Source organism: Conger conger, chromosome 4 (genome assembly GCF_963514075.1).
Source record: "Conger conger chromosome 4, fConCon1.1, whole genome shotgun sequence".
In the NCBI taxonomy this organism is placed as follows: Eukaryota; Metazoa; Chordata; class Actinopteri; order Anguilliformes; family Congridae; genus Conger; species Conger conger.
Window position 1 is genome coordinate 64,249,699 of NC_083763.1, and position 242,500 is coordinate 64,492,198.

At 41.6% G+C, this 242,500-nt stretch overlaps 5 protein-coding genes across 38 annotated transcripts; 2 read left to right on the plus strand and 3 right to left on the minus strand.

The window, feature by feature from the left end:
* Positions 1–13,916: 13,916 nt before the first annotated feature.
* ythdf3 (YTH N6-methyladenosine RNA binding protein F3) lies at positions 13,917–29,193 on the minus strand. Its single transcript, XM_061240765.1, has 5 exons — positions 28,809–29,193; positions 28,128–28,152; positions 26,337–26,416; positions 23,764–25,443; positions 13,917–15,597 (listed from the first exon to the last, which is right to left on the minus strand). The coding sequence occupies exons 1-5, from the start codon at positions 28,830–28,832 to the stop codon at positions 15,574–15,576; spliced, it is 1,833 nt and encodes a 610-aa protein (XP_061096749.1). The 5' UTR covers positions 28,833–29,193; the 3' UTR covers positions 13,917–15,573.
* A 7,770-nt stretch (positions 29,194–36,963) lies between these two features.
* On the plus strand, positions 36,964–43,390 carry ggh (gamma-glutamyl hydrolase (conjugase, folylpolygammaglutamyl hydrolase)). Its single transcript, XM_061240318.1, has 9 exons — positions 36,964–37,218; positions 38,617–38,725; positions 38,843–38,893; positions 40,192–40,276; positions 40,392–40,530; positions 40,658–40,764; positions 40,949–41,039; positions 42,647–42,781; positions 43,005–43,390. Exons 1-9 carry the CDS (start codon positions 37,119–37,121, stop codon positions 43,124–43,126), a joined length of 939 nt encoding a protein of 312 aa, XP_061096302.1. The 5' UTR covers positions 36,964–37,118; the 3' UTR covers positions 43,127–43,390.
* Positions 43,391–46,053: 2,663 nt separating this feature from the next.
* Positions 46,054–138,337, minus strand: LOC133126158 (sodium/potassium-transporting ATPase subunit beta-1-interacting protein 3). 8 transcript variants are annotated; one of them, XR_009708506.1, is made up of 7 exons: positions 133,935–134,313; positions 95,386–95,523; positions 90,915–90,995; positions 67,372–67,569; positions 55,720–55,780; positions 48,829–48,937; positions 46,054–47,246 (listed from the first exon to the last, which is right to left on the minus strand). XR_009708506.1 is itself a non-coding variant. In XM_061238054.1 (7 exons), exons 1-7 carry the CDS (start codon positions 138,185–138,187, stop codon positions 48,928–48,930), a joined length of 621 nt encoding a protein of 206 aa, XP_061094038.1. In that variant the 5' UTR covers positions 138,188–138,337; the 3' UTR covers positions 46,054–48,927. The 8 variants fall into 8 exon arrangements, 5 of the variants coding, with proteins under 5 accessions (XP_061094038.1, XP_061094037.1, XP_061094039.1 ...); XM_061238054.1 differs by lacking the exon at positions 133,935–134,313 and adding exons at positions 52,139–52,223; positions 138,140–138,337 and having other exon boundaries at positions 46,054–48,937; XM_061238053.1 differs by adding an exon at positions 52,139–52,223 and having other exon boundaries at positions 46,054–48,937.
* unm_hu7910 (un-named hu7910) lies at positions 137,578–190,854 on the plus strand. 15 transcript variants are annotated; one of them, XM_061238040.1, is made up of 31 exons: positions 141,790–142,076; positions 143,723–143,872; positions 144,285–144,329; positions 145,059–145,127; positions 156,793–156,852; positions 159,203–159,265; positions 159,806–159,931; positions 160,168–160,203; positions 160,369–160,398; positions 160,617–160,658; positions 160,938–160,982; positions 161,404–161,445; positions 161,672–161,707; positions 162,194–162,229; positions 162,453–162,491; positions 163,470–163,511; positions 163,816–163,845; positions 164,759–164,806; positions 164,998–165,042; positions 174,740–174,781; positions 178,903–178,994; positions 179,445–179,531; positions 179,759–179,909; positions 180,716–180,852; positions 181,096–181,194; positions 181,835–181,924; positions 182,233–182,370; positions 184,760–184,895; positions 186,490–186,581; positions 187,312–187,445; positions 188,554–190,854. In XM_061238040.1, the coding sequence occupies exons 1-31, from the start codon at positions 142,031–142,033 to the stop codon at positions 188,702–188,704; spliced, it is 2,379 nt and encodes a 792-aa protein (XP_061094024.1). In that variant the 5' UTR covers positions 141,790–142,030; the 3' UTR covers positions 188,705–190,854. The 15 variants fall into 15 exon arrangements, with proteins under 15 accessions (XP_061094021.1, XP_061094024.1, XP_061094026.1 ...); XM_061238042.1 differs by lacking the exon at positions 162,453–162,491; XM_061238044.1 differs by lacking the exon at positions 160,938–160,982.
* A 5,275-nt stretch (positions 190,855–196,129) lies between these two features.
* On the minus strand, positions 196,130–211,090 carry LOC133127280 (clavesin-1-like). 13 transcript variants are annotated; one of them, XM_061240037.1, is made up of 8 exons: positions 210,933–211,090; positions 210,424–210,513; positions 209,667–209,754; positions 209,206–209,575; positions 205,942–206,116; positions 202,356–202,466; positions 201,648–201,880; positions 196,130–196,808 (listed from the first exon to the last, which is right to left on the minus strand). In XM_061240037.1, the coding sequence occupies exons 3-8, from the start codon at positions 209,683–209,685 to the stop codon at positions 196,724–196,726; spliced, it is 993 nt and encodes a 330-aa protein (XP_061096021.1). In that variant the 5' UTR covers positions 209,686–209,754; positions 210,424–210,513; positions 210,933–211,090; the 3' UTR covers positions 196,130–196,723. The 13 variants fall into 13 exon arrangements, with proteins under 13 accessions (XP_061096021.1, XP_061096020.1, XP_061096019.1 ...); XM_061240036.1 differs by having other exon boundaries at positions 209,667–209,698; positions 210,404–210,513; XM_061240035.1 differs by having other exon boundaries at positions 210,404–210,513.
* Positions 211,091–242,500: the final 31,410 nt, after the last annotated feature.

Below are 242,500 nucleotides of genomic sequence, written 5' to 3' on the forward strand. Positions count from 1 at the left end.
CTTTCCCTGTGCAGTGCATCTACTTCTGTATGTGTGTGTGTGCATGTGTGGTGTGTGTGTGTGTGTGTGTGTGTGCATGTATGTGTGTATGCGTGTGTGTGTGTGTGTGTGTGTGTATGGGTGTGTGTGTCAGTGTGGATGTGTGTGTGCATGTGTGTGTATGCACGTGTGTGTGTATGCATGTGTGTGTGTGTGCGTGCGTGTGTGGTGTGTGTGTGTGTGTGTGTGTGCGTGTGTGTGTGCATGTGTGTGTGTATGCGCGTGTGTGTGTCTGTATGGGTGTGTGTGTATGTGTGTGTGTGCATGCGTGTGTGTGTGTGGGCATGTGTGTGTGTATGCATGTGCATGTGTGTGTGCAGTGTGTGTGTGCATGTGTGAGTGTCTGTGTGTGTGTGTGTGTGCGCGTGGATATGTATGAATATTCCATATTGGGACCTGACATAATGTGCACCATTCAGGGCACGGGTCCATAAATGGCCAATAAAATGGCAGCATTTATATCCCATCGCTGGGTGAAAAGACACAGCTCACCTCTCAATTTACCCTTCTGTCAAATTTGAAATTCATTCAACATGCCTTCTGTATATTCCCCCACCTATTTGCTCAGGCACTCCATATAAAAACATTTACGGGTGTAAATGGCAGCTGCTCTCCCATTCCAAACTACTCCTGTATAAAGCATTGTTCAAATGAAACAGAGCACTTTTGTCCAGTTCACTTTGATGGAATTTTCGCAAATAGTTTAATAATTTCATATTTGTACTGGATGATTGTGCTGTTTTTTATTCTTCTTTGTTGAATACTAACTTCAGATATTTTATTGTATTTATTTATTTTAAACCTTGTTTTATCCTTACATATAAGATATTTGGCGTTCATTTCACTGATAAAATAATTGAAAGTTTATTTCTTCATTTGAACTATATAGCTATGACTTGATTCTCAATGTTTTTTTTTTTAAAGCTTACTGTGTATATTTTATTATTGGGCTTTAATTCAAACACTTTCAATGCCGTTTGTGGAACAATAAATTGAGATGGGAACAAATTTACTAGATCTATTTTTTAAATGATTGTCTACATGTCTGCATACGTGCATCAGAGACTATTATTGAGGCATTACTGTGTCATTTCTCTATGTGATAAACCAATGAGGACCTCTGTTGGTAAAATGGAGGTATTTTTGCCAGCCATGTTACATCATCTGGGAACATGATGCCTTGGAAGCTATTGAAAATGCTTAAAAACTATCAACCAGCAATTGTATACATATACATAAAGTAATACACATAAATGTATACAGAAACAATATACATGAATAGTACTGTTTGTGAATCATAAACTGATAGACATATTCTGAGAATGATTTATAGATGTTATCCACTGCACACTCTGTCAAACCCAAAGCTTTTGATAAATACCATATCTTATTCTCTTTACTGGACATACTGCATAAATTAACAAATGTAATGTGTTTGCCTCTTGAGTTGAATTTCAAGCACAATGTTCACAATTATCAACAATCCTCACTTTCACTGGTCCGCTCACGCCTTCAAAGTAATTCAATTGCATACAGTATCAACAAACCCTGCTGCTAACTAGAGAACCGCAAAATAATAGCAAAAAGAAAGAAAGAAAAAAAGATTTTTTAATTTGCAATGCCTAAACAAATGTGGAAATGGTCATATTTAGTTTTAGCACCAGTATTTACAGATTTGCATTTAGAATGGTAATTAAGCAGAATTAGCATTTTAAGTAGCATTGGCTACTTAATACTAATGCTATGTTCTTTTATCTTATGTGTGATAGCCTTTCTATTGCATCTTTAACAAATAAGTTGTAGTTCTAATTTCAAGCATGCCCATTGCATGGATGCAATCAGTGAAATTGCTGGGCAACCAATCCACAGTCTTAGGAAAGTGAAATTTTATTTTGACTTTATACTAAAGGGAAAGGTAAAAGAATCTAAAGGCCTTTCATGTGTGGATAATGTGATGCAGTTTTCCACTGTTACGTAAGAAGGCAATTGAAAGCTGAGTTGTTGTTCTGTTGATATGTCTAAAAATCCACGGAATGCGTGAAAGTCTTTTGACCCATTTACACAAAGCAGAGTCAAGCCCCAAGAAGAAGGCGCATTCCTGCTGCAGAAGAGGCGCTCTTTGTCGGAGAAGCACTTCAGCTCCCGCTCTTTCTTCCCAAATAAAAGAGAGCGCGGAGATGCTCTGCTGGAAATCCTCACAGGAACCTGAATGCTAGCTCTCTGCCCTGCTTTCCGTTCCCCTCCATCTTCTCCAGGATAAAAAAACCACCGCTGTAATTAAATTCAAAGTCACGTCTTTGACAGACAGGAAGTGAGGAGCGCTGTGCAGTGGTCATGTGATCCCTCTCTCTGCAGCACATCTGTATGTATGTATGTATGCGAGCTGGCTGATGCTGTGAGTGACAGCGAGACCCTGGCGGGGTGGGATCTCACTGCAGCCCCTCTGTACATGAGCACAGCCGTGGATTTCCTCCCTTATCCCACAGTCTTTAGACGTGCAATACGATGCTTGTACTGCCATGCCGGCTCTGACCAGCGCTAGTCGCAGGTCTCGCTTAGGCCTCTGCGTCTATAACACAGCGTCTATGTCACAGCCCTCTATGTCACCGCGTCTATAAGCGTGTCACAGCCCTCTATGTCACCGCGTCTATAAGCGTGTCACAGCCCTCAGTGAGGAGACTGCCAGAAGTACAGGCGATGTGAGCACAAAATACCCCATCATACAACACAGAAGAGATGCATTGTTTTGTGCAATTATCTATGCTTTTCCGGCAGTGTCACAATGTAAACGCGAACGATCAAATGATACTTAAATGCTGTATTTTCAAAGCAAAAGCATAAAAATCAATGTTAAGAGAGATATAAAATAATATACGGTGTGGAACATAAATATGGATCAGTGTAGAAGGTATGCGCTCTTAGGTGTATATCTGCTGTTATGCATATATTGAAAGAATATGCTAAGAAATGAGTGTGTGCGGTTTATTGCGTATATATATATTATTTGGTCTTTAAAACTGCAAATATGTCGTGGATCTGAATAATTTGTTCATTGGAATTATGCTGTCCTCGGCACAAATATGTGTCAGCTGAGCACAAAGTCAAATGTGCTAACCACGTGCAACACCAGCAAACTGAATTAAAGGCTTTATATTTTTGATTAGAAATGTCACAAAAATCTAATCTACCTTGTACAGCATTTGCAGAAAGACCAGCTCTCTGAAGTTTACTGTGGAACAGTTTGAATTTGCTGCCTAATCTGATTTGGAGATCCTGGTGCAGCACCTCTTGTTCTACACAGAGCAGTTCCGTTTTAATTATACAGAATGTGGGTCATTGATAAGACAGGTACAGGAAGCAAACAACAGCCAGGGTTTTTTTGTGTTTCTTTTTTTTTTTTTTCAGTAGGGGCTCCATTAGTATTCAGCTCATGAGCCGCCCAATCCAGGCAGATTTTTCACTTCAGACGCGTGTCTGAGGGAGCCTGGTGATAGGTCCACCGGCCTCTCCTCCGCTCACTGACCATCTGCTGGGGAAACACTGCAGGTTTGACCAACCCCAGACTCTCCCTGCCCATTGTTGCTCCACATTAATACATATTTGACAAGGGTAATGAGAGACTGCCATTAACCTTACATGACAGTCAACACAATGGACCAGCGGAGCTTGAACAAAGAATGAGAGAACTCAGATGAAAAAAAAAGCAATAGGCCTTTTCAACTAGTTCCCCTATTCTTCCGACTTCTCCCCCAAAAAATGTGTTTTTGTCCCTCAGCAGCCTGTGTTCTGTGGCTAACTCTCTAAAAAGTAGCTTCTAGGAAAGTATCTTCACCGTGATGACATTAGCATTGTTGAAGCGACGAAGAATACAGCTTCCTCAGCTGTATTCATATTCCATACTTGATGAGAGTCAGTTAAAAATATATACAGCCAACTGATACTTGCTCATTCATGCCTTTTAGAGAGAGAGAGAGAGAGAGAGAGAGAAAGACATGGAGGGAGAGAAAATCTGCAAGTGGATTTCATTTGTCATTTTTCATTCCATACTGGGAGCCCTAGAACTTTGATATCTCTCCTCGTGCCTTTCTTTAGGGAACTCCATGACAAACACACAAGCACACAAATTGATCAACAGGCCTTATATAAAGGTACCATTTCGGTATGGTTTAAAGCCATGTTCAGCTTGTTCAAAGACTTTCTTTGCTTTTGCCACGCGAGTCTCCCTGTGACGACTCTTCCTTCTCCCAGAGACATTCTTCCTGGGAAGTGATTGATAGAATCAGGACAGGGCATTGCGGTCTTCCTGCCACTATAGGCACGGCATTCTGACGGCTCAGAGCGAGTCAGTCAGTACCTCTCAGATGTGCGGATGTGAACAGAATGCTACCTGGCATGTCACAAGCTCTTCTGGGTCATAGACAGTGATCCAATGAGAATCATTCCTACACACGGGCATAACCAACGATCAAAACAAAAAGAAGGTAAACAAATCATGCCGTGTATTTCAATTTCTTTCCAGTTACACATGAAAAATATTTACCATAAAACTAAACATGAAATGGAAACAGCAATATATCTAAATGAGTAAATCACTCAATAGATCTTCCAAAGAATCATTCACAATATAATAGCCCGCTTTATAGAGTGAAAAAGAGAGATGAAACATAAAATGGCTGGCAGAATAATTTCGTAAATTACATCAAATTCTCATTTTTTCCCCTTGAAAGCAGTGCCTTGACATTATGAATGCCATATGAATGCACTTGCATTTCCCTTAATCTGTATGCGCCAGAACTTGGAATATAATATATTGCAGAATATTACTAAGGAGCTCTAAAGTTACAAACAGTCATGCTTTTGAAATAGACTCCCATCAGAGTCCTTTCATTATTATTATATACATTTATTTTTTTCCCTTTGAGGGGGGGGGGGGGTATTGCTTTTCAGCAATCCAGTAAAAATGTTGTTCTCAGTGGGTGGCTGGCTATTTGTCTGGGTCACAGAAATACCCCTATTAACAGACTTTAGCGCTAAGCAGGCTTGACAGAGCCCTGTCCTGTGCACTGCTCCAGGCTGCTTGAAGTGCCTACGTCGGCATGTCAAACTCTGCAGAGCGGGAGGTGGGGGGGGGGGGGGACACTTGTAATCGGATCATTGGCTAAAACGAGTCGAGTCAATGTGATCAATAGAAACTGCACATGCAGCAAAGAGCCTCTAATGGCCCTTCATCTCCATTAGAGCCCGGAGGAGGAAGCTGGAGCTGAGACTGCATCGCATTTCAGCCCCACTTATAGCACCGTCCCGGGAAGGGAGCGCCTTTCTGGGAACGCCAGCGCCGGGCCCCGGCCGCTGCCCCGCAGCCACCGGCCGGCCGGAAGCCATTACATCATCGCTGGGAAGGAGAGGTCCCCGGAGAGTCTGCGGGGGGGCGGGGGGGCGGGGGCGACTCCCAGGGTCATGAAATATTCAGCGGCTAACGCGTGACGCAGGACTGCTCCGCGCTTCTCGCCGCATTAACAATTCATCCTGGCCGGAATGAAAATTTTATACCTCTTTTAGGAGACTCGGAGTTGGATAAACCGCGCTGGATAAATGTCGTGTCGGGGTTGGCCGTTCATATATGCAGAGCGGGAAAAAGGCAGGAGAAAGCAAACAATAAATGTATGGGGGCGTGCTGAGAGGCGACGCAGGTTTCCCTCGCTGTTACTGTAATGAATAAAACAGGAGTGTGCACTTGGAGAACGCGATTAACCCGACACCTTGAGACGGATGAACTGGATTGCACAATTCAGCTCTGTGCAAACAACACTGGCCTGAAGAGCTGCAGGAATTCAAGGACAGCAGCAGTGTGGAGAATCTGTGAGGACTCACCGGGTTAGCGCAGTCTAGCGGAGGCTGTGCAGTCCAGAATGTGCTCTGACACGTGATTCACATCTTATTGGCCCCTCTTTTTCAGAGGCGGTTCTCCAGCAAAGCACCTCCCAATCGCCACTGGACCCTGCGCTGAGTCTCACACCATCAGCCCATTGGCTTGCCCCCCTCCCCTCTGTAAATACCAGAAAGATTGCCTGGAGTCTTCCCAAGCTAATAAATATTGATAGCACCATATCAAACACTACAACCCGCTTACAATGAATTTATCAACTCTCATACCTTCAATTGCAATATGATATATGACTGAAACGGAGCCGCCAGATTGTGCCGCGATTGGTCCGTGGCGACTGGCGTTAGGACCGGCCCATTTGAATAGGCTGAGCAGAGGCGAGGGGAGGTGATGAGGAAGACCCCCCCCCCCCCCCCATCGGAGGAGGATGGTACAGTCCCAGCAGCACCCTCAAGGAGAGGTAGCCGCACGTCCCATACTCAGGCAGGGGGGCGGAACGGCGCATTGCTGAATTGCAAATGAGTGCAGTTTTAGGCGCGTTCCCCCAGACAGCAATGAGCAGCAGAGACGCACAGCAGCATTACTCTGAGCGTGTTCTGAGCTTCATAAACCAATCTCAAGACTTAGCACCAAGGGACATTTTTCAGGATTACATTTACTGCCAGCCTGATTTAAGGCCTGCATTGTAGAATACATCCATTCTGCTCCGTGCATAGTGTTCAACAGAGAGCCAACACGCATGCTCAGTCTGGAATTCTCCTACAAGTTCAGCCACTTTGAATTTTTAATCACTAGCTCCTCAAAACTTTTTTTCACTCTGTGCGCTGAGGGGAAAGGATGAACTTGAATTAACTCCTTCATTAGTAAGATTCCTGCTTTAATTGTTTTGTTTTTTTTTTCTTTGCGGAATGAGATGTCAGAGAGAGAGGGATAAATCCCAGAGCTTATTAGGTTGAATTGTGCTATTTACATTGCCGAACAATGATTTTAAACTCTGCTTCAAAGATTGCTAATTAATATTCAGTGCAGGGTCAAAGTTGGAATTTTTCATTTAATTTTCAGGCATCAATGGCGACACAGACTTCAGATGTGGAAATAAAACACACTTGCATAAATAAAACACTTCCTTTTAAGCTGGAGGCAATTAACTTATCATGTTTTTTATGGAATAATTAAGACATAATGTATGAAGTGTAGCACAGATAAAAACATGACAGGCCTGAAAACACTGGGCATATTGTAATTATTCCAAAACAGTGATACCATTCAAATCAAAAAGGAAACAGTTATCGGAAATAATAGTTGAAAACTACAGTATCACCCAATAGCAGAAGACTCCAAGTCCTATGCTTTCAAAAAGGACTGCAGGGCAAATTTGGATTCAATTGAGGAATTTTCCAAATGAAACAATTGTAATGGTAAAGGTAAGTCTCACATAGGTAAGAACATGAATGTGGAACCCAAGGCCCAGACTACAGAAAGAAAAGTGTGCTTGGGTATATCTGCAGCACAGAGCATGAGAAGCTAAAACCCGCACTGATCTGAAAGCACCCTCTAGTGGCTAAAGGATCCATGTCATTTTATTTGTTTAATTACCCATTTGAACTGTTTGAACTCATGTCCCCTTCAGATGTACACATTATAATCAAGAAACATGTAAGTAAATGATACATAGACAATCATAATGTGATTGTCATAAAATGTTTAGAAAATCCTAATGCAGTAATACTTCAGAAAGAAATATATAATAATAATTGTTGCCAGACAGGGTGGTTTGAATATCACAGAAACGGCTCATCTCTTTTGATTTTCAAAAAAAAAAAAAAAAAAGACATCCAGTGAGCAGCAGTTCTGCGGGCAAAATGGCTTGTTAAGGAGAGAGATCAGTGGAGAAGGACCAGACAGTAATGCAAATAACCAACAGTGGAATGCAGAAGAGTATCTCTGAATACACATCATCAGCATCAAACCTCTTAAGTCGATAGGCTACAGCAGCAGAAGACCAATAAGTCTAAAAATAAGTCTAATAAATACCTAATAAAGTGCTCACTGAGTGTATATATGTGTATATTCAGAGAGCACATTTACAGCACAAAAGAGAGCGAAATTAAAATAAAATTTGCATATGCAGCCTTTATCATTTTAATGTTGGTTTCTACAACCAGCAATTGAGAAAGAACATCATTATGCCTATTTATAACATGAGCTGCCTTACATTTTATTCATATAAACTGGGGCTGTACAAACTCTTAGAGGAACGTGTGGTCCTTTCATTGGCTGTTTGATGAGCTGGAGAGGTCCATAAATTAACATGTAGAAAAGAACGGAGTGGAGTCAGAATTCAAAGCCGCCACCAGGGTAATTACAACTCTTTATACATCAGGAGACACAAAGAGGGATTTCTTTTTAGAAACATGGAAGGACTCACTTGGCAAGCTACCATTAATTACTTTTAGAAAAATGCAGTTTGTACAACAAGTGTTCTGCTTAGGTAATAATTGTGTCTGGAGGGCCTCCAAAAAAGGAATGGGCTTTATCAGTTTTATATTCAACCACTCAAGAGAAAAAACACACTGCAAGTACCCACCATAGCATGCAAATATAGCCACTCCTCCAGAAGCACACTCCACTATCTGTCTATGTGTGAATAAATATACAGAGCAGGTAATGTTTGCATTTATGCCTGAGACTTAATTATTTGAATGACAGGCTTTCTTGATCTATATTATTTCTACCAAATTCCAAGGCAATGGTATAAAGGCAACGAGATATATACAGTCCCCCAAAAAGGTATTAGAACAGCAAGGCCAATTCCTTTGTTTTTGCAATACATTGAATACATTTGGGGTTGAGATGATAAGATGAACACAAGCTATTATTTCCTGGTATTTACACCTAGATGTGTTAAACTACTTAGAACATGGCACCTTTGGTATCAGACCTCCACATTTTTGGGTGAACAAAAGTATTGTAACAGAGAGTATTTAAGTAAATGAAAGTACATAACACTTAATATTTGGTAGTATAGCCCTTGCTTGCAATAACTGCATCAAGCCTGTGACCGATTGACATCACCAAACTGTTGCATTCTTCTTTTTGTGATGCTTTTCCAGGCCTTTACTGCAGCCTCTTTCAGTTGTTGTTTGTTTTGGGAGGGTTTTCCCTTAAATCTCCTCTTCAGGAGGTGAAATGCATGTTCAATTTAGGTCTGGTGATTGTCTTGGCCGGCGGCACGGATGGTGCAGTGGGTAGCACTGCCGCCTCACAGCAAGGAGGTCCTGGGTTCGAATCCCCGTCGGCCGGGGCCTCTCTGTGCGGAGTTTGCATGTTCTCCCCGTGTCTGCGTGGGTTTCCTCCGGGTACTCCGGTTTCCTCCCACAGTCCAAAGACATGCAGGTTAGGCCGATTGGAGAGTCTAAATTGCCCGTAGGCATGAGTGTGTGAGTGAATGGTGCGTGTGCCCTGCGATGGACTGGCGACCTGTCCAGGGTGTATTCCTGCCTTTCGCCCAATGTATGCTGGGATAGGCTCCAGCCCCCCTGCGACCCTGATCGGGATAAGCGGGTTCAGATAATGGATGGATGGATGGATTGTCTTGGCCAGTCTAAAACCTTTCACTTTGTATCCCTGATGAAGTCCCTCATTGTGTTGGGTCATTGTCTTGCTGCATGATGAAGTTCCTCCCAATTAGTTTGGACATATTTCTCCATAAGTTGGCAGACAGACTGTTTTTGTAGACTTCTAAATTCATCCTGCTGCTCCCATCATGAGTTACATCATCAATAAAGATTAGTGAGCCCACTCCAGAAACAGCCATGCAAGCCATGATACTTCCTCCACCGTGCTTCACAGATGAGCTTGTATGTTTTGGATTATGAGCAGATCCATTCTTTGGCCTTTCCATCACTTTGGTAAAGGTTACTCTTGGTCTCATCAGTCCATAAAACTTTTGTGGCTCATCTCTGTACTTCTTTGCCAATTGTAATCTCGCCTTTCAATTCTTAGAATCGATGAATGATTTACATCTTGTGGTATAGCCTCTGTATTGCTGCTCTCTAAGTCTTCTTCGAACAGTTGATTGAGATACCTTCACCCCTGACCTGTGGAGATTGTCTGTGATGTTACTGACTAATGTTTTGGAGTTTTTCTTCACAGCTCTCACAAGGTTTCTGTCATCAACTGCTTTTGTTTTCCTTGGTCGAACTGTTGATCAGTACGCTAGTGGTTTCTTTCTTTTTCAGGACATTCCAAGTTGATGTACAAGCTATCCCCGATGCTTATGCAATGGCTCAGATCGATTTCCCCTCTTTTATAAGCTTCAAAATGGCTTGCTTTTCTCCCAAAGGCAGCTCTCTGGTCTTATGTGGGTTTATCTTTTATAACACAAATGCATTCTTCACAGGCAAAACCCGAGGCTAAAACCAAGAGTAGACATTCAGAACTATGTATTGTTTAACCAATCAGTCTAACAGGACACATCTGGGCAACAAGAAACACCTGTCAGTCACATGTCAATACTTGTTCACCTAAAAATTGGGCGGTCTGATCCAAAAGGTGATATTTTCTAAGTTGTTTAACAAATCTAGATAAAAGCACCAGGAAATAAAAGTCCTGTCATGTCATGTACATCTTTTGACCTCAAATTCAATTGTCTACAGTGTAAAACAAAGGAATTGACCTTGCCATTCCAATACTTTTGGAGGGGACTGTGTATGTGTGTGTGTGTGTGTGTATGTGTGTGTATATATATCATGTATATCATATATATATATATATATATATATATATATATATATATATATTTATTATTTTATTTTTTACAAATGTCACTGTTAAAGAAAAAAAGCCTGTGGCATGATTATGTGTGTATGTTCACATCCTGCTCCAGTCGAATTCCTTTTCCACAAAGCAGCAAATATTTCATCTTTAGAATTGTTTTGTAAACAGTGTCAATGAACACTTGAATAAAGTTTTTTGCTTCAAAATAATTAAAGTATAACATATACACATATATCAGCTGGTATATATCAGAGGGCTGGATCATCCCGACATTCCCTTCTCCAGACGCCAGAGTTACCACTTATAAACCGATCAAACAGTCTGTGATTAACAATTAAAGGATAGATCTTATGGAGCTGAGTCAGTTATCATTATTTCTATACTTTGAGACCACGCACAAATTCCACGACATTATATATGCATATCTGAAACCGATATTTAAGCTCGGCAATGTCCTCTCAAGAGCAGAATTTACTTTGAATGGTAATTCCAAGTATTGCGTCAATATATTTGCTTTTCTTGAATGGATTTATGTTAATTAGATACATAGCCAAGGAGGCACAAAGGAGTAGACAGCAAGGATTTCACATCTGGGAGCTGATCATTTGAGGACATCACTCTGAATCGGACTGAAAATCCATACTGTGCTCCGGTGGCATGACGCCATAACCTTTACTTCCAGGGCGGGTTGTCTGAGTGCTGAAAAAATACGCTTAAGTAGCTCAATCCTGGCATTGCAGTTTGTCTAGACCGCTGCACTTTAGCCTGATTTACGGAAATGAATGTTTGCAGCAAGAGTGAGTGATCTTCACCATTCATTCACCACTTTCGCCGGCCCCTCCGTTCTTTATCTCGGTCTGAAAAGCCGCAGGTTGAAGGAAAGCGATGCAGATATTAATAAGCGTTCGTTCCCTCAGTGTGGGCGACAGTGATGTAATCTCTGTCACAGAATAATGCAGGTCCCCTTCCTGTCTTTATGCTCATTGTTGTGAGGTCGCAGCACATTCTGCCTAACTCATGGGCACGGTAAATTGCTCAGTAAAATGACGTGATAAGGCCAGTAGGGAGGCAATACAAAAGATGCAGGCTTCTGATGCAAAGCCTGTATGTACAGGAGTAACTTATGTCATCAATAGAGGGGCCCAGGCATGTCACGCGCCCATTCTTCTGAGGCGGCACCAACCCCGCGACGGGTTATTAATTACTAATAATCTACACACACATGCTGGATAATATTTCCATTCTAAATACCTGTATCGGTTAGCTAACTATTGAGAATGTGCATCAGACCCAACCCCTGAAATGCACACCATGTACATTTTAAGAAATTGCGGTCAGAGCAAGGTCAGTTGGGACAATGGGTGAAACAGGCTGGGCTCTACCCTACCTAATTCTGCATTGGTTCAGCTGTGTTTTTAGAGAAAATAACATGCATGTGCGACGATTGCAATTGAATTGCCTCTTAATTTGAATGGGCATGATGCCACTGGGGCCGCTGTTAAATCAAATGTTTAGTTTTTACATGCAATAATATTTTGGGGGGATGAGCGATATGCTTAAATATCAATGGATCCATGATGGATAAGGTCTTCTGGGAATTATTAACTGTGTTCATATTAAAACGGGACTATTGCACCGTCTAGTGGAAGAACACGGAAACACCCATTAGCTCACACTTTAAAGCAGACTGTTCATATGAGGCAGGAGGAGGAATATCAGGGGTATAAATCATCCTTTCAAACGTTATTTCATTTTGAAATAAAATAAATAGAAAGTGGAAGAGACACTTTGCTTATTGTTCATTAATTATGCAGACCCACTGAAATCACTGAGGCAACAGAAAGCTACATGCTGGAAAGCTACATTCAGTGGCAGATTTACTGTAATAAGTAAACTCCCCTCTTGTTGGTGAGGAATGGCTGAAGTGCAGTAAACAAGAAAAATCTAGATTCTGATCACCTTCAGCAGAGCATTGCAGGATTCATTGTTTCACTGCATGGTTGCTCCCTCACACTGGCTATTACATCAGACACAAGACACTGTTCAGTTCAATGTGCTGCACTAGGACTGCATAATCATCACTCCCCACCCTGCAATACCTGCATCTGCAGCAGTTTTTCCCACACATTTTACAGCCATCTGACAGCTTAAGAATTATAATGCTAACTACCTGACAGTGCTCAAAAATTATAATGCTAACTATCTGACAGTGTGAAAAAATTATAATGCTAACTATCTGACAGTGCTAAAAAATTATAATGCTAACTATCTGACAGTGCTCAAAAAGAATAATGCTAACCATCTGACAGTGCTCACACATAATGCCAACTTCTCAATCAAACATAGTCAGTTATATCTTTCAGTTATATGTTATGAATAAAAAAGCCTAATTTTAAAGCAGCCTATTGTGCAGAATTTGGTAGGCACAAGATTTAGTAGGTGAAGCTATAGTTTAGTCATTGTAGCTGTTCACTTGCATCATAAAAGCACTTTCACATGATGTTTAATTCAGAAAGGTGGATGATTCAGTCGCTTGATGTTCAGGGTAACAAATAAGCTACTGATATTTGTTCCAGAGGACTGCCAGAGTGTTATCCATCTATCAAGTATTCCAAAATGTACAGACAAATCCAAAAAAAATGGATTTGTGTGTAATTGTATGATGCATTTGGGGAGATATTCGTACAGGACTGCAACATAACAGGTTCATAATATCAGTGCGCGCTGATTACTGGTGATATACACTAATTGTCATTAGTAGACTGACAGTTTGGTGAGTGGACAGTTTGGTAATGGCAGGTACTATTGTACACCTAATATGAAAGCTGAAAAGCAGGGACCAACAGGTAGCCGAACGAATCCTACCACAGATGAAGTCCTCGGCATTTGACCATACCAAGAAAAGGTATGGTTCAGATCCTTCCAAAACTATAACCGCCAAAGTCTGCATGCTAGCATTCCTCCCACTACTGAGTGAGAAATGACAGCTGCTTATTTTAAGAAGGCATCGACTTTGTTTGAACACCTGCACAATGCATCCTCTTCAAACACCATTGTATAAATAGTAGGCTATGTGGAAAATGTTTGGTCCGCATGAACCCTTTCTAAACAGAACCCAGGCTCCAGGAAGGAACAGTGGGAGAACCCAGCGGTCAGGGTTTCCCTCCGACCACTGCTGTGGACCTGTTTTTAACAAAGAGTTTTCATAAAGCTGTTTGGATAAATCTAGATTTATTTTTATCTGTTTCTTTAATCACATCAGTGTGTAATAAGCATTAGCGTCATCATAAGCATCGATTCACAAGACCTCAAGAGGCATGGGCACAAATATAACCACAAAAATGAAACAATGAAACATAGTGGCATTCCCCTTGTAAGCTTACTGTGGGGTTGTTTGTTGATGTTTTAATCCTTTTAAATGAATTAAACCGTGCATGTTTCCTACGTTTAAGTTCTTACACACATCCTCCCTCACAACAAAAACTAAAACAGGAAGAAAAAAAAAAACCCTACGGGGCTTATGAAAAGGGCAGTTTAAAGTGAACAAACAGGAAATACCACAGGCCTTAATGATGGTATATCACTTACAGATGTTTTAGAGGCAGACATTCAGTGGATCAGTCCTGTTGGGAGAGCCCAGCTTGCCATAGCAGGCCAAGGAGTTTCCCACAGCAAACGAAGAGCAGAGACTAAGCTAAGTCTCTGCCATTTGCTCTGCACTGAAGCGAAACCTTTTCTCGCCTTGTTTTAGTAAACCTGGATAGCAGCGTGCTCTTCCGTACACTGCATTTGCAAACAAATTCTCCCAAAACTTCAAGACGGAACGATTTGCGCAAGTACAACAGAACTGAGACAACGTGTTAAATGTCAATGCCCAAAGCAGCGAGCTGAAACAAGATGAAATAACGCAACACCCTCCGCCTCGAATTAAAAACCCAAAACGTGTGATCGCTAAACAAGTATGTTTATTTAGCTAGTGAGTCACCTAGATGAGAAATTGGGCCCTTCCATATCTGCCCCAGGGCATCTGCCCCACAGCCAGGAAGTCCCATAGTGAAAGCAGTTACAGAGAGATCATAAGGAGAGGTCTGGTTTAAACTGAGGTACGTTAACTTCAAATTTCAAAGATGGTCAGATAACTGGTGGCGTTGGAACACATTTCTCCTCAGACAAATGCACTTCTGTATGACATTATTACATGGAGAAAGAAAAAACAGAACAAACATGTGCATTACCTTGCATCATTCACCACGCTGCATAATATCAACTTTTGGTACACAAAATGTTGAAAATGAGGGAACGGTCAGTCTACAACAAAATCGCATGATCATTCCTGCATGGGTTTCACCAGACAAGACCCCACCTGCTACTGAATAATGATATCCATCTGAGAATCGGGCAGCTAAATGCAGATTCAAGTAAAAGATTTGTTATACATATTTTAATCTCTTCTGAAAGCGCTAAAAATCCATAAAGCGCAAATATTTCCAAAATTTGGAGGAATTAAAAAAAAAAAAAAAACTACAAACAAGTCTTGTGAAATCTTTCGAACCAACTACCACTGGTTAGTTAGTTAATAACAAACAAAAACTCCAGAGAAAGTTAAGGGTATTGGTAAAAGCTTTTAGAAGGACTGAAAGTGCTTTAAGATACAGTTTAAGTGAGTTCTTTTCTTTCGTTTATTGTGAGACAGGAGTATAAGGGCATATGCACCAAAAACTGATACAGAACAGTCCACCGATGTGTTAAAAGTTCAGAGACATAGTCTTCAGCGGAAAACATTGCGCAACCCTTTCTTCCTTGTAGTTAGGCGATTATTTAAGGGTTTACATCATTAGTGTTGCAGTTCTAGCAGGGATATCTCCATTGTGTTACTGTTTGGTTCTATTCCGCTCCTGTAAGGGAAAAGAGAGAGAAAGACATAATTGGTTGAGGTTGCGTATTATACATCTTATACAAACAATCAATGTTTTGAAGACCCCAATCCACTGTGGGAGAGCTGCCATCCTGGCTCTGCCCATTTGAGTTACATTTCAATGGAGGTGGCGTGTTTTACCAAACCCTATATTAAAACTCCCATAAGCCTCAAGAATCCATAGTGTGGCTGGTTATGACCATAACAAATAGCAAAGATCAAACGTCAAGATTTGTCAACAGCAGAAGTTGAAAGTCTTATGTTTTACTTATACCAGAAGAAAATAAATGTGGAATCATTAGAATTGTTAGCATTTTCCTCTCTTTAACAGTCAGATGTCATTGTTGACCTGGCCCACCCCAAGACCTGCAAAAATACAAGAATCTTGCCATTTGTCCACCAGACAAATACAGATAATGCCTCCCCATCAAAACTCATGCCTACAAAATCCAAATAATTTCCTCATGAAAACAGCAGCCTCATAAATCAAGGTAATGTAATTTAATGCAAATGTAGAAAACACATTTGCATCAGGAGGGGTGAATCCACGGACAAAGGTGCTTTATTGCAAGTGACATGTTTATCTCTAAGCCTGAATGTGTACTCTTGGTGTTGAAGGTTTGCTATTATTTGAAAGCCACCAAGCCCATTTCTCAATTTTGTGTGCAAGACCAACAAGGAACTTGAATAAAGTATATTTTAGTTCAATGATGCAACAACGCAAATATTCTCGTATTATTCACCAGACTGGCATCTTTTCTATTGGCCACACATGGGTTAATAATACTGCAAGCTTCCATTCAGAACATGGCCGTGACAAATGCAAGACACGCTAGTAAACCGCAGTCCTGCAGCATCTGAAATGACACACAAGCCTCGCACTGCTGTTTGCATTGCTCCCAATCCCATCTGAGCTGTCAATTCACAATGATCAGTGGCATCCGAGTCATCCACAGAATCAAAGACTGTGAGGCCAGCTTCACCAGGACTGGGAGAGGTTAAAGCCTGCTTACACAGATAATACAGATGCAAAAAAAAAAAAAAAAGTGCTTCAATGCATTAGTAATGGCAGGTTTCGTCGAAAAGTAGGGTGTCTTTGACATTGAAATGAGAGTTGACTTGTATTGTCACTCTCTCCTGTTTAAAAAAACATAAAAAAGGAAGATGGCTAGTATACATGTACCGTACATACTTAACATTTTTTAATAAGACATTTCTAAAAAATATACTGAATACAAATCACTGTTGAAACCATGTCGATTAAAATGCAAAGCAGTAAAAGTTTCTTAAAAGTAGCAACGTGTTCACCTTGACATTGACCAGTTTAATCATTCAGAACACAAGGAGCAAACATTCAAGCTCGTTGTCGCTTTTAAAAAGATTTTTTATCACGAATGACAAGTGTCTGTTGCACAAGATGGCTACTGTATTTGATTTGCTGAACGCTGTCTGAGAAGCTCAAGGTGAGCTTTGGAAATATGTTCCCAGATTTATTATACACTCTTTTACAAAATGGAAATGGACCATTTTATAATTCTGTGAACTTAAGCTTATTTTACAGTTTCACCTCACAAACCATGAAAACCTTGTATGGAACCCTTTGGTTTAATGGCCAAATGCCAAGACAGATCAAATGTAGCACACATGGGTAAGCCATTTTCGGTTTGCACAATGACACCTATCCTAGAACTTAATTTAAAGGCTTCTCACAATATCATACAAGAGCAGAACAGGTGATGTCTTCATTATAGTGAGTGCAGTATTGCTATGTTGTGGCATTTCTGTGTTTTGGATACTGTTAACAAATGAGCATGAAATATTAAGACTCTTTTTGCGCAAAAATAACTCCCTTTAAATTTCCATAGCACACTGCTTACTATCCCATTATGGACCAGAGGGCACCAGCAGTACTATCCCAGGGATGTAATGACTTGTTACCACACATCAATGAAAGCCAACAAACGTGTGAAAACTAAAATTAATGTGAATGTGTCAGTGACTGGCATGCAGCTTGAATGTTTAGTGTGCCTTGTGTATAATTATTTTAGTATCCGGGGTATTCTCGCTGCCAACTGTGGCATGCTTCTTGGAAAGTTGATTTACTCTTCAAGGGTTCAAGTTTTATCTGTGTGATCACTCTAGGACTTGGAACTGTACTTTCCTCTAGGGTCTTCAGCGCACTTGTCCCTGGTTCTGATTTGCACTTTGTTGTACGTCACTCTGGATAAGAGCGTCTGCTAAATGACTGTAATGTAATGCAATGCAATGCCTTCACATTCAAATGCGTCTCTCATGCATATTTCTATTAAATATAAAGCTCTCTATGACAGAACATTCTTAAGATGAACTAGCCTGTATTAATAATTGCACTATGCAAATGTATTACAGTCACACAAAGAGCTTAGGTCATAATAAAATATTAGTTATTGCAACTGCCATAACTGTTTACTCTTACTATTACAGAGGCATCAATAAACCAGATGTATACATTTTTTTGATTTCCAGTATGACCATTGCAGTGTATACCACCACTGACAAATAAAGCAACCAAGTTCTATCGAACAAAGGGGACACAGTTATTATAAGCCAACTGTGCAGAATTCTGTTCTTTGAACTATCATCTGACCACGGCATGTTTAAAAATATTGTAATTTTATTACTGCTTAATATTCCACAGAATACACATTTTTGTGCAAAAACGCTTGAATATACTTCTGTGCGGGTAAAATAGTGCTACCTGACAGTCGACTTCAAACGAACTAACTTCACCCAGGCCTGCATCACCCATTCAACACCACGCAAGACGCATGTTCCTGGCCCTTCCATCACCATCACCAATCATGACCCTGATTAATTATACAATATGGTAATTTTACACGGCACTGTGCTGAAAAGAAAATGTTTTATGACAGTAAATATGGTAATTGACCTTATATGTCAGATCAACTTAAAAGCTTTCCTAGTAGACTCCAAGAAATCTTATTATGCAACTGCAATCAAACAGTGTCACTCCTTCCATTTATGTAGCAATAAAGTCTGCACTATACTGCATTCCCACAGAAAATACTGCACTTCATAAATATTTTATGTGCGCATTTACAGTGACATATGGCAAGTGAACAGACTGGAAGGGTGAAAACATCCAGGAGAAATGTTGCCACGTGAACACCGGGACCTTTTCTGAAACAAACAAATTATGGATAGGCACAGGGATATAGCTCAAACTTAGGCTGCCATTTGCAATTCGAGGACAGCTTTTCTCCCTGGCCTTCTAACACTCAGAAAAGCAGGCTACGTGATCTTTTAATCTTTAGGCTACTTTACACAGCTATCAAATTTCAGGAATCAGGAATATGCAACCTATCACATTTTATCAATGTGATAGCTTTGAAAAAAATTAAATGTGCCTTCAAAATAAGGATTGAAAGTGGGATACACATTTTCACTGGTATCTTATGTTCTTGGGAGATCTACCACCCTCAATTGCCACATGCAATTCTACTAATCAGCAGATCAACGAGATCTCTAGTTGTTGAATGAGGGGTGCTTTGTTAGGGTTGGACTGAAAACCTGCAGGATGGTACATCTCCAGGAACAGTGTTGGACAGTCCTTAACGAAAGCATCGGATAGATCGATTGTCTGTCTTGTCAGTCAGTTATTTATTAATTTGTTTATTTATTTTTTGAAACTGCTCAACTGTCCAAATATCTCATACAAAACAACTGCATCAACAGCTCCCCTGGCCTGCTGTGTGAGACTGCACATAAACAACCTCAACCTACACACTCATTCATCTACCACACTTTCATTTCTCGCTGTATAATAAAGACATGAATGAAAAACTGCAGAAATAAACTGCCTATTGTTGCACTATCAACAGTGAAGGGAAAACACGGCTCCTGAACAGGACAGCTCCAGCAGATTACCAAAACAGTGACGCTTAACACAGCTAATGAATGGTAGCTACCATACCTACACTCTACCTCATAACAGACAAACCTCTAAAATACATTTAAAAACAGTAATAACATTTTACTCTTTGTAATATACAGTATATTTCTACAAATTCACAGCATGATACAGCACAAATTGTGGGTAATCAGTGTCTGGTAATTGCACGTAGCCAAAGTATGCAAGGAAGGAATTTATACAAAGTATAATGCTCTGTGTTTATGTAACTATAACCAAGTTTGTACAGGGAACACTGACTATCAGAGTAGATATAGTGTCTCAGAGGTTACGCTGAACATTTTACTGTGTAAACGGACCATTCAGACTAGGATACCGGTGAGAGAGGCGAATAGAGCAGCAGAGTGAGTGTAACCAGATAGAGTGCAGAGAGATGGGTGACCAACAGGCCCAATGCGGAGGGCTGGACTGAGGAAGGGTGCAGGCTCAGAATGACACTCGCACATTTCTACACACGCACTTCAGCCCAGTTCCTTTGGAAAACGCTGACTCTACTGGCTAGTAACATCAGCAGCAGGAAAGTAATCACCTGTGTGGGATCCATTACATCTTGGATACGGCAACAGCCTGGTCCCCGCTGTAGATCTAAATAACATCCACGGGATTCTTAGGGTGCCATCAAAACTTTCCCAACGACCCTTTCAAAGGGCGTGATCGTTCCTATAGGAGCACGCGGGGAACGTGCGGAGAAACTGAAACGCACTTCAAGGAGCACCAGCCCAACTGTGTACCCTTCTTTGTGTTTACATTTGAAACTGCACTTAAGAGCTTTCTGAAATTACAGCACAATCACAAGATTATATGTGGCTGACAGCTCTATTATAATTGGCAGGCTGTGATTACCTGTGGAGAAGGGGGACCTGTCTCATTCATAGAGAGCTATATACATATATTAACAGGTACAGTCCAACCTCACCATAAATATAAAATATTCCCCTTAAAACATTAAACATAGTCAGTCTGGGAACTGTAGGCTTGATTATACTGTATAAAAACTGATGACAGTTACCCATGTGGTCAATAATAGTGGATCTGAACATAATGTTGACACAATAAAGTGCACCAGATGACGTCAGATTTTAACTACACATGTTTAAATGCATTAGAAATGAGAAAGAGAGCCTATGGTTTGTACTTGTACATTACAGGGAGCATACACATCATAATAGTGTCACAAGCAGGAGAACACCAGAGGAGTGTGAGTTGGGAAAAATTTGAAGACTGCTTCACAGTCACCACAGGTAGGCAAAGAGCAGCCTTTCTATTACCTCTGATGTTATGGAGAGGCAGGCTGACTGTGTGCACCATTTTGTGATTGTTGAGAAAGGCATCATATCATTGCTAAAATGAGAAGTTCACATTATCAATCTGTCTTCATACTACACACTGACTGATTCTGAAGCAGCTGTTTTCTGAGAGTGGTAAACCTACGTCCGTCTCAGTGCATTCAGTGGTTTCAATTGGCCAGGATTCCTTGGGTTATTTGGGTGATTGCTAGTGCGTTTCTCCCAGCGATGCCACAGACTACAGTGGAGAACAGCCACTGGATCGCAGTTACCCTAAGCCAGCCAGGGAAGGATGCCCCCCCCTATGAGTCCCTACGGAGTCCAGGTCCTTCCAAGGTTTTTTCATAGTTTTCCTTGCTACTGTTGCCTCTGGCGTAGGCCAGAGTAAAATATGAAGGGCATTGTGACCAAACCGAAATACACCACATAAATACAATGATTGATTCACGGAATACAGGCATAGTACCATCACCAGATCCAGAACAAGGTATACCATTTAATGCAAATCTGAAAAAATCTAATCAAATTGTGCAATATGGAACTGACTAACAAACTCATAGTCTGAACAGGTAGATTGAGACTAATAGCAGATGGTTGAATGGTTACAGCATGAGTGTAGAACACAGATTTTGTGAGGATGTTTGCCTCACCTCTATGACAGAAAACGGAAAATAAACTATATTGACGAGTCACTGCAATATTACATAGAAGCACTGTGTATGCCCATATATCGAAGACCTACATTATGCTTTACCCATTCAGTCATTTTATCTAAACCTAAATCTAACTGGTTAGTAGGTACCGACTGCATGATCTCACTGGGGTGATTGTACTTCTGTATCGGGAGGTATGCTTCACACAGAATGCCCTCCTGCCACACGGGATTGGGTCGCAGAGCTAAAGGCTGAACAGGCAACTGCCGATTTCAAGTTTGCCGAATACAACGTTTTTTTGCTTCAGAACGAATGCGTTGCATATGCATGTAGGCCTCTGCATCAGCCCGGCTCAATGTTAAATGTGTTACTCACTGTGAGGAAAGCATTCATTCCCCATTTATCACAGTAAACAGCCAGAGGGGAAACTGTCACTAAGATATAGAAGCAGCCCCGGTGACTGAGATCTGGCCAACAGCACTGGATTTCTTATGTGAGAAAATGTGGGCTACTTCAGCTGCAAAGAACATTCATTTCAGGTTTATAGGTGAAATTCCCCTTTAACAAATGGGAGTGGTGAACACACCACATGTAGGCTTACAGACATAACAAAACAAATATAAGAAAATATATACAAGCTGTATGAACATACTATATGTAAACGAGCAATACGGAACAAGGGGACGCTATTTGCATTCCAAACTGATGCATTACATGGTACGAATATTAAAATCATGTTTGACACATAGCTCATTGTGTACTTCAGAGAATCTGTGCAATGCAAGTCACTGGGCTGAATCTAACCAGCTAATGGTTAAGTTAAGAAGCCACTACAAGTAGTCACAATAACTACAAAGAACACTTGTAGTTGTTCAACTAAACCGGCACCCAAATCCTGAATAAGTTGTAGCCCCATTCACTCCTGCAGAGTCATGCTCTTCATTTCCCACAGTCACAGAGGCCACACTTGACTGGGCGAGGGACAATGTAGGCTAGGGCAAAAAGCATTTCATCTGGGATACGCTGATCAGAGTCCACACTTGGCTCTTCAGTAGACTAACATTGTGCTTATTTGCATAAGAAGAAATGCTGTAGTGTTTTCTTTCAGTTAAAGCTCAAGTCAGGAATTCTTTGTCAAATGGACAAAATAACCTAATTTGCCAGAACTTGTGTTTTTTGCACAGTTGAAGTTATACAAATTAACAACTTAAAAAAAGACTTTGACATTGATCAAATAACTTTGTCGGGAAGTGAGACAAATTAGCGGCTAGTTAATCATTTCGATCGCACACATTCAGTACAAAGATTGATTTTAATTAATGAAACGGAGTTGCTATTAACATAAAAAAGAAATATAATTATTTCATTAAACCCCTTAATACTTTCCCTGCATTGTTGACTTGCAATTCTCTCATACCTCCAGCACAAAGACATACATAGACAAAATAAGACCCCTTCAACTGGTTCGCACTTGCAGTTACTTCTGAGACATCAGAAACAAGACCACAACATCGTTTCCAGTTTTGTATGCCACTGATTTCCTTATAGATTTTCACTGACATTGAGAATAAACCATTTTATTTCAGGTTCACAAAATAAAAAGTGAAGTAAGCAATAGAGCACTAAGCATTGGGATCTGGGCTAGGACTGTATGGAGCACTTCAGATCAAACAGTGCATAGCTATCCAATTTGCAATGAAGCATGCAGTACAAATAACACACAACTGCTGGAAAAACAGAAGATTGGCTCTTTATTTGGATTGATTCCACTAAGCGGTTTATTGGTAGTTGATTTTACTGTTGAAATTGTAGGCCTATATCACTTGTGCAAAAAGATAAGAACAGTGATGCGAGATTATACTGCTAAAAGGCTTACTATAAGCGACAGAAACTGAAAAATAGATCCAAAGAAGGGACTTTAAACTAGCTTGTTTGCTCCATTCTTGAATTTTAATTCCCCATAGGAAGCAGAGCTTGATATATCATGCAATTAAAAGCATAGGTTCAGGACCTAAGTCTAAACCTAAGTTGGTTGATATTTGATTGAAGAGCAATACACAGCACTAAAAGCATTCTAATGCATACAGGCCAAGCAATTTAGCTGCCACCATGAACAAGCCTCCATCATCTCATCAAATGGGCACAGCAGGAACTCCGTTCAGTTGTTGTGTGTGCGTGCGTGTGTGTGTGTGCGTGTGTGTGTGTGTGTATGGGGGGTATATAAAAGATGCGCTTACCCTACGCATGGCTTCCTCCTCCTCCTGACGCTTTTCATAATGTGCAAAGTCATCAAAGATTGAGGTGGTATGCTTGAAAGTCGCAATAATTTTAAGCACTTGCTTTGCCTTTTCGAGGGGCACTTCCTGAGTGTCCCTGGAGTTGGTGACGGGTTTGTTGTCGTTATTTTCTAGGCGGATGTGCCGCAGCTGGTTGTTGGGAACGTCCTTGACGAAGATCCATTTCACCTCGAACTTGCCCTTCCACTTGTCCTGAGACCAGACGCCGGCGTAGGCGTTGTAGTCCACGGGCGACTTCATCTCCGCCACGCCGCAGAAGTGTCCGCTGCCGTTGACGCTGAAGAGCAGGTAGAGGGGGCCCTTGGCGTTGAGGGAGCGGTAGGCCGCGTCCAGCCTCTTGTTGCCGTGCTCAGTGCTGCACCAGATGGAGTACTTGATGGAGCGGTGGATGTCGTCCTCTGAGTAGCTCTTGATGATGAACACCCGGGCGTTTTTCAAGCTCCAGTCAAAGTCTTTGGGGTTGTAGTTGTTGAGGGCTTTGAGTTTCTCCAGCACTGGGTGCACCTCCCCGGGGCAGGCCGGGGCGCTCATGGGGACCCCCGTCCCCATGCCAAAGTTCTCCACCCCGCAGTTCTGGTTAAAGCTGGAGCCCCGGTTGCGAGGGGCCACCCAGCGGTTCTGGGGGGGTGTGGGCTGCTGCTGCAGGGGAGGCTGGAGGGGCTGGGGGGGGCCGGGGTGGGGCGGGTGCTGCTGGGGTGGGTGCGGGGGGCCCGGGGGCAGGGGAGGCTGGGCTGAATGCAGGTGCAGGTGGTGCTGATGCTGATGTTGATGTTGGTGTTGGTGCTGGGGCTGGGGCGGCAGCTGGCTCTGCATCAGGGGCTGGGGTGGGCCCAGGAGCTGCTGCTGCACCAGGGGCTGGGGGGGTAGCATCTGCTGGGCTAAGGGTGGCTTGGTGATGGAGCCCTTGTCGTCCCAGGTGCCAATGTTCATGTTGTGCTTTATGGGGGGCGGAGGGATGGCGACCCCGCCCCCCATGCCCATGTTGGCTTTGGGCTTCAGCTTGGGCTGGGGCTTGGCGGGTTTGCGGGCGATGGCCGCCCAGGAGGTAGGCTTGGGGGCGGAGGAGCTGACGGGCGGCATGCTGTTCATGGCCATGCTGCTCATTCCCGCCGCCGCCCCCAGCGGGGAGCCCACCGTCTTGGTGACGGCCGCCATGTCGGAGCCCAGCTTCAGGCCGGCCATGCCCTGCTCGATGCCGCTCAGCCCCGGCACCTTGCTGAGCTGCGAGTCGCTCCCGAAGCCCGCCTGGCCGTCGGCGATGGCCCGGCCCAGGGAGCTGGGGGCGTAGCCGTAGCTGCTGCTGTAGGCCGAGCTCTGCGTGGATTGGCCCTGAGACCCGCTCGTCCCCCAGGTGGAAAAGTCTGCGTTTCCGGGGAAGAAGTTGAAGCCGTGCTGGCTGAGGAAGGGAGGCGTGTTCCCCAGGGCGCCGGGCTGGCTGAACACCCCGTCGGGGATGAAATGGTGCTCGCCGTTGCTCATCTGTCCATAGGTGGTCAAGTAGGGCATGGGAGGGTCTCCGGCAGTGGACCACGCTGCCTCCCCCAGGGAGTAAGGGAACCCCATGGATGGGGCATAATAACTAGGCATGTAGGGATCCGACATTGGTGGATAGCTGTTACTCTGTGTGGAGGAAAGATAAGCGGGTAAGGCAGGTGGCAAGTCCGCCCACTGGAAATGTTAAGGGTGCTGATTCCAATGAATGTGTGGCTAAAAAGTAACAGTTTCAACAGAGGCCCAGTGATGCAGATCAAAACGACTGCTGTAAGATATGCCCCAGCACTTTCTGATCTCATCCACAGCAACTGAATGGAATTTAATGAAATCTCATCTCAATGGTAACTGAACAAGATTTCAATAAAAGGTTTCGATAAAACATCTGCTGTCTCAATCTGCATTATTTCAATGTTTCTAATAGGGCTATACTGTAAATATCATAATTATGTGTTTCTAAAGCTATTTTCCACAACACTGCCTCATAAAATAACTGGTTGAATGCTTCCATTTAAACTCCAGTAGACCTGCAGCATAGGGACACAAAATTATTTCCTACCTCATTCGTCATCCATGTGCCTCCCAATATGAGGTCTACGGCTGAATGTAGTCATATGAACAAAAACGTCAAATCACTGCCTGTGCCTTATTCTTGTGGGATTTCAGGCTTGATTGAAAGGGAATCAGCTAAATGTGGGTATGAAGCCATTTCACATTTGCTTCATTTCATTGCCCTTACAAATGGCTGCTTGGAGAGACAGGTTCTCACACTTGCTGCTGGAGACACCTCATACTAAACTCAATGAGCTAGATAGCACTCTAAAGGCACTTACAGCACATGTCAACAAAACACTTCAACAGAGGACTTAATTCATTAAACAGACAGAGGAAGTCGCTTGAAAGTTTTACGGAGGAAACACTTACTGTATTTAGGGGCGGGAAAAGATATATTGATATATATGATATATACTCAATATGATCCTCAGATATAAATGTGCATGAAACAGGTCAAATAAACTCACCTGATTTGTCTGGTTGCTTAGATAAGGCTCAAAGTCATCATCGTTTACAGCATCTTTCTGATGCATTGAACCGTTTTGAACTACAACAGGGGCATAAGGAAGAAGCAGAGATGGAAAAAATAGTTAACACTTTTTGTTTTTGTTTTAAAGAACAAAAACACTGAAACTTACATGACAAAATAATATACCTACGAATACAAGTCTAATATCTTATCCAAACTTGGCGCTGCACTGATTCTCCATAAGTAAAACTTAACAGAAAACACCAGTGACATCTGTTTCTTTTTCTCAGCAATAAAACAACAATCAGTACATACACTATACATAAGGTGTTATTTTCCTACAGTTGATCAAATCAAATTTGGATATTTACTATGCATGGATTCATCTTCTACATGAATCATAGTGATATTGTTTTTCCACAGACAGACCTAAATGTCAGCCCTTTACGCCTTCAGTCTGATAGATGTAAACTACCTTCTGGCAACTTCTGGCCCTTCTTCAGTACAAGCCTAACAAACATCCCTCTACTAGGACCAACAACTGCTGGCAGGGAACAAGCAGGCCTGATGCTTGTTGTTTCTTATGTGAAGCCAACATCCATCCACTCCTCGATGAATGCAAAAACACTGTGCTCAGTCAAACGCTCGTTTCCCAGCATTAAAGAAAGCATTCAGAAAAATGAAAGCGCAAGATGACACCTTAATTAATATTCAGCACATACGCAGAAGCATTGCTGATCTACCCGTTTTCACAAGTAGCCTTGGTAAGGCTAGTTATGGAGTGAAAGTTTAGGGTGTCAGAAATGCTGCGTGTAATATGTATGATAATGGATTGCAGACCCTCACCCGTCAGACTGAACCCCACAGGTAAACCGGCATAATTGTTTCCCTTAATACATTTAGAGACAGAATGCAAACAGATTGAGCCAAAGGCATTACTCTCATGTGTGGGCTGTATGCCAATTGAGTTTTTCAGCAATCACTGACACTGAAAATTTTATTCAATTATTTCTAAATTCTTCAGGAACATATTTCCAGGAAACCAATTCAATGATCAGAGTCCACAGACATCCATTACCAATGAAGTTCAAACTTTTTCTTCCTGGCATATTAGAAAAAAGCACTATACATCTGCATGAATGTTATAAAATGCACATACTGCCAAATGCATGAATATGCCCAGCAAAACTGCAGCAAATACCAGTATCCAGGTGGAACCTTTTATTCAGACTATATTTCCACAGGTGAATTTCAAGCATTCCTGTTACATAGATTATTAGTACAGAAAAAAAACTGCCACACGCAATACTTAGGGAAATTAATTAAATTACAGTAATTGCTGAAGGGGACACCCAACCCCTGACCACAAGGGCAGTAGAATGTTCTAGATTTGTTTTCATCTTCAAAATCAGACCCACAGATTTAAGTGAGGTGCCGTTGTTATTTGGCAAGTAATTAGCAAGAAAATCCAGCACAACCTGTAGATCTACACAAGCAGGTCTAGAGACCCCCTACTGTAAAAGGTGTGCACATAATGGACAAGAAGGCACCTAGGCCAACACCACGGAATCTCTCAATCAAATATGTCAGCCATTTACATTGTAAAACTACAGCTCTGAAAATGCAATAATTTCTTGACCTGGTATTGAGAAAAAAAAAGAAGAAAAAAAAGGTATCACTGCGAATCAGTCACCTGTGTCTCTAGGTCCCTCGCTCTGTTGCAGCCAGCTACAATCGACGTACGAAAAAAAACACCTATGTGCATAAGTAAAAGCATTATGTAACTTACCTTTGTTTCCTTGTCCCTTAGGTCTCTGGCATTATGATGTTTGTGTACGCATCGGTAGAAAACAAAAGGAGGGGAGAGGGTCGTCAGTGTACGCACATCAGTTTTTATAAGCTGCCAGGGTAGCCAGCAAAAAAACAAACACAGAAATAGGCGTTGGGTCCACCGAGATCAACCCAAAACATCGGCCAAGGGTCGCACTGCAGCTTTCACCGGTATCAATCTCCCTGGCTCCGAAATAAATTATGGCTTTGAAAACAGGTATTCTCTCACTTAACGTTCATATATGCACAGCTGACTAGCTAGTAACCTAGTACTTTTTGACCGGATGGCGAACGCTCTCACTACTGCACACACAAAACTAGAAAGAAAAAAAAAACCTGTGTCGTACAAGCTAAGCGTTATTGAGCTAACGTTAGCTGCATAGCAAGCCAGTGATGCGCTGGACTTTTCTGAGCAAGCCGATCAGTGAGCTGGTCGGTGCTCGGCCTTCAACCATGCATCAAACAAGATACATACCCTGGCATACTGGCATGGCTATCTTAGCAACTAGCACTTCTGCTGCTGGCACAGGTCAGACTGTGGCAGTGCTAATTTGGTAAAGCACCAGATTGGTAGCTACGAGACTAGTCAGCTAGCCACCTTGCTAGTTAGCTGAAAAGATAGAAAACTTGCACGCTATACCTGATCGACAGTGGTCGCAGACATCCTCCAGGAACCAGAGCTGATTGCTATTTGTTACTGTCCACGATCGCTCCTACTTCTGTGGTGGTACTGGTATTTTCTCTCTCGTCTCGGGTTATTCAGTCTCTGTATTTTTAGTCCGTGTTTTCTCCTATTACAAAGTAGTCGTGTGGTGGTAGATTTTAAGGATACCAACTTTTTATTTGCTATCAATATCAGATACGGGAATGCTATCTCGCTTTCCTCAACCGCACTCGCTCCCTATAACTGTTTCTAATGTCAGATTAAAATATCCCTTACTCTATCGCGCTTCCACAATGGCGGAGAGACTCCGATTCTCACTTCCGCTCCATGGTTTCGTGACCTTCCGGTCATGACGTTCCGAGTCATCTTCAAACGTTCCAGCCGGTGGTTACATGTCAGAGTTGTGTCGAAGGTGTAATAATTCACTTCCCCACATAGTATCGAATACATTGTAGCTCCCCTCTTCTTGTAGAGTATCTTCGAGAGTATAGAATAAAAATGCACAGTTACAGCCGCAGATTATGTTTGTAATGTTTATATATAAAAAATAAAATATATACGAATCAGTATGAACCGTGAGCCGAAATGGCGTTTAAGATTTTAAAGGTTACTATAAGCTGCATGAAAACTTGAAGTCAGGAGAACCCTTATAATGCTTGATGATTAGTGGAATTTACTTTTCCATAAAATGGTGCACATTTCATAAGAGCTTACAGTATTTTACTTTAAAATGTAGCTATTTGTTTCTGAAATGTGTTGATATAACTGTTCACTAGATGACGATTATTCAGCGCATTTTCAGCTAAGATTGGCTGGGAATCTAAGATGATTTAAGGCCTGTTTTGGTTAAACTGGTGGAAGGGCTAACAATATACTGGTCAGCTTGTGAACAACTGGTCGACAAGGTAAACAAGCGCCGCTTAAACCAATCTATGCTGGTATAAAGATGGAATTTTCAGCAGGTTTCTCAACCCATAGACACGCTAAAATTATTATATGCTATAATTTGTATTGAATGAATCGCATCTATTTTGTATCTTCATTTCAAAATGTATCAAAATATAATTATAATGACCTGATTTTTTGGAAAATGTAATGTAAGAAAACAGAACAAATGCAATCAAGATGATTGAATTACAGAAAGAGGCCAGTGGTGTTAAAGAGTTCAAAATAGAGATAAACATTATATTCCAGTAGTGTAACATACCATAAAAATAGGGAAGCATAATGTTGCTATTCACCCAGCCGGAAATTAGGCTTAATTTCACTTTCAGATATACTGTATTACTGCTCTCTAAAATCGCATAAATCTAGCCTGAAATCAAAGTTCCAATTTAACTGATCTGAACTGAGTGCTATGATGAGCCAGGGCAGCCATTAGCCTAGTGGCTAAAATACATGACTGGGACCCGGAAGGTTAGTAGCTAAAGCCTCGGTGTTGTCAAGATAAGATAAGCCACAATACGATCTGCACAGCCCTTGGGCCCTTAACCATTTCTCCAGGGGGGATTGTCCCCTGCTTAATCTAATCAACTGTAAGCTGCTTTGGATAAAAGTGTCAGCTAAATAAGAAATTATTATGATTATTTTATTAAATGGGACCATAATTTACCTTTTTGGCCAGTGCTAAGTTTGACATCAAAAAAAGGATAATTTTGTTGAAAAGGATGTGAAATCTATGATCTAATATAGAGGTGAATCTTTGATGTTCTGGGATTGTTTCACTTAGGTTCTTGGTAAGGACGTAAAAGCTTGGCTTTTCCACGAGAGAATGATCCTTGACATACTATACCTTAAAATCAACCGAGAAAAGGCCAACTGCTGTTGCCACCAGTCTGAACCATTCAAAGGTCTGTAGTTTAAGCGGACAATCCACAAGCATAGACCAAAGGATCTGAAGTATCTTGACAGGTACTGTGTGGAGGAATGATCAATGATCCCCACAACATGTTCACCAATCTCAAAAAACACAATAAAAGAGAACAGAGTTATCCTTGTAAGCGGAGAGTGCACAAAGTCCTGAAAATATAGGTAATGTTGACACCTAGAGTATATATTTTGGGGAAATAAAATCTTCTACAGAGTAGACCTGCTACAGACTAGGCTGGTCTGCTACAGAAACATCCATCCATCCATTATCTTAACCCGCTTATCCTGAACAGTGTCGCAGGGGGGCTGGACCCTATCCCAGCATACATTGGTCGAAAGGCAGGAATACACCCTGGACAGGTCGCCAATACATCACAGGGCACATACACACTCATACCTATGGGCAATTTAGACTCTTCAATCAGCCTAACCTGCATGTCTTTGGACTGTGGGAGGAAACCGGAGTACCCGGAGGAAACCCACGCAGACACGGGGAGAACATGCCAACTCCGCACAGAGAGGCCCTGGCCGACGGGGATTTGAACCCAGGACCTCCTTGCTGTGAGACGGCAGTGCACCATCTGCACCATCCATGCCGCCACTAAACATGTATCTGAGAAATTGTATTAGTATTTTTTGGCCTATTTTTTTAAAATCAATGGTACAAATAGTTTTATGGGCACTCTGTGTACAGTATATAGAGTATTTATTTATATATATTTTTTAAACCAGACCCCTAATTAATATGTATGTTACAAGTAATCTCTGAGTGAACAAATACTCATCTGACATCTACTGTACTTGGTACTAGTAGAAATTCTACACATTTTCATGCACATTTATTTGCATTTAATACAGTTTCAAAATAATAAATTAAAATGAATATAGTTCATGCAAAAGATTTGGGCACCCTGCCAGTCAATACTTAGTAACACCTACTTTGGCAGATCTACAGTGTAACAGCATCCAAACATTTTCTGTAGCTAAATAAATCTCTCTGCCCTTCCTTTCAGAATGTTTTCCTACTCTTCCTTGTAGAACTATTTCAGATATATTCCTCTCCTTGCATCTCCTTTGATTGTGGGAACCATTCCATAACCCTCATACACTTTAGTGGTAGGAAAGGGCGAGCATTGCTGGGCTAAATGGCGTGTTCTCACCATTATATTGTTATGTTATGTGTCTTTCCTGTAAGTACTTCATACTTGATTTGATTTTGAGGAATGTTTGGAGTCAATGTTTTATTGAAATATCTACTTCTGGCCAATGTTGTGCTCCCTGGCTCTCCTGTCTTGCCTGTCCTGTCTCATTTCAATTCCTCAAGTCTGCATAGCTTTTATGGAAGATCACAACAGGCACAGAATGGGTTCCATGGCTCCAGTGTTATCATGGAGAATAGGCCACGACTTGTATAGCATTCTAAAACAACATTCAAAGGTATTCAAAGATTTGGACAAAAATATTTGAAATGGGAGAACCTCTTAAGGTTGTTCAATCACAAAGCAGATCATACATTGACTAATTGTATTTTGGAATCTATCAAGGTTCAATTTGCCACAGCATGGATTTCTGAAAGCAAGACATTTGTTTTAAATAAGTTCTAAAAAGTTTTACGTGTGGATTCATAAAACCCCAGAGATGTAGTTTTTAAATTATTTTTTGGTTGGCCACATGAATACAATAATTTAAACAGCAACAATGAGTCTAATGGTGTGCAGAATTTATCTACTATTGGAAGGGTCTTTGATATGAAATCAAAAAATATTTACTGACATAACTGGAGCAGTGTGTGAGCTTAATGCCTCAGGTTATTTTCATGCTGCTCACATATGATTTCCACAGTGAGTAACCCTGGGAATGGGAATGTTAAGAGTGTGGCATATTCTTGCATTGCAAACTCTTCATAAATGCGCAATAATTTGCTATAGAAACCCTTGATAGTTGTTTACACACTGTTCACTACTGAAAGGTTTGCTCATATGAGCGATTTGCTAGTCCTCAATACATGTTAATATAAAATATATATTCCTTTAAACCTTTACTACTCATTGCTCATGGTTGTGTGTGATCACTATTTCAGCTCCATTATCATAAAAAAAATGTTAAAATGTTGATTTCCAGGCTAGTATAATCCAGAAAGGCCCACAAGCAGCAACATTTCCTGTGTCAGCCCCAGAGAACTGTAGATGATGCTTCAATGGAATGAATGCTCACTTTCACTCCTGTTCCTGTGCACTGCTCATGACCTCCATGTTAACCCTTCACTGGTTCGTGTCAACTGAAATAAATGGGATTGTTTCCTTGGTATAGCTGTCAGAGTTTTATTTCATAGAAGATGGAAATGTTGTGAGAACATGACTTATTATAAGATGTGAAAATACTGGAGAATTGGGGATGGAAAAATCAGGCACAGTACGGAGGAGGCTGGAGGGCAATTTGAGTTATAAAATTGATATGTCTTAGGACACATTCAAAATGTAATATAATGCTTGAAAATATGTGCTTGGGAAAAGTAAAGGAGAAATTCAAGAAAGTTTATTTCTATATTTGTGTTTGTTTACTTGGTCAAACCAAATTAATTATCCATCCATCCATCCATTATCTGAACCCGCTTAGGGTCGCAGGGGAGCTGGAGCCTATCCCAGCATACATTGGGCGAAAGGCAGGAATACACCCTGGACAGGTCGCCAGTCCATCGCAGGGCACACACACCATTCACTCACACACTCATACATACGGGCAATTTAGACTCTCCAATCAGCCTAACGTGCATGTCTTTGGACTGTGGGAGGAAACCGGAGTACCCGGAGGAAACCCACGCAGACACGGGGAGAACATTCAAACTCCGCACAGAGAGGCCCCGGCCGACGGGGATTCGAACCCAGTACCTCCTTGCTGTGAGGCGGCAGTGCACCATCCGTGCCGCCATCAAATTAATTATGATGTGCAATATAAAAATAAGAAACACCATGTTAAATTAATTAATTACTTCTTCAAATGATCCAAAATTGTTTAGCCCACACTAAAACAGAACAAAGTTAAGCCAATGTTTTGCTGAAATAAAATATCAATATAAACAATATATTAAATTAAACTGATGTGTAATGAAATCGCCTCACAGCAAGGAGGTCCTGGGTTCGAATCCCCGTCGGCCGGGGCCTCTCTGTGCGGAGTTTGCATGTTCTCCCCGTGTCTGCGTGGGTTTCCTCCGGGTACTCCGGTTTCCTCCCACAGTCCAAAGACATGCAGGTTAGGCTGATTGGAGAGTCTAAATTGCCCGTAGGTATGAGTGTGTGAGTGAATGGTGTGTGTGCCCTGTGATGGACTGGCGACCTGTCCAGGGTGTATTCCTGCCTTTCGCCCAATGTATGCTGGGATAGGCTCCAGCCCCCCTGCGACCCTGTTCAGGATAAGCGGGTTCAGATAATGGATGGATGGATGGATGGTGTAATGAAATGTGCATGTGTTACAAAAAATGAATTTGTCTTTGTAATTTGTTGATTTGATACACATATTTAATTGCAGCACATTTATTTTCCTACTGTTTTTGCAAGAGCTGATATTTTCAGTTCACTGTTTAGACAGATTAGCATGTATGTTTACTTCTGTGGTAGTTCTGTACTACAAGATTCTGAGAATGCATCTACTGTATATTTGCAAGAAGCAAACAATACTTGCCATAGAAATCAGAAGTACCAGAAGAATAATAAAAATAGAGCTACATTTATTGTTAGATATTCCTGATTTTGCATGAACATTTTATTTATCCTAGATATGTTACTAAAATAGCTATGATAACTAAATTTCAACCCTTTTTAGTGCCATCTTGTGACACGTTGAGGTATTGCAGTCCATTTCCAAGCAACAGTGCACACTTCTTTAGCCCAGTGTTTTACAACGTTGGTCTTGGGGGACCCCTGTGTATGCTGGTTTACATTTTAAACACAACTGCAATCCCAGAACTTTAAGAAGCTGTTTTTTTTGTATTAATTAGGTTATTTTCTTTTAAATGGGCTAAGTCCCATGTGCACATTGTGCTTATTGTGTGATTTCAAACAATTATATAAAAATAAATAGCTAAATGATTTAACCGATAAAGACTGAGGTGAATAAATAGGCGGCTAATTGGTTGGGACATATGGCCACTAAAATGTGTTGCCCCTCAACATTGTGATTGATATAGAAATGGCATTCAACCCAGAAAAAAAACTTGGATTGAAAAAAAATGGATTGTGACCAAAAACATATTTGGTCCGAGAGTGGAGAGGAGGATGCATCTTTGCAAGGCGCGTGATTTAGATTTTTTTTTTTTAATGAATTTTTTGTTTTTTTACTGTACTCTAATTGTATGGTTTTGATCATGGAGTGTGAGGTGGCAGAAGGAGTAAAAAAGATAGTAAAAAAAAAGGCAATTGAAAAAGAAAATAAAGGATATTTGTATTCGGAATGAAAGTTAATGGAACTGGTTGGGAAGCTAGCTGTGTATTTAGTGGCTGCCACGAAGTGGGGAGATTTGTAAAGAAGGAAATCAGGAATGTGAAGTCAGAAGTGGTCTGTTTTCAAATGAGAGAAAAGGCAGCAGCAAAGGTGGTTATTAGTGGAGTCCCTCTGTACTTGAAGGCTGAGTCTTTTTGGAAGGCGGAGAGTGTTAGTGGGAGCCTGAAAAGCTATAGGGAAGGAAAGGAGCAGGAAAGTAGGTCAGCATTACTTGAATTCCACAGTAAGCTACCTGAGAGAGTGTTTTTAGATTTTGTCAGCTATAGGGTGAGGGCATTTGAAAGGGTTCCACTGAGGTGCTTTTGGTGTCAGGATTACGCTCATGTGGCAGCAGTTCATAGGAGATGGTGTGCACAGGTGTAGATGGTATGGGAAAGATGGGTGTTGTAAGGGTAATTTTCTTAATCAATTCTGAATTGATTCTTAATTTCTTAATTTTTAATTGACAATGTGTGTTAACATGAAGACAATCACACAATTAAAAATAACCATTTTAATCCTTATTACTATTAGACCACTTTCTGAATTAAGTGCTTACTCTGAATCTTTCTCTTTCCCTGTCTCTCTCCCGCAGACAGACAGCCTTTAACCTTAATGGCTATGCTTCACCTAGAAGGGGGTAGCTAGCACATTCTGGTCTTACAGCAAGGGCAAGGTTGGAGTTTATCTGGAGACTAAATAATAATAATCCAAGGTTGTCAGCATCACGTTTTCCTTGTTTTTGTCTCCGCCCTTGTGGAAAAGTATATAAGAGTCTTACTATATCTGATTCAAATCAGAGAGCCGGTAAGCTCTCTCACTTTGTTATTTCTTTGCAAATAAATACGAAAGTTAAGCTAAAGTATAGCTATCGTTGATTTACTGGGATCTGTTTCATCAGACCTGTTTCATGTTAAAAAGGGAATTTTACCTAACAGTGTACAGAAGAAGATTTGAAGATGTCAAAAGAACAGACTGTATGGTTGCACTGCAGTTGCAAATCAATGCAAGAGGAGGAAGAAAAGATACAGGTAATGTTGGAGGAAGAGTTTGGAAGGAGAAAAAAAACATTAGGGAAATGATTGAGAAGGTAGGGGTTATAGAAGGGGTTTCAGAATGGGTGTTTTTTAAAATATATAAATGTGTGTATACAGTATACAGTATGTGTACAATCACTGATTACTTTATAAGATAGACCTGTACACCAGCTTGGTAAAGTTAGAGATTTAATCAAAGATTTAATCAGCCAATCATGTGGCAGCAACTAAATGCATGCAGACATGGTCAAGAGGTTCAGCCGTTTAGACCAAATGTCAGAATGGGGAATAAATGTGATCTAAGTGACTTTGACCATGAAATGATTGTTGGTGCCAGACAGGGTGGTTTGAGTATCTCAGAAACTGCTCATCTCCTGGGATTTTCAGGCACAACAGTCTCTAGTGTTTGCAGAGAATGGTGGGAAAAACACCCAGGAGCAGCAGTTCTGCAAAAACACCGTGTTAATGGGAGAGGTCAGTGGAGAAGGGCCAGATTGGTCAAAGCTGACAGGAAGGTGACAATAACGCAAATAACTACACATTACAACAGTGATATTCAGAAGAGCACACAACGCGTCAAACCTCTAAGTGGATAGGCTACATCAGCAGAAGACCAATAAGTCTAACAAATACCCAATAAAGTGCTCAGTGAGTGTATAGTAGAGATCACGTAATACATTCAGTAGGTGGCGGTAATGCACACACGTTTGCAAACCACCGTTAAACCTCACTAAAGAAGAAGACTAATACTTCGGCAGGTTATGCTGAATGCTTATTCGGTGTGAGAGATTAAAGGGTGAACCGCAGAACTGTAGGCTACTTGAAATTCTCAAGTGCTAATAAGCGATCTTGCTCGTTTTCATTCTGGTATTCAGAAATACAAGTGCCGTCAGTGATTGCTAACATGACCGTGAATTATAACATGAAGTCTTTCATATGTCTATTTGTTTTTATTGTTTTACCTGCAGTTTTGACAAAAGAAATGAACAACAGGCCAGTCATAGGTGAGTTTTTATTCTTTATGCGATAATAGGGAACTAACGTCAACTAGGTCGACGTAACTAGTGTTTTAGCGTATTGACAAAAAGTTGGTTTCATTTTGCGATATCCGGATTTCAGCTTCAATAACTCGTGATCGAAACGTCAAATACTGAAACAAATGACAAATTCTGAATGCGGATTCAAAAGACAACAACCTACCTGTTCGAAATGCATATGTTTCAACGACCTTTGACAATATCGAGCGAGCATTTCTTTAAAAAAAAAATCCATAATAGCTACCTTTACAAACATGAGATTTACAGAAATAACCCCGACTCGATAAGACAACGGTCCATCAGCAGCCGCTAACACAGTTTATGTGAAAGTGCAACTACTCGCGTCATAAAAGGAACATTAAAAATACTTGGCAAAAAAACAACAATCCCTCCCCATTGTAATGTAATCAGGAAATACTATTTATTTTAATTTTTCAGTTTCCTACCTCATGCAGATGCTCACTTAATTTACAAAATAATTAATAATATGGCTCCACCATCACTGAAGAAATACTTCACATACTCCAAATACATACTTCAGAACACCAGAACAACAAGAGCTGTTGTAAGAGCAAGATCATACGTAAGTTGTAAGCTGGTAAAGCAGCTTTCTCGTGTAGAGCAATTAATCTATGGAACACTACACCCACCCACACCAGAGAGCGCATAACTTTAATGAGTTTTAAAGCTCAAATCAAGATGTGGTTAACAGCTAGAAAGATATGTAGCCACTAATGTCTCCACTTTTATGCACAGTTCTAAGCATTTAGAGCACTTATTGCCATGCAATGCTGCTGTTTCCCATGACATACTGTGTTGCCTTGTATTGTTTGTGTCAGTTTTTTTGTAAAGTACATATTGTAAAGTCTTGTATTATGTGCACATAGCACTTTTATTGAATTTTAACTATGCATTTCAGGGACAGCATATGAAAATGAGCTCTACAGCTGAATTTAAATCCATTGTTTTCCGGCCGGGGCCTCTCTGTGCGGAGTTTGCATGTTCTCTCCGTGTTTGCGTGGGTTTCCTCCCTTCAATATTGTAAAAATTCAGTAGACCGATTTTTTTTTTGTGGTCACTACTCTTTAAATTAAGAATATGACTGAAACGCCTACTGCATCAAATATGATACATTTAAGAAATGTATTTTGAAATCATAAAAATGTAAAAGTAAGACTACACTCCAGGACAGAGTTTGGTATCCACTGCATTAGCCCAACTAGATGTAGTTGTGTCAAATATTAAAATACTGTCAAAAAAAGTGTTCAGTACATATATTGTCATAGATGTACTGTGCCTTTTTCATATGTATGTTGTCAGTAATTCAAGCCTATGTCTGTTTGTTAACACATTAAATTCCCCTAGGTGTGTTGGCTCAAGAATTATACAAACCTCTGCCCCTCGGAAGCTCTTACATTGCTGCATCGTACGTGAAATACTTGGAGTCTGCTGGAGCTAGAGTTGTACCAGTGAAGTAAGAATCACTCATCGTTCACTTCCCCAATCTGCATACTTTAACAGTTTCCCAATTTTCTTACAGAGCTGCAAGCTGATATATTTTGATATTTTCTTTTTCTTTCAATTGTCACAGAATAAACCAGACTTACAATGAATATGAAAGGCTGTTTAATGCCATCAATGGGTAAGTCTGCACCATTACCTTTGAGTTTGTGTGGGGTATGTAGATAGTACGGAGTATACATACTCATACACTCAATGATCACTTCATTAGGTAGACCTGTACACCCAATTGTTAATGCAAATGTCTAATCATCATGTGGAAGAAACAAAATGCATAAAAGCATGCCAAGAGGTTCAGTTGTTGTTCAGAATGATTGTTGGTGCCAGACAGGGTGGTTTGAGTATCTCAGAAGTGGCTGATTTCCTGGGATTTTCATGCACAATAGTCGTGAGAGTTGTTAGACAACAACCTCTCGACCATGTCTGCATGCTTTTACAATAAAATACAAAACTTCCCTCAAAATCCTCTGATGTAAAGCCATTCAGAATTTTCATTGCCGCTGCCATAACTCCATAACTCACTTCACTTTCTCCACAAAATACGAAATATACTTGTATGACAGCATGATAATTTCAAGATATCGTCAATTGATTAGAATACAATAGGGGTTCAAAACAATTGTCTAGCAGTCATTTTGATTGGTTGAAAAGGTATAAGGTGGAGAGTGCCAGATGGCATATGGGATTTTACAATAATTATGCTTGAGTGACATATGACACTCTTGGGATTTTACAATAGTTACGCTTGAGTGACGTATGGCACTCTTGGGATTTTACAATAGTTACGCTTGAGTGACGTATGGCACTCTTGGGATTTTACAATAGTTACACTTGAGTGACATATGGCACTCTTCAGACTGAAAGGGTTAAAGTGTTTCATTACATTACATTACATTATTGGCATTTGGCAGACGCACTTATCCAGAACGACGTACTGTTGATTAGACTAAGCAGGAGACAATCCTCCCCTGGAGCAATGCAGGGTTAAGGGTCTTGCTCAAGGGCCCAACGGCTGTGCGGATCTTATTGTGGCTACACCGGGATTAGAACCGTTGACCTTGCGTGTCCCAGTCATTTACCTTAACCACTACACTACAGGCCGCAGTTTCTGTTTTTGACTGTTGTTTCGGGGTACACAATTCCTATAGTGATCCAGCTCTTATAATAATAATAATAATAATAATAATAATAATAATAATAATAATAATAATAATAATAATACTTACTATTATTGTGACATTGCTATCATTTTATGACACCTTTGGTGTAAGATAAATTATTCCAAAATCTTTATGTTATGTTATTCAATATCCACAAAGCCCCCATTGGCCAGAGCTGGAAAGGTCCTTGGCCTACCTTACATTTTTATGCACAAACGTTTATATAAAACAATAAATGATTAATTTATTTCTTCTGCAGAGTGTTGTTTCCGGGGGGAGGTGTCAGCATAGTCGCCTCTGGGTATGCTACAGCTGCAAGTATATTTTATGAGCTTGCTATAAAGGTTTGTTTTGTTTTTATATTTGGAATTTTTCAAATCAAAGCCTACCCAGGCTTTTGTTTAAGTTATATTACCACATTGTCATGTGATTTATTTTTCTTTACTTTTTTCCCCCTAGGCTAAATATAAAGGTGACTACTTCCCTATATGGGGTACCTGCCTTGGCTTTGAGGAGCTGACATACCTGACCAGTGGAAAGGTTCTGCTGACTGCTACAAACACATCTGGAGTTGCACTTCCATTGATTTTTACAAATGGTGGGTTCTAATCATGGGAAAAACACTACAAAAACAATACCTAAATGTCTTGAATATAGGGGCTGAATGATGATAATTATTGAGATAATGACTGTGTCCTATCATTGAGTTGATTGTGTGTTTGTAGATTCAGCAGAGAGCCGACTCTTCAGTGGCTTCCCAGCAGATGTAATCAGTGCTCTGGCCTCAGAACCAATAACCGAAAACTCTCATCAGTGGAGTCTCACCACTGAGGTACAGTCAGGCAGTAGCTCGCAGTTCATGTTCAAAACTGGGTAAACCGGCACTTGTTAAATGTTGTGTATTTCAAGCTTTGTAAATGATACGTTAAACCTTCTATACCTACTATACTGCCCGTTAGTTTTATTTTTTTAAAGTATTTTGCAATTGCCTACATGAGGTCTGCAATCTTTTCCAGAGCTACAATAAAAGTATGGAGCTGAGAGATTTCTACAGCGTCTTGACCACCAATAATGATGGGAACGTGGAGTTTGTGTCAACCATGGAAGGTGAGTCTCTCGATAAACTATATTTAGTACTCAGAAAACTCAAAAAATGTTTTTGAAAAGGTGCTGTACAAAATCTTTTCTTTCTTTAAGAAAATGCACCCAGTGACCACTTTATTAGGTATTTATTAGACCTTAGTCTTATTGGTCTTCTGCTGCTGTAGCCCATCTACTTCAAGGTTTGATGTGTTGTGTGTTCCGAGATGCTCTTCTGCATACCACTGTTTTAACTTGAACTGGTCCGCCCATTATCCTCTGACCTCTCTCATTAACGAGCCACTCAGTGGTTGTCTTGATTTTCTCATCGTTCTCTGTAAACACTAGAGACTGTTGTACATGAATATCCCAGGAGATCAGCAGTGTCTAAGATACTCAAACCAACAATCATTAGGAAATAGATTTTGCCCCCATTCTGATGTTTGGTCTGAACTACACTGAACATCCTGACCATGTCTGCATGCGTTTGTGCATTGAGATGCTGCCACATAATTGGCTGATTACATATTTGCATTAACAAACTGTAATACAAGTCAACCTAGTAAAGTTGTCACTGGAAAAAAGGAACTGTACACACTGGAATAACATCTGATTTGTCCAAAGCACAAAACGTGCAGAAATTCAGTCAGAACTCTTATACTGAGACCACTCATAGAAATAATCAAGGGGTGTTGCAGAATACAGTATAAGCACAGCAGTCTTGTGTGTCGTGTTCCTAAATTAGCCCTCACTGGTGCATATGTGTGTTGAGGATTGGAATCAAGGAGCATAGGGGCTAGGGGCAGTGGTGCTCGTGGGACAGATTAAAATTCCTATGTAAGGGGCATGTACAATAACCATGCACCGTGACTTCTGTTATGCTGTGAAACAAAAGACACTATCAGCATGTTCATTGGTTGGTGAGGTTAATTACACAGCAGCGGGCGCTGGATAACTCGGTAAACTGGCTGTGAACACACGCATGAATTGGGACAAGCACTGGTGCAACCTTCAACCTAACCAGAGGAAGCATTAATAATAGAGGAGCTGTCCCTGGTGGTGACGCTCAGCTCCTGCCCTTGACACACTGTCAGACAGTCACCCTTAACAATGGCACTGCCACTGTGGATGGCTCCTTCCCACGTGGAGCTGTGGAAACATAACCACATTTCACAGGCTGAATAAATCACAAGAGAAAAGCAGGTCATTTTTCCCCCCATGTGATTCTTCCACTGCCAACAGCTCAGTCGCTCACTCCTCAGTAAAAGAGTTTTATCTGATTTTCTGCTCTGCATCTTTCCCATGACAGCAGCTTGCACACGTCAGTACGCGGTGGCAGGGACTGGACATCGGATATATGTATGCCAGAAAAATAATTGGGCGTACAGATTTGGATGTGTTACATGCGCAATTAACTGCAAAAGACCTGTGCTCTATGAAATTCTTGTGTTCTGTAAAATCAGTTCTGCATTTGATAAGCCTGCAGTTATTGAGACATTTGAGTATTTTATGCCTGGGACTCTGACAAGATCATTTTTACTTATGAATATGTGCATTTTTCATGAAGAGTATATTCACAGTGGCATTGTCTTTGAGAAAATTAAGAAATTCAAAGTGCTTGGTTCACTTCGCAGCATATGACTTCCCTTTCTATGGGACGCAGTGGCACCCGGAAAAGAATGCCTTTGAGTGGACCAGGTCTTATATTCCACACTCCCCTTCTGCGGTCAAGTCTATGTTTTACATGGCTGACTTCTTCGTCAATGAAGGTAACATGTGACAACATGCATGCATTTTATTTTGTATGTGTTCACTTCATTACAGTAATTGGACATTTATACGTTCTTCTTTTTTATATGAGTGCGATAGTAAAATTTACGAGCCTGTGCTTCTCATTTGGCTTGCTGTCATGTAAAATTTTCTTTTATAACACTAAATATTTCTGGTGGTGAAATGTTCTGACAATTGATTCAGTCCATGTTTTATTTACAGCAAGAAAAAGCTCTCATCAGTTTCCAAGTGAAGAAGAGGAGCGTGATGCTTTGATCTACAACTACAGTCCTATTTATACAGGGTCCAAGTCTGCCTTTGTGCAGATTTATGCTTTTAAATAGATTTTTTTAAAGAAAAATGTTAATGTAGCATTTTAGTTTGAACATGCTGTGCATCTTTTTAAATTTTTCTTGAAATTGAAATGTGTTAAAATACGAAATGTTTCGAAAGGATGATCAAGAATTATTTCAGGGTTAGTTGGTCAGAAAATGCTGTATGATGGAAGTTCACATCAAGTTGTAGTATTCTTGTGACATTCCAACACTGTCCAAATGAATAGGACCTTTTTGGCAACACTCTAGTCGCCCCACGGAAGTGTAATTCTAGAGTTGTGAGTCCCTGTTTGGGGAAACTATCAAGGCCCTGTGGTGAAGTTTCCTGTATTTGTCATGTTGTTGCATGGCCTGTTATCTCTTTTCATTGGTCCATCAGCTGGAAGTGTGGGTGTCCGTTTGTGTTTTTGTCTGTTTGGGAATGTTATTGTGCACACATTGGTGGGCACAGAAATTGCCTTCTCACACATCTCTGACAAAGATCTATAAGGAGAATGTGGACAGCAACGTCAAAGCCATCTGCCGTGCTTAGGAAGAGGACAGACTTTGATTCAGATGGGTGACAGAAACCAGAAATAAATAAAAAACTTTACTGTCCAGGGAAGGATTTGTCCCATCAAGCGTAGTTTAGCATGGTTCGCTGCCTGTTAGCCCTCAGGAGGGCTTTGTTATGTGCCTCGTATATCTAACTGTCTGTCTTCCTCCAGGGCTTTATTGTAAGTACTCTGCTGCCCTGATGTGTGAACTCTTCACTTCTAGAAGGTGTCAGAAGCTGGTGTCCCTTACCCCTGATCCAGCTGTGGCTCTGCTGCTGAGTGCTCTTACAGGTGGGCCGCCGGCTGGTCATGTGACCCAATGTCACTTCCCCTGCTAGATTTGTGCAGCTTGAGCCAAAAAGGGACAACGCAAACTGTGTTAATATTGGCAGTGTGTGTAGGGAATGTGTTAATATTGCAGTGTCTGTAGGCCTTGCGATTTTGGGTCTGCCTCACTGCAGAATGGCACCACCTGTAGCTGATCAGGTGCCTGCAGTCTGCCCAGATCGTCACTGACTCTAATGAGTGGTGGCTGCAGCTTTTATGTCTTTCAAAGAGTATGTATTTTAATATGATGGAAGATGTTGCATTTTTGATATTGAGATAAAATATCAAAAGTATTACAGAAATATTTATTGATTGCTAAAAACAAGAATTTTATTTTGGGCGCATTCTTTGAAACTAGTATTGCTGGCAAGATACTTTAAGTAAGTACAAGGTGTATTTATTGTAAGTTTGCCAAGTGCATAATGGCACATTTGTTGATCTGAATTGTTTGGGAAAAGAATGTATTGTGTTGTGGGTTAATCTTTTTAGAAAGGCTTTCTATGAAGGTCTGGCTCCTATGCCTTATAGTATATGGGAAATGAGCTATAAGCAAGAATGGAATAAAATGTGTGTGTCTGATTTGAATTTCCATTGGGCTACAGACATTGAGAGAACTAGCCTTTTCACTCATGCCATAGTTGAAATAGACTCACTGATTCGTCTTCTAATCAATGCCTAACAGTATTAATGATGATCAAACCTGTGCTTTTGGAGCCAAATTCAGGTTACATTAATTTATATAGCCATTTATATATCAATTTAATGTAATATACTTGAATGTTATACTTGAATCAAAATCATACTATATAGCTGTGGCTCACAGCTGTGTTGTATGTCATATTTTACTGTACATCTGTGTTAGCTGTTTAAAGAGTATTGTGAAGCAGTATAACCAGGATACGGTAAGGCTCTGCACTGCTGTCCCAGAATGCATTGCGCTCAGAGTGTTTTGTTATCATTGCCTTCAAATCCCTACTTGGCTGTTTGTCTTAATTTTAAAAAAATCATATACACTGCATAAAACTATACAGCTCCATGACAGGCTGGGCAGAACAATAAAAATCAGGTGAAAAAAAATGTCTTGTTATTTGTTCCATGTTGTATTGATATACTGAGTCATTATTGGTCATAATACAGAACAGTACTGAATGAAGAGAGGGAACATTCATGCGTGAATACCTGGGCAGTCATTAGCTTCCAGCTGTTTTGTATGTTCCCCGAGTGGTCAGTGAGACTGTGTTCTACAGTGCATCAGGGCTATCTCACTGCTGGCTCGGGCCACTGCAGTCATTAGCACTGACAGCTATAGGCCAATCAGAACTTCCATCAGTTTGGATATTTTGGATACTTTGCTTTGGTGGATAGTTTTATGTGTTACTGTATATTCCTAAGAACACATGCAGTACTTTAATCTTTCTTCATATGTCAGAGTATGCTTTAGCATACAGTAGATTAACAGGCCCGTGACAAGATTTCAGAGGAATATTTTTTGTAAAAATATATACACTTTGTGAGAATTTTATTAGGAATTTATAAGACTTTATTATCATTTTTTTTAACTTATTTAGTCTTCTGCTGTTGTAGCCTAGCCACTTAGAGGTTTGATGTGTTGTGTGTTCAGAGATGCTCTTCTGCATACCACTGTTAACGTGGTTCTTTGCGTTACTGTCACCTTCCTGTCAGCTTTGACCAGTCTGGCCATTCTCCTCTGACATCTCTCATTAACAAGGCATTTTTTCCCACAGAACTGCTGCTCACTGGATGTTCTTTGTTTTTCGCACCATTCTCTGCTAATTCTGGAGACTGTCTGACACCAACAATCTTTCCACAGTCAATGTCACTTAGATCACATTTTTCTCCATTCCGATAGCTGATGTGAACATTAACTGAAGCTCATGACCCGTATCTGCATGAATTCATGCATTGCACTGCTGCCACACAATTGGCTGATTAGACAATCGCATGAAGTAGGTGTTATAAAGTAAAAATGTTCCTAATAAAGTGCTTGGTGAGTGTATTTCTGCATTAACAATTCCCCTATTGAAGTCCCAGCTGAAAAAAGAACTGACTCGATTCTTATTCCAATTTACAGTTTATTAATAACCGACAAGAAATGTCCTGTTATTAACACTAATTTTCACATGGTAGCAAGGCAAGGTTCTATCTTGCTGAGTTTTTTCTTGTTGTAGTTGTTTTTTTTAACATTGTGGTCCTATTAATAATACTTGTCAGATCACAAAAGAAGGTAGATTTTACATAAGGTAAAAATTAAATGTGCAAAAAGTACTGTTCTATACACACTCATACATACACTCACCCACACACACGCAGACAAAACATCCAATGACTAAAACCTTCACACAATGCCTGAATTAGTATTTGTTTACATTTTCAAAGGAAGAATAAATATTACTTTATTGCAAGTGTTATTAACCTGGCAGTTGCTGTAGTATGGAAAATAGCCTATAAGGTGGAGGGTTGTCCTTGTTTCATAAACAATAAAGGGACAGTGCCAATAGCCTAGATGTCAACCGGCTATCCATCCAATACATCCAAGAGCTCAAAATGCTACTGGGGGCTGTGAAGTGTGGAAAGATTGCACACAGCTAACATTTAATGTTTCCGGCTTTATGTTGTAAATGGCACAAGTAACATAGTTTATTATATACAACCTTCATTCAGGTCTTATCTATCTACCCAAACGATGGGTTTTAAAAAGGATAAACACAGCAATCACAAAAAATAAAATAAAAAACAATCTGTGCATGCATCCAATAGTATTTTACATCAAAAAACATTTTGTACAATCCCTAAATTAAGCTCTGTGATGTACATTGGAAACATTTTTTTGCACAAAGTATACTGTCTGTTTAAATGAAACATTTGTTCTGTGACAAAGCCCCATTCAAGATCCAAGATATTTTGAGTCAAAATGTAAGATAATTGACAAAACACACTACTTACTGCACTTTCTCTCTCACAATTCTTGATTCTGTTTTATATTAGTAGTAAATTTCAGGTCTGTTCACACACTTTGCATATGATTTCCAGTTTTTTTTTTTTTAAACACATCACTGTTCATTTCTGTATATTCCCAGCAGATGGCAATAGTCCCTTTAGCTCAACCTTGTGAGGTCTGGCTGCAGGAATAGTTACACGGCAGATATGATTCTTCCATCTGATCATCCTCTTTGTGTCCTTTAATGCCAGTCTATTCCAATGTCATGGACAGGGCAATACTTTTCCCACTCTGTGGCCTTGGTTTGCTGATGATATACAAATGTGTACAAATTACACATTATCAACATACTGACATCTAACATTTAGTTGGCTCCAAATGCCCCTTTGCCACACTGAAAATGAACATGAATGCTCACAATATTAACACAAACAGCCTCAAATGTGAAGTACTGTATAAGGTGAAACTAGATATAAAAGGCACTATTTCAAATGTCACAGAACATGTGCTTTATCACTATCCGGTATGGAAAAAAAAAAAGTATTTGAAATCAGACAAAACATCACAGATGTGCCACATACACCATTGCAAATTCAGAGTAGACACTGTCTACCTAATACAAAGTCACTCAACAGAACCACTTGATCTGACCCCCTCTGTATAGCTAAACCTCAAAGCTTTTCATTTAATATGGTGTGGGAGAATATTAATTGATATGGGAGAATGGAATGATATTCACTGTATGTAGCAAGTATGTTAAGGTACAGACCATTATTATTTGACATATTCTGTCTGAATTGTCATTCACTAAATGTGAAATGTTTTACACACAGAAAATTTGAATATGTAACAAAGGTTAAATCTGTCCATATATGTGCTGTATAATGTTCTTATTTACACAAGTGTACTGACAGGATTATTGTACGTAGAATTGAGAATTAGGATTTGCATCTGGTAATATTTGAGGCAATTACTGAACCTTTGTGAGAAAAGCTTCCTTGCTTAAATTTTAGTTGCAGTTTGGATCAAGATTAAAAAAAAAACCTGTTCAAAAAAGACTTGGACCCTTGCAATTAATTATATTTTTGTGATTCAAAGCACAGCATACACATTATGTACAAATGATAAGACTAAAAGTGACATATAGGTACATTACCAAAATGAACATATTAAAACTTTTTACAGGAGATACACAATTATGAAAGCAAGTCCATTTAGGATTTAATTGTGAAATAGTTTATGTGATGTCCCTCATATTTAAATGGATAAAATGAATTCTACCACTGAAAATGCATGGGTATCACAAGTGCCACGTCAGATTTTGTGAATATTTCATAAAACAAAGAGGATGGGCAAAAAACATCTGTTTGGAATTACACATCGCCAACTGACCCCACATACCATAGTCCATGGGTTACAGGCTCAGAGAAAGATTAGATTGATTAAAAAAATGTGTACAGAATTTGGATTTATTCATTTTTTTACAGAGGGCTGCCTAGTGATCAATTTGGTCAAAGATTGATGGTGTGTGAGTGCACATGTACAGACACACACACACCCTAACATACAGCTCACACATGCACACCAAAACATACAGCTCACACACACGCACACCCTAACAACCAGCTCACTTACTCACGCATCCTAACATCCAGCTCCCACACACACCCTAACATCCAGCTCACACACACACACACACTAACATCCAGCTCACACACACACACACACCCTAACATCAAGCTCTCACACACACACACACACACACACACACACCCTAACATCCAGCTCACACACTCACACACCCTAACATCCAGCTCACACACACACACACACACCCTAACATCCAGCTCACACACTCACACACCCTAACATCCAGCTCACACACTCACATATGTACAGGCCCAGCTGTTTCACGCAGCACTGTGTGGCACACAGCGGATCTCTTCACGTTTTTTGGTGTCTCCGGTACACTGGCATCTGCTTCTCATTTACTTAGATCTGCAAAGAGCGACATAAACTTCAGCATTAATGATACAAAAGTCACTTCACTGGCTTTCCGTTCATCAATAGCATTTGAAAGGCATCTTTAGAAGGAACCTGTGGGGGGGAAAATAAATCAAAATACATAAAATGAAAAATGATGAATCATGGTTCAAAATTCTTACATTTGTTACTCATATTAAAGACAGAGACATCAGGTTTGCAAACACAATGGAGCATTGCACTATGGGACTGCTGGTTTCTCTGATTTCAAATTAAACTCCCATGTCATAGGGCCCAGGGGTGTCGCTGCCCTCAGTATCTAGGGGTGGGGTTTGCATGGTCATTGATTAGGATTAATGTCTCTGCTTTGTATCAAACAAATCAATGACCATTAAAAGTGTACACCTGATATAAGATATGCAGTAAGAGTTATATTGAGAGATGAAATGCTCTGCATTTTCACAGGAGATTCCATTTAATGCACAGTGTGGGTTACTCCAGCGGCCATGTTATTATTTACAAATAGCTGTGGCTTTGTGCAAAGAAATCATAATCTACGTAGCTAATATCCCCACAAACATGTTTTCACTGTAGTAGAAGTAGGGTCATCTAAAAATGTGAAAACAGGAGAAGATGTCATTGCAGTCTCTGTGACCCCATTCATCTCTGCTACACAGCTTGAATGACTCCAAATCAATCACTTAGGAGAGATTTATTTAGGAACATGAAGGGGTGAGGGAAATGTGACTTTGGGAAAAGCAAACTGTTCATACACCATTTCACTTGAGAGAAAAACACACTGCGAGTGCAGAACAAGATTCAACTGAAAACATGGTCAGCAGGGGCTTTGTTCATTTACTGACATCACAGTGTTTTTACTGGCTTTTGCCCTTGGTGACTGCAGATGTCTGTTGATCTGAAAGAATATTCCAAACCGTGATACACATCAGCCTCCACTGTTTTTCCTGGCTAGACTAGACATATCTCTCAAAAGGTCAAAGCTGTCAGTCAGTAACCCAGCTGATCTGCTGACTGATTGTAAGGTTCAGTCACATTTCTGGGAAAGAGTGATAGATGATGTTTTGCAGTGAAATGTGATCATTTTAAGAATACATTTAAAAAGGCTGTGAGCAACAATACACAGTGTATATAGTGTTTTGTCTAGATATAATAGATACTGAGAAAATTAAAGAACAAAAAAAGACTTTGCAGCGGTCAACGCAGAGGTGTATACATACAGCCTCCAAACAGATTCACATTGTTTGCACACAACCTCCAATTTCTATAAAGAAAGACTAAACAGAGCCTGGATTGGTTACACCATGTGCCCCTGTTTTCATTGTCTTTATCGACACAACTTCAGTGTCATCTCTCATAGCTTCCTATCTGGTGGAATGTTGCAAAATGTTGCAGAGTGAAATTGCGCTAATTATGAAATGATTCATCAGAATGTAGTATTGTCATGTCTGCTATACCTACACTGATTAGTACAGTTGTATTCTGTTACTGTGGGTAAGATAATGAAAGAGGCAGAAAGTTTCAGAAGAAAAACTTTGAACGTCCATCTGATAATGGCTGTATTTATTATTACAGATTTATGTTAGTATGGCTGATTACTCGATAAATGCATTATTATGTTAGATGTCTTCTCTGTTTTACAGGCATTTTTCAGGAGGCCTTTAAAGTTAGTTAACATTATGCCCATACATTATGTAGGTGCTAGCTAGCTAACTGCCTTGGCCACAACAAAATGACCAAGTACTCCTCTCAGTACAACACAATTGAAATGAAATTGAGCACAATGTCAAAGTATAAAGCATGCACTGTCAAGTCTTAGATTCAATTACAATATGTGCACCTAGTTTTGGTCTAATTGATATTACTTCCTATGCTTCTTGGGCTCTGATGGTTTTTCCGACATGATAAGTGGCCAGAGCAAAATAAGTAGTTTCTTAAACTGTTCAACATTCCAGAATCAAATTGTAGAAAGAGCTCCTTGATTGGATGGACTTGGAGAAGGTGCCAATTCAGCTGTTCTACAGTTGTGTTGCAGATGGGGAACTTTGCTGTAGACAAACAATACGGCCTAATGCTACTGGTGTAGCTAATTAACAAACATTCAGCACTAGATTTCCTCAAATGAGCAGATTTTAACTAAATTCAAGCAAGCTTATCACTGCATAACCAAACTGGCAAATTATGTAGCTGCTTCATATCCTTAAGTTTAAATGTTTTGGTATGGTTTTGGTATGGTGAAAGCCAGTTTCCCATCTGGACAAATAACATGGTGGAGTACAATGTGATGCTAATGACCAGCTATGCTTGAATAGCTGTAAAGTAACACAGCATGAGGTCAACAGTACACAGACATTAAATGTGTCCTTGGATAACAGAGCACTGCACGATACATAGAAAGGGGTTTGGTGCCAGCTTTTGGCAGTTCTGAAACAGTGGGGTATACTGCAAATCCATTACTAGACATGATGTATATTTTAGGGTTTTTTCGGGCTGGTATTCTGCCAAATCTTTTGTGCTGGATTCAGCATTCAGCTGAAACCTGACAGTATGGATTTGGTGCATCCCTACTAATTTATTCATTGCTTTTTGAAACAGTTTAAATGAGGATGCATTGCAGGTCACTGTTACCTCTGAAGGAAAAAACAATGATTAAAGCTACACTTTTGTCTTCTTAGAAAATGCCATTCTTTCTGTATGTGAGGTCCATATGAACCTCATACTAAGACAAACAGTTCATTTTAAATCTACATCAGAATTAAAGGCAGGATCTTTGAGCAGGTCTTCTGTGCAAAACAAGAGCTTGTCTTTGTATGATTTGTGTCTAACACTGCTCACTGTGTGGAAGTTGTGTGATATATTAGAACATAGGACCCTGTTATGAAACATGGCCTTGTTGCTAATGCTACAAATTCAACATTTATCCTAAACTTGTGAACAAATCATGCTCCCAGCTCCCACCCCTCCATCCAAAAATAAAGCAAACAACTTAGAAACAATAAAAAATAATTTTGAGGATTTTCTTTTTCGATCATTGAAGCCCACAGAACCATAATCAGAAGCTTGCTGTTAGTAAGTAGTTAAGCAACTGTTAGTTGTGGTTTCATTGTTACCACATTGTTACCATCCCAACAAAATGTTAGTCCTTGAGTCCAGTTAGAAAGGAGACAACTAATAGGAAATGCCATTTCCTTTACTTACAGATAAACCGGCTTTAATTGGACATGGGAGGTTTTCTGGGGTGAATGGTGGTAGGTGTATGAATCAAGTCCTCCTATAAAATCAACTGAAATCACAACAGAACCAAAACAATGAGCACTAATCACTGACACAAAGAGAACACTGACAGATGACTTAGAGAATGGAAGGTCAAAGAAATGCAAAGCATGCAAACAAAATAAATGTAAAAGAAATAAATCAATAAATTGGCCAAATTATTTAAATGTGTACTTCCCCTGTCCTGCTCACTGGAATTTCCAATGTCCAATGGCAACTTTATGCCCATCCCATTGCAGCACCAACCTCAGATATGCTGCCAGCTGACCAGGTCATTCACCTCTGCCATTCGCTATTAAGCTTCAGCAGTTACTGTGATCAACCTGATTGGCCAATTATCAGATTGACATTCCCATAAGGATCCTATCGGGCCCTTAACTGAATACAGCACTCACAAACCTCCCCCGAATGGTGACCGTTCAAAAGCACATCAGTGATGAAGAGAGCATTTCTGGAGCTTACCAAAAAAAATAAAAAAAATAATAAAGTGCTGTACATTGCTGAAATTGGCCATGTCCAATGCATTCTTTATCCATAGACCACATCCATGTACTGCAGAGACTGATTTATAGCCAGAAATACAACATTACATTTGGTAGGAACAAGAGGAATGACCTGTGGTTTAATAATAATCACTAACCAATCAATGACCTCTATAAGCCAAATAGGGTGCTGATTGCACATATGCAGTAGAGATTACTATATTCTATTATTACAGTCCTCAGAAGCTACCATAAGCCTAAATATGTTTGTATATCTGTGGGATAATTTAAACTAATCTGCAATCATTCTATTTTATTTCCTAAAATGTTGTTTATTCATGGATACTTCAATAAAGTGTAGTTAATCATGCTATCAAAATGTTGTGCATCTATGTGTGCGCGTGTAAAAAAAAAAAAAAAAAAGTACTGGTATCTATAGTCTCTTTGATTTCAGGTCCGTATCATTACTTCTTCTCCCAGTCATTAACATAACTTCCTTGCCTTGAAGATACTCTGTGTGCATGTTGGTCAGGGGTCGTTGGCATGAAGTTAAACAGTCTTCAAACACAGCCGTGTAAAGGGGAGCATGACTGCTGTGCATCCCCGACGGCTGAGATGAAGATCTTATCCTTAATTAAAGGGCATCCAGACAGTTCCACTTTCATCAGTATCGCCATTTCATTTGGCAAGGTTACTTGTCTTTCCTGAGATAGATTCCGGCTATTTTTACTTGTCTCTGTGGACATGCAGCCCATAGACTGGAGCAATGCCGATGGCTTCAACAAGAGTATTTTTAACACTGAACGACAGAACAACATCTGAACTGTTAAACAAAGCCGAACGGGTCCAGATGAAGGAGGGCTGCCTGGGGAAGATAGGCATGCTCCCTGGTAGGACATGGGGCTGGGAACAGGGGCTAAATGAGACCTTATTCTGGGGGAATTAACAAGCTCCTCTAAAAGCTTTTTTAATGGGCTCTATGAGACAAATAAGTCCTTAATAGAAGGTATGCATGAATATTTTATCCAAATGATCCAGTCTGGGTGATATTCTGTGAAGACCCAATAAGATTTCTCCCCTCTCCACTGGCATTTTTATATAAAATACAAATATAATTTGGCAGATCATCCAGGGATCATACACTTTGTAAAATATACAGACTGAAAAGTAATGTCCTCTGCCCTGCTCGGTTATTACAAATGAAAAAAAAAGAAGTACTTTCTCATTATGTGCCTTTGCGCTAGAGCTTTGAAGTCAATTTCAAATCAATGAATTCACAAACACCTGAGTCTCGGACAGACAGGCAGCAAAAGGGTTGTATATCATCAAGTGATGTTCTTAAGCTGCATGTACTCCGTTAACATCCAGGTGTATACACAGATCATATCTAGAGTGCAGTGCTATTAAATAAGTTAAACGGGGGTCTGATTTGGGTGACAAAGAATCAGTTTATATTCAGAAGATGTGGGGCACTCAGTTTCTCTTTTGCTGACAATCTGATTGTCATCCACGAGCGTGCGTGGGTGTGAGGTAGAGATTAAACTGAGAAGTGCCAAACCCGCCGTCAACCGACTTCAAGGCAAAATTGAAGTGCTTGTGCACTTGGCCTCCCACAAAAACTGCTTTATGTCTCATCCTATCCTCCAGTAACATCTGTGCAGAGATGTTTACTGAAAGCGAGTTCTGTGTAGACAACTGAAAAAAAAAACGCTATTGAGCAAAGCAATGAGGCATAACTCTGCATGTCCCTGAGAGATTACACTGTCTCTGCCTCATACCCAAACCACTAGAAAAGACGCTCGCACCAGCATGTTAAAACACCGAGACAGGTGGAGTCTCCCCTTGTTCCCTCTGCTTCACTCTGACTCTATCAGAGCTGAGGAACTGCTCGCATTAACACCCAAACTGTACTGACAGGATGCTGTCAAACACGGGCACTCTTTACAGCAGGTACAACACTCTATTCTTCAGTTAAAATCTAAAGTTGTGCTCTGATTCTGAAGGTAATGCTGAGGTGAGAATTTCCACTGTGGGCTTTCTCCTGAAATGCAGCAAACCCCAAATGCACTCAATATGGTGCCTGGAACAGTCAGAAATGCTCACTAATCCTTCCAAAATTAATTTTATTCTTTGTGTGATGACGTCTGTTCCTTGTGTTTATAACCTTAGTCTCGCTCTCTCTCTCAAACAAACAAAGGGAGCTAACACTTCCTGCCTATAATTTGAAAACATGTGAAGTGAAATTGTCTTCTGCATTTGTTTTTCATGGCTGGTGTTTGATGCTTACATGCATCACAGAATTCACAGATGGGAGGGTAATGTCCATTTCAGTCAGAATCCCACTCACAAGCACCCTAAAATGATCACATCACTCTAGTTTCATCAGCCTTAGACCAACACTGCCCCGCTGCTGGCCTCCATGAATGGTTACTGTGGCCTAATAGCTAGCACATTCTAATAAAGGCAGAGCCAATGAAATGGAGTCAGACAAAATGAATCATGAATAAATCATCTAAAGCATATTTATTAGGCTATTAGTATGTACAATGTCCATGCCGGGGTGATGATAACTCCACTGTGGCAGTCAGGAGAGGCAGGCCTGCAGAATGGACTGGCCACACTGAGGGGCCTTCAGTAACACCCTTATCCTCTCTAATCCGGTCATGCAATTACTATCATCAGCACTGTAGGTCATGTGAAGGGGGGATGAAATTGGCCAATTGATGCATACTCTGTTTCCATGTGTCAGTAAGGAGAATAATAAGCACAGTCTAAAGCATGCCAAAGTCAGATAAGAGGCACAGTGCAATCCCCCCAACCCCACCCACCCACAAACACCCCCTTTTGGTCCCGTGAGTAACACTCCCGTGCGTGAACACACATGCAATGCAGCATGGAGCCCTCAGACTGTGGGCAGGGCGGGGTGGGGTGGGATGGGGTGGAGGTTTAACCGGTTAGTTAAAGATAGCGCCTCACCCTGGAGAGCTCCAGAGACGGGACCGGAGGAGGGGTGTCAGTACTTACAGCTGTCCTCTTCCTCTGTGAACACACTGATCACGTAGCAGGCGTACACAAAGCCAACCAGCTGTAGGAGGAGAGAGAGAGAGACAGAGAGAGAGATAGAGAGAGAGACAGACTTGTCAAGCATCATCCTTACAGCAAACAATTTGAGAAAATTGCAGTTAAGCGGGTAAACGGGTAAAAGCGACCAAGCTCATTAAAACCTGTCTTCTGATGTGACTGTTGACAGTAATTACTTCTTCTCCATGTTCCACAGAGCTTTTTTTTCTCTCCACCTGCTGTTGGCTTCTTTTTTGGCAGCTATTTTTTAATCAGACCGTAGCTTTTGCCAGTAGACACGCTACAGTGTGCGTGTAATGGGCTGGGCTCTCAATGGACAAGCACAGTAAGAGCAGGGGCCTCTGTAACACTGAAGGACACAGCTCTGTAACACTGAAGGACACAGCTCTGTAAGACTGAAGGATACACTAGTGAAGATTACAGTGTCAGAGCTGTGTTATATTGACAGAGGTGTGGTGTAGACTGTATCCAGTGACAAACCATCAGCCTGTGCGGCAGAGGACACAGACACCTTCTGCCAGAGCATGAAGTCCAGTGAAAGGCACAGCCTCCCAAAACAGATCACCACCCTGCTGTAAAATCCAGCTCTGCCAGCTGGACCAGCTTGAAAACTGGGCAGCTTATAAACTGATCTAGCTGGGTATGAGCTGGTCAACGAGCTAGTGCTGGTAGCTTATCTGAGCTGGTAGCTGGTTGACCAGGTGTTTCAAAACATAGCTTCAGCTGGTCAAACCATGTCAAGCTGGGAACTTGTCTGAACTGGTGAACCAGCTAAACAATGTTGAACTGGGAGCTACTCTGAAATTCTGAACCAGCAACCAGTTGTTTCAAAACCTAGCCTGAGCTGTTTCTTTTTCAGCAGATCAAAACAGGAGACACCATTCCATTCACTGTGCATGTTCATGCATCCAGTGTACCCCAAACTTCAATCAAGCACATGCACTCCCTTAGAAGGCCTGATATTAAAAACCCTTGGAACTGTACATGTTGCCTTAGGAGCCAATCCATAGGCAATCATGAGAAACAAGCCTTTACTGTACATTTAAAGCCTCTCAATTCAAACTTTCATAGCAGATCTCCTTGAAAACATACAGTCACAAAATCCCATTAAATTGTATTCCCACTTGGGCCCCAGGGCAGTCTCGAGCTTGATTGGCCACACTGCAACCTGGAAGACTCAAATAAAATTAAATCCTTCCCTTTGTGTTCTCCAGTTTAATGGAAAGCCAACCTTTTCGAGTTTTCATATACTTGATAATGTAAACAACAGGCCTGGTCATATTGTGTGGTAATCTGACAATATTGCAAGGGGAAACACACAGTATGTCACTCCATCTAAGTTCTTAATGGATATGACTGAGTTAAGTATGATATTTGCAGGCAGTGATAGCATACAAAGGATCTTTGCACAGTCACACTGGATGCTTGACTACACATAAAATATACACTTGGTGATGCCAAGGCCAGTCTATGCCCCTGTTCAGTGCTCTCGAGCTAACCACCCATGTAATATTGTGCAATGGGGGGTATCAGGCTTTAGTCCTTAATTTCACTTTGCCATCTTGCTCTGCCACTGTGCCTTGAACACCTGTCAAGTTTGTTGTAACTTTTAGAAATGCAATGCAAGGTCAACAAGTTTGTGATCATCTGCCGCCTCTAATATGTGGAACAAATACAACCAAGGTGTATTCATACCTTCAGGGACATTCTACTGACTTTGAAGAAACCTCAACCTAAATGCCCAAGGAAACAGCACAGCCCCCTGAAATGAAGACTTGCTGCGTCGCAACTTACAAATACATTCAATGGAGTTTATTCAGGAAGCACATACTGACACTAGAACAGATGGAAGTATGCATGGGATAATAAGAGTAAGAGTAAGAGGATTCTTATAGAGTATTACATGCCAACTGACTTCAGTTTCCAGACACAATCTTGTACCATTTAAACAAGAGTTGGGCATTTACGTTTCTGGACCAGTGTGCGGTTCAGCTAATGACGTCTACACAGCATTCCAGTTTCCTCATAGGTTATACCACAATAATATAGTGTATCGGGACCCAAAAACCATTATCAGCTGTGATCCATGGAGTTCCCATTTGACCTTTCTGTTTCAGCAAATATCTACTTAATCATTTTAAAATATTTTTACATTATAACTTGTGCAGTCGAGTTTTCCCTTTCGGCATTATTATAAATTCTTAGATTATCTGTCCCTTGCAACTGCTGCTTCTTGCACAGGTAACTGTCCTCAGCGCCACAGAACAAACGAACAGTGTGACCATTCAACATGAAAGAGCTTCCTCCCAGCTGAACTTCATGGAGAGAACCGCTCCCCTGGTGCACCTTTAAAATGACAGCACAGCCGAACAGAATCTTTTTAACTTTACCAGCTATGCTGGCATTACAATGAACTTCTCAGCAGAGAAGTTACTTAAATTGTAAGTTTTATTAAAATCTCACATATCTGCTCTCCTTTATTTCAGCTGTTCAGCCATTACCGGCACTGAAAATAGTTTACTGTGTGTGTGTGTGTGTGTGTGAGAAAGACAGAGTGAGAGAGAGAAAAGAGAAAGAGATTGTGTGATGTGTGGGAGTGAAAGGTAATTAACACATGCAGAGAATGTATCTGCAATGCACATGTACAATATCAGAATTTCACAATGCAGGAATGATTTAAATGTTGGAAAGAGGTTAAATTCAGCACCGACTGTCCCTATTATCTCCTCGTTAATTTATTGCAGGGAAATTTGGCCTTTATGTTTCAACTTGTCATAATGATCACATAAATCTGGTTAGGCTCATGAAATATAATTAAGTCAATTCCGCAATCAATCCAGACAGCAATGTGGCAATAACAACAGCAGTTAGCAATAGAGACTTGTTGTAAGGGATGCATCCGCATTGTTTCTCAGCTCAAAGCACTGAATGAAATAGTATCATGTCAGCGTAGGAGCAATTCAATATACTGTAACAGTCCTTTTGTCTACATATTCTCATATCTTGGCCATTTTGTTGCATAAAATATAAAATATATTATATATTAATATTCAAATGGATTGTCTCTGAACAGAATGTGCAATGTAGCTGGATACATTTAGTATTTTAACATGGTACAAAAACGCAGTACGGGAATTGTGATGCTCATCTGTATGCTGATGCTCTCTTCATCCAGACTGCCACTTATTTTGTTCAAAGCACCAAACGATCTTCGGTGAACTTTGACCTTGAGCCATTTTCAACCTTGTTGCACAGTTTATTCACCGGGAGACAATAAATACATATTTTTGATGTAGTTTTATAATCATAACAAAGAATTGTAATTAAATGCGTAGCTAATGCATCCTACTACAGTTCACAGAAGAGATATAATAATTCCTGCCTTTGTGTGCCCAATAAGAACTGGAGGCATTTAAGAGGGAATATTCACATTTTAATGAACAAGCTCCTTGCAATAACCTTTCCGTCCCTCATTTTATGTCAGGGCTGGAGGAACTTATTAGGTGATTTGTCATAGAATTGTATTCTGGCTAGCTCAGCTAACTCAGGGGTCACACTTTAATAGCATAATTCACCAGTCAGCCTAATTAAAAGGCTGTAGGTTTGGGATGGAGAGAAATAACTGAAATCTTTCTCTTTTTTGCCAGCACCTGGCAACCTACTGTAGGATGCCTAGCCTTTTGCTAAAGGAGACCCATTTACAACTAACTGTAACAATCTCACTAAATGTTATGATCGCTGTGAAGAACCAGAAGGCACATACAGTTTCTCATCCTTACTAAGCAGCATATATAGATGTGGAGTCCATGTCTGACTCCCATATAAAATGTCTAATGTAGCATGGGCCAAATAATGCAGGACCTGAACAGCACCACTGCTGACATAACCGCCCTGCTGAGCAATCGGTGATGAGGGCTGTCTGACTGATTATAAATCTCACTTTACTGAAGAAATGCAGTTGTATCCATGGGAGTCAGCATGTGCGGAACACGTTGCTGGAAAATGAACACTGTTTATCATCATTCGGCTTAATAAGCTTTCACAACTGCAAGGATGAATATTTGTTCTGCTGAACTAATTACTTTCCAGACGGTGCCAGTGTGTGGTTAAAACGCACATTCCTGGGAAATAGGTTAATAGATTAAACAAGTAAACATAGAGTAAAATATGCAGCAGTGAACAGTAATGCTGGGCAGGGAAGCATTAAAAATAAAAACAAAGACATTTGTCAAAGCTCTTTACCAGATTTTACCTCTTGATTTAAATGAACGGTAATGATTACATTTTTCTTCAGCAGTCAGTGCCATTCAGCTATTTTTATCAGTTCGGTATGCAAAAGACAGCCCTCAGACTTATTCGTTAATGATAAGAAGAGCTACTTTAAATTCTTTACACAAGAAATTGCACAAAAGCATAGGGTTTGGGAGTGGCTGGTTACAGTTTGACCTGCACATCTCTCCAAACCCCAATCATAAGATAAATCGCATGTAGACTAACTAACTCAGCTATGTGATACGGTGATCAAAACAGGCGGATTCCAGCAGGGAAAGCTTGTGCTGATGGAGATTAAAGACTGATACGTTTGATCAGCTCTTAAATGAGGCGGAAATCCTCCTTCTCACATACTCAAACTGACTCAGTCTGCTCCTCATAATGAGAACGTGCAGGGCGCTGCTAATCACTGTGTCTATGACCAGCTCAGGAGCAGGCATGGAAATGTGAGATTGCACAGTTCTGTCACACCAAATTGTACAACACACTCACAATGACGGTGTACCAACAGCGCAAGGAATCTTACCAAAAACTCTTCTATATATTGTCTCAGACAGTACCTGCATGTCAGTTGCAGGCATGGGTTGCATTGACAACCACCTACATACAAACAGAGCATGCTAGCATAATTTTTTCCAGGTATGCCGTATTTCAGTTAACTATAGGCCAGTGCTTTATCATCTCAATCCAGAAACGGCCAAGACAAAAGGGATATCACTGCTCAAACAATGATTAGACAGAAAGCAGTATTCTCCCTGCATTGTGGGGAGTCTGGGACAGCCAGGTCCTGAGGGAGCAGACACAGAATAAGGCCTTTTCTCAGGACTGACTCACTTCATTGTCAGCATTCTGCCTTTAAAAAAAAAAAAAAAAAATGAAAAAAATATGGTGTCAAATAGCATTTACCGTATTACTTACAGTGGTAATCATGTCCTGTGGGTTTGCTGTGTTGTACACTACAAAGTACATTCCTTTCATTAATATTAATATTTAGTCAAAATATTTACAGTGATATTGCACCACCACCACCCTGTTTTTTTCAACCACCATTTAAAGCCTGTCCCAGAAAAACCTCTCTCTGTAGGAAAGTCTCATTATGCAGCCATCCAACTGTTTTCTTCAATATGTGCTGGGATTTGTGCATGGAAATCTCTTGCAGCTTCAGGAAGTTCAAAATCCCAATGCACATGTTCAATTCCCACCCCCCACTGCAAACGCTCAATTCTTTCAACACAAAATTCCACTTTCAGGCACTTGTGAAACATGAGGCGTATTGCCGTTACTCGGGTAAGTTTAAACGCCTTTAATTCCATCCACAGCACTTAAAGCGCTCGTAGCGGGCCCCGCTGTTCCGGTCCAATGATAACTGGGTTCTCGGGAGTACTCGCCGTTCAAGAGGATGAAAAATCCTGTTACACAATGAAGGCGCAAATTCCGTCCAGGCAGAGCGATTTTAAAATTTAATCGCTGGATTTCTCAGGATTGGCTCATCTGACTGGGAGTTAGATGGTGCTACCATCCCAGGTGGTCAGAGTCTGGCATTTGCTGGAGCTTGCAGCCCAGACTCGAAACATAAATAATACATCCTGATGGATACACAAAAGAATATTAACATGAAACATTTAGCACTTTACAAATTCACTTCTTTTCTCGTGAGAGAGTCTGATGATTAAATTGCCTTGCATACACTCATAGAACACATCAACATGAAACAGTTTCAGCAGTAATATTCAATTAAGAATCTAATGGCATATGTATACTACACAGTGTATGCATGCAAGTGGACGCATATGCAAATATAAGCAAATATTGCATACAATAAGAACTGGGGGCATTTAAGAGGTGCAACTACAGTATGTGTAGTTGCACCAAATGAATGGCACTTAATTTGACAATAAATAAGTGTCCAATTATATATTTTCGTCTCAATTGTTTTGTTCATTTGTACAGTACTGCTTCTTCCATAACTATAAGTATTCAGCAATACTTATCTGCATATATTGCCTTGGGCTATTGAAATACACTACACTCAACTACATTGGCAGAGTTAAATATTGTCATTACAATGGCATATGTTGTGTATATATATATATATATATCATGCAAATAAAATATACTGTATCTCATCTCAACTTGTGAATCATCACAATACATGGTTGTAAATGCCTTATATTTGTAATGCATTATACATCTAATTAACAGTATTTCAGGGTAAAATGAAGGTTCTGCCTTCACAGCAAATCGCTAAACCTTTATTGGCAATAGTTTCAAATTCTACATTGTTGTAACTGGAACCATCTTATCACAGTTCGACACACACTCAGTTATTTTGTTCTGGCATGTTCTACCATTTTCTTTGCCTGAACAACTACCTCCTATTGTTATTATTAAATGAGCATACAGTGGATATCTACACTGTGTGATTGTAAATGAATAATCATATCTTACTGAGGCAGTCTCCAGGCACAGGCATTGTTTTTCATTACAGGATTCTGAAGGTCGCAGGCAAGCTGCTTTATTTTGGACTGAATGCTAAAATCTTTGCCAACATTTGCAAGGAGCTACTCTCAAGACGAAGACTCGAAATGTAGTATCTCCCACACACTCATTTGGATCTTTACAGGGCAATATTGGCCTTGTGTGTGAAATCACCCGCGACGACTTGTTCATTTACAGCTCCTGAAGAATGCACTTATCTGGTTCGCTGGCTCGACAACAGCTGAGAAATGGCTGAGATGATGGCTATGCCTCTGGATGGAGCGCAGAAGAGCTCAGATCAGGGAAGAGCCTGCGTACCCGCCTGACACAACATCACCGAGAGGTATAATGGAATTCTACATTTAATGATTTGGTCGATGTTCCGATATTAACAGAGTGGAATGTCTACCGTGCTTGGCCCATCCACGCTCAGAAAAACCCACGGTGAGCGGTCGAAGCCTTTAACCCGGTTATTCTGATTCTGCCAGAAACAAGCTCTGTCCCAATCACCTGTCCTCTGATGTGCTATGGAGACATTTCTTTCCAGGATTATCATTGATTGTGCCATAAGGAAAAGTAACCGGGCACCCTGCGCACTGCGCGACTCCGTATCTGTTTCCATACTCAATGTAATCATGCGACCCTGAGCACACAGCGCTCCACTGCTACGCTGGGGAGCCGCTGTGACTGTGTTAGCACATTATTTATGCCCTGCGCTCCTGTTTTAGTGCTCTCTCTTCCCCTTGTCTCTGTGCAAACAGAGGCAAGTCACCAGGCCCTGCTTGATTAATTATTTAAAGGCCTCTCTGTTGTCCTCATTGTAGCTGCTGCCCTACCGCAGCTGATTCCTAATGAAATATGGCTTCCCCTTTGATGAAATAAAATTCGGGCCTCCCGAACGTCATTCTTCATTCTCGCATTGAATAATTAATGTCATGCAGATTCTTTGAAATTAGCAATGCGGCAATTAGCGATATTTATGAGGGCGACGTATGTGAAAACTATTCCAGGAGTTTTATTGGTACAGTAAATAAATAGTTTGCCTGCGTTTTACCGTCTTTCTCTGTGTGAAAAAGTATTGTTTGAGTTGTTTTGGGCTGAGACTGGTGGGGAGGTTCAGCTGTGTGTCTGTGATGGTGAGAGATGTTCCTGGCGGTGGCTCTGTTCACCAGCGTGGGACCGGGCGGCACCGGCCCCACCCCCCCACTCCCCCTGAGCTCACCACACCGTGACGCTGACTGACAGTGACAAATCTCAGGGTGCCGGGGGGTGTCACTTCCTGAAAGACAGATGCAGCGTGTCGGCCCCCAGGGTCCCGTAGGGGTGTCCCTGAGCCCAGAGAGAAGAGCCACCCCCCCACCCCAACACACACACACGCCCCACACATCACCTCCCATTCCATCTGCAAGTATAAATTATAAGGTTTTCAACAGCATCCATAGTAACATTACAGCATCCTCAATATCATCTCTCTCTCTTTCTACCCCCTCTCCTTCTCTCTCTCTCTCCCTACCCCCCTCTCTCACTCTCTCTCTACCCCCTCTCTCTCTGTCTATCCCCCCTCTCACTCTCTCGCTCCCTCTCTCTATCCCTCTCTCTCTCTCTACCCCACCCTCTCTCTCTTTCTAACCCCCCCTCTCTCTCTCACACACACACACTGATTCAATGAGTGCCTAACTTGCTTAGGGCTCCCAGCACAAGTGCATGATAACACAAGAAGGCCAGTAAATTAGGCCCAGCCAACACAGACAGCACCTGTTTTTAATTTGGACATTCCAAAGCTGGGTACAGTTCTGGTCCCGCGTAATTCAGTGCCCTTCCTTCTCCATGGCTGTCTCTTGTCTTACAGTTCCTTTTGATTTATAGTGCAATCTCTTTTCCTCTGCATTAATCCCACATAGTGGGCCTAAACACAACACAAAATACTAAAATAAAACAGGGGTTACCATGGAGATAATGTTTGTGTCTGTCTTTCCATTAAAAAGAGATCCAATGCATGGTTAGGCCAGGTGCATTTTAACGGCACTAAAGGTTAAACTGTAAGTTCAAACAGATTCATTTCTGAAGGGGAGGGCCAGCAGCCATTTACAAGCAGAACTAACGCACTTCTTTTGGATTCATGGCTGCAATATAACTGTCTACTGAGGGGAAAAGGAAAAGCACTGGAATATTACACCAATGTCCTATAACACCAAATCTTATATTACTGTTCACAAAGGAGAATGGGTTTTAGAAGACACCAGCCACACAGCAAGCCATAAACACACACAGGATATTTATGGGGAGTTAGATATAACTGCATGCATTCAGTTGTGGAAGATCCAAGGTAATATAAACCTTATGAATAATGCAAAATTGCTTTGTCTTTTGTTTTATAGTATGATGAACCCGATTTCTCTATAAAGGATGAGGGATGGCGCTGGGGATTGTTAGCTAATCCTTTTTTGTTGCCTTTAATCATGGTGATCTGAGGGACTCCACGTCGGCCCTGGTGGTGCTGATTAGGGCTACGGAGCATCTGCACAGCGCGTTCGGGGGTCTCTCAGGCCCTGGCGAGGGTCGCCCTGCCACCCTGTATTAGCGCACAGGCCCCGGATGGCCTGACGGTACGGAAGCGGTTCTGATGTAAGCACATCTGCAGTTCCTCTGCGGCCTGGGCCCCCGGAGCGAGGTTCTTCCCCCGCACTTTCATCCCCTCCGTCTCTGAAGCCATCGCGCCCCAGCAGACACAACATGGCCGCTGTTCTCGCTGTGAGCCACGTGATGCAACCAAAGATGGTGGAGCACACGACAGGACAGAAATCGTGTCTGAAAGTTTTCAAACATCTGGGAACGTAGCCAAACAGTGATCTTGAGTGCTAGCCCGGATGCTAGCGTGCTAACTAGCTAGTCAATATATTCGCTGGTCATATAAAAAATTCTGACAGGACCAACTGAACTACAGTATTCAATAAGGCAAGATAGCAGCTCACCGTCAAATGACAAACCTAATAAAAATTCATAAAAATTCGCCTACAACCATGCCAGGGTTTTTCATCAAACTGACTTAGTGCCACTTTTATCATGTTTGCATTTCATGACATTATTCTCCTGATGACCTAGGAATGACTAATACATTATTTAAAAAAATATGACTCATTCATTCTGTGAGCAGAACACGCCACTAATGATCTAAAGGTTTAAAAAAAAAATCCAGACGATTCTGTCAGAACAGAATACTGATTCCACTGCATCGTTTTGTAGTTGTCTATCTCAGTCCTGCCCCTTCCTCTCCGATGCAGCACACGGACCAGGTCAGAGGGTGACACCGGGGTGTGGTCAGAGTGTGGACACACACTCGGGACTGGGGACTGTGCTAATGTGCTGCTCGCTGGGCCTGGTCTGATGGTGGAGCTCATGTGTGGAGTCTCCAGCAGGTTCCTACGCTTCATCATCCCGCTGTCATCACTTCCCTGACCCCGCTGACTGCTGGCTTTATTGGCTCTATGGATCCACTATTGGATCACGGCCACATCGAGTGGAGTGACAATCACGCATGGCCGGGGGATGGGAGGGTGTGATTATCACCGGTCAATACCTTCCTTTCAAAAAAGGAAATGCAAACCTAAGACCGTGCTCATGACTTTAAAACCGGAAAAGCTATTGTACCTTGGTGTAAAATCCAGCTATGGCCAGCTTGAAATACCAGCAACCAGCTGTTTCTAAACATAGCTTGGGCTGGTCAAACCATGTTGAGTATGGAGCTGGTGTAAGTGGTCAACCAGCAACCAGCTGTTTCAACCTAGTGTATCTTATCACATCTTATCATACTCCTTTGTTAAACTTAATGATGCCATCTTAGTTTTATATTTTTATATTTTACTGGTATATAAAAACTCTTCCACACAGTGACTGTAGCCCCAGTCTACCAGGACACTATCTGGCAGATATCTTGCCCCTGTTGATAAAGTGAGGTGTAAGTATTTTCGGAGCTCTGTCGGTGAGGTCATTAGCCACACAGAAAGAATCTATTACCCTCAGGCAGAAGAGCAGCTTTGAATTTCCAACTGCATATCGATTTGGATTCTTCACTCAATTAGTTTCGCGAGGCGGCCGTTTCTACCTGGGAGCCACCAGCCATGGAAACGGCCGAATTAAGAACAATGCGCCGGTAATTTATGCATGAGCCGCTGTTTTGCAGGCGTTTCCACCCCCCTCAATTAACGCTACTCACTATGAGCGCCGAGACTGATACAGAAGTGGCTGGTGTGTGTGTGTGTGTGTGTGTGTGTATGTATGTATGTGTGTGTGTGTGTGTGTGTGTGTGTGTATATGTATGTGTGTGTGTGTGTGCGTGTGTGATACTCAAAGCCAGCAGTATCTGCAGGGAGGAGTGCATGTGTGCATGGGTATGTGTGTGTGTGTGTGTGTGTGTGTGTGTATGTGTGTGTGATACAGCCAGCAGTATCAGCAGGGAGGAGTGCATGTGTGTGTATGTATGCGTGTGTGTGTGTATGTGTGTGTGAGTGTGTGTGTGTGTGTATGTGTGTGTGTGTGTGCTTGGGTGTGCGTGTGTGTGTGTGTATGTGTGTGTGTGTGTGTGATACAGCCAGCAGTATCAGCAGGGAGGAGTGCATGTGTGTGTATGTATGCGTGTGTGTGTGTATGTGTGTGTGTGAGTGTGTGTGTGTATGTGTGTGTGTGTGTGTATATGTGTGTGTGTGTGTGTGTATGTGTGAATGTGTGTATGTATGTGTATGTGTGTGTGAGTGTGTGTGTGTATGTGTGTGTGTGTGCGCGTGAGTGTGTGTGTGTGTGTGTGTGTATATGTGTGTTTGAGTGTGTGTGAGCGTGTGTGATACTCACAGCCAGCAGTATCTGCAGGGAGGAGTGCATGACCTCCAGGTACTGGAACTCCACCATGCAGCCCGTGACTGAGATGTAGGAGTGGTCCTCCAGGCCCCGGGAGGTGGGGGGGGGCACCTCCCTCCTCACGCAGCCGGGTCCGTGCTCCCTCCACCAGGAGCGGTGCATGGAGATGTTGAACGTCATGTAGTCCGTGTCCTGTAGGGGCAAACGGGAGCTGTGAGCACTTCTCTTTGAGCACAGAGAGCATGTGAGCAGGTGGCACACTTCCCTTCTCTGTGGGAGGAAGCCATATTTACTCCACTTTACAGCACACCGCTGAAAACCAGACTGCATAATGGTGTCCGATCTTTCTGTAAAGAAGGACACGTCTTTTTTTTATTAGCCCAGCACAAACTCAGATAATGAAATGATTCCTATAAAATAAACGAATAGCCCTCAAAACGCTCTTCTCCAAAGATCCATAAATCAATATCACAGCAGGACGGAGAGATATGACAGCATTTGTTGGTATCGTGCAATTATTTTTGAACACCTCAGGGGAAAGTTACTGGCATCGCTCAGGAAGACACATTGGATTCAATGCATAGGCAGGAGCCGACCACACTATTATTAGCTGCATATTACCCTCAGACCATATATTAAGCCAGAAAGAGCCATTCATTTCCATTAAATGGCAATTAAACTGGTCCAAATTTAATGGATCCTGTATGAGCTTCAGGCCACAGTAAGAGGAGAGTATCTGCACTGCTGTTAGCGGCTAAGAAAGTCCAAAGTGACCTCTGTCTCTGCTTCCTGTCCTCAGTGCTACAACGGGCTACCAGTCTCCAATAGTACAGTACAGTAGAGTACAGAACAGTATATACAAATTCAAAGAGTCCAGACTTGAGCCGGTTCTGACCCCTAGTATAAGCATATTTTCACATTGAATATTTTATTAATGCCTGCCAAGCAAGAGGATAAATAAATAAATAAATAAATAAATATTAAAAGTACCATTACTTGCTAAATGTTGACTCTGAATTGAAAGCATTGACAGTTGTTGAGGACACCATCTGTTTTGCTAAACAGACATGTCGGATGTATCACTGGCCCGACTGTATTACTGGTACAACTTTAACTTTAAAGGCTCCCACGAGCACAGGCAGGCACCACACGCATACAAACCCCAGACAGATCCAGGCTTTCTGCTTAAAAAGTGACAGCCAAATTCAGTGGTGCTCTGTTCTAAATGTTAACTCCTGAAACGCACTTCCCACTGGTACTGGCCACTGCTGCATAAAAGAGCCCCTTTCAGCCTTATCAAGTCTCCCATCTAAAAACCGCCAAAGATCTTTCATCTGGGCAGAAAAGGGCATAGTCTTCTGCTTCGTGACAGTTCTATGCTGATGGCTTGCACAAAAAACAGGCAGTAACTTCTTCCCTCTGTCTGTCTGATAAAAGACAGCGCGCATTCTCAGCTCTGTGCTGACCCCGGGACCCCCCTCTCCTGCTTTGAAGCCAATGAGGGGCCTTTGGGTGAAATGTCAGTGTGACCGGCCGGCAGGCAGGGGGACGGGGGTCCGGGGTCCAGAGGCTGGGGAGGGGGGGGGGGTGATTGATGGGAGTGGACAGGGCTGACGGAGGGGCCGTAGTCTGGCACGGTGAGTCACACATAATAGCTTTTGTCCAGCTGCTGCAGCCTCCTCTCCCGCCCATGTGCCAGGCTCTGACACCTCCAGCACGAGGCCCCTTTCACGGGGCGCTGTGGCTGATGTCACAGGCCAATGCATGCAGGCTGCCACGCCCCGGCCCGGGCCCCACGGCGGAGGAGACAGACCTCCATATAAAAGCTGTGAAATCAGGGATCTAATAGATTGTTTATATTATTCACTGAGGATGGGGAAACCATGACTAATGCCCATTACCATTAAACCTGCTTTACAACAGCGTGAATCACAGCGAAGCCATGTACTCAGAAATGTGAGCAAATCAACCGCTCTCATTTTCAATCGATCCATCGATCAATCAGTCAATATGTATTTGTCATAGAGCATTTGGGAATTGAAATGGCCACACAGTGCAATTTTCAGGAAGGATAAAAATAACAGTAAACCCAGATCCAATAAGAAGAAACTACAAAACACATTAAGCTCAAAATTTCACATTATAGCAATATGCAGTTCTGTTCCACATTTTTATTGCAGGTAGCAATATTTCTGAACCTATTTTATCATCAATATTTCTTTATTGCTATCAAAATGTGTGTGTGTGTGTGTGTGTGTGTGTGTAGTTCACTGTATTGTTTTTCTGTTTTTTTCAAGCCAATCAGTGCAATCAGTGGATTGTATTTACCTGAACTCAGGTAATTACATTGAGCTGCTTGAAAACATTTTTGCAGATATAAATGTGAAATGATGATCCTCTCCTCAAATAGATACACACACATACTGCATATGTGGAACCGCACATGTAACAAAGCAGCATCTAAAAAGCAGAAAGCCAGCGTGCAATTAAACGGTTAGTGAATGCATTAAAAAATGAGAGTGATAAACGCGCACATTTACAGATCCCACCAAGGAGGCAATTAAATGCAAAAGCCAAAGTGACTGTACAATGTGCCATTAACATAATGAGCCATTTCTGGAATATATTAGCATAACAGAGAGTTTTACTGTTAAGATCACAGGATGAAAGTAATTAAATGCTAATTAAGTGGCTATGTAATACTCCCTTCCAAGTTGGTATGTAATTCCTAAATTAAATGTATCACATATATATAATACAAAATTGTATATAATCTGTCTGTTTAAAATATGTTATGCCTACCAGAAAAGATTACAAGCAAAAAAAAAACATGACAAAAGCTAGAACAGAGGACAGTGAAAAAGATTTGAGGCATAATTGTGCATCCAGACACAATGTTTAGGGAATATGAAAATAAATGAAGGCATGAATGGTGATAAAAACAAGCAGAAATGTTGTACATAATCATTTCTGTGGCTACGAAGCACAGCCATAAGCAGTGGGCTGAGCCCATCTGCTGTTCATGCCTGATGAATGCATCAAACGCGGCGTAACTGAGTGAACACCGTAGTTTACCAACACTCAGAAGCACATTCAGCAACCAAGCCATCACTCCACACAGACACATGCGTAGTGAAGAATGAAGACGCCAGATAGATGACTTAAAATGTCTGACTAAAAGACTCATAATGTCCATACTGGGTCACAGATGCTAAGAGTCCCATAGCTGAGGTAACACAGCACACAAACAATGGGGACTGGGTAACGCACGAGATGGGGAAAATCTCCAATCCATCTAATCAGTGGAAACTCACACACATTGATGCTGCAGTCTGTTCATGAATCAATTGGAGCGCTCCTTTGTCTCAAATATGCTACAGACAGTTGCCAACCGCCAATGAGAATGCCAGCTGTTCCTCAACGGTTTTTTGCGCCAATTCTAACTCCCACTGAGCTTGCTGCCCTGGTTTGAAACAGGAAACATAGCCGCTGCCCGCTGGAGCAAGAATAGACTTTATTGTTATGGCAAAATTATTTTTATTCATAATGGTATGAAAAGAGCTCCTTTACATCGTCCACTGATTGCTATCACTGTTCATCTCCAGCTCTACCATGTCATGTCCTGTTCACAGCTCTGGCCAGCTTTTTGTGTGTTTGGCTAGAAATCACAAGAGCCTTTATATTGATCTGGTTTGATGATGACACCTAATTAACTTTTGTAATTGCAGGTTCTGAAAGGCACTTTGAGCCGTTGATATTTTCCTGGGCTAGCTAATTGCTTGTAGGATGTATAGTTGCATCTCTCCCATTAATGAAGGTCCTAGTCCAATGTTTTGAAGAGATTATAAACCAGTAGTCTTTTATTTTAGCTAAAAAAGTAAACCCCACCTATTTCCACCAAGTTGAGGTATCAGTAGGCAGCACCAACATTAACAGACTACTCATACATGGGTGGGTATAGGCATGAAAATATTCACTGTTGTTGGTTTCATATCTTTGTGCTATACTGGCCCAGCATGGAAAAGTGCAGACCATAATCAAGGGCAATAAAACACATTACACCCATATCTAGACATCACGGGCAATACCCATGTCCAACTGGAGTTCGATCAAATCATTCTGCGGAAATAAAATCATCTCATTTTGTGAACATATTTGATGGGGCTGAACATGGCCAGGGAGCGGACAGTGAGCATATAACAGTCTGATGGTGTGAGATGGACTGGCGATTAGTATGAAACGTTTCTGATGTGTGCGGAAAAGTACGTTCGCCTGGGCAGGCTGGAACCTTGGGCACCGAGGCGTTTCATGTACATCCATGGAAGATGACGGAGAAGTGTGCCAGGTTTTAACACTGTGAACAGATCTGAGAGGGAGAAACACTGAAAGAGAGAAGAACGGCTGAGGATGCACGGCTCAGAGCCCAGAGGACGTCTGAGGATCCAGGCTTAAGGCTTCCCTTCCAGTGGAGAAAATCCCATCATTCATTACGCTGCTCGGCTTGTGTTATAATGCGTTTGTGTTAATAAAGCTTTATGATCTGTCAAAGGGGAGTAAAAGCACGACTGCATATGACGGTGAATGTGCTGGTAGTAAGGAATGAAAATGAACACCACAGAAATCAGGTACTACAAATACTACCATTTTGTATTCAGCATGTCACAAATTGCAAGCAAATATTTGACTTTTTTTTCCATCTTTTTATTAATGCATTTTAGTTTGTTTCAAGCAAGCACCAATGGCAAATTAAATATTCAACTATTCATTACGAAATTCAATTTAATTCTGTTGTAATAAAATCTTAAAGGAATCCCAGGCTTCATTTATAATTGCTATATAATGGGGTAGTATCTTCCTAGCCTACACGTACGTATAAAATGTGATGCACTTTTTCAATAAAAGCACCGATGAGTAATTGATTGTGTGAGCCAGGGAGAGTGCATATCAAGAGATCCATTCATCCACCTGAACCTCTGCAATTACCTGGCAAAGAGATCGGCCTGCTCCTCATCTGTAAGTGCAGCAACTCATCGCCTATTGAAGGGAAGGAATGTTTCCATCAATCTCTCTCTCTCACTCTCTCCCTCTCTCTCTCTCTCTCTCTCCCTCCTTTGAAAAGCTGCCTGTGCATGGCACACCGTCAATCTCAGGTCAAGCCACACAGAAACTCCTGCAGGGCTGATGTCTCAAAGCAATCAGCTTTTTTATCCCCAGTAATAGCCAGACTCGCAAACGAAAGGAAATCTATCAGATCAGACCACATGCCATACACTGCATTCCATAAGGCACAAAGCTGCATTAAGTTCCCCTTTGCCTCATTACTTTGCCTACGATTTTTAACCCACGTATTTCATCCACTTAACTAAACACATCCCTCACAATAAATATGGAGATAATTAATTCAAGTAAATAATATGGCCATTCCAAAAAAATAAACAGACTGAACAAAAAAGATCAAGCACATCACTCAAATATATGTGAAGATTTTTTTCCCTTGAAACTGATCATGGTGCTCTTTTCAAATGCTGCCATTTGTCATGAATTCTATACTTTAGCAGAAACCTAATTCCTAGGATATAATGGGTTACCTTGACCCCTTAGTACGCAACATATGTCACAGAAGCATACCGCATCTCCTACAGGCCAGGAAATTGATCATAAACTTCAAATCTGGCTCCAGCATGACAAGAATTATAGCACGCCTCAGTGCACAGTTCTGCTGTATAAACCTGACACACATGCAAATTTACAGGTATACACCAGACAGATTCATGGTCTTTTCCTAACGATAATTGGTTGTCCCTCATTACAGCTATCTGCATGAGGGAGGTAAATTAATGACCTGTCAGAAACTATTCTATTTCTTTTCCAGGGGTGACAGGAACTTTAAATGGGGGTTAATTTACCTACCATAAACTGGGCAAGCCTTGTGCGTGTGATAAGGAAAGGAATTACAACTGCCTAAAGTAACAGAAACTTTACTCATGTTCCATAAAGAGAGAGATGTTACATTTGATGTCAGAGTGGCACCCCGTGTTTGAGTACGAGAAAGGCAGTGACACCTTGCAGTGGTCTGTTATTGTCACCTAAAACCTGATGCAAAAGCAAATCAAAACACTACTTCTGTATGTGCACTTATAAATGACATTCACATACTGTGTGTGCATATACTGTGTTCATTATTTTAACCCCCACCCCATTCTCCGCCTATGGAATGTGGGGTGACATTCTTTGTCGTTTTTCTTAAGAACAGGGTTACAGTGTTGGATTTGGAAACAGAATTTATGGAACGATTAGAAACAGCAGCCATGTGCTTCCCAGAACCTTAACACAGGTCAGATCGCAGTGGGATATATTTTGAGCACTACATCCTACAGTACTAGGGCATTTCCCCCCATGAAATACCCACCATTTATGCACAACATACATTGGCATATTTTTATTTCATCTGTGAGTTAACTCAATTCAAGAAACAGAAAGGAGTGGAAAAAAATGAAATGATGTATTCCTTTTTTCACTGTCATAATTGAATGCATTATATCTTAGATAAAATACATTTAGATACAAGTGCGTGAAAATGTTTGTCTGATTCTAGAGCCAGGGTATCAGACTCCAAAAGTCAAAAAGTCCCTCAAAACAATATGCAAATGCATGCATTTAGCGTAATGACTAAATAAATCACCAAATGATGTAGAAAAAACCTGCTGTCAAATATTTGAAGAGGAAGATTTCCTTTTAAGATGAGAGAAAGCTCTTTCCAGACTTCCACATTCATCGGATGCACTGAACAAATCTACCATCTCATCAGTGAAAAGCAGTGCTGTGAAACAGCTGACTTTAAATAAGTCTGAATTTATGAAACCAGCATTATTTTTCTGAGGGAGTTATTGCACCTCCGGGCATGACGTGTCTCTCTGTTCTGTACAGCTGTTTGCACCCTTTATTTGCCCGGCAGAACCGCAGGCAGTACTCTTAGTGAACTTGGCTTCTCGTCACCCACAGATAGACACCGCTGGCGGCCGTCGCCGGGGGAGTGGCGCGTCTTCATCCGCGCGTCTGTTTGTTAACGGCGCGGATCAGAGCGGCGTCCAGACGCTCGCTGGGATCAGAGGGCCCTGCATCCATCACGCGCTCCGACAGATGGCGAAGCAGGGAGCGGGGCCGCCGTAGCTGATGGAGTGGAATGGGGCGGCGGGGAGCCTGCCACAGCGCTCCTCACTCCCGCGTACACCGGCCTGGCACAGCTTTGTTTATCCTAGCAGCTCCATTCCACAGCGCACGAGGACCCGCGACACACACACACACTCACACACGCTCACCCGCTCACACACCTGCTCACAGGGCGCTCACACACACACACGCGCTCACCGCTCACACACCTGCTCACAGGGCGCTCACACACACACACACACACATACACTCACCGCTCACACACCTGCTCACAGGGAGCTCACACACACACACACACACACACACACACACTCACACACACACACTCACCGCTCACACACCTGCTCACAGGGAGCTCACACACACACACACACACGCGTGCTTACACACAAGCTTACAGAGCGTTCACACACACACGCGCGTACTTACACACATGCTTACAGGGCGCTCACAAACACACACACACACACACACACACGCATGTGCGTGCTTACACACACGCTTACAGGGCTTACACACACACACACACACACCTGCTCACAGGGCGCTCACACAAGCGCTTGCTTACACAAACACTTACAGGGCGTTCACACACACACGTGTGCTTACACACACGCTTACAGGGCGTTCAAACACACACACACGCTCACACACCTGCTCACAGGGGGCTCACACACACACACACACACACACACACACACACACACACGCTCACACACCCGCTCACAGGGGGCTCTCACACACACACACACACACGCACACTCACCGCTCACACACCTGCTCACAGGGGGCTCACACACACACACACACACACACACACACACACACGCTCACACACCCGCTCACAGGGGGCTCTCACACACACACACACACACGCACACTCACCGCTCACACACCTGCTCACAGGGCGCTCACACACACACACACACACACACACACACACACACGCTCACACACCCGCTCACAGAGGGCTCTCACACACACAAACACACACACACACACACACTCACCGCTCACACACCTGCTCACAGGGCGCTCACACACACACACACACACACACACACACGCTCACACACCCGCTCACAGGGTGCAGTGTGATGGGCGTACACTGTCAGCCGGCAGGGGCAAGGCTGCTCCGTGTACCGGGGAGAAACAAAGAGATTGTCTGAATCGCTGCGAAGCGTGTCTATTAAGCCCCTCCGTTCACAGACTGTGGCACTCGCTCGGAGAAAAAGAGCGAGTTCACCAGGGCCAAAGCTGTCAAAGAGGCTCTGAAAAAGCAGTTCACTGCCAACTTTAAAAGTTAAATTCACTTGTAATTTATGGACTATTTTTGAGCATGACAGAAGATTACTGAAGGCAATGTACACCTGATCATTTTCATCACTTATCGCCACAGAAGTAGACTCATTTCAAGGTTCCTCGTTGATTTAATTACAAAAAGAAAATATGTGAATTCATTATTCATGGCCAAATGTATAGCAGCATGAATCTTCGTTATTGTTGCTTGATTGATGATCAAGATTTTTCTCATACATCTCAGCTGTATCTGAGCTTCCCCTCCGGTCCACTGTGTCAACGATTTCTATTCTTAGATCAGCAACCCCGAGACTTGTACCAGTATGCACTATTACCATCACATTTCAAGCATTTTCAGAAGAGAAAAAATAAGTGTTTCTTCTGTACTTCAATCAATACCGCCATTAATCAAGCAAGAGGGAAGCTTACCACTTCACTGCAAGAAGATTAAAGAGTGTTAAAGAGTCAGTCTTTCCAGATGAACAAGTACCAAAATAGCTGCCACCATTACTTGTTCTGTTACCATCAGCTGTTGTTATTGGTGAACGGAAAGTCACTCGATTTTTGTTGTGCGTACAGAAGACTTCAGGCTTTAGGTAACATTTTAAGTTATTGAATGTGAAGGTTGTAGAGAGATAATTGGTCATTTGGTCATCAGTCTTTTCTTTTGAAGGAGCTGCCTACCAACTGCGCTGAAAATGCAACACGATTCTAATGTTTTTAATAGAGTAGATAAATTCTGGCTGAAAGAGAAACAGCATTGTTTTCACATATAAAACCACTGAATGGATAACTTTTTTTGCCTTTTCTTTTCTTGTTTCTATTTCTTGTTTGTATGTTTGCCTGTTTGTCTTAAAAGCCTGCTGTAGACAGGTGTTGTAAATTGACCAAAACCAAAACTACCAAGTTCATATAACTATGAATTTTACACTGGACCAACATAAAAAAATAAAGGTGTTTGTGGGTGGAAAAGTAAAAAATGAATGGCAAGTCAATCCATCAATCCATTTTCTAAAGCACTTGCTTCTGGAAAAGCTTGCAAGGGGGCAGGAGCCTATCCAGTGTATGCTGGTTGGGGGCAGTTGGGATTTGAACACAGAACCTTTTTGCAGTGAGGTAGCAGGACTATCCACTGTGCCACCCCATGGCAACCTAAGTTGAGCTAACTCAAAAAGTGCATCTGTTACTTAACAAGCTTGACATTTCTGTTTATGTGTGACCACATTATGAATTAAGCTTTCATAGACCATATTTAAGATAAGATGTCTTTGATCACTGAAGAGCACATCAATGCTGTATTTTCTTATATGTGTGGCAGTTTGAAACAGACAGTGTTGTTATTGGTAGTATTACGAGGGGGGAGGGGAGCATCTGCATTTCATACTGCGAGGGTTAAGATAATAAAATACAACAGCTTTGTTTACTCAATCTGAATCTAATGGCATGGCCGGCAGCGACTGAGATGGGAGAATGACAACAGTTTGTCTGCTGTCTGCTCAGATCACAGCAGAGGGAATGGAAGAAGATTGCTGCTTTATTTACTTTCATTACACATGATCTTCAGTAATTTGGGGCTGGGATACTTAGAGGGACAGAAAAAGTAATTTGCGCAATGGACAACAATGATGTGAAAACAAAATTGCCTCAGTATTATGGGTATATTTTAGTTGCGAAACCAATGAATGTTAGTTCCATGAAATGTCTGTCTTAAATGTATATCTTTTTTTATATCTTTATAATTTGAATAATAGTATCGATTTAAATTCATTTTAAGACCAAAGGTCATGAGTTAGTGCATCAATGAGACTAAAGGTACACTTTGATAGCAATTGTTTATGTGCATTCTGTGTGTGTGTGCGTGCATTCGTGTGGGTGTGTGTGTGTGCATGTGCATGTATGCATGTGTGCATTTGTGTGTGCGTGCATGTGTGCATGCATGCGTGTGTGTGTGTGCATTCTTGTGTGTGTGTGCACTTTGTTCCTGAAAAACACATATTTTATTGTCCCTTATGCACAAAATCGCCAACCCCTCTTCTCTCTTTCCAGTTGTACACAGTGACAGAGAAACCATGATATTGTACTGAAATAGAGAACATGCATCTCTCTGGGCCTACTGACCCACTTCTTTCTCTCTACAAAATAGCTATCCTCTCAAAATTTCAGCTCCTGCTCAACATGTTCAGTCATGTCTTACAAAGCACTGTTCCATAGCTCTCTCTCTCTTACTCCTAGCCCTTTGTCCAAATCTCAAACATCATGTGCAAAAGCTTCCCATAATCCCCCCTTCCCCTAAAAACAACAATATTAAAACTGAGAAGGTGTGAGTCTGTAGAGTAGAATTCAGCATTTACATGGATAAAGAGCTGAATAAATTCTATTCTGCATCTGAAAAAGCCAGCTGTGGGTATTCAATCTGGGTAGACTGCATTTCCATAGAGTTAATTAGTTTTTGGGAAAAGGCCTACCTCTAATCCCATTCTCCAATCAAAGTGGGCTGTGGGGGGCTCCACAAGACTGGATACCGCCTGGCAACCAACATTGTATTAGGCAGGTGAGTGGATTTCAGCCTTGTTGGAATAACACACCCTACACCTGTTAAGGCAGCCATCTTACTACAGGGTACTACACTTACTTCAATAAGATATCCAGCTGTATATTCTGGATGTTTAACAAACATAAACTCTGTAAAAACTGCTCTGGTTAAAGGGGTCTGTCAAGCAAATAAACACTGTAATGCAACACAAAGCCCATCTTCATAGGGCAGAACCCGAGATATCAAAGGTCAGTGGTGGTGTGTGTCTTGTTTTAAAGCTCTCTCTTAGGCAGAGGCTGGTTTCCCATGTCTAAGTGTCTGTGCCAATCACAAAATACCGGGCTAGCCTTGCTTCCAGTAAACAACATTCCGTTCAAGCAGAACTGCATCCCTCCCAAGACTCAGTTGCAAATTGCTTTTTGCTGATTTGCATTCAAATTGTGGGGGAAACGAGGGATGATTTTCCATGAAACCTGTCCAAAAACACAGACAGTAATAAGTAAGCAGCTTTCCTCAGCTCAGGATTAAGGAACTGGGAGGCAATTCAAGCCAATATCTGTAAACACAAATAATCCATACTGTATTTACCCAAATGCAGCTCAGCACTGTGGTTGTGGCCCTGGCATTACACCTCTTTAATTTCACCAATAATTGCTTTACACGGCTTTCGTTATACAACGCAGATGCTTCATTTGGCTCAAAGAAGGAAGGAAGGGTATCCCTTTGGGTAACACTGATGTCACTATAACTCTCCGCAGATCAGATGCAATTTTTTACAACTAATAAAAGTGAACAGCGTTACATTTATTTTGCTGAAAGGCGAGCTCTGTGGAGGCCAAGCAGAGTGTCTGGCTGAGGTAGCTTCAGATGCATCAATTAGAAAGCACACTGGGCCCACACAGGACTGTGGAAAAGCATTAGGGAGAATGCCACCGTCATCTCCAGGATCTTTGCCATTTACAGGGCTCTCGAGAAATATTTATAATGCCTGTGTATTGCTTGCTAAATACTGTATATGAATCACATAGGTGTCTGTTCACCAGCCTGAGGTGAGAAAGAGACAATGTTCAGGTTTATTAACAGTCAATTTAAAATTCCACAATATAAACCTAGTTTCTAACTTGGACACTAGACAAATGAAAGGAATATATCTACTCAGAATACACCCACTTACAGACAGTGCTGGCTTTTTTCTTAATGATGTTCCAAACTGTTTATTTTGGTAAACCGGCTGTTTGACCTACTGTATGCCCTGTTTTTTTATTTCTCATTCTCATAATGGCTTCCTTCAGTCATTGGCACAGCTCTGGTCCTCATGCTGACAAACGGCACTAACCCCAAAGTCTATCAACAGCCCAGAATCAAGACCAGATACTGAAAGCTCTCTTATACCTGCACCAAGGAAGCAATTAAACATGTGACTAATTAGAAACACCTGTGAAGCCAGTTGTCCCAAATATTATGGTAGCCTGAAATTAGGGGACTGTGTATAAAAAGTGCTAAAATTATCATTGTTTTCCTGTGTTGCCATGGCAATAGACAAATCGAACCTTGATGAATTAGGCTACGCCATTGTAGCACTTTGTGGAGTGGGGACATTTAAGTTGAGTGGCACTATGCAATTAAGGGTTACATGAGCAAGAAGTTACTGTCAAAGTTACTATGTTCACAGAGAAATGATAGTTCTTATCATGGGCAAGTGGAGGGCAAGGGCAGCTGCACAGATAAGGTGAAATTTGGTTTATCATTTACACACATGCCTCCATATTAATGTTAATACTACAACCACACATTTTCCATGTGAAGAAAAATGCTTCTTGTGTTTTTAGCGGGACAATTATTTGCATGTATATAACAATGCCACTCATTTTCATATTTTACCGCAGTTATTTAATAACATGTCTGCGCAGCGTTTACACTGTTTCACAGGGTTTCGTGACTCATTATTCTTCCGCGTTCGTCTATGACTGACAGCGGCGGCCGTCCTTCAGTGTAATCAATCGCTCATTGGCTGCAGCAGACAAAACACTGGTAATCAGTTGTGGCATTAATGTAGGAGGCCCTCTCTCAGGGCCTTTAGTGGATTGATGGAAATGAACTGAGAGTAATACCCTGCTGTCACAGGTATAATATAGCGTGAGCCATTAGGGAGAGTGGCACAACACTGGCACTATACATTCACAACAGACCATTTTCTCTGAAATCTGCTTCCTAAACCTCTGTGCACAACACTAAAATAATAACATTTATAACAACCTTTCAATGTTACAACAGCCGTATTCTGCAACGTTCACTAGCACCAATGTAGGAATTCTGTCCTTTTCATAATGATCGGAAACTACACACTGATGGTAATGCAAAGCCTATCCAAAGAGCGTGATGATACAAATAATTCACCAGAACATAAAATTTACACAGAGTAATCTGCATGACTAAATGCTGTACTGGGGATCTCTCTGTGATATACTCACACACAGATAGATATGGAACTCTGCTCAACAACACCTGACCAAAGTTATTATATTAATGAGATCATGGCTGTATTTTAGTAAAGAATGGCTGGAGTTAAAATACTCACAGCCCCCCCACTGTTCTCCTCCCACCTCTACACAGACAGCTTGGCTTGAGTTCAGTGACATTAAAAACCTCACTCCTGGCTATATTCAATATGGCAGAATTGTACATTAGAATGTGAGAAGTTCATCTAGTCATCTATTTTTATTTTACTTCCTGCACCAACAAACATTTTCACAATTCCAATAGTAACATGTTATTACAGCCACCTCATGTGAGTCACATGATATGTTATGAAGATGCAGGATCAAGACCTTCGTATGAGCTGAGAATGACCTGCACCCGAAAGCATAACTGTTGAAATGAAGCATTACTGATCAAGAGATATAAATCAGCTCCAGCCTTTGGTGACAGATTGTTGTGCTGTTGTCATCACACATGGGATTACCAGGCAGCTGCACCGAGCTGTAATCACTTTTATCAAATATTGACTCCATCAGCAATATATGGAAACAAGACAATGAGGGATCATACACCAGTGCTGAACTACAGTGTGCACTTAATTATACTGGAATGTAATTATATTTGGGATATTTATGTACGTATCATCATTAAGATAAAATTGTGTGTGTGTGTCTGTGTGTGACATTGATTTTGTGGCTGAAAAATAGTGTTTCATAACTCCCTTACCTCAGGGTGAAAATGAGGCTCTTCGGGGATTAATTAAACACAAATTCACCAAACAAATATGGCAACACAGCTTCTGCAGGAGCTTGCAGCACATTCTGATGAATCACGAACCCCTCCCCTAGGAATGAATCATCAAGCACAGCACTGTCTAATTCTCAGTGGAGAGAACAGCGGTACCCACACTGATGCTCTCAGAGAGCAGGAAATCAAAACATGCTTATCATACATAAATATTAAGGAACAGACATCCTAAATATGATGGATGCTCAATTTTTCATTGGTTACTCCACACTGGGACAGGCCAAGGACATGATTTTAGAGAAAATCTATAATTAGCCTATGCTAGAATTAGCAATAAAACCAAAAAAAGATTCCACTTTGCTTTTTTATACGCACGCAGTTTGACACTGGTAATGCCTTTTGTAAATGTGGGCAGTACAGTGGTGTTCCAATTCAAAATACTATATACTAAAAAAGGGATAATTTTGTTTAGAAGATCAGTTTGACATAGTACATTTACTAGAAAAACCAAAGTCAGCAAACTCAGTCAACAGATCTGTCAATATTCTGAACCAGTTCACACTCACACCTTTCTGAAACATTACAAACTGAGAGAAGAGAGAGAGATGAGAGAGAGAGGAGTCCTTCTCCTGTTCTTGAGGGCACAGTGATAGATAGCCCACCCATGATTCACATCCATCTCTTTCCACCACCTCGCAGTGTTGCCAGTGTTACCACCTGGATACCTGAAGGATACCGCCAGGGAGCTGAGCAGATGACCTGTGGCTCCTACACTTCACCTCTTCACCACCAGCCAGAGGAGAGACAGGCGTAGGCCAGGGAGCTGAGCAGATGACCTGTGGCTCCTACACTTCACCTCTTCACCACCAGCCAGAGGAGAGACAGGCGTAGGCCAGGGAGCTGAGCAGATGACCCGTGGCTCCTACACTGTACCTCTTCACTACCAGGCAGAGGAGAGACGGGCGTAGGCCAGGGAACTATGCAGATGACCCGTGGCTCCTACACTTCACCTCTTCACCACCAGGCAGAGGAGAGACGGATGTAGGCCAGGGAACTATGCAGATGACCTGTGGCTCCTACACTTCACCTCTTCACCACCAGGCAGAGGAGAGACGGGCGTAGGCCAGGGAACTATGCAGATGACCCATGGCTCCTACACTTCACCTCTTCACCACCAGGCAGAGGAGAGACGGATGTAGGCCAGGGAACTATGCAGATGACCTGTGGCTCCTACACTTCACCTCTTCACCACCAGGCAGAGGAGAGACGGGCGTAGGCCAGGGAACTATGCAGATGACCCGTGGCTCCTACACTTCACCTCTTCAACACCAGGCAGAGGAGAGACGGATGTAGGCCAGGGAACTATGCAGATGACCTGTGGCTCCTACACTTCACCTCTTCACCACCAGGCAGAGGAGAGACGGGCGTAGGCCAGGGAACTATGCAGATGACCCGTGGCTCCTACACTTCACCTCTTCACCACCAGGCAGAGGAGAGACGGGCGTAGGCCAGGGAGCTGAGCAGATGACCTGTGGCTCCTACACTGTACCTCTTCACCACCAGGCAGAGGAGAGACGGGCGTAGGCCAGGGAGCTGAGCAGATGACCTGTGGCTCCTACACTTCACCTCTTCACCGCCAGGCAGAGGAGAGACGGGCGTAGGCCAGGGAGATGTGCAGATGACCCATGGCTCCTACACTTTACCTCTTTACCGCCATAGGGAGGTGAGATGGGTGTAGGCCAGGGAGCCGCTAGCCTGATGCCTGCTCACACAACCTCCCTCTCTCCACTTCGTGCCCGCACCCACCTCAGAGTCAGGACTCATAAATTCAGCATAACCACTGCATTTCAAGTTGTTTCAACAATATATTTTTCACTTCTTTCATGAAATCTCACACAAAAATATCAATAAAATATTAATTGAAGAGGCCAAATGGGTACAGTATGTACTACAACCTTTTGAAAATGTACTGATAGTAAAAACAGCTATAAATATGTGTAGAAACCATGTTATACCTTGTAGTGGGTTACAGGGTATAATTGTGTGGGGTATATTGTTCCCTACACAAATGTATTTCATGTTTGTGGCACATAATAAAAGTCAAGGTTAAGAGTAAAAATCTAAGTTTGGTGTTAGGTACTAGGGAGGTACTAGCTTATATGTTAAATAAAACCTTCCTATTAGTCCTAATCATATGAATATAATTGTGGAGAAACACTAGAATATATTAAGAAAAGCTCATTTTATTTTGTACATAGAAGTGATTAATTTCAATTCACTGAACTTTTCCACACTGCCTGTAGCCATTAAATTAAATTATAATATCAACCAAAATAGCAACACCTGTACAGACAAGTGTGTAATTCATTATATTTAGGCTATATTTAGGTCAGGCTTAATATGCTCAGGGACACCTGCTTTCCCTTAATCATGTTTGATCACTGTTAAAAACAGGAGCTAAGGGTGGGCACAGGGGACTTCATGTAGGAGCCTTGCCTTCTTTGTGCATTATAGCTATTAGTGAGGTCCAATGTCCTACGGTCTACTTTAAAGGCAGTCCTAATTAAGTGGAATGCCTTTACAAGTTGCGCGCATAATTCATACACATTATTCCCTGCCTATGTCGCAGTTTATAACTGTGCTATTCTACTTTTGCTTTTACATTTACCTTAAGTGAGCACATTATTAGGTTTTTATTAGACTTATTTTTTAGATTTAGTGTATTAGGTCTTCTGCTGATGTAGCCTGTCCACTGACCAGTCTGGTGCGTCTCCTCTGTCATTAACAGCGCGTTTCTGCCCGCAGAACCGCTGCTCACTGGATGTTTTTTGTTTTTCACACCATTCTGAGTAAACTCTGTTGTGTGTGAAAATACCAGGAGATCAGCAGTTATGGAAATACTCAAACCAGCCAACCTGGCACCAACAATCATGCCACGGTCAAATCACTGAGATCACATTTTTTCCATTCTGGTGGTTGATGTGAACATTAACTGAAGCTCCTGACCCGTATCTGCATGATTTCATGCATTGCACTGCCACATGACTGGCTGATTAGATAATCGCACGAATAAGTAGGTGTACAGGTATTCCTAATAAAGTGCTCAGTGAGTGTATATTGGACAATAATGTTGCTTTGAATGAAATTGTAGCCTTGATGCTACTAAAAAAACCCCGAAAATTCATATGACTTTCATTAGATTGTAAAATGTCCTCAGCAACCAGACATTATGAAGGGGAACTGTCAGAGCTGAGGAAATCAAAACAATCCCATACGTAGGAGACACACGGTGCAACCGCTCTCATTCAAATGCTAATCCCAGCCATTTGATTTTCTCACCGATAAATAAGAGGAATAAAAGGAGAGATAACTCAGGCTGGGAGCAATGGGCCTCACATTTATCAATATATTAAACAAGCAGATGTGGCCATGCACAATTCAGTCTTCATTGTTGAAAGGTTACTTCCAGGAAGATGATTTAAATAAAATAAAATAAAATAAATAAATGTGTCTTTTAGTCAAGCCAAATGTCTTCTGTAAAGTGTAGATGAAGTGGGCATCTTTGGCATCGGGAAAGGTGCTTTATGAATAAGATATTTCAGTGTAAAAGGGTGAGGTTTATGCAGGGGCATACTCAGGTAGGTCTAGGGCCTGGCTCTGGGCTCAGTGAACCCTGTTTTTTCCAGACAGCCAAAGCCTGGCAAGTTTCCTTTTGTTGCCGAGACAAACAGTCACCAGTTTTTAAAGACAAATTAAATCTTTTACCTTGCTTTCAATCCTGCTTTTATTTATATATCATACTTTTAACATTTTAATTTGAGTATTTAAGTATTCTCTCATTTAATTTAACTTCATAAAAACCTTTTTTTTGGAGAAGCATTAAACTACAAATAACTGTTCAAAAATACATGACATCCCAAATTGATGTTCCCCACTGTGGCATTAGGCCTGCGGTAAGGAGAGGAGGGTGTTTGTTCATTTGGAGGCTGAAACGGGAGGGCTGAGGTCTGTGCTGCGGTCACAGATAAGATGGGTGAGTATCTTATCTCCCCGGGAATACCAGCAGAAAGGAGATCTCCTGCACACACCACCCCTCCACTCATTTACAGGGGTTCACTCAGATGCAAATGCTATCTGCCTCCTACTGATAAAAAAACCAAAAAGGATGTTCTTGAAAAAAAATACTTTGAGTCCTTCTGCAGTCCCTTCAGTATCAGTGTTGCAAATGGAGATACAAACAGGGAGTTTTTTCAACATTTCAGAGGCTCTGCAAAGATAACTGTATTTTTCTGCAAACCAGTAGCAGTCATTTGCCAATTCATTAAAACATGACTCTGTGAAGTGAAAGTGATCCATTCAAGGCAGTGACAATATCATTACCTATGCTATCAAAGTGAAAATTGAAGAGTAAACAATTGAAAAATAACTTTGTTCGTCCCAGAGAAACATTGCCTTCACAGACATAATTATGCTGCTTTTTATTCCGGCTGAACCGTTCAAGTGCTTTCATATTAAATATGAGACACAAGACTCCTATGAGACACAAGGCTCCTAACACACAGGTGCTTTTGGGGGGATTATGCAGCTTTCTTGCCATTGACAAGGCACCCACAGAAACCCTTTCCTTGAGACCCCCAGCGCAGGCAGGTGGCAGTGGAAGAGATAAATGTGAATCACGGGTGGGCTATCTATCATGGTGCTCTGAGGAAGAGGAGAAGGACTCCTCAGGTTCTCTCTCTCTCTCACTCTCTCTCTCTCACTCTTTCTCTCTTGTACTCTCTCTCTCCCCCTCCTGCTCTCTCCCTTTCTCTTTCTCTTGCACTCTCTCCCTCTCTCTATTCCATGAATCACTTACTGTCTCGAGACTGCCCATCTTCTCTATCTGAAGGGCATGGTGACTTCAGATAATTTTCCATCTTTCGGTATGAAACTGTATCTGGGGTGAAAGGCACATTTCTCAGCCCTCACATATAGAGAGAAAGCCTAATACACACATGAGTATGACCAAGTCAACTTTCAACTTTAGTGACTGTATAGCACTTACAGACAGTAACAAAGCTTGGTTTCAGAAGAATATATTAACTGCGTGTGAGGTGAAGGTTTGATTTCATTACAGTCAATCTGACCACCTTATTTCCTTCAGTATCACTGCATCAAGGCCATAGCACATGGCAGGCTCATCTGTTTGATATACCTGTCTGAGTCACCACATGGCCATTTTTGGGACCCCAAAACCCTCAGGCAACAGTATTGTGAAGGTAGCCTAGAGGAGAAAGATAGGCTGGGTGTTCATTTTTCCCTCTGACAGACACAGACCAGCCCAGGTATTTATGTTTTGTATTTTTTCTGTTGTAAATTGCAGTAGGCATACTAACACTTATTTAGACAGTATTATGTTCTGAGTTTGCCAGACTACTGTAAGCAACACAATATCTATGCTCCACTTTTGTAACAGTTCACTGATGCACTTGTAATGCTCAGCAGCTCAGACCAATAAGAAACCCGAAACAGCAATGCAGTTAAGCAAAAGCTGGTCATGATGGTTTAAGCTGTGTTTTAGATATAGTCAACTAATCCCCTAGTTTCACCACCAGCTTTACTCTACCAGCTTAACCATGTTTGTACAGCTAGAGACCATCTTTGACCAGCCACAGACCGGCTATGATCAGCCAGAAGAATCAAAAAGACAACTTAAACCATCGTAAGCCAGGTCAGAATCCCAGCTGGTCTTTTTTATCAGGGTGGACCTGTATAGTCAGCATGTCTCTCTAATTGGGAGAGAATATCAGTATTGATAACCTGCCCCATACATTCTGTTTTCACTCTGCACACTGGCAAGAGTACACTGGCAAAACAGCACAATGCACCAGCGCTAGACAAAAGGTGGTTGGGGTTGTTTAAAACAGCAAACACATTAATAGACGTCAAACACGCACAGCACATACCATTTTCATTGACACCCTGCATTTTGCGTTGCCGAAACAATGTTTATGCAAATGGTTCGCAGACTACACAAGTTCACAGAGGCAAAAAGAAGGAATTCCACAAGTCTATGCGCAGTCACCGATACAAGGCCCTACTGTATGTGCTACAGTGATATTTAACCACTGTAAGGCATTGGACACATCAACACTACAAATTGATTGAGTCATTGTATAATGAAAAGAATAACAACAGCGCTTATTGAGAACTCAGTTCAGAGATACCAGGGAATGACAATCCTGGTGTAAAATCCAGCTATGACCAGCTTGAAATACCAGCGACCAGCTGTTTAAAAACATTGAGCAGATGAAATCATGTTGAGGATGGAACTGGTCTAACTGGTCAACCGGCTACCAGCTGTTTGAAAACCTAGCTCAAGCTGTTTTTTTCAGCAGGCAAACTTTTTTCATAAAACTTTCTTGTGAGCATTGCATGTTACTCAGTATATTTAATTCAACAAAACAGTGAGTGTTTATTCAATGTAATCATTATGAATATGCATGGAGAAAATCATTTTGAAGTGATACTTTATACTTTTAGTAAATGGCATAATTATTTATGGGGGTTGATTTCCTTTGAAAAAATAAGAGCAACAAATTGATTCAGGAAACTAAATTGCATTGCAACTTTTTGAACTACAATGCACTGTTTGAATAATGAGCAAAAAGTACAGATGTGACAGCAAATCAACCCTAAATATGATTTCAAAACATTGTGCCTTCAGGCATGATAAAATCATATTCCCAGCTTTTTGAACCTTTGAACATGTTCATTTACATATGTCATATTCATTATATTCATGCTAATAATGCTAATACAAAGCCTGTATTTAGGAACAGAGGAGGCTGACAACTTCCTTTTAAAAGTGATAATGACCCTCAACCTTTTTAATGTTCTTTGATGAACTGAACAGATTTGGTGAACAATGACCCAATGTTCCAAAAGAGATTATTTTATTTCTCAGTTCTGTTACATGATCACATTATTTTACTTTAGGTGAATCTTAAAAATTGTCCAGCATTTCCCATATGCACATAATGACTTGTGTTGAATTGTTCTTGTTCTCTGTACCTGCAATCGGGGCAGGTTTACTACGGAACAAAACAAGAAAAAGCAGCCATTCATATATTCTGTAGTTTGGGTTCACAAAAAAGGATTATCTGATGTTTGTTCACTAGGACTTATTGAGTGTTCAAAGCTGCAGTGATATGCCAATAACAGTCCCAGTCAGAAGCATTTAGCACCCACTAGCTGCCTGCTAGCTCCATTAGCACAGCTGTCAGACACCAGCACTATAGCAACTTGCTAGCAGACAGTTTCGGAGAGACTGAGATGATAATAAGGCACTAAAAGGCCTGGTGAGATCTGGTGAATGCTCACTCCTCTAGCTCGGTTTGTTAAATGTTGCTGGACTGGCAACTGATAATGATGACAGTCTGATACAAGTTTGCTGTGTGAATTACCTCAATGTTAAAAGTGCATTGCTCAAACTTATTGTAATGATTGTACCCAATTTTGACAACATAATTGAGAGTAAAGGGGTTACCTTCCAGTGGGTAATACTGATAATTCATTAGTAATCCAGGAAAAGAAAATGAAAACAGGTTGAGACCTCACTGTATTCCTGTGAGCCAAACCAGTTCCTGACTAATGAGGGTCAGACTTCATGAAAAGGTCCATTTCCTCTTTTTAAATGTAACTCAACCTCTTCCGGTTTCACTCAATGAGGGGGCAGTTGGGGCACAAGGGTGCAGTTGTGCCCTCCCCCTCTCCTTCCTGGGATATAGAGATCTTCTGATTTCCTACAATGTGATCCGTTCCACTCCATTCCGTGCACTGATGATGATAAACCATCTCCCCAGACAGTCAGCACAATCAGCGGAACAGATGGGCCTTTCCTGCTGGTCCCTGGTCAGAGCTGAGTGCACAGTTCCCCCGGGCAGCGAGGCACAGCATTGGGGTTCAATCTCCCCACCAGCAGGCCCCATCACCAGCGGACCACAGACTCCCAAGCTAATCAAGATATATTACACAAACGGAAATAGCTATGCCGGACCGTTTCAAACTGTACAGCAAATGTAGATAAATGCCACTGAGAATGCTGTGGGAGTACCAAATTACTGTGATCTTTCATTTTCGCTGTTAATACCCCGGCTCTTCCCTGTATGTAATGCAGGCAGAAATGATAATACCACTCTGCATATTCCAGTTCAAACGGAGTGAAGAGGCAGCTTCAAGCTGCTTTCTCTTATTTACTTATTTTATTGAAAGCAAATGGGAATGTGTAAAGAGGTGCTCATCTCCAGTAATGATCTGTGTGTTCGTGCTCCACTGACAATGGAATGAAAACTGAGCCTGTACAAATCAAGCCCATACACCAGGAAGGACACGTTATTTGATGGCGTTATCAAATGCATTTATTCCAGTGTTATCTATAGCCTTGATTAAATTAGCTATGGGTATGGCAAAAAAAGATTGACTGCAGGATTGTGTTATAAGCTACCACATTGAAATGAACCAATTATGGCCCACTCTTATGTGGCTGTTTTGTGACTGCCAGCACACAGAACATCTACTTCATCACAGCAGTTTTAATCTTGATCTTGTATAGCCTTTTTGCCCTCAAAAAAAGTCTAATTAGGTAATTGCACCCAGATTGTTATTCAGCTTCCTGTTCCTTAGGACAAGACTTCGGAGAAAACACTGCCACCCAAAACCTCCAATTTAATAAACCACATTCTAGCAGATTTTTGTCCTCCTGTGACTCTTTGGAATATGATGGCGGTTATGTACGGTTATTAAATTCCTTGGAACTGGGGAAGAAACTATCAAATTGCGGATTGGACTGTTACAATTATCTCCGTCTGCAGCACAGATACTCTCTTGTACAATGTGTAAGATCAGAAGTACCCATAGGAGTCAAATATGGTCCAGCTACACTGTTCCTACTCCTTCTCTCAGTACCAACACAAATCCTTTATGCCAGCCCCATACTGTGGTACATTTCAAGGTGCTTTCCCAGACCGAACTCCACTATGAAAAGAATGTGCATGTTTATCTTAATTACCAAGACATCTAATCAATTCCATGTAATTGGCCACATTAGACCCGAGTACAGGGGGTGTCGGAAGGTAACAATATCTCGAGTTGTCCAGAAAATGCACACTGTGACCTTTTGCCATGAACACCTAGTGCTGACATAATAGTGGGTAATCTCTTACAAATTGTCACAAAACAGCCACTGTTTCACCCTCCTTGCACTTCAGCTGGGTAGGCAAGTCTTTGTGTCCCCAGAACTATCTATTGAGCAGGCGTAACATGATCTTACCTTAGAGAGACCTCCTACTTCCAAATAAAAGCAGATGATGAACACATTCCAGGCAACCCAGAGGGCAGTCCAAATGGAGTACTGAAAGAGAGAGCGGGAGGGAGAGAGAGAGAAAGACGATGAAGAACTTTGGGCCAGGAGGAAAATCAATAAGGAAAAAATAGCATCAATAATGCTCCATTGGGATGCATTAGGGACAGAAAGCAACAATACACCTCATAGAGGTGAGAGAGCCTATTTCTCCCGGCTGAATGTCCAAGTGGGTGTCAGCAATTCACTAATCCAATACTGCACCTGCCCCTATCATCGATCCAATGAAATGAAACTCATTGCTTATCACAACAAAATGAAGCTAAGAACCCCAATGTTTCACAATGTGCTCATGCATACAATTGACCAATAGATTTTGCTACTCAAAAAGTCAGGATAATTCTTTAAAATGTGGCATAATGAGAAGAATATATACACTCATTGAGCACTTTATTAGGAATACCTATAGACCTACTTATTCATGTGATTATCTACTCAGCCAATCAAGTTACAGCAGTGTAATGCATAAAATCATACAGATACAGGTCAGGAGCTTTAGTTAATGTTCACATCAACCGTCAGAATGCAGAAAAAAGTTGATCTAAGTGACATTGACCGTGGAATGATTGTTGGTGCCAGACAGGGTGGTTTCAGTATCTCAGAAACAGCTAATCTTCTGGGATTTTTGCGCACAACTGTCTCTAGAGTTTGCAGAGAATGGTGTGAAAAACAAAAAACATCCAGCGAGCAGAAATTCTGCAGACAAAAACTCTGAACACACAACACGTCAAACCTCACTGGGGAAGCAACTGGACAGTTTGAATCAGAATGATTGATATTAATCATAAGCGCTGCCGTTTCATTGATGTCATTTAACTTTGCCATTTTAATATGCATGTATAATATCTCAACTTTGTTGTGCTGTTTGTTGTGGCTTCTGAGAATGACAAGTCTTGGGCCTAAATGTAAAATACAAGAGAGTCTACTCTGTGAAATGTCTGGGATGTAACACTTGTTTTGGGGAGTCAGCTTTTCTGTCAGACATACTTAACCCCTTCAGCCTCACCAGCCCAGGGTTGGACCCATGTGGGTTTTTTCGGATTCATTCCTTTTTTGAATGGTGGAATTTTCAATCACTATGGTAACAGGATATACCGCTTGAAAGCGTTAAAATTCACAGTTCTACCTGTACAACCTACACATGCTATTGCTTTAACGACAACAGTTCCTTATTTTGGAACATGTAGGTGGCAAAACAAGTGTGGGGGGACATTGCCTTCTCTGCATTTCGGTAATCCGGATATTCTCAAAATATTGTATTATTATTCAGTATGCTAATAAATAAGGACCAAGCCTTCTTTTGAATAATAAACAGCATGTGAAATTGTGGAATGTGTTTGACTTGTTGATGGGGGTTGGGTATTTGACAAAGATGTCGATCAATGGACCTCAATGAATATATTTGAATACAAGATGTTATTATTGTGATCATTGTACTTATTTTTACATTGTACTCGGCCTGTTCCTATCTGAGGAGACGACAAGGAGAGGGAGAGGTAGCGGGAGGGTGACAGGTGGGGGAATCAAACACTTTTTTCAGGATAAAAAGTGTTGTATATTTTAGTAAGCAAAGTACAGTATTTTACACATCATAAGAACCATAATATACTTTAGTTTCCATGTGTCCTTTTGGAGTCTCCAAATGTCCTTTTTGGAAAACTGCCACTGCCGACTGAGATAGCTTTGAATGCAGAATGCTTTGTCGAAATTGTCATCAGATTTGAAAGAGGATTTGTCCGGCAGAGCATGCAAGGCATTCTGTACGTTTTGTAATATTTAGAGTAATTCTGTCTCTTAGAAAATAAACCCCAAAGCTTGTGCAAAGAAAAGGGGTGATACTTAAGGGGTTAAAGCTCCCCTTATCTCTCCTACCTACCTCTTCCCATCTAACCTCTGCCAAGTGCCATCTCACCTCCAAAATATCTCCCATACTGAATTCTGCCCCCAAAAAACTCACAGCTTATACAGTGTAGGGTCCTCGCACAGGCTGCCAAAAACACAGGAATTTTACTCGCCATTACGGGATTGGCTGAACCGAGCTAGACGTCATGCGGGGTGGACGTCGCGGAATTGTCCTGTGGGATTGTGGGACTTGTGGATCCTACAACAGTCACACAAGTAACTCCTCAGATTTACCACAGAAAATCTCCCTGTGAAATGTTTAACAGTTTTTGAGAATTACTCTCACAACTTTCTTTTTCTCTCTTGATTCCCCGCCACTAGCTATCCCACTGGCACAATCTAAATTCCCTTATTACAGTGCATAATGGGGCATCAATAAATGCCCTGTAAAAGCCTTTGAAGAACTGAGAAACCAGTCATTTCAGTGAGGTGAGTAGGTTTTAAATAGTGGCACCCAGGGCTCAGTGTGTGTACGTAATATTTTCCCAATGGAACAAAAACTAACAAGCAATTAATTACCAAGCATGCCCATTGAGCCTGTATATAAACCCATCCCTTAATGATTTCTGCCAAATTACAGTTCCATCCCCATAGCTGGATCATTCAATTACATGCAATTTCTCAGACCATATATTACAGTATACAGGGTTTTCCTAGGTCTTTGTCGCTAAGATAGCAGGATACATTCTAAAACCAGCTAAAGCTGTTGAGATACACTTTCACTTTCTTTTGCTGCACTTTGCCCAAGGGAACTTAAGGCCAGTTTCACAAACACACATGAAGGTTAGTCTTAGACGAAATTGAGTTTTGTATGAATTTAGTCTAGGACTAGGCTTAATCTGTCTGTGAAACTGGCCCATAATTTTACTTAAAATAAAGTTCGAAGTTTAAAGTTCAGTAGTTTAAAGAATGTGTGCATGTGTGTGTGCGTGTATTATAATATTAAAGAGATTTAATCCGAGTAATATTTTAGAGTTACTAAATTTATCTGAAAAGGTGAATGAGCTCTAAATAAATGTAAAAATTCTCCATATCCAATCAATGAATGATCCTACTCAATTGCTACTTATTAAATTACCAAAATGACTACTCATACAAAATGCTATAATTATGCAAATATGGTGCTACCCTAAGAAAATCTGAGGTAATTGCATCTTCCATTTTAATTAAACACAAATGACGTCTCAACTGATTGCACACATATGGAGCCATTGTAATATGCTCCAGTAATGTGATTTTTAACTTTCATTTTTAACTACAAGCAATTATTCATCAAAAAAACTAACAAAAAAAGAGAAACTATGTAAACAGAAAGTCAGAAACACACACCCTTTCAGCACATCTGGCAGTGTGGGAGCATCGTTCTATCGTACACACACCCTTTCTCTATGCTCACATCTCATTAGGACGGCCTTGTTTGCCCAGCTAATTGCCTGCGTGCTGCTTTGTGCAGCCATATGCTCCAGATGATAAGGGGTGAATGGGTAAATTCACAGGACACAGATGCAGGGGCAGGAGAAGCGGCATCATAGATATCTAACACCTCTATGTGCTTCCCAGTGTCCTCAGGTTCTTTTTTATTCCATTTACAGCACTTTGTGTATCACGTTACATTACATTATTTACTCTGCCAACGGCCTCGTCCAGGCCAACCTAACACTATATAGCTTACATTTCATATATTATCCATTTATAGCGGGATATTGAGGCAATTTTTGTATATAATCTTATTCAGTTAGAGTTAACTCTGGAATTCAACCTCTGGAATTCAAACTGGCTTCTGTTTCAAAGGCACACATGCCCCCTGTACACTGTACATCAAGCAATATCTTTAGATTATGACCATCACATCAGCCAGCCAAGCGTGAATTACATATAATCCCCAAACCAAAAGACTTCCTGAATCATAACATCATGTAGCGATGCATTAAAGCGTCCTTTTCATTTTGAATATGGTACCGCTCCAACAACGCCTGGTGCGACACGCAGGCAAAGGAGATGTAATTGACTCCAAAGTGACTGTCTATAATGCTTAATATCACTTATAGGTCTGCATTTCTTTAGCTACTCTCTTTGCAGGGCTGCTTCCGAGCAAAGTCCACAATGCGGTCGAGTCTAATGGAACAGACACTGTCCAGTATACTCCAAGTACATAGGATTTGTGAATAATTTAATAAATAAAACGCATAAATAAAAAACATGATGAGACAAGAGCATCTTAGTCATAGCTCACTGGTTTCCTCACCTCCACCAAGACCTACATCCAAGGCAAACGCTTGTCATGAAATTAATTTTATAGCAAGGGGAAATACATAAGTTTGGATCACTAGACATACCAGTAAAAGCAGACTATTTGTCATTGCTGTCACCACTGGTTTTAAAAGGTGTTTGGAAATATCTCAAGACTATTAATTTCTGATCTTTCCAAATAGTGAAACATTAAGTGTGTACAGTCATACACACTTCAGTCAATACTCACCACAATGATGTATTTGGACCGATACTGAATAGTTCCAAAGAGACCCAGAATGACAACTATTATGTGAAGAAAGTTTCCCAGGATGGGAGCCCATTGGTAGCCCAGGAAATCAAATATCTGGCGCTCTAATGAAGCAAGCTGGAGAGAAAGAAAAAGATAGTGGTTAGAAAGGCCATTACTTCAAGCACATTTCAGAGACAAAAATACACTGCAGAGCACTGAACCCAATGCATAACAACTAAAACAAAAGACAGCTTGAAAGAGACACAGTTACAGGGTAAAATAACTTTTCTCATCGCAATACAGAATTAGTCTTGACCTTTCTGGGAGCATATTCACTTTGCATAAGCCCTTTTATCCTGCTTCTTCATTTGCAGCAACCTTTATCCTTTGTTAAGTATTTCAAAAACTCTTCAAACGCTAAAGCTAAAAAGCCAAAGCTTTCAGAAGGAAAGCAGAAGATTTAACAAGCAATTTGTTTATCTGTAACCCAACGTCCTGTAACTGAAGCAGTCTTTCCCAGCATTAATCACAAGTCACGCCATCACCATATCTTCTCACACCACTGTTTTTCTCTCATAATTAACAAGCCACTGTGCATAGATTTTAGACTACAAGGAGATTAGCCATCATAGTTCGGTATTGTGAAAGTTTCCTCAGATCTTTTAACGGCCTAAAATGGCCAGCTTTTAAACCCCTTAATGAAGCGCTGCAGAGGGCATTAACGGCTGGTGTTATCTTTTGGCTCCATACACTGCTCAGCTCTCACTGCATGCAGGAAGCCGGTGACCCCAGCCTCAGTGCAGGGCTAGCATACGTGCCTGCGCTGCACAGCATAGGAGGTTTAAGGCCCTGTCCAACGTGTTTGTATTAGTCTGTATCCCTGCTTTGTTCTCACACCCTGAATGAAATAAACTGCATATACCGTGCCATGACAGCCCTGCAATCCACACTGGATAATAAATAATACATTATATATTACATTAATAAAATGTGCTATGGGGCTCTGGGACAGTTGCTGTAGTCTTTTCGTTTATTGTTCTTGCCCGGGTCTCTTTGCTGACTGCATCTTACATTCTCCACGACTGTTGCAGGTGGAGGGCTGCACTGTATGGATTATGTGCACAGTTACCTGCGCTTGTTAACCTCCTGGCCCTGACTGCACCCCGGCACCACGGTGACAGAGGCCCCAGGGGAGCAGACACCGCCTGCCCCCAAATCCCACACTTCATAACCACCCTGCCCAACAGCTGCCACCAATTAGATGCAGTCAGGGACCAATGAAAACACAGCCAGCCGCCAGCGTCGCACCTGGGTCCCAGCCACTCCTTCATTATCGCTAATATCTCAGATATAAAGGGATACAGCACTCATGAATCTCGCGCAGGCCATTAAAAAGCCATCATCTCTGCACTGTCCTGTGCAGAACAACTCCATTACACTGCAATGTCAATTAGTCCGGTCAGCTGCTCACTTTCAAAAACCATTCCTCTGGCCATACTGTTTCACCCTGTGCAAATCTCATATTACACAGCTGCAATTCATTTGCACGCTTACACAGCTAGGTTCTGTCACACCAAACATAAAAAACATAATTGCGCAAACAGCCTGGGCATACGGCAAGGACAAAGGCTTAGCCTGTATACACAAAACTTGATGAGAATCCCTTTGTGACAAAAGCTATTTTAAATCCAGTTTCACATTTGCCTGATCTACATTTGCCATAATAACGAGAACCAATTCTCACAGACGTTTCATTATAATTAATGAATGGTAGCACAGCTGGTTGGTTGAATCAGGTCAGAGCACAGTAAGCCATTTCAAGTCGCTGTAAATAGAGGACTGTACTGCACTTGGGAGATCACAGCTCTCTACCATTCTAATTTAGAATAATAAAAGGCCTTATACACCCTCTCCACAGAGACAGTGTTCTCCTTTTTGACTCTCATGCTTACAAAAGACAGCCAATGCTTCATAATTTATCATAAAAAGCCTAGTGACCTTTAGCTCAAAAGTAGGTCACTATCTCACAAATGGAATGCCTTCCTACTTTTTATCGCGTCCATATATGCCCACTGAAGACAATAATGGCACTGTCATTCCTTCTGCATTCAGATTCCTTTTTTTCCAGCCTCCCCAGAAAGACAAAGAATATCCTCTGAATTAGACATGCAATTAGCAGCACTCGTGCCACATCAGAGAAGAGCTGAGGACATGGGTGCGATTAAAGCTGAAACAGAAATTGAACCATGAACCACGCGACAGGACCTTCTCCCTTTCACTCCAACTCGATTTTTAAAGGATATCCATGGCCATCATCACCAGGATCCAGCGCATTTCATTAAATGAATGACCAATTTCAGAGACTAAACAGTTCACACTTCTAAACAAAAGAATACACAACTATGGGTTTAACCCCTGAAGGCCACTGGTCAATGTGGACATCAGACCAAATATTCCGTTTCCACTGGCCAATGTGGACATCAGACCAAATATTCAGTTTCCATTGGCCAATGTGGACATCAGACCAAATATTCAGTTTCTTACTTGTGTATATTTACTTGACTATGAATATTGTACATTTCCTTTGAGTTAGAATAGATTGTGTTGGATAGATAATCTTTCTGATTTATACTTATGCTTAAATCCCTCTACAGTGCCAACTTTGAATGTTTAAATTGAAAATAATCATGCATTATCTATTTATTTTATAGATATAGTCTAAATGAATGTGTACATACTTTCCATCTAATAATTTCATAATTTCTTAATAAAAACTGTGAACACTTTCAGTTATTTTACACCTAGCTCTGACAGCACAGCAGTTCTTTTTTTGGCAGCCATTTTAATACCCGTTTATCATCACAGAGAAAATGACTGCAAAAAATCGCAGAGGATTTTGAAATGTGTTGCTCAAGGGCAAAATTTCAGACTGATAGAAATATATATTTTCCAGCGCACTCAAAGCCAGTCAATAGAGCAGCAGTAGAGCCAGCAATAAAATGACAGGAGAACAAGTGGAGCCAGAATGTTTCTATTTTCTGCAAGTTTGCTGCAAGTAAAAAGAAAATGAGAGCAGAAATTCACTGCCATTGCTTATTCATTCTGATACATATCATTTTGTTACAATGACACTGGACAGTAATACTGTATATGCCATCATACTGAACAAAAACATGATAAAAAGAAACAGTATGAAATAGCATAACTAATTAGTTATGGTGGTTCATCCTTCCGCTATTACTGAGATAACTGGAAAATTGCAGGATGTGAGATTTCTACTTATCATGCTGGTTGGTGGATTACAGTTAAAGTTGAACAGTGGCTTGCCCTGCTCTGTGAGTCGATTTCAAATGGTTCCTATCTGAATGTTCTAACTACAAAGGGGCATAACTTAACATAACTCAAAAATCCTGATCTCTGAAATCCCCAGTTAATCTTGTTGTCAACAAAAGAGTGAAAATGAAAACTCTCATACTGTATATGAGTACGATTTCAGGATGATCCGAATTTCATAAAGGCAGTAATCTTTGGAGTCCTCAGTGGACGACCCACCATATTTTGTGACACACACATACACAGTCATTTATACAACACAATAATACATGTGAGCCAGGTGGTTGTAATTCAAGATATACAGCAAGACGGATGCTGTTTATATTGGACATGAAGGCAAAACGTCATTACTGTGGGAGACGCTCACCCAGAATGGCATTGAATGCTTAAGCCAGCCAATCAGTCAGTGAGGGTGAATGTCATTTCATGGGCTGCTTCCTCAAGTCAACATCAAAAAAGCATTCATGTGCCAGCTGGATGGCACATCGCAAACCACTGCTGAGGCACCATTTGAATCAAAACTCGATGGGCATATAGTTCACATACAGTACCTTGAGCATAACTCATAGGACATGCAGTGGGAACGGAGGCAGAACGGACTGATTTGTGAATACAGATATATAAATATGAATTTGCAGAGCTTTTGGCCTTGACTCTGGTGAATGATGACACATCTTGATCCCTGCCACTGCAGCCGCCTGACAGCACATCGGCCATATTTTACATTGATCACAATCAAAGTGATGGACGAGTATAGGGGAGAGGAATGATGGATGGCACATCCCATTCTAGTGTGCGATGGCCTTACTGCTCGACTTGTGAATGTCCCTCCAGACACTCAGCCAGCTGTGGATGTGCAGAGTGCTCTGCTGTCCGCAACACCTGCCAAACTGCCAAACGCTCATCCACGAAAGGTCATCTGTCTCAAAGGTCACACCGAAGGGAACAGGGAGCCGAATTATATTCGCCATTACCATACGACCCTCACTGTGGACAAACGTGCACACAGGCAAAGGATTACATGGCTGCACAAAATCTACTCCCTTTCACGCTTTCTTCTCCCAGTGTTTGAATTGGAATTTACCGTGGTTAAGACCACATTCATTTAAATGCACTCCAATTATGTTGTAGTCAGGCCAAATGACATGTTATGGTGGTTGCCTTAAGATGTTTAATGTTTCCTTAATACCGCAGTTTGATATGTGTCCATTTCGAGCCTTAAATCAATTCAGGCCTAGTAGGAATAGTAATTTGCAAATGAAACTCTAAAATGCTGTCGGGCATAAACAAACGAGGTAATGGCCCTCAAAAGACTGGTGAACAAATGCCTGCTTCATCTGACTGCTTTCATTGTTGTTTACAAGTTTTTAAGCCAACAGCCATGTGTGCCCTTTGAAAGACTTTTAGTTTCTTTACCTTTTATCACTTGATAAAAACCGCTAGGACTTCTTATGTTTTGGCAAATACTCATTGCAATTGCAGAGTTAATGGGCTAGTGCTGTCAGAGTCATGGGTTCTGCTAATAGACTGGCTGCAATCAGGTGGTCACAAGCTGCATGTAGTGTAACAGGAAATTGAGACTCGGCTCTTTTTCACTCAACCAATCACAGACACAGGGCCTCAACAGGGAGAGAGGATCACTCCCACTGGAGGACAGGGGTGGAGGATTTGGGAGGGGTGCAGCTGCTGACGAAGTGGAAGTGTAGAAGCCGCTTGGTTGGAGCTTTGATCTGTGGGATAAGTTCCGGAAACCTTAATCTGACCGTCTGAAAACCACACATCAACCAATCCTAGGAACACAGAGGAATAAATAAATCCTCAAGTGTATGAACAAAAACACTGCTCCCATAGTGCACTGAATGCCTGAAGTCCTTAGTATGTACCCAGAATGCATTACTGTCTTTTCCGATGCTGCAAAAACCCTAATCACAGTAATGTAAACTCGCCGTGTTCCGAACAGAACACGGGGAAATGGCCGCTTCCACCAGAAGTTAATGTCCGTTCTATGGTAGTTTTTCTCCTGAGGAATGTGGTTTATGATTATGGTTGCTTATTGATTATCTCAAACACTAAAACACTTTGATTGATGTGAATTGGACCAATAATCATAGAGAAAACAACAAATAACTGCACAATGTCCCTGTGTTCAGAAGACCGTGTAAGCTCACAAAGGTCCGAACACCACCATATAAGCCTGCCCGGTTCATAGTCTCTTGTTAGCAACAGCTTCCCCACCACAATGTCACAGTGGAGCACCATTACCATGTCACTGTATGCTGAAATGGATCGTGTATGTAATTTGTCGTTGCACTGTTTGGAACATAGTGAGCTAACTTGGTGTTCAAAAAAGTGTGAGTTTCCTTTTTGACGATAAATATATACTGCTATAAAATGGCACGGCGTGTTATGGTCAAATATTGGCCATGCAGTCTCAGTATGACAGAAACAGCTCAGAATACCTATCACTGTTCCCATGGCATTGATATAGGATATACTGCTACACACTATACATGTCAAATACAGTATAGAACTGCTATGCAGGTATGTGGAGCAAAGGGTTTCTCAGATACCTCCTGGAACAAACTTCATTAATGGTTCCCATTAAAACATTTCAAACTAAATATATTCTTTATGGAAAGACTGAATCTCTAACGTTTCCAACTCAAAAAGCCAGACTTATTCGGAACTGTCGCTGTAGGAGCTAAGAGGTTTTTGGTCTGGCCAGCATGATTCTTCAGCCTGAGAAACTCCCTACAGAAAAAGCATCTTTCATCTTCATCTCAGCTCCAGTCAGCAACATGAATAATGAACAAACAGAACAAACATAACCCACAAAGTATTTTGTTGCCATGTTGCAAAGTCAGCTACAGTGTCTTTTCCAGCCGAGTAGTGTCTGACGTATTGCATTCAGCCAAAAACGAAAGACCTCTTTTTCCCTGTTGGTAGACCTTACGCACACAGCTGAAATATCTACTGCCTGAGGTCAGAGTGTGGTCTGCTGTCAATGCTGAAACTTTGTCATTTCCAACAGAATACCTCCTATTAAGTAAGAATAAGTTTAAAAGGCAGAGCTATAAAGGCATAGTCATAACGTGTCATAATGAAAGATATTATTAATCAACAGTGGATCTGTCTGATGATTGACTGAAGGAGATTTGCATTGGCTTTTAGGTTTAGTGAGCTTGTGAATTAATAACATTCAAAGTACTTCCTGTTCCTTCCATTCACTGCATCACCCCCCATAGCTTGAAAGATTACCATCTCAACAGAAACAAATTATTTATTTGGCTGAGCAAAATACTGAGAGATGTGTGAATTGTGATTTGCTCATATGGTTAATATTTTATAAAGATAAGGAACTGCTCTTTATCTTTATAAAAGATAAATTGTTCATGGCGATACTGGACAATACTTGAGCTTGACAATCAGGTTAATTACTTGAAGTAATTAAGTTTTTCTTAAGATAGCAAGATGAATTATACACCATGAACACTGTCATACAACCATACACCAACAACATGCACTGCAGCTCAGTTTTCCAAGCAAGCACAGTTTTAATCAAAGGTACTGAAAATAAAGTGACAGCACATAAAACAAACTTGAGAAATGGCAAATAAAAATATCCTTAATTATAAAGTTAATCTAGCTGAAAGCTGTCACAGAACTTTGGCTTTAGTACCTTCCATAATTATATGTGGATGTGTGTGCTGGCTTCACTGTATACACTTTTGCCTTCTGTTACCAGTTCCCACCTGTTCCCTCTTTCCATTTCCCCAGAAAGACATTTCAATGTCTCTGACCTGATCTAAAGAAACAAGCTTTAATGTGAATTATTAAGAATTATTTCTCTCTCAATATTGTGATACTGATGGTCTTAAAATCATCTTCAGTTATTATATCTCTGTTAGATGTGGCAGGGAAATTAAACCTAGTAAGAGAAAGTGTATTCAAAATTTTCATATCCTAAAGTGACATGCTAATCTGTTTACACACATCATCTGAACTGGCCACATTGTTCTGAACAAAATTATAATTTAAATACAGTGGCACACAATGGTACTTAATTTTAATTATCTGATAATTATTCATTTTGTCTAATAGGAGGAACATATGTATTTATATGATCTTAGAGGGAAAAGAATGAAAAATGAAATGAAAATACTTGAAAATGGCTGTAATCTTCATTAGCTGTGACAGAATTAAACCTTGGCAGAAAACATCATTATCGGTTTGTTTATCACAAATTAGTATCTGTCTACATCCATGGTAATGTTGTGTGGTTTATTGTCTGAGGTATCTGAACCAGCCACATTGCCCTGTTCTGCATACTAATTATTTCTGATGGAAACAATCTCTCATTGAAAGATATTTCTTAAACAATTACCTCATGTGTCATGATCCTAAAGTATCATCAATATTAATATGCATTTCCACACAAAATGGGATTGTGAGATGTGGTCAGAGATGTGGTGCCCTCCCCAACATTCCCCTCTCTCTTAGAAGTAAAGTAATTCATTTCTCAATGGCCCTTGCACACAACTCTTAGCTCAGCTGCTGGCAAATCTGAACAAGATTTAAGTCCCTGGAGATACCCTCCACTCATTTGTAATATGTCAAAAAAGCCATTTACCACCCCAGCCATCCATACACAAAAGAGCCTTCGCATGAATTAAATGTCACAGGTTTCAGATAGCAAATTCTTCAGCACTAACATAAAGACAAAAGAAGCACCTTATGCAAGGTTTGCTACTCAAACCATGTCTGAACATGACTGCTGATCACATTGGACACACTATGCTTTTTAAAACAATTAAGCAAAGGGATGGAGACAGCACATCAACACACTGCACATATGACAGGGGGCGACGTGGCTCAGGCAGTAAGAGCAGTCGTCTGGCAGTCGGAGGGTTGCCGGTTCGACCCCCCGCCCAGGCTGTGTCGAAGTGTCCCTGAGCAAGACACCCAACCCCCAAATGCTCCTGATGAGCTGGTCGGCGCATTGCATGGCAGCCAATCGCCGTTGGTGTGTATGGGTGTGTATGGGTGAATGAGAAGCATCAATTGTACAGCGTTTGGATAAAAGCGCTATATAAATGCCAACCACTTACCATGACACACACTGAGGAACTTCCGGCATACTGTCCAGTACCTGCATTGTTATAGTGATTTTAATATAATGTATAATATTATTCACGTATCCTTTCAATGACCTTACCGTGACCAATGAGTTTGTCAGCAGCATGGCACACAAGTTCATGGCCACTCGGAAGACAACAAGTTGGGTACAGAGGTCACCGAAACTCAAAGAGAGCTTGTGACACTGTCAAACATTGGGTTTGTTGTTATTTCCATGATAAATTTAAAAGTGAAAGATGCAAAGGTTCAAAGGCCAAAGGCTCACGTGGCTCAAACGGACTAGTTTTGGAGAACGAATCTTCCACCTAAAGGGGGAACTCACTCCCCCTTTGTACATGCATTCATTTGCTGTAGGTACCTGTAGGTAATGGAATGCCTGCTTTGGCACTTCACGAGTGCCCAATGAGGACTGAGCAGGAAGAATCTGATGGTAGAGATACCATGATGGATTATACAGATTGTCTGTCCTTTGGCAAGACAGAGGACAGACAGCAAAGAAACTGGACAGCCGCTCTCCATCAATGCAAAGAAAAACAGGACCTGCAATGCACTGTGGATAATAGAGACATGCTGGAAGGCCAATTACTACAGCAACATGAAATCTGAACTGTCAGTCAAACAGGCAGCGCCGCCACACTGGCTGTTCTCGCAATCGACGGGCCGCTCAGTCACCTTCAGATTGCCAACTCAGGTGTTTTTCGCCCAAGACGGAAAGGACAATTAGCAGCATTACACTTTGAAGTCAAACATTATCCTGAACTGAGAAATGTGAATGCCAATATCAACAAGCTGTCAGTCTGAAAAGCGGAGTGGAAATTCAGAGCTGTGGCAATGAGGCGGCGATATGACTATTCACAATGCTGTCAGAATGAGGCTGCAGAGTCAGTAGTGGAGACAGAGTTCCAATCATGGGCGTACAGCAGAAACGTGTGGGTGGACCAGGGGGGAGATTGAGATCATGGACTTGGGGAGAACCCTTTTTTTGGGTGGTGAACCAATCAGAAACTTGGGGCACCCTGGACAGTGTGCCTTTTTCATCACAATTTCATGAGCTAAATACGACAAGAATCCTCTTTTTGAGTAGATATAATAATTTATACTCATTTTACATTTAAACATAATTTCTTAGTTATATAGTCCATGCTGTATGTATTTCATACAAGGACGGAAGGAAATACTCAGTAAAAAATGTGCTCATGCGAGGAGATGTTTGAAGTGCAAACAAGTACTGCATGACCTCGTTATTGCCAAATGTCTTAAAATAGCTGAAATTGCAAAAGTGTGATACCACAGACATACTGTAGCAGCACTCCACCGTTTGCTGTCTTCCATGTGATATTGAAGGCAGTAAGGCAGTAATTTGCTATTGAAGGCAGTTTGCAATTTTGTGGCATTTGCTTCCATCCCCTGGATGTTTTCAAACTAGAACAATGTACTGAGGTTTACTTAAAAAAAGTAAGTGAAACATTCCTTTATTTTTGGCTCATAAAAGGTCAGGTTTTCAATCTACTATGTAGAGCAGCGCACTGTGGTTCACTTCAAAAATGTAAGTGAAACATTCCCTTATTTCACTCATAAAAGATCTGGTTCATTGCACAGACGCATTCTAATTTAATCACATATAATTTGGTATTCTGTTTAGTTATTTATATTGCCAATTACTGCAAATTACTTTAGCAGATCCTCCAAAGTGCTGAATTCCATTTCACTTGGAGATGCTAAAGCAAACAGAGTCGCTTCAGCACTAAGTGCACCCGAGGCAGCAGGACACTTCTGAAGAGCCACTTCCAGTCTGGTCCGTCAGAGTTCACGACCAATGGAATTGCTTGGAATCCATCTAGGTGCTGAAATATTCAGCTGCTGTGTAAGAGAAAACAAGCATGCACATAATGCTACACACAGAGAAATGGGCATTGTTTTTTGAAGGGTGCCACAGCTCTTTCCCCAAACTTCCCCTGCTTGAATTAAATGTGAAATGTGGCAAATCTTGCACCAGAATGGTTGACGCTAAAATTTAGTTTTTAGTACCACAAAAATTGAAAGTATTCATATTAACAATGAACAAAGTGCATTCCCTCAAAAAGCTACTATACTTGGTTCCCAATTCCAGAAATTCTTGTGCATGATGTTTTTCAGTCATTAGACCCTTTTAGTGAGCTATTTAATATGCTAATTTTTCAAGAAGCAAAGACTAATCAAGAGCACAATATTTTGGTATTCGCATCTAAAATAGTTCCAACCTCCTTTCTGAAAATAGGTGTTTTTTTCTTCATCCGCAGCTGCTTGGCAGACTTTTATATGGGAAACTATTATTGCAAGACCTGGATTTTAAATATAGATCACAAGGCTTCCTATTGCCCACAGCAAATAATGAGCTGTATTCAGATGCTGGAGTAGCGAGCGCAAGCCTGTGATCTTACCTTTTTGAAGACAAACAGAAAGCGTACGCACATGCGACGTTTCTGTAAGAGAGAGTGAGCTGCATCAAAAGCAGAGTGAACGCCTGCATATTCCACAGCACAGGGATCATGTTAACAACACATCTAGTATTCACACACAAAGCCTGAACACACAGGCCTGTCAGCAAATTATATACACATACAGTATTTACTTCTGCTGACCTGAAGTATTTAACTACAACAAGGCGTTTAAGGGATGGACATCTAGGAAGTATTCTTCAGTAGACTGAAGCTGACTCAACCCTATGAGAGATACAGTACCCCTACTGAGTGCAAAGAGGAATATTAACCCTCAAGCAATCACGCAGGCATCTCGTGCTGGGGAGAGCTCCATTCGTGCTTGGGGAGAACTGACAGGGAAAGTAGACAGAAATACACTCTCAATCCCCTTTCATCATACAGTCACTTCATTCTCAATGGTTCACTGTTAGAACAGGAGCGGGCACAGGGGAGAATATGAAAATGGAGGTGCTTGATTTAATGCCTTTTCCAGTAATTAACATAAACTGCAATCCATGTGAACTTTGAAACTACGGATCAGAGTTTAAAAACAGCACACAGAACAGCGCATCGTGTGGTACACCAACACCTACGTGTTTTACATGTGTCAGGTATGTGCACATGTGTGGGTGATGTTTAACATTCAGAGGTACAGTAAAGGCAGATATAGCTGAAACGTGGGAATGGTCAGAAAAGCCCACGTCTGGAGCTGTGGAGTCTCCTGGGCCACTCCTCCGGGCTTTGCTGCTCTTTCATCTGGCTGTTCAGATAATTGCACCGCCCGGATTGGTATGCTTTGAGGTTTCAAAGGGTCAAATGACAAGTGAGCCTAATTTCAAACATGACACCAGCTTTGCAGCTCCTTAAGTGTGACCAGGGTTTGAGAGATTCTCTTTGACTGGGATGTAATTGATTAGCACGACTGTGGCCTTCAGATCACATCCTATCAGTCTCCACCAGTTCCGTGCTTAAATAGTTTCACCTAAATAAATCTCTACACAGTTGATAGTAGTGGTAAGGCTCTTAAATATGGTTTACAATTAAATGAAAGTGGGTTTTTTTGTCATAAACACAATTTGGACAGTTAATAACAATAAATCCTACCTCAAATTTCATAGCTGGATTAAATGATGACCGTAATCACTGGCATGAAATATTTGATACATTGTACGCATACAGTACTGTAGGTCATAGCCATACTAGTGCGATCTCCAGAAAATAGAACCACATAATCATATGTGGTTGTGGTAATGTATTAAACATCACCATGAAAGACCATCACAGCTAAGCCCAGAGATTGTGTTGGTATATGATAATAGAGTTCAATCAGAGAACAAATACTAATGAGTGAAAATATGAAGGTATTATGTCTTCACATTTTCTGTTGACTCACCTAGATGACTGCATTCACACATTCATGATTTTTGGGTGGATTTGAAATTTCTTGCTTCAAGCTGAAAAGCTATTGATGGAGCAAATTGTCAAATTAAATCCATCAATGTGCGCAATAACACGTAAAATGAAAGATGAATGGATCATCTTATTTGCTCACAACCAGCATATTGAGCTGGACCACGTAAATGAATGGGACAAACCTATTGGGAGCGTATGGAAGAGGACTTATCTTCACGGAACATGTGGAAGTCAAAAGATGTACAGTATATTTCATTGTCAGTGTATTGTTAAGAATACAAATGCTGATGTTGGAAAGTTTTTATTATTCCCTGTATGTTTTAGTAGATAAAAACTCCCTTTATGTTGAGTTTTCCTTTAAATGACTGAGACGTTGGATGCTGGGAATGGTTATATTTGAAAGGAGGATGTTTCTTTCAATCTCGTATGATTTACCAGAGGGAGCTGATATATGGCACCATGTCTATGGGAAGATTTCATTCCCCAAACAATCACAGCTTTTGTTCTCAGTTACATGTTGCTGCTGGTACCCCATCCACCTCGGAGTTGTCATGGCAACAGCCATTGCTACCATTTGACTTCATTAGGCGAACAGAATGCCTGTGTGTTTTCTATGTAAAGCAGCGAAATCTGAAATAAGATTGCAAAAATGCAGGAATGCAGGAACAAGAAACATGTGGCTTTGCAGTTTCAGCATTTCCTGTTACTTATTGACTTATTGTCACACAATGACATTTCTTTATTAAAGAATTAAACAAAAGAGGCTGGACTCAAGTCCACTAATCAGTAGCACAACACTAATACAGAAACAGACGCAGCCAATGAAAGACGAGAGGCTAAACACTCCCAACATCCACCTGTCTAACAGCAGATCTCCTGCAGAAGCACAAAGGAAGACTCTCTCTCTCTCTCTCTCTCTCTCTCTCTCTCTCTCTCTCTCTCTCTCTCTCTCTCTCTCTCTCTCTCTCTCTCTCTCTCTCTCTCTCTCTCTCTCTCTCTCTCTCTCTCTCTCTCTCTCTCTCTCTCTCTCTCTCTCTCTCTCTCTTCATCCCTCCTCTTTTGGGGAAACAGGAGCAAACGGTCTGTCTAACAGTTTGAAATCTATAAACAGGGCCTGACCCCTTCACTAATAAATGGAGCAACAAGCCGTCTCTCAAGGCTGGCTGAAGGGTACAGCAAGTGCAGCAAATTTGACATTACGTCCACATGCACAGTGAAGATAATTCCTATTCCAAACACTCCTACTAGAGCAATGGAAGTTAGTTAGTCAAGGTTACAGCAGCATTGTCTATCTAGGACTTGAACCCAGATCTGCCTGGTTATAAGTCTCATGTCCCTTTACAAGCTTTCTTCCATTTTCTCTTCATTCTATTTGGGTCAAATTCTCTTTATTCCTGTTCCCACAATCCCCCCGAATTTCAGCAAACTGGATCTAAAATAAATCTATTAGAAACATGATGGGCGTTATTTTCAGCGTAAAGGGATGATTGATGTACAATGTTGAATGTGACATATTGTCATTTCAGCTCAATACCAAACAACATTGAAAATTCTAAAAATTAGGGCATTTAATTCATTCGGTATTCTAATGCAATTCACCCAAACCTGACTTTGACATGCAAATTGTTCCATTTTGCCCACACAGTGTATGATTTTTGTATTATTATATTCTGCAAAATTGCAGTATTTGTATGATTATTTTCATGAATATAAATCAATGCCCCAATGAGCACTGTGAAATCTGAGCAAGCTTACTGTGCAACCTCTGATTCTTCCAGGGACTTGGGGGAAGTGCTGATGGACGTATTTCATATGAAAACAGTTTGGCCTGAATTCCTGGCGTACGTTATCGATCACACGGCGGGCAGCCACTGACCGGAGGAGAGGCGGCTAATTAACTGAAACGGCCAGCGCTGCCCTGGAGCACACATCAGAGCGCATTGTGCTCCAGATGATTGTCATGCTAATGCATTAGCGCTGGTGTGTGTACCGCTTGCATGGTTGCCATGGGTACGTTACTGCCTAAACCCCCCCCCCCCTCCCAACCCACCCCCAAACGCTCCAGCCCTCCACCCAGTGAGCAGCCTGCGAACAGAATGCCCTGCCCCGCCACAGAAGGGAACAATGGGGTGTTTTCTAATCTGGGGAGAGCTGGACATCATTAGCCCTCCTGCTCAGTGGGACTCTTCCCGTGCCCATTGACCAAGCTCCCCAGCTGCCATTGTTGTGCAAATCGGTGTTCCACAGGACGACCTTTTATGCTACAGATTCAGTCACAACAACTCGAGGAAGAGAGGCGCATCCAACTGTTGTCGCCCTCTGTGGCGACAAATACATTCAGCTTGTCTTTCATTTTTTTCCCTTTTCTTCTCAGATTTATACGATTTGCTCACCCCCCCCCCCCCCCCCATCATCACCCTCTGAAAGATGAAGGACACAGACAGAACAGGATACCCCTGGCTATGGGAGAAAAACAAACAGCTGTTGTGTGTATGAAGTCAGCTGACCAGAAGTGACTTCAGATGACGTTGCTAGGCCCATAAAGCCTGACCAGGCAGGAAGTCTCACTCCAATCGTATAAAAAAAACATCACATTTCACCTCAATGACAGCTCTACCCTGCCACTTCCTCCCATGTTTGGTAACACCCTCTCGTCTTCCAACAGCCTCCAGTGCCCTCTTTTGTAATGTAAAAAAGAGAGAAAGGTCAGCTGCATTGGCTGGACTCCTCTGTATGCATTGTGTGCATGAAAACGCATCTCATTTACAAAAGCACTCGGTGAATCTGCAGGAAAACACCCACCCTTTGACACTGTCTAAGAAGAACACGGTGCAGCTTGCTGCTGAACTAAACGTATCTGCTCACCCAGCTGCAGCCATATCTCAATTACAGAAATAATTGTTTTTGGCCAATAGGCCCTATCTGTAGGTGTTCAGCAAGCATTCGAATAACCGGCGTCACTGATAGCAGAGACTGAAGAGACATTTTTCTACTGAGATACACAGCCTTGTGCATCAGCACTGATGGTAATTAATTACTATAAGCAGCAAAGGGAAGAGGGCAGTTTACCATGATACACCTTAATAGATTCCCCACAAGAAGGATTCCACTGTCAGAGGCTGCCGCATCTTTCACCACAATGCAAAGCAAATTTAGTTTTCACTTAGTGACACAAAAGCTAGAACACAAGGCTGTTTTCTTTTTTTAGAGGGATCCTATTTATCTCCCTGGCAATTTCCCTGAAAAAACAAGCCAGTACCACAGATAAATTCATATCAATACTGCCCTCAGCCCCCCGTCTTCCCTAAATCAATCAGGACATGCATCTGGAATCACAGTAGCTTAATTTAACCCCTTAAGTCCCGGTGTGGGTTTTTTTTGCATTTATTGTTTTTTAAATGCTGTGATTTTCAATCAAAATGGTAGCAGGATATACCTCTGTATAACCTATTTTAAGATGTTATTGCTTTAGCGAAAACAGTTATGTAACATGTGGGTGGAAAAACGTGGGAATGGACCTAATTTCGGAAATCCACAGACTACACGCACCAAGGTAATGTCAGTGTTTAGAGTAATATTTAGAGTAATTCTGACTCTTGGAAAACAAAGCCCAAAGGGTTGCCTTTCAGAAGAGACCAGGATTATGCCTGTCGTGTGGTCAAGAATATTTTATTTTGGTTATGTCATTTTGAAGCTTGTGTTAAGAAAAGGGGGCGATACTTACAGTAAGGGGTTAAACATCTACAGTGATTGGATTAAATGTACTTACTGTGTTACTATATTTAGCACATTTAAATTGTTATAGTAAGTTACTGTAGTTCATTTCAATTTGGAAAAAGTACAAATGTTTTGGACATGAGAAAATATTATATATTGCATATAGTATGGACATGAATTCCAGTCTGTAGGAAGAACAGCATGATGAGGATACACACCACTGAAACCCATTTGCTAATTTCTGCTATATTGGGATGACATCACTAATGTGAAAAGTGATAATTTATTCTTACATGTCTCCCAGCGGACAGCCTGCAACACATTAATATAATAGCCTGTCATATCTCCCATAATGTATAGCTGAGGAAGCCATCAGAGCATCTGTAGATCATTACAGCTATTCACAAAACATGCATTAAGCTCAACTTGTATTAAGCTCTTTTTGTTTTGAACCCTGAACAAGATTCAACATTTTGGTAACAGTGCCAGAGTCACTGTCTGTAAGGGAAAACAGGTTTCCTCTGAATGTACTTCTCACCTACTGCATAGCTAGGGCAAACTGAGAAAATGCACAAACCACCGATTTCACCTTTTCACCACTTTGCAATGTGGACACTAACATGGTAACTTATAAATATGGGACAGAGGGCCAAGTGACAGAGATGGTTGTGCTCCTATTTGGCTGTGCAAGACTGAAGATAAATTAGAGTCGAGAGATGCTATTCTGTCACTTCATATGAAAAAGGAGGTACACTCATAAAAATGAGTTAATCTGTGGTCAAGTTGCCTCTCCCCCTACGATTTAAGGATGATTCAATTCAACCAATATTGACAGGACTGTACATTTTTGCATTCAGTGTGACACTGCCACAAAAATTCAGCTATCAGCTATATTTACTCAGCTTGTTGTTTTTATTTAGAATGTTTTATTAAATGTAATTTGCAAAGGCCAATTGGTCACTTTGTTCTTTCAAATATTGTACAACATGACAACAAATACAATTTAATCATGACATAATTTGACAACCATGATATTAGTGGTAATAGCCTAGAAGGTATTCATGTCAGTGAGACAGAAGAAATAGAGAGGGATGTACAGTTTCTGACATGCTTGATTTTAAGAAATGCACACCTCATCTGGTAACATGATCCTGCTGCAAAAGCAGGGGCTTATTATTGATCATGGAGTGCTTCACAAAAACACAATAACATCAGATACTGAGTGGGGGAGCAGGCATTTTCTGTGACTCCTTCGATAAACAATCGTATTGCCCTTCACTGTAGAGATCTCTTTTTTCTTTTTTATACATATAGCTCTCCAGAGATGTATCAGAGAGCATGTGTGTGAGAGAGAGAAAGAGGGAGATAGAAAGATAGATATAGAGAGAGAGAGAGAGAGACAGACAGAGAGCAAAGCTGGCAATGCTGTGAAGGTCCAAGGGGAAAAAACCTCCACCTGCAAGATAGCCACGGTCACCGAGAGCAGATTCCTCAAAGATGCACATTTTCACAACCTTGCGAGCAGCCATCCTCACAGAATCAGGCCAGAAAAAAAACTCAGCTTTCAAAAGACAGGAAAATTCAGCCTTTCCCCATAAAATGGCCATCCTTCAGGCGTTTCTTCCACAGAAAGAAGCCGTAGCAGGAGACAACATGAAGGGTAAAAGCGAGTTTATCACGCGCATCCTATCACATCCAATTGCTGGAAAAGTTTGGAGGGAACATCTCTTTAAGTGCTGCATTCTGAGGGAGAGAAATTACACAGCTATAATAGAGCACTTTCTCATATATTTATGTCCCTCAATGAACATACAGTATATACTGTATACTGCAGTATGTATACTGTATATATACAGTGGGCTCCAGAGATCTGCATCCTTTAAGTACTTCAGAAACTGCTGATCTCCTGGGACACACACAACAGTCTCTAGAGTTTGGTTCGAAAAACAAGAAATAGCAACAGTTCTGCAGGCAAAAATGCGTTGTTACTGAGAGAGGTCAGATGAGATGGGCCAGACTGCAAATAACCATGCACAACATCAGTGGTATGCAAAAGAGCATCTCTGAACACACAACATGTCAAACCTCAAACTGGATAGGCTACAGCAGCAGAGTCGAAGTATAATAAATAGCTAATCAAGTGCTCACTGAGGGTAGATTGTAAGTTACGTTGTTTATTATATGCAACCATTTTTCTTCGTTTATATCAAGGCGCCAATCATTCTGGACCGGCCTGTATGTGTGTGTGTGTGTGTGTGTGTGTAGTAGTAGTAGTAGTAGCAGCAGTAGTCAGATTAGTTAATGCAAATTATAAAATATTCCCAGTATCAATGTCAAGCTCCCAGAGAAAGAGCAATTCTATCAGTTCACTTCAGTCTTAAACTCCCTATAAACACATTATTATGAAGTATTGCACCACCTAGTCTCTTCAACATTCTCAATCAACTGCATCCCTCAACTCATATTACACTCCGGAGACACAGTAATCTCTTTGATATAGCGCAACATTATGCCTTCCTTTATTTTTCTCAGTTTGGGCCGATTCATGCGCTTTCAAAAACTGTGCTAATAAGCCAAAGTCTGGTTCAGTTGCAACTTCTGGAGATGACAGTACCAATCTATTTTCTGGGTGGATGGCAGCGCCATTAATTTGTTAACATCCATTTCAGCTGTCATCCCTGCCTACTCTGTTCCATCTCCCTTCAGGGATTCAATGCCACCTCCTTAACACATCCTGGCACTGGGCCAAACAGTGAGGAAAAAAGCACAAAGGGAAACCAAATAAAGTGTCTATCTGAAATAAAACTGCAGCTGAAATGTATCTGCCTTGGGATAGAGAAGTTTTTTTTCTGTTGAGGACCCCTTTCTGACCCCGACACTAGTGTCTCTAAGACCCAAGGGTGAACTGCCTGACAGCATTCTGTTCAAGTTGTAGTCGGTAGAACAAATCTCACTGTGCAGCAAGTAACTAGAGTCTAGGACTAGAGTCACATGGGGCATAAGAAGAGTGAAAATTAGATCATTTTGTGTCACTATATACCCCAAACCCATCTTATTATGTAGCGTTCTGGGGAGCCTTAGCATGAACCATAATGAGGTGTCACCTAAACATTCATGTCTCGATGATGGAAGAGCCCCTTTCCACTCTACATGTACGTATAGCATTAGCAGGTACAGTATTTATAGCCTCCTGAGACCCAGGAATTCATTTCAGTCCCTTATAGGGGACATCAGTCATTTACGACATGGTCTTCATCTCAAAAACACTAAAACATATTTGATTATGCTGAAACCTACACTAAATAAAAAATTCAATAAAAATCTAAAAAATTATATTTTGGAAAATATTTTCATTGCAACACACTTTTTGCCACCTAAGTTACTTGTATTATGTAAAACAATTAAAAGCCTGAAAACTTTTTTTTCTGCCAGGTTATAGTCATTTTTGTCCAGTCACATGGTATGCTGTACTCCAAGAGGTATAAAGTTGGTATATTCCAAAAGGCATACAGTTGAGTGCATTATTGAGGTGATGGCCATGGGACATCTACAACATAGAGTAGTTTAGATCTACAAGGAATTGTGACAGCACACATGGAAATTGAGACAGCGCTGAGAAACATTGCATTAGCTCTGTTAAAACAACAGGTGTACGGCGTATCACCCTGAAATCTGGATGAGCCAGGAATCTTCCACAGACAAGAATCCCTGCGGCAATAGGAAGCACGCGGAAGTGGGGGGAAGCCCACAGCCAGCAGGTCCACATTGTCCTGAGTGAATATAGCACGGTGTTCAATTATCCCAGGACATCACATCGACACACCCATTCGTTTTCCCAGGCTGTGTAAAGCCACGTAACGCGAGGACGGTCCTCCCTGGCACCACGCCATGCGGCGCTCCATACATATTCAAACGTGTCCGAGCGCTCAGTCTGAAGAGGGGCATGGCGCATCCCAGTCTCCGCTCCTCCAGGGAAAAGGAACGCTATTCCCTGCTCGTGTCACCTCTCAGACTGAGATCTGAGCCCACGTCTGCCCCGTGTGACATATGACTCAGGATACTGAGGAGCGCACGTTTAGCTGTAAACACAATCCGCCCTTTGATTAATCCTTTCATTCCTACAGCGGGCATCTTCATTCCACGGTCTGCCCATGTGCCGACAGCCTGCATTATTCATGAGCTCCACTGTGCTCGCCCGGCTGTCCTTTATAACTTTGCAGCTCGGAGTTTGCATCCGTTGGTTGCCATGGAAGTAATCCCAGGAGTTCACAGGAACCCCCCCCCATCCTCTGCCCAGCCCCCATCTCTCCCCACACCACCTTTTAAAGCTAAATATTGTCTACCCACAATTCCTTGCAGTAAATGCAAAGGTCATCAGATGGAATGTGTTCTATACAGTCTTCAATCACACAGAGTGATTCAATAATTCATATTGTATTCCCTGTGCATTTCCATGTTCAAATAAAAGGAAATGAATACCAATAAGGGAGCGAAATCACACAAACATGATGGTTTTATTTCCTGTTTGAATGTGCCAGCAGTGTGAATGTGGCAGATTTATAAATAGCAGACATTAATGTAATCATGCTTCAGGACACATTATTCAAATGTGGTCTGCTAACTGACATTTTCTCATTGTTTATCCAAACATATTTGCATTTCTAATGGGAAAAGAAAACAAAAGTGACAGAACTGAAATCCCCATTAATGCACTTTTTTGTTTGAAGCAGAGCACACCATATAACTATATGATATGACTTCCAGGCTTGTGAGTGGGACAATTAAACAGGCAGCTGAGGCTATATTATTCACAAGATCTCACAGCAGGTTTGGAGACTGCTTCCTCTGATCCTCACAGTTCAATTAATCACAAGCTGACACATTTTCCCAATTTCCCAAGAATTTATTTTATTGCCAGTCAAACTATGAGATTTTTTTACTGCAAAGTGAGGGGGTACAGACTTTCCCCCCGCTGTTGTCAGAGTTCCATCATGCATCACAGCAATGTTTGCAACATTTTGCTAATCACGACTTTTATAATAACATCACATTCCTAACTATCGTATTCATTTTAATGGACTACAAGGCTCCCATTTAATGCGTCAGTGGACATAATAAGGCAGCTGCTGGGATTTTTCCAGGGTTTCAGATGCAAAACAGAGAGAGCTGCCACCACTAACCCAGAGGACAAGACCATTTCCGCTAAAACACGGCAGGAGGTCTGTCTAGCCTAACACCCAGGACACACTCAATTACTTAATTTCTCTGAGTACTTTAAATAGAAGCAGAAGAACCCCTCAAATGCCTCACAACATAATAAAATTAACAGATTTCTGGACATGTAACAATCCTATAAAAGCCTAATTCCTCAGCCCTAAATGCACATCTGTTACTAAAGCAACAGCAGCGACATGTCCTGCAGTTTAGCAGCAGTGGTTACCAGGGGCTCTCGCGCTCAGTGTGTTTGGATCTGTTTGGTAAACGGGGAGAGAGTGAGCAGTGCTGGGTTAGGTCCCTCCAGGACTTTCCACCATAGCGATAGACAACAGAGCGCTGTGATTCCACGTGGGATGTGGCTTCGTCCTGATCCTCTGCCCCGCTTTAACGCCATTTAATTTCCAATCCCGCAGGAACCCAGCCCTGCCCACCTGATAATAACAGCCCTCTCATGGCAAAACGCCTAATTCCAGAAGAGCAGAAACCACAGGCAGAATACAGACACGGAGCGGAACAGACTTATTTTAGCCACCAACATCCTTCTAAATGCAATCTCAGCCTGGCAGGGAGGGAGATTCTGCCAATTTGGCCGAGGTGACTAGTAAACACAGTTGTGTTTCCGGAATGTTCATAAGACTCGTTATCCTTACAAGACACCGTCTGTACGAGCCCTGCTCACACTACCGAGCAACACATATTACATAATTGTGTTATAAACTCTTTTAATTTGTTTTACTCTGCACATATTATAGAATTGTGTTATAAACTCTTTCACTTTGTTCAGGCTCACATTACGGGACATAATGCAATGTAACCCTAATACATATCAAAGATACACCATAGCAAAATCATTCTTTCTATTATATTGCAAAGGGGAAAAGAGTACATTGGAATGTTTAGATGAGTTATTGTAAGTTGTTACTGTGTGTAATTTAAATATTAAGGTTCAGATATTAAAGTTTTAATACCTCAAGGCACTAAATCTTTAGCAGTACAGATAATGCTGTTTCTTTCAAAGAGGTAATGTGTTTTTCTTACTACAGTATATTTACCAGATGAGCATACATTTTCCTGGGAATAATTAGATCTAATTATTACTATGGATATAATTATACAGGATAATATCCTATATGGTCATGTTGTATTAAACAATCTCTACGCTGGCCTGACACTCCCAATAAATCTTGAGCAGGCATATGCTGCATATTTCATCAACCAGGGATGGGGGATAGAGGTGATCGTATTTCTGTCCTCTATCCTAGATCACTTTTCCTGCATGCTCAATTTAGACAGCTTTTTCCTTTTGTTGTGCCATTACTTGGACCTAATAAGACATTTATGATTTAACAAAGAAGCTGTGTACATCAACGCATTAGTGACATTTCCTGTATACTGAGAAATATTTTTATAATAGATTATTATAGATTATTATTCTATTTTTGGCATAATCTCAGATTTGTGTTTGCAATACAGAAGTGAACTATTTTATACTATATTTGTCAATAAATAATGGAAGAAATAGTTTTTATGATGACTGCACAACAAAATAAAATCAATGTTCCAGCCAGTTGTTGACATATCTTAATGGCAGCTGCCCTATGCAATGAGCCTTCCCCAAAATAGAGCCTCAGCATTTCAAACTTCATTTACATACCAGTGTGTTCAGCTACAGTTAACTACGCTGCATTGCAAGTGGCACATACACAAGACTCAAAGGGCACATTAGCCATTTCACACAACCAGCAGATAAAACATACCTCAAGCATAGCAGTGGCAGAAATATCCCTGGTCCAAATATATATATCAAATCATCAAAACATTTTACTGAGGAATTCTGAGAACAGCATGTTGCCAAAAGTACATTTTATCATTCTGTTGGAGATTACCATGTAATTATGCCTCAGAATTTATTTTAAAAAAACACAAAAAAACAGCTCAGGAATAATATTCTAAAAGTATCAGACATAAAATGTTTGTGCATGGTGATTATATGGCAATCATGACTTTGTAAACCTGCACTGATATAACATGAGCTACTTTGAAGTAGACGTGTCCCTATTCCAGAAAAACAACACATCTAAAGTTCACTATAACTACCTGGCTAAAATAAAACATTTTAAGCACTCACAATATACGGTATATCACAACATATGCACATATATTACAGCAATTACTTTCAGGTTACAATTAGTCATGCATCAGGTAAATCCACCATAACACCTAGTAAAATACCAGTCAAATGATGAGCTTCTTATGGCCCACAGCCTGAACATCAGCAGTGCATTCTGATATTTACAATCACAAACAGAGAACGACTGGATGGGACGCCAGGAGGGAGGAGAAATAAAGATTTAAAGCCTACTGTCTAACTGCTACACATAGGCAATAATTGAGCATGTGAAAAGTAGCCTTGGGTCTGGAACACCCAGGTGGGCAATTATGACAACGCAAAGCGTTATTTTTTTCCATTTGAATTATTCATCAGCGGAGAAGCATATTTTGCTCCTGTTCAGTCCCTTTGTGCATGCAGACATGCATCACTCACAGCCATGCCTAGTGCAGACAGTAGTTTGTAAGAAAAGCTAAATTGCACGACCAGCAAACAGCTCAGCAGAGGTCTCAGTAAATGCTGCTGGTGTTAAGAAAAGAAAAAAGAAAAAGCTGGCACATAACACAATAATCCCTCATAACACAGGCTACCTACTGCATTTCAGATTTGCCACTGTTGCTTAACAAGTTCTTGCGGGTATGTCTGCATTGATTTGAAGATGAGCTAAGGATTTATTTGCAATTTCATCCGAGTTTATGCAGTCTGTGATTCCGTTCCATCGCCCGCCCAGCTCTCTATCCTGGCATAAGCCAACAGCAATGAGCACTCAGCCCAGACTCAGCCCAGACTCAGCCATCAAATGAACCAGACTGTTTTCACAATGGGAAATATGGGAAATATGTGTCCTGTTAACGAAAAAACCTCTGAGGCTGATTTATAAGACAACAAGTTTTACAGACTGTTTCATTTCTTCTGTGTATTATGAGGATAGCCACATACAATTCCTTCCTCTACTTCCAGTATTTTATGTGTTGAAACAGAAGCCTCCTTCCTACACAGCAAACTGTAGACAAAGTTGATCAGCTACTGTTGGCCCTTTGTTTTTCTTAGATTGCCCAATCTCAACCATCGTTGGCGCTTTCTTTATGACTGAAAACCATTAAAAACAATTACTTAATGAGAAATATCCACATTTTCAGTTAATGTAGCGTATCATTGATCTCTTATAGAAAGAAAACAGGGCTTTCCCAGTTTAACCCAATTACTTTTTCATAATCATGGTGTTTTTAGCTCATATTGGTTTAAACCAAATTCTTACTACCCGCTGTATAATGCACAACATTAGCCAACATGTTAGCAGCATCACATTGCCGCTCTTTGTCTTGACTCTCCAAAGCTCAGCGAGATTAGGCTGAAACAACACTGTAAATCCACCATCCGTTTGTATGATAGCTGCTCAGAAATCTCAGAAATCATCAGCTTAACACTGGACATAAACAGCGGGACGCCGCGGTGCTTACGGACAGGACAGCCGACCGGCGAGGCCAGCGTGAAACGGATTCCATTAGGAAGGGGCAGGATTTATAGATCCGCCACCGCGGGGAGAGGGATCCTGATGACAGCGGCAGCCAAGCGTGAGTTTACAGCGCTGTCATCAGAAGCATATTTACCCAGGTGACACTGCTGTTGAGACAGCAGCTGACATGAGCCCAAGGCCTGCAGTCAGATCGATAACCCTGTGTGTTAAGAAACTGCAGGTGAGCGATTGAGCCACAGCTCCTCCATCACTTACAGGCCTCATTGTTGGAAATTTAGTGTACAAAGTACTGAGTGACATATGACTTCATAGTACTGTTTTTTAATAGGCGAGATAAGGTATCAATAGTACTTCAAACTCATTCAAATGAAAGGGAGATTATGTAAATAAAAGAAACTAAATATGTGTGACAGCACATCTAAATATTCTGTCAAAATAAGGGTTCAATGATGGTGTTGTTGGAACCAGATTTAATTACAAATTCAGTGCATGTGACTCAACCACTCATTAGATTAAGGGAAAAAAGTATCTAATCCGCAATGATTATGACACAACCACAATCTACACCCACGCTCTCAAAATGATCTCATCCACAATTATTATGACACAGCCACAATCTACACCCGCGCCCTCATAATGATCTCATCCACAATGAATATGACACAACCACAATCTACACCGGCGCTCTCATAATGATCTCATCCACAATTATTATGACACAGCCACAATCTACACCCGCGCCCTCATAATGATCTCATCCACAATGAATATGACACAACCACAATCTACACCTGCGCTCTCATAATGATCTCATCCACAATGAATATGACACAACCACAATCTACACCCGGGCTCTCATGATGATCTCATCCACAATGAATATGACACAGTCACAATCTACACCCGCGGCCTCATAATGATCTCATCCACAATGAATATGACACAACCACAATCTACACCTGCGCTCTAATGATGATCTCATCCACAATGAATATGACACAGCCACAATCTACACCCGGGCTCTCATGATGATCTCATCCACAATGAATATGACACAGTCACAATCTACACCCGCGCTCTCATGAAAAGGCCCGAGGTACAGGCACTTAACTGAAGAGCCATGGAAACAGAACTGCAGCTGAGACCTGTGTTATTCCAGGGCCTTGGCTCAAGTGCTTTAGCCTAATCACAATAAAAGCATTTGCGATTAAACAGCTTTTTTAACAAAGTGTTGTTGTTGGAGCATGACACATCAGGAAGGAATGGAAAATCTCATGTTTGCTAAACTCCTCAAGAGGGCATTCTGAGAATCTAGGATCTTTCCCACTTTAGCCCCACAGGCATAGCAAATCTGACCACACATACGAAACACAAAACTGTACAGGAAGAGGCCAACAATTTTCTTGTTCAATTTTCTGACAGACATCTAAACTCCAGCAATGGTGTAATGTGATTCTATGGCACTGTATGATTTCAATACAGTCCACATCTCGCATAAACACAGAAATGTGAAATGAAGCACTACACCATGTAATTATGTGCAAAAATAGACCGCAGTCAGCATATGGTTAGTCATAAAGAAAACCATAAGCACTGTGCATTTGCATGTGTTTAGCTATAGGATACTGAGCACTCCCACGCTGTAGCTACATAATTCTGAAACTCACGGTCTCTGGTTTGCCTGTTCATGTTAATATTTAACACAAAATATAGAAATGATTCTCACATTTCATTTTCACAAATTAGATTACTGTTCCTTTTTACTGCCAACAAAACCTTCTTACACTACGGCAAAATACCAACCTAATTTGCCATAGCCTGCTAGGAATTTTTGGGAAAAACCAAATAAATTCTGACATATTTCCCCATGTTCTACTGATAAGAGGGTGTAGCTTCATGAACAACAAAATATGTGGCACTACAGTGAGTTCCCACTGATTCACCGGTTTTAGCATAATTTTTTGCAATAGACATCAATGTTCATCGGTTCATATGCAAATGTGGATATGAACCGGAAGATAGTACCTGCAGCCTTTATTGAGCTCAATAAGCATTATTCTCCTATCGCTGCCATGTTTCCTCATATTATAGCAACATAGCAGTCTCCTACATCATGTCCTACAGCAGAGTTCAGTACCATTAACAATTTAACCTTAATTTCCTCATTTTAATTTCAATTCAGCGTCACCTTGAGCTACCATGCCAGCTGGCAGATGTGCTCTCAGTTGAGATTTCACTCCAGTTGCGTCACCGACAGCGGGCTGCAGAGGAATGGCAGAGAGCGAATCTCTGGCGACCAAATTCATCTCAACGCGGTCAGCTTCGGGGGTAAACACGAGATAAGGCCGCTTTGGGATCAAGCAGTACTGCTGCTCTGTAAACAATATGAGAGCCAACCTTCACTGGCAGACAGCGCGGCACCCTCTCCACTGTTACACCCTGTGAGGACGAGGGCTCTCTGGAGTACGGACAGCTGTGCCAGAGAGAGGCTGCTGTTCACGCCGTCGCAGGGCAAACGAGACGCGGGGAGATGCAAGCAAGACGTAATCCGCCAGTTCAGGCGAACGCGACTGAAACACGACTCGCCTTTTATTATCTGCATAGCGCCTATATCCCCTGCGCAAAATTCACTTTGCGGACAAAAAAAGGGAACAGTGTTTCACTGCAGGCGTGGCACTTCACTGAATTGCTCTCCACATAAACGTGCTCCCCTAGTCACAGAGCTGAAGCACTTTCCAGCCCCACTCCATTTGTAAGTGTTTCATTCATTTACATCTAAACAACCAGGATCAGAGTTTTAAAACACCTTCTCCAAATGGCATCAAGAAAAAAAAAGCACTTTAGCATGGAATTATTCTCCAAACCCCAGATTAATTGGTTTAAACTGAATGCCTGCTCCCAGCTGACTGCAGAGGCTGAGAGGTAGTTTGCTTTATACTGTCGGTCTCTAACTATATTAACATAAATAGAGAACTGAGAGCCCCAGATGCTTAGCTACCTTGCTATGCATTAACAACTACCAGTGATTAAAACAGTATGGAGATATAGTGCCAAAAACCAACAGGCTCAATGAACTAGAAGAGGGAATGGGTTTCGCTGCAAATACTGTTTATAAACCAGAAGTAAGATGTCATGAGCAACAAACCATAACAAATTGCAGTTCCCCCTTCCTTACCATTAGGGTCCTTTTCTACTTCAGAACTGGGGCTAGGCTGGTTCTCTTCATTAGATTCCAGATATGTTTCCATGATTTTTTGGTCACTCTGACCAGCGTCAGGCCAGCCTGTTATAGCCTCACTGCTGTTGGCCTATTTAAAAAAGAGCTGCACACAGACAGAAGGCAGCATAACAACACTGCTTCCATCCATGTTAGTGGCAGAATAAACTGAAGAGATAAACAGAGAAGACAGGGATAGCACACCACCAAGGCAGATAACAGCAAACAGCCAGAGGTAGACAGAAGCAATATGGAGTCTGCCTTTGTTTGTTTGTTTGTTTCTTGATGGGGACACTTAAGCCTTGGGCCTCCGGCAAAGCCCAGGCAGCTGTCTCGATCTGGGCAGAAGGCAGCATTCGATGTGATGCCAGGCAGCAAGGCTGTGGCAGCACTAAATCAATGGAAACGCGAAACAGAACTATCCCGGGTCAGACTGCCGCAGCAGAAAACCTCACTAACACAGACCCAGCAAGACAAAATCCAACAACATGCATGTGAGGAAAAACAAGAGAAAGTCGGGCTTCCAGTTCTGCCTTATGACATTAAGGTGGGCTTTGGCAGTTTGCTTGTTTGTTCCACGGTGAATAATAAGATTCACATCGCTCATTTTCCATTCCTCACAGCCTCAAATAAAGCCAGGGGACACCAGACCCTGGCCTCCAGAGTTCATGCCGGAGCGGTAGTCATTACGCTGGTACACTTCACCAAGTCGGGCTAGCGGCTAGCGCAGGGCCTCCCTCTGCCTCCCTGTTGCCCTGCAGCACGAGCAGGGCCTGGTCCCTCCCCAGGCAGCCCTTTCACAATGACAGATTTACCCAGGGTCTGGAGGCTGGGGCCCCCTGTGATCCATGCTACCGTTCTCAGAGAGGAGCCCGCCACAGTCGCTCTCCCAATTATCTGCACTTCCGCCATGATCATACTGGTCATTAATCATGCGCCTCTCGAGAGGGTTGGGCCTGAGTTACAAATTTATGTTGAGAAATTGAGGTATGGAATAGATACATTAAACCTCTCTTTTTTTTTTTAGATCCACTCGGGTTTTACTGCACCTATGTTCTGCTGACCAACTTACACCTTTCTTATACTTTCTTTTATTTTCAGTCTAGATAAAATACAACTAGCAAGCCTTGAAACAGAGGGGATATGTGGAGTACATACACAGTTTGGCTTCCCGTGAAGAAAGGCCTTTTTATCCTCTGAAAAGATCTTATTCACTTGCTGCATATGAGGTTGATCAATCGCCTAATTTAAATGTTAATCATTTGAGGTCTTGTTCAAAGGATTGAACCTCAAAGATATTCATGATGAAGAGAAAGCGAGAGGGGAAGTCTCTCTAGTGCACTTCCGGGGGGCTTCACAAGACATCTCGCAAAACAAAGGACTTGGGAGGCCCTTGTATGCTTTGTCAATGGAAAAAAATGGCAGCCATATGTGCAGCCTTAATTAGCAGGCACAAGTCCACCGCACCTCTGACACATCCAAATGAAGAAGCCAGCGGTGCGGGGGGGGGGGGCTCATCTGACTTCCTGAGTCCAAGATGATGGGAGGCATAGGAATTATTATTACACAACAAATGAATAAAACAGCAATCTGTGCCACTACACTCTGCCGAATGCAAGTCATTTTCATTGGTTACTTCTATTGATATAGCCCTCAAAAAACAAAAACAGCTCTAGATAGATTTTGAAACAGCTGTTAGCTGATTGACCAGTTCAGACCAGCTCCCAGCTTGACATGGTTTAGGTGGTTACCAGTTTGGACTGGCTCCCAGCATGACATGGTTCGACCAGCTCAATGTCTATGTTTTGAAGACAAGCTACCAGCACTAGTTGGTTAACCAGCTCATAACCAGCTAGACCAGCTTCATGACCAGTTTGACCATGTTGATTCACCAGCTCGTACCCAGCTTGAAAGCTGGTCAAGCTGTCATAGCTGGATTTTGCAGCAGGAAGTATGCCCATCCACCACAACATAATTTTTGTTTTTATCCCACTGCACTTGCGACCAGTATCTCTAACAGGAAGTCTTAGAATGTCAGCGTGTTTTTGTGCGAGCTGAGCTATGGCTGAACACCACAGTAGGCTGATTAGATCCTTAATTAATGCCAATCACAACAGGGATTGCTCAACACTCACGATTAGCAGCAGAGTACAGCAGAGTACAGTACAGAGGTAGCCTGCTCCTATATAAAATAAACCAGGACAACATAAGAGCATCCAATTTATAACATTGGACTGAATTGGGATATGTAATATATGTAATACAGTATATGCACCTTAATTTGATATATAGTATGTGGTTAACATACAGAGTGAAAGTGGTATCCCCTGTGAGGCATGTGTGTAACAACATCAGCCATGAAGTCAGTGCAAATGCTGCATTTCAGATGAATATGTAGCACAGGGGCTCTTTCATCCTGTAATTTAATGCTCTGTGTTTCTGTAGCATGACGATGTATCCCGGCCCCGAGGAAACTTCCCGCTTCGTGCCGCAAAATGAAACGAAATTTCATTACTTCCGTGGCGCTAGCAGCAGTTTTAGATGGCCCCCCGCTGAGGTCTGTGGGGTTGTCTAAGTGCGCGATTCAGACTGGAACCGCCCTGTTTGCTCATAGGGAGGAGAAACAGCCATTCGCTCTGCCCCTTTGTGTCTGCCCCAGCCTGCGGTACACCGTGCACGGGCACCCCGGATCCCTGCGGACCACTGGGGTGACCTGCATCATGCAGACTGGCCGCAGGGCTCCGGGCTTCACTCAGTGAGTCCCAGGGCAGCTCCAGCAATGAACCCATCAATCAGCACTGCTTTACATGAGGGACAGCCAGCCCATTACGCCGTCCTTCAGCGCTGAAATGGAAATTGGCAGGAGCGTTGAACCAATCGAGTGGCATCACCAATCAAGGCAGAACTCCAGGAGGAGGCTTTGGCAAGCTGCCCTGAATGACCGTATGCAGCCGCACAGCGCCCGGCATTCATCAGCATCCCGAGCGAACCGGTTTGAACGTGTTTCCAGTTAAGCGACTGTCACTGTTCTGTGGTGTTGTGTCATCCTGAATGAACCGGGAATGTTTCCTGTTGAGGGCCTGTGACTATTCTGTGGTCTTGTGTTTTTTAAGCAAGTTTTCTGGCTCAACTTTCCACTTCTTCACAGCTTATGAAAAAGCCGTGGAAAATTCAGCAGCAATGACATTTCAAAGCATTCTTTCCTCTTTCTTTTCAGTTCCCCACAAAAACCATGAAACTGTGCAGCAGGAGAACGACAAAGTTCAGGTGCAGGAGAAACAATTGCTTAAAGCACTCAAGCACTACTCAAATCCATAGCTAAACAATTCATATTCACACAAGCAACCTCTTTACAACACTGCGGAAAAAAATGTTTCAGGCTTTACTTGGTACAATGATGTGCTAATCAAGGAAACTTACTGAATACTAATTTTCAGATTAATCAAAATCTTTTTAGAAAACAGATCCTTTCACGTCTTCATGTACCTAGTATTCATACACATATCTTTCAAAACTGAACATCAACTGAAATATGTGTGGGAAAACGTTTAAGAAATACAATACTGTATCTGTGTTGCTCATGGCCAGTGTCTCCACATCACTTTGTGTTGGGTTTCAATGTCACCATACCAACACAAGCTAATTCATGTTAGTGGAGCAGCGCGGGGACATTTTCCCTGAGATATAAATCAATGCCCTGATGCAGTGGTGGGGACACTATGCTGTAAGGGATGATAAAACGTCTGGTCACAATGTGGTCAGCATACAATGCTAGAGCACTTATGCTAGAGCAAAAGGGAAGCAAATTCCCTACAGTGCTATAGAAACCTGAACTTCTAATTATCCCCCAGTCCACCGGCTAATCACAGTGCTTGCCTCTCTCAAACAAATGATGTGCAGTGACACCAAATATGACTGGCATACATAATGGAGGTGTTGTGACGAAGGGCGCTTTATTCATGCAAAGTAATATTATTGGTGATTTATTTATGTATTAGCTTATTAGCATGTTCCTGTTCTGTCCTGAACGTTAATAGAATCCCCTGCACTGGAGCTCTGAAGGGCTTATCCGAAGAGGTTCTCCGATCAATAACTTCTCTGCTGGTGTACAAGCATGATAGAGTCGCCTTGGACTTCAACTCATTTACACCAAACCCCCCCATGCAGCATTTGCCACTCATACTGTTAGATTTATTAGCCCATTTTTTCACTCTTTCATCTGTCTTGCTAAGTGCCAGTGTTGGACTACCCCATCAATCTCTGTGTGTGTGGAGCAAAAAGTTATTTTTAGACAAAGAAAATGTGCCTTCTGCAGCTGATTTGAATGATTGACTCGATGAGGTCCCTGCACTGAAGTCATGGTAACTGTGATCCTCTAATAAGAAAATGTAATCTGATAAAGTGTCCCATTTTCAAGTGTGTGGCTCATGTCCTTCAGTGAGGAAGAAGTTGTGAGAAGGTCACAGAGCTGCCAAATGACAGACCATAAACATAAGAGAGCATTACACTTGCTAGGTTGTCTCCCTTTCAAAATCAAGTCTTAAATGTTGCATATGCATTGCAGACAGTACAGATCTGAGAGACCAGATTCTTTAACATCTGGATATAGAAATGTTATATTTTGCATTAGGTGTTACAGCAACACAAAGTGTTTCTCTACACATTCTGTTGCTGAGGATTACCAATAAATGATTATTCTCATTTGTGCATGAAAATAAAATCCCTTAGTAAAACCAAATCATCTTTCTTTAATCTTTCTGCTGTATCCAGAATTGTTGTGTTTAGATTCCATCTACATTTCAGTTCAAATGCTGCTCTGTTGATTGCACCCATCGGAAAATCAGCCAGAAGCAATTTTTAAACAATTTCCACCACTGCCAATCAGAACACAATACTGCCCTCGTGGCTGCTCTAATTGAAGGGGGCTCCTGGGTACAGAATTCAGCAGAAGTCAGTCATTGTCATGCACATCCTGAAGAAGTGCTCACAACCCACCATACACTATCATTATCAGTCAGAGTCATGAGTGACTCTTCAGTGTCACTTCAGACCCAGAAATCCAGAGCTCCCAAAGCAGTAATGAGCTCCAGCCTTAACTCGGCATCCAGACGGTCCTGTCTGAAGGCCTTTACGTAGTCCTGTCGGCCACCTGGAAACCTGCAATGTGCCATTCAGATACTGTTCTGTTCCAGACCGTTTCAAATTCACCAAATTTCACAGTGGCATACAGGAGATCACAGCACTTTCTTGGACTTAAGGTTGGTCACACAATAATGAGGCGTATTCCCTTCCACAGTTATCCACTGCTTCGATTAAGCAGGGAGAGTCTGACTGCACTTGCTAGTCCATTGGAAACCTAATTCATGGAACACATCTGAGACTACACATACAAGTTCCCTCACAGCCAAATGTAATGGACGCCCATTGGGGGGGCTGGTAATATCTGCATTCAAACTGTGCATGAAATGAAGTGTCACCCCTGCTGCTTCAGAACGTCCGGCCGTGAGAAGATCAAACTACCGTTGCTTTGCCTCAGTGCCAATCCTGCCCTTCCAGTGTGGTAAGGCAAGGAATTACTCAGTTCACTCACCACCTGCTATATCAGCTAGAGGCGCGCTGATACTATCTGAAGCATCGGCATCAATGCCGATACAGTCCCTAACGTTTATGAAAACGTTCCTTTTCTGTTGTGTTTACGATTGACAAAGCCAATGTGACATGGTTGGTTATCTCTAAACTTTACTATGATATAGACTGCCGTGTTGTGTCGATTGCCATGTCTTTGGTTTAGGCTACAAAGTTTGAGAATGTTGTAATTGGTGAGAAATGAGCTGCCAGTATTTCAACGGCACTAAAGTTACTGTTTGTGCGGGCGAGTGCTTGCAGTCCCCAATCGCATGTAGTTAGCACAAACATGTTTCAGAAGGAGAAACTAACTAATGCGACAACGACGCCAACACGTATGCATTCTTTTTAGATTGGGTAGGTTTGAGGCTCAATTTAAGAAAGTCAAACCTAATTAAAACATCTGACAGTTTGTCACCAAATGAGCATGATGAGTTCACTACAAGCAACTATTGAGTGCTAGCCAGGCAAAGCTGCGAAGGCTACACCAATCCCAGGCAAGAGTGGCTTCTGAACATCAGCATGAATGACTACTAACATAATAAGTAGCCTACTCGGATCGGTACTCCGTATCGGCCGATCCACTTACTTGGTAGTCAGATCGGTTCTGAAAAAATAGTATTGTTGCACCTCTAATTCCAACAGTGGTGTAAACCTTCTACCAAACAGAATAAGGCTGGCCAGGCACCTAAATTGAATCCACTCCAATCCATGAAACAAAATCGACTTCAGAAAACATTCCCAAGGCAAATTCAGATGAATACATATATTTCCCAGTCCTCACACACTTTTGCTGCAGGTACATTTTTTATCTGAAATTATCAGCTTTCTCAATTTCTGCCCCCAGTTTCAAGACTCCTAGGTTATAAGCTTGGCATGATCCAACAATTTAGCCACAAGACACCAACAGATGGGGCAAGATGGCCTACGTATCATTGAATTTCTAACCTGCAGCACATTGCAGAAACAGAACAGAAGATGCCAATCATTCAATTGGTAAAAGACATCTTGTCATTTGATTATGGTAAGTAAAGCACATTTATACAAGCCCAGAGTGAAGGTCACCTAAAGGTCAGATGGGCATTTAGTTTGCAGGCTGTGTCCATAGTGGCTTAATTATCATAGTTCCACAATTTGGCCACTAGATAATGGGCATTCAATGAATTGACAAAGAAAGCTGGCTGAGCTAAATGCTTTTTAGTCATGACAAGTCATTTTTTACTTGTACCACAACAGTGTGGTGCTAGCCCCTGCCATATTAATGACTGTTAGGTACAACAGGAAGGTCACTGGTCTTGCAAAAAGAACAAAGCGTTTATTATACACATTTTTCATGACTAGCAACTTTTAGGACACCAAGTGCACTGTACAGTTTTAATTTAGCATGAAATGAGAAAAACTGTGAAAACAGTCAAAACAGTTAGTACATTTATGTTAAGCAACTAATTATATCCATAAAAATATGTGCTCTTATTTTTACTTTGGATATACTTGACGTTTAATCTTCCTTTTCCTACTGTGGAGAAATTAAATATGTTGTTTCACAGCAGAAAAACAGGAGTCACAAGAAATGGAATGAATGTTTTGGCAGAAGGTCTCATGCGAGTAGAATATGTGGTCACATGACAACTGTCTGTACAAGTGAACCATTACCACATTTCAATTCCTTTAGAAATGCACTGTTCCTTTTTTGGAAAAAAAAGTCTTACTTGATACTACAACTTACTTGCCACAGATTAGTACCTCAATCTAATATCATTAGTTTGGAGTTGCTTTCAAAATATTTATTAAGGGTACTATGATCAGTGTATCTCAACAGAAGCGCAAATAATGCCCCTCTTCTATGTGTCTTTAATGCATATGCAAAGTAAGGCCAGCACAACTTAATTTTACAGTTGAAGATAATGTCTTGTTTTCATTATTTGTGGTTAACTTAATTATGTAATGCTGGACTCCCTTTCTTAGTTTCTGGGAACTGATGTGGGAGTCTATACATGTGTTTTCTGTAGTAGTTCAAGGTCCTTAGTCATGTCATATGAAATAGTTTCTAGAGCCCTTTTGTTTCTGTTTTTAAGCAAACTCACATGATGAAAATGACATGATGTTTCTTCATCAGAAATGTTCAATCGATGAGCAGTCACATACTAGTCCTACTATAGTATATTCCTTGAGCTACTGTCATCAAGACTGTACTCTATATTCAATTCGACCCTACTGGAGGAGGGCGGATTATAGCAAAGATCTTTGATCACTTCAACCCCCTGCTCTGGCTCAAGACCATTCTCCTGACAATGATGCTGAAAACCCAACTCCACCATGCCAACTCAAATTAGACAAACCCCAGACTCAGCTTCATTTACTCACAGCTACAGGCCAAATATAGGAGACAGACAACTGATTCAACGAGGTGTGGTTCTACGAGGAAGTGTGTTGCATGGGGGCTCAAAACAGATGGCACTGGCATCAGGCCATGGTGTGCAGAGAAAAAAGGCACTCCCAGACGCTATCCTCACAGCTGAGGAGTAGCTACCTCGGGACAGTCTGATATGCTCTCTGCAGTCTCCAACTGTATTGTAACTGAACATCTCGGCTGTAGTAAAATGGAAATCAGATACCAGCAAGCACATTATATTGTGAATTCAGTACTATGCACAGCATGTCAACATATATTGAAAAAATCAATACCTAATAGTATACAAATCCAATTAATGATTGGGGGCAACACCTTCTAAATATATACAAAATGCCAAAACAAGGTAGCAGCTACATTTGGTGGTCTTTTCCATGAGGAGCATTAAGCAGAAGAAAAAACATTACGTATACAGTGCCATGAAAGACTGCTTCCAGAAGAACAGATTGCAATGCAGTTGAAAGCATTTAACTCTACAGGTTTAGGTTACATCTGGAAAACATTACTGTTCCAACAGTATCTGTACTGAAATGCAATCATGCAGAAAATGCATGAACATTACAGAAAAAGCTGCAGTCTTAGATAAACTACTCAGCAGGATCCGAAATGCCTGTAAAATCTGAAATCCTCTTTGCCTGACCCATAATTTCTCAATCTCACACCAATGGGTATTCATTCCATTCCATAGATAGAACTTGTTAACACTCCACGGCTATATTTTCCATTTCTTACACTTTGTGACATAATATGATTTCTGTATTTATATGGAGCATGACGAGTAGCAGACCAAATAGATGCTGCAAGCAGCTTCTCCTAGAATGATAGAATGGAAATTAAGTTTATTTGTTGTTGTTGTTGTTGTTATTGTTGGCGGTGGTGTGTGTGTGTGTGTGTCTGTGTGTGTGTCGCACACAACTAGTCACGCAGGTGTGGATAATTCGGGCAAGTAAAAAATAAAGGTTTGCTTACATCTTGTGGCTTAACCTTAAACAGTCGTGACTATTTATTCGTTTTTGTTTCCAACAGAGCTCAGAGCTTTGTTAGCATCCAGAACGATTCATTGAATAGCTTCCAATGGACCTCACGCCAACATGATAAACGGTTAAATGAGTTTAACTGATATTTCCTACTGCTCTGCTTGAAAATGGATTCATGAAATGCCGCAGGCTGAATACAATGAAAGCGGTTCGCATGTAGACAGTCAAGGCTGCCTTCCATTGCCTTTGAGCCTGATGTCTATTGATCGCAATAACGCTTTTAAAGAAATAATAATTGTAAGCAATACTAGGATATATATTTCATAGATATAGTGCTTCAAACAAAGAACTCATAAATACTTAAGAAGATTAACTAAAGATACTTGGATTTAGTTCATTCACATCAGCACGGTCTCTCTGTGTACTATTGTCTTTTGGAGGAAACTTATAATAGGCCAATATCTTATTTGCAAACCCAAAGAAGACAATAATATTACACAAGAAAGAAAAATAATAGTGTTAAACTTAACGATAGTGCAGTGGCCAACAAGTTGGTATTAAGGGGTTAATTTCCAGTGCCTTAAAAACGAAATTAATTGTTCAGTGGACATTTTTGTACGCTGAAAGATGTAGGCTTTCTGTTATGAAAATTATGAAAAATACCGTATGCGTGAAACATTAGCTACTATGAATAACAATTGACCAATTGCCAAACAGAGACTTATACACTACGCTAACGTGGGCAGTGTGAAAATGATCACACTAGCGGAGTCAAAATCTTGACAAACTATACGAAAAATAAAAGAGCAGCACAAATAACGGTTCATGCTTAACACTGGATCAACAGAATAGGCTAATAACAATTTCGATGGTTTCACAACTGACAACACCAGGAAAGCCAGCAATGTTAATATAGGCAGTATTTCACTACTTTGAATGGTTTGCCTATAGCTAAACAATCTAAATACCACATATAAATCGAATTCCGAAAACTGAGGTGTTGTTTCACTGCTGCATGCTCTTAAACAGAAAGCAATGTAAAATAATTGAATAATGTAATATCTATCATTTACTAACATTTAATTGGTTTAGCAAACTGAAGCGCTAAAAGGGTAAGTCTCCTAGTGCCTATAAATAAATGTTCATGGCAAATAATTTATTACATGGTCAAAGTTAACCTGCCTTTTATCTTTGTCACAAATAACGCTCTTCTTCAACACTAAATACAGTATTTTCTCACTGGTCCAGATTACCAATACTTCTAGCAGACGAACAGTGGCAGTACTGCTGCAAGACAATGATGTACCTGACTATTCTTACCAGATAATTACCGCCAATGTGCAATATAACGGCACCAGCACCGTTCAGAAGACAATAAGAATCGCTGTAGGCTATTTGCGTTAGTCATTTCCCTTCAGAGAAGACAACGACCAATAATATAAGCAATGTACTCACCAACTGTAAAGTGCATAGAAAGATCAGCGTGCATCGACCTGTGCAACAACCCATTTTCCCTTTGAAACTGAAAAAACGCAAGCTTTCAAAGACAGAATAGTCCACAGCCGGCAGATAAGGGCAGCTGGAGTGGTCCGATTTCCGAGCGTAAAGAAAACAGGACTCAAAAATACAAATGCTCTTGGTACCCCATGCATACAGTGGCGCACGAAATACTCAAAGTTGAATCTGATAAACCTAAAGAACACAAATCCGAACCATTCGTCTCCCAGCGTACATGTCTCTTAAGAGGATAAAGAGACCACTTAAATTCTTGCTGAACTGAACGTGTAACCCGAGTTGTCCCCTGATTCAGGCTCAGTTGTGCTTTTTAGGTTAATGTGTAGCTTGCCTCCGCAGTGAAACTTGAATGGCCTTGATATTCGGAGGAGCGCGCCTGACGCTTGTTGGGAGTGACTATTTTAACCCTTAACCACAAGCGCATAATCGACGAAAATGTGGGCAGGGTCCTTTGGTACCATGTACTGTAACTGCTGGTTGACCTAAAGTTCTGTTTAATTTTATGGTAGCATGTGATATGCGGTACGTGTGGGTTTTCTAAGCTTTTTAAAAAAGTTTTATTTGTTATTTAGATTGTTATTTACCATTAATAATTAAAATTTCACAGCCAACCGAAGCTCTCAATAGTGGAACCACAGTCGTAGCCCTACTGTAAAGGCAATATACTGTAGGCCTAACCTCCTACTTCCAATGCTTTGCCAAGGCTTACATCCAGATTTATATTAAATGTATTCATTTATTGTGCTATTATATAAGCACAATACTTTTGTAGGTTTTTAATCTGTTTCATCAGTTTTTTTATGATTAGTCGCATATAATAGTCATTTTACAGTTATGCAAATACGATTTATAATAGTTATATGACTGAACAATACAGCATATTGTATAGCACTGACGTGAATTTATTTTTGTGTTAACGTGCATAGTGGAACTCTCATGCATTATGCATATCTTGGAGAAAAAGTAGGGTAGCATAAAGTACATGCCGCGCTTTGTATTTCTGCTCAATTGTTTTGCTCCTGCTGAAACTATGTAAACAGTCAGGATGTGACACCAAGAGTGTAATTGTGAATTACGTTCAAGGCTAGTTGTCCTTTTTGTTCCATTTTTATATAATTCAGAAGTCGCCCCCTTGTGGTTATGGTGACCATGTACAGTTTGATGTGAAGCATGTACATCCTACAAAAAGGAAACGTGTCTTATAAGAACACAGTAATTAATAATACATGTATTATTTTTCTTCTTCTTCTCAAAGGGCCAGCCTTAATTACATTATATATCGCTCCCTGGTAAGTGAAATGGAAACCAGTCAAATTTTATTTTAACAAAAGATTACACAGAGGGCCAGATTAAACATTTTCCTTGCATTTATGAAATGTGCGAATTTGTCAGTGCCCATTGTAAACTAGATTGTATCCAATGCTTCGTATGAAAATTCAGCCATTATATATTGAATTTTATCTGCTGTAGAGAAGCATAAACTTGAACAATTACAGAAAAAAAGAAGAAGTTAAAATTAGTCGGTTTGAACCAGATACTGCTTACATATACTCATGAGCCCTAATGAAAGTCTGCCTTGCTCGTCGGTGACCCTTTGACCTCATCCTTGTGGTTCCTTTGCAGATCAATATCACTTCAGAGGATAGGTAAGCCTAAATAAATGAATAAATACTTATTTTTTTCTTGCATTGATTGCCCCCTGCTGGTGAAACCGACAACATTTAAATGACCCAATTCAAATGATTGGAATTTAACAGAAGACTGCTGATTCTGCCAATTTATTCATTCAAATAAATTTTAGAAATGAGATTTATCAATTAATTGATTCAGTCCCACAAAAATGTATAGATGCTCCTAGTTCCTGGAACATTGCTCTCTTGATGACAGGAGCATTGCACCAAATAGATTATGTGAATTTTACATCAGATGAAACAAAATTCCAATATAATACAGTAATTACAGTATAATGAATTTTTCAAATGCAAAGATAATATATATTTTCCTTTAAAAATGCAGGTTTAATAGAATCTTTGATGCATGATATAATATGGTTATATTCCTATGGATAGAATAGTTGATTGGCTCTGATGATAACTTTGATCATCCTCCCTGAGTAAGAAAACAAGTGCTAGTTTAAGGGGGAAAGGAGATCAGCCATGAACAGGACACGTCAATTCCCTGTCCTCCAATTGACTGGTCTAAAAAGGCACCTGACTTGATGTAACATGGCAACAACCTCTGCTGGGATGTGAGATGTGATTATCATTGAGGAGCCTTGTACCAAGGGGAGGGGAGACTCATCACCTCATCGCTGATACTCGGATATTCAAATCTGTCTAAAACAATGTTCCTTTAGATTGTCTGCCAAAGGCTCTGCCTTTATAATCAAATATTCTTGTTAACCCATTAATTTGTTCTTTGGTGTAATCTTTCATTTCAAGTCATTTCATTAAGTTTTTATATTAATGTGCATTTTTACTAGGTTATTAGCTGAATACATTACACTACTGTTACTTAATTATACAGTAGCTATTCAGAGTGGTCAACTTTCACTGTCTTAATGGCAGCAATGATAAAAACGCCTTACTCTAGCTACTTGGTTAATTTCTCATCTATCCATCCAAGCCTATAGTGTGAGATCCTTGCAAAATAGAAAACACTTTTTTATAGAAAACACTATTTAGGGTAATTTATTCTGTGGTCTTCTCTGGATTATTCAGTCGTGAACAGTGACAGAGTGAACAGCACACTGTGCTATGCACATTTGTGTAACTATTTGCATATACTTCTCAAACTAACACATTGATTTATAGAAACTGATCATTAATTATTTACACACCAGGATAACTCAAGTAATGAAGCATCATCAGCTTTCTCTGGCGTTGATTTATAGGGATGGGGGCTTCAGAAATAAAATTTCAAAGATCAGAAATAAAATATTTAACTGAAGAAGATCTCACTGTCTCTGACCTACTTGTACGAGGTTATTAAATTGCAGAGCAGACGTGGCGCCACGACGCTTATACAATGTAGCCTATGTATGTTATAATAACCTAATGAAAATGATTGAATCAATGTAGCCTAAAACAACCATTTCAGACAAAAATGCATAATTTTCATTAATAGGCTAGACGATTGAAAATGTATAGCCTAAATAACACGTAATACGGTTCAGACTGTATATCAATAATAAACACTGGTAAACAAATCAAATACAGCTCTGTCGATATCTGCTATAGACTAGGCGTGCGCTTATTTGGGCTTATTTGAATGAAAGTGTGCACGTCGCATTTTTTAGCTATATTGTACAGTAGCACATGCATGAATAGTTTTAGCTTAAGTGTTTCTGTGCTGCGCAGTGTAGTTTTGTTTTTTAGAGGGCGTCAAAATGTGGATTTTATCGATCAGAAATAGCCTCGACAACAAAGAATGAGACTCAATCGTTGTGCTAACGTAATGCTTACGTAACCATTTTATATTCGCAATTAAATATAAGGCGACAGTCAACCGCTGAGTTCTCGCGATGAAAGATATCTTCCATTTTGCCACGTTCCAGTGCTGGCAAAAATTTGATTGAAGGCGGTACTAACTTGCGGGTATCCACACGATTGAATAAGGCAACCACCTCTAGATGACGATTGGATTAAACGTCCCTTTTCTCCGCCTAGATAGTCTGCCTAAATTTTGGACTGGAGGAATTCAAAATCACTCAAAAGTCAACGGGTTGCTATGGGTTTTGGTTTATGAGGGTACTGGGATTTGATTTCTCTTGGATCCTTTAGTGCTAGATTCAAAGGACTATATCGAATAATTACATTCAACCTATTAACTGATCGCACGTAATTTTAACGGCAATGGCTCAGAAGAAGACCGCTAAAGGAAGTGGGAAAAAAGGTAGGTGGCTAGCTACCGTTAACAGTCTACTATTATGAGGCATCCAACCTTTGATAACAGTACAGGCCTACCCTATGAAAGTTAATCGGCCTGCAAGTCTTATACGAGTAATTCTTGCAAACCATTTACACGTCAAAGCACGCATCAAATAGAAGAGAACATTTTGGAACGACCAGTACTGCAAACGAGACAGACTATCGATTCTGATGGCAGTACTATGTCGCTGGCTAGCAAAACAATTTGTTACATACCTTTAAAAATGACGCGTGTGGAACTAAAATGTTGTCACCACGGCTCATCAGTGGCAGCGTTCAACTTTGAGTAGAGCAGTTCAACATTTTATGTTTAGGCTACACCGCGACTTTAATGGGTTTCGTCTCGATCCAAATTAACTAATTAATCCAATTTCTAGTGAATTCAGAAAAGATCCGAAGGAGAAGCGAAATTTCATATTTTACTGAAACTAAGATACGCCATGGATTGATGATCACTGGGCGGTTTTGCACAGCCGAGTCTATAGCCCATATCACTGCAGGGATTCGTGGCTTAAGCTACTGATCTCGCGGAATATTATGTTTTTTTGTGTTTGTTTTGTTTTTAAGTTTGTTTGGCTTTTCTAATGGGCCGTTTCCAAGATCGTTACATCCAATGTTAAAGATTCAGATAGACAACTCTGCTGTACGTACGGTCTATTTTCTAAGTGCTCACGTGTCAAAAAAACTGAAAATGTGGGAGGGGTTACACGTGGCCTTTGTAGTCGTTTGCCAATGTATCTACATGCCTACAAAATGATGAGATCAGTTTGTTTTTTTAAGATGATTTTTTATAAGCGTGACATTGCCTTGTAATCAAGAAAATGTTTTCCTTGAAGTGAGATTCATAGAAGATATCCAAAAAGTACGGGCCATGTTTACCATGAAATGAGATTGGAAAGTTGATTTATTTGTTTGCTTGTTTGTCTGTCTATTTTTGTTATGTGGTAATGTTTGAAATTGAAGACATGAATGAAATTTTATGAAAATAAAATGTTGACTGCTAATGTCCTACAAGTTTTCTATTGTTTTGGGCTAAAGGAATGGACTGCTACTTAAGATCTTGTCTCTTACATCTATGTTACAACTGTGTTGTTATATTTCAGAATATTCTGTCCAGATTTTCACAATAGATAATGTGACATAAATATTTATGCCCAACTTCTCTTATGTTCATTGTTCAGTGGTACAGTTAAGAGGCCATTCTGAGCTAAGCTTTTAAAGCTGCTCTGTTGCTGCTTGATAGCCTCTATAGCCTCTATCTAGAATCTCTCTCTCTCTCTCTCTCTCTCTCTCTCTCTCTCTCTCTCTCTCTCTCTCTCTCTCTCTCTCTCTCTCTCTCTCTCTCATTTTGTCTTTTTCATTTTTTTCTCTCTCTCAAGTTGTATTTTCAAATGTAAATTGTTCTTTTCAGCACTCATCCTCTCACTGGCTGAAGACCACAGCTGGTATGGGACTGAAACACTTGTGTGTGAATGTTGAGTTGTGGTTTTCCTTCATCTCGGTTTAAGAAATGAGTGTGCATGTTGCATGCACTAGGGTCATCATCCTTGCCCTGCAGCAAGGGTTTGGAGGCTGTTTGTAATTGAGCTGGACCTACACGTGTTTCAGTTTGGGGCTTCTCAGAGAGAGGGTATGGAGGCCCTGTTTCTCATGGAGAGGGTCAGCTTGAGGATGTGGTTGTTTTGTTGCACTGATCTGGCGTGTTGACATTTTGCTTACTGTAAATGGAGCATTTCTCCTTTTGCAGCAGTGAGGTTTTTGTGACATACCTGAGGTGCATGCAGCTTTTTGCAATGCTGGTTTAATTTCATCAAGCCATTAACTCACAAAATGCTATTTTGATGCATAGCTATACTCTACACATCATGATATCATAATGCATCACTAAATATTTTTCAAACTCATTACTGATCTCATTGTAAGTCTCTTGTGATTAACTGATTTGAGGATAGGTTTAGGTTACTTCCTAGTTGATTATGATATTTCAGTACACTAAAATGTTCTTACTACGCAGTCTTACTATGTGGTTTTTGGTTCAGTCGCAATTGCTGTGTTAGTTCGTGTAACCTGGCTTTTACCGTCTTGTTTGTAGTTATGCTGTTGGTTGAATCCTTTTTTTAATGGTTATTTCTATGATAATCTTTACTCAGTCTCAGCCTGTAGGTGAAATACAGATGAAAGTGTTCTTGACTTAATCTTTAGCCATCTTGCAGGCACATGCTACAACATTTAAATGATAAGCTTTATCAAAATTCTAGGTTATGTGCAACTTTGATGCTGATGACACTGCTGTTTTGAATCCTTGAAGGTCCTGTGGCTCTTACCAATGTCAAGGCCTAACGCAGGAAGTCCAATTTGGCTTTTCGAGTTTGTCCAAAATTGGAATGTGTTAGCATTAGCATTGCTGTAGAGAGTTGCATGTCTGATGTCTATGAACCACCGTTGTAAGTTCCAGGATATTGCTGGTGTCATCTTAAATAAAGAATTGATCACTTAACAGATTCTGTGTGTTTCATTGAATCTTGTTTGAAATCACTGTCACCATTCAGTTTTAATGAGCCAGTTTTGATGAGGGTCAATGAAAATCGGTTGGTCTCCACCAGATGTTTGCAAAAATCTCCAGATTTCTCGGCCTACATATTGTTGGGGGGTGTAAACGTACTTCAGAAAGACACGATCTTAAGCCTCCCTTTTGAAATCCTCCCTTTTGGAAGCCAAGAGGAACTGTGGGCAAGGGCTGTCTTGCCCTGAGGGTTGTACAGGGCCCGTCAGTTATAAGCGTTCATGTTCCTCCTTAGAGAAGTTTACGTCACCTTCAACATTAGGTCACAGAAATAGATGGCATGGCCAGATCTGGTGTCTCACACCATATCCCTCGATCGCAGATGGTTATCTCTTCTCCCATATCATTTGACGGTTTGATGGATGTTTGTCTTATTATGTTTCAATGATTTAAGATGAAAAGCTTGCTGTCTTTGTCAGTACTCTAAAGGAATTAATAAACAAGCCTATAAGGAAGAGATGGTTGTGTTACTTCATCAGACTGCTTTGCTTTGTTTCAGTACTAGGAAATTTGGCATGCAAATCAATAATCGCTGGGTTTTTTCCCCAACAAAAAGGCACAGGGCAACACAAAATAATACTGTTAGCCAAGCCGATGTAAACACATGTCATTGGTGGTTTATAAAGGTTGGTTTGTTTATTTGTTTGTTGCTGCTGCTATTCTGGGGTTACGGAATGCTGTTTATTATATGGACCATTATGGATGAATTGCCCCTGACAGAGGCTGAAAAGCTGAAAGTCTATATTTCCTACTGTGTTCTTCTTTAGTTGGTTGTTATTGAGTAAGTTCTGAGCGCTATGCCAGTATGGGATATATTTATGGATGCCCCTGCTTAGTCTCTACAGCCAGAAGATGCCCTTTCGAAGAGTCCCATTTGCCCAGGTGCCTATTCACAGAAATAGGAAATGTACAAGGCAATTTTGGCGATATGAAGCTCAGCCAAAATGTTTATCCTCTGAATGGTGGGGTGGTTATTTAAAACTGCATCATATTTGCGGAGTACAATGGAGAATACGATACCTAGATGGCAAGTTAAGCTATATAGAGCTATTCGTGTATGGAATCGGACAGAGTAATGTTGGTGACAGCAGCAGTGTAATCTGAGACTTTAGGCACGTCTGTTAACGTTAAAGAGAAGTGGACGTCCATTCCGACGCAAGGAAAAACCTGCCATTGAAAATTCCAGAGTAAACGACACGCCTTTTGTCGTCTTCTCCTTATTACCCTCAGTGGAGAGATCCAAGGAGGCTGGGCTTTTTCTGTAGTGCTCGGGGCTTCTGCCTCACTGTCCTATCAGGCACGAGGACTGCAGGCTGACATGGAGTGCAAGCGTGTTTCCATATGAGTGCTTGAATTTGTTTGGCCAGTTTAGTGGGCTGCTCTAAAAATACTCCTGGGGGTAAGCAGGGCAGGTCCTGTATCGAGTTCTCGCTGAGTTAGCTGTGAAAGAACCTAGGGCAGCTGTTGCACACTAGGCTTTTGGGGCAGAAACAGGGGAAATTTAGTGCTTTCCGTCTCTCCGCTGGCCTTCCGACTCTGCACGGATGGGAGACCCTTGCACAGAATCCAACAACATGGCTGAGGAGTCGGGTAGGACTGTGAAACCAAGTTAATGTGCAAAGGAAAGAATTTTGTTTCCAGGGTGTCCTTGCTCAGGAGTTGTTTTTTTTCCCTGGTACTTTGGAGTGATTTATCATGTCTCAGGAGATCTGCCTGAATGTGTAGTATGTGGCAATGTGTGCTTTTTGCAGAGTAGAATGGTGATTGGAGAAAGTTTCGGAGGTCACAGGGCAGGTTTAATGATTATTTCCTGTCCGTGGAACCGTTTGTTCTTTCATTTGTTGAGTCTGAACTTCACTTGGAGTCTTAACTTTTTTTTTTCTTTTTTTTTTTGGGTTGATTTGAATGTTTATGGCTTGAACTGAATAGTCAGTTATGTAATCTGTAGTGCTTTTTATATAATATTTGAATGCGTTCCGTTGAATTTATAGTTTTGCAGTTTAAATCTGCTTTTCATATGTAGTCTATTTTTAAGACTTTAGTTTTCATTAGGACATTAGTAGGTGCTGTGTTTGTGCGTCTGAATGTGTGAACAGAATGTGAATGAATGTTGGACAGCATTTTTGCAGTGGAAGGACAAGCACCTCTCCTTTCTTCCAATGTGCTCTAATTTATTGTAGATGTTGTACAATAATCGCTTGGCCCATCAGACTTTCCCTGCACTTCTTATTTGAAATGTGTCGTGTTTGCTTCCATCTATGGCTTTAGCAATGTGATTACTGTAATAGAGTCTGCAGGGAACCCTTCTGTTCACCATAGTCCAGAAAAATCTGGAAGGTTACCTAACTCCTGCGCCTCGTGGCCCTTGTAGATTAAGAGACTTAAAAAAATAAAATAAAAAACTCTTGTTTTAGGTAGCCTTTTTCTTCCACAAAATGCAGTGGTTTGCTTTATCGATGATTCCTGTTTTTGAAGTCAAGTACGAATAAAAATTGAAGATTGTGTGCTCGGCCATCTATCCAGCAATGCTATAGATTTAATTTGTGAGATGATACTTTGGTTTATTTCCATTCCCCCCCACAGATTGGTTATTAGCTTGGATTTAGTGCGTATAAATCTGTTAATGCACAGGAACTTTTCTATGAAATATTTATCATTTAATGTTTGTGGTTGATTTCCAAGGCCTGTTCCATTAACCCTTGTTTTCTCAAGCAGACAAATGCAACACAAGAAGGAAAATCTCCCATAGCCCAGTGTTATTTATAATTTAACCTGTAACTGCTTTTGTGAAAATGTGTAGACAGTCAGCAACATTTCTGTCTTTGTATTTGACCTTTCCCCCACCTGTTAGGCAAGCCAGCTTGTAGTTACGGCAAGTCTAGCCATTGTGAGCCCACTGGCTGTCTCTACCCGCGTTGTTTCTAATTAATTAGTAATTTATTCATTTATTTGAAATGTTAATGTACAGTGCAGGCATATACAATGCAAACATCTTGCTTTCAGGTACATAAAGCTATTTCAGACAACCCTGTAGACTAGAATAGCTAAACTCATGCAGCTGTTCAGTCTTGCTTTTGTGTGCGATTGATAAAACCCTGTGTTGAATCTCACCATGGCTTATGTAAGGCTTGCATAACTGTGAAAACTTGAAGTGAAACCCCCTCTATCTGGGAAAAAAGGCATTGCTTTGTTTCTCCTTTAGTGTTTTGTCCCTCACCATATTCCTGTCTTTATAGACTCAAAGCCGCAGTCTGCGAGCAAGAATGGGAAGAAGGGAGAGGGAGGACACTCGTTCTTCACCTGGTTCATGGTCCTGGCCCTCCTGGGCGTCTGGACCTCTGTGGCCGTGGTGTGGTTCGACCTGGTTGACTATGATGATGTGCTCGGTAAGTCTTTTCGATGTATGCTACCAGCTCGCTACCAGCTATGTAGAAACAGTGAACCGGGTTCAAATCCTTTGTGTGTGTATGTAGTTCTTTGTAGATCCCTTCTAATATCTCATATGAGCCACTGTTGAACTTCACTAGTTCATTTAATTGTGGAAACCAAACAATGGCTAATAAGGCAATGGAAAGTGTACACTTTGTACTGAAATCCATTTCTCACAGTTGGTTTCACCATTTTTCGGCACTTCATTACCTCTTGTGCATGTGGAAAACACAGCAAAATATTATCTTGATTGAGTAGTCTTAATGTACTGTAGATTGACCTTTAATTTGCATGAATAATGTCTTCATACACGTGATCCCTTCTGTTGTTTAATCACCACTGATTCTCTTGTCTTAATCTTGCATGCAGCCAGGGCAAAGGAGTTCCGTTATAACATTTCAGAGGTATTACAAGGTATGGGCTCAGTCGACGCGCTTTTCTAACAAACGCATTAGCCGTCGTGCTAATAATCCACTACTAACGCGTGATAAACTCGTGATAAACTAATGATTCATCGGCTTTAGATGTTTCCCTTATTCTCAGATGGACAGGCGCAAAACATTTGAATGGGAGATATGCTTATGTGAAAGTTAGTTTGGATACAGCCTCATTTACAAAATTATTTGAAAATCCTCTGTGTACTCTTTCAAGTACACGTTCATCTTACTTTCTCCAATGGAGGACACACGTCTTGGTGAGCTTTGCGCTAAAGACCCGATTAATGAAACGCATGTGCAGTTATACAGTTTTAGGGCTTTTCAAGACTATTAATAACCAGGGACGGATCCAAGAACAAGGTCAGATTATAGTTGCTTCAATGCAAGTCTCAAAATACCAGGTAAAGACCTTGAAAACACTTTAGTGTGGTGCTCAGTAGTTCTGAAAGGTGATTATTCTTCATGATGAATTTTGAAGCCAACATTCAAGTGCTGTGCTGAATTCAGCTTGTAGAGATTATATATATATTAGGCGCATGCATGGTGCTCTTGCAAAAACCTTGTGGCCCATTGATGATGTCCCATTTTAATGACTGGGGAATGCCTCAAACTCAAGACAGGCCGAGCAAAGCTGTCCTACGACTGTGGCGTCGTGCAGGGGATGCCCGTAGCTTGGTTACGTCACTAACGGACAGTCCTTTTACAGGTAAACTGGGAGCCTATGATGCTGATGGCGATGGTGACTTCGATGTGGAGGATGCCAAAGTTCTGCTAGGCAAGTGTATTTAAGTGCTTGTGTGCATGCGGATTGGTGTTGTGTTTGGAAAAGAACATTTTTATTTTGTCATTGCATGACTGACTTCAGTTTACTTTTGATCACAAAGGACCCCAACTTAAAAATGGTATTTTTGGCTTATTGAATATGCATGTGTACAGAGAAGGCCGAGGCAATTTGTTTCAAATAAAGTAGCGCGAATGTATTTATACTGTCCCCTATTTAAAAATTAATACAGTAACTTTTATCATGTAAACATTATTGCATACAATAAAGCTGACTTGGTTCAAGTCAAATTAATATTCAGCACAAGTATGAAATTGTATACAAGACTTCATGAGCCAGACGTTTATTGACACATCCTGTACACTCCCTTTATCATCACAAGATGAGATAATCTCTTGCTCGTTATGGCTGTTGAATAGACTGAGTGGACATGTCTGTCCTGTGCCAGCAGTGGCAGGATTCCAGGACAATAGCATAGCCTCAGGTTGTGTTACATACATGCAGCTTGGCTGCTTCCTTATTGCATGCCTCTGAAGGGCCTGTCCTGTGTTCTGGCATTCCTTTCGCTCTACCTTATTTATTCTGCCTCTCTGTTGGTGCAGAGCGATTGTCTGACCTCTGTCATTTGCTGAAAGCTGCTTTTTACCTTACCTGGCTTCAAACGTTTAACGTCCTGCTTTCCTGCATTACTACCCTCTTCTCTTGCTCTCTCTCTTTCTTTCTCTTTCTCTCCCTCTCCCTCCTTCCTTATTTTTCTCTTGTCTGTGTAGGCCTGACCAAAGATGGCAGTAATGAAAACTCTGATTCCCTTGAGGAAGTCCTTGATATTTTAGCTGAGGAAGGCTCCGATTGGTTTTACGGATTCCTCACGTTTCTCTATGACGTAATAACCCCGTTTGAGAAAGTAGAAGACGAAGAGAGCGAAGCGGCGGAGGAGGATGTTGCTGGTACGTCACAGAACGATGGGGTTCAGGGTGTGATTTTAGACTTGCAAAATCAATAGCAATATCCTCCCCTCACCCGCCATCCACCACACTCCATGCAACAGCCTGCCAGGAACACAGACAAGTTGACTAGTTTGCCTCCCTGTCAGCTTGTCAAGGAAAGATTTGGAGAAACAAAATGCTTGGCGGTGTTGCTTTTTAAGGACCTTGACAGAATGCCTGAATTGAGGGATCCCCGCACACTTCACAAGGTTCCTGTGGTGGATGTTCCCATGGGGAATATTAAACGCTTTACGCTTTACTGGTGTAAATGCTGAGTGTACCGTCCTTCATGTACTTACTGCTTTCCCCTGAATTGTGCAGTTCTTTGCACAATATACCACTACACCTACAAATATAGATCTGCTATGATATAAACATATGCTCTTACCTGATGCTCCTGGATGTTAGTCGCAATTTTTCCTTTAGCCATTCTAACTGTGCTGCATGTTATATTATGCTGACTAATAGCAAAAGTGCACAGTGTAGAACTACCTAAAAGAGTAGAATTATTACCTTACCTCCCTCTCTTGTAGCCATTTTTAACTGATAGGGATTTTGTGCCAGTAATTATAATTTGAGAAATTTTCTATTATTTTAAACAGTCAGTTTTTTTAACATCTTCTCATAACTATGTTTTATGACTCTTGCATCCTAAATTGATATTCATCAGTGTCAAATGTTGTGAATCATTCCTTAACTAAGTAAATGTGTTTCTTTGCTATTCAGTATCTTTGGTATTTTTGAGTTATTAACAGTTATATATGAGTCTGAAACGAGGTCAGTATATTGGCTTGAAACGATTTTTCTTAAATATTTCTATTTCAATTCAAATACAGTACATCTTTTCAGTTTAGGTTTTTCACACAAGGTTATTGAAAGCTGGTTCATGCTATGCTCGGTTTTGCCAAAATGTTTATTTTCTGTTTTAATGAATGAATATCTGTTAGTTGGGGGATACAATAAGACGGCTGGTGCGAAATTTAAGTGTTCCTTTGCACTAAACACTAAATCTATGTTAAGGAATAGTTTGAGAGCTTCTTTTGTCTGCATTGGTTTAGTAGCATGGAAATGGTGAAGAGAAAGATTACATTAATGCATGAAGCTGTAATGAGCACGAGTGACTTGGAGCTCTCTGCACTAACATGCATTGCACTTCTCTGCAATATATACTGTAAATTATTTCAGGAATTTAGAAAATAAGGGTGCCTTTTTGTTAATGTCTGCTCATAGGCAATGCTAAAAACAACAGCAGCTTAGACATGCTACTGATCCTTTTCTCAAACTGTCATTTTCCTTGATACAATGGAGGATATGGCATTGATGCAATTCTGCAGGATTGAGAAAAAAAAAAAAATCATTTTTTTCCTGTGAATCTTTCCTGAACCCCATATTTCTGTTATGGCCATCAACACCTGCTCAAAGCCCAGCAAACATTTGTAACTGATAGAGCTGGTTGTCACAGGTTATTTTTCAGTGTCTTTCAGTCTGAATGAAACCCTTATCGCATGTTGGTACTGAACCAAATGGAGTTTTCAGATTCGCTTGGTGACGTTAGAGCCATACAAGAGCCAGTGCGTGGAGATAGCATTTTTTAAATCTGTTTGTGAGTAATGCATTCCACATAAATTTTTATCCTTCTGCACAATTGCTTTTTATTTACATGTTCCTGTGACTGAGGGAAGAGAAAGTTGTCATGCAGTATGCCTGGTGAAGTTCCAAACCAATATGCTAGTTGCCAAGTAGCTATGAGTAAAGAAATGCTCATAGAAGTAGACAATTATTATTTATTTATTTTCAGTTTGTAAAAAGTGTGAAAATTTTAATTTCTAATATAATCTGATTAGAATTCCCTTTGATTACCATGTGTATTTATGGTGTCAGTTCACCTTTCTCGTTGCATAAAGTTTTACAATGCATGCTGTACGACGTCCTTCATAAAGGTTGAAGTTTGTTGTTTCTAATCCAGTGAACAATGCTCCTACTTTAATGGCATTTTCAAAATGGCGTATGTCTGTGAAATGGAAAAGCACTGTTGTTTTTCCCCTTTCTTGCTGACTTTTTCCTGCACATTCATTGTGTAGTCATGGCTCATGGCTGTTAAACTGTGAGATCAGCAGTTGACTGGAATGGCTCTGACATGCTTTGCATTCCCAGCGAGTGACTGTTTGCGGTGTGCTACGGAGTTATCCAGAACGCAGGCCCTGCTGCCTTTCCTGTTCAGGGTCTCAGAGTGAGCCGGCGGTCGCCTTCTGTACTCCGTCACGAGTGCCGTCAGGAATGCATGACTCTTCACAAACTGTGTGTCCAGTTTCCGATGCTGCTATTTGCGCTCGCAAATCGGTTAAGCGGCTGCTTCGCGCCCTCCGAGGTGTCGGCTCCAAGACGGCTCCGCTGTCATCAGCTGTGTACGAGGCTCAGCCGCTTCTCATTGGCTCTTGAGTCTTGAGCCTCATTGTGGCCTGGGAATGCTTGGGGCTGATGCCCCACTACCAGTGTTTTTATTCATTTGTTTATGTTTGCTCATTCAATATTCATTCTTCTGGAGAACTTGGTGTATGGAAGTGAAAATGGAGAAGTGGAGTGAAAATGCATGATGTGCACACAGACCGAATAATATTGCATTTTCCAGGCAGATTTACAAATGGTTTGAGCATCCATCCGAACACTTTTCCGGGTTTATGTTTTATCATAGACTTGACCCGAAGTGCCTTCGAACCACAAACCAACGTGGTAGATGAATTTTAGCCAGTTATTGCCAGCAATATCCTTCTCGTAATCTAGGGTTTTGATGAGCAAATACAAGCTTCAAGGATTTGTGAGTGTCAAATGAAACCCGGGATAAATATTTGTAAGATGCAACAAGTGTTATAAAACGATCATATTGGTTGGTAGAAGTTGAGCTGCATGCTGTTTGTGGTAACAGTTAACCTGTGGCATGAACATGCATTGTTTCTGTGCAGTGCTGACATCTCTCACAGGATGTGTTAATATCTATACTTCTGCTGTATAACAGATGGGAGTTTCCTTTTTACAAATACAGAAAAAACATCTAATCTGCTTTTTCCCTTTTGAAACATGTCTGAAGACTTATCAATAGAAGCTGCAGTTCCAAAAAAAGCAAAGCCAAAAGGTACAAGTCCGGTTCGTGGCCTGCGGTTTGAGTTTTCAGTATGTGTGTGTTTATTTTATAAAAACCTTTTAAAGGCAGTTGATGCATGAGTGAGAATCAGAATAGTGAATGAGAACTTGTCATCACATGTATGTGATGGACATCACGCACAACTTGCATGTTCAAATATGGGACAGCAAATATGAACTTACTCATCTGTAACACAATTATGATAAATAGTTGGAATATGCAGCAAGTGTCTGATCAGCATTGTGAGGTAGAAATCGAACTGCATGCTGTCTGTGGTAGACTATCTGAGAACCCTGCATACTTGAAACCAGTCATAACACTGATTCAGATTTTATGCTCAGAAAAGTACTAATGGGCATGATGACTTCACCTACGCAGCTTGTACACTGATGAAGTACTGCACACTTTTCACACTGTGGCCATGCACAGGTAAAAGGTGTGGCTTTGCTCTTGTCAGTCTGGGTGAAAGGCAGCACGTTTGATTATCTTTTTGGTATTTAACCTGCTCTCCTCCCTGAAACAATATAGAAGAGGCAGCTCCAGTTGACATTATGAAAAAAGTCCAGCTGAAAGGTATTTTTTCTTTTCTCACCCTTTTTCGGTAGTTTTATTTCGTGTTGTGAATGAAATAGTGTTTGTGCGTCTACTCATGTGCTTAAGCGTTTGACGGTTTAGACCAATAACTTGCATTGTGTCACAAAGAGCAGGGCCAAATGCCCTTTCTTATAACCTTCGGCGTCCTCATGGAAATGGAACATACGGCGATATGTTGCAAATACATTATATTTTCAAAAAAGTGAATATAATCTGAAAAGTGGAAATAATATTTTCTGATATGTTGAGTATATTCCCTTTCCATAAGGCTAGGGAATGCGTTTTTGCATTGTTGCTGACTATTTTGCACTGTGTCTTGTCTGTGTTTATTTTTTCCAAGAACGGCAAGCTGTTGCGGTGTATAAGTGTCTCTGGCATAATTGCATCGAGGGCATTGTACAGTTTGTTTGTTGACTGCTCAGGCCATCTTAAAACTGCCTGGTATGGAATTCACATGGAAGTGTGTGTTTGTGCGTGTGCGCGCCTGGGAATTCCTGCCTCCGCTGACCTGCTGGACTGCAGCAGTCGTGGAATTGCTCTAGTCTGTGCCATTGGTAATTGGACCTCATGACCGGCCTGAGACCAATGCATGTAATCATGTCATTTGAACAGTCAGCCACGTCACAGATCGCTGTAAGCATTAACCGGGCCATGTGTGACGGTTAGCCCGGCTGTTAGCTGCTGTGGGGTGCGGGACCCACTTGGGGGTTTTTATTTGATTTTATTTGTAGAATGCACACTCTCCTATTAACTTCATCCCAGACGGTAGCAGCTGAATTGAGGCTAGCATACCAGTGGCCAAGTTGGCATCTGTCAAGCAAATACGGTCCCCCGCTCGAACATTCAGAAAAGGCACGGATGTTTTGGCTCTCTTACTAGATGCAAGGCTCCAATGGGGAATGAAGTGAGCTTGTACACATTTAGGAAATGTAGAAATGGCAAAACACTGAACTTTTTTTTTCAGTGCTCTAGCTCGACAACTCTCCTCCATTTGGAAGGCATGCAGCATGTCGTGGTTTACTGTTGCTGTCTTTTTTAACTTCCTTTTTTTCTTTGAAAACATCAGAGGAGGAGCCAGGAGAAGTGGCTAAGAAAAAACCTATAAAAGGTATTTTTTTTGTTTGTGTTCTGCACTGAGCTTGAGAATTTAGCTTGGGGTGTGAGTTCTTTGATTTTTTCTTTATTGGTTTTTCTTGATAATTTTTTCCAAATATTGAACGGTCTGCACGGTTTTGCAACTGAAAGCAAAGAAAAACCTAGTCTTTATGTATTGTACACTAAACCGTATATTTACTTTAAATATATTTAAGGTATATTGATTAAAGGTTAATTTGTAAAATGTATAATTTTCTTTGCCTGTTCAGTTTAACATTGCATATAATTTTGTTTCTCAGTGTGGTGATGAATGGACTAAAGGTGTGATTTGTTTTCCCAATATTTATTTTATTGAACAATACTAATAAAGTGATTATAAATTACTGATGAGTAACTTGTTTATTTATCTTAGTTTCCCAAAATGGCAGCATGCTTGGACCTCTGCTTATGTCTGGTTTAGGGGAGTTCAGACAGGTGAAATTGGTTTTAAATTTGGGTAAAGCTCTGAACTGCAATTAATCTGCATCAAATCTTCAGCTAGTGCCTTTATAAAATGGGTGATGCTTTGCCTTTTAACCCATCTATCTGAATGCTATTCTTGCTATAAAGTTTCAGGTATGTCTGATGGCAGTAGAAGGGTGAATGCAATGCACAGCAAACCAACTAGCGTCATGATGTCTGGAATGTTTTTCTTGTCATTTTTAGCAATCTACATGGGGCTTGGGGGAGGCTGGGCGATTTTACATTAATGATGATTATAATTGGCAAAATACTTTTTAGGCTTTTTGACATTAATTTAAAATCAAAATGTTTTGGGCAAATCATTGTTTGTACAATCTTTGTAATATAATGTATGAAGGCCATAGCTTATGTGATATGGAATACATTTCCTGGTCTCAAAGGTGCTTGATCCCTGGAATTGCTGTTTGCAGCTGCATTTCTTTGCTTTCCTTAAACAAATAGTGAGCTGCACGTACAGCGTAATCCGCAAGTATTTGGACAGTGGTGCAATTTCTGATCTTTTGGCTCTGTACTCCAGCACATTGGATTGGACATGAAGTGATAAATGTTAGGCTAAAGTACAGATTGTCACCTTATTTTGAGGGTATTTGCATCCATATCGGGTGATCCATGTCGGAATTTTAGTGGACCAAAAGTAATTGGACAGTTTGTCACAGCTGTTTCTGATGGTAACAGTGTGGTATATATATAATTTCCTTAGTGCACTTATAAGAAAGTATTCAGTATTTAGGCTTAAGAATAAAAAACTAAACCGTCAGAGACATACTGTCAGCCCAGAAATATACACAAACTGTTTGGAACATCTTTAAGAAGAAATGGAGCATTGCTGTGGGATGAAGCACCGTCCAATGAGTTTAGAAGCATTTCATTGAACTTAAAGTAGGATGCATCTGAACACTTCAGAATTTATTCTGCTGCTGCTATGAGTTACATTATCAATGAAGGCAATGGAGCCAGCACCTGTGGTAGCCATACATGCCAAAAGTATAACGCCCCCACCACCGTGTTTCATAGGTGAAGGAGGTGCTTTGGTTCATTGGCAGTTCCTTTTAGCTTCAACGCTTTGTTCTTGCCATCACTCTGATTCAAGTCAATCTTGGTCTCATCTGTCCGCAATATCTTTTTCCAGAACTCTACAGGCTCTTTCTAGTACTGCTTGGCAAATTATCCTGGCCATCTTTTTGCAGCTAACTTGTGCCTTAGTGTAGCCTCTGCTTATCTATTTGTGAGGTCATTTGCAGAGTAGACGCTGACCCACCCACACCTGCCTCCTGAAGAGTGTTTTTTCTTCATTATGGTGAAAATTCTCATGTCATCAACTGTAACTATCGATGCAAATTCCCTAAAATTAAAGATGATTAAAGTCGGCATTTATGGTCTAACATTGTATTCGTGGTTTCATTAATGGAGTCAAAAGAACAGATATTGTACTACTGACCAAATTCTTATGGACTGCACTATATTTCTGGCTGTAGTGAACTAATCAGCTGGCAACTGCTCTTTTAATTGCTGTTTAATTCTCTAGGATTGAGGTTATATTGTTTTATGTGCTAATGCAAGGCTGGGAACTTTCCTGGTGTGCTCCAAATTTGGGTATGCGATATGACTTTTTTATAATCACTGGTGCAACTTCAGCTGTGATATGCCTTCATATGCATAGGCCTTTTGAGCTTTTCTGAAAAGTTACTCCAGGTATGATTTATAACTAGCTAACATGCAAGGTTGCTTGCTTTGAATACCTTCAACCAATGCTGATGCATTTCATCTCTATATCTAGATATGCAGTGCAACAGTATATCATTTCTTTACCTTTTTTATAATTTATTTTTTTTGCCTTTGTTGCTTGCAGCTAGGTATGTCGTGGCATGGGTTTGTGACAGTGTGATAATTGTATCGATGAATAGTATGAATTCACTGCTATGAAGAAATATAATTAACTAATATTACCATTCACATGCCCTCAGCCCACACCAACTGTATTCTCACCGCCTTTTAATTGGGATGGTTTGGCATTGTCTGTCCATCATGGTTTGAAGTGTGAAAATAGTTGGTCTTCAGTACAAACCTGGTTATGTTGCATTGTGCCAGCCAGCTTTTCAGTGCTTGCTGTAAGAATTGGTACTCGGAAGCTGTCTTGATGGTTAAGCAAAGTTTTCGACCCCCAGAGCACTCCACAAAAGAAATTGGGAGAAAGTTGAAAGAAGCTTTAAAAGAGCAGCTGAGGATGATCCATGAGAAGATTGAGGCCAAAAAGATAGCCAGATTGGCCTTGTTTGAGGTCAGGACCATGATGGCCAAAGAGGACCACGAGAGACAAGCGGCCAGGGCTCTGGAGCTTAAGAGAGAGGAAGCTGCCCTTAAAGCCAAGGAGAAACTGGAGGCCCAGATTAGGGAGGAAAGGGAGAAAGAAGAGGCTGAGAGGAGAGAGAAAGCAGAAAAGGAGAGGATGGAGAAGGAGAAGGCGGAGAAGGAGAGGATAGAGAAGGAGAAGGCGGAGAAGGAGAGGATAGAGAAAGAGAAGGCGGAGAAGGAGAGGATAGAGAAAGAGAAGGCGGAGAAGGAGAGGATAGAGAAAGAGAAGGCGGAGAAGGAGAGGATAGAGAAAGAGAAGGCGGAGAAGGAGAGGATAGAGAAAGAGAAGGCGGAGAAGGAGAGGATAGAGAAAGAGAAGGCGGAGAAGGAGAGGATAGAGAAAGAGAAGGCGGAGAAGGAGAGGATAGAGAAAGAGAAGGCGGAGAAGGAGAGGATAGAGAAAGAGAAGGCGGAGAAGGAGAGGATAGAGAAGGAGAAGGCGGAGAAGGAGAGGATAGAGAAGGAGAAGGCGGAGAAGGAGAGGATAGAGAAGGAGAAGGCGGAGAAGGAGAGGATAGAGAAGGAGAAGGCGGAGAAGGAGAGGATAGCGAAGGAGAAGGTGGAGAAGGCGGAGAAGGAGAGGATAGCGAAGGAGAAGGCGGAGAAGGAGAGGATAGCGAAGGAGAAGGCGGAGAAGGAGAGGATAGCGAAGGAGAAGGCGGAGAAGGAGAGGATAGAGAAGGAGAAGACGGAGAAGGAGAGGATAGAGAAGACAAAGGCGGAGAAGGAGAAGGCGAAGAAGGAGAGGATAGAGATAGAGAAGGAGAAGGCCGAGAAGGAGAGGGCAGAGAAGGAGAGGGCGGAAAAGGAGCAGGCTCAGAAAAAGAGGGCAGAAGAAGAGAGCTTGGCAAAAGAAAAGGCTGAAAAAGAGAAGGCAGAAAAGGAGAGATTAGCCAAAGAAAAGGCAGAAAAGGAGAAGGCCGAGAAAGAAAGACTTGCAAAAGAAAAAGCAGAGAAGGAGAGATTGGCAAAAGAAAAGGCTGAAAAGGAGAAGGCAGAAAAGGAGAAGGCCGAGAAAGAAAGACTTGCAAAAGAAAAGGCAGAAAAGGAGAGATTAGCCAAAGAAAAAGCAGAAAAGGAGAAGGCTGAGAAAGAAAGGCTTGAAAAAGAAAAGGCAGAGAGGGAGAGATTGGCAAAAGAAAAGGCAGAAAAAGAGAAGGCAGAAAAGGAGAAAGCCGAGAAAGAAAGACTTGCAAAAGAAAAGGCCGAAAAGGAGAGATTAGCCAAAGAAAAGGCAGAAAAGGAGAAGGCTGAGAAAGAAAGGCTTGCAAAAGAAAAGGCAGAGAAGGAGAGATTGGCAAAAGAAAAGGCAGAAAAAGAAAAGGCAGAAAAAGAGAGGATTGCAAAGGAGAAGGCAGAAAAGGAGAAGGCAGAGCACGAAAGAATTGCAAAAGAGAAGGCAGATAAGGAGGCTGAGAAAGAGAGGGCAGAGAAAAATGTTGAGAAAGAGAAGAAACCAAAACAAGATAAAGAAGCGAAACCGGAAAAGAAATCAAGTAAGAAATCAGAAGCCCAACCTAAAGAAGCTACAAAATCCAGCTCTTCCGATGGAGATGGTGAGAAATCAGAAAAAGTTGGCGGCAGGAAAGAAGAGAAAAGGGCTAAAGTGGAGAGGAGATCTCTGAAGTATCTTCTCAAACCCTCTGGCAAGAAGTCTAAAAAATGAAGTGACATCATTCAGACGTTGGTTGACGATGTTATAAATTCCGTCACGGACCCACGCGGGTGAACGGAGCCCGAGAGCTATTGCTGGATGAGCAGTGGAGAGTCCGTGCAGGGACGCACGCCTGCGAGTCACGTATGGAGCAGGCCCATAGTCTCAAACATAAGGCCATCGTCCTATCAGGCCATTTGTTAGTCAATGCTTTAGAAATGCATGCCGTCTTTGGAAGAAGCACAAAGTGTTCTTCAGAGAAGTTGAGTTGTCTCCATGTTCCATTAGTGTGCCATTAGTGTGCTTTAGTCTGCGAGTGTTGTTCTGCTGCATTTTTGTTTTATAGGAGATCTCATGTAAGAAAGCTGTAACTTGATTTTATATTCTTGAGATCATCCAACTCGTAATTTTTCTGCAAAATTATAAAACAAGTACTCTGTAACTGTGTTGAAAGTTTATAGAGACTTCCAATTTGTCATAGTTACTGTTTGATGGAAAAAGCCATTTATATATCTTCTAAAAGAAAATTACATGTATTTATGTGAATAAACCTTTGACGTTTTCAGACCTTTATGTGAAAGATCTTCAACAATTGAGCAATGAAATCCTTTCTCAGACATCCATATCACACTTTAGCACGCATCTAAAATGCACTGCAAAAGGAAAAGGGCAACAGCCATGTCAGATTCCATTACATAAGTCAAACCGGCTTGGTTACAAAACCATGATTTCTCACACTACTGGTGAATGCATCCAAGGGTCATATTACTGGTTCTTAACGTCTTCCTCTGCTGCCTTCAGGCACTCTGAAAATAGGACAGCAGTGCTCAGGTGTGCCTTGAGACTGTTTAGAGAACGGCGGGCAAATAGAAACCGAGTTTCAGGCAGTCATGTTTCAGGTCTCTCTTGCAGCTACTCTTTATTACATGTCAATATGGCCAAACTACTACATTATCCTTTTCTGAAACTTCATTCTGTCTTGTCTCTGGCCATCCTGGACACAGTACACATGCATACAAGTTGTATACCTCAAAGCTGTTTTATTTAAAAAGACAAAAATCAAAAGTAAACTGAAGTCAGTAATGCTATTTTTCCATGTCATGCTTTGTCATCTGCAAAAGAAAATCCCGCTGCCTTTCTATGGTTGCTGGTCCCTGTGCATTTTACTTTGAAGTCATTCTCACAGTACTTGTGCGAAACAACTGTGAAATATCCAGTGAACAAAGACTGGTTTAGTAGGCCAAGTTATTAAATGGTTAGCCTCTCGTCATAAAGAGTAATGCTTCACGGGTTTACATGACCATTTGAAACATCCAGGACTGAAAGAGCCGTCTGTCGTGGTCGACACCCGAGCGGAGCCTGGACCTGAAGAACCAGGTAAGAACACACTCACAACCAGTCTCACCAAGTACATTGAGAAATGTTCTACTATAGTCATAAAGTCTTGTCTTTTTATTGCTCAGAAAGGCATTAAATTAATCCCATCAACAATCCCATCAATCGGTATCTCACCGACGTAGTCTTCTGGTGTACATCATGTGAAGCAATTCTTTCTGTAAGTGAATGCAGATATTGCCACATCATGAGATATGTCATCCAACATCTGGTTCTGTTGGCCCAATACGTTTCCTTTTTAAATGGCGCCTTGCATATATTTCACATGTACGCCCTTTCAGGGTTTCCATTTCCAGTTTCGGCTGCTTTTTTCAGAAGCAGTAACTGAAATGTGAAAAATGTCATTTTTGACTTTGTTGTACTCATAACATGTCCCTACATGTAAGAGTACATTAGTACATTAGCTGGGAAAGAAAATGCATTATCTAGGCCTACATTTGATTCTCTTTCAGTGTATAGAACCTGTGTGGTTAAATGTATGTGTTAATGAGAGATCACTATGCTTTATCTCATCTAGTTTGTGCTGGCTAGTTATGCAGACTTCTCATCTACAAACCACAGTTCACGCATATACTTTTATAAACAAAATCTTTGTACTTCCCCTTTGAAAATATAAAGACAAGTTATATTACTTTCAGGGATTTCAGTTCAAAGATTTGTTGATATTTGTATAATTTTTTTTACATTTAAATATAACAAATGAGTTGGGGGTTGGGTATTGGGTATTGTAAATGGCAACAAAGTTGATCTCACATTCCTATTGAATTCGATGAATCGATGAATGATGGCTGATGGTTATGGCTGACGTCGATGGCTGCAGTGGATCCGTGTCGTCAATGACAAAAAACTTAAAACTAAAAATGTATGTTGGAGTAGAACACAAAATAATTATGAATAGCAGGCAACAAGCAGTATGTACATGACAAACATTTCAACATCTTACGGAAAGTTATCAAAACAAATTTTGGCATGTCATTATTGGAAAACCATTTCAATTTCAACTAACATCCAGATAAGGTCATATCTATTGATTTAGGTAAAATTTACATTTGTCTTTGTATATAGAGCTTTAATTTAATTCAGATTATTTTTAATTACTTAAAATTAATGGTGTGACTGATATGCATATTTCAACACCAGCCCTGTCAGCACAAATAGTTGACCTGGGGTTTTGTTTGCTATGGATATGTTACTCATAACCTCTAATAAGATAATAATGAAAGGCAAAAAAAAATCATTTTGGAAGGCTATGCAGTAAAATTCATTGATGTTTTTTGTGACTGACATTACATGTGGACCAATCTTTGGGACCATGTACTGTGAAAATGAAATCAAAGTTTCTCTTGACAAATGACGGTAAAGTAATAATTTTACTGTAATCTCAAAGAAAACATTCATACTGATGGCCAGTTCGTGTGTTGCTAAGGACCTTTCAAATATATGGGCAATTCCATTGTTTCTGATGTTTAAGTGGCACTTTTAACAAACTTTTAGGTCTTATGTTAGTACACCAGTTAAATATTTTCTACAATATTCATTATTTTGGTCCATGTCCACCTTATGATGGGTTTGCCCAAATGAATCACATTTCCCATTACCTAATGCACATTCATATGTGGGTATGCGTAAAAGGAAATGGCCTTTTGACCAGCACAAATCCAAACATATTGATCTGAATAGTTTCGCATTTACTGTGTCTGTGGTCATTCAGCAGTGTCCTGGCTTGTTTATTTTTACGGTCTGACAACGCCAGACCATATCTGTATCTTCTGAGATGTGTTTTTCTCCACCTTTTGAGAAAGGCAATATCATCTCTGATTGTGAATAGTGGTGGTTATTCTATCACACCTCGATTGAGAAGAGGCCGATTCCTCAAGGTTTCGGTCCATCAAAAGGAATTGGTTCAGCAATTAGATTAACTTAAATACAAGGCCAACAGGACCTAGTGTATGATTTTGAAAGACCTGGAGCCATTCTGTTGTTTGAACTCTCTCATAGTCATTGTCCCAATAGCTCAGCACATTTGCACGTCTTAGTCTTAGGCAGGTTGTTAAAGGGATAGTTTGTTGCGTTTTTTGTCATTTTCAGAAGTTATATTTATAATTGTGAATGAATACAATAGAATGAATGTGTTCATATGTCCAGCCACTGAAAATATAACGTCACTGTACAAGCTTTTTTGCAGTCCCTCATGGCTGTTCCCTCAAGCAGGTTGTAAGAAACTTAATGTCTAAACAGCTTTCATTGAACACACAACTGTCTGGAAAAGCTGAATATTGGTGGAATCTTTTATTTTATTTTTATAATGTACTAAATGGATTTTTCTGAACAGAGGCCCAGCCTTTGGTGGAAGAGGAGGTGATCGAGGCAGAAGAGGCAGCCCAGCCCCCTGCAGGTGCACCTGTCACTTTACCCTCTCTGCCTTTCACTCACTGCCTCCATCTTAAGATGGGACGAGTGCACATTCCTGACGGGAGCTCACGCTGCAGAAGGGAGAGTGTTCCTCCTAAAAGCTCACAGTGTCACTGTGGACTGAAGGTCTCCCAGTTTCACTCACCCCACTTCCCTGCATGTGCACACAACAACAACAACAACAACAATCCTACATTAATCTGCCCAGTTATTGATTTTGATCCCTGTTCGTCAAATCCCAGTCCTCAAAGGTTGAGAACTGCTGGTTTTCCACCTTCCCTGTAGCTGGGAGTCAAGTATGAAGACAATTTGGCCAATCAGTAGCATTAAATGTTAATTTAGTTACCTGGAAGAAAAGAAAACTAGGGTCGGATTTGGATTTGAGGGCCAGTTTTGAGTATCCATGATTTAGATCTTTGATTATGAAATGGTGCGATCACCCATTTTAATGTTTTTCATGTTCAGGAGACAATCTATTTCCGCATTTCGCAGCCCCATATAAGGAAATGCGCTTCTCTCACAGAGCCAGAGGAGGTGGAGGACCAGGTGGAGCCTGAGGGAGAGGACTGGGCGGCTGCCACTGAGGACGCTCCTGAGGCAGAAGATGTTCTGGATGAGCAGGTTCTCGATGCTGAGGAGGAGCCCCAGGGTAAGCGCCTCCTCACTGAGACTCATCACTGTGCAGTGGGAATATTGGTTGTGAAAGGTTTCACATGTCAGACAGATTGAAATGACCATATTGGGTCTGAAATTGCATGCATGTCACACGAGAGGGATGTGACTAGGGTGATGACTCTTTTAATGGCCTGAGGTTTATTTTTATTTTTATTTATTTTTATTATTTTTACTTTGTGTTGTTGTGTCAACATCCTTCCCTTCTTGCAGAAACTCCCGAGACAGAAGATATAGAGGAATACGAAGGTACATGCTGTTTCTTAATTTCCAATTAACTTCCACCCATTTTAACCGTGGCTCCAAACACAAGAACTATAAAGGTGCCCAAGTCTAAGGGCCATGCTTCAGCCCACGAATATGCACGTCTATCTTGTATTCAGAATGTTCTAACTTTGCTCTCTTCCTTTGTAGGTGAAGATGACTTTGTAGAGGACTCTCCAGGTGAGGATGCTGTTTTGAGGTCAATGGTTTTTTTTATTGACTCCTATCTTTACATGCTAATGCAAATCTTGTGATTGCAAGAGTGAGTTTTAGAATTTTCTCAATTTGTTAGGCATTGCACTTTATACTGCATTCCCAGTACTTTCCTACACCATTAGACCGTAGCATTAAGGATTTAGAACCCTAACATTTTTTGTTAATTTCATTGCTTGTAACAGTCTATGGATCTCAGAGCATGGATGTGGAATCTGAAATTCAAGGTTTGTCTGACTCGGTGCACTGTAGATAGTCTTTAGAGGTAGTCCGGATCTTGTAGACTTTGGTTTTTTCCCCCCAGCTCTTAACAAGACACCACTGTGAAATAATCTGCACTTCTCATTGTCCTGTTCTCCTAACATCCATCACCAATGTCACTCTTTCTCTGCTAACATTTTTGTGCAACCCTCCCCTGCTGTTGTGCAATGTGTCCGAATGGCACTTCTGAATGTGGTGTTAGACTTGTTTCACTCACACATGATACATTTCAAATGTCATTTTAGCCGCTGTCCCCCTTCCAGAGCTAGTGGAGGAATTTTCTGATTCAGGTAGACAGTTTAATCCCCCTCCATACAATACAGCACCGTGTAAAATGGCATAACACTTTGTGTGAGATTTCCCAATGTAAAAATGGTGATAATGATGTCTCCCCTGTCCTCATGATAGAATGGAGATGAGCTACAGTAATGTAAAGTGATTACTTTCTTGAGGCTTCCATAAAAGGCAGTTTGGACTCTGCACTAAATACCAAGAAGGATTCTTATGCCCCCTGTCCATTTCACAAGATATTTTCACATTTCACATTTCTGTATTCCATCTACTGTATGCAGTAGACCATTCCATATCTCACTGATTTGTGCCAATGCTGACCACTGAAAGGCAAATGTATGTCTGTGTGAGTGTACCTGAGGTCTTCAGATTGTTGTGTTACAGCTTGTGTGTATGTGTTTTTTTTGTTTTTTTATGTAGTTGACAGTGAAGATGATGAAACTAATGATGCACACCCCTATGGTAAATATTATACTTATGTCTGTGTATGTCCTTAAGTACACATAAGTGTATAAATTTACTTCCTCATGAATGCCTTGCAACACCTTTGGCCAGTTTTTTATTATTTTATTTGTGAGGCCTTCTTAGTGTATATAACTGGCTCTATAGTAAATACGTAGCTGTTAAAGTTGCTCTTTTTGAACAATACTTATTAATACTTTACATTGTTTTCTTTCCTGGCCTATAGAGGACAACACTGAAGACGTTATTGATACAGTTGGAGGTGAGTTTGAGGCAGGAAGGTGTAAGACTCATCAGTGCATACACTACTCTTTGCTTCTCACAGTTAGGGAATGGTAAAAAAAAATGTAGTGTGACAACATATTTCAATACTTGCCATTAATTGTTTTTGGTTGAAAGGTTTAAGCAAAAATGGAAATTGAAATGTATGGCATGTGCAGATCCATTTTTTTTTTTTTTTTTTTTTTTTTTTTTTCCAGTGTTAGATTTAGCTGACAGCTGCTGGGTTTTTTCCAGAACATTGCAAAATGCATCCCTTCTGTTAATCTTATCTTGACAGATAAATATTTCTGGAATGGTTGTTATTACTCTGTGTTAAAGCATATTGTATGTGCACCTGTAATTGTATTTAGCGTATTGTGTATTCGCTTTGTAAACCTAATTGCATTAATTATTTGTGTTATGCTGTAAGGTCATTATTAATTCAGCAATAAGAAACATTTCCTGTGTGTTTTTATTTCTTTTCTAGAAATTGTTGAGGAGGCACTGGCTGAGGATATTTCAGGTGAGCATATTTGCCTTTAAATCTCTGTTGAGTATTTTGTAAGTGATTGTGTGTTCATGTATGGAAGATTTGACCCATTGAAAGGGGGCAGAATAATAGTTGCTGTAATGTGACGGGCGGGTTTGTTTTGCATTGGGAACCTGTGAGCCCAAGTCACTGTGAATGCTGATGGGAAGTGTGCGGAAGATGAAAATTAGACTTGTGTTTCCTCCTCTTCACACAGAGGAGTCGCAGGACGATAGTGTGCCGGATGAGGAAGCAGGTCTGTGGCTGACTCATCAAAAACACGTGTGCATACACACACACCATGCCCGTGTACACATGCACACTCACACACACGCTGATTAAAAATGTAAGGGTAACTTACAGTTGGTTGAAATCAGGCCTGGATTTCAGTGTAGGTACAATCTTCACAGCCAGGTGTCCTAGCTAAGTGCAGCCAGCCACCTGCTGCAACTGGCACAGCAACTGGCTTTAGCCTGGTCCATGGTGGGAAGGTGTGAGTCTGCTTGATTGTTTCTAAATGCAAGAAATATGTGAATCCTCTGGTTGACTAGACTGCACCAAGTGCAATTTAATAAATTAATGTAATCGGTAGCCTAGCGATGGCAGCATACCAGAAGTTTGTGTTTTGTTCATACAAACCTTACAATTGGTAATTGCTTCTCAGAGTCTGTCTGCCTTGCATGTGTAATTATTTTGCCAGCGGACATATCACCTCTGTACCTTTTTCATGGCTAACTGATGAAGCTAAGCAGAAAGCTAACATCCAAGAACAGTGGTGGGAATCTGTCGTAGAAGGTTGAAATGTTAAACACTCTGACTCACTGTGGTATCAAAGATCCCATGGAACGTTTTAAACGTGTAGGGGTAAACCTTGGTGTCTTGGCCAAATTCCCACAAAACAATGTCTCTCTATATCTGGCCACCTTATCAGCCCCATATCTGAGCAAACTTACTTCCTCCCCACCCTGCTTCCCCTGGCTGTCTCTGTGACAAGTTAATTGCTTTCTTAGTTGACCACACAGCAGTGTGTGTAATAAAGGTTAAACAAATAAAAAATACATTTAAAGAAATAAATTGAACTGTATGTTTGCTTCTTTCGTTTAGGAAGAAATGTGTGCTTATATTTTGGGAGGGGGGTTAGGGAGTGGCAAATTTAATGATGATCCTCTGACTTGGAAGTACATGAAATTAAATGTATCATCGAAGATAACCGATTGATTATTTGTTTTAACAGATGAGCTGGAGCAAGAGGAATTACTAGAAGTAGACCAAGGAGGTACAGCATGCATGTTTCCCAGTGGTCAGAGCTGTCTCTTTCTGTGGCACTGACTCCAGTCATAATAGGACTGTTATTATCAGTGTGCTGTAGCACATGATTGGATGAGATAAGCAAACCTGTCTCTAGTGTAATAATGGATGCAATTCCTTCCTCTGGGTTGAAATTGATTATTAATATTATTCACCCAGTGAACTGAAAATAAATTAATATATACATAATCTCCATTTTATTAGCCATGCCAAACATTATCTTGATTGTAGGGTTATGTATTAAGCTAATTATTCTTGTTTGATTATCACAGATGGACCCATTCAGGAAGAAGAGGCAGCAGGTAAACAAAATGTACACTGTTTACACTCAAGACTGCTCGGCTACTGTATGGCCTCTTAGAAACGAGTTTAAGAAATGGAAGTGTGTGGGTAAAGGAAATTCATCATAAGGTGGCATTCTTCCCCAAGAGGTGTTCACTTACAGCTGCGTAACATAAATACAGTGAGTGGAAGTCTTTGTTTCGGCTCAACCCGAGATTCTGCTAAAAGCTGCTTTGGCAGGTGTAAAGGGTCATCCTTTTGTGTTGAACCCCTTTTTTCAGGTTTTTCTTTTATCTTTTCCTTTTGAAATGATGTGGTCAGTACGGAACACCTTTTCTTCTCCTGTGGGGAAATGAGATTTGGAACACCTGCGCTGTAACTGCCCGTCCACAGCAGGGTCCTGAGCTCAGCAGGGCGTGGTGTGGTGGTGTGTCGCTTCCTAGCCTGAATTCAGTATACACAAACATTATATGAAGGATTCTAACCCAGAAACATAATGGAAACTCTCCTGTGTCAGAGTTTGTGTGTCCTCACTGTGTGGAACAGAAAAGTGATACATTAGGTACTTCATTAACCACAAGTAACATTAGGAATGTATTCACAAGTACATGTAATTAAAGTACATGTACACTGTATATAAATAGCTAATGTAATTTATGACATGTTGGATGTCCTGCTAAATGGATAACACAGTTGCCATATTTTTAATGCATTGCCTGCACTGTTTAACTGCTGATTGAACACGCTTCAATGTGATATGATTGATTGCACCCCTTTGTACTGAATCTGGTACCACAGCCAAATAATAAACATAGATATAAGAAATGTGTTATTTGATGCACTGATTAGATATTGTGGAGGCATTGATTATAATGATGCTGTATAAACTTTATGGACTGCTTGCTATAATGGTTGTTTTTTTTTTTATTATAGAAGAGGAACCAGCTGTAGCAGAAGACCAGCAAGTGGATGAATTGCATGGTAAATAGATAATCTGTCTCCTTTAAGAGTCTCTCTCATTGCAGACTTCTTCACTCATTGGAGTGATGTGGAGCGATGAGGGGTCTGAGGGGTCTGAGGGATGTGGGTTTATTTTGACGGGGGCTCTGCTAAATGAATCCACAGTAAATGTGTTGCCTGGTGCCTCTTAACCGTTGGTTTTGTTTCTGCAGAAGAGCCAGTTCCAGCAGAGGACCTGCATCAGGATGAGCAAGCAGGTAATTACACTGCTTCGCTCCGCATATACAGATGTGTTTTCGCCGTAGTGTGAGATGTTCTAACACCCAAGGCACAAAGCACTCCGTATTACTGCTGTGGGGCACTATGGAGGTGGCATAGTTAAGTGGTGAGATGTTCTGTATGGGGAAAATAAGTCCAGTGTGGCCAGACCACTAAACATGAGGATGTGATTTCACAGGGTCTCTAAAGTAGCAAAGAATCTGCGAGTTTAACTAGCGACTATTACCAACTCAATCTATTGTGCAGCAAAGAATGGACATCCCCCCTATGGCAAGGTTCCTTCTGGGATGTCTTCCCGTCGGGGAGTTTTTTTTTTTTTTTTACCTTGTGCTAATTGGGGGCTTAGGGCTGGTATTTCTGGGCCATGAATGATATTACAAAATATATCAAATAATAAATGGGCATCTGGACTGGGACATTATCCAAAGTCATCCATGATCTGGCTTCTAACAAAGCTATTACTGTCTGAGTGATCTGGCCAAATATAAACCTTTTGAACTTTGCCTCGTCGTTTTTTACTAGTTTGATTCTAGTCTTCAACCTCATCATGCATGTGCTAGGATTCTCAGTGGCTGCCATGAGTGAACCTTTGTATGTCAGATAAGAGTGATAATAGACTCGGATAAGAGCGTCTGCTAAAAGTCTAAAATGTAAAAATGTAATCCTGACACGTCAAGATTGTTCTTCTGCAGACTCAGACAGTGGATGACACGCCACACGTGTTGAAATGTGAGAATAATCGGGCTATTATACCTCAGAGCTCACAGATGATTTAGGGGCCACACAGTGCCACATACTAGCCACTGATCCTGGCTTGTAAGGCTTAGCAGCCATACCGTAACTTCAGTACATGCACAGTCTCAGCTATATTTTCCATGTATCCATCATTCCATCGTTTGCAGTGGTAGCTGTTTGTCAGGAGATTACATACAGCCTCGTGCTCTGGCCACAGCTCACAGGTCTGTTTCTGCTGCCATGTTGTACTCTGTACTCCCCTGTGCCGTGGCTCTGTTGCTGATGTTCGCTGGGGTTGTACTGTTACGCCTTGCCTCTTACAGAAGCTGTTGTTACTGAGCTTAATTGCTCTGTTATTGAACGGTCGTTCTTCATTGGCTGTTTTCGGTCCCTCGCTGCTCGTGAAAGTCCAACAGTGAACAGGAACCAGGGGAAGTTTCTCCGAGAATAATGCCAGCCTTGGAGCAAATTCAAAAGGGCAATTAAGAGTGGAAAATATTTCAGTTGGAACAAGCTTGGCGAAACTGGTAATTTGTGTACTAGGCATTGACTTTTTTTTTTCTTTCTTTTTTTTTTTTTACCCTCTTTTGTGATGGGATGGGCTCATTGTTTTTAGGGGGGACAGCAGCTTGAGTAAATGTTCATGTTAATGCACTAATATAATCTATATGGATACTTATCCATGTGTTGCTGTGTAATAAAGTAATCTGGACGGGCCCTTTGTGTAATAATCGCATGACGAAGCAGTGCTGGAGATAGGGAGGGAGTAAAGGACTCGAGGAGCACAGCAAGGTGCTCACAGCTGCCTTGGACAGCCTGCTTCACCCGATAACAGGGTGGTGGCTCCTGTCACATGTAGCTGTGCCTTTTGGCAGCTCTGTTAATTTTAGCCCTCCATACATTATCACTGCTCTCAGATACAAGCCTCTTTCATAAGTTTGCACATTTTAACCCTTAAAATGGAGGATGCCGTTTCAATGTTTCATCTCATAGTGCATTTCCTATGTGCACTGCGATCATTGCATACACTTAAACAAACCGTCCCTCAGGTTTTGACATTGTTTCTAGTATGCACTCAGTGACCACTCTGTTAGGTAGGCCTGTACACCAGCTTTTTTTTTTGTTCCAAGTGACTTTGACCGTGGAATGATTGTTGGTGCCAGACAGGCTGGTTTGAGTATCTCAAACTGCTGATCTCCTTGGATTTTCACGCACAACAGTCTAGAGTTTGCAGAGAATGGTGCGAAAACCAAAAAAACATCCAGTAAGCAGCAGTTCTGTGGACAGAAACGCCTTAAGAGGTTAGAGGAGAAGGGCCAGACTGGTCAGATCAGAAGGTGACAGTAACTCAAATAACCACACATTACAACAGTGGTATGCAGAAGAGCATCTCTGAACACACAGCGTGTCAAACCTCTAATTGAGTTGATGGGCTACAACAACAATAAGTTGGGGGGAAAAAAAGTCTAAAATGCCTAATAAAGTGCTCACTGAGTGTATATGGTAGGATGCTGCATTCAACATGCATGGTCTGTGTAAAAACATGATCTGTTCTTGGCCCATAATGAGCAAATAGATGTACCTTGTTTTCATGGTTTTTTTAAATGCTCAAGTACATCAACCTAGCTATTTTCCTATTGTACACTACACAGCTGCCAGTATTTAGGCCTACCTGTCAAAGGATGGCCATGTCGGCATTAAGAATGCATATTCCTATAGTAATATGCAGTGTTATTATAGAGTATGTGGATGGAATAGTAAGTAAGTTCGCGTTGAAATGAAATCCATTTTCCCTGCATCAAGGGCCAGAGAGAAATCATTGTTTAAAGAACAGTAGGGGGGAGGGGAATGTAAATTGGAGAAATTATTCTGGAGCATAATTTGAATGTTCTTCGCCAAGTGTTCTGTGAATCTTTAAGTGAATTGTTTAACAAAGAAAAATGTCTAAATCACACAATGCAGGCGAGATACAGCGCTGAAGGGAACTGCAGTGGAGAGATCTGACTGCATGCAAATGATGTGAAGGTCCTTGTGCAAACGTTCCCTCCTCACAATGCGGTTGAAGTGAGGCTGTGAGGCACAGTGCCTCAGCCCCATCAGCCACCCCACCAGCGCCCACCCAGCACGCTCTGCACGCTCCTGTATATCAGTGTCTGCACTGAAGATAGCACTGCTCCCATGGGTCTCCTCTGGCGGACCGCACTCAAAATGGCTGGTCGACAGGATTTCATGGCGAAAAGGGTGTGGTCCCCACAGTTCACCGTCGCTCTGTGAGGTCAGCTGCTTGTGTGCTTTTGTTGCCTGCCCCTCATTTGCAGGATATTTCCCTGAGCGTGTTTTCAGCGTTTTTCTTGTTGAACACGTTGCGGAGGAGTGGGAGGGCTCCGTGAAGAGCCACCCTCCGTAGATTCGTTTTTTTTCACTGGCACACCTTTGTTGGCTGGCCTCGCCATGGTGAGAGAAAGCTACTGGTCCTGTTAGACTCAATCTTTCATACAGGCAGTTTCATACAGGCCAACTTCTGTCTTACTGCAGTTGTGCAATAATTTTGCAAGTATTTGGTAATGAACAGATTTCTGTGGACAGCCTGATTGCGTAAAGCCTCACAGTGCATATGAGGAATTATTTTCATTGTTGAGCTATGGAGCAGTGGACCTGCATCAATGGATCTTGTTCTCTAAATAGGGGTGTTTGTCAAAGTCCACAGCAGTAAAAGTGAAGAGAAACAAAGCCATGTAACAGGTTTGCACTAATATTAATTACTGGAAGACTGAACGTGCTGTATGTTTTCTGACCTATTCCCTGTGGTTAACTTGAGTTATTAGCAGTCTACAGTTACACCAATGCATATCCCAAAACACACCGCAATCAAATTTCCTCTTAGCGCTGGCTGTAGGACACGGGTACATGGTTAAATAATAATGTATCATTAGCACTAAAAAGTAATTAAGGGAATAGCTGGAGTAATTAAGCCATTAGGAACTGCAGTCCAAGCAAAAAGCAGCTTGACAGCCCTGGAGTAATAGCAACTGTGCCCCCTTGTGGCAGTCAAATGAACAGCATGTCACGCTGACGCTGCCTTTAAATGAACTATACACGCCAGTCCTCTTGAAGTAATTAAAGGGCTGTGCTGTCAGAAGTCCTATATTTCCCTCATTGCTACAGTAATTATGGGGTGGATGAAGATAAACGGTTTTTGACAATGACAACATTTTGAAAAACCAAGAGTCTATGTGCTACTTGGATCACACATAACATGGTAAATGTTGTCACTAATGCTTAAGGCGGTATATACAATGTTGCATATTCAAAACCATGGCTGTTTAATCTATATACTACACACACAACCCACAGAGCATCAGTATCCTCACCCTGAACCTGAATCATACATGAAATAAACATTTTGGTCTTGTCAATTAAGTAGTTAATACTAGTCTTTTGTTCAGTCTTTATTGTATATTGCATGGATGCTAGTGAAAGCTGTTGATGACATTGAGATACAGATGACTGGTATTTCTACTTGCTTAAGATTATTTTATTTAATTTTATTTATTTATTTATTTTTTTTTCATTTAGTATTATTTCAAATATTTCTTATTACTGGTTTTTATCGACTATGCAGTATTGATGTTGCATTAATGTTGACGTTACCATGCAGTTGACATAAAAGCATGTGGTTTTGTTAGCGGTTGACACGCAGCTGTGTACAGTTTGGGACACATATGTCCAGCATGGCAGGGCGAGCCCAGGGTTGATCTGCAGATACTTGCTGATGGATGGCCATGTTCTCTTGGCAGTAATTACAAATACTTGGGCAGCGTTGACCTATAAACCTACGGCCCCGATCTCTTCGGCCCAAGCTCATTACTCTTATTGGCATATTTTCTGTGTTTAATTTCTTTGGGAATGGCACTGAACGTCATGGCCTTTTCACAGAGGAAGATGAATGGAACGGACCGTTAAAGAGCATAAGGGCTCCACCGTTTTGCTGTCAGTAGAAAATAATGCATCAGCTGACAATGACAAATACCCACCAGCTTATCTCCAGCCATTTAAAAAAAGGCATGGAAAATTAGTAATTATTTGCCCTGGAACTGACACAGGGAAAGTCCTAATGTTTTTGAGCTTCTTCATATTTTGTGTCTCAGTTTAACAAAACTGGCACGTTGGTACAATAGGGCATCCCACGAGCATATGTAATGCCTGCAGTCCTGATGCAATACGTGCTCAACTCTGTCAATTAATAATTCAGCCTTTCGTAATCAGGCCATTGAACTATTCTAGCATTTCTAGCATCTGAGGAAATAGTCTTACATTTGACGCCTCATTGACAAACAAAACTTGCTATTAGAGCGAGAAAGATAGAGAGAGAGAGAGGGAGACCGCGAGAAAAAGATGGAGAGGGAGAGAGAGAGAGAGAGAGAGAGAGGTGGTGGTGAATTGAAACCTTTCCCTCTTTTCTGGGAGACATGCGAGTGGGGGGTTGGGCTCTGCAATCCACCAGAGACGTGAACCTTTGACCCCCCCTCCCTACACCAGTGGTCCACGGCAGAGCAGCCATTACGCGCTGAGTAATCGGCAGAAGCAGCAAAATGGCTGCCGCCGGCCCAGAGGTGCCCTTCAGCGCATGATGTTCTGGGGGCTCCGTCTCCTCACCGAGCATGCCCCAACCCCGGGGCGTGATTGAGCGGAGTGCGCGCCGGAGCGTGAGGTGCGGCAGGTTGCGCGCTGATCCAGCCTGTGAGCTGCGTGTGCTGTCTGTGTGAATTTACAGGCGTCTGTCCTTGGGAAGCCCGTGTGGGGGCTGGGGAGCGCCGCGGCCCTCCCCCTCTCCCTCCCGCCTTGGCTCCTTTCAAGCGTAAATGTGCTGGGCAGCCCTCTGCTGCCGTTGACCCGTTCTGGAGCGCTCCTGTCCCCCGCGTGGCACGCTCACACATCCAGGCTGTCTGGGTGATGGGGTAGCTCATTGTTTTTGGGGGGACAGCAGCTTGCGTAAATGTGTGTGTGTTGCGTCTGCGATTAATGCACACAGAGTGAATGTACTAACATCAAGCGTGAGCCAAGTAGAATGGTGTTGATACTGGGCAGGTGCTTATTGACAAATATTGGGATTGAGAAGCTGAGTGACCTAGGTCATGGATGCTCCAAAATGCAAGCTCTGTCAAATTATGGTGAAAAAATTAGGATATTTGAATTTTATAAATGGAGGACAAAAATTCCCTCTCTCTTTAGGTTGCTTTTTAGTCTGTCTAGGAACAGTCATTCTATGCACATGGCTTTCCAAATTGCTTACTAACAGGAAAATATACTACACAATTCAAACCTTCGGAATGTAAAATGTTTTCTGCATTTTATTTAGCTTTTACACTGAGGGGCTATAGAGTAATTTACAGTAAGCATGTGATGTTTAAACATGTTTCTAGAAATGAACTGAATGATTGTGCAACTTGTGTAATTATAAGGGCAGCGTTATGATTGCACGTTTGTCGTTTACAGACATACTTTGTCATAGACTTAGTGAATTGTATGTATGGGTCGTCTACGGCATGGTGGCATGCTCTCCGCTCAGTAATATGGATATCCTGCAGATGCAGCAGCACGTTTGTTTCACTGGCCAAAGCTCAGTGAAACTCACCTAACTGATGTTTTTTTTTTGCATGCTGGTGCAAATTGTTGAAGTCGCCCTGCTCCGTCTGGTCCTCTAATTTAGAATCTTCCCCTTGTTTTCCAGATACGTAAAGCTTGAAACACAGAATTGGGAGACCGTGAGGACCAGCCCAAATTACAATCCACTGAAAGGGAGCAGAGGCCAATTCCCACCACTGAGCAAAAAAATAAAAAGCTAACTAAATGATAACCCAAACGAATCGAGAGAATTCCGGCTAGTGGTCTCGTGTGACGGGTTCTGTTTCTTACTCAGTGCTGTTTGTCAGACATTCTCCCACACTCGCTCGCTCACTCACTCACTCACATGTTTTTTCTGTTTAATTTTGGTTAGTTAGTTAATGTTTATGTGGTTTTCTTTTTATCCTAATTTTCTTTTTTTTCTTTGTGGCAAATATAAATGATTTCCTTTAATAACACTTTAGTTAGAATTTGTTGGTAGGTAGTGATTTATTCTTAAGTGTTCAATTGCCTTAATTTTTGCCCTACTTTTATTTTTCTGTCTGGATAGGCGCAGTTACAGTAGAATTAATGTGTTTTCTGGACACATTTAAACTGAATGTTTTCTGCAGTGTATTGACAGAAATAGAGGTACATACTGCTTTGTGACATTTTATGGAGTCGCAGTGGTCAAACTCGTCTGACATTGTTGGATCTTGTATTGGACATGAGACTGACATGTTGGTGTGAAGGTACTATGCAAAGCTGCACTGATCTTTCACAGTGACTCCTTAGTTTTCCTTTTGTATTAACAGTGTGGAGTCTTCACTTGTGTTGCATATCAAAAATGAATTTATACTGGCAGGTTAACTCGAAGAAGATTGTCAGGAATCTGTGTGTGTGTGTGTATGTACATGTGTGTGTGTGTGTGTGTGTGTGTGTGTGTTTGTGTGTATGTGTGTGTGTGTGTGTTGCTTTGCAAAATGAGTTGTTCCAGTTAAGTCAGGTATACATTTAATGTTTCTTGTTTGCTTTTTTGCCTGTGTTATCATTGGTCGCAATTGCATGCCTTTATACAATAAGACCAACCTTTAAAAGGTGAACTGGAGCATGTTTTTATTTAGAGTAGAGGAACTTTTATTTGGAGTAGAGGAACTTTAGAGTAGCACTAGCTGTTTTTGTTGTGACTGAAATTGTATTCATAGATAATATGATGCAAGTTCAGGTGATGGTTTTGCCACTGTTGTGCAACTATAAATTTGTAAGTATCGTTTAAGTTATACATGAGCAAGTGTTGCTTCAGAAGCCCTGAACCTATTAAGCTAAAATCAGTGGTCATGATGACACTGTTCTCAAACACTACAGTCACTTGCTAGGGCCCTTAGGACTGTGAATGTCATAAATTAATTATGACTGTAAATTTTGGTTCTAGATCTTCTTTAAGTCACCCTTCATTGGGGTTTGTTCAGCAAGAAAACCTGCTCAATAAAAATATTGGAAAGAAAATTTAGAAATGACGTTAGTCAGCCACGATTGAAAGGCTTTAAAATGTACTGATTGCTCTGACCTCTAGATAAAATTAGTTTGCAGCGCAACTTTGTTCTCGTATTGTTCAGTGTTGGGGTTGTTGTGCTAATGCTGTCATCATAACTTTATTGCAAGTGCAAAAAGGGAGCTTTGCATATATAATCATCTGGCAATTTTGGAAGAAGCTACCTTTTGAAGGAATTTCCCTTATGCTTTTGTCTGTGTATTGTTTCATGTGTCCTGCCAGAATAAACATCAGTTTGTGATATGAGAGACTAGGAAATGCTGCAGTACAAATCTTTCTGAAAAGCTATCTGTAGTATTGTTGGAATATAGTATTTTTTCTATAACACTAGAGGGTCTTTTCTACTCTTATAACTCTTTTAATGTCAATGTGAATTTGTAAGGTGGTGATCATTTTTACATAATTCTACAATTGTGCAAGGCCTTTAGGTTTTCTATAGATTTTAAAAACATTTTTAGGCATGCATTTCTAATGTTGTGGTTTTTATGAAAAGTGTAAACTTTTTAAAAAGCCATAGGTGACAGATGGAATTATTTCTGTGTGAAATAGGATATTACAGTACTTCAAGGGAACAGCGTTAGCAATACCAACACCACGACAATCTGAGGTTCTCTTCATTGCCAGTCCTGATCGGACAGAAGCTTACATGGTAAACCTATTTTGCAGTTAAATGGTATCTTGCTGTACAAGTTAACAGGTTAAATTATTGTCAGATTGCATCCTTTGGAGTTTGACAACTGACACCGTTTTCTGTAAATCTTCTGTTTGGAGGCTGCGAATAAAGATTTGGGAACAAACTCTTGGGTGTGGTTTCTTGCAAAGGAGGGTGTCGCCCTCCTAAATGATATGATTGTAATTGAGTGATAGAAGCTCTTAAGAACCAAGAACCGGTCGTCTGGGAGAAAGACAGCACGGGCTACTGACACACACTTCCATCCGTAACTGCACAGTCCCCACAGAGTGCATGTGAGTCACTTTTCCACTAGGTTAATCTCTGCACCCTTACGTACAGTATATACAATTCATATCTGAAAATGACCAATTCTATTAATATTAATCTAAAACGTACATACTTCAAAGATATATAAATAAATATTTGTAGCCACATGCTGTTACAGCACTTTTTTTCTCAATTTTGTCCCTTGTAATAGACATTTTTAGTAGTAGTGTTTTTGTTTGATCCTGACCAGGAGTTGTTGGGCAATTACAATCTTAAGCTACTGTAATACAGTAGGAACACCCCAAAAGTATCCCTTATTCTGCCTTGAGTCCATGGCATTCTAGAGCAGTCCTCTTCATTCCTGGTTCTGCATGGTGGGTTGCAGGGTCTGCTGGGGGAGGTTTTTTCACCTTAATATCACCACCCAATCAGTCACCCAGGTGAGTTCACAGTGTAATTGACTGCTTTGATCAAAAGTTTCCCAGACATGAGGACACTACGTCCACTAGGCTGTTAGTATGTGTATTTTAGTCCCAAAAAACTACAAAAGTTCTCATTTGCATTAAAAAAGTATTTATATTTTAAGTCCTGATATTAAAGTGGTCAAGAAGAATTCACCTGCAGAGATACCTGGTCACAGGAGTGCAATAGTTTTGTGCTTACTGGTAAAACTGACAGCAGTCACTGAACGCGCATTAGCATTACAGTGTGTGCAGTAGAACAGGCCAGTATTCGCTGGGGGACTGCTGTCTCCAGTAATAAAGTGCTTTACTGCCGGGGCCCTGCTCTGTGATGTGCAGATGTGGTTACACATCTGTGAATGCACTGTCCTTCTGTCTTCCAGGAACCACTGAGGCACCACAGGAAGAACAGTCCAAAGAGAAAGGTGAGGCCTTTTCTGTAGCGCTACACTGTGTTCTGTAAGACCCAAAATGCTGAACAGTTCATTTGGAATCCTGCAGGTGGCATCAAGGTTCCTCTTTTACGATTTCCCCCAAAAAATACATTTGTATTTTAAATCTCATCCTTGGGGGCATACATGTTATGGTACATTTCCGCTTTGTTCACTGTAATCTGGCATACAGTGGAGGCCCATTGGAAGTCTCAAAGCTAGATAATTGAAGTACCATATGAGAGATCCTGTTTCTCCTCATTTCAGTTTAATGAGCGCTGAGGCAGTCTCATTGGGCTGGGCTGGAGAGGACTCATGTACCTCTCACACCTGTTGACCTGCAGACCTAGACCAGACTTTTTAAATGTCCTAAATGCTAAATATATCTGAATACATAGCTGAGTATCTAAATAGTATTAGAAATCATTTAGATGTTTTCTGATTTGTGTTTAAAAAGAAACCCAATGTTAAAATTATGTGGGAAAATGCCAAAATCAATTCAGTAAATGGTTCATAGGGCCTATTCACAAAGAGTTGGTTCCTTGATCCATTTTCTTCAAGATGAGCCATATTGGCTCCCCTACAGAAGTCTACTTATAGACTATTATCATAGCACCTGCTTATCTGACAGTATGGAGATGGCCTCTGAGCCACATATACAGGGCCAATGGCATAAGAGATGACATATCAGAAATGCAACTTTAAAAACATCTTTATGCAATATGTTGACCTGGGAAATTATTGGCAGTAGTCTGTTCAAAAGTGGCCATTACCTTTATGGGCGAATCTGTAGTTTGCAAGTCTGAAGGCCCCATTAGCTTTTCCATCTATTCTCTGCCAAATGGCGGTTACATGATTTATAATCTATTAGAGAAGGTTGTTCTGGGACTTCATTCTTGGCCTTTTCACCTGTGATTAGAGTTTAATTACTCCCTTACTTTTTACTAATTACAGAGTGCCCCTGGGTATACACCAACAATAATTAAACCACTTATGCATGTCTGCAACCATTCTCACTTGAATGCATGAGTGTTTTTTCTTTTTTCTTTTTTTTGATTTCATAAACACTTCCTGCTGCAGGAATGGAACTGCTGTTATGTTATCTGTAGGCTGAAATGATTCCTTAATAATTTTGCATTTGTTCTCCCCTTTTTATTGTGTATGTTTTGTGCTCCAAGTGTGCTCATTTAATGTGGAAAATGCTTGTCTCTGGCCTTTGCTAACCTCTTCTGAAAGCTCCCTATTCTCCAACCTCAGCCTCGGTGTTAATGGAGTTCGGACCATATAGCAGCGCACTGACAGGATAATGAGGGAACATTAATGTATTTGGTCATTACACGCTCACATAATTCCTGCCTTTAAGGAATGTTCCGGACAGGAGTGTGAAGGATGCTGAGATTGACTCTAATGGTACAATATGGCGACCCACTTAAAGTCCAAGCTGTTGACGAGAAACAAACAATGCATCTGTGTGCGATCTGAAAAGAGAGACTGGCGCTCACGCTTCTCGTTATTCATTAAAAGCAATATGTAGTTTTAAAGTATTGTTATTCATATGTCGTGGTTAGCATAGGCTACACCAGGACAGCCGCAAAAACACAAATGCACTTTAAGGTTTATGGTTGGAGGAAGCCACTCCTTCTTTAGAGGACTACTCTTTGTCCAGGAATGCTGTTACAGATACTGAAGCATTTCAGCTGGAGACTGAGACCTGTGCACAGATGGTAAATGTTAGTGTGAGGTTATGAAATGCAGGGCAGCGGTAATGAATAGCATGTTTTCGGTATGTGTACAGTATGTATAATTGATGATGTCCTACCGTGACCCACTCTGCAGCGTGGTGTATTCCTATGAATAATGAATTAATGTAGCTGCATTGATTCATTGTAATAGTATAATTATACTGTATGCTTCCTCAAGTGGGGTAAACTCTGGGCCTTTTCCTGCCCACTCACACTTGCACTCACGCACTCATACACCCACAAGTGACACACTGTCGCACGCACACATACTCCTGCAAACATGCATATAAACATGCTGGCCTGCAACTAATCATTTTTATGAGACATTTGAGGTCGCTAAATTTATGAAATGATACCAAGTTTTTTTTTTCCTGCTTAATTTTCTCTTTAATTTTCTTTTATCACCAAAATTAATGTCTTTTATCCACACACTGTAGGCTATGCCAACCAATGTACTGTAGTTGTGCATATCAGACCTGGGTTCAAAGAGTACTTGTTTCGGAATCCGAATACATTTCTGTGCTCTATTGATCTTGCCTGGTGCATTCAAGCCTGCAAGGGGGAGCACACAGGCAACATTTACATTTCATTTGTTCCAATACACCAGGCAAGTTTAGTCAGATGCAGAAAAGTATTTGAATCCAAAACAAGTACCCAGGTCTGGTACACCATCTGACCATTGGAGTGTTTCTCACTGATAAGGACATTCAGTTCAGTGACCAACAGAAAAACAAAATTAAGCAAGGCAAATATTTAACTTGAGATGCTGGCGAGCACACCATTTACCTGATGGATGGTAATGACCCAAATGCGAAGGGAAGGCGCGTGCGAGACTGCATACTTTATTTAACGTACATGGTGCATCTGCCAGGACTGAGTGGTCCCCGCAGGGAGGGAAACCATCATTTATTAAAGCCGTCCTACCAAGGAGCAGCTGCTGTGTGTGCGTGTGTGTGTGTGTGTGTGTGTGTGTGTGGTCTGGAGACACCCTGGCCAGCACATCTGTCTGTCCCCCATTGTCACCCCTCTCAAAATGCACACCAGTGCCTGTTTCCCTGTGCAAGGCCTTCCTGGGGCCTTTCGGTAGAGCGGAGTCTGTTCTCCCCAGAAATCAATAGGTCACCCTCGCTTATTTTCATGGTTTGCTGCGTCTTGCTTTATGTTCAGGGGATCCAGTGCAAAGAGGCCCACCGCAGGAACAAATCTCTGAGCTCTTACGCAGACGCTCCTGTACTAACACATGACCTGCCAGTGGCCATTTTGAATGCACTACCATATTTAAAAGAATGTGGTTATTTTCTTGTGGCTGTATAGTTTTCATTTAATCATAAAAATGATAACCAGACACACGTGTACAGTATGTTGCATATTCACTATGCACTGTACATAGACTCTGTCTTGTTCATTACAGTATGACTATGAGATAAGGGACGAAATTTACCTGTGGTTTAAAGGCGAATAAGTTCCTTTCTACAGCGGACGTCTTTTGATACTGCAATTAGACAGGGACCTTTCCATTGGACGGGATATTTGCTATTATAATTTTCTCATAAATATTGCTGATCAATCACATTGGCAAAGTTCATTTTGAGCCCGACTCGACACGATTTGTGGACAGGCAATGATGCACGTGCCTCACAGATCAGTAATGCGCTGTGCTCTGTGTGACGTTCAGGTTGAGCCATGGGAGCCAATTTTTATTTGCAGTGCTTCAGGCACAAACCATCTTCAGCATGAGGCATCTCTCTGTGGGCTGATCCGTAGGTCTTTCTTTTCTTCTACGGAGGTGCGGTAAGCCTTGGTAAACCACGGCCTAAAAGTCTGTCAAATACTGGGGTACATTGTGTCACGCTGTGTGCTTTTCTCAGGTTCGAAAAGGCTCAACACAACACGGAAAACTGGGGCTGTCTTGAGAAGTAATATAAGCAGTTTGCCTGAACGCAATGTAGACCATGGAGTGTTAAAGTGGTTATGGTGTACTCGCCTCCCCTTTGTGTCGCATGAGTTTAATAAGGAAATAATGAGGTCTCACTAAAATACAATTTTAGCATTGGGATTTAAAATAATATGGCATTTACATTTCGATGTCACACTATGCTCTCTCACAACACTTACCTGCTATGTGGGATCATTTCACAGCTGAGTGGTATGTGAACACTGCACATGCTTCTGTCTGTGTGTGAATGAGCTCTGTAGCAGGATCTGCTGTATCTTCCAAAAATATTAGTTTTTATTGGACAGATGTATGTTTGGCTTTGAGTACTAGTAGCCTTTTCCCTGGTCAGTTGATTTATTGGAGTCCCTGCTTTGGCGTTTTTCTCGGAGAGTCGAGGTGTTGACTTTCTCAGCATTCTTGGCTGTTTCTGATTTCAGTGAAGAAGAAGAAGAAGAAGCCCAAGCTACTGAATAAGTTTGATAAAACCATAAAGGCCGAGATCGACGCAGCGGAAAAGCTGCGCAAGAAGGTACGACCTGGATTATGATTTTAAGGGTATTTCTTTCTGTTAGCACTGATAATACACGCACTTGATGCAATCTGATACGATACTACACCATGGCGTGGCCAGTTAAGAATCGATGTCTTCCTTTGACCCAAGGTTATAGTCACTGTAGTTCTGTTATTATCATTTTTTATCACAACCCCCCTTATCTGGGGATGAACTTTGCATACAGTGTTCCAAAATTTTATCTCAAAATGACATTGGATGTATTGCTTGCAGTGTTATTCCTGACCAATTCACCTTCCCTGGTGCTTCTTTCATAGTTCTCTCCCCAAAATGCCCTTCCCATAATGCCCTTCCCCAGTGGTAACTCCTTCCCCCAGTACCTACCTGTGCTGCTCAGCCACTCACATGTGACAGTAATGGAAACAGACTGACGGGTGAGTGCTGAAAGCTTTGCATTGTTTACCTCAGGGAAAGGTTGAAGAGGCTTTGCAGGCTTTTGAAAGTCTGGTCCAGAGATATCCCCAGAGTCCAAGATCCCGCTATGGCAAAGCGCAGGTAAACACAGACACACGCGCGCACACATGCACACACACGCACACCCACATGCCCACACGCGCACACACACTCCCTTTCATATTCAGTGCTACCAGTACGCCTTACATAAGAATGATAAGATTAATTACCAGCTCTCAGCGTGCCTGCTCTCCACATAACATTGCTTGTATCTATGCGTTTATAAAAAGGCTTAGTGAGACCTGTTGTTCTGTGCCTTGCCTGCTCAGTCAGAGGATGACATGGCGGAGAAGAAGCGCAGTAATGACCTCCTGCTGAAGGCCATAAACACCTACAGGGAGGTGTCTGAGCTGCCCGACGCCCCCGCAGACCTGGTGAAGGCCACGCTGAAGAGGCGAGCCGAGAGGCAGCAGTTCCTGGGTATGAATACAGCTGACACTCGCTCGGCCTGCTGGGAAGACCCCGTGACCTTTGCTCCTGTGTTTCCTCTCTCTTTTTTTCCATTGCTTGAGAAGCAGATTTCTTCTGTGTGTGGTTGACCCACTTACGACACCTCTGACCCATTTTTGGTCCCCCTGAGTCTGCGTGTGTGGTGGTAGTGCAGTGGTAGCAGAAAAACTTCCTGTTGAGGAATTTCAGATTTGCCTTGCCATTGAAGACACAGAGTTAGAGTATGTGACATGAGTTTCTTATGAGACATAGTGCTGCTATATGTGACATGAGCATCTTATTTCAGACACCTTGTTAGAATATATGACCTGAGTCTCTTCAGTGAGACTTGGTGCTATATGGCATGCTATGTCCATGGCTCTTATGAATTCACTTCTTTAAAGTCAGGAAGAGGGTTTAACCTGGTCAGTTACACCTATCGTTTACATACCACTGGCTTTTTGAACTGACGTGAAATGAGACAAAATCTTCTGGGCAATCCTAATTAAATGCTTATTAATTATGAACCAGCAGAAGTGTGATTGAGGTTAAAAACTGATTGCATAAGTTAAGGTAATCCGTTTTTTAGCATTTATTTGCTCAGGTAAGCAGTTAGGCTTGTTACCCATTCTGAACTACCCGTTCAGCAGCATCAACTTATAGAATGAAAATGCAGCTGGTAAAAAAAAAATCATTAGTGCAATAAAAAGTATGCATATTATTATCTTATGCACAGGGACACTTTGCGGCTCTTTCCATTGATGAGGTTGTGTCCTTGATTTTTCACTTACGTAAAGGTCGTATGCGAGGAGGTCTGGCAACGCTGGAAAGGTTGGTGCAGATTTTTCCGGAAGACATTTCCCTGAAAAATGACCTCGGTGTGGGGTACCTTCTTATGGGAGACAACAAGAATGCCAAGAAAGTGTATGAGGAGGTGAGCAGCTCAATATTGTTATATGTATATATTCCAAGTAGACATCACAAAATCTTTTTACTGAGGGGAGTTTGCTTGTTCTAAAAAGTTTGAGAGCGTATCATGGAACATTGTGTTATGATACGCTTGCTATTATCCGAGGTGCAGGATGCACCTTTGTCCTTGGAGCATTCTTTTTGCTTCATTAATCCACTATTGATTTTCTGATGCTTGGTTGACTTCCCTCCTTCACCCTTCTGCTAGGTCTTGGCCGTGGCACCCCACGACGGCTTTGCTAAAGTCCACTACGGTTTCATCCTGAAGTCAGACAATAAGATCGCAGAGAGCATCCCGTTCCTCAGGGTGAGTGGGTGGCGTGTGACATGACCCACTCGTCTGCATTCGTGACAGGGGGCATTGTGGGTAGTCCCTGCCCCTGATTCAGGCTGCCACGCCGCTGTAAGCAGGGTCTGTGTGCCTGTGGGGGCTTCTGTCACTCCCCAGTAAGGGCTGTCATTCTCCGCTCCCTGTTTGGGGAGCAGTCAGTACCCCAGTGACATAACTGTTTAATTAGCTGAATACATTTGCACCTATTCTGGCCCCAGAGTGTTTTTGTGGGCGAAATATCTTGCAGATTAATGGCCGCATTTTAAATTGCGCACCATTAGTCATTACAAAATGGCTTTTAAATGTATTATGTATTATGTAGAAATAAGATGGATTAAGTGAAAGCTTGGCTAATATAGCAATGAATTACTGAATACTAAGGGCTCTCTGAAAAGACTGCAATACTTCTGTAGGAGTGTGCAGGAAGCTTTTATGACTGTTGTATATTTCTCTTTGACTGACTGCTGTGTATTTCTCATTTCTCCAATAAAACAATGGAAATGCATACAGCTCAATGCTAAGCAGACTGCAGACACCTTCAGTGAAGTGGCATATTAGAGGTTGTACGTACAGAGGAGAGGCGTGGTGTGTTTATGCTTCACTGCGTCCTCTCCAGGAGGGGCTGCAGTCGGGAGACCCGGGCACTGATGACGGGAGGTTCTACTTCCACCTGGGCGACGCGCTGCAGAGAGTCGGAGACAGCAGCGTGAGTTCCAGAGGTGTACTACGGGTTGCCTTTCTCTTCATCAAATTCCCATAACTGTCACGCGCCGCGCGGTTTGATGGCTCGCGGCGTTTGGAGTTGTGACAAGCCAATGCCGTGTGTGGTCGGGTGATTGATGAAAGGGCCGGTGTGAGTCATTTTCACGCACGTACCTGGCTCAGCAGATGGCGCTGTGCTGGTACCCGTGCGGAAGCCAGAATGTCTGCCTTGAGCCAAAATGTCTGCCTTGAGCCAGAATGTCTGCCGTGGGGCCTGAGGAATGCTAACGGCTACCTTGCTGTCCTGCTCAGGCCTACGAGTGGTACGAGCTGGGGCACCAGAGGGGACACTTTGCCTCAGTGTGGCAGCGGTCTCTGTACAACGTGGACAGCCTGAAAGCACAGCCATGGTGGACAGCCAGAGAGACCACCTACACAGACCTGGTCAAGGTACCGTACCTGAACACACCGTTGAGTGTCAATCCCCATTGGTGGCTTGATCATTTTTGGGGCTGCGTAACGTAAAATACATTTGCTCTGTTTCTTATTTCGTAATGGTTTCTCCAGTATAAACACCTGTCATTTGGAATCGTTTGCATAGGTACTGCATTTTGTGATGTAGTGTTTCTGATGCTGTTGGGTACTTATAGTGTGACACTTTATAGCATTTTGAAGATTTTTCATCAGTTGTACGTATAATTTTTTTGTTACACTTTTCATCTATAGAGAATAGAATAAAGTTTTTCCAGAGGCTGAACTTCAGGAAAGTATAGAGTAGCAATATCCGAAACAAGACTCACTAGCACAGAGGAGCCATTTTATTTATAGGCAAACACACACGGCACAAGTTCAGGGCAGATTCCTTTAGTCATGTTTGTCTCTGCTCATGGTGAATGCTGACATTAGCAGTGACACCCATCTGTAGTCTGATAAAAAGTGGCACGAGTTTGAACGCCAGAGGGGACATTTCACATCCTTACGGCAGCGCGTGCTTTAGGATGAAGAAGTTTTCCGTCTGCTCCCCTGATAAAATCTTTTCAGAAGAGCTCGTTCAAAACACAAGCAACGCAGACACTTGGGTGTAAAATGCTGACATGCACTATCCCATGTTTTATGCCAGCAGGCAGATCGTATACAATCGAAAAGGTTTCCCATCCGACTGCTGATGAGCTTTTGCAGGGCAGAGAGTGTATCTCAGGTTATGGATGTCTTCTGTGGTATAAAAGGCAGCAGAGCATCTTCTCTGATGAGAACTGAAATCAGATTCTGCTAGGAAATAAAATGAAATTCAGCTTGTCCTAGAAATGCAATGTCTCTGGGGGATTTTAAAGTGTTTTGTTTAAAATACACTGTCAGCCCTAATCAGTGATTTGGCCCTCTGTGCCGATGCGGGGAATGATTTTGTGTATCATGTTTGTCTTGTTGAAGTAAGTAGTGCTGAAGCATACTCACCAGACTGTGAGCTTCCCGTTTGACTTGATTCCTTCCGTCCTTACTGCAAGGGTTGAGAAAAACCTTCAGTATCCGTGTGCCCTGGCACTGCAGTAAGCTCTGCAGTTTAGCAGAGTAGGGGTAGCTGACCTCACTCACTCAGGTGGCCTTGGCTGTGCTGCAGTGCTGGGGTCTGGCTGGATCATGACCTCGTACGAGCCAAACCAGAGCTCATCAAACAGCCAACTTCCATCTCCAAAGGTGCGGTGCGTTCAGGGTCATGGTGGGCCACGGACGCCCTGAGGACAACAGAAAGCCTGTGCCTTGACATGTATTAAAATACTGGAGCCCTCCCCTCTGTAAAAAAAAACAAAACAACAAAGCACCATTGGCTGGCTGTTTGTAGCATATCTGGCTTTCTTACAGTCAGGCCTGTGGGAAAAGGGACATCAGCAAGTAAACAAAAAAGTTTTTAAAACGCAGACTGGGCTCAGCAACTAAGCCTGTGCGGGAGTCGGGAGCAGCTCCTGTCTGTCTCAAACTCTGAGCGGGACCGATACTGGCAAAGCCTGCGAACAATAGCAGGTCGCCATCCGCGTTTTTATTGTGCTAGGGAGCTGTCCTCTCCCATCAGCCTCCTGCAGTAATGCAGCGCTGGGATAATGCGAGGAGGATTAGCCGTGAAAACAGGGCCGGTGCGCTGCCTCCAGAGGAAGGCCGGCAGGGCCGGAACAGAGAGGGCTGTCCTGTAATGCCCGCGCGGAACTGTCTGGAACATCTCTGACTCACACGTGCACCGGATGCCCATGGCAACAGTCTCTCTGTGTAAAATGGATACCAGCCAGCTGTGCTGTGAAAGGTCATAACCAATCTCCTTGTCAGGCTAAGCGAGCCTGGCCCTGGAGATCCACTGGAAATGTGCTGCAGGCTCGTCTGTGAAGCGGTTCCCTGTCACAACACAGCTTCTCCCCAGAGTTTACTTTTTATTTGATACGTTGCAAAATATGCGTACAGCTATAACTGCATAATATACTAGACAATGTATGAAACATTTTATTTTTATTTTTGCCAATGTTCTCCCATGTCAAAGCAACAAAATTGAATCTGTAAGATTTATCACTCACAATAGACGACACACAAACAGGTACGAATGGAGAACAGTAATTGTGGGCTATGGTTGTTTCTGTCTTCCCCATAGATGAGATGTACGTTAGAGGATTTTGAATACGCAAGCTGTGTGCATATGTGTGTGCGTGCATGTGTGTGTGTGTGTGTGTGTGTTCATACATACTTTTGTGTGTGTGCGTGTGTGTGTGTTCATACGTACTTTTGTGTGTGTGTGTGTGTGTGTGTGTGTGTGCGTGTGCGCGTGTGTACACATTTGTATTACAGTATGCCCTTTCTACAGATGCTGGAGAAGAACTGGAAGACCATCAGGGAGGAGGCGCTGTCTCTGATGGACACCAGCAGGGGGCTCTTTATGCCAGAGGATGAGAACCTGAGAGAGAAGGGGGAGTGGGGTCAGTTCACCCTCTGGCAGCAAGGTACGGCCCCACAACAGCCCCACAAAACTGCCAGACAGGGCCGCGCCCCGCGGTCAGTCCTGGGACACACCTCACATTGTGCCTGCAGGATGTACACGTGTACACTGTCTCCCTCCACACTGCGCACACATTCAGACCGCTGCTGTGAATCTCCACTCTGAAACATCACACCTCCGTTATTGGATTAGAGCTGATTGGTTTGCCTTTATAATTCACTCTAATGGTGTGTAGCCATGCGTGCTTGTACATGTGTTTGCCCTTCAGGCAGAGGTCAAAGCCATGCATACTGCCTCTCTCGCTCTCTCTCTCTATGGATTAAGAGTGAGTGGTCTTAATTGGCAGGCAGGAATAGCTAAGAGACTTGGTGATGCAGTGATTTATCACGTTGAGCTTCATTGTGCTTTCTTGGAAAACACCAGCCTCGAGAGCAATGAAGGTTAAGCCATGCTGCTTCCATTAAAGGGTCCTTTCTGTAACATTTTATTTTTCACATGCCTGTTTCACTAAACATGTTTTAAAACAAGGCTTGTTTATGTGCATTTAAGATGGATGACATTTTCATGATAAGTCTTCTTGTGTGTGCTTTAAACTCCTCAATACGAATGAGCACCTTTATCATTCATCTTTTATTATAAGCTAAATTAAGTTATAATATAACTGAATACCCTGCTGAATGCTTTTAATGCATTTCTGTCAATCACATAACTGACTGCTCTAGTAGTTTTTGCTGTATCACGTCTTAAGTGCTTTCACACAACAGGTTCCGAATCATTCATGGTTGGGAAATGGCTCATTGTAAATTTAAATGGATTCATTAAGAGCGCGATGAGATCTCCTTCAAATGGAATCAAACGGCTGTTAATTCCTGTCAGATTCTCTGAAACAGGAAGCTGTATGTCAGCCAGGGGCTGTTTTCCACACTCGCTGATTACTGCGTCAATACTCTAGTTATTCCCTTGTAGCTTCCTGCTGCTATCTGAGATATCACATTTATGAGTTTTTATCGGTAATACCTGATTTGTGAGACGTTTATTATTGATATTCTCCACGGTGTTCCAAAACTGAGCTGTGTGGGGTCCCAAGGGGTCTTTTGCCAGGGGTTTTTTATTTTTTATTTAAGAATATTTTGTATACATTTTCATATTTCATAAAGTACAGAATTTAGACTTTCAGATGAAATAACCATGCCTGATTTATGCTTGGTGATCATTGTATTTTTAGTATATACATTTTTCCATGTGATAGTATGTAAGGTATCAAACATCAACCAAATAATTGTATTGATGTGGGGATTCACACAGTCACAAGATTGTCATTTTAAGGGACATTACAATGCTTATGAAACTACTTCATATTTGGACTGTGTTCACCGCCTGTACACGGTCACGGCTGCCAGCTCCAGCTCTGTGGAGGAGATGAGGAATATCCTACATTCCCTCCAGTGATTGGCTCTCAATTCACCTCATACGCCTCTCATTGGTGTTGCTCAGCTCCTTTTACTTTCGTTGCCCGCGGTGCCCACACAACGCAAACGCGGTCTGGCGTTGGTCGTGTGGCCTTGTCAGCTCCACGGTCGTCTGTGTCTCCCCTCCAGGTAAAAAGGTGGAGAAATCCTGCCACAGCGTTCCCAAGACCTGCGCGCTGTTGGAGCGCTACCCGGAGGCCACAGGGTGTAAGCGCGGGCAGGTACAGCCACCCCGACGGCATGCCTCCTCCTCTTTCCCTCTCAGGAAACGAGCGGCGCTCTGTCTTTCCCACCATCTCCCTGAGCAAGCCTCCTCCTCAAAGCAGGGCAGGAGAAGGAGGGAGGGAGGGAGGAAGGGGGAGAGAGTGACGCTGAGCGATAGCAAGCAATAGAGAGAGAGTCTGAGAAAGAACCCTCCACAGCTTCATAAAGTAGACAAATGGTTTGGGAAGTTTAACTACTCAGACCGTCTCCTTTCCTGGAGAGCTATATCCTACAGTAGGTTACATTTTATACTTCAGTTTATTTCAGGACATTTTTTTTGAGAAGTTCTGTCCTTAAAAAAAAAAAAGAATCTTTCAGGTTTGCCACTCTCTAGAAAGGTACACATGCTTGTGGCTTTGGCAGTACCCTATATGTGCATTCAATTGTACCCCTAGCCAGCAAAAGATAATTCATTTGCACATTTTTTTTTTTTTGCTTGGAAATTGTACTCGTTTGTACCTGAAGAGAACTTCCAGGGTACATTTGGGGAATTTGAAGAACAAAAACATTCTCCACTGTCACTTTATTTCTGAGAGTCCATGCCCACCCATCTTTAGATAATTTGAGAATGACAGGGGGTCTTTATTTTCAGCCTGTCTGGGTCCACCCCTGCCTCAGGGATAGTAGCACTGACAGGGCGAGGCAGGAAAGGGTGGCTCTATAACTCTGTACTTCCTGTCCCTGTAGATAAAGTACTCTGTGATGCAGCCGGGCACCCACGTCTGGCCCCACACCGGGCCCACCAACTGCAGGCTGAGGATGCACCTGGGCCTGGTCATCCCCGCCCAGGGCTGCAGCATCCGCTGCACCAATCAAACCAGGTCAGCTGAGCTACACAACACTGCAGCCTGCTCTCTGATAGGCTGTCTGGGGTCTCTTCTCAATAAGCACAATTTCTGTAATATATCATGGAGTCGGTTAAACGGATTCATGTTATTCAGTTCAAAGCCTTGCACTTCTCGATGTTACGCCGACTTAAAAAGTTCTGTCAGTGTTTTAATTTCCATGTGCTGTAGCCTTACAGTGCTTGTGATATATCCTGACCGAAGTAATCCACAGAGGATAACAAGATGATGAGTCAATGACACAATTCAGATCCTTGTCCATATGTCACAGGAATTCTTGATTGTATTTTTAGAGGTGGATTAAAGGGAGGCCTGGGGATTATTTTTTAAAGATGTGGTCTGGGGCTCTCACTCATCCCTTTTGATGTGAAGAGGCGGATGTTGTGTAGCCTCATTATGAACAAGCCCCCGGGACAGCTGCCTCACTGGCAGTGGGTAAAGCGGGGCTGTAAATCCTCCTCAGCCGCCTCAGAAAGGGGACTTTCCCTTCTCCGTCTCCTTAACGGATGACTGGGTCAGGGGCCATTTGTCCTCCTCTGCAGCACCAGGCTCCATGTTAATTCATCACTGCAGCCTGAGAAAGACAGTGCGGTCAGACTTACTGACATTTCAAAATATCTGTTGTGAATGTTTTGGGGATGTTAGGGTAGTATTGTCAACAGGGCAAAGCAGTGGTGTTTTCACACCATAATTAATATAGCTCTGGCGAAACTCCATGTAGTAACCATTTATAGTGACTCTCCATTGAATAACACAGAGTGAAAATGCAGATTAACGCTATGAAGTAACACAGAGTGAAACTACAGATCTACTGTAACTCCAGCAAGTACCATGGAGTGAAACTACAGATTAACTCCATGAAGTAACACAGAGTGAAACTACAGATCTACTGTAACTCCAGCAAGTACCATGGAGTGAAACTACAGATTAACTCCATGAAGTAACACAGAGTGAAACTACAGATTTACTCTAACTCCAGCAAGTACCATGGAGTGAAACTACAGATTAACTCGATGAGGTAACACAGAGTGAAACTCCATGAAGTAACACAGCGAGTGTTGTGTCCCCCCTGCTTCTCTCACAGGACTTGGGAGGAGGGAAAGGTGCTGATCTTTGACGACTCCTTTGAACATGAGGTATGGCAGGATGCCAGCAGCTTCCGGCTGATCTTCATTGTGGACGTGTGGCACCCGGAGCTGACGCAGTACCAGAGGCAGACGCTGTCTCCCATATAAAGCACAGGGCTGCTCCAATTCCACTTGAGGTCATGGACACTGTCGTTGCTGTTTTTTTTCTCCCACGCTTTTGAATAGCTTCCATGCTGGGGGGTCCGTGGGACTGGACTATAGTTAGCTGGAGCTCATTCGAATTACTGAAAGTGCTTACAGGAAGAGATTTACTTGTTGATTATAGTTTGTGGTACTTTATGATTAACTAGGGAGTTTGAAAAGGAGGTGAAATGAATACAATTTTCCCACTGGGAGAGCATTATATGCTTTCAGGGAAGGAGTGTAAATGTGATTCTCACATTTCGTTGCTGACACACATTTCAAAAAGGCTTCCTTCCAACACAGATGCTGCTAAGATGACGAACGGCCATTTGGTGCCTGGAGCTGTGTGGCCTTGCACATACCCGGGCCCTCGCTACAGTGTGCACTGCTGCCATTACTGAACCCATCCCATAACCGTGCGTCATTTCTGTCACCATTTTAGAGCTGTAAACAAGGCCTAAGTATAAGAGGAAACCCACAGCCTAGCTGAGTGTAATTGTCATCATACTAAACCATATCAGTAGGCACCACTATCCTTCTGTCACAGACAAATTTGTATTTGTGTGCCCTCCTTTCTTGCACCATTTATAGTGATGCGTAATTTTTGTATTGACAAAAACACTACTTAAAGGGTCATGGATAGCATTTCATGTATAGCACATGATAATTTATGTTTACTGATGAGATATTTCAATGGTAGAGCACTTTCCATGTTGTGTTAGTTTATTTTTTATAGAGGGGAAATCTTAGGAGCTGCACGTAATAGTGCCGGGATATTGAAGTGAATGGTGAGTGGTCGCATTGCCAACTGTTGTTTACTTTTTATTTAGCTGTAATTTGTGCCTTTTTCTTGGGACTAGATCAACATATGTGACATAATCCCCCCCCATACGATGCTGAAAAGTGAACTTGAAGCTTTAAAAAAAGCAAATGTGTTAAAATATGAAGTGAAATAAGATAATATTTTATACTGGAAATGTAAATTTGTGTCCTTTATTATATACTGTATTAAGTTTTTGTCACTGTGTGTAATAAGAAAGTTGTACAAAAAGTTGCAAGAACTGTTATACTTTTAATATATGACACATTTCAGACATTTTATATTTCATTATAGATACAACAGATATTATGTACACAACATATATATACTGTATATACACCCTCACACTATGTATGCCTTTATTTTAGCAGATTTACTTTTTCATGAGGGTATTTTGCGAGAATACTTTGAATGTACCCATTTGGAATTTACCTGATATGTCAGTCATGTCCAATTGTGAAATTTCAGTTTGCTGCCTTCATGTTCATTGCCGATTAGAACAGTGTGGAATCATGGGATTGCAGAACTTGCAGTGCTGCCTCTCTACCAATGGGTGTCGTGCCTCAGATTTTCTCTGAGATTTATTTAGGCTATGCATGCCTTTCTGATGTATAGAAGCAACATGTATTATATCAGGTTCATTTTCTCTTATGTTACATTGTTTTGCCATTATGAGCCACCACTGTTTTTACAGGCCTGTCTGAATATTAAGATTTAAAATTGTTCCAGAGTTGCACTGAATGATGTCGCCTCTTAATGGTTTGTATGACTGAATAGCTTTTACGGTGAAAGAAAAATGAAGCTTTACTCTTGCTTGTAAAATCCAGTGAATGTCTCTCTCTGACAGTGATTAACAGAGGGGTCTGTTATGTGAGTATTTGAACATTGCAGCATTTAGATTCTCTTTGAATGAAGAGGTGTGCCACACACTGGGCATTACCTTAAAAAGGTCCTGTTTTATTGGGAGATTTTTTTCACTGATGACACGTGATGCAATGCTTCTCACTTGTGGAAATAAACCTGTTTAGTTTACATAATGTGTGAATATGCCCCTTTTGTTTTTATGAGAAGGATGCTGATCGTGAGTTCAGGGCATTGGCCTCTCGTCCAAGTGAAACTGAACTGTCCCTGTGGATTTTGTAAATCGAAGTGCATTAAATTTGCTGAGCCCATGTACCTCACAGTATAGGGTGTACATGCTTTCTTGAGATACATACTGAAAACTTAAATAGAAAAAAGAATGTTACTGATTTTTTTTCCCACCATGTGCTAAATAAAAAATATTCTAAGTGTATTTTTTCCTCATATCATCTCTATCTGTTCTCCCATTTTCAGTTTTCAATTTGCTATGCATTTGCATATAAAGGGTATAGGTACGAGTGTCAATCACGCCAATCTGATCTGTGTGTTATCCTCCTTTTTTATACCTGCCTGATCACATGACACTTCCCTGTGTACATCACAATACATGCAATGCACCAGAATTAAAATAGAAAATTAAAAGTATTTTCTCTCTCTCCACCAACCTCCTGCATATAAGGTTTGTTTATGGATCTGGATTTTGAGCCTACAGCCACTGAGACAGACATACAGACAGGGAACTGAAGCTAGATGGAGAGAGACAAAAAAGGATCCAGCAGGACTGACACAACAGGGGTTAAGGGGGGACAAACCCAAATGGCCAATAAGAAGGTGTTTGCGGTTCTCAAAGGTCATATCAGCCTTGAGCTCAGCCTCTGCTACCTAACTTTCCAGCATGCACAGATCTGAAAAGGCCAGAAGCCCAAACCCCCAGGCGGGATCTCTGGACGAGCCGCTCTGATATCACCCAGGTCTCTCTGAAGAGCTGACCAGGAGACACTATCAGAAGTGGGGCAGCCATTCCTGTGGAGGCTCTGGCTAGGAGTGAGGGAAAGGAGGTAAGCTGGCCCTTGGACAGAGCTATAATTGGTGGAGCACATGGTGCTGGATAGCAGCATGGTGAGAGGAGGGCTGGTGTCTCACACACGGGGCCGGCCAAATGTCCGCACGTCACCGCACCTCACTGCTTTGCGATTCCGTCAGAGAACGGAGGGGCCTATAAAATGGAGGGGCAGAGGGAAAATGGAGCCCGGAGGAAAAGCCAGGGTGTTGTAGAGAGGACCTTTAAAGGCACCATGACTGTGACCGCATGTCTGGGGTGGACATTAACTGAGGATTCTGCTTCACAGAGGAATATTATTTTATCAGGGATAGACAGCCAGGGACACTATATACTGAGAGTGTAAAACGTGTGGTATACAGAATGCATAGCAACATTTCAGTCTCCTGCGCTTTTGTCTGCTTTTTTTCAGGATCAATTTCGATTCTACCCTAAATATGTTTATTATTAATGGATAAAAATGACATTAATTTATTAATACATTAAATGCTTGTATTCAGAATGTGTTCTATTTCAACTAGGCCCGTCTATTCCTCAGGGATGGATGTTATCTGTGTTAACATTCTGCAGATTCTTTCCTTGTATTAATGCTGATTTAACGTCAGCCCGGCTGCATTGGGCAGCAGAAGCATTTTGCTTTGTCTCTTTTTAGATTAAAGGCATTTTTCAAAATGATGAATTGTTACGTTTCTTTGTAGTGGTAGTACAATGCTATGAACATTTGTAGAAAATGAGTAGGGAATAATCCGAGACGAGGGGGTCATTACACTGTTTTAACGCACGATGGGGGGTCGAAGAACCACCCGCCGCAAGCCTCAGCGGATTGCGTTAAAACCGTGTAATAACCACCTCGGAGTGGATTATTCCATTTATACCTTATTCCTTACCTTATTCCATCTTTTGCCAAAAAGAAAATACCAATTCGGTGTCAAAATAACTTTTTTTTACCTGTCTACACCTGCGTATAAAGCTCAGTTTCACGTCATTTCTTTGCGAAATTGTTGCCTCCTGTTCGTCAGTGCACCTCTTTAGCAGTTTTGTCAAGCCATTGTCTACCCGTTACGTTCCCAGCCTGTTTTTTGACCAAAGATTATTGACTTCTGTTTTGTTGACCATTGCCTGCCTGTACCAGGACTTTGCCTGCTGTCTTTGTGCTTTTGACCCTCGGAGCAGACTTCGGTCTTGACTCTTGCGCCGTCATCGACCCTGAGCCTGCCTACCGTCTGCCTGTACTTCTGCCCCGCTGACAGCTTTCCTGACTACCGGACTTTTTGCATGGTGTACCGATTACGAGACCGCCTTCTTCCTCGGTACTGTACTTTGGTTTTGGCTGGATTTTATGTGTATGAATTTTATGTGTATGAACATTGCTTGTTTTTTGACTACGCTCACTGGACACTCCCTGAATAAAGTCCTGATGGGACTTTATTACACCCCTGTTTCTGATTCGTGCATTTTGGGTCTAACCCCCCATGCACCCGTCTCACTTTTGTGAGTGAGATTAGAGTGAGATTAGAACAAAACAAAAACCAGACTTGACAGATCATGACTGACAGATTGCAAATGAGGTATTTGTTTGGTTTACTTTAGCTGCTGCTGAAGTTATTTCGTTGACATGCAGCTTGATACACCAAGTTAGTAATCAAGGAAAACAGTGATTTAAATGAACACCAAAGTTGTTGTGGAAAAAATTGGTCATATACATACGGTATATCCAAGATTTGAATATTTTGAATACGGCTTCTTCTGCTCTATCTGTATTCAAATTGGCAATTCATTATATTCTATTACTGAGTTATTCCATTTTTTGTAGAGAATTTATTCAAAGTAATTCAGATTCTACCCTTTCCTACAGCGAAAGGCTATACTTATCGATTTGGCAAATTCTCATACTCTCTCTGCATAATAGACAGTCATGGAGTAATTGGACTGCTTCTTGCTGCTAAAATGGACATATACATAGCATTACCTCTGTGTGTGTAAATAAAAAAATTAGCATTTAACAATGAAATAATTGGCAGATTCAGTGAACCATATAGGTTGAGAAATCTCCTTGAATTATTCTTTGTTATTTATTTATTTTATCCTTTGTGTTGATTTAGTAAAGCTTCATGTAATTGTGTGTTTATACATTATTTCAGTTTTAGTATATGCCCAAACAGTTTTATTTTCAGTGAAATATGTTGTAGAAACTTATTAGAAGTTTCTCACGACCTTCACTTTGGCTGGTATAGGGGCATTGGTGTTGTCTAAAGGAAGAAAATACTCTTTGAATACTCCAAAGCAGCTTATACAGAGACGGTATCCCTGCTGAGGTTGTACGTGTATGTATTACATGATTTCTTTGTATATATACTGTATATTTTAACATTACATCTTCAGTTGGACCTATTTCCTGTGGGGGATGCAGCACGAGGCCACTGTGCTCAAGGGCAGCGCCATGGCTTCCTGGATGAGGGGGTCGCTGTAATGGGGGAATAGTGGAACTCCCACATGCACTAGACGGCAGTCAAAATGCTGGGACTAAAAGGTTTGCTTTGGCAAAGGAGAGACTGCCTTTTCTTTAAACAACAAACCATCAATGCCCTTATACTAGCCATTATTGTACATAGGCAGGAATATGTACAAAACTTTAAAAACATATTAAAACATTCCCTGCACATTTTACATTTGTGTAAAAACTCGGTAATTAATATGGGTGATCTCTAAATAGGCATGGCACATTGCAGTAAGTTAGTTCAATGTGTTCAAAACTGTGGCATGTTGTACCACACCGCTCTCATTTACACAGTGAGGAGGTAGTTACAGTACCTGCCATTTGTGTTAAGATTTCCGGATGAAAGTATCTGGTGCATTTTGTATCTGGTGAAATAAATTAAAGTACAGTATATTGACTTTGAAATGTAGTTACTTATCTACAAATGATTAGTATGTGTGTATAGACATTACTTTGTTTTCGATTGGAAAGCTTCACTGCTGAACAAACCTACAAACCTACACACTTCCACCCCAATTTTTCTTCTGTTTTTACGACGTTAGCCAGCAGGCATTGTTTAGTGGAGCTGGACTGAGTAATGGTTTAAATATACTGGCATGGTGTGTGCAGTATGAGTCATCATTGAGTCAAACTTTTGATTGAGTCATTCTTTCTCTCTGTGTGCTGTGGCCTGTTGTGCCTCCTGTGGTTTTTTGGTGGATGGGATTTAAACTTGCTTTTGAGAAGGAAGATTGATACCAAACGGAAGCCAAAAGCACATTACTGTGTGATGTCAGGGCGATTGTGAATGTTCCTATGTGTGAAGTGAGACCGAGCCAAGAAAACACACCTAAGGGTCAGCAGCTCGCTGCTTATCTCGAGAGTGAAAAGGTGAGGGCAGGGACTATGCTTTAAATGAATAACAGCTCACCTTCACAAAATGGAGACTGTGGCCAAGGCCGAGGTCAGGTTGAGTTGTATCAAGTGTGTATCAAGTGTTTGTCATCAAGTACGATGGATGGAAAAGCATTAAAGTGCAGAGTAAATGATAATAATCACTTGAGAAAGTATGAAATACTACTGTAGGTTGTTTTTACTGCAGCCTTTGACGTTACTGTGGGGGGGGGGGGGGGGGGGTTCTGGGGGTTTTTGGTCTGGTGCTTTGATAGAGATAGAGAACAGCTTTTTCTACTCGCTGGCTCCATTACACCATACTCCTGATTACTGAATTGTCATTATGAAACAGGCAATTACTCCAGAAGAACAGAAACACACAGGAGCAATGGCTAATTGAGTTAACAAGTCCTACGTGTGCTTATTACGCTGTCTAGGCCCCAGCCTTCATTTAGTTCATTCTCTTCAGCTACAATTTTCCTTGTAATATCCACGACTACCCTGTTTATGACTAGCAACACTTAACGCCTATATTCAAAATGATGGGAAAAAAAACCTTGCACTTTCATTTCAGGCCCTGTTCAGCAATCAAGTGAAGAAAAAATACATCCCTGTTCAATCGAGTGAAATTATCTTTCCTCAGTGGCTAACATAGCCTATTCTTTTAATAGAAGTCAAGAGTGAGGCTGGACAGCTCATGGCATGAATAATGATTATATAAATAAAAAGCACAGCAGCCCGATTTGTACCCTCACTGGATAGGCTGCAAGGTCATCATATGGCCAGTGCCTCAGTCTATCTCTCAGATAAGAAGTGGTTCTGTAATCAGACTGGGAGTGAGTGCCATTTTAGTGATGCTCTCTGCAATTGCTCACTCGAGAGAAACCATTACCTTCAAGGGTCAAGGCTCGTAGGTTATTGTGGGTGAACAGCTTTGAAAGAAAGCAAATGGGCTACAGACATATGTGAGTTTGATGCACTGCCTTTTTCTGCATCCTGAAAAGTTTATGCACTGTTGCATATTTATGATACATTTCAGGTTCATAACTATGAGTAAAATATGCCCATTAGTATCCATTACCCTATCCCTCTTGACTGACTTTTCTGAAAGATCCTGTCATAATTATCATCAAGAGTGATCTATCAATTTTATATACAGAGAGTGCCTGTCATAGTCCAAGCTCTTTAAGCCTGGGTTAAGTACAATGCATCTTTAATTAGCAGAAAACAAAGCTGTGAAATATTGAGTAATCCCAGAATGAAACATCCATCATACTGTTTCAGAGCTCAAAATAATTTAATCACAGAATATGGCAAAAGCTGTACTGAAAACAAATGACAAAATATAAAAAAGTTTTTGGCAGTATACCAGTTTACACTTTCACCTTCACACTGGAATAGATACCTCTACCTTCTACCACGTTACCACTATGCCATTTTAATGTCGTTTCAGCATATGGAAACTGCTCTCGTTTGGATGAATGAACCTGTACACACACTTTAAATATGTTTAAATGTATCTTTTGTCTAACCTCTTTAGTTTACATTCTTTTATACATTGTGATGCTGAGGCCACAGTAGTTTAAGCTCCAAAGAATATACAATGCTTCCGATCAGTTAGTTTTTCCATTTTGCTCCTTTGGGAAAAACTTAGTCGTACACAGCAAGGCAGTCCGTTGCTGTGTGGCTCATTTCTCCCGGTGATGTCCTCATTGACTGCAGCAGAGTGGATGGTGCAGTGGTGTTGGTGGGGGCTTGGGTTCGTAACAGAAGTGGATGGCTGGTGAGAGAGCTGCCTGTAAGATGGAGGACAGTCCCACAGGTGTGCTGCTGTCCCCGTCTGGTCCCCGCCCGGTTCTGGAGCAGCCGGGCTCAGTCCAGGGCCAGCAGGGGCTGCGCCGTGTCCTCTTCCCTGTCCTGGTGCCGCAGTGTCCCCGGCTCCACCACTGACTGAGACCTGGAGGAGACAGGGGCAAAAACAATAGCAATTTGGAATGTAGCTATGCTAAGAGCAGCATGGCCTCCGAGCAAAATGTTCTTCTGATAACTCTAGGCCGAGAATGGACTAACCACAACATGGCATCCCAACGATGGAATACTGAAAGCTCACTGCACAGACTGTATCTGGATATTTTGCATGTACTTTCTAGACTCGTAAGGCATTCATTTTAATTAAAAGTCCCAGATAGTAGTTTCACCTTGACCAGTCTTAACATTAAACACGTCTCAGAAGAGCACAGATTATGGCCCTATGCAATGTATGCAGCTACTGTACCACAAGTGTGATAAGGCAGCACACAGCCTGTCTGGAACATTAAGGCCTCTTGCTGTATCTGTCATAGATAAGAGTTATGCATGAACTGATTAGCACATGGAAGACAGATGAAGTCAGCACGGGGGGTAATAAAGGCCAAGGTGGGGGATGATACAGAATCACACAAAAGGAGGTCTGCTTTCTGCAGGAAACATGAATAACTGCCTCAGAGAATTCTCCCCTGGATTGCTCTCCTGCAATTTAATTTGCCTGAAGTCGCTTCGACGGCATTAGGAAGGGACTTGATTAATAAAAACACTTATAAATTCCAGGTTCTGAGCTCAGAAATGCTCCCTTTTTACAAGATGCCGTAATTTAAGAGGAGACAGCAACGTTCTCTAACAGCAGCTATCGCTAACTCCTAGCCTTCGCTGTGATTTGTGTTTCCATGCAATGTTAACGAACACTGCCTGTGAGAATTACACCCCTCATTGATCAGTGTCTTTAAATCTTTTATCTTTAGTAACGTTATCTTTATTTTTAACATTCTGTAAGAGAGATGCCTCCTCGTGCTAAAACAAAGCACCACATTTGAAAGGCTTATGCACAGAATCTCTTGCGTACTCCTGAGACTAAAGTCCAGTGCCACTTCAGAGCTCAGGGTTGCTTCAAAAACCTGTTACAGGGCTGCTTCAAAGCACAAATGAGATTTGATGTTCTGAGAACTAAAGCGTTGCAATAAGCTCATCCCAGACTGTGCTGTCTAATTTCACCAAAATTAAGGGCAAGTCACTCATTTGTGTATTAATGCAGTTTAAGCATTGTTGATTGACAGGATGTGATGCAAACCCAGAGGTTCAGCAAGAGCACAGTCTGTGACTGAAAGATAAGCAGCATTCAGAAATAGACAGCACCATCTGTGGCCAGGTCTGCGAACTTTTAGGGAATGATGGAAACAAGCTTGAAATGTCAACAGAGAAGGATCCATCTTTATTTTGTTTTTGAAAACATTTTTGAGGAGAGATAATGGATTAGGTTCAAGTATAGCCCAGATGGCCCTTCTGTCAACTGTGCAGTAGGGAACCGAGTCAAAGCACCGATGGGGAGAAATACCCTCTCCTTTCTCACAAGCTCACAGCACCTCTACCCAGCCTCTAGCCTCCTGCCTTGCTTCACTCAGACTAGGCATCTAATGTGGCTCACTCCATGTGTGAGACGTCCTTTTTCTCAAAACCAGTCCCTATCCATCATCAAATTATTGTATTCTGCAGGCACCCAGTTAACTTACTGTAGATCTTACTCTTTTCAGTCCATTTATATAAAAATACAGGTAAAGAATGAATGTCTGGTTAAGTACAGTATACAACAACAGTCATCCCCCAACCTACTGCAGTTGAAAGCCCAGCTCTCATACCCTTTACACTGTACCACATTACTGATGATGGCACATACAACCTTGGCCCTGTAATCATTATGAATATGTGGCAGGAATGACATGCAGATGCCCTGCATCCACCTGTAGATGACAGATGGGGATGTGTTCTGTGTATCTGACAGTGAGCAGGGTCTTGCCCCCCTGTGCTCTACACTCTACACTATTTTGGGCATGTCATTGCAGTGAAATAACACAACCAGTATATAAAACCCCACTGCACAGCACAGCTGCACTAATCTCTGCATATTGTTGCTTATCCAGCTTTACCCAGCAAGGAGCTTACAGAGTCTACTCATTTCTGGCATACTCCTTTCACTTTTCGGGCTGCACACAGATTAGAACTGTGCAAAGCCAGATGGAAAGAGATCCTGCTAAGAAGGCCCTTGGTTAGAGAAGAAATCCAGACTAATAACTCTGCCCTAGTGGAGTCCCCATACATACACATACACACACACACACACATACAGACATGCACACATGCACACACACGCACACGCAACACAAACCACCAATCAGATAAACAAGCCATGCCAGTAATCACCCTGACCTGATCCATTTCACAGACTTTCTGGCACAAAATGAAACAGAGCATGATAGCCCTCTTTAACATAATATGTGTGGGTGCATGTGTCCATGTCTGCCCATTACAAAAATAAGACAGCTGGCAGCAACATAGCAAATACTTTTTAATACATTGTATGTATATATAATAATAATCTTATGTAATCTTATTTCTATTACTTTGGGCACTGGCTTGTGTGCTCTATCAGAAGGATGTGTAGAGAATGATGTGTCGCCAAAGCATGAAGGGCAGTCTGTAACCTAGAGGCTAAGGTGCATGACCGGGCCCCGAAAGTCCCGGTGTAGCCATGATAAGATCTGCACAGATCTGCGGATCCCTCACACCAATTTGAGCAATGTTTCCCTCTGTTTCCCACAGAGATGGTCGGGTGATATCATCTGCCACCCTTTTTCACACAATAAACAGCCACCTTCCCTCACCCACTGCTGGGGCGTCGCAGGGTCAGGCGCTTAATTAGAGCAGGCAGCAACGCAAAGAAATACAAAGGGGAGGGGCAGGTTGTGAGTGTCCTGGGTTAACTATAGGATTTAATAAGACACCATGATCCCTGGAGGTTCATCTGTGATGTATTTTTTAAATTAAATCAGTGCAGGGGGAGGAGTCTCTAGAGGCTTGCTCTGCCATGACTCGCCGCTGATTGCAGAGTCAGCCATTCACACGCTGAGATAAATCCTGGAGCCCCGCCTCCATTCTCCTCTTTATTCATTTCTGATTCGTGTGGGTCTGAATGCTGCATGGGATTTTTTCATATTTCAATTTATTTTATTTTGTGGAGAAAACAGGGTTGAATTAAAACAGACACACACACATACACATATGCACACACACACACACACACAGAGCACATTCTCCATCTCCATACCTACCAACTCGAAATTCATTGTGCTATAATAAATTATTCTTGGAGCTGTTCTTGGAGTATTTCTTTCAAAACTGAACAAACATAAATATTTATAGTCTTGAAAGAGGATACGAAATCTGTAGAGGAACAATTAGAGTTATATTTCTCCATCCTCATTCTGCTGTTACTGTTTAGCTACCATGTTCTGCTTCCATTGTGGTTTAGATGTGATTTGAATCTATGACCCCTGTCTTAGTTCATGAAACACCTCTGTTTCCGTTCGTGTTTGTCCTTTCTCATATTCTCTCCTTTGTGCGGAGAGAAAGCCTTTGGCTCCTTTTGGCTGCGACTGGGAGATGAAAATTGATTGCGAGAAAAAAGCCCCAGTAGGTCGGTGTCAGGAAAAGTGGGGAAAAACAAGCGGGACTGAGAAAACAACCATTAGTAAATATAAAGACCGCTTTTAGAGTTTAGTGTTGCTCAGATGTATTGATAATCTATCAGGGAGGCTCTAAGAGAAGGCAATTTTCTGGAGGAAATGGAGAGAGCTTGAGGACATCACAAATGGGAGGGGGGGGGAGATAACCGCAAGTTGCTGTCCAATTGTAACTGATAATTCAGAGCTCTGAGGTCAGTTTACTTCATATTAAAAGTCAAGATGTCTGATCCACCTGCAGGCATTGCACAAAACAGAAAATAAATAGTAATAAAAAATAAATAAGCACACCTGGCCCACAAATCTAAAGAAAGCTCAAATGTATATCATTTCTTCGTTTTCACTGCTGATATTGGTTAGTCTTCGTAAGAGGAATGCCTGTGAGACCTCAACACAAAGATTAACACTATACAGTGGTGGCAACTTTCCAAAGGTAGCCATTAAACCAGACTCCAATCCATATCCCCCACCTGGGTATAATGTAACCAACAACTTGCATTAAAGGAAGCCATAAAACCTGTCAGCTTTAACAATGTCTCTCAGCAGCTACAACATATCAACATAAATACATCATAAATCCAACGGCCAGTTTCCGCATTTTATGTGAGTTTGCCGTCCTGGATGTAATGTTCAAATGCTGGAGCACTCATTCACGTACACTTGACTGGGTGGGGCTTCTGTTTGGTTTTGTGTTAGTGTGATAAGAAAATGATCATCACCCATTCACACAAGATAGCAGAGGCCTATTTGATTTCACCTTAGTTGTGCCATAAGCAACTACAACTATACAGAGTAGCAAGCTGGTTCATGAGAAAACATTATAGTCAAAAGATTGGAGGCCATTCTTCATATTCATTACATTTGATGTACGCAAACTTTAAATACAACTTTCTGTTATTCGCTGCTTTGTCGCCACAAACACAACTGTAATTCAAGAGCAGTAACCTTAACAGCTGTTCCAGTTCATATGGCATTTCAGGCACTAAACTCAACATTTTGAGCACTGTTAGATTTGTTGGAATTGGTCCTGCACACTTGCATGATAGGTTGCATGATACAACTGCAATTCATTTGTTTTCATTTGTTTATTTTTACATTTTTCTTTCTTGTTAAAATCATTGTCGTTCAATGTCATTCTGTGACATTGAAGTTGTAACAACGTGGCTATGGTATTACTTGGAATTCTATAAAATGAAATGAATAAATGGGCTATCCTGTGCATGGTGTAAGGGACAGAGGAGTCTTACCTTTTCATAAGTTTCTCAGAGCACTCTTTATCAGAGATTCCCAGAGCTTCCTTCACATGCAGCGCATCATACGTGTGCGTGTATTCCGTCTCGTCGTTATAGTCCGGGCCTAACAACGTCCGAGCCCACATGCCCATGTCATATGGCGGTAGGGTCCCACCAAACTCAGATGGCAAGCATTCTGGGTAAATCAGCTGGTGTAAACTGTTCAGATTGTTCCCATGGAGAAAAATCTGTTGGAGGAAAATTGAGAATGTGAGAACCATTTCTTTAGACTTATAGGTCTTCCGCGGCTGTAGCCCATCCACTTCAAGGTTTGATGTATTGTGTGCTCTTCTGCATACCACTGTTTTAATACAAGGTTACTGTAGCCTTCCTGTCAGCTTGAATCAGTCTGCCCATTCTCCTCTGACCTGTCTCATAAAACAGGCATTTGCTTTTATGCATTGAGTTGCTGCCACATGATTGGCTGCCTTATAAAGTGGTCAGAGCATATTTAGTGCAATTATTATTGTATGTACACTCGCTGAACACTGCTGAATATACCTTGTGGTTGAATGAAGCAGAACTGTTTGCTAATAAATCACAACCACAGCAAATGGTTGGGCCCCATCTTAGCATCAATTCCATGCTAACAACTTTTCAGCGCAAGAGCATGAGAGAGAGAGAGGGAGTCGTGAGTCGGTGAGAGGGATTAAAGATACTTACCCGTTTCCTGGTCTTGTCTTTCAAGAAGGGCTTGATTATGGTGTACAGAGCATGGATGTACCATGGCTGGTTGACAAAATGGATTCCACCAAATCGAGCAGGAAAGCTGTCCTGTGATCCCAAAAAGACAGGAAACCAGTGACTTCCAGGCATCACACATCTGCACTACAGTGGAGTCGAACAGAACTTTACAATGCCTGAAACAACTTGTATGTATTCATTTTTTTCTAACAATAACAATGTGGTTAAGATTTAGATTTACAATTCCGTTCATCCAATCACACAGTCAATCACACTGGGCTGCAACAGGAAAGAGCCGAAGTTGCTGATGATGAGTCATCAGTACTCTTCGTGCATCGGTAACCTATCGCTGTCCTGATTTCCACTCTACCAAAATAAAGTGAAAGATTTGAGTGTGCCTGTGATGTTCAGGAGGAGGAAGAACATGGCATCTGCTTCAGGAGAACTGTCACAAAGTCACTGCAGAAGCTCCGGCAGAGTTTCCCACAGGAATACTGCTGGAAGCAACTGCAGCACTCAGCTGCACGCTTTAATGCAAATTCATACATTAAAAGAAACGTGACTAATGCTGATTATGCGCTTTCTGCGGGTCTGGAACATTCAAGGAACATCCGAGGATAGGTACTTCACTGCTAACTCTGAAATGTAGGCTAAACGAGGCGTAAGGTTTTGATATCTAAAGGAGTGAAGGATTTGAAGTTGCCTATGGAGCAGAGTGTATTGTGTACATGAGTCTGCTGTAGACAATGATGTCACTGCTCCTGGAGTGAGGGGTCAAGAGAGGAGAAATATGTGGTTGCTTGTTAGAGGTATACAGTAGGTCTCCCATCCAGGATGAGAACTGCACCAGTCGCATATGACAGTCCGCAGAATTATGTTTCCTAACAGTAAAAAATCCCCTCTGGACCAAATTAATACTTAAATTTCCATTAGTGTGCATTTATACAATTACAGAAGGTTGGACACGTAGATAAACGTTCCCAGTGAAGTCCTATGTGCATTAAAATGATAAAAATAGCTGCACCTGTATTTTGTCTAGTGTACATTTCTGGTATATAGAAGATATCTGATCTAAACTGCCAACGTGGCAAGTTTTATTCAGAAATCTATTTTTAAGTGCTATGTCACTGCCAAGATCACATGAGGCTTGCTCTAATCACACACATAAAAAAGGGTCATGTCATAGTGATTTTTTTAAAAACAATTGTGGTGCTCCAAGGTAAATTGTCTGCACTATGCTAAAGTAAATCTAAACAAATGTATCTATAATTATGGGGAGAAAAACATTTATATTACACCAGCAGACCTACCCTGTAATAATAACATAAAATGAAGTGTCAGGAAAACCAATGTAACTAGACATATTTTCAGAAGGCATTAATGCACACATATTAGTTTTAGTCATTGGTTTTAATAGTACTGCTGCCGAGACTGCGGATTGATTACACACTTTATACCAAGCTCCACTGAGAATACTCTGAATAGAGCTGCTGAATTAAAAACACCTTTTACTCTCGGCCGGTTGTTGCTCTTGGCTCAGCCATGTTTGATTTTGACTGTATTTTTCCCTTGAGGAAGCGTAGCAGTCAGCTGGAGAATTGTTGTGCTGGAGGGTGGAGGGGGATATCTCCTTGAGTCCTGACCACAGCCCACAGCCCACAATGAACTGACAACAACACTATGAAAGCCAAGTCACAGAGCTTTCAGAGATTCTCCACTTCAGATAATGAAGTGGGATAATGAAGAGGATTGTCTCCACTCTTTAACTGAAACAGGGCTCAGCCACTCATTATTAGGAAAGAGTCACCAAGCTTTTTTCAGTTTCTGTGATTACACCTTTCATGAGATGTTATTGACATTCCGTTAAAATGTCATTTTACGGAATATTACTTTCTGCATACTGTTTATTGTCCAGACATTATTTAATATTACATATTTTGCTTAGAGTGATAAATGAACAGCTCAGTTTAACAGCTGTACTTCCTGTAAAAATTTTTCCTGGAAAGCGCTCAAAACACAAGAAAACATTTTCTGTTCTCAAATGTTGCAGTCACTAATACAGAGCTGTAAAACATCTAACTCAATACACTAGCCAAACTATGATAAATGTTTCATCTCAACTTGTTATTGTACAATGTCAAAGACTATATAACCAAATAATCTGTAGGAAAATGTATATTTTATAATGAAACTGACCTTGGCTTGGCTGAATTGAAGTCGAGTAATGACAATAATAGACTCAGAACTTACATTGTCTTTCTTTTAACATGGCAAACAACTCACAAAATAATCTACATAGGGAGGCCTATTATTCCTGCATTTGTGAGGCCTCAAAAACATTTGCCATGCTCGACACGGCTTACTCATATCTACCACTGAATATAATGATAAAACCTTTCAACATCCCCAGTACAATGTCAGTTTGCGTCTATCATATTCCTGTAGTTATGGCAAATTACCCCAACCAGAAAAGGACATACTCATATTGGCTCAGCATATTAATGCACATGCTTTGCCATACATAAATGTACCTATCTCCAGGCTAACGTTAAATCATTTACCAGTAATTGGAGAGGTCTTATTCATTTAAGCAATATCAGTATCATTAATTTCCGGAATAAAGTCTTTTACTTCATCCAAGCATCTCATACTGTATATTTATACTATATGAGATATTAATTCCGTTTTTAAAACACTGAATCAGTATGCTGTGATTTGTATTACTCTTTGAATTGAATTATAAAAGCCAATGCCAAATTTATATTGCAAAACAAGATAATTCCCATTTTCATTTGAACTGATCTTAGTCAAGAATAAGACATCTGATACATTTACAGCATGGAATTTGCAGTTAACCTATCACAATAACCTATTCTAAGCAAATGTCAGAAAGCAATAGCACATGCTGTGAATATCACACTGTTCGAAACCCAAACACATACCACTCTCAGTTTGATCTTGTTACTTAGCAACAGGATGCTACATCAATATGCAAAGGTGGATCAACAGAAATGTCAAGCAATGTTTATCTATTCATACTGGGAGATGGTCCAATATGGTAACATCCACACGTCTTGACCTTGTAACACAAGCAGAGCCATTTTCTAAACAGGAAAAGATGTCCTGCCGGACTCTATCACAGAGCCACTTAATACAGGCCAGTAAAATCAAAATGATTTTGGATCAAAGATGACATTTATGTTGGAAAATAAAGCTGACAAAAATGGTGTTGCCCTGGAATGTTGCTCAATAAATTATCTGAGAAAAATACAAGAACACTAGACTATTGATTTTTTGGAGGATTTATAGCCTTACAAAGTAATGAGCATGAGCAAGCACACTTGTATACCTATTTCCCTCTCCTCCCTCATCCAGTTTCACTCTGACAGCAGAGTGTGCAGCCACTAGATGCAAAGCCTTGCACAGAACATTTTGGAGTGGAGTAGAATCGTCAGCCAAGGAAATGACTCAAGTTGTGAAGCAGCATTTTTGGCAACTCTTTCCCATCAGACTGATATTCAGCTGAGCGTTCCCATTTTAGCTCTCCAGGGAAAACGTGGCCCACCTGCAGTCCTTCGATGGCCAGTTTGAGCATGGTGGGCGTCAGCTTGGAGGCCTGTTTGAAGGAGAAGTTGCTCCAGTCGATGATTAACATGAAGCCGTTGATCTGCCTCTCAGGGTCCTCTATCAGGACCTCCAGGGACAGGAGGATGGCCCGCAGGATGTCAGTGAAAGAGTTCCTTCAGGGGAAACAGAGGGACACACCTGTGAGGGAGCTTTATTCCGGTGGCTCTCCATCACTAAACCAGCAGACACTTCCACATAGTAATGTCAATGACAAGCTTTCCACTTCAGCCCACCCCCCCCCCCCCCCCCCCGTAACAGTTTCCTCCTGGTAGGATTCAGGCTGTAATTGAAATTGACAGAGGAGAGAGTCACCGCTGTGAAGGACAAGCGTTTATAATTATGACATATGAACACTCAGACTCTACAAATCCAATCTTATGCCAATGGAACAAGCTATGCAGATATTCTCCTCAAGCCCATATCTCATATAATGAAGTGGGGGGGGTTTCCACAAACATCGAGAAAGCCAGATGCATTAAGGGGCTTGCCTTCTGGATACAGGGAAGAGAAATTTCAATGGGAGCCATTCCCCTTTCCCTCAAGGTCATTCTGAAAGCAGCACAGGAAGGTCCACAGTCATGTTTAGAAATTAGATCAAAGCTAATCAAGTAAGAGGGCTAAGGAGACACAGCCCAATGAATGTCTAAATAAATATGTAATAAAATTAAATACATCATCTGAATGGAGGGTCATCATCCACCCCCTGGAAAAGCTACTACTTTTGAAAAACGATGTGGTTATGCAATTTACCAGTTGAACCAATTTGGTTAAAAGCCAGCCCTATTCCCCTCTACCTCACCTCAAACCTTGGACTTCCCAATGTATATTTTACCCAGAATACCTATTGTACCTCTGCTAGCCTGCCTCTCTGCTGAAATTGATCACAGAGATTAAACCAAACACTGGTCAATACAGACTGTGCACACATGTTCTACAGTACGTTACAGGAGCATCTGTAAAGTAAAGTACATGGTCATGTGCTCAAAACTCAAATATCATTCATGCATAAATTGCCCTTCAAAATGGCTGCAGAGGTACAAACGCAATGTCATTGCAGTCGAGTGCAGTGCCAACAATTTCTTAGTTATAAATGCTGCCAAGTTTTGAAATTCAGATTGTGTCTTGAGATTCACACCAAACTTAATGCCTAAATACTCTGTGCCTATAGTGAATATTAAAGGTACAATAGGTAAGATGTTTGTGTTAAAACATTGTGATAAGACCATTGTAAATCCCTTCCTATCATTGAAAAAGGCTCACTGACATGTTGACTCACCCTCTGTCTGTGTTTATAGTCCTTAAAATCAGTTTCAAAATATGCAGTTCACGGGCTGGCATTCTGTACTAAAACATCGTATAGCCGCACAATAATTCAAGTTCATTGGTTGAAAATTGGTTCTAACTGCCACAGCCAATGGCGTTTCAATGTCAGCGTGTTCACAGAGAAGGAGTGGGATAAACAGTGTTGTGGTTTGCATGTTTGTTGCTGCATTTCCACTCTTTGACCTGTTAGAAGTCCTATTGTGCCTTTAAATCACTCCACAGTGATTCCAAAAGGGCCATGTTAACCATATTTAATTTAGAGGCCTACAGTAAGCTTCTATCAATTAATTGCGCCTTTTTTCCTCTTGATTTTCCTTTCAGTTTCTGGGCTCCGAGCCTCAAGTGGAAAAAGGGAGCTCTTGATTAACAGCAGCTTGCAAGATACTTCAAAACTAGAAGCAGTGTGGCATTGTGTAGCTTCCTCCTACGTGACGCATGTTTCTTTTATAATTCTAATGTGAAATCAAAAGACTTGACAGACAGCAATATTTCATTGTATTGTAGAACATGACTCATGATTACAAAAAGTAACAATTCCCTTATTATGAGAAAAAAATGCAGCGCTGTCCTCAAATCTAGTCTTGGCTGGTTTTAGATTAAGAACAAATTGTGACCGACTCAGTTCTGTAATACATAAAATATCATCCCATCTTTTGATATAAAAGTCCTGGGGACAGAAAGTAAAAGTTCTGCCATATGTTTCTTCTCCCCACGAACTCAATTAGTTCTACCTCTTGACTGAAGAATTTGATAATTAGCAAATATAGGTGATTGGAACAAAATACTTGGGAGGACTAAATACAGGTTTTCCACCTCTGTGTTAGATTCAGCTGAATACTGCAGGTCATTTGCGTTTGAAACCTTAGAAATCAAACCATGGAACCAGAAGATATTTTGTCAAAGAAACACCATAGAAATACTGCTCACCAGCTACAGCAAATCTCTTTGTGAAATTCTTAGCAGTCCCTGAAAAATAAACTCCAAGGAAATCAACACAAACAGCCAGCAGATATCTTGTCACTGGAACTTATGAGGACAATGAAAAAAATGACAGGACCATCCAACCAATCACGTTCCATGGGTTTTATGCACCCATCTGAAAATGGCCCTCTCCCATAGCATTTGGAGGTTGGTATCTGAAGAGCATAATGTATGATTTCCCTTAGGCTGTGACACGGTACAGACATTTCCACTCTCCTCTTCCACAGCGATCACTCTTCCCGCCAGCCCAATGCCCCACTTTCACTTCTTACAGAGTGCACGTATTTCATAGCTACATCTAAATGACTCTTTTTTTCCCTTTTTACATTATCTATTAATGCCGGGAGACTTTTACTGGAGAGATCCCAAAAGTGATCCAGTGAGGAACCATGTCTGAAGTTAAAGCAATGCCTCCAAAGCAGGATTTAAGCCCCACAACTAGTTTTATGGACTGAATGTTCCAAAATCTTGGCCCCTCAGTGGAAAAATGGCCATGTGTAAAGAGGAAGAAGTCATCTAGACCTTGAAACAGACATGACAGCATATATTGTACTCCATTTTTTGCATGTGAAGCTATTAAGCCCAATAATTGCCATGCATATGATATGTAAATGATTAAGTATTCATGTTTACGCCGATTTACAGGACACTTCCTGTAGGAACACTCAGATGGACGTTTCTCAATGGGTGATATTACAGGGAAAGGTGGGGGTCTGACCCTACCAGGAAGGGAAGCTACTCTGAAGTTGCAGAACTAAAACACATCCCACAATGCTGAGGTTGCTATACTAGAATGCCTCATGCAGTATGAGCACTGTGAACCACAGCTAAATTCAGACAGGAAGACACTAGCAATGGCATTAGAAGGCAAATGAAGAGCCCCAATGTAAATATTTACCTACTCTGGTCCCAGTTGGAGGCAAAGAGAATGAGGATCTTCCTGCCGTATTGATCTGGGGTCTCCAAGACACCCGGGAACCCATCCATCAGTGCCCGTTTGATCCCAGGGTCATCGGCCTTGAAGCTCTGGAACATATCCAGGTTCTGCTGGCGGTACTGGAAGTACTGGGCCAGGAGCTTGAAGGTCTCGACTTGGTTGAACTTGCGGGCCCGGAGGAACCTCAGGATGAAGGGGTCGTCTGTGCGCAGGAACCCGATATCTGGCCGGGTGATGATCATGTCCCTCACCTGCTGGATGTCCTGGTGCAGGGTGTCCGGGTTCTCGTTCAGCTCTAGACGGGCCTTCTCCGTCGTCTCTGAGCTCAGACCTGCTTGCAGATGGGTCATTGTGTACCTCATGGAGTTCGTAAACTCTTGACTTTCAAAAACAGGGGGTGCTGGCGGGGTATCTAGATATACCTGTGGTTCGGTGCATCATTGAAAAGATCCCCCTGCAGGATGCCCAATGAGGTCAAATAAGGATGAGTGACCAGGTGATTTCAGGACTCTTAAAACAGAAAGAGACATAGTACATAACAGCAGGTACTATCAGCAGGAATTGGTTTGTGTTTACAGATTCATTAAATAGTGTATATAAGCAATGATATCAAAGGAATAAATGTGAACTGTAGTATCTTTACAGCTATACCTGTACCAAAGGACCTACATTCGCGGTACAATGCACGGTGTCCTGACCGGTCTATTTCTGCTTTTCAGACATTCGCTGGGTTTAATTCACTCTGGCTGACATTCATTACGGCACAGGTAGTAAACGTCCATTTTTATGGATGGCAGAGTACATACACCGCTGTCGACAACGTGTCAAACAGTTATCCCACTTGCATTTCATAAAATTATGCAACTATGAGCAATATTCAACAGTGCGCACCACTGCGCCACGTGTAATGCACATTTCATTTGTTTATAGATATGCATTTCTAGCATTTGGTGACGGAATGATACAAAGCCCCCTCATATTCTGCTCATATTGCTTTTATTATGACTCAGATTTGCGGGTACATCGCGATTCTATATAATGCATGGTGTGTTAAGTGGACTCCTCTGGATGGAATGAATGTGTAATGAAAATAACGCAAAATCAAACTAATGACATGGTGATTAGCCTAAAGCGTAGTGATATCTTGTTGAATACTTACTATTAATGTTGAGTCCTTACCCTATAACTACTAGGTGTCCAGTTGTTGACACGCATTTCGGTATTGCAGATAGACGGTTTCGATGATCAAGATGTTTGGCCATCAGCTGTCTACAAACAACGCAGAGCAAGAAAATAAACCACTTATGTTTGAAATGAAGCCGCCCTGGTCATCCTCTGGGCGCACCTCATTCGATGCAACAACTTTTCTTTGTATTCCGTGTGTGCCCTATGTCTGAATTAGTCCAACCCACAGGCAACCATCTCCGTTTAAAGAAACATACTGAGAAGATGCCCAGAGGATAAGACTCGCTAAAGAAAAAGGCACTGCCAAAGTGCGGGCTCCCCCGGATGCGGTACAAATGGAAGATGGAAATGATATGGATGGAAGAGTTGCAGATGGAGAGCTTATCTGAGCTGTCCAGGCGAAATGGTTCTGAAGCACCCAGCAACCGCACAACGGAATACTGCAATGGAGTGATTCTTGTAAAAAAAATCTCGGCTATTTTCCTTCTAATAACGATTCTTACCTCTCCGGTCAATGTATCCGTTCCTCTTTTCTTTTATAATTTCCAAGCCCAATGTTCGTTTTTTTCTCGATGCTGAAAATAAAGATTCACGTATCCTATTGCATTTTCCCCCAGTGACGCTACAGCACCATCCTCTTGAATGTGATTCGGATACACTGGAAGGCGTGTGCTGTGCCCATTTGGTCCACCCATATGGTGTCAGGTTTCTTCTCGGTCCGAAGGATGCTGGAAACTGTCCATTTGGCGTAGTGTCTTAAAATAGCTTATATGGCCAAAAATATAATCAAATAAAACTATTTCTTATTTATTTATTTTTTGGTGAGAAAAATAAACTGAAACAATGAATTGTGAACGGCACAATATGTAATGCAGGAAAAGGCGTCAATGTTAATACACATTTCCTGCATGTTGGCACTCTATGACACCCTGCACCTGACTGTTCTAATTTAAGACGTTTCCTAATTCTATGATTAACCCGTATTTTGACTTGAAATAATTACTGGCATTTTTGGTATTCAAATAAAGGCTATTACCACTCCTCGATGGAAAATTACGTATGTAGACAAAAACGAATCGCAACCAACCGGGGACGGTAAATAGGCTACATTAAGGCAATTATGACATAATAATAATTACCTTAAGTATCGGGAGGACAATGGGGAACGACTGAATAAGGAACACACCATTACCGACGCCCTTTCTCCCTTTCCCCATCAGATTTGTATTGATGTTCATGATAACCCGATCATTAATATTTACGAAAATGCAAGACATTCACCATGTGCTGTGTGTGCAAGCGTACGGGGGTTAGCTAATGCATGCACATTTGAACGATTATTCCGATCGTATGCAGAAAAAAAGGAATTATGTGTAATTACACGGGACAACTGAACTTCTCCCATGAGTAGGCCTCCATTAAACCAAAACACGAGTCCCTTTGTCATAATTAGTTATGCTTAATTATTAATCAAGGACGAGCTGATTATTTTAATGAAATCTAGTATTACAAGTATTACAACTACTATTAATTGCATAACGGTGGTATTTATACAACAACATAAGCAATATTAGGCTATTCGAGGTCACGAATGTAGGCCTATAGCTGTGTTAAACAGCCGTATGCTGACAGTTCAGTATGAACGTACATGAGAATATACATATAAAATAGAATAATACATAAATTTGAAAATAAATAAATGAATAAATTATTATGACAACATGTGTACAGACCTGTATCTTTATACAGTCTTGTTTTAATTTATTTTTGAAAATGGCGGACCCACTTGTGTAGCGATTTACAAAGCTGTGGTGAAAAGGTTCACTTGCTAAGAGGTAAATTACCTATTTAATACAGCCTTTCACCTGCTGAGAGAGGTATGGCAAATTCTAAAGCAGAAATTTGCTTAACCAAAGAAACAAAATGAAAAGTGCTGTTTGCTCAAGAGAACAGATGCATTCTAATTTCCCAAATTTATTCAATACAGCTTTTCCCACTCTGCTCACCCCCAGGAGGCCTGGGGAGCACAGAACATAGTGGCTGGGTTGGCCATCTGTTAACCCCTCCAACCAATGCAAACGAATACTGTTTATTACCTGCTAGTTCAGCTCCAGTGAAGCAAGTGCTTCTGGGACATGTTGTACCAGCGCGAGGCTTGGCTGAAGGTACGAAAATTTGTGGCTAGTATTGCTCTCTCTAAGCCTAGCCATCAAGCATAATGAAAAATCATTGTTTAATCATGTTTCTCCATGTAACTGTCAACTGTAACATGCCTACAATGGAAATGTGGTCCAAAGATTTTGTCTACTGATGCAAGTGGGGTCCATGCCTTAGTGGTAACAAAATGTATTTACTGTGCTCTCTGTAAAGATATATACTCAGTGAGCACTTTATTAGGTAGACCTGTACACCAGCACGTTAATGCAAATATTTAATCAGCCAGTCATGTGGCAGCAACTAAATGCATAAAAGCATGCAGAAGTGGTCAAGAGGTTCAGCTGTTTTTCAGACCAAATGTCAGAATGGGGAAAAATGTGATCTAAGTGACTTTGACCGTGGAATGATTGTTGGTCACAACAGTCTCTAGAGTTTGCAGAGAATGGTGCAAAAAACAAAAAATCAGCAGCAGTTCTGTGGGCAGAAATGCGTTGTTAATGAGAGAGGTCAGAGGAGAAGGGCCAGACTGGTTGAAGCTGACAGGAAGGTGACAGTAATCCAAATAACCACGCATTACAACAGTGGCATGCAGAAGACCATCTCTGAAAAAAAATTGAATAAATACCTAATAAAGTGCTCACTTTCGCACTATTGAATTAAAAACATATGGATATAAATGATGCTCACAATCATCAAAGATTTCTGACACACTTTTAAAGTGTTAACTCCAAAACCCCTGAATGTACAAAGGGACAGAAGATTTATACTATCCAAAATGCATGCATGGTGGATTAGAAGTGTTCCAACACTTCCAACACTTTCAACAATGTGGAAATAAACAGGCTATCGACTGTTGCTGATTCTGTTTAAATAATACATCCGTGTATAATTTTTACATTAGAGATAAAAATTGGTGTTGAACTATTGCATTTGCTTCAAAGAACCTTCTAACCCATTCAGTTCAGACAGTTCTACACTTGTTTTTGCTCAAGGTTTTGCTCGAAAGTACTTTGCATAGAGAGATTAGAGGTACGTCACAGTCTTAATCTGAAAGAGGCCCTCTTCCCCGACCTTTTGCTAGCAATTCTATGCAGGCAACAAAACGAGAAAGGAAAACATGATTCCCTGCCCACTAACTTGCCAGGTTACCGTGTTTGGTTTGAATAGGGCTCCCTCCAGTGGTGGCATGAGAGCAGTGCAGCAGGATTGGGGATCAAAAGCTGTCCGTCCTCTCCTTGAGCGGGTCATTATCCTGCTGAGTAATGGATATTGTCCGTCCTAGTTTTTCATGAACTCAGATCCTATTTATTATTGCGCCCTTCACTATACAACTGCAAGAGACCGGTGTGCAGGCTCTAATACGGCAAAGTGATGTGTTGAGGATAATGCCAATGCAGAAGCAATGAAACCTTTCTAAATCAAATAAAGTGGAAAAAGTTAAAGAAAGAAAATATTAAAATCACACATGTACAAAAATGTAATGCATTTATGCATGCATATACTACTTGTAACAAATTCTAAGTTTGATCAAATAATAGCAAATTCCATGAATATTTGATTACCTGCATTGCACTTACAATGTGTTATGTCCTTTCTTTGAGAGCTGTGGTTACAGTAGAAATAATTCTAACTGGTAGGCTGCGGGTGCCTCACACGTCATTAGGAAGAGCAAATTATGCAGTAATGAAATCCTGGTTGAATGAAACTCATCACACCCCTAGTGGTAAGAGGCTAACAGTGTCCGGTCACTGTGGACTTTTAATCGTCCTCAGCAGATGGCACTGCCGAGGCCCAGGCCCAAACCAGATCCATTAAGAGTCATCAGGGCTGCTTATGACTGTCATCATGGGTCAATGTCCCAGTGGGCTTAAAAGAGCCTTTACTATGCCTTCACAAACAAAGGCAGAAAACAGAGCACCCATGGTGAAAGGATCTGACACTCCATATGTAAGTAAAGAAGACACACTTTTGTTTCAAATATGCATTTTTGAATTTTGAAAAAATGTCAAACTTAGAAGCCATTCAAAGTTCAATGTGTTTTTATTTGGGTAGGTTTGTTATGGTTAGGTTGAGAGGTGTTGAGCTCCACTGGTACCCCAGGGGCTGGTACATGACAATTAATTTGGTACATGACAAATAATCTTTTTAATGCTTTTAATTTTAATTATTTTTTTGGGGGGTGGGGTTAGGGATAGGGTTATGGTTATGGTTTAACTAAATGTTAAATTAGGGTTACTCTGAGGGTTAAGTGTTTTTTCCTTTTTTGAGGGAACATAAAAAATATATTAGGTTCAAACGTGATCATTTTTGCAAGGGATAAATATTGTATTTTGTGTCTTGTGTTTCTTTATATTGATGCATATACTGTATCCATACCCTTATCCTTATCTGACATTCCCAGATAAAAGGTCCAAAAAATACTTTAGTCTATGGACTGAATGCTCACTTCATCCGTCTTTCAGAAAGGACTGTACATTGGCTGTGGCATTGACATCAGAGGCACTGTGAATGACAGTCCCAGAGTCCCTGCGTTTAGAACATCAAAGTGTTTAGAAAAGCAAAGTGCCATTTTCTGTCTAGGATATAAGGTTGCACCACTCACTGCCAAACCATCAAACAGATTCAGAAATGTGGAGATTTGAATAGAAGACTGAAAAAGAAAGTCTTGTCTGACATTAACTCAACTGTGATGTGCATTTTAACTTACCATTGCATCTATCATCTATCTGTCTGTCTATCTATCCACATTATCTATCTAGCTATCGTTGTAGGTGTACTGCAAATATCTTGGAACAATGTATGTCTTTTTGCTTCTTGCTAAACTACTCCAGATATCAATGGAATTGTAACCCATTGCATTTTGAGTGCCACCAAACCATGTTTTTGGGAAAAACGGCTTCAAAGATTCATTGTGAGAGTTACATGAGGCTGGGAGACTCCCGACACTGGGCTAACAAAACTCCAAGGGTATAGCTTCACGTCATCGTCTTGTAAACCCTTTAAAACTATTTTTAATATGAACATTTACTCTTGATATTAAGACATACAGAGTACAGACCATGAAAGCAAATACATTAACATGTAGCCACCAATGCAGCTGATCTGGTTGTTTGTGACTGGTGAACGGTGACAAGCTGGCTAGCCTCCAACCAATGTGCAACCAGTTACACTTTGACATCTTGCATTTAAAAACTTAAAAACTATATTTTCACTCTGAATTTAGCATTAAGACAGACAGATTGTGAAAAACAAAATATTGTTCTACAAAATAAAGATGAAAGCCGAAAATATCCAAAAATGAATATTTTGACATAAACATTAATTTATGCGAAACTGACCGTCGCAAATTACGAGTATACTCATGTAACAATGAATGCTGTTTAATGGCATCAATAAAAGGAACACATTAAACAAGTGAAACACTCAGTGGGAGCCAACAATGAAATCAGTCCTATGCAAGGTACCGTGTGATTAGAATGCAGCTTAGACTACATTGAAACTTAAAGGAAAATTTAAAGGAACATTTTGGGAAACATACCTTTCTTCTGACTTACCCAGACTTAGACAAGATGTTAGATTTCGTTAAAATTTTTGTGCATTCACTGGCTCAATTTCCATGTTAGCTTAGCATAAACACTTGAAGCCTATAGGAATCAGTAGCACACCTCATTCAAAGTGAAGAAATACACCTTACAGCAAATCTGAAGCCGTCTTCTTTATACGAGGTATCATGTGTATTTGAAATACAAGTGCGGGAAAAATGTAAGAAAGAGTTTTTAAATAGTTTTCGGAGAAGTTAGACGTTTGGAACTACAACCGCTGAACACACATACAGTATATGCTCTCCGATCTTCCGTTGGTTGAGCGCAGTGATCCCTGCACTGTAGAACTTCTCTACAAAGGTAGAATTTCTCCGAAAACGCGTCTCGTTTAAATTCATATCTTCATATATTTTCCTTTAAAGGTACAATAGGTAATTTCGGACTCCTAACGGCCTAGAGAAAAATTGCAACAACAAACAAACTCAGATCACAACACAATTAAAGCTTCCCACAGTCTATGAATATAAGGCGTAATACAAAGCGTTGTTATACAGTTGAGTGTTCTCGTGTTTGGAAAGCTGACGCCGACAGGCAACAGAGCCTGCCGTGTTTTCGTAGTGTTCTCATGTTTGCCGAACAGGTGACTTTATGCAATTTTGACTTTGATCAAAATATTTATATTTTGTGTCTTTTTGAAGTTTTCACTAGCTAACCAACTATATTGTCAACAAGCTCCGTATTTGGCAACGTAACTAGCTGCTAGAGTTTCAGTGATCGCCTGTCTGGAGTGCAATTTGGACAGCTACACGAGAATAAGCCCCCATGCCATTGGCTGTGGCAGTTAGAGTGACGGCCGGACAAATGTACACTTTGAAACCTGAATTATAGGACTATAAACACAGGCAGAGGGTGAGTCAACATGTCAGTGAGCCTTTTTCAATGATAGGAAGGGATTTACAATGGTCTTAATAATGTTTTAACGCAACAATCTTACCTATTGTACCTTTAATTAAGGTGCTGTCCATTTGAGAGGTTACTCATCCACATGCTGTATGTTGTCATTATATTAATAAAACAGTCATCTTGAGACACAACCTGAGGATCCAAGACTGGATACAAAAACATGCTTTCCAGCTTGTAATGCTTGCATTTTGAGAGTGTGTTTTCAAGATAGTATACATGTATCTTTTAACATTTCGAATGGCATATTAAATCAGTTACCAGGGTTGCTAATCTATTTGCGCGCTACTTTGCTTTCGGCAGGTCAACGAGCTGCACAGTTTGGCACATCGCACTGCTCACAGAGTGGCCAGGCCAAGGGGCCAGCTTTCCAGCTATCAGTTTCAAAAAGCTTCCTTTCCCATTGGACTCCATTGATGTTTGACAGCAACTGCTCATATATTGATGATCAATCTATGCTATATATTATTTTGAATAATAAGAAAAGTTTTTTTCCCCCAGGTTCTCTCTCCCCCTAATAATAATAGATGTTTCTATTTTTTTAAATGGTCGGAGATATCATATATTCATATCATCATAGATCATAGATATCATCATATCTTTTCACCCTGGTTTGGCAACTGTGCAGGTGTTTTTTTATGTGACTGGGCATGTGACCAAAGATAGAACTGAGCGTGTGTGGTGAGTGAAACTATTACATTTCCATTTCCCCCAGAGGATTCTATTGGTGTCGCTGTCTCTATATACTCTAAGACAGCAATGGGGAGTTTCTGTGAGGGCAAGAACCCCCACCTCAACAAAAACGAAATGGTTATTGAATGGCAATTGCAAGTGTTACCTCAGATTATAGTCTAATGCAGGGCATTGACAATGTTTAGCTGTGAAAACAGTCCACTGCCCAAACAAGAAATCCATCGATAATATGAAAAATAGTCGACTATTACATATACTGTTGGCAACATGGCCTGGATATAACTGAATACCTGCCAGTAGCTACAGTTCAATCTCTATGATTTTTTAAATCAAATTGGTTGTATAGTTTCGAAAGCATTTGAACATACTTCAGATCCCTCTTCACCTAAAGTGCTGCTGAAGGTGACCGTTTTCTCCTGTTGCATCATCTGTGTGTAGTACTCCTGCTGTCCAACAGAGGTCACTGTCACCCAGCTGTGATGCTTGGGATGGATTGCAGGGCTCACTCCAGGAACTCCCCTCCCACGCGCACTGATGTCACTCCGAAATGTCAGTGTGTGCAGGTCGGTATTGAATAATTTGTGAAGGATGATACGCACTTCATGAGTCACACAGTATTACATACATTGTACATGGTGGTGCTTTTCAGTAGTGCGTGCGTGTGTGTGTGTGTGTGTGTGCATGAGCTGGTGTTTAATTGCCTGGAATGTATTGTAACTGTTTATTCTAATTACCTCATTTTAGATCAGCAATTATTTCCAAGATTAGATTGTAATTATGTTCAGGAAAAAAAAGATTAAGTATTGGGGAAAATTCAATGTAAGCTTTAAATTGTCCGATATTACTGCACATTATTGCAGCTGATATAGAGAGGTAAACGAGGCATGCTTTAAAGTGTTTTGCTGCGATATACTTAAGGTTGAAAAAAGGGAGGAGACTCAGTGACAAGCTCAGTGACAGCTCACTGTATGTGACCAATCATAACAAAGAGGAGGGATAATGCATCATGGGTTTATGATATACTGTACAGCAAAATCATGAAGTAGACAGACAAGCACAGATTCATATTCAGTCTAAAGATTTCTTCATAATAGCAAAACCATAACAATGCTGTTTTTATTCAGTCAAGAGGCTCAGGTACTTTGTAAAAACAACCTACAGCAACCACATTGAGATTGACAGGTACCAGCAGATAATGATATGGAAGATGGTCAATGGTAAAATTTCCATAACTGGAGTCCCCTGTGGGAGCATTACAGGTAGGTGCAGGTTGTGCCAGGTGGTTGGTGGATGAATGTGAGTGTTCAGACTATTAGACCCTTAACAGAACTGCTTATTTTCCCTCAGTTATCAAGTCACTGAGCTAGAAAGAGGAGCCAACAGTTGGCGAACAGACAATCAACATAGTCACATAAGTCTTGAAAAGGTGTAGCTTGGAGCTATGTCAGGCATTTTCATTTTCTTTTCCCATCAGACTAGGATCAGATCCACTTCAATTTCCCTAACTTTCCAAGAGTGCTTTCTGAGAGCCCAAAAGGCTATTTTCTGCCTCTCACTTGGCTCATATTCTTTATTTATTTTGCACCATATGATGTTCCCAAAACAGAAAGTTGAAGCAAATAATGTCTTAATTTAAAATCCAAATCTCCAAATTTGCTTGCGTTATAGCCTGTTGAATATTTAATATGAATGTAATTGGATCTCTTAAATCAGAGATGGCAGTGATCATGGGACTTCACTGCCCATTGACTAATGGCAAAATTAATGCAGTTATTAATGATTATTTAATTTGTCTTAATGAATTCTTCATACTTGGTATCTGCTCTATGGTGCCTTGAAGAAATACATATACTGGCTGTTCTTACAATAAGTATTTGCCATGTAATTGAACTCTAATGTAATAAATGTGAGTGGCTTTCTACTGAAACAGTAGACTTTGTTTTTCACGCAGCAATAGATTGTGATCATTTGAGATATGTCATTGCTTTTTGACCAATTCCACAGCAATAGATGTTTCATACAAGCAGTGGGTATTGCATCGAAGACACAAGGCACTCTGGTTTCAACAACATTCAACAATGCAAGATATTTGATATATTCAGCACCTAGTATATATCAATGTATTGTCACTGGGATAATTATTCATTCGTTTAATACTCCTCATTCCCACTGTGGCCGTAATTTTTAGTAATATAATTAAAAATTAGCCTTGAAAACTTGTCAAACTTGTGGCATTTGTGGCACTGAACCATCCATACGGTACACTGCAATGATATAAATCAGCACAGCTATGTCTAGTAGAATCCTGTTTGCCACAATATTTCCAGATGTTATTAATGATTGGACAGAAAATACCAAAGGAGGTGTCAATAAAGCTATCAAAAAGGAACAGGAGTAAATGAGCCATGAGAATGTTTGTTAGTTGGGAGTGCTCAACAGGAGCAAAACTGAAGGAATTGCTGTTCTTTTGCTATACAAATAAGTATGACTTATGTGATCCAATCACCTGAACATTCTTTCATATTTCATTTCAAGATTGCAAAAATACTTTTTAAATGAGGTCTGAAATCAAGTAACTATTCACTTGTACAATGAACTGGAGGGGAAGGAAAAAAGCTTCCCTAAATTAGGGGTGGCAGACGCTAAGAAGTGAAAGGGTGAGCTCTCGGCCCAAGACCAGTGATAGAAGTGGGAAAGGAGGGACCACTAGGCAAGAACAGACCAATACCAAACCTTCTATGTTTTGGTCATATAAGTACTAGCCCTTTTTCAAGCATGCCACTACTCCTCAAAGCCCTATGTACACTCCCATCTCCACCCCTCCGTCCCCCACACCCTCCCACCCACCCTGGTCCAGTCTCACCTCCCCTACACTCCGGTCCTTGATTGGAGTCTCCAGCCCCGTCACCTTGTCCAGATTTCATTCCCTTTTCATCTAGTTCCTGCACTTCTTTTTTCCCCACTTGCACTTCATTTGGAGACCCATTCAATTGTTGCTTAAAGAAACAAAATGATGTGAAACATATTGTAATTACAATAAGTACAAGCTACAAGTACAAGCTGGAATTATTATTTCTATTATTATTGTCCAGCCTTATTTCCTTTTCCAGAAAAATAGCCATAAGTCTTTCAAGGATTTGTCACTTTTTATTAAATTTAGCAGGTAGGTTGAGGGCCTAAAACCACACCATCACAGTATTTTGACACAACAAAATCCTGAAGGGGGGTACTATAACAAGCAGCAAACTTGTGATAAACAAAATCTAGTAATGCGAAATGATGCACCCATTAAATTTTCTGCCATTTTCAATTTTGTGAAAGCATAAAGATATTCTTCCCATGAACTGTAAGTCCGATCAACTACTGGTATGTAGCATGCTTGTCCTGTCCCTAGCAAGATTGAAAAAGAAAAGTTCCTCCATCAAAAGCCAGCCATTCTACATGCAAATGAATTAGCACACTTGATAACAAGATTAAGCTATTTTAATCATCGCTATGCTAATCATTCTTGGACTTGAAACTGAACTGAAAGGCTGATTTCCATAAAAATTGGTCCTATGTCCATAACAACCACACTACAAGCTAGCATACAAGTTCATTATTTTGTTCCACCAAGTCTGAGAATGATTAGCATAACACAACAATAAAATAGCTTCATTTTGTCATAAACAAATATTCTTACAGGATATTGCTTTATAGCACACAGTCAAGTACATTCCACGTGCTATGTGATTTATCTGCTTCATTAATCTCACTAAAAGCTGTGGGGAGGTCAGGTTTAGTTCAAGTTAACCTGCACGGTGGCAGATTAGTTTCAGAGAATAACTTACCATAGTAACTGAGGCATTTTGTGATCCTCGGATTTGGAACCAATAATTTGCTATGTTTTAAAGTGATAATTTCACTTTAATAGATCAGAATAATTAGGTAATCCTGCTTTCTCCCCTGGAATATTCTGTATTGTAGCCAGTGTTTTCTATGGAGCTGATGCACAAGATACGTGAACTGGGAATTCATCAAACTTCATTTCAAAGACCTTAAGCTTGGAAGACAATACACTTTTACTCTCGTCTTCACTCGTGCCCATTAAAAAAGGCCTGCACCCTTAATTGCTACTTGCGGCTGTATTTATTCTAATAATTTTTCTATCAGGGTTTGTTCATTAATGGGCTGAATGCTGACCTGCACAGCTCACAAGGAGCTGCAAAGCCTGATTACCCATAGTTACATCCCTGAAGCACTGAGCCACTCTGTATCCAGGTGATCAAGATTCAGTGAGCAGGCTGGACAAACTTAAATATTGGTCACTGAGCAGACACTTTGGACTAACCTGATGGTTCTGTCAGAAGGGAGAGAAACCACCAAATGTTCAGAAATGCATGAATATACAGTGCATATACTGTACTGTCGACTGTCTTTTCTTGGTTCATACCATAGGTACAGGAAACCTGGCTCTACATACACCTTTACCTGTACGGAGACTTCCAGCTCTCCAGAGCGACCCCTGCCTTTCATCAGCGGGCGGGGCGGGGGCAGGGTGTTTGGGAGGAGGTCGGGGTGCTGAATGGCATTGAGCTCATTGTTGAGTGACTGGCCCATTCCCCGCTCCTCTCTCCCTGTGCTGGAGAGATGCATTCCACACAGTCAGGACACAAGCAGCCATGGCAAGCTCCCACGCTAACACGCACACCGCCAGCCTTGTTTGCGCGTGAGAGCTCTTTGTGAGCTGAGATGACTTCAAAAATAGGCCCCATTGTCTCTCTCAGTGTGCTCAGGAAATATTACTAGTGGCATTCACCATTCACCAAGCCTGAAGGGGTGCTTCTCGGCAAAGTAAACACATTTTTGCTCTCATAACAAAACAGGAAACTCCCTCTGAAGAGACCGCCGGAGATGAATTTAAAAATCCCATCTGAAGGACAGTTAGTGAAAGAATGCCTGGATGATGGACAAACGCATCCAGGCACAAAGCTTGCGAGTGGCATTTCTCAGAAGCAGAGAGGTGTAATACCTAGAGCTGCCAATTACGTTCCAATGAGGCCTATCTTTCTCCAAAGTGCCTCGTATAATGTGCAGTCCTTGAGATGTGCATAGAGTCAGGCTCATTACCACACCAACATCTGGCCATTTCACCGAGGCCTGCTACAGAAATGTTATTCTCATATACATAATTCTCATGTGTGCATGTGTGTGTGTGTGTGTGCGTGTGCGTGTATCGGTGTGTGCACGTATACGTGCACGTGCATATGTGAGTACATGTGTGTGTGCTGGTGTTTAATTCTCCACGGGTGTGCATGTTTGTGTATGTTTGTGCGTGTTTGTGTGTGTGCATGCCTGCATGCATATGAGTATGTGTTTTGTGTGTATGTGTATGTGTGTGTGTTCCTTTAGATATTAGCCTTGTTTAAGCTGTGTCCTTGGGTACAGCTGAAAACAAGCACACAGAGCCATAGTGACACAAGCAGCCCTGTGAGATTTTGTGCTGATGCCTCTTGTCGTTCCTCGTTAGCGTGGATATCCTGCAAGCCGTAAAAGATGGCCGCTGACTCGCAGCTTCGCAAAAGCAGAGCAGCAGACGATTCGCAGGTGACCAGATGTCGGAGTCATTGCCCAGGTGATGGGAATGCTGAGAGAGGCCACAGGGAAGGGAAGGGGGAATGCTGCAGGAATATGATGACTGAAAATGAGTCACTGGACTCAGGCATGGAGACCAAGGAGTGCCGGTGATGATGATGATGATTACGAGAATGATGATGATGATGATTACAAGAAAGATTGTGAATACGATAGGAGCGGCGATGATGATTGGGACTGCGGTAACAGTGCCAGTCATTTTTATTCACTTCTGCGGATGACATAAAAGCCTCTTAAAAAGCAGTGTAAAAATGTCAGTGTTGTTGCTGGGCCTGCATCGGGAGCCAGGGGCTGATTCATTGCAGGCCTGCCTGGCGGGGAAGGCTATGAGGCCTGTCATCAGGTCCCTGTCCAGCCCACGGGAGCTGTTTTATGTTACACAGCCCAGGCCCCTCTAATGCAGAGCCAGGCAGGAGCAGCGCATTTCAACAGCGTGTTATTCTAAAGCGCTCTGTCACCGCCGTGCTGACAACACGGCATATTTAAAATAACCCCGAGGCTCTCTTTCCTTAAAGCACTTCCTTACAGGCTCAGACGGAAGAAGTGCTACCAGACAGTCAAAAGAGCTTTTCATCCAGGAAGCTGTTGTGTGAAAAAAACAAAAAACTTTTGATTAGACAATTGGTGCTACAGGGCAGGGCTTTGGCACGGCTCCATGTGAAAAACACTCCTCCCCCCTCCCCCACTCCCTCCCTCCCTCCCTCCCTCCCACCCACACCCGTAAGGAAAATAAAGGCAAAACGCACATTGCATGTCTGCTAAAGGGCTACCACTCCCCTGTCTGGTGGAGAAAATAAGCCGTTGGTGGCCGGGGGGGAGGGGACGAGTAAAAGTGAATCGCGTTCACAAACAAAGCCAGAGACGCGGACATGCAGACAGGAATTGAGTGCGTTAGCTCTTTGCATTATTGTGTAATGAGCTTACTGGCCTGGCGCTTTAGAGAAGTCACAGCAGAGGAAGGCACTGGCGCTGGGAAAATTCATGCTTCATTTCAATTGCCTCTTCGTAATATGTTTTTTTCACACTCTCACACATAGATAAATATCATTTTGCAAATCCACTCCGGGGGCCAGCAGGCTGGGGAGGGCCTGCTCTTCCTCGGCTGACCACAAGGTGTCCCCAGTCCCGAAACGGCCGGAGCGCCAGGGAGCAGGATAGAGCTGTCAATTGGCCTGCCACGTTCAACATGATGTAAATACATACTGATCAGCTTTAATAACGCAACGCACGAGTCTTTACGGCGGTGAACCTGCACTAATGCCGGGCTTGTAATTAACTCAAGCCCATCTGGAAAATTAATGACACGACAAATGTTGATCAATATGGGCCCGTCGTCTCCAGGCAGCATCTGAGGAACACATGGCCGGCCTTCTCTGGGGTCTGTAGCGCGTGGGCTCTCTCCGTGGCCAGCGCACAGCCTCGGTAATTGACTAAGTGTCTGAATGGATGACTGTGATATCGCTGCCCACTCGCGGGCATGAGGGGTCTGGGAACTAAGGACCTGTCAAAAACGCACACCCCGCATTCCTTACAGACACGCCGGCTTCTCAGAGCCAGCGCCAAATGAGTAATCAGGCCTGTCGGCTGTTAGCAGGAGAAAAGTAATAGCACAAACTAACTATTCAAAATGAACCTGCCAAAAGTTCAGGCTCTCAAATTCTCAGCTTCAAGCACCGGACTACATGGTTTTCATTCAAACATGAGTTTAAGTATTGTAGACTACAATGTTGTTGTTATTTGGTAAAGCCTACATTTTTATGTGGTAACTGTAAAATGTATATTCCATATCCATGTCTGTGTGACACACAAGGCGCAGGACAAAGTACTAAAGTTTGTACACTAAGATTATTTCTATTTTCTAGCCAACAAGCTGGTTAGGCACTGACTGCATGCTGAGCAGTGTATTCCTTTTATTTCATACTTTAAAAACTGTATTTCCTAAATGTATTTGCAGTCAGCAAGCTGGTTCGCCATGTCACATACAGTCAAACATGACAGTACCAAGCAAACCAGTGGAGACAAGCACAGTAAGAACAGAGCTGTCATTACACAACAATGAAGAACATTTTTGGATGAAGCCATTTTTATTTTATTCAGAAGAGAAGGACAAAATGTCACAAAATGGAATTGATTTATTCATTATTATTTCACGATTAGAGTTACATTCAATGCATTCCTGCTGGCAGGTTCATTTCTAACAGCCTACAACATGACATTGCTAATGCACAAATTTGGTCTGGAGTTAAATTTCCAGGGGAGAAATGTTGGATGAAGTAAACATTTTTATTTCTTTCAGATCTTCATGCAAGTGGAACAAAACTATTGGGAGGCAAGCATAATTAGATAATCATTTGCCAGCGGCATCCATTTAGGTATGTCATTGAATTATATATAATAGCAATGAGGTGTAATCATCGCATTTTATCTTATTTGCAATGCACAATACTAATATGCATAAGAAAGAAACATATTTGTTATAATGAGCAATTTGAAATAAACACGCTGTATTACTGCTGAAATGACTTCCAGCGTTACTTCTGTGAGCCATTCTGCTTCCTGTTCTGTGACTGTGAAAGCCAACAGGTGTGATGTCATAGAGAGCGGAGCGGTGACCTCAGCCGTGAGGAGCTGTGGCAGAGCAGCTGAACTGTCAGAGGGGGGCGGAGCAGGCGGGTGGCAGTGACTGCCCCCCGGAGAGACACCCAGGTCCGGGTTTGACAGAGCCAAGCTGTCAGAGTGGGGCTGACTGGGGCCTGTCAGTCACCGAGGCGCAGACAGCTGTACGTTAGACCCCCGTGTCTCTCTGCAAGAGACAAACTATGTCTCAGCCCAGCGAGTTTCAAATGTTCAACCACATTTTATGCTACCACAATGTTAAATTTCACATGTCCAATGCTCAGCTGCAGTAATTTTCATTAAGATTGAGTTGATACAAACTGTTGTACAACTTCGATTTTTGAGTTAAGTTAATCTACATAGAACTGGCCATGCGGATAGAATGCCACTATCTGGATATACCAAACTGAATAAGTGTAACTCTGCCAGAAGATTCAAACTATTTTTGTCAGCCCACTGATGCAATACTAACAGATTTTTAACAGGTTTTCTTAGCTGTAGAGCCATATGTGGTGCGAACAGAATGTGCAGATGCATGCAATCTTTTTCTTTCTAAACTGAATTATGAGGTTTTTCTCTGTGGTCATATGGCAGCCCAGAGAAAAAAGGAATCTGGCTTAGGAGACAGTCTGCTGAACAGTAGAATGATGTGTGTGTGTGTGTGTGTGTGTGTGTGTGTGTGTGTGTATGTGTGTGTGTGTGAGAGAGAGACAGAGAGAGGGAGAGAGAGTGTGCGTGTGTGTGAGAGAGGGAGATAGAAAGAGAGAAAGACATAAAGAGAGAGAGAGTGTGTGAGAGAGAGAGAGAGGGAGACAGAAAGAGAGACAGAAATAGAGAGAGTGTGTGTGAGAGAGATAGAGAGAGTGAGAGGGAGGGAGAGAGAGGGAAAGAGAAGGAGAGAGAGAGAGAGAATGAGAGACATGGTGGCTGAGTCTTTGGCCCGGGGTTTCTCTCATCGTGTGTGCCTGTGTAGGCTGCAGAGTTGGCTGAGGCTGCTCCACGCTCTCTTAGGAACCATAATCAGGACCACGTGTGCGCAGGGGAGAGAGACGGGGATGGAGAGAGCTTCTGTTTGGAAGACTGCCGGCTCTGGAAAGAGCGGCGCTCGCATTCCAAGATATTTAGTTCACACAATCGCAGGGCCAAACACAACAATGAGACAATTAATTACGCAGAGGAGCGCGTAGCGCACCGATTGGTCTGAGGAGGGGAGGCGGGACGAGGGGCAGGGTGGGTGGCGGGGGGTGCGCTGTAAACTTTTCCAAAAGCCTGAAACAGGGGGGCGGGGGGGGGGGAGACCACTGCTTTGGCACTGCACAGCCCTGGCCACTGGGGACTGTTCCAGGGTGGTTAGAGGTGGTTGTGTTTTATAGTAAAGTATTACTTTAAAGAGCTCTCCAGCCCTGTGGAGCTGATCAAAGACAAAAGGGCCCCTCTCAGGAGCACTCTCTTCCTTCTCTTTAACACGCTGAAAGCTCGTGGTGTAGGGCGGTGTAACATATCGGGTTATTGTGGCATGGCAGGTACATTTAGGCCTTTTCTCTCAGATAACCAGGGAGGCTGTTTCTGACAAGCTGGAAGAACTGAAATAAACACACGCTGATTCGTAGCCAATCGAACCTGTCATTTAACAGCTTGGAATAAACAGAGGAGGCAGGTTGTTTTCCCTCAGACGTAGAAATGGAGTCTGTTTCCCATAAGCCTCTTTTCCCACAGCGTAGTGTATTCATTTAGAATCCAAGTGCAACTCAACGAGCCCTGAAATCCTGTTTCAAATGGCATTTGCAATAAGCAAAGGGGAAATCATGGTTTTATGTGGAAATGGATTCACAACGTAAGCGTGAAGTGTGAGATTGTGATGTTTGGACTGCTCCAGTTTATATGCACACACACAGAAATGCACACACTCAGTCACACACATACATACACTCAGTGAGCACTTTATTAGGTAGACCTGTACACCAGCTTGTTAATGCAAATATTCAATCAGCGAATCATGTGGCAGCAACTAAATGCATTAAAACATGGAGGAGAAAGAGGAGAAAGGCCAGACTGGTTGAAGCTGACAGGAAGTCGACAGTAATGCAAATAACCACACATTACAACAGTGGTATGCAGAAGAGCATCTCTAAGTGGATAGGCTACAGCAGCAGAAGAGTTCATAAGTAAAAAAAAAAAAGTCTAATAAATACCGAATAAAGTGCTCACTGAGTGTACATACCACACACAAATGCATGTATGCGCATACGTGCATACACAAACTCACATATGCACATGCATGCATGCACATATATGTACACATGGCCTCACATACCAGAGAAACACACATGCACCAGTTTCCATGCACATATGCACACAAATACCAGACAAACACATGCAGGCACACATGCACACACCACACACGCCACACGCCACACGCACACAAACACACACACACACACACATGCCACACGCACACATACCACACACAGACGCCACATGCCACACACACGGCGTACACACACACACACACGACACACGCCACACACGCACACACACAGAAAGCAGAGCAGCAGAGGTGTAAGGGGGAGAGGAGCTCTGTGGCTCTCCTGCTGCCTGCTGTAACCGTGGTGATGTCAGCCCAGGACCAATGGGGAGGGGGGGGCTGGGCTGGGGGGGTGCTGTCTGTCATGGCGTGACATGGGGATGCTGTCAGGCCCCTGCTAGGACAGCTGTGCTCTTCTCATCCTGTGACAGGATCCCAGGAGACAGGTGTTAATTGCATTAATCTCCAAGAACCAAACGCTGATCAATTAGCAGGGCCCCCTAGCAGGCTGCTTGTCAGCTTGATCCCCGGAGGCCTCCGTAGGGCACCTGGTCTAAGACTTTCCTCCGACAGACAGCCACCTCTGCCCTGCCCGCAGCCGGCTTCACCCCTGACAAGCCTGGATAAGGCCCGGCTTTTCGGTGCCTCTCCAAAGGAAAAAGCAAATGCCAAATGCATTTTTTGGGATACATGGTAAATATATAGTTTTTTGTCTTTTAACACAGATGGCCTGGCTTTATGGATTATCTACAGAACTGGTTGTTTTATCTTAATTGGCAAATCCCTTTTTGTAATTAAATAATGGTGCTATTTCATTTTTATGTCTATGGTTCCTTCTAATATTCTTGCTTTTAGGTTCTTCTTTGCCCAGCACATAAAATCGTATACAAGGCTCACTGTGTGCCTACATGCATATAGTATGTGTGTGTGTGGGTGTGTGTGCCTGTGTGTGCACGTGCCTGTGTGTGTGTGCGTGCAGATGTGTGTGGTTGTGGTGTGATGTTGACTCCAGGCCAGCCGTGGCTGTGTGCTCCCCGCCTCCCTCTGTTGATACAGCCCTGCTCTCTCCTGACTGGTGGGTGGATCCTGCTGACTACAGGAAGTCAGACCGCATCACTTCCCTCCAGCTCCAGTGGCACTCCCCAGGGCTCTCTGTCCACTTCAAAGATCTGTCTGAAAGCTGATCAGCCCCTGTAGGGCTGGCTCTAATTTCTACCATCAGGACTGTAAAACAGACACACAAAACAGGATCACCGCATGTTGTGTGTGTGTCTGTATGTGTGTGTGTGCGCATGTATAACTGTGTTTGTATATGAGTATTTATGTGTATATGTGTGTGTGTGTCTGGATGTATGTGTGTGTTCATGCATGACTGCTTGTATGTGTGTGTGTGCACGTGCGTGCACGTGCATGTATGTGTATGTGTATTAATGTGTGTGTATTCATGTGTGTGTGTGTGTGTATTTATGTGTGTATGCGTGTATATGTGTGTGTATTTATGTGTGAGTGTGTGGGTATGTGTGTATATGTGTGTATATGTGTGTGTGTGTGTATTTATGCGTGAGTGTGTGGGTATGTGTGCATGTGTGTGTGTTTTTGTGTGAGTGTGTGTATATGTGCGTGTGTATTTATGTATGAGTGTGTGTATATGTGTGAGTGTGTTTGTATGCATGTGTGTGTATATGTGTGTGTATTTATGTGCGAGTGTGTGAGTGTATATGTGTGTGTGTATTTATGTGTGAATGTGTGTGTGTATTTGTGTGAGTGTGTTTGTATGTATGCGTGTGTGCATTTATGTATAAGTGTGTGTATATGTGTGTGTGTGTATTTATGTGTGAGTGTGTGTGTATTTATGTGAGTGTGTGTGTGTGTGTATGTGTGTGTGTGTATTTATGTGAGTGTGTGTGCGTGTATTTATGCGTGTGTGTATTTATGTGTGAGTGTATGTGTGTGTGTGTGTATATGTGTGTGTGTGTGTGTGTGTGTGTGTGTGTGTGTGTGTGTGAGTGTGTGTGCGTGTGTGTGTGTGTGTGTGTGTGTGTGTGGTGCTGTCACGGCTGTGGTTGCTGCCTCTTCCTTGGCCAGCCCGTCCCTGGATGATAGGGTGAGAAATGTGAAGTGGCAGGAGGGTGCAGAGGTCGGCTCCCCGCTGCCCCTGTCCTGACCTACTTTGCATCCAGACCGCCGTTCTCCCTTTTGTTGTCTCAGCACGCAGCCCTTCTCCGGAGTCCTTCCTTCTCAAACGGGGACAGGCTGCTTCCTCCGGACGGCCATTTTCATCCGCGCGCTCCTTTCACGGCCGGGACGGTAACCTAATTCTCCTCAGAGATGTCATTGGACGGGCAGCGTGGCACACGTCTGTCGTGATTATCGGCCCTCCACAATTACCGGGGAGCATATGTTCCGCAGAGGAAGGTCAATGGCGCTGCCATACACTGCCCGTGGCTATGGCTCCATGTATAGACAGACGTCCGGACCCGTTTGTTCCACCACAATGAGGCATTCTGCTCCTCCAGACCTTTGCCTTTTTCCATGTCATCGTCGAGAGCTGCTCCCTCTATATTTAAAGCAAATATAACAGACTGATGCGTATCCTATTATTATTTCCACGGGGTGAGGTCATTAGAAATTGAGAACTGAAATGAGCCTGTGTCATCTTGATTTGCCTGACAAATATAGAATGGAACCTCTTTCTGGACCGAGCCTAGGTGTGGCATGAGTTATGAAGACATATCTCCTTATGGACATATCTGGAATTGGTTTTTGTAGTGCCCATAGTAAAATGGTGAATTATACGGGACAGCCTATGGAAACCATAAATTATTAAAAATCAATAGATTTTTTTTATTAATAGTGTTCTCATTCCATGCATAGTAATATGATAAGGTTTTTGAGGACGACATTCTCTGTAATTAGAAAAGGAATTACTTTTCAAGGAATGTCTAGATCTTGAAGTGTAGCATCTGACCTTTGGTGCATGTTGACTTCCACAGGTTCCTATAAGAACCTGATCATCAACGATGAATCTTAGCACTTTACGCTTTCAGCTATGTAGAGCACTGTTTGATCAGGGTCTTAGTTACCAATGCACAAAAACATTATGTAAGTTGAATTAAGATTTTTTTTAAAGAATCTTACATGATAAAATGTGACTCTACCTATGCCATTATGTCTAGTTTCATATTAATAAATATTTAGCTTAACCATTGCACTCAATTATGAAAGAAAATCTCATAAATAATAGTTAATAATGCAACTGATATTTATCATTCTCTATATGGCTTTACCAATTAAAAAACGATTAATACTGTGGTGCTTCCAACGCCTAGATATTATCCATGCTTGAAAGAATGCCACAAAACCAGGGGGGAAGCCATCGCCATGCCATCAGGGACAACTGGGACCAGAGATTGTGGTCGGTGGCTCGCGTGTGCACTCCCTCCCCGAGTGACACACTAATGGTGGCTTCGAGGAAAGACCGCTGCCTGCTGGAGAGCGACCGCGTTCTCAGCGCCTGCTCGTTATTCTCGGGCAGGAGGAATCCGTGTGGAAAAACAGCGGCGGAGGTCGTCCAAGACACAGGCTCACCGACACACATCCTCCTCCGCGCGGACTCGCGTACACCCGCCGCCATGACTCGGTGCTGTAATCTGCTTTTCAGGAAGGCGCTCGCTCGACGAGCTCTCCAACGCCTCGGGCTCCTGGAGAGAAATTAAAATGTTCCCGACGGCAGAGCGAGCGTGTCCACGCTGTCATGAACGGCGTGTGGCGATAAAGTGTTCTATCTATCGGTGGCTACGCGCGATTATTATTTTTAGATGGGTTGCATACTGCGGTTATTGAAAAGGGTGTTAATTGCGTTCATTAGCACGCGTGTTGGTACAGTGTAGTGGGTGAGTCAGTGTCGGTGAGAGATGAGTCCCTCTGCTCCTGACCTTTGAGTGTGTGTTTAATCAGCGTTCCAGCAGCTCGTCGGAGGGCAGGGCGGCCTCTCGGGGAGAGGGGGGATGGTCAGCACAGTGCCTCTGCCACTGTCTTCCTCAGCTGTCACCAGATGTGGTGCAGGGGGAATCACGTGCAGCAGGCCAACATGCCAAACATGCACTCAACACCTCTACCTACTCTGAAACCTCCAGATAGAGATCTGTTACCTGCTATTAGATTTTATAGTTCCCCTTAAACTCTCCTTAGTGTGCATGTGTATGTGTGCGTGTGCGTGTGTGTGTGTGTGTGTGTGTGTGTGTATGTGTGTGCTACCTTGTATTAAGGTTTCTACTTTCCCTTTGCTTAAACTGTCCTTAGTGTGTGTGTCCGTGTGTGCATGCATGTACTGGTATTAGGTTTTTATAGTTCCCATTTACTTCAGTTGACCTTAGATATGTGTGTGATATATTCAGTACACACACATGCTCACACACACATACACACACACACACACACACACACACACCATATGTCGTATTGTATAAAAGTATGGGGATGATTGGATGGTGATTAATGAGTGAACCTCAATTCCCTGCTCGTCCACTCGGTGGCAGCACATTCTTTGACAGCAGCCAATATCAACCCTCTCATCAGTCTGTCCTGTCTCGTTATTAACCGTAGGATAACCCTCGGTTGCCACAGCATGTGATTCGGAAAACTACCGTGATTTTACAGGACACTGCCCTGTGGCATGGCCCAACTCAGCCATCCGTGAAATACTTTTAATTTAAATGCTATATGATTAAATGCTATACAATGTCAACCTGAAGATGCTAGCGCATTAATGTTGCTGTGTACAATACAAATCGAAGATGTCTTTCAAGGAAACAATTTTGCTGTTATTTGGTTGTATGCGCAGTGCTCCTTATAGCTGTCAGTACACAGGTGCGTGTGTGTGTGTGTGTGTGTGGGGGGGGGGGGGGTGCGTGCGGATATGCATGTGTGTGCGTGTCTGTGTGCATGATTGGTACTGTATGTGGTGCAGTTAATAAGACTTCTACTGGGAACAATGTATGTGACCATTATTATTTTACATGTACATTGTCAGAAATGAATAGCGTTTTTAGCAGTAGAGGGGAAAGCTGGCTGGTAATGAAACAGCCTTTGCTAGTGACAGTGTTGTGACCTACACTGCTCTGAGCCCCAGAATCAATTTCCAGCTCGATGGAACACTGGCATGTCCTCTTGAATGGCTGTCTAATGTTTTCCTAATGCACCAGATGAATTGAAGTCACATATAACCAGGGTTTTTATCTTTTATCTTTTTCTTTTGGATGCAACAGACTGAATGGCTCTTCAAGTGGTATTTTTGGATTATATGTATTTCTGATGCAACATAATTGTATCATAATTACGCTTCATACACATGATATACGTATACATGATAACTATTCTGACAGATAAATGATGAAGATCAAATTAACAGAGTTTACTGTACTCCTATACAAAATCTGGCGGTACAAACAATTGAGTGACACCAGGTTCAGCCAGTGAATTGAAGTAAACTTCGGGAAATTAATTTACACAATAAACATGTTTCACAGCAATACCTCACCAAGCAGCCCACCTGTTTTTATTTTTGCATTTATTCAAAATAATCTCTGACTGAAAAACTCCAAGACCAGCTTTTTCCATTCAGAAGGCGGTGGAAGGATTTGTGTGTGGCAAGCGGCTAAATTGTCATCTTTAAAGACTTATAAAGTCTTTTACAACTCCTGCACCTCCTCTACCCTCCCCTGCCCCCACCCTCCCTGTGTAGCCACCCCACATTCTCCAGTGTGTGCCTGCTTATTTCAAGTAGAGGGAGGGGGAGGGGGCAGTTCTTTTGTCTGGCGCTCTGGCCGTCCAACTGAAGAGCTAATCGGCAGACCTGCAGTGGGCAGATCTCCCCCGGCAGAGGCCACTTGACCCCACCCCTCGCAGCTGGGAGTGTGAGGGGACCGGGTAGGGGGAGGGGAGGTGGGGGAGGGGTGGCGTGAGGGGAGAGAGAGAGGGAGAGGGAGAGGGAGAGGGGGAGGGAGAGGGGGAGGGGAGGTCACAGGCTCACGGTGAGTAAAGAGGAGCAGCAGGGCCGTCCGGCCCTGTGCCACTGACTCATTGTTTCCCGTATGCGCTGGTGTTGTGCTCCTTAATCCACATCGCTGCTCTAAATAGCAGCCATTTCATCCTTTTCAGGGCACTGAATCATTTTTTTTTGCGCAAGTGCTCCTATATTTAGTGAATTCCGTTGCCGACGGTGATAGGCGGTGTTTCTGAAGGGCCGCGCGAATAGTCAAGTGTGTGCGGCGTGCGCAGTGTGTGGGTGGGTGGGTGTGCGTGTGTGCATGTGCGAATTCACAGTGAAGGTCAGCTCGTACTGAAAAACAGAGATGATAAATGATTATGGTGCATTTATGGAAGCAATCCTTCTAAGCTACTGATCTATATGATGATGCATTTCTTAAACTCTTTTTCCAAGTTTGACTTCTTGATAATGAATCAAATCTATAACGAAATATGTATACTCTATCTAAAAACCCTTTCTATCTCATCAGGTCTGTTTACTGCCTATTCTGTGGTTATCATCACTGTACCTCCCACTCAGCATGTTTACATCAGTCCATCTGTAAGATATAAGGCACCACATGCTGCACATTCACAGGAATAAATGGTACAACAGAGAGCCGAAGACCCTTTAACCACCCTGAAGTGCCACATATTCTTGTGTATGCACTGGCATGAAATGTTCAATACCATGAACATGTAATACCATGGCTACGACTAAAAATATTCAACAGTATTTAAAAAACTTTTAATCAAGTACAAAACTAAAACCATTATGTATATATCCATCACTTAGCTAAATATAGCTCCTCTAGTAATGGTTGATGGTGCTATGGTTTAGATTCTACTGAGCTTCCTGTCACTATCAGTTATCAAAAACGTAAGAAATGAGAAAAGATATTTAACAATGAAAAGCACGGTACACATTAACTATTGGTATGATGTGTTATCTACTCTAATCCACATAAATGCACAATGTTAATATTTCCAACCTTAGTAAATACTGTACCACTAACCACGAAAATCTGATGGATGTAATGTGTTGCAAGTAAGATATTCACTGGATTAAAACATTTATCAGCATATTTAACCTTAGTTATTGTGAAACAACTGCTATAACTTGTTGCTATTGTGGCATTTACTTGTATTACTGGATTTGGATGCAGTTTCTAAGCAAATAATTTGAACATTTTTGCATAGTGAAAATGTAATGAGGCAAATTGCCCAGATTACCGTGTCAATATTCACTCACTGAGCACTTTATTAGGAACATTTTACTTTATTACACCTACTTCTTCATCCTATTATCTAATCAGCCAATCTCTAAGTCTAATAAATACCAAATAAAATGCTTGTATTGAGTGTACATTTTACCAACATTATACAGAAATATAACTCATGACTGTCATGGTAGGAAGGAATAATCCACAACAAGATGTGCATTAAATGGTTTTAATGCGCGATACAGAGGCAAATAACCTGGTTGCCTCCAAAGAGTGCTTTAAAACCCATGTACACCCTTGCACGCCTTGTAGAGGATTTTTCCATTTAAATCATGATCTTTTTCCGAAGATTAAAATATAAGGAGGGGTAATAAATATTTGTATAATTTTATTAATTTAGCTAGCTAAATCCAGTTGGCTAAATCCAGTTTTGATCATTTTGTTATGTTGACTAATTAAAGGTTAAAACATGGCAGAAGTTGGTTTCTTGTTCACATCTTCATAGGCTATTTTTTCCCTTAAACACAATTCAGGTTTGGCTCGTTATCACTTGCTCTGTCTTTGAACTCTTAATTATCTACCAAATGGTTCATTTTCGTGACCATGTGTCCATGCCTTCACCAATTAGGAGTCTATTGAGCGGGTCTACAGGGCGGCCTGTAGCGTAGTGGTTAAGGTAAAAGACTGGGACCCGCAAGGTCGGTGGTTCTAATCCCGGTGTAGCCACAATAAGATCCGCACAGCCGTTGGGCCCTTGACCAAGGCCCTTAAACCCTGCATTGCTCCAGGGGAGGTTTGTCTCCTGCTTAGTCTAATCAACTGTACGTCGCTCTGGATAAGAGCGTCTGCCAAATGCCAATAATGTAATATTGATTCACCTCGGGTTGTTAAAATTATAGGATTGCAATTGTGGTTGGAACAAAAACCAGCATAGACAGGGTTACTCAAGGACCAACACTGAATAGCCCTGCTTTAGAAGGAAGTGCTACACATCTTACCAGGTCACCAATAGATGTACCACCCAAAATTATTATTCTAAAGGAGTCCCCCATGGCTCAGTGGTTGGTCACCTTCCAATTTTGTTACATAATTGTTACAGAATATAGGATATATATTATTTCAACTCTTAGTGATTCCAACAAATGAAACACTGCTATTTGCTGTAATCCTTTCACTCAAAGATTTATTTTTATCGAATGACAGGTCTGACAGAGATCTGTACCTGCATGGCCAGCCATTACTTAAGTTTAGTCTCAGCCCTCATCTTCTCAGCCCTGCTGCGGATGCAAGCCCATGCACTATCCTATATCACTACTGAATCCTTCCAGCTCGTTCAGATAACAGCTGCCCGGTGTGTGTTCAGCCTCCTAATTATGCCTATGACTTGCCCCTCCTCCTCTCGCCCGGCTGATTACCAATCACAGCACACAACTCAAGTCTCAGGTGCTTTCCTACTGTGTAGTCAAGGGCGGACCTTCAACCCATCTGTACACCACATACCCCCACAAGAGCCTTCTGCCAAGCCACCTCCAGTAAGAGGAAAACCCTTCTCTCCATGGACACCAAAACACGCCATTATTTAGTCCCCAGATTCCTTGTGGTGAAATGATCTACCTACCATCATCTGGGTTGCAAAATCACTCAGCATATCACATATACAGAGCCTGCCACCTCTGTTTCCCGGAACCTGGGTATGTCCTTACAATTTCATATGACCATCCCAAACTCTGAGTTCCACAATATCACTGGAATAGATTTGTAAATTTGCTCTTCTGGATCATGTGATTTCACTGTATGTGCATACGTCCTATATGTATTTATACTCTGTTCAAATATTGGTTGTGCCTTACCATGAGAGGCCTTTATGCTTGTACAAAAGAAGTTTAAAAAATATATTTTAAACAATGTAATTCATTGAGGAGAAAACCATGCCAAAATCAGTATTTTTGAAGCGATAGTTTGAATCCACAAAATAAGTCTCACATTTGAATGTAGTAAGTGTTGGGACAGCGTGGAAGTAGATCTCTTTGTTATTGCAAAAATCTTGAACATTGGGGAAATGTTTATTCCTCTTTGCATGGGTAAACCAGGAATGCCAACAAGTTTTCAACTCCCTTCCCGTGGACTTGGCGGAGTAGACGCACTGAGCATTCGGGCCTGCTTTGGCATGAAACGAGTTGTTGATAAATAACATTCCCGCTTTGCAACCGGCATCTCTTAAAAAAGAAGCGGCGGCCATTTTGGGCCTCCATGTGGGAGGTGGAGGTATTGAGGTAGAGCGGCGCGTTCACAGGAGGGGGCCGTTGGAAGGCGTCCCCTGGCAGCGCCGGCGGAGGGCGTGGTGCCGTGTTTTGTGACACACTGAAGGGGACGGGAGGATTCCTTTGTCTCTCTGATGTGCTGTTGAGGAAAGGCCACGCTTGGAGCCGGGCGCGGTGGGCCTCTGTTTTTGTGTGCCACTGATAAGATGGCATTCTGGAGTGGGACCAGCTCCATTCCAGTGTGGGCCCTGGCATGGGACAGGGCCCGGCACTCCCCAAGGAGTGATTTATGTAAGCCACCAACTATTTAGCAGTCCAACTGTAGGAGGATTTATATGTTGTTTTAGCTAAGCCAACAGAAGAGCCATTGTCGTGTCTTTATCAAACAGAAAGCCTCCTGTTCTGCCTTTGAGCTGTCCGCAGCACGGGGAACACAGGCTCCTGACAGACGGACACCCCGGTGCCAGCGATGAGACGAAAGCCCTTCGCTTCAAAGGCAGGGAAAGATGGACGGCGCATTATCGGGAGGGCTAGCCCGTCGACCGTGGTGGGGGGGGGTGAAGCTGGGGGGGTGGGGGGGGTGCCGCAAGGGCCATCTGCACACGCTCGCCTCGGAGACGAGGAGGTGGCAAAACGCTGCGAGGCGGGTTCGCGAGGGGCCCGACCAAATGCCACGCCGTGATTAACGTCACAGGCAGGGAGACTGCCAGCCGGGTGCCCACACTGGCTCTGATGCCTCCCTCACACAACCGGCTCTGGTGCCGTTAGCTTCCTTCAGGGCCAAGATGTAGGCTGCCCAGGGCATCTGCCATGTGGCGAGTCCACCCGTCGAGAACCCTGCTAAAACACATCCTACAGAGGAAGTGCTACTAACAGCTACTTACTCCCAAAGCATTGTTCCCTTTTGCATACTTCTGCTGGAAGCCCTCATGCAAAGACGGAGGTGAGAAAGTTCCAAAGTACAGCAGTTGGCAGACAGAACGGTGTGACCACACTCAATGACATTATTTATTTGCTTAGCAGATAGCTTCAACAAGGGCGCCTTACACCAGACCACATTCACAGCACAGACTTTTATATTTACGCATTTCCACATATCTGTTTGTGGATATTTTACTTCAGAAATTAGGGGCACCACAGAAGGGACCATCGGGGATTCCAACTGGAAAGATTTTGGTTGCAACCCAACTTTCCTAATCACTATAACACAACACGGTTGTGTAAACCGGTGGTGTGGGCTTACTCTGTGAATCCGTTTCCAGGCATAGCTGGATCGCGACGGGCTCATGTACAGTATCAGCCAGGAAGCAGTGTGGCAAATGTGGGGGTGGGGGAGGGGGCATTTTGAGAAATACTCCACCAGCCACTAGGGAATAGTGTCATTCTCTGCAACAGATATGTCATCTATTATGTCATATGAACCCCCCCCCCCCCCAACTCCAAAGACCCTGGGAATCTCTCATGTTAGCGAGCTATAAATGATACAATGATTTAATGAGAGCAAATGTATTGAATCTTCTCCCTTGAGCTCAGCAGTTGGTCCAGAATGCATCAAGTATGTCTCACGCATGTCCACCTCACAAATGCTGTCTGCTGTAAAATACAGCACCCCATAAGTCATTGCTGCTGAAATCTTCCCTCCACCAAAACAGACATTTAAATCAGAACTGTAAACAAAAATCATAAAAAACACACAAATGTGGATGAAGAAAGGCAGCTCCTTTCTTCAAAAAGGATGAATATGTTGTAACAGTATCTTTAAGATATCATAACTGGATGTGGTTGGGGGAAAGAGAAATTCACGTCACCAACGTGTGTGATTTGGGGAAGATTAATGCTGGAGGTGGTCTGGGTAATATTTCACAATACATCACCCCAAGCTTCCAAAGCATCTCCACGTAAATTTCCAATAACTCTCTTGGTAAACTGTGTAATGAGGGAATGTGTGCATTGCGGTGTCTTAATTTCTCCCTGATATACAGGCCTCTCTCAGGGGCCCAATGGCTCTGAAATGCTGCCTTCAGAAAGGAAGGCAGGAGATAATTCACCTCTTAGTGAAATATCTTCATCGAGCGCCATGTCACCGGGCACAGGATTAATAGTGGGGTCTGATAGCCCTGTGGAGCAGTATGGGAACAAAGACACCAGATTTCCCTGCTCTTATTATCAGGCCCTCTCTTCATTGAATTTCTTTGTGTATTCTTATTCTCAGGTTTTATATAAGGCAATACACATCCGATAAAGTAAATAACTTAGCATCAGTGCTCACCCAGGCATGGTAGAGAGAAGGCTGGGTGTCATGGGTTGCTGTGTAAAAGAACAGAAACAGGAAGTGTGGAATAGGAAGTGGAAAAGGACAGAACTATGGTGCCTATGAATTTGCATGAGCTGCGGATCTCTCCGGTTTACTGAAATCTTGGGCTCACAGTTTGTCTGGAGATTTGTCTGGAGTATTACAGCATGATGACGAGGGCTGAGTGTCTCTGTGTCTGCGAGTGTAAGCACACAGATTTAGGTATTAGTGCTGAGCAAAATTTATTAAAAAAGATGTAGTGCTTCCAATCTATGCTGTGCAAACACAGGCTCATCCTCATTTGCTAGCGCCAGATCTATGCATATTTATTTTCCGTCTCACGCTAAAATTCACAAATACTCAACCCTCATATTATTAGGAGGAGGAGAAAATCCTATAAACCCATCATCTAACCGAAGGATGAAATGCCACATGCGATCAATTGACTAACATGTGCTTCAGGGGAAAAATGACAGTGTGTCTTTTTTTTATTTTATTTTTTACTTTTTTAGCGGCTTCCCGTTTCTCTCTGTGTTTGGCGTTCCCGTGGCGATGCCTCAAGCCGATCCGGGGCCCGAGCCGGGGGCCGGCGTGCGACGCGAGGGCCCGGAGAGGCGTGACACTCATCAGCCGGGGCGGGATTGATGCGCCGCCTCTTGCCCTCGATGTCACGCGTGTCCCATCCGTCTCCTGGGAAGATGAGGCGCGGGGAGCGGCTGACAGTTTTACACTCCGCGTCCCGCAGGTAGAGGAGGACACGGAGGCTGCATCTGCCCAAGCCGGGCCCAGAAGCCCCGCGGGCTACCGCCATCAATCACAGCCTGAGGATGGCGGTCGTGTTGGCGGCATGACGACAGTAAATCGCTCTTTATCTGGGAGCTGCAGTGGGGCCCCGCGTGGCATCCAGGGCTGGCCAGGACTCTCTGAATGACAATGGCCTGGACTCCGTCACTTAAAAACAGTGCACGGCAGTCACTGGCCTTCTTTAAAAACGAGGCTTGACAGGGTTTTTCTCTGCATGACAGGACATTACTCTCAGGCTGGGTTTTCCTCAGTTCACTGAGGGCCGACGCTACATATTTTTAAACGCGCACTTTATGACAAATAGATAAGCAAAAAGCTAACAACTGAGCGCAAATGCTGAAAATGTATGTACACATACATTACATTACATATATTTGGCTGAGTTTTTTATAAAAAGCGACTTACAGTTCATTAGACTAAGCAGGAGACAATCTCCCTGGAGCAATGCGGGGTTAAGGGTCTTGATCAAGGATCCAACAGCTGTGTGGATCTTATAGTGGCTACACCGGGGATCGAACCACTGACTTTGGGGGTCCCAGACATGTACCTTAACCATTATGTTACAAAAGGAGGCTTTGTAAAATTGTCTCATTATGCTGAAAGAATAGGACAGCACACAAACAACAGGCATTCTCGAGGGTGGGGCCTTTATCTCCCGGGTGAGTGGGTTTAATTGACGTGGTTTAAGAGCTGTGAACCGCCTGGAGGCCCTGGGCCCTGATCAGCTCCTCTGCTCCAGCAGACACCCAAGGCTGGCCCCTGGGCCCTGATCAGCTCCTCTGCTCCAGCAGGCACCCAAGGCTGGCCCCAGGCCCACAGTCATCTCCCAGGAACAATCCCAGCAACACACCACCGTTTACACGAGGTCTCACTCCACTGTACGCTTTAACATAGCCTTCTGTGGTGGTCTGGCTGGTCCCTGATTCCTGGACTCCTTGGAAGTTTTATCTATGTATTCTTTGCATTTAGCCTGAATTAAAAATAGATTGGTCTAAAATAAATCAATTCCTAAATCAATAAAAACAGTATTCCCCTGCATCAATTCTGCACAAAAAAAGAGAAAATTAGGTCACAGGCAAAATATCTATTGTATCTCAGAATTTATTGCATTATATTGATATAATGAGTCTAAAGAAGGCTTAATGAGTCTAAAAAATAAGTCTAATAAATACCTAATAAAGTGCTCACTGAATGTAGATTGTTGAGTCAATTGTGTCACTCAGGTTTACTATTTTCTGCTAATTATCTCATTCACAACAGTGAGTAGCCAGGGGAATAGGGGGTGTCATGCAAGCACCTATATGGGAAGGTAATATTTCAATATATGGAAAGTCAAGATCTATTTATATTGTGCAATATATGTATGAAATACAAACATTAACAACATTGAAATATAAATATTTTGAAATATATGCATTATCAGCAAGCTCACATAGTATATGTAATACATATATGGATAAATATGTAAAGATGGCTCATTAATATGTTCATATATTTTCTCAATATATTTGAAATATGTTAAAATAGATTATGTAAAAACAAATGTGTAATAACTA

Bases quoted from the DNA above. Each gene is read 5' to 3' on its own strand.
- unm_hu7910 (XM_061238036.1), top strand. From the start codon at position 142,031: ATGGGAGACCCTTGCACAGAATCCAACAACATGGCTGAGGAGTCGG. The intron at 143,873-144,284 runs GTAAGTCTTTTC...TCTTGCATGCAG, and splicing joins TGACTATGATGATGTGCTCG to CCAGGGCAAAGGAGTTCCGT. The intron at 145,128-145,903 runs GCAAGTGTATTT...TTGTCTGTGTAG, and splicing joins GGATGCCAAAGTTCTGCTAG to GCCTGACCAAAGATGGCAGT.
- ggh (XM_061240318.1), top strand. From the start codon at position 37,119: ATGACCGTGAATTATAACATGAAGTCTTTCATATGTCTATTTGTTTTT. The intron at 40,531-40,657 runs GTGGGTTCTAAT...GTGTGTTTGTAG, and splicing joins TCCATTGATTTTTACAAATG to ATTCAGCAGAGAGCCGACTC. The intron at 41,040-42,646 runs GTGAGTCTCTCG...TTCACTTCGCAG, and splicing joins GTTTGTGTCAACCATGGAAG to CATATGACTTCCCTTTCTAT.
- ythdf3 (XM_061240765.1), bottom strand. From the start codon at position 28,832: ATGTCTGCGACCACTGTCGATCAG. The intron at 28,153-28,808 runs GTATAGCGTGCA...TCATAATGCCAG, and splicing joins CTGCGACCACTGTCGATCAG to AGACCTAAGGGACAAGGAAA. The intron at 26,417-28,127 runs GTAAGTTACATA...CCCCTGTTGTAG, and splicing joins TAAGGGACAAGGAAACAAAG to TTCAAAACGGTTCAATGCAT.
- LOC133126158 (XM_061238053.1), bottom strand. From the start codon at position 133,988: ATGGGTTGTTGCACAGGTCGATGCACGCTGATCTTTCTATGCACTTTA. The intron at 55,781-67,371 runs GTGAGTATCACA...CTCCTCCTACAG, and splicing joins CCCTGCAGATACTGCTGGCT to CTGGTTGGCTTTGTGTACGC. The intron at 52,224-55,719 runs GTAAGTACTGAC...TTGTGATTTCAG, and splicing joins CACAGAGGAAGAGGACAGCT to TTGATTTTATAGGAGGACTT.
- LOC133127280 (XM_061240033.1), bottom strand. From the start codon at position 209,606: ATGAGGTACACAATGACCCATCTGCAAGCAGGTCTGAGCTCAGAGACG. The intron at 206,117-209,205 runs GTAAATATTTAC...TTTCCCCTGAAG, and splicing joins TCCAACTGGGACCAGAGTAG to GAACTCTTTCACTGACATCC. The intron at 196,809-201,647 runs GTAAGACTCCTC...TGTCTCCTCCAG, and splicing joins TCTGAGAAACTTATGAAAAG to GTCTCAGTCAGTGGTGGAGC.